At 39.5% G+C, this 288,358-nt stretch overlaps 2 protein-coding genes and 2 long non-coding RNA genes across 11 annotated transcripts in view; 1 reads left to right on the top strand and 3 right to left on the bottom strand.

The window, feature by feature from the left end:
- Positions 1-15,141: 15,141 nt before the first annotated feature.
- EPC2 (enhancer of polycomb homolog 2) lies at positions 15,142-145,319 on the bottom strand. 2 transcript variants are annotated; one of them, XM_012457093.3, is made up of 14 exons: positions 144,899-145,319; positions 105,407-105,566; positions 59,486-59,631; positions 48,582-48,788; positions 41,281-41,429; positions 40,398-40,530; positions 38,061-38,252; positions 34,313-34,402; positions 32,684-32,829; positions 32,234-32,577; positions 22,484-22,620; positions 20,234-20,393; positions 19,021-19,354; positions 15,142-18,019 (listed from the first exon to the last, which is right to left on the bottom strand). In XM_012457093.3, exons 1-14 carry the CDS (start codon positions 145,049-145,051, stop codon positions 17,947-17,949), a joined length of 2,424 nt encoding a protein of 807 aa, XP_012312516.1. In that variant the 5' UTR covers positions 145,052-145,319; the 3' UTR covers positions 15,142-17,946. The 2 variants fall into 2 exon arrangements, with proteins under 2 accessions (XP_012312516.1, XP_064238860.1); XM_064382790.1 differs by lacking the exon at positions 38,061-38,252 and having other exon boundaries at positions 144,899-145,077.
- A 114,045-nt stretch (positions 145,320-259,364) lies between these two features.
- LOC135276941 (uncharacterized) lies at positions 259,365-264,863 on the bottom strand. 2 transcript variants are annotated; one of them, XR_010344496.1, is made up of 4 exons: positions 263,005-264,863; positions 262,269-262,534; positions 260,272-261,911; positions 259,365-259,544 (listed from the first exon to the last, which is right to left on the bottom strand). It is a non-coding gene; the product is annotated as an uncharacterized LOC135276941 (long non-coding RNA). The 2 variants fall into 2 exon arrangements; XR_010344495.1 differs by having other exon boundaries at positions 259,369-259,544; positions 262,269-264,859.
- Positions 264,864-267,556: 2,693 nt separating this feature from the next.
- Positions 267,557-288,358, bottom strand: part of MBD5 (methyl-CpG binding domain protein 5) — a 471,066-nt gene continuing 450,264 nt past the window's right edge. For 3 of the 6 annotated variants that reach the window (XM_064382791.1, XM_012457096.2, XM_064382792.1), the window contains 3 exons: positions 282,720-282,832; positions 274,981-275,056; positions 267,557-272,219 (listed from right to left, as the gene is read on the bottom strand). In XM_064382791.1, the coding sequence (XP_064238861.1) occupies positions 272,148-272,219; positions 274,981-275,056; positions 282,720-282,832 (261 nt within the window). In that variant the 3' untranslated portion in view covers positions 267,557-272,147. The remainder of the gene's footprint in view (positions 272,220-274,980; positions 275,057-282,719; positions 282,833-288,358) is intronic. The other 3 variants (XM_021668892.2, XM_012457100.3, XM_021668893.2) reach the window with 3 other exon arrangements.
- Positions 273,934-288,358, top strand: part of LOC135276996 (uncharacterized) — a 20,287-nt gene continuing 5,862 nt past the window's right edge. The window contains exon 1 of the long non-coding RNA XR_010344603.1: positions 273,934-274,047. This is a non-coding gene — a long non-coding RNA (uncharacterized LOC135276996). The remainder of the gene's footprint in view (positions 274,048-288,358) is intronic.

The following is a 288,358-nucleotide window of genomic DNA, read 5'->3' on the forward strand; positions in this document are numbered from 1 at the left end:
CAAGAACAGTTTAACACAGAGCCTAAGGGACTGTGGGACATCAAGTGTAGCAACATATGTACAATGAGAATCCCAGAAAGAGAGGAGAGGTGAGGAAAGGAGAGGAGAGGAGAGGAGGAAGCAGAAGAAGCAGCAGAAGAAGTGAAAGTTGGCTGGGCATGGTGGCTCATGCCTGTAATAATTTGGGAGGCCGAGGCAGGTGGATCACAAAGTCAAGAGTTCGAGACCATCCTGGCCAACATGGTGAAACTCCATCTCTACCAAAAATACAAAAATTAGCTGGGCATGGTGGCACATGCCTGTAAGTCTCAGCTACTCAGGAGGCTGAGGCAGGAGAATCGCTTGAATCCCAGCTACTCCCAGGAAGCAGAGGTTGCAGTGAGCCAAGATCACACTATTGCACTCCAGCCTGGGGGACAGAGCAAGACTCTGTCTCACCAAAAAAAAAAAAAAAGAAGTGGAAGAAAGAAGAGGTAATAGTGTTGGAAGTGGAAGGAGGAAGGAGAAGAAGAAGGAGAAAAGAAGAGGAAGAAGAAGGAGGAGGAGGAGGGGAGGGGGAGGGGGAGGAGGATCAGAGGAAGAGGAGGAGGGGAGAAAGAAGAGGAGGAGGGGAGAAAGAAGAGAAGAAGTAAGAGGAGGAGGAAAAGGAGGAGGAGAAAGAAGAAGAAGAGTAAGAAAACATTTGAAGAAATAATGGTTTAAATCTTCCCATAGGCTGGGCATGGTGGCATTTTGGGAAGCTGAGGCAGGTGGATCACTTGAGGTCAAGAGTTTGAGACCAACCTGGCCAACACAGTGAAACCCCATCTCTACTAAAAATACAAAAAAACTAACTGAGCGTGGTAGTGCACACCTATAGTCCCAGCCACTCGGGAGGTTGAAGCAGGAAAATCTCTTGAACACAGGGGACAGAGGTTGCAGTAGGCTGAGATTGTGCCACTGCATTCCAGCCTGGGTGACAGAGCAAGACTCCATCTCGAAAAATAATGATAATAATAAAATAAAAAATAAAAATGAATCCTCCCATAGTATCATTGTGAACGATACCAAACACTTGAAAAATTAACACAAATCTTTCTCAAAATATTTCAAGAAGTAGAAGAGAAGAAAAAGCATCCCAATTCATTTCATGAGACCAGTATTACCCTGATACCAAAGGTAGACAAAGATACCATAAGAAAACTTGTGAATATAGATATAAAAATCATCAAACTAAGTCCATCAGCACATTATAAGGATTATACACTATAACCAAGTGGATTCATTCTAAGAATGCAAGCGTGGCCCAACATAAGAAAAACAATCAATGCTATACGCTACATTAATAGAAATACAGAAGCAAAACCACACATGATTATCTCAAGTGACGCCAAAAACACGTTTGACAAAATCCAACACCCTTTCATGATAAAGCGCTCAGAGAAGAGGAGTAGAAAGGACTTCCTCAACATAAGGACATCTATGAAAAACTCACAACTAACATCAGACTCAATGGTGGAAGACTGAAAGCTTTCCTCCTAAGATCAGTTAGAAACCCCTGGGATTGGCAATGAAATGCCAGCTTTCATCACTGCCATTCAACATTATACTGGAAGTTCTAGTCAGAGCAGTTAGAAAATAAAAGAAAAATTATCTCCTTTGGAAAGGAAAGAGGAAAACTATCTCTATAAACATAATCCTCTGCATAGAAAGTCCCAAAGAATCCACAAAAATAACTACTACAGCTAATAAATAAAAATTCGGTAAAGTTAAAAACTTTAAGAAAACAATTCCATTTACAACAGCAGCCAAAAGAATAAACACCTATGAATAAACTTAGCCAAGGAAGCAGAAGACTTGTATACTGAAAACTATAAAACATTGCTGAAAGAAATTAAAGAAGATCTAAATCAATGGAAAGACAACCTGTGTTCATGAGTTGGAAAACTTAATATTGCTGCGATTGCAATACAACCCAAATAAATCAATGCAATACTTATAACATTCTATTTGCCTTTTTGCAGATTTGGAAAAGCTGATCCCAAATTCATACGAAATTGCAAAGGCCCCAGATTGCCAAAACAATCTTGAAAAAGATCAAAGTTGGAGGACCCGTACTTCCTAATTTTGAAATTTATTACAAAGCAATGGTAATTAAGACTGTGTGTTACTGGCATAGGAATAGACATATAGATCAATAGAATAGAATTCAGAGCCCAGAAATAAACCCCTATATCTATAGCCAATTGATTTTGTGCAAAAATGCTAAAACCACTCAAAATGGGAAGAATAATCCTTCAACAAATAGGGCTGGGACAATTGGATAGCACATGCAAAAGAAAGGATTTGTGCCCCTAACTCACACCTTACACAAAAATGAATTCGAAATGGATAAATAAGAGCTAAAAATCATAAAACTCTTGGCCGGGCATGGTGGTTCATGCCTGTAATCCCAGCACTCTGGGAAGCTGAGGTGGGGGGATCACCAGAAGTCAGGAGTTCAAGACCAGCCTAGCCAACATGGTGAAACTCCGTCTTTACTAAAAAGTACAAAAATTAGCTGGGCATGGTGTTGGGCACCTACAATCCCAGCTACTCAGGAGGCTGAGGCAGGAGAATCGCTTGAATCTGGGAAGTGGAGGTTGTAGTGGCCCGAGATCGTGCCACTGCACTCCAGCCTTGACAACAGAGTGAAACTCTGTCTCAAAATAAATAAAGAAAGAAATAAAAGTCTTGTAAAAATATAGAATTAAATATTCATGGATTCTTAGATATGACACCAAAAGCATGAGCAAAAAAAATAATTGAAGTTTATCAAAATTAAAAATCAAAAAGCATTATCAGGAAAGTGGAAAGGCAAGCTACAGAATGGGAGAAAGACTTTGCAAATTACAAATTATAAGGATCTAGTATCCAGAATATATGAGGAACTTCAACAGAAAAGGGCTAATAACCCAACTGAAAAATGGGCAAAGGACTTGAATGGACATTTCTCCAGAGAAGATGTACATATAGCTAAATGAGCACATTAAAAGATAATGAATTTCTTTAGTCATTAGGAAAATGCAAATTCAAATTACATGGCTATAATTTTTTAAAAAAGGAAAATAAGTATTGATGAGAATGTGGAGAAATCGGAACTCAAATATATTGATGGTGAAATGTAAAATAGTCTGGCCACTGTGGTTAAACAGTTTAGTCCTTCCTCAAAATGTTAAACATTAGCCGGGTGCAGTGACTCACACCTGTAATCTCAGCACTTTGGGAGGCTGAGGAGGGCAGATCACAAGGTCAAGATATTGAGACCATCTTGGCCAACATGGTGAAACCCCATCTCTACTAAAAATACAAAAATTAGGCGGGCACGGTGGCATGCGCCTGTAGTCCCAGCTACTTGGGAGGCCGAGGCAGGAGAATCGCTTGAACCCAGGAGGTGGAGGTTGCAGTGAGCCAAGATCATGCTACTGCACTCCAGCCTGGCAACAGAGTGAGACTCCGTCTCAAAAAAAAAAAAAAAAAAAAAGAGTGAAACATTGACCTAGAAATTCCAGTCCTAGTTATATATCCCAAAGCACTGAAAAATAGGTACTTAAATATATGTACAAACATGTTCATAGCAGCATTGTTCACAATAAAGACAGAAACAACACAAAACATCCATCAACAAATGAATGGATAAACAAATTGTAATATATCCATAGGACATAATATTACACAGCCATAAAAAGGAATGAAGTACCCACACACTACAACGTGCATAAACCTTGAAGACATTATGCTAAGTGAAAGAAGGCAGACAGGAAAGATCACATATGAGTTCATGTACACAAAATATCCTCAGAGACAGAAACCAGATTGATTGTTGCCAGGGCTGATGGGAAAGGGAAATCGTGAGTAACTGCTGTATTTCCTTCTAGGGTGTTGAAAGTGTTTTAAAGCTAGATTAAGGTTGTGGTTGCACAACCCTGTGAATTGTGTACTAAATACCACTGAATTGTTCAGTTTAAGATGGTTAATTTTATGTGATGTTAATGTCACCTCCATAAAATAAAAGTATATCAAGAAAATTCAAACATAGAGAAGTCCCTGCCCTAATATCACATATGGTAGAATTTAGACAAAATTCATTAAACAAGACAAAGAAAGATGATTGAAACAAGATGACCTAAAGTTAATATTGAAAGATTGCTATAGACGGAATATTTGTGTTCTCTCAAAATCTGTATGTTGAAACCTAATCCCCAATGTGATGGTGTTAGGAGGTGGGGCCTTCAGGAGATGGTTGGGTCATGAGGGTGGACCCCTCATGAATGGTTTAGTGCCCTAATGAGAACCCCCAGGAGCTTCATGGTTCTTTCCACCATATGAGAACACAGAGAGAAGACAGTTGTCTATGAACTAGGAAGTGGGCCCTCACCAGACACCATATCTGTGAGCACTTTGATCTTGGAGTTTCCAGCCACTAGACCTATGAAAAGTAAATTCCAGCCTTTAGATGTGTGAAAAACACATTTCTGTTGTCTGTAAGCTACTTGGCCTATGATAGTTAGTTATAGCAGCCCAAACAAAGACAAAAACAAAATGGAAGAAAGTAGAATAATGTAACAATGATGTAATACTGTCTCCATTCGATATTAAAATACCATAAAGCCCAAGTATTAAAGCAATGTGATACTGGCACATTAATAGATAACACCAATGGAACAGGGAAAAAAAATCCCGAAATAGATTCAAATTAAAAGAATTTAGAATGTGATAAAGGCAGTGTCTCAAGTCAATGAAGAAAAATATGGACTGATTAACAAAGGTTTGCCACAACTTTGGATAAAGAAAACGTTGAATCTACACCTTTTATTCAATGCCAGGATAAACTGCAAATGGATTGATATTTAAATAAAAGTGAAATGATACAAGCCCTGGAAGTTAGCAAGGGACAAATTATTTATAACTTTTGAGTGGGAAAAGCCTTTCTAACCATTACTCAATAACCAAAGCCACTGAAAACTTGGTACATTTGACTATATAAATATTAAAAAAACAAAATTTGCATCATAAAAACACAATAAGCAAAGTCTGAAGACATATATTTGTAAGCCCTGTCCCACAAAAAGTGCTGATTTTTCTATTTTATAAAGCATTTCCAGAAATTGAGAAGAGAACCGATAATTTAATAGAAAAATTGATGGAAGGAAATAAAAGTGGCCATTATTAAATATGTGAAAGATGCTCAACTGCTTTCATTTTAGAGAAATTAAACCTACACTGATACAATTTTTACCTTTCAGACTGACAAAATCCCAGTGTTTAAAACCACACTCTGTTGGGAGGGTGGGCAGGAATGCACACTCAAATATTACTCAAATATTTGTGAAGTGTACACATACACCTCCATTCTGTTATGCAGAATTGCAAATGCATTTATCGTCTAACTCATTAATCCCATTTGGGGAATCTACTTCCCAGATAGAGCTGCTTCATTAAGCTGGCGTAGGCAAACAATGGCCTGCTGGCTACATCTAGCCTGCAGTTTGTTTTCATACAGGCTGTAAGCTAAGGATATTTACATTTTAAATAGTTGGATAAAATTCAAATAAGAATAGTATGTTCTCACATGAAAAATATATAAAATTTAAATCTCGGCATTCATATATAAATTTAAAATTTCACCAATAAAAATTTGGTGAAATTCTTTTCTTTTTTAGGTGTGAGATTTAAAACCAGATTTCTAGAACTTATTCTGTAGTGAATCAGAATCTCTGAGGGTATATCCCAGATGCCTGGGTTTTTGTTTTTGTTTTTTTTTTTTAAGCTTCTCAAGAAATCCAGATGTAATCAGCCTAGCACCATTTATTCACTTATTTATCCAGGAACTATCTATAGAGCACCTACTACATGCCAGGCTGCTACATGAGGTGATGAGGACAGAGCCAGGACTAAGCCAGGCAAGGTCCCAGCTCTAATGAGACTGGCAGTCTGAGGGAGAAGAAATGGGCAATAGGGAAGTAAAAGGACCAATACAGAAGATCATTTCACACACCCAATGATGATAAGGCAGGGTGACGTGATAGGGAGTTTAACTGGCTTGGGGAAGGCCTCCTTCTAGTAATTTACCACTTTCCAGTGAAATTACTCATCGGAAAGATAGATCTAATTTAAATACATGCAAATATGTATCTTTAATCCAATGAAATTAGGCTGAATTAGTGAATATATGAAAAATTTCTAAACAGATGGCTTTCAGTTTGTAAAAATTTGTGTAGTTTTATGTACTTCTTAGATGTAATCATCTTAAATATTACCCTAAATGCAAATGAACATTTAAAATACTAATTTCAAGGCATGTAGTACTTAAGAAGGGCCCCTAACCTATACAATGCATAAAATAAACCATCTAAATGTTTGTAACATGGCTGACATTTTCAAAATTAGAACCATGACTAAGAGCTGAAAACCACTTAAGTGACCATTTGTTGGACGAACGTTATGTGGAGGAAAGCACATGGGAATTGACATCCTTCTAGGATCAGTCCCACATCTGCCACCATCTAGCTCTGGGATTTGGACAAGCTCCTTCCTCTCTCTGGGTCCTAGGCGAGAGATGGACTAGATCATCAGTAGGGCTTTTTAGTTACAAAAATTCTATGCCATCTATTCCCCCAAGAGAGAATGGGGAAAGGCAAAAGCCTTTGAGAAAAGGGTTCTCATTCGCCGGGCACAGCGGCTCACGCCTATAATCCCAGCACTTTGGGAGGCTGAGGTGGGTGGATCACGAGGTCAAGAGATCGAGACCATCCTGGTCAACAAGGTGAAACCTCGTCTCTACTAAAAAATACAAAAATTAGCTGGGCATGGTGGCGCACGCCTGTAGTCCTAGCTACTTGGGAGGCTGAGGCAGGAGAATTACTTGAACCCAAGAGCCGGAGGTTGCGGTGAGCCGAGATCGAGCCATTGCACTCCAGCCTGGGTAACAAGAGCAAAACTCCGTCTCAAAAAAAAAAAAAAAGAAAAGGGTTCTCATTCAAAAACACTGAAACAAATTTCACCTCCAGTGATGGGGGTGGTGGTGAACAGCAGCCTTCAAATCAGTCAGGACAGAATAGTATGCAGATGAAAAATTAACCCCAAGTCAAGCCACATCTAGAAGAGAACTGGTGTCAAACATCAACAGCTGACTACACACAGCGTTTGCACTTTTTTGAACAAACCTCTGATGTGGCTTTTGTTGTGAGCAAGCATCCTCTCTCCAAAATAGTTGAAACTGAAAGCTTTGATAATTCCGTAAATTCCTGATAAGTGTGTTGAAATCTGATCCTTGACAAAAATACACCGGACAATGCTTTGGGAAGGAAAAGAAATGCTGGTTATCCACAGACCCTAGATGTGAATCTTACAGAAATCATTAATGAGAACATCTTTCTAGCTTACAAACACAGTGACAAAACCAGCAGCTACCCAACCTGCTCCCAGATTTTCCTACACTTGCGTACAACTGCTAATTCCGTATAAATATAAGCAGAAAAATAGCTCTTGGGACTCTTCAAACAAAGCCTATTTTCTGCCACTCTCCACCCACAACCATCTGTTAGACTCTCGATGGAAGCTGCAGAAGATGACAGCAACCTCACAAGGAAGCTTCACAGGAAAAGCAGCTTCTGAAGCAAGAGGTCAGCCTTTGAGACATAACATAACCTATTTTAGATTTCAAACCTGTTTGGCTAATAAGTTCAAGAGAATTTAAACTATGTTTAACAATCATTATGTTTTGGTTTAAAATAACAATAAAAAGGATAAAAAATAAAAAGAAATCTCTTGATTCTTTCATTGCACTGATTGTTATTTCTTCACTTACTTATTCCACAAACGTTTGAACACTTACCATGTGCTAGACTGTGCCAAGGGCAGGAGATACCACAGAGAACACGTCCTCACCGTTACGAGGCTCACGAGACAGATGAAAGGAGAAGTAAACAGAGAAATCACATCAGTATGATTATTTCCTTCATGGCACCCACAGGTAAGGGGCTGGCACAGAAAGTCACTGTTCCATTCATCCAGAGGAGGATCAGAGAGCAACTTCTTTAGATAGGAGGACCAGAGAGCAACTCTCCGAAGAGGGTTAAGCCCTAAAAGATAAGATGGCACAGAGAAGTGTTCTCAGCAAAAGGAATGTCCACATAGAAAGGCAGTGCGGTAGGAAATAGTTTGTTAAAGTTGAGGACCGGCTACATCAGTGGGACTTGAGTGTGGTGGGTGAGATGAAGTAATATGGATGAGTTTGGAGAGAAAGGCAGGACAAGACCATGGAATGACTTACCACCATGGTAGGAGTTTGGATTTTAAGTGCAGTGGGAAGCAATGGAAGGGGAAGTTTTTTAGGAGGAAATTGATTGAATCTGATACTTAAAGGATCCATATTGGCTACCACATGACTTGATTAGAAATAGATAAGAATAGGGGTAAGGAGAAGTGTCATGAGCCTGCTGCAGTGCAAGAGATGGGCAGTGGTCTGGAGAAGGTAGTGGTAGTCTGAACAAGGAGAAAAACGGATGGATTCAGTATATATTTTTCAGTGCGTATCAAAAGATGTGTTGATGGATTGTAGTCGGGTTGGGGTGGTGGTGCCATATCCTGAGATGGGAAGGACTAGAGCCAGAGGTGGTAGGATGCAGAGATGGTAGGAACAGGTTAGAGAGAATGCAGGAAAAAAACGGTTCCATTTTGCACATGGTAAGTTTGGGCATGTCTGTGAAACTCACAAGTGGAGGTGTCAACAAAGCACTGGATGTAGGAGAATGGAATTCAGAACAGAGTTCTGGGCTAAAGATAACATTTTGATGTCACCAGGATAAAGATGGTACAGAGAAGCACAGAAGTCCTAGGAAAAACTCCTGAGAAACTCCAACATGCCATGTAAATGTTAGGCAAGCAAAATTCTCCAAACACAGCTTAAGGACAGCTACTCTGCCCCTGCAGTCAAATACTACAGTCGTATGACTGGAAAGGGTAATGCTGACAACCGTGGTCTGGAGACCTCTAGCACTGGGAATGAATGAGCACTTGAAAAGTGATTAGACTGCCACGGAGGAACAATTCTCTGAGTATGATGTTCTGGGGGTGATTTGGGAACTTAGATGGCTTGAGATGGGAAAGTGTGGGGGATATTTAAGAATTGCTATAGGGAATTTAAGTAACTCCACCTTTAATCTGTAATGAACTGCCAAGAAAGAATTATTATTTTTGAGACAGGGTCTCACTCTGTCACCCAGGCTGGAGCACAGTGATGTGATCATAGCTCACTGCAGCCTTGACCTCCCAGGTTCAGGCAATTCTTCCACTTTGGCTTCTCAAGTAACTGAGACTACCTATGTGTACCACCATACGTCTAATTTTTAAATTTTTGTAGCGACGAGGTCACATCATGTTGCCCAGGCTAGAATTATTTGTTTAAAGCATATGCTCTCAAAATCTTAAAGGGGCAGGAAAGGAAGGCATTTGTTACAGGGAAATTGTTCATAGCACAATTTCTAGTGGCCATGGAGCTTGTTCAGTGAGAGGCATTCTCTGTCTTGGAGTGAATGAAACTGGGAAATAACTTCATCGCCCTTATTTGACAGTTGAAGAAGTAATTCTGAGGTTTACAGTAAAGTTACTTGTCCATTCACAACTACAAGTCATTCCCAAGCTTAGCTGCAGTCATCATCTGGTAAGTTTATGAACCAAAACCCAAAAACCAACCACAAAAACAAACTGAAACAAACACAAAATACCAGCATCTCGACTCACTTTTGGAGATCCTGATTCATCCAGCCTGGGATGAGTGAGATCCACACATCTGTATTTTTCAAAGTTCACCTATTTCTTTCAGAGGTTGTTAATAAAGAACAAATAAAATTAAAAAAAAATAAAAGCTCAACCAAGTGGTTCTGACAGCCAGAAGCACCAGACAGGACTTGTACTCAGGCTTTCTAACCTGAGTATCATCTGTCCCCGAAACTTCACTTTTTACTTTGTCACTGCTAAACTCTCATCATCTCTATTTCCTTAGCAACCACTGACGTCTACCACTTGCCCTTCACCTCTGCATGGCTCTTCTAAAGGAAATTAGAATGCCCCGGATGACCAGGTCCCCGTCTCCATTGCTACTCAGTCTCTTCCTCTGCCCCCACCCCTGCTCTGGCCACATAGATACTGAGGTTCTGCTGATCACACTTCCCTTTCCCCAGTCTGTTCTTTTCTAGCTGATCTCATCCATTCCAGTTTCCACAAAGCCTTTGGTGTTACTGATGCCAGTCTTATCTCTTGTCTTGACATGACTTCCTGCCCAGTATCCAGGACTGTGGCATTTGTGATTTAAAAAATAAAGAATTTAAAGAGGACTTTAAATTACTTCATAAACATGAGTTAATCTACTGAGGCAGGTCCTGAGATAAGAGAAGACTGGAGGGTGTGGTGGTGAGATGGGTAATCCAATTATGTAGATGTTGTGGCAGACACACCCTTGGGTGGCCTTATGATTCCTGTCTCTTAGTGTCTATGCCCTTCATGTAATTCCCTCCCCTTGAGTGTGAGGAAGGCCAGTGACCTGCTTCTAACCAATAAAATATAGCAAAAGTGAAGAGATTTTGCAGATATAACTGAAGTCCCTAATAAGTTGACTGAACTAATCAAAGACTGTGTTGTGTGGGCATGATCTAATCAGGTGAGCCCTTTCCAAGAGTCAATATCTTCACTGAAGTAAGAGACTCCAAGCAGTGAAAACGCTCCATTGCTGGTCTTAAATTGTTATGAATTCTACAACAACAGAGAAAGAATTTTGTCACAATCTGAGGAGACTGGATGTGGATCCTTCACTACTTGGGCCACAGGATGAGAATGTAGTCCTGGCATCACTCTGATTTCAGCCTTGTGCTAGATTCCTAACCCACATAATAATGTGCTATTGTTTTAAATTTGTAATAATTTTTACTCAGCAGTAGATACTATAGATGTCCTATGTCAAAAGCTGAACTCTTACATCTTGGCAATCCCTGATCCAGGTTCACTTGGTCACTGACCAAAATCTCCTTATGGTATTGAGAAGGGCACACAAGATAGATATTCGTAAGATAGGAGTTGTGTTTGTACATGACTCCTGCTCGTCCTGAAACTAAAAGAGAGGAAGAACACAGTGTTCTTCTAAATAATAATTGTTAAAGGTGTTCAACATTGGTAAAAGGAAAAGGCCATTGCTTTCGAATGTGCTGTTCACCAAATCAAATTTGTATACTGAAGGGGAAATAAGTTTCCTGTTGTGACTGTAGTCGACCTTTTTTGCTTTAGCACTGAAAAGTAACTGCAGAATCCTAGGCTCTCCTGAGGATAACAGGTGTTCACGGAGGGAGAATCTGTGTTCAGAAAACATTTTATCATCTTGTTCTGCGATGTTACTGAACCAGCTAGTATAATAAGGGTTTTGTTGAAATATGCAATGATACTATAAGGGAGATTTCATGAGAACAACACAATATCTTGAAGTACACACAGGACTCTAATTTTGATAGGACATAAACTTCAAGCCTAAAATTACTGCTAGAGAAGTATGTGGCTTAGTGTTACCTGTCTTCCCTATGCTAAAATTTCAACCACAGTTGGATATAATGCACTCTGTAAGTAACAGCAACAAAGCCCTTATGTTTGAAATTAGCAGTTTTTCCTTTGGACAACAGGAAGAGGAAAAGGAGTAGTAGGAGGGTGTGTAGGATGTGATTGGTTACTAATACTTTTGAAAGGTGCTATTAAGTCCATGAATACTGACAAAAGCAAAGATGATTTTTCTGGAAAGCAAGATAGCCACCTAGGGGGTTGGGGGTGAGGAGATGAGACTCCTTTAGCATCAGAGCTGGCAGAGATGTTCGAGGTTATCCAATTCCAATCATTCATCACATGATTCAAGCTCAGAGATATGAAGACGAGAAAATCACCAGCCAATTAAATGGCAGAGTAGGGATTAAAATCCAGCTTAACAAATTCCGATAGAATACTCACATTCTATCTTAATTGTTCTCTCCACTGTCCTCCCCCTAAAAAATATACAATTCTTATGCCCTTTTGAGACTTGTAGTCATTGAAACTGGTTAGTTCTGCACAAGCTCAGATACATTACATGATCTGATACAATTGTTCATAGTCAGCCTTGATGATATTAATGATTAAAAAGAGCTCTGTAGCTCTCCTTGAAGAGGTCCTTCACATCCCTTGTAAGTTGTATTCCTAGGTATTTCTCTCTGTAGCAGTTGTGAATAGGAGCTCATGATTTGACTCTATTATTGGTGTATAGGAATGCTTGTGATTTTGGCACATTGATTTTGTATCCTGAGATTTTGCTGGTTATCAGCTTAAGGAGATTTTGGGCTGAGACGATGGGGTTTTCTAAACATACAATCATGTCATCCACAAATAGAGACAATCTGACTTCATCTCTTCCTATTTGAAAACCCTTTCTTTCTTTCTCTTGCCTGATGACCTGGCCAGAACTTCCAATATTATTTTGAATAGGAGTGGTGAGAGAGGGCATCCTTGTCTTGTGCTGGTTTTCAAAGGGAATGCTTCCAGCTTTTACCCATTCAGTATAATACTGGCTGTGGGTTTGTCATAAATAGCTCTTATTATTTTGAGATATGTTCCATCAATACCTAGTTTATTGAAAGTTTTTAACATGAAAGGGTGTTTCTCAAGGAAATAAAAGAGGACACAAATTGAAAAACATTCCATGCTCATGGATAGGAAGAATCAGTATCGTGAAAATGGCCATACTTCCTAAAGTAATTTATAGATTCAATGCTATCCCCATCAAGCTACCACTTTCTTCACAGAATTTTAAAAAACTACTTGAAATTTCATACGGAACCAAAGAAGAGCCTGTACAGCCAAGACAATCCTAAACAAAAAGAACAGAGCTGGAGGCATCACACTATGTGATTTTGAACTACATTACAAGGCTACTGTAACCAAAACAGCATGGTACTAGTACTAAAACATATATATAAACCAATGGAAAAGAACAAAGGCCTCAGAAATAACGCCACACATCTACAACTATCTTATCTTTGACAAACCTGACAAAAGCAAGCAATGGGGAAAGTATTCGCTATTTAATAAATGGTGTTGGGAAAACTGGCTAGCCACATGCAGAAAACAGAAACTGGACCCCTTCCTCATATCTTATACAAAAATTAACTCACGATGGATTAAAGACTTAAACACAAAACCTAAAACTATAAAAACCCTAGAAGAAAACTTAGGCAATACCATTCAAGACACAGGCATGGGCAAAAACTTCATGACTAAAACACCAAAAGCCAAAATTGACAAATGAGAGCTAATTAAAGAGGTTCTGCACAGTAAAAGAAACTATCATCAGAGTGAAAAGGCAACCTACAGAATGGGAGAAAGTTTTTGCAATCTATCCAGCTAACAAAGGGTTAATAACCAGAATCTACAAGGAAATTAAACAGATTTACAAGAAAAAATCCAAACAACCTCATCAAAAAGTGGGAAAAGGATATGAACAGACACTTCTCAAAAGAAGACACTTACGCAGCCAACAAATATATGAAAAGAAGCTCATCATCACTGGTCATTAGATAAATGCAATTAAAAATCACAATGAGATATCATCTGACACTAGTTAGAATGGTGATCACTAAAAAGTTAGAAAACAACAGATGCCGGAGACAATGTGGACAAATATGAACTCTTTTACACTGTTTGTGGGAATAAATTAGTCCAACCATTGTGGAAGACGGTGTGGCGATTCCTCAAGGATCTAGAACCAGAAATACCATTTGACCCAGCAATCTCATTATTGGGTATACACCCAAAGGAATATAAATAATTTTGCTATAGAGACACGTGCACATACATGTTTATTGCAGCACTATTCACAATAGCAAAGACTTGGAACCAACCCAAATGCCCATCAATGATAGACTGGATAAAGAAAATGTGGCACATATACACTATAGAATACTATGCAGCCATAAAAAAGGAAAAGTTCATGTCCTTTGCAGGGACATGGTTGAAGCTGGAAACCATCATTTTCAGCAAATTAACACAGGAACGGAACACCAAACACCGCACGTTATCACTCTCACTTATAAGTGGGAGTTGAACAATGAGAACACATGGACACAAGGAGAACATTACACACCAGGGCCTGTCAGGGGATGGGGAGCTAGGGGAAGGATAGCATTAGGAGAAATACGTAATGTAGATGACGAGCTGATGGGTGCAGCAAACTACCACAGCACACGTATACCTATGTAACAAACCTGCACACTCTGCACATGTACCCCAGAACTTCAAAGTGTATATATATATAAAATAAAGAGCTCTAAACTGTACGCTCTGCCTTAGAGCTCACGTAATTAACTTCCTTGATAGGCAACCAATGACACATGGGCCACGTGCACACCTCCCCCAAGCTTCTCAGTGTGGCCTCCGTGATGGAATTTCAAAAACTTGCTCATCTTATAGATGAGTAGAGAGATCTGTAAAGTGCGAAATCAGCCAAGACCTGGACCAGATCTCGCTCTCATTGCTGTCTTGAAAGCTTTAGTACTTATTGGCTAGGTCCAGCAGACAGAAAATAAACTGATTGCTTTGGGTTTGCTCGGCAGATAGTTAGAAGTCACAGTTGGATATAATTCACTCAGCCTCGTGGTGTAAGAGTTGGGAGGCTGCCTTCTAAATCAAAGTCTAAACTGCTATGGATGCTGCTAACAAGTGGACTGAGAAATTGAATAAACACTTACTTGAGGAGGGCTTCTTTCACGTTAAATGTAGAAGGCAGTGGTTACTAGTGTGGTGACTACCAAGTTTAATTCCTCAGTAACTTAACAGCTATGTGACATGAAGTAAGTTACCTAAACTTCTCTAAACTTCATTTTCCTGATCTTTAAAACAGGATAAATGATATTACTAAACAGAATTGTTGTTAGGACTAGATAAAAAAGTCATTGAGAGAGAACTCTACATGCTCCATGATGTTAGCTATTACGATGCTGCGGTCAGTGAGGAAAAACATCTCTTATCTTCCAGGATATAATATACAGAATCCCTTGAGATATCCTTACCTTTTAAAATTTACAAGTTTGCCACGTCAGTTAAGAGACAACAAAACACTTCAGTCACAAGTATATTATTGATGAATGACATTTGTTGAAAATATAGCATCATACTCAAATACAGCAGTACATACTAGGGAAGTTTCTGAAATGTTAGTCCTCCTTATTGTTTTCCCACTACTTCACCCCTGAAACAACCTTAATAATAAAACACCAAGCACAGTTGAAAATACATTCCTATTTTTTAAAAAGTCAGAATATACATATGTGTTATGCATCTAGTTTAAAACTATGCCCTACAAATATTTTAGTTTTTTCCTTGGTCTTTTGCAAATGAAAACAAATCCTCAAGAGTCATATCATAAAAATGATCTTGAATTATTGGGAAAAAAAGGGGTGGTACTCTTTAAGAAGACAGAGAAATAAGAAAAATACAATTAAAAATGCTATCTATACTGAATTAAGAATATTCTATCACCTGAGAGTTACCCGCTGTGTTAATTTTTTTTTAAATTAATCACCTTCATCCACTCCAAGGAAAACATTATCCAAGGATTCTGAAAGCTCTGAGTACTAACGCTAATTTCCTGAGAAAACTAAGAGAGCAGTGCTGTCCAGTGCAGATTATTCTTCAATTTAATAAAGTGAAAACAAGTATTTGTCACGTAAGTTTTTGAAAAGCAAAGAAAAATGTGTATGTACATAACTGAAATGCCATCCATGAAACAGTTACAACCAACAAAATAAGGAAGGCTTATGTTTCTATTTTACTTCAAAAGGAACAAATCAATTGGTCATCAGTCTTTGATAAGTTCTGGATTTGCCACCACCTCCAGAAACTGTACACATGGATAGTTCTTTTGTTTTACTTATTTATAACATATGTATCACATAAGGCAAATTCACTTCATGCTTTACTTCGGTAAAATGGGGAAAAAAGCTTTCTCTGCAATTGGCACTAAAGTTGTTTTAAGTTCTTAATAGCAAGGACATACATCCAACTATAAGCAGAATGAACACAGTCATAATACATATCAAATCAAATTATTTCCTTTATATAATCAGCAATGAGTAACTCCAGAGGTAGTATGGCAGAAACGAGCATGGATCCTATCAGGTCACAACCAAGACAAAATTAATTTTTTTTCTATGGTTTTGACCATAAATTGCTTTACACATTTAGGACCTGAATAAAAACCACTTTCAGCAGAAATCTTGGCCCATTAATTCAACTGACACATCAATTTACAACTTTCAGGACTGCAGATATAAAAAATGTAAAGTATAAAATTATGTAAGTTTGAAATGGTTTTAATTGTATTCATTAAAAATATTTACATTTCCCAGTACTTACTTGACAAAACCCCCTTGCAATATAATTCTACTCTAAACTTTTATTTATAAAATGAGGCTCACTTATGACATTTCAATGACTGCGATACTGCAAATTACTTACATTCTGTAAAATATCTTAAGAACTTTCATATCAAAGGTAGTTTATATTGGATTATCTGAAACCCAATAGAGCCCATAGATGAGCTTCCTATAGTTCTTTTCATTAATGCTTGGAAAGCATGTGAACATGAAAAGTGCTGTTAAGTGCTATCATCTCCCTTAAATTTTCACTTATACTGTGTGCACATTGTGAAATAAACACATATGCAGCATGTCCATGTTTTGATATGTATTTTTTATTTCCCTGCAGTTTTCACTTATCAAGAACAAGTAACAGGGAAAGTTGTCTGAACTAGTGCATAAACAAACATTCTGAAACACCACTACACGTATCTAATTTACAAGAACCGTATAAAAAAAGTCACTAAAACACTACACTATGAAGGTGTCCAACACTTACAGTCAGACTTTTTCCAACCCGTTACTTGCCTTGTAGCCACAGGAAAACTCTCCAAAATTGAAAAGACAATCTTGCCACAACCCTCCCCCCCTCCCAACACCTGGGATGGCTCGATATCTAGACTTCCAATAATTATTGCAATGATATAATGCAATACATACCTGGTAAAGTATCTTTTATGTGGTGTGTTACAGTTTTAAAGCCAGTTAAATATGCAGCCTTCAGATAAAATGTAATCCTCGAAAAATTTTCATATCTGCACAGTTTAAATGTGCTAGATGCATAATTTTTCCCATTCCATTTTTTTCTGTGTAATTATTTTTTATAAACTGGTATTATAAATAGAAATATACATTCAAAATATATGGAAAAGTGAGTTACTACATTAAATTTGCATGTATCGATCCATCCCTTCCCCTGCACAGTAATAGAAAATACTATTTTGCCTTGAACTTCATATTTGACAGTGAAATGCCACTAAAGTATTTACCAAAAAGTCCATCTAGTCAAATTGTGAAACAAAATGAACCAAGTGAAAACTTTACAGTTCCTTTAGAAAAAAATCACAAGAATTTCATTTCCTAGCTATGAATCTTTAACTTTTTAGACACAAAGTTGGATTTATTTTTACAAGATACAAAATGTAAACATGGCAAAATAAATAGTTAAAACAAGTGATGCAGGATCCCATTTCATGCTCATGATCCCATTAAAGAATTATTTTTTAAAATCCATTCAGTTGCAAATTCAAGTGCAAAAGCATGATGATGAATATCTACTATTCAAGTAACAGAAATAATATTGATGATACAAATAAACTATTTTACAAGGTAGTGATTTTCCCAATTTTACAAAATATACATCATATATGGATTTAACATCCAATATACTATAGTCCATTTAGGTCCACTGTTATGCTCTGTGATCCACAGAGTGTTGCCTTTTGCATTCAGCTGGAATATGAATGACTGCACACCATCAGCACAGGTCAGAGCCACATGTTTTAGGTTATGTCACTTCCATAGCTACTGTTGTCTCTGCTATTCCATTTAGGCCCAATCTTTCTGGTTCGTGGTTCTCTCTACGATAAGGCAAAGAATAAAATAAACATTAATACTCTCTAGAATATGATGCTACCAGTTAGTATTTACAAAAACATTGTTGTGTAACTACAACTAAACATGACTTCACAAGAACAATTCCCATTTTTACCATTTCTAGATAGGAATGAAAAAAACATTTCTTCAGTTTAGAAATTCCATCAATTCCTAATTTTTTGATTATAGTTATTTACTTAGGAAAGATAATCATTTAACATCGCATTTCAATAGAAGCCAATGGGAAATTACTTAGGAAATATGTAACACAGGTCGAACCAAGTTTTTTCTTTTTTTTTTTTTAAGGGATGAAGCATATGACAGTCAGAAAGAATAATCATTAGGAGCACAATATTACTGAAATTACTGTCCACTAGAGTTTAATTATATAAGCTTAAGATCATGTACTTATTAACCTATGCAAATCAATATTTTTCTGATTCATTGTTCTCCTTGTATTAGTGTCATAGAATGAAATATAAAAACATTCTAAAATATATTGTAAATTTAAGTTAATCCTAGAATATTCTCATTTTTAATATACATAAAGTAATTTACTTTCCCTTTGTGTATGATGCAAAAGAACATACAAATTTGGATGTGAAACCTAAACTCTGGCCTGGAGTTAATCATAACAATTCTCATCTTCCAGACTGCCTAAACTATAAAACATTAGCACAAGAGTAACTGAAGCTTCTAACATAGACTCTGATGTATTTGACAACCTGATGTCCTTTTCTTTGACGTTCTCTCTCTCTCTCTCTCTTTCTACACTACTCTCTCTTTCTCTAACAATCCTACTAGGTTGGCATTTAAGCATCCTACTAGGCACCTCAAACAAATACCTAAGTCAGCTTTAAACAGATCTTCAGTAACTGCTGAAAATCAAGTCTGTCAATAAACACCCATTGCTTGAAGCAAATTCTTTTCCTTCCCACAGGACAGCCAGCACAAAGGGAGAATAATCACTGAAACACACACACACCTTGCTATGCTGCTGATGGCACTGCTGGGAGTAACCTTTGGCACTCTGTCCATACTGGCAGCAACTGTGGCAAGTTTTAAGGCTGTTGGCGATGGTGCTGAAGTCCGTGTATTGATATGCACATTGACTGGAGAAACAACACTGACATTATTGAGGTGCACTGCATTTGTCAGGCAGGAATTGTTCATGGGAAGTGTCTGAGGACTGCTTGTGCACAATGCTGGGATTAAGTGGTTTGTAGTGGTGTGGCCAACTGTCCTTACAAGTTGTACAGCTGAAATCCCTGGGCTGGATGATAAAGCCATATTGGTGGAATATAATGTTTTAGAGGTTCCTGGAAAAGAAGTCATTCAATTAGTATCATGAGACCAATAAAACTATCTTTAGGAGTATAATAAAAATAAATACAAACATTTGTATTTGAACTGAATCCCAAGTTAACTTTTCACATACTGGTCTCTCCAAGGGAGCTCCTGATCACTAAGTAGAATGTACTAATCTGCTACAACTCCCAAAACACCCTCTTTCTACTGGTCTACATAAAAGGCTTTTTGCAAAGTATCCTGCTGCCTACAACTGGCAACTGTTGAGTTACGTATAATAGGACAGATGGAAATGACAGTTAGGTTTCCCTAAGAATTTGCAATGCATGAATATTAGTAGGAATGGACAATCAGAGTCATGGGTATATATAAAAACAACTGCAAAATCCTAAGATCTGAGAGGTTGCTGAAGGATGACAGGAATAGCAAGTCTTTGAGGACTTAGGGTACTAAGAAGCAGACATGGTTTCACAGTAATACTCTATCTAAAGACGGGGAGTCAGAGGAAGTATGCCTATGAGTGGTATGTAAGAGTGGGAAGGGCAAACCTGACATCCAATTTATTACTGTCCTGGATTATATTTCAGCTTTTTATCAATGCATGATGATTCAATGGGGATGGTTAGCTCAACAGACTTCCTAAGATGTGAGACAACTGACAGTATGTGAATGAAACCAGAAAGGATAGAGTGTTACACAGGTATGTATGCAATGGATAAGGGAGAAAACAAGGAGCATCTTGTTCCCCCCTATCTTTCCAAAGAAATCCTAAAGAGTCTTGACTGACTTCTTATGCACATTTTCCCCTTGGATAGAAAAAAAAGACCGTACTCCCAATCACTGAATTACAACTTCAAAAAAGTAAGTACCATGGGAAACCCCAGCTGTACCTGAAGGCTGGACAACACCATTTATGTTGTTGTGGCCAGTGTTCTGTTCCTTGGCTACCTCACTGCGACTTGGAACAGGTGCACTGACCACTGCAGATGCAGCAAAGTGGGCGCTGGCTGAGTCAAGTGTTTTAGACATACAGTCAGAGGTGCTTGAGCCCTATAAAAAGAACCAAGTTAAACTCTCTAATTTTTAGATGTGATTTTATGAACACATTAAGGAATGAGGCAAACCCAAGAGGCTGTTGCCTTTCTAACCTTGAACAATTACAACTGTTTAGATTAAGAGATCTACGATTCCACAGACCATTTTTGGCATGTGAAGCAGGGAAGTGACCAAAAAACCGGGAAGAAGTTATTTCTGAGAAAGAACTAGGGACTAAATAACCCAAACCTTTAATGTTCTATTAATTTTTCAATAAATATTAATGAATGCTTTTAAAAATGCTTGACAAGCTAGTTATGTGGGTAAAATAAAATCATAGTGATGATGAACAGTCATTTTTGTCACAATGTATACACCTATCTTGGCCTAACCCTGAAGCAGGCCGAAAATACTTTGGGCTGGTTAACCAAGAGACTCGGAAAAGCAAAGGCAAATTAAATGGCCATTCCTCCCTCATTCTGTATAAAACTGGTTACTAAATCCTACAGCCCTAGTCCCCGAGCAAGTCCCAGATCCACCTGGATGTCACAAAGTGTTGGGTTCCACGGTCACCGAGATTTTCATGTTATTGGAGTCAGGATCTTTAAAGTCAGCGTACTGACCCATTCAGAAGGGGCTGAACCACAATGGGCAGATTGTAGACTGAGAGCTCACAAAATACAACCAAGATTGAGTAAACCTCAGTTATCAGAATTATAGATATGGTTATAGATTATTGTTTTAGAATTACAGAGCAATAAAACTTAAGATCTAAAATGCAAGCTTTATTTTTTTCAGGTGGTTCAAATTTGAAATATATTTCTTAATTTTGTTTTTAGTGGCTTAAAACAGAAACTGATTATCATATAGTTCTGTAGGCCAGAAGTTCACAATGAATCTTACAGGGTTAAAATCAAGGTGATGGCAGGGCTGGTTTCTTCTGGCAATTATAGTTTTATTAAGTATTTTTATTCTGATCTCTAGCATCTTTATTTAGTAGTGTCTACTAACAACTTCCCCAGTGGCAATTTTCCTCTTCATTTTTAAAACTTTTATTTTTATTTTATTTTATTTTGAGACAGAGTCTGACTCCATCATCCAGGCTGGAGTGCAGTGGTGCAATCTCAGCTCACTGAAACCTCTACCTCCCGGGTTTTAGTGATCCTCATGCCTCAGCCTCCCAAGTAGCTGGGATTACAGGCGTATACCACCATGCCCAGCTTATTTTTGCATTTTTAGTACAGACAGAGTTTTGCCATGTTGGTCAGGCTGGTCTTGAACTCCTGACCGCAAGTGATCCACCATGCCTGGCTGCAATTTTCTTCTATAGGGAAATGTGATTCACAACAGCAAGGGGTTATGCTGTTAAATGCATTTCACAATTCAAGTGAATTACCACCCAGCTCATGGAGCACAGCCATATGGCACTTAAACACATAGTTTAGAAAATGGTTAGGAAAGCTGTATCTTTTAAAAAAAAAAATCTTCTTTGGGGGAGTGGCAGTGGAGAATGATTCTTACAACTAAATAAATAACTAGTTCTACAAATTCTCAACAATGCTTCAAAAAATTAAAAATATCATATCTGGCTCTAGCAGTCTTCTCAAAATATTAAGAGACTAGTTTATAAGCTAGCCACTTGAAATTACGTATATTAACTGAAAAGAAATTCAGGTTAGGTCCGGTGCAGTGGCTCACACCTGTAATCCCAGCACTTTGGAAGGCTGAGGATCACGAGGTCAGGAGTTCAAGACCAGCCTGGCCAAGATGGTGAAACCACATCTCTACTAAAAATACAAAAATTAGCCGGGTGTGGTGGCAGGCGCCTATAATCCCAGACTCGGGAGGCTGAAGCAGGAGAATTGCTTGAACCCAGGCAGCAGAGGTGGCAGTGAGCTGAGATTGCACCACTGCACTCCAGCCTGGGTGACAGAGTGAGGTTCTGCCTCAAAAAAAAAGAAAAAAGAAAAAAAGAAATTCAGGTTAGATCCCTCAAATCAAGAGTGGCAAAACCAAGATTATCTTCTGTGAACTTGACTAAAACGGAACAAAGCTACGTAATGATGAAAGAAACAGACATAACTATGATGAAATGACAAGTTTACCTGTGCTTTTGGATGTGTCTGTTGCGAGGAATGCTGAGATTGCTGTTTCTGCTGAAGTTGGGCAAGCTGCTGCCTTTGCATCTGAACCAACTGCTGCTGATGTGTCTGAAACTGCTCTTCCGTGATACCCCCTGTTACTGGTAAAGAATATGAATTTCGGAAATGAGTACGTTTTAAAGAATTCTTAATAACACAAGCAGAATACAATATAAACATTCCACAATTAAGATGAGAGCAATTAAAAATCACAATATGGTTTATCAGAAAATAATCTAATGAAAATGGCAAGTATTCAGCAAGTGTGGTGTAACGCTTGTATCTATGATCTCCATCACATGCTAACAAAAGTGCCTAAACATAGTTTTTGTTGAATAATATAGTTCTAACATAAATATTTTACCATTTATTCAGACTTCATATCTTTGATACCACTCTTAATTTTTCATATTATGATGAGCACGTAATGAGAAAAACTTTGATTTATTCATGTTAATAATAGTAATAATAATGACTAAGTTATAGCCTTAATAAGAAAGCAGGAGCATCTCCAAGACTGTAAATGATTTTTACTGCTGGTTTCATATAACATTGAAGTGAAAATACTTTATTCTCTGATTACAAATCAGAGTAAGGAACAACATTCATCTAACATAACCATAAACCATAGTTTCAGTTAATAGATTCAATGCTTAAAATAAATCCATCTATAAAATTATGGGCTAGAAATCAGACAAGTATTCAGAAAACTGAAGATACTATATATCCTCAGATGTAATAAATTCTATTATGACCAACTGTGTTAAAAGTGTGTTTCAAATGAAAACAAGGAATCTACAACTTCTGTTGAAAAGATCAGCTAAGTTACAAAAACCATTTTTCTCAAAGAAATGTAAACAAAATTTCATTCATTGATATTTAAGTAGATCACTGATAAACTGATTTAGAAAACACAAAGCCATTTCCATGGAAGTCGGTACGTTAATATTAGAGTCAAGAAAAATTAAATGACATGAGAATACATGTACTTCAGAGTAATTTTGTTCTATTTTCTTTATTGCTTGCCTTCTTTTCTCCCAATTATTTCAATCAACAAATATTTACTATCTACTATAATGCACAATGCTGCACTAAGAGTTATAGTAAATATAGAGGAAAACAAATGAAGAAGAGGATGTCTGTTACAAAGTCTTGGAATGTAGTTGGGAAAAAACGACAGACACAAGAAATACCAATTAATGAATCAACCTTTACCTGCAATTGAGTGACCTAATCAGTATCATCCTAAAGGAGTTTAGATTGGCATCTACAGCCTCAATCTAGCTTACTTAACTCTCCCAAGTTTTCTGCTGAGTAGAATCACAAATGAATAATTTAAAAAAAATTTTTATGGTAAACTAGACACATAACAAGTTATGCCTAGTATAGCCTATTTTCTATGAAAAAGGAGTTACGCCCCAGAGATGAACAAAGCTTTAGATATACTCTCATTTCTGTTCCACAACATTATCATTAAAATTTGTATTGGATGATAAGAGGAAAACAGTTCTTAGATAGCAATTTTATTAAGATTCAACACCTTGGGGCTATTACAGTGCTCACTCTAAAATTTTAATATTACCTGTATTTTTGAAGTACATATTAGTTATCTTACTGAATTACCAACAAAATCAAATGTCTTTCTTTGCACATGTTAAATTCACTGCAAGTGTTCTATTTTTAAATGAAAAACTTTTTTTAAATTCTAAATTTACAATCTTCAAACTCAAATGAAAACGTGAAGTATTCATGAATTTCCAGCTGTTTGAAAACCTTGGGGAAAGAGATGAAAAATAGTTTATTAGATATAAAGACAGAAAGAAAAATCTTAAATTAAACCCAAATAAATTTGTTTAAGTCCTATGTGTACAGTATACCAATTCAAAAGAAATGGACTTGGAATCTGGTATTATTACAACAGTCCTTAAGTCCAGTGTCAAGTGTATCCAGAGTTAAGCTGTACATTCTGATGAAAAGGAAGAGGCACAGTGATTAACATTCAGTGAGAAATAAACCAAATAGCACATATATTTTCAGTGACTATTTCAAAATTGAGAGAGAAATGAGAATGAGAATTTTTTCCTTTCTAAAATCTTTTAAGTCAGTTGATAAAATCTTACTAATTCAGAATAAAGTATATATCTAAATTTGCAGAAAGAACAAATTCCTGTTTTTCAGAGACAGAGTTTTGCTCTATTGCCAAGGCTGGAGTGCAGTGGTGCAATCATAGCTCACTGCAGCCTTGAACTCCTGGGTTCAAGCAATCCTCCTGCCCTTGCCTCCTGAGTAGTGAGTTGTTGGAACTATAGGTGCATGCCATCACACCTGACTAATTTTTAAAATTTTTGTATACCCAGGGTCTCATTATGTAGCCTGGGCTGGCATCTAATTCATGGCCTCAGTCTCCCAAAAGTGCTGGAATTACAGGCATGAGCCACGGTGCCCAGCCCAAATTGCTACTTTTTAACAACAAAAAAAGTATTTTTGGATTGGTAGGCCATAGGTAACAAAATATTGCCAATTAGCTGTGTTCTACTTGCTTTTATGAACACATGATCATTTGTGTACGTACATATTAAAAAGGGATACAGATAAAACTAGCTGTTATTTTGGGTATCTGCTTTTACTGTTCTGTCTTCTTGAGACCGTTAATTTGCTCAGGAACCTTATTCTTTTCTCCTCAGAAAACTCAGAAAATCCCAACCTAGTCTCAATCCAAATTATTCAGATTAATGGTCAGTGTTTCTTAACCTTTGTAAACCTAGGTGGACTTTGGTATTAAAATCCTCATTTATGATCCCATTTCTGGTTGAGAATCACTGACACAAACTTAATTCTATAACATGTATATGCTTTAAAAAATTACATTCAATTTTTTTCTTTCCCCTCTCACCTCAGTCTCAGTATGTTATAGCCATTCTTGGCATCTAGCTCTTTCTTTAGTATTAAGTAAGGTATTTTGTGCTTGAAGCAAGCTGATTTTCCTCATTCAGAGTTTTCTAGAGCACTGTTCATTATTACTTCAAGCCTTTAGACAAAAATAGCCAATAGTAATCAATGGCACAAAATTGGAACACAAACAAAACATCCTTTCTAACTCCTTCATTATTTCAGCGTGAAGGAAAAATGGTATGAAATGCATGCTTTTAACAGGATGGACACAATACCGAATTGCAATTCTCAGGGTTCTTAGGGTTGACTTACTAGTAGGTGAAATGAAGGGAACAGTAGAGATTTGATTCAAAGCATTTTCTCTACTATTTTTTCTTTCACAAGTTACGGAAATACATCCATAAGAGATTTCTTACATTGCTTTGGATTACTAAAATGGACACATTGAAGTATATCAGGAAGAGGTAATAGTTATAGAGTGAACAAATCTGTTTCAGAATGAGATACAGGATAGGAACCCAGCTTTTGGTGAGGTGATGTTGGCACAAAGGGCAAGTGGGAATGTACAAAAGAGAAACCAAGATTCTCTGCTTCTCTTGCTTAGGGCCAAACCAAGTTCTTTTCACTAGTTGATCTTAAGTTGCTAGCTTAAAAGTGAAGTTCATGCTAGTCATAAATCTATCCCACCACATGCCCACAAGTTTTATCAATTTAAAAGTAACCATAAATCTGATTGTTTTATAAAGGTAGGAGTATTTCACTACTCCAGATAGATGGGAAGTATTCCTTTCCCTAAGTAAAATGTTTTGCAAAACTTCCTGAGTAACACATTCTATATAACACATTCGGTATACTCATTACATGAGTTTCCCTTTTATATACCCAAATATGTCATTCAGGACATTAGTAACATACTTGGATTTCTAGATATGTTGTATACAGAATGGTCTGTTTTTCACGAAAGCCCTTCATCTTTCTGGCTATCTTCTACAAATCTGACTCATTATCTATCTTGTAATTACCAGTCTACTTTTATCCCTCAGATAAACCCATATACCTTTTCTTAGGTATCTGTCACCATCCTTGGAAAGCAGACTTTGTTTTCAAAGGTCCCAGCCATCCCTCATTTTCATCCTTTGCCTTTTAGGTGTGTGGTTCCTGTATGGTGCTCTGCCTAGGGTGACTTCTTAATGATCAACTAAAAACATACTCTGGGTACCTCCACAGATTTTACCCTAATATAACGATTAGAAAGTTTTAGGTCAGTGCTTAAGCTTGTGCCCAGAGGTATTCTTGAGGATATGGGAAATCTTTGTTAACTTTGTATTGTTTCTGTTGACAAACTAAAAAGAACAATCTAAACAGAAATACACTCTGGATCTTCTGGATGATCATCCCACAACAGAGTAGGAATACAGGATTTTTGTGCTTGTGCCTTTGTTTTTTCATCATCTCTTAACTTCTAATGCAGTGTTTCCCAAATGAGCTAAGATTTATTCTTGGGAAGCCAAGAATTTTTCAAATACTAGCCTAGACCAAATTTTCATAGCTTAAAAAAGAGGAATACCTAATTTGGTAGTAAAGCTTATTTAAAAGTCAAAAAGGACACATTATCTAGCATTTCTTCATCTATCAGGTCAGTCTTTGTTACAAGAGTACTTTTTAAAAAATTTTTTAAAAGACAGGATCTTCAGCTGGGTGTGGTAGCTCAGGCCTGTAATCCCAGCAATTTGGGAGGCTGAGGCGGGTGGATCACCTGAGGTCAGGCATTCAAGACCAGCCTGAGCAACATGGTGAAACCCTGTCTGTACTACAAATACAAAAATTAGCTGGGCATGATGGCACATGCCTATCCTCCCAGCTACTCGGGAGGCTGAGGCACGAGAATTGCTTGAACCTGAGAGGCAGAGACTGCAGTGAACTGGAATTATACCATTGTACTTCAGTGTGGGCAACAGAACAAGACTCTGTCTCAAAAAAACAAAAAACAAAAAAGACGGGGTCTTGCTATGTTGCCCAGGCTGGTCTTGAACTGGCCTCAACCTATCCTCCCACTTTGTCCTCCCAAAGCGCTGGGATTATAGGTGTGAGCCACAATATCCAGTGTTACAAGAGTTTTAGTACATGCTTTATCAAAGAGATGCTAGCTATATGCAATTTTTGTTTGTTTTAAAGGACAGATCTGGGGCACAATTAGAGGGTAGAGAGAGGAAGGATCTTATTTCAAATCTGGGTTACAGTGGGAAGTCAGATGAAAGTTCATATAAACCAATGGAGCTCTGCTGGCAAACATATCCAGGAGAGTTGACATTCCCTTTCCAGGACTATATACATCTTATAAAGGTAACTTACACTGAAAGGCGAACTAACCAATAGTCTGAGTTTTTGAGGGTGGGGAATGGAAAGGTGAGGGGGGTTGGGGAATGAAGAACAAACACATGTGAGGATAATGAAAAAAGACTAACGATCCATTTAAACTTCTAAAACCCAAGCCAAATATTTACAATTGAAACTTCATTATTTCCTTTCATAGGCAAACTAAGATATTTTAACCCTTTAGGTCTGAAAGCAGACCTCTGGAAGCAACCCTAACTCTTAGCTAGATGTTAAATCACAGTATTACCAATCTAAAAACTATCGTGGTTGCAAACGCTTACGACAATTTAAGAATGAATGGGAAGAAAACAAATAAAAATGAAAAAAAAAAGAAAAAAAGAAAAAAAAAGAATGAATGGGAAGAGAAACTGAAGAAATTAAAAATCAGGAACTTTTCTTGGAAAATTGTACAAACAATGATTTTAGAAACTGTTAATATTAAGATATTTAAAGCTGATCAAAAAGGCTGCTGGCATCTATTCTGTATATTAAGACAGGTAAGAAAAAAAGGTATTATGTTAATTTGCAACCATGCATTAGTGAAAACTAAAACTAAATGTAAATTAATCTGTCCCTTCAAATCTGAAAAAGCAAAGCACTTTTAGATATGAAATATATTTTCTTGAGTTCTGGATTTAAGAACATCATCTCAAAGAATAGTTAAATAATACTGTAGTTTCAAAGTATTATCCCCCGTTTGTATGAAGAAGGTAATATCTGCATGTGCTGCTAAGTTCCTTGAAGGTAAGGATTATTGTCTTGTAAAAGTTTGCAACTTTTAAACATTTAACACAGTGTTTTGCATTAGATCCTAAATAATGATGTATAAATTAATTTCTCTTGGTTATTCAATTGTTATGTTCACCACAATCAATTCTTTATCCTGCTTTTATTCTTTGAGAAGCGTTTTTCAATTAAGATAATATACTTTTATTTTACTTAAAAGTTAACAAAACATATCTCTGCTTTCAAATGAAGTCTTTAGTTTTAGTTTTAACATCCAGTATACACTTTTCAATTTTCCTTTAAGTATATAAAAAATAAATTGTGTGTGTGTATATATATATACACACATAGTGTGTGTGTATATACACACACACAATTTTTTATATAAAGTATATAATATACTTAAAAACCATATAAGTACACACACACACTTTTTTTTTTGAGTCAGGGTCTCACTTTGTCACCCAGGCTGGAGTGCAGTGGCAGGATCTTGGCTCACTGCAGCTGCTACTTGCTGGGCTCAAGGGATCCTTCCCACTCAGCGGGGACTACACACGTGAGTAGGCATGTGCCACCACATCTGGCTAATTTTTGTATTTTTAGTAGAGACCAGGTTTCATCATGTTGCCGAGGCTGGTCTCGAACTCCTGGCCTCAAGTGTTCCACCTGCCTCAGTCTCCCAAAATGCTGGGATTACAGGTGTGAACCACTGCACCCCAGCCTAGAATATATTTTGGACACATGGGTTATGACTTGGGAAAACATTAATCAGGGCTATTAACAACATAAGAGAAAATTACTTGCCACTAGCTCTCAATTCCACATAAGATACAGCCCTCTTTTTAATTTTTGTTTAAGAACTAAGGAACTTGTGATATAAACAAAGTACATTATGTTTCTATTTCTGATTAAACTCTTCATTTGCTGGGATTTCCCAGCAGTGAAATGGACAATTCAGTAGTAACAATCTGTTTAGTTTCAGTGTTATTCTCTGCCAGGTCAAAATATAATCCTGTGTTAGTCTTGTTACTTTATTTTTTGTCTTGTTACTCTTAAAAATAAACGTGCTCTCATGACCAAGCCCACTAAGAACAAGCAGAAGGAAAAAGTGTTCAAGACACATAGATTTAAAAAAAACCAAACACATGAGGATCCCATTCTTTTATATACATCCATCAAAAGTAAAAATATAGCTTTCTAAAATTCCCACATCCTTCTATTTAGGTAGATGAGGAAATTCCTATCCATATTCACAGAACTGTAACTGAATTCACTTAAAATTATCTAACCAGAACTAAGAAATCTATATAATGAATATAACTGATGCAAATCATTAAATTATCACAGTTTTCAATTATTTTAAAAAATGCTATTAAAAAACTTTTTCATTATGTATTTATGTTGCCATGCCTATTATTTTAAAACAAAAGACACCTGTTGAAAACCAAAACCCTTGTGGTCCCAGTGACTAGAGGGGTCACAGTCAGTTGGGAAGAATGAGTTCAAACAAAATCTTTTACTTTAGGAATAAATAATTAAATAAGACAGATCTGACTTCAAAACACTGAATTCTAATGTACCTTGGTTGTTGCTTAAGTCTTATAATTTTTTACGGGAAGAAAGAAATGGACTATGTTGAGGGTATTAAAAATCTTCAGATAGGAAAAAAACACACACAAAAAAATATTTTTTTTTTCTAATGGTAAGGGAAAGATAAAAATACAAAAAATACCTTGTTGTCTATGATGTTAACATTGTTTATCTGTGATTTAAATTCTCTGAGAAATACATGTAGACCTAAAATAACAGTTTAAATGTTATTTTACGTTGTATAGTAGTGTCATAGGATCACAGAGGTAATTATAATGGAATTATTTAAGTCATATGAAGTTATATTTTGGACCAATACATATGTTGTTTTGATGCTATAACAATATACATACAACATATATACACTTTCTGGAAAAAAAGTCAAGTTAAATTTAGAGTTTATCTGGAACGTAGAGTAGAAAGCTGCAAATACCTGACAATGTTCAAGTTGAGAAGGAAGATATTAAAATCATTTTTTTATGTGGTATACATCAGCAGAGAAGACAATCAGCCTACGGCCAAATGTAATTATAAATCCCTCTATATGATATGTTTTAAACTCCCTTTTTGGCAAAAATTATTTTGAGAATGTTTGGTACAGGAATTCCCATTTAGTTAAATAAATCGAACTTTGTCTTAGAGCTGGCTGAAAAAATAGTTAATGTTTGTCAACTTTCTATCTTCAGATTTCTAATAATTCTGTGGCCTCAAATCGTATTAGGTATTTATTCATTTCAGTTTCAAGTACTCATTCAACTTCACAGACTCATGAACTTTATATAATGGGATGCCATTTTCCTTACTTAAGTTTGTTTAGGAGAAAACTAACCAACCAATTTGGATAAATGATATGCCAACTTCCAGTCATTCAAACAAATCCAATTTTCCATTATAACCTTTAAACAAATCAATGTACAAGTCAAGTTGGAAAATAGGCAGTTCAGTAGCTAAAAAAGACTGAACATTACTGAGATCAAATTTCAAGTTAAAGTGATTTACGATAACTTTAAAGAAGTTAATATAATTTCACATCCTAAAATGCATCATACAGGAAATAATTTAGAAATACATACAGAAAGAAATGGTATCAACAGTGTAAGTCAAGCCCTATCTATTTTAGTCTTGGGATACAATGCATATATGCAATGTATACACTATAAAGATATTTATAAATTATACATATTTCCATACATGTGATAAAGAGACCACAGAAGAAAACAAATCAAAATTGTACCTTAGATTCTCTAGGTATTTATACATTTACAATGTACATATCATAAAAATATTAAATTAATTTGAATATATCTCTTAAAAATGAAAAAACTTCCTGATCTAACTAGAGGTAAGCTATCAGACAAAAATTATTACTCACAGGGGCCGGGCACAGTGGCTCATGCCTGTAATCTTAGCACTTTGGGAGGCTGAGGCAGGTGGATCACCTGAGGTCAGGTTCGAGATCAGTTTGGCCAACATGGCAAAACCCTGTCTCTACTAAAAATATAAAAATTAGCTGGGCGTGGTGGTGCGCACTTATAGTCCCAGCTATTGGTGAGGCCGATGCAGGAGAATCGCTTGAACCCAGGAGGTGGAGGTTGCAGTGAGCTGAGATCATGCCACTGCACTCCAGACTGAGCAACAGAGTGAGAATCCGTCTTAAAAAAAATTACTCATAGAGAGTCTTCTAAAAATCATTTTTCAGAAAGTGTTTTCAAAGGTACTCTCAAGGAGCAATGGTTACATTTAATCCAAGTTCAACACACCAAAATGAAAATTACATTTAACATAAGCAACAGATAGTACTGTGCTGTGATGATCTAGTGGCAGCTTATAAGCAGTGTGCCCATAGGGAACTCTGTATGCATTCTGCCTGCATTGATCATACCAGGCACACACTCAAAATAGATGTCAGTGGTTTTACAGTACTGGTTAGGGCAATTTGGTTAAAATGTGAGGCACAACAGTACAATTTGGTTTCTTAGGTTGGGAAAAAAATGTAGTAGATTAAGATAAAATTCCTTTCCTAAGTGGGAAAATAAACCTTCAAATTTTACCCTGAGAATTTATTTAGTAGATAATAAAATTTAGTAGAAAAGAATAGCAGGATATACTTTTAACACAGCTACAGCTTACCTGATATGCCATTCTTGCTGGTGTTCAATAAAGCTAGAGATGCCGCAGAAACTCTTTTATTGTTCACAGTCTGCCCTGGTTTTCTTGAGGTACACTCTTCACTATCACTGTCCTGTAAATTTAGTAGCCTTGGCTGGAAACACTGTAGTCGACATGATCTGATATTGCTTAATATTTCAGAAAGGGACAGTCTATTTTCACAATGTTTACTAGAAGCATTGGTCCGAGAGAAATTAGAAGAAAAGTCTATAGTTTGGGAAGAGCTTGAAAAGCTATTCAGCATTTCAGGGTCTATCTGTTTCAGGACTGGGTCATGTTCTGTGGATATTCGGTCCATTATGACCCTGAAAAGCAAAATAAAACCAAGTATTAACTGACAGAGCTTGACATTTTCTCCTGGTCTTCTGTTCCATATAGTAAACAAAAACCAGGTGAAAACAAATACTTCACCTTCCACCTCTGCCAATTCGCCTCCTTGCAAATCCTATACATCTTCTTGGGACTGTAAGTGTTGTAAGGCAATGCCTATACCTCAACTTATCCAAATCTGCCAATTCTGAATTTTCACATGAATGGTTAGCTTGGTCCAAACGAGGCTGCAAAGAAAGAAAGAAAGAAAAACTCATGGAATAAATCTGAAATGAAGACAGGTTAGATCATGATAAAAATGAAGCAACTGCAACATTAGCAGAACAATTAAAATTTTGACATGAAACTAACGGACTATTAATCAGGTTAAATTTTATAAAATCGAATCAAAAGTTCACTAACCAAGATTACCCAAATTTAGTTTATAAATATAAATTCATTTAGGGTCTACTATACTTAAAAAGGAATATATCTTTAAAATAATACAGCTTTTAACATTTGTGTACAAAGTAGAAATGGTGAAATTACATAGTAATTTTTAGGCTTCCTACTGAGAAACCAGAAAGAATATTTTTTGGACTAAAAATCGCACTGAAGCTTCCCCTTTAAGAAACACACAACCAAGCGGGACACAGTGGTTCATGCCTGTAATACGAGCACTTTAGGAGGCCAAGATAAGAGGATCACTAGAGATCAGGAGTTCAAGACCAGCCTGGGAAATGTAGCAAGACCCTGTCTCTACAAAAAATACAAAAATTAACAGCATGTGGTGGTGTGTGCCTGTAATCCCAAGAGGCTGAGGTGGGAGGATTGCTCGAACCCAGGAGTTTAAAGTTACAGTGAACTGTATGATTGCATCACTACACTCCAACTTGGGTGACAGAGCAAGACTCCTGTCTCATAAATAAATAAATACATACATACAAACAGCCTGTTCCCTGCCTTCCCATTCCCTCCATCATTGTCATGCTACGTCTGTCCCTTTTCTTAAGAATTTTCCTTTCTCTCATCAGCATAACCAATATGCTCTCCTAAACTTACACACCCTAAAAAAGTTGTCAGTGTATATGTTTACCATTATGTTACAAGATAAAGGATCTCTACAAGCCATATAAGAAAGCCAAAGCCATCCTTACAAGGCTACATTACACTTCATCTGAGAACCTTGGAGAGTGGCATAATTTGACTTCATAGCATAAAGCAACTTCTAGGTGTGTTAAAACAGCTTGTAAATAGCCCAAAAAGGCCACCACCACAATTTTTAGACAAAACATCACCATTAGGGAAGTTTAAAAATTATTACTTTGATACTTACTGGTATGTATGCACAAGATGGGCTTATATAACAATAAATTTCAATAATCACCTAGCAGCCATCAAATGTTCTAGACCCAACTTACAAATTCTGGGTTTTCCTAATCCTAGTAATGACATACCAAGTAATTTTCACAACTGCTGAAGCTATAATTAGAGCCCAAAATGAAACTAAATTTCTAAAATGTGAGGAACTATCAATTTCTAAGAGTATTTCAATACCCTTTGAAAGGACTCAGTACCTTTTAAGCATCTTTTCCCAGTATCCACCTAAAGGATGTTAAATAAAAAGTACTGATGCATTTCCCATTTTTAGATCAAGACTAAGTCATCTTGACATGGGTTACCTGTTAATTCCAGTTCACAAAAACACCACACACACAAAAAAGTTCTTACAGCATAATACTGGCATCCTGCCCGCCTTCTGAAAGCACAGGGACCATCAGGATCATTTTCTTCTTCCGGTTCTGATACTGGGGACAATACCTAGACAAAAAAGGCATTCTATTTAGGAGTTATCAAAAGTCAATAGATCAATGTTTGTAATGCTCTAAAATTTAAATCTGATCACAAATAGTAAATCACTTCTATATTATATACAGTAGGTGCTGAATTCCCCAAAACATTCAATGACTAGTAAAAATGTTCTATGGTTAAAAATCCTTATTTTAATGGATTAGTTCTTACAGGTTAACTGTACCTGGCATTGCTTAATTGCTTCTAAATATGAAATGCTACTGACTTAGAATTAATAGTTTGTATACATCCCACCATATTTTATAAATAATGTATGTGGCTATAAATATTTAATGATGACAGTTATACTTCACCTATAGGTAAGTGTATTTTTATCCAATAACTTTATCTCTCTGTAATAAAGCCAAAAACTAGGATGTAAAAACAGTTTATAAATAGCCCAAAGAAACCACCACCACCACAACACAAAAACCAAAGGTCATAAAGGTCAGATTTTATTCAAAGGAAAGTCTTTTATCTCCCCACTCATTTTTTAAAAATTACTTTGTAAACTTAACAGATCAGGAGCAGAAAATCAGAAGAGAAAAGAAGACTTGCTAAAGTAAGTAGATTGGTTACAAAGAAGTGATAAGCTGACTACCCTAAAGCAAAAGAATAAAGACTTTCAGAAAGCTGTCACATTATTAGAAAGCACTGTGCCTAGACCATGTCATATCAGGCCAAATATCCCTATGTAATTGAGTGGACTTCTAGACCCATTAGAGCACACTTTATTATAAATGTCATAAAAACAAATTAAATAATATACAGACATACCAATGGCAGGGAAATAATATGTTTTAGGTAAGTTTCCACTCACAACGATTAAAATTTTTAAAGAAGTTTTGGTACTTAAATTTTAGTTGTCTTGCACTTTTGCTTTGTAGTACATCTCTTTCTGACAAACGCTGGCTCAACCATATTTACTCGCAAATTTCTGAACCTCACAAATCCCTCTCTTCCTATTTTGAGAGGAAAAATGTTTTCTCCATATTATTTCCAAACTGTGGTAATTACCACTGAGCAGGGTCATCCAGGGGAGAAAGGTATTTGTTTGAGGTTCCAATATACCTCCACCAACCCTAGGGGGAGACACAGAAACAGTGAGCTGGGGCTGATTCTTCTTCATGGGGAATGAAGCCCCAAACCTGAAATTTGAAAGGAAATCCCAAATGTGAATTTTACACTTTGGTTCCTTTGCAAATCATGTCCCTATTCTAAGATATACACAGGAAGTGTCACAAAGTCTCAGAAATTCTGTGTATAAAATCTATCGCCCTTTTCTCCTACCATTCCCCAGGGATAGATTCCAGGGGACAAATGAAGGCTGAGTCATAGGAAGACAAAGCTAATGTTAGGAAAATCAGAAGCACGATCAAGAGACAGGGTTTTAGTTCTATTCAGCTGCAATTCAGCAGCATAAGTCTGGTTAAAATGTGTGTTCTCTTAAGGCTTCCTCTTCCTTTGTTTGTGTTTATTAGACAAAGAAAAAGTATGATTATTTTCATGATCTTGTCAGCAATAAAATTCTGATTTTGTAAGAGTTACACTCTGAATAGGGGCCTCACTGAATGAAGCCCAAATATAGGTAAATATTTACTCTTTAGCAATATGCAAATACCATAAAATTAATGAGGGTTATCTAAGACCTAATATAAAGACTCAAAGAACCTAAATGTTTCAAAGTGCAATTTTCATGTGGGGATGGGAACTGGGAACTATATAAATCAACGCAAGAATTTGGAGCAGAAATGAAAATCCTTTAATGAACCAGAAACATATGACTAGTTATGCTGCTCTACTTTCAGGTTGGATGTACTAATTCCACCAATAAGAGAAAAGTTTCTATAGGTCACAGCACCCTACAGTATCTTTTTTTTTTTGAGGCAGCGTCTTGCTCTGCTGCCCAGGCTGGAGTATGGTGGTGCAACCTTCGTTCACTGCAACCTTCATCTCGCTGGCTCAAGCGATCTTCCTGCCTCAGCCTCCCGAGTAGCTGGAACTACAAACATGCATCACCACACCTGGCTAAATTTTTGTACTTTTGTTTTTTTTCGTAGAGATGGGGTTTCACCATGTTGCCTAGGCTTGGTCTCCAGCTCCTGGGCGCAAGCAATCCGCCTGCTTCAGCTTCCCAAAGCGCTGGGATTACAGGCGTGAGCCACAATGTCTGGCCAACAGCAACATTCTTAAAGGGATGGGAATATATAGCAAAACTTTCTAGCCTCTCATTAGTACCACCAATATAAGCCTATTCTACATATATTTATCTATGTCATTTTCTTAGTTAACATTATAATTTCCCAGTATGTATAATGTAGATAGAGGCTATCTGCCATCTGGCTATTACTGCAGGCATCAAGCCTTTCATCCCCTTTTCCTCTCCTATATTCTGTGCTCCAGCAATGCTAAACTGCTAGCAGTTCCCTCTAATATGCTGTGCCTAGAACCCTACCCTATACTTGCTATCTGGAAAATTACTATTTTCTAGAGCACTATATCCCTCATTCCTTCAAAATGGTCATATGGTCATCTGATGAATGTCCCATGGCTATTCAAAGCTTTGCCTGAGTCAAACTAGATGATCCTCTGACAAAAGTAATGTATGGGTTCATTAAGTGTTCCTCAAGAGCTTAATATAAAATTAAATGTATCTTTGCACATTTAATACTATGCATATGACTATCAGAATATTATCTGAATAGAAAAACTAAATCAGAAAAAAAAAAGAGTAAAAATAGTATAATCTAGCCCAAAGGGACATATTTTATGCAAACTCCAGATCTGAAATGGTATAGCAATGAAGAGTTTTATAAACAGTCTGGCTTTCCAAAGATATCTGTAATATTGGTTTTTTAAAAGAAAGTTTCCTTAAAGCAAACAAGTCAAAAAGTTAAAATATGATAAAGTTGGTGGTAGGTTCAAGGTCTTTGTTACAGTATCTTCTGTAAGTTTCCTACACTGTATTTTTAAAAAGAGGGTATATCTCTAGAACAGATGATAAATAATATTTTTTGAAAAAATGGATCTTTTAAAGTAAAAGTCTTATTTTAAAACAAGACTTATAAAAATATTTTTTTAATTGCACACATTTTTCTATAAAACTTTCAATATTTATCGAAGAGTTAAAACTTGAATCAGTTCCTTTAAATCCTTTTTAGAATCAAATAGCCATTACCTAACAAATTAGCAAAACTTACATTAAAAGTTATAAAACACAATGCTGGTGGAATATGGTAAAAAGGAAAGTATTACTGATGAATATTTTCAATATTTACAATTATATATTAACTGCTTTAAAATATTGATAATTTTCAGTTAGTAACTAGTAATTCCATTTCCAAAAATCTATTTTAAATACAGAGGGACAAGATCTACATTCATTTTAATAAAAGGAAAAACTGAAAACCATGTGCTCACAAGAGAGTAAATTCTATACAACCGATGAAAAATAATACAAAGAAATACCATTTCAGTTGCTACATAAATAATGTGGAAATGTTTGTGCTATATATATTAGGGGAACATTGAAGCAAGAATAAAAACTCTAAGATGGAATTTGTTTTAAAAATATAGCAATATAAAAGACTAGGAGGAAATGTCTTTAAAATAGTTTTAAAACAAGCACCTGTGGAAATTCATCTTCATCTGAGCTGTGAAAGTCATATTGCTTAATGTCACTCTTATTGATCACAGGCAATGTCTCAGGAGTGGGTTGCTGAGATGTTATCAAAGCCTCTGCTTTAGGCTTCTTTGGATACTTCTTCTTTTGACGAACCACATCAGAAGCCTCTTCTTTCATAGACAAATGATGAGGGTGCTGTTTACATGACGATTTTTCCCCCAAAAGGAAGAAATAAAAATAATTTTAGAAATTACGAAAAACTATACAGCTCTTTGAAAAACATACATTTTTACCCAGGAGGTGATTTTATTTGTTTTTAGTAAGCAAAAATTATTCTGTGTTCATAAACTGAAACATGTTTTACTTTCTGCAACTTATGATGAAAAGTAATTATGTATTTAAATTTGCTTTTAATATTGTTATTACTATTTAAAAGATGTGAGTGCTTTTTTGGATTGCTCTATTATGTAATCCAGTATTTAAAAGGTATTTAAATTCAATTCTTATTTAAATCTACTATATTGACAAAATTAACAACTATTTTTATTTTTAAAAATCTTCAATTGGACCATGACTTTATTAAGTTATTTTTACACTCAGTTCCAATTTTTTAAAGTGTCTGTTCTATGGATGGCAATCTTTTGAGAAAAACAAGCTTAACTAGGAAAAAAGCCCTCACTTTTTAAAATGTATAATTACTGCAGCAACTGAACAATAACTGTTCTGAAGTCTCCCAGGCTTCTGTGGAGGTTCCTGAGAGGCCATCTGGCAAAGACACTGACTGAAGGGGTAGGTTTCCAGCCCCCACCTCCCCTCAACAGAGCAACTCTGTTACTGTTTTAACATACTGGCATTCCTTTTAATAAAAACGGATCTGCCACTTTAAAAGTTGGAAAAGACTGTTCTAAGCACCAAGGTACAAACTACAAAATTTATACATTTCCACATGTAGTCCAGATGTTAACTACTTTAGGGTCAAAAACAGTACACACAATAAAAATATTGCTTGTAAGGCAAATTATAGTGAGATATAAAATTTTTCATACAATGAGTATAACTATTACATCAAAAAGACAGTCCCAACTTTCAGAAACTTCCCATATTTTAAAGTGGGATATGTGACAAAGTAAATATAGTTATTAAACACGTGTGATGGAGTAGGACAACAATGGATGCAACCAAATCCCTAAAGTTAGTATTTAGGTAGGCTGAGTGTTTATTCACAGAGGAGATCTAAAATAAGAATCAATATATAATAAAGGCTGATTCAGTCAGTAATTATGGGTTAAGATTTTCATATTGCAATGCTTAACAATCACATACCTAGGAAAAGCATTGATTGACATAATATGGATTTTAAAAAATAATTTACAAAATGACATTTGCATTAACTTTTTTGGCTATAGAGGCAAGTGAGATTTGGAGAGAATAAGGATGGTGGTCTAGATGCCTGTGATTAATAAGAAAGAACTCTGGTGTTTGAATTGACATGAACTGAATGAAGGAGTCTTCTTGCTCCACACTCTTTCTTGACCTTTAAGAATCAACCCATGAAAAATGAGAACTGTGAACATTTTCAAAAGATGAATTTTCCACAAACACCCTAGGTCATTTAAAAAATCTTGCTACAGAGTAAGGCTCTATTGTCTAGAGGCTTCAGTCAATACTTGTTTCTTATTTAAATCTACGCTCCTTAAAGTTGAAGGCTTTATTAGTTTTTCTATTTCCCAATTAAATACTTTAATTAATGTACCAAGTGAGGACTGAATAAATACAGTTATCTAGTCCAAGTGACTAAAATAACCACTGAGTCTGGCTCTTTTATTAGGAAGAAACTGTGACCCAGAAATTAGAGGACTTTCTCAAAGTCACTCAAGGTAGTAACAATTGATAAATGCTGGCTCTGGAAATGATGATGACAACAAGAACAGTTTTCAATAGTCTCAATGCATAAAGCTTTAATTTGAGGTGCTGATTCCTTCCATTACAATGCAAGGTTTGCTAAGGTTAGTGATAATAACTAGACTTTAATTACCCTTATTCTCTAGGGAGGCAGATAGCATACTGAAAGTGATGAACTGTTAGACCTGAACTGAAACCTTGAATCTGCCACTTACTAGCCATATCTAGAAGTCACAAAGACACAACTACCTCTAAGGGTTGTTATGAGGATTAATGGATCAATATGTGTACAAATACTCCTAGCGAAGTACTTGGCAAATGGTAAGAACTAAATTCATGTTAACTTTTTCCTTACTCAAACCGTATTAAGACAACTGCAGAAATCAATAATTATCTGATCAACATTACCATACATACTTCTTCCCAGACAATATTCACCTTAGTTTTACATTCTTGAGCTTTGTGATGATTTCCATTATGAAGAGTTGCTGGAGTGGCATATAACTCTTTCTCTGATCTATTGATTTTCACTTCATTAAGGATTTCACCCCCATAGTCTCCCAAATGATATCTTGAAAAAAATAACAAAATATAAGAAAACATTGCATAGTTTAATAATAAAGAAGGAAAATAAATGATACCTCCCTTAGTTGGAAGGCACCTAGTTAAAAAGAGCTAACAATCAAATTATTTCTAAAAGACAAAATTTACAGGAATAAACAACCAGAGATTCAATAAAAACAAAACCAAAAAACTAAAAAAAAAAACTAAGGTACACAGAAAACAAATTTCTTACATACATTATATAATCAAGCACTGAGAAATGTTTGGAATGCTTACTTCAGGAATCACAAAAAATTCTGTTTTAGTTTAGTCTTTTTAATTTTGTAGGAAAATATACTATATTAGAGAACACATTTCTAAAAGGAATAAAAAAGTCTACCTACTCAGAAAGTAAAATCAATACTCATTTCCCTCAGATTTTAATTAACAGAAACTTTAATACAGAGAGGTAAACAAAATGATCACCAGAGTTCTTTTCTAAATAAAATTCAGTGATTCTGCCAAAACAAAATTAAGTGTAGGATCTATAGTATATAAAAAACTCTCCCAAAGTCTGCAATTTAAATTGAATAACTTAATCTATAAAAAGAAAAAAAAAAAACTAGTGACCACAAATCTTTAAAAAATATAAATTCTTACAGAATCAATATCAACTGTCATAAAGCTTAACCTGCCCCCAACCCAAAAATCTTCTGGTTCATTTTGCCCATCACTTGGTAAAGTTGCCACTTTATTGCTGTAACAGGAGCAATGTTACCTTTTCTCCACAACTTCTAAGGTTAAGTGCAATAATTCTCGTTTTGTTTTCTCTCTTCTCTTAATCATTTCCAAAATTGTTATGGCTCTACTAAATTCTCGTCTCAGTTTCAACATCTTTTCATAAGAGGCTTCATCATTCTTACGATTCTATTAAAAATAATGATAATTTTAGAAGAATAAACAACCCAGTTATCTACATTTCTGGTTTTATTCAACAAACTCTTATCAGACCTGAATTTATCCTATAAAAGTAAAATGTTAAAAAAAATCTGAACAGCACCTACATAAGAGAATCTGTATCTATTTAACTCTGAAAATACAAGTATAAGCAAGTATCTCCCAATAAATACTCAGAAAAAAAATGTTGACAGCTGTTGAAAAGGTGGAATGGCATAAAGAGATAATTTCAATGTAAACAAATTTTTAAAATGCCCACCTGAAACAAAACCTGGTATTGGAAAATGTAGTACATTCACTTATAGGAAGGTATTTTTCCAATAACAAGAGAGGAACAGTTTTGTCCAGATCAAGGTAACAGTCAAAATGAGTCCCCAACCATTCATCCATCCATCCAGCTCTTTAACTGGGGGCTGGATGGTTTGGTACACTGTACTATAATGTGAACATGAACAATGACCAGTAAAGCTTCACTTCAGAAACTCAGAAAACTGAGAGTAGGATAACAAGTATTTCAAGAAATCAAATTATCATTTTTCAATGTAATGTAACACCCCATTGCTGAGTAGAAAAGAGATTTAGTAAAAATACTGAATTTCAGAACACTGTTTATTAGCTTTTCAACTAATTATACAAAGTGAAAGCCCTGCTACATAACTAGAAAAGGCTCAGTCATAATTAACAGCATCTATTTGCACAAAAATTATTACTAATACAAATTATTTGGTTAAATCAAACATCCACAGATTCCTTACTTTAGTATTAGGCATGGAACTATTTGTTTAAAAACAGACCGCTACCACCCCTCCAATCTATGCATCCAGAGTGAACTGTACACTTAAGCAATCATTCATTCCTTGAGTTAATAATTCAAAATGACATTAGAAAGAACCTAAAGAATACCAGAGGTTTCACATGGGAAGATTATAAAAAAGAAAATAACAATTGACAAAAATTCAAAGTTATACTCTTTTTGTGTATAGTTTCCTGCATTTGAAAAATAATAGTAATAGATTAAAAATAACAGTAATATATTAAAAATAACCTAATCAAAGTCCCATTATGGTACTCCATAGAATATTAAAAATAAGTCATCCTTTTGTCTAATTTTTAAAAATTCATCTTTTTCTTCTTTATTATTATGTGACAAAAGGTAAAATCTAAAGCGTATGTTTAAACAATTTTTCTTTTTGGTAAGCAGGCAGCAATAATACCTTTCAATTAAAAAAGTTGATATTATCAACAGCAACTATTAAAGTGCCTACTCTGTGCAGGGTATTGCACATGTCCCTTACCCTCAAAAGGTTTAGAAGCTAGTAAGGATGACAGACAGAAAACAGATAACACAGAATCATAAGGCAGATAATAATACAAGGTTACATGCCAGGTGGCAGCTGAGTAATATTCAAAAGTGCACCAGAACCTTCTAGATAGCTCTCTTCTTCAGTTAAGTGTTCCTCTTGGACTCCTCTTCTACCCTGTCTTATTCATATCCTGTTGTTGTTGTTGTTACTGTTTTGTTTGTTTTTGAGACAGAGTCTCACTCTGTTGCCCAGGCTGGAGTGCAGTGGCATGATCTCAGCTTACTGTGACCTCTGCCTCCCAGGTTCAAGTGATTCTCCTGCCTCGGCCTCCCGAGTAGCTGGGATTACAAGCACCTGCCACTACACCCAGCTAAGTTTTGTATTTTTAGTAGAGATGGGGTTTCCTCATGTTGGCCAGGCTGGTCTCAAACTCCTGATCTCAAGTGAGCTGCCCGCCTAGGCCTCCCGAAGTGCAGGGATTCAGGTGTGAGTCACTGCCCCCCGCCCCTGTTCTCTTCATGCCCAAATAATTACCCTTAACTTTCCTTTCCCCAGTCTTGGTCCTCTTTTTTTACAAAGAAACTTTTTGTTTTGAAATAGTTTCAGACTTACAAAATGTTACAAAAAGAGCATGAAGAATTCTCATATATCTTCATCCAGATTCCCTAAAGGTTAATATTTTACATTTGCTTTCTCTCTCTGTATGTGCATACAGAAAGATGTATGACTATAAACACATATATCTATAAATTATCAGCAGTACTATTTTTGAAAAATTTCGAGAAGTTGAAAATATAAAATGTTCCTTTATCTCTATATACTTTAATATATTTTTTCAAAAAACAATGCTATTCACATATAACCACAGTATAATTATTAAAATCTGGAAATTAACATTAACATAATCCTATTACTTAATTTCTTTATACATGTAAACTTTATTCATATTTCAACAATTGCACCACTAATGTCCAAAAAATACAGTTACTGCTATAAAGGACATCAGTAAGATAATAATTTTTATTATAATACATTTTCTCAGCTGGGTGTAGTGGCTCATGCTTGTAATCCCAGCACTTTGGGAGGCTGAGATGGGTGAATTACCTGAGTTCAGGAGTTCAAAACCAGCCTGACCAACATGGTGAAACCCCGTCTCTACTAAAAATACAAAAATTAGCCAGGCATGGTGGTACGCGCCTGTAGTCCCAGCTACTCGGGAGGCTGAGGCAGGAGAATCGCTTGAACCCGGGAGGCAGAGGTTGCAGTGAGCCGAGATCGTGCCCCTGCACTCCAGCCTGGGCAACAAGAGCGAGACTCCATCTAAATAAATAAATAAATAAATAAATAAATAAATAAATAAATAAATAAAATAAAAATACATTTTTTTTCCTGGTCTAGGATCTGACTCCATATTAAAAACCATGTTTGGTTGTCATGTTTCTTTAATCTTCTATAATTTGTTTAATCTCCTATAATTGTTTTCTCTATCTTTTAGTGATTATGATCTTAACATTTTCAGAGAATAGAGACTATGTTGTAGAATATTACTCAATTTGGGTTTCATTAATGTTTTTCCATGATTAAATTCAGGTTATGTATTTTTGGTACAACTACCACAAAAGAAATATTGTATCCCTCTCACATTAGTAGTTAAAAGATACTATTTGTCCCATTACCGTTATTAACTTTGATTGCTTAAGATGGCACCTCTCAGGTTGCCCTAGTTAAATATTATTTTTCCCTTTTAAAATAACAAGTAGATTAGTTCAGGCACAGTGGCTTATGCCTGTAATCCCAGCACTTTGGGAGGCCGAGGCAGGCGGATAACTTGAGGTCGGGAGTTTTATACCAGCCTGGCCAACGTAGAGAAACCCTGTCCCTACTAAAAATACAAAAATTACCCTGATGTGGTGACGAGAGCCTGTAGTGGGATGAGATCATGCTACTGCACTCCAGCCTGGTCGACAGAGCGAGACTTCATCTCAAAAAAATAAATTAATTAATTAACAAGTATGTTGTAGGACTACATAAGCAGTATCTTGTTTATCATCAAACTTCCCCCTTAAGTTTAAAATCTATTAGTTCCAACTTTTGCCTCAAACAATCATCTGTATTATTATAGTGGTTGCCAAATAATGATGTTCTAATTCCATCATTCTGCCAATATTTACAGGTTTGGAAATCTACTGTAAGGAAATACTGTCTACCCATCTACTTGCCCACCAGCCCACCCACATCAGTATGGACTCATGGGTTACTCTATGGGGTAGAATTCATTACTTTCATAATCTGTTTTGATGCTCAAACTTTCCCAGTTCTTATCAGTGGAGTCCCCCTTAAAGCTGGCTCCTGCATCCTTCTGACATGGCTCCAACCATTTTCTTATTTTCTGGCATAACAAAATGCTTGTTTCAGGCTTATCTTTGTTTTTTCCAGCCCTAGACGTGAAATAGTTTTCCTAAGGAGCTCTGGTTCCTTTTAATGAAAAACGGTATATATATTTTTTAAGATGGAGTTTCATTCTTGTCGCCAAGGCTGGAGTGCAATGGTGCGATTTCGGCGCAAGGCAACTTCCACCTCCCAGGTTCAAGAGATTCTCCTGCCTCAGCCTCCCAAGTAGCTGGGATTACAGGCATATGCCACCACACCTGGCTAATTTTGTATTTTTAGTAGAGATGGGGTTTCTCCATGTTGGTCAGGCTGGTCTCAAACTCCTGACTTCAGGTGATCCACCCACCTTGGCCTCCCAAAGTGCTGGGATTACAGGCGTGAGCCATCATGCCTGGCTGAAAAACAGTATTTAAAATCAAGATCTACATCCTAGACATGCCCATTTCTATTGGGTGTCACTGCTTCTAGAGACTCTCAGTGAACAGAGCTAGGAAATATGTATATAATATATGTATGTACATATACGCATAGATCTATATCTATTCCTAACTACACCAAGATTAAAAACCACTAGCTCATATTGACATTTTTTTCTATTCCTCTGAGATGGCCCTATTTCCTGTATTCAAATCCACTTGCCCCCTTTACTCCTTTTCTCATAATCGTCTCCACTCAGGGCCAATTCCTTTCTTCCTAATACAGTTACATATTACAGTTCTGTACTTACTGCCAAATCTCTAGGGAAGTGGTTCTCAAATTGCTACACTTTAGAATAAACTGTACATCTTTTCATGACCAAGGCTGTACAGTAGATAGAACTGACAACCACTACCCTGGGAATTTCCTCTCTTAACTATCTTACTTCTTCTGGGCCTCACAGAAGGAGAAAAGAGGGCACAGACACTAAGAGTTTTATCTATGTGGTTAAATATATGCTGATCCAGGACTTTCCAATCAGTGTATTCAGACATGCCGATGCCTTAAGACTATCTCATTTAAGAATGCTCCAAAGTATTCACATGATCCTAATTAAGTATTAGTTCAGCAACTTAAAATTAAATTCTAAACAGCCAAACAAATATTTCAGAAGACCTTTTAGCCTTTGCATCAACTACACAAGTGTTTTTAAGTTTGTGGAAATAGAAAACAGAGCCTTTTTTAGTTGTATTCACTTTTGCATACCCCAATGCTTGCCACCTCCTAAGGAGTATTCATTATTTGAGTGCTTTCCCATTTTTCTCATTTCAAAACACATCAACATTTCTAACTAGCAACAGCAAGAATGACAGTTGAACAGTCTTTGGTCCTATGACTGAAAACCGAAAGGAATAAAAAGTAAAAAGCATCAGAAAAGAAAATGTACCTCTTTACAGAGGAAAATGGAAAAATAACCAAGAGAAAGGGTAAGAATCAGAGTGTCAGGAAAACCTACATTAGTGATCACAAAATGAAGAAATGTCTAAACACAAGAACCAGTTACTAGCAATTTTCTAATAGAACAAAAGAAGAATAAAACATATTTTAACATTCAGAAAATAGTCAATATGCCAATAAATACTGCTAATCTTAAGTATTTCCTACCCATTCACTAAAGGAAGTCCAATAATAGCTTTCCTTCAAAAGGCATTGCTAACAGTCTATGTTTTGCAATATATCTGTAATTAATTACAGTCATGCATTGCTTAATGACACGGATCAGATCTGAGGGGCTAGGTGTGGTGGGGCTCATGCCTGTAATCCCAGCACTTTGGGAGGCCAAGGTGGGAGGACAGCTTGAGCACAGTAGTTCAAGACCAGTCTGGGCAATACAGTAAGACCCAATCTCTTAAACAAATAAGCGAACAAACAAAGATTGGGAGAAATGTGTTGTCAGGCAATTTCTTTGTTGTACAAATGGCAGAGTGTACTTACATGAACCTAGAAGGTATAGCCTATTGCTCCTAGGCTACAAACTTGTACAGCATGTTACTGTACTGAATACTGTAGGCAACTCTAACATAAATAGTAAGTACCTGCGTATCTAACATATCTAAACATAGAAAAGGTACAGTAAAAATACAGTATAATCTTAGGGGATCACCATGATATATGCAGTCCGTCAGTGTCCGAAATGTTATGCAACACATGACTGTATATTGCTTTTAAAAAGCAATTGATAGTTCAGGTTTTTTAATGATTTAGATAAATCTCTCCTTCCTCATGTCCAATAGTCCACATTTATAAAGTCTTACTATACTTATGAACTTATCTTGTTTCAGTCTTAGAAAAGTGCCAAATCTTCATAAAATACTGCAGATTCCCTTAGCTAAGAACCAGCATGCTAAATTAAAAATTCAAGTCTGGGTTAGGGAATGTCATCTACACTTGGGAAATCCATCCTCTAATGTTTAAAAAAGTTACATCCTCAAGAATTATAGAAATTCTGGTTATTAACCAGGAGGAGAGTTTCTCCTAAAATATACTATCCTTGGCAGCTGTTATGTCCCACAGCTGTTGTATTAACAGCTGACAAAGAGAAGCTTTCAATGTTAGGAGAAGCCACAAAAATGCTTTCCCTCCAATTAATTCCTTATTTTATATTTATACGTTCCTGATACTTTGCAATATTAGAGAACGAATTACTATGTGTGTTACTGTTAATTATGAGAAATGTAAGGCAGTGAATACTCCTCTAGAACAGTGCTCTCCTCTATACGATATCATTCCACAGTATGAGATCTTGTTTCTCTTAGTTAAAATTCTGCTTCATACTGCTTCTGAAAGCCAGATGGGAACAAGCTCATCAATTTGAAATCTGACACAACTGACAACTCAGAAAAGGAGAAAGATTCCACTGTTACTTTTGACTCTTTGCGGAACAGGCTTGAAAATGAACCTTTCCCTACTTTCCATAACCCTATAGTAGCTAGACACAGCAAAGTGCATTTTGACTTGCAAGAACTACAATAACTAAAATATGGCTTCCAAGGAATTATAAGGTCTCAAGTGAGCAACAAGGAATAGTAATATTATTTCAAATTCTCAGCTTCCAAAACACAGGAGATCTGTGATAGAATATTTAGCTTACTGAAGAGCTCAAAACTTCCAAGGTGCATAAGGACACAAAATTCCTCATATCACTTCAACTGCAAGCATAAAATGGTATGATCAGTAGATTCATTAAGGGCCCAGGTAGTAGATAAACAGTATAAACAATTGGCCAACAGAAGCTACTGAAAAGCAGGATTTCTTGTGGTGGGCCAGTGGCACAATGGATAACATGTCTGGCCACAGATCAGAAGAAAAGTAGGATTTCTTATAGAAAGTCATCAATGCCATTAGCTTCCATTATGTTCAAATTATTCAAAATTATTCAAGTTATTAGAAAAAAACTATTGATCTTAAATACTATTAAGCTACCTTCAATGAAACCTAATTTGCACATTACCTTTCGAGTTTGCATTTTCTCTGTTCTTCTCCGAAAGGCAACATAAGGATCATTGTTGGTAGAGCCGTCTCTTTTCTCTTGTTTTATCTGAGGAATGAGGGATGGCCCCCTGCAGTTTTTACGTTTTCTCACCCAATAGTCGTATACAGCTTTAATAAGGTAATCATCTTCATTTAGCAGCAGTTTTGCTTCTTGAAGTGTTACAAGCTAAATGAGAAATACAAAATGTCATCAGCTACAATGTTGGCAAAAATAAATAAAAGTTAGATTATGGCCATAAAAAATATGTGATCAGTTCTAGTAACCATGAACAGATATTATTATGGTAGGTTAAGATACAATACAATTCAACCTAACGAAGGAATCATTAATTAGGAGACATCTAAAAATCAGTATTTTTCCCTCAGACACAGTGAGTTGTATAACTGAAAATATTTAAGAAGGCTAGATGAATGACACTTGGGAAGACTGTAATAAATTCATGCTTCAGGCAAGTCTTAGACTAGAAGACATCCAAGGTCCTTCAAAATTCTGGTATTATACACATTTGAAGATCTATCAGTTTTCAAGTCTATTAGCTTCTGTTTGTTTTCCTATAGAAACTAGAAGGTATAGGGGTTTCTTTTTATGTGCATCCAAAATAAAAGATGAATATTCTCTAATATAGTGCAACTTACTATGCCTCTTTTGAAATTATGAAAACAAACTTAGCATGTTTCCAGAAGTTTCAACATTATGCAATTTTGAATTCTTTGAACCAGTGACATACAAAAGAATTCCTCTATCCAAATGTTAAATACTAGAGAATCCTTATTCTTAACACTCATTCTGCTAATAACAATGTCATATCCTGAGACAGTGGCCCTAGGATGGTTCCCTTAGGAGTTCTAATGCTGGTATTTCAGGGACCTACCTCTTTTTCAATGTAGCCAGCATAATGCTGACACATCTCAAATTAAGGCTGCAAACATCTGCTTGGTCACATTTGTTGCCTAGCACCTTGAGATCAAATAAGCCAATAGGCTTTAGTAGGATGGAATGGGGGTTACACATATCCATTGACAGCAAACATTAGAAAAAGATCATGCCATTTTAGGGCTGGGAAGCCTCGCTGAAGTGATGCTATCCCAATCTTTTTACTTGTATTATTTTAGAGATGAAGGCTCACTTTCAGAACTTGAGATATTTCCCAAGAAATGTTTCCCTAGTACTTGGAAATGAAGAGAAATTTTTTCTCATTGAATTTGTAAGATCTATATACAAATTGACCTGTATGTTGTATGAAGTCTATTGAAGAAGGCAAAATTCACCAAATAAGTTTCTCATTATTTCTTATGTTGGTATAATTTCATGGAATAAATGCACTGATCACTGGACTTCAAGTCCTAGATGAATGATTTCTAGAATTAATTAGTTGGTTTCTTACAGTTTCTCAGCCTAGTTGAACCACAGGAAGAGAATACACTGACAATGTCAACTCAGGTATTCTAGTCCATGTCACAATTACACTTAGTGCATTAAAACAGTAAGTGGCCATTCTTTGGTAACCCAATCTCTTAGTAGAGGCAGCTTAACTGCATTTTAGAGGCTGCATTTGGTCCTTAAAGTGGATGGCCAGAGTCTGGAAAATAAGACCACACCATAAGAACCAGTATTTCCAAATATCACTGTTAAGTGAATACCTTTCTACTGTTAGCCGGAGTTCTCTGGAATGGTGATGTCAACCCAGTCTACGACAATAGTGGTAGAATAAGAACTGAGCTTTCTAGATTTAATAAAATTCCACCTTGTGCTGACAGCATCACAGGCAGTTCTTATGTGTTCTGGAGGCCAAAGGAAACAATTCTGTGATGTGTTACATGTGCTTCAGCTGCTTGATCACTTCACTTCTGATAAAATTTTGTTATCTTCACTAATTAAATCAAGAGCTTAATCTAACCTCAGAATGGGGTGAAGGATAAGAGCTCTTTCCACCAATCAGCAGAACAGTAATGAGTTTCTTATATAACAATACTATCAAGTTAACACCGCTTCCTATGCTCCTGCATGGTATGTTGAGATTAAAATACCCGCTCAGATTTCTTTCTCTGGTGCTTCTTGCTCCAGCTTACAATGTGTTTTCCCATGTTTAAAGTGCTCTTTATAACACAAGAAATAAGAATTCAACACACATTTTATAGTTAAACATTCTGATATTTCTTTCTAGTGTTAACTATTTTTTTCAGTTCACTGCTGTATGTTGTTATACAGCGACTTTCTATAAGTAATCTTGATTTTAATCATTCTCTAAAAATGATCTTTAGCTACTCTGAGGCAATTAGTATCACTGCATCTCTATTGTGAGGATAGCATCAGTTTGAGTGGGGAAGAATGATTTGTAGACAAATCAGTCACAAATTATTATGTCACATGATTAAAAATACACAAAATCAGAACCTTACTATTTTTACACTACAAAAAAAAAAATTCTGTCATTTAGTGGGCAGGGGCAGTGGCATGCAACTGTAGTTCTTGCTACTTGGGAGGGTCACTTAAGCTCAGGAGTTCAAGTCCAGTCTGGGCAGCATACTGAGACTCCCCTAAAAATAAAAATGTTCTATCATTTAGCATGTACTTCACTCACTAAAAAGCAGTAGAAACCAGTTAGTTAACTGGCAAAAGAGTCTGTGGCAAATTTATTATTTCCAAGATAGCTCTGAGTTATCTGATTTACATTACTTACTTATTATAGGGATGGGAAAATTAAAAAAATTATCCTACCATATAGGCTTTTCTTCTAGACTGCTACTAGCTTCTATGAGGACAAGGACCACTTAGTTTGTTAATCAAGAAAGTCTGTTGATTAACAAACTAAGTGGTCCTTGTCCTCATAGAGCAATTTCAATAAATTATTTTGAATACATAAATGAATAAATTATATGTAAAAATTAATCTTTTAATTTATAAAACATTGAGTTAAAAACAGTAAGTTAATTTATTTAATTTATAAAACAGTCCACTAAGAAGTTATTAAAAACTAACTACCATCAGTCCAATAATGGGTTATGGAATGTGGGGAAGATAAGGGAAAAAACTTTAAGATAAATTTGCTACCTAAAGAAACTCATAACATGGCAATAAAGGTTAGACAAATACAAATTAATTAATAAGAGAACAATGTGAGAACTTCGGAACTAAGCATCACTGCAGTAAGATTCAGGGTAGAGAAGGACAAATTTCCATCTGGGACTGCCTATATTGTGTTCAGTGTTGATAAGTCAACACCTCTCTGCTACACAACTTCTTTTTTCATTTTACTTCTCTCAAATCTATGGTTTATTATTTGTGTAACAGCCTAAATACTACCAAAGGCAGAGGCTTGCAAATAACAAGCATTTACATTAAATTCAAAAAGAGTTAAATGATCATACCTTACCCTCTTCAAGAATGAATGACCACTGCTCAAAACCAACATAGTAAAATTGTAATATGATTCTAAACAGACAGCACCGGAAACATCTTGCTTATCAAATGACCCCTAGTTTACACAATGCCACAAAATTATGGCAAGCCAATCTAAAAAGAAAACATCAGCACTCAATGAAATCAAAATACACATTATTACACATTTTGAGTATTGTGCATAAATTAAATTAAGGAGAAACCATTATTTTCTCCAAAGACCCAGAAAATGGAAAAAGTCTTCAGACTACAACAACAATGACTGATAGAGTTATAAAGTTCTCCTGTCTTTGGGTAAGTGCCCAAACGTAAACCATGTGCTAGTTAAAATACTTTCTATCTCATAGAAAGGTAATACTAATCCATTAAAACTCTTATGATCTTCATGCTTGAGATGACTCCTTTAGAAGGATTTATCAATTCATTTCTTCCTCCGAATCTTCTACTATAGTTTTCTCATTCTCAACAGTGCCAACCCATGATGAACAACAAATAAAATAAGGAAATCAGAATAAAATGATTAGAAAAAAAGGTCTCTTTAATTCCATGAATAATCTTCTAAGGTCTTAAAAACTGTCAAGAATTCTATTAATCTGCCATTTAGGAGATAATTCTAACTACATATTGACAGATTGCTGATGCTGAAACTAATCTTCTCTGCAATAGGAATGACCGGCAGGGTGCAGTGGCTCACACCTGTAATCTCAGCACTTTGGGAGGCCAAGGCGGGTGGATCATGAGTTCAAGACCAGCCGGGCCAACATGGTGAAACCCCGTCCCTACTAAAAATATAAAAATTAGCTGGGCACGGTGGCCTGCGTCTGTAACCCTGGCTACTCAAGAGGCTGAGGCAGGAGAATCACTTGAACCCGGGAGGCGGAGGTTGCAGTTAGCCAAGATGGCACCTCTGCACTCCAGTCTGGGTGACAAAGCAAGACTCTGTCTCAAAATAATAATAATAATAATAATAGGAATGGCCCCAATCTGGATAAGACAACACTTTAAGATGAAATGGAAGATGTAAATTCAAATTACTTTTATAATCTGACTGCTTTCATTAACTTTTTATAACATAATTAAACAATGCATGTACACACACATTACAGCATGGTGTAGTGGTTTTAAAACTGTATTGTGTGATGGGTTTCACTAGGACTGCTTCAAAAGATCTAGACCAAATTTTATTTTTAATATACAAATACTTCAGCATCATAGTAAAGAACATATCCATTTCAACATGCTACATACTAAATTAAAAAAAACAGGAGGGCAGGTGCTACTGGGAGGCCGAGGTGGGCGGACCACTTGATGTCGAGAGTTTGAGACCAGCCTGACCAACATGGAGAAACCCCGTCTCTACTAAAAACACAAAATTAGCCAGGTGTGGTGGCACATGCCTGCAATCCCAGCTACTTAAGAGGCTGAGGCAGGAGAAGAGCTTGAACCCAGGAGGCGGAGGTTGCAGTGACCCACAATTTCGACACTGCACTCCAGCTTGGGCAATAAGAGCAAAACTCCATCTCAAAAAAATAAAAAATACAGGAGACACCCCGTCCCATCCTCTCCCATGTAAAAATGTACTTGTTCCTAGTGCACATGAAAACCACATTTTCCTAACTGCCTCACTGACTTGGTGCATTTGTTTGGGGTCTGCCCTAGCCAAAGCATAATCAATAACGCAGTATCAAGTAAACACTTAAAGTGCTGCATGATGAAAGAAACTGATGATGTGATTATTATATTGTGTTTTAGGCACTTCTAATTTGTATTTTATAAGTACAATGAAGGTTGAGTGCATGTATCAAAGTTTCTATTTGTAAGCAATAGACAGAACTTATAACAAGATACTGGACAGTTCCACATCTTCAGAAGTATTGGTGCATCGGGCTTGGAATCCACAATGCCTAAAATCAGGCCACAGAACTGATCCAGTAGGGAAACCAGTACTATAAACACCACTGGTACCATAAACAGTGGTACTATAACCACCACTGGCATGAGGCATGAGGACTATAGCTGGGACAGCAAATACTTAGTCTTAGACTATGGTCTTAGAAAACATGTATCTATATGCCAAGGTGATAGTATTACTAAAAACTATTAAAAATGTAGGACCTGGCATTACAGGCAGAAGGAACAATGTAGAGCCATAAAAGGCATGGTACATTAGAGGACCAGAAGGAAGTTCAGCATGTTTGGAGTAAGGTGGTATGGATTTCACTTTATAGACAGTGGAAGCCATTGAAGTTTTTTTTTTTTTAAGAAGATGAACTTTTAATAAAATAGCTGGTGGCAGAATAGCAGTGGTCCAGGTGAAAAATAATGAAAATAAGGGAAGAGGATACAGCCAACAAACACAGGTTGAGCAGCTCTAATCTATAAATCTCCAAAATCCATTTTTTTTTGAGTGCCGACATAATTCTACAAGTGTAAAATTACACACCTGATCTTATTTGACAGGTCGCAATCAAAATGCAGTGAAAAGTTTCATGCACATATTTAAAATATTCTAAAAAAAAATTACCTTCAGACTGTGTACATAAAATGCATATGAAAAATAAGTGAATTTCATGTTTAGAGTTGGGTTCCATCCCCAAATAATCTCATTATGTATCTGTAAATAAACCAAAATGTGAAATAATCTAAAACCCAAAACACTTCTGGTTCCAAACATTTTGGATAAGGTATACTCAACCTATGTGACACTGTGAAACACAAAACTGGTTTGATTTAGTGATGTTTGGGATGATTTTAAAGATGTCAGCACTCAAGTACAAACTGGCCAACTAGGTGGAAGATGAAAATGATATATATCATTAATTAAGAAAGAGCATATTAGTCTGCTCTTGTGTTGCTATGAAGAACTACCTGAGACTGGGTAATTTATAATGAAAAGAGGTTTAATTGGCTCACGGTGCTGCAGGCTGTACAGGTAGCATGGCTGGGGAAGTCTCAATAAACTCAGTCATGGTGGAAGGCAAAGGGGGAGCACGCACATCTTACGTGGTGGGAGAAGAAAGACAGAGAAAGGGGAGGTGCTACACACTTAAACAATCTTGTGAGAACAAGTCTGTAAAACAATCTTGTGAGCCAATCTTGTGAAACAATCTTGTGACATCTTGTGAGAACTCACTGTCATGACAAGAGCAAAGGGAAAATCCACTCCCATGATCCAATCACCTCCCACCAGGCCCTCCTCAAACACTGGAGATCACAATTTGACATGATATTTCAGCAGGGACACAAATCCAAACCATATCAGAGAGCAAAACTAAGGGAGTCAAAGGAGGTCTGGAAATGTTAAATTTAAAATACTTGCTCAGGTGGTAAGGTTCCACTAGAAATCCAGCTCTGGAGCTTAGTAGGTACAGGTATGGATTTGGGAACCAGCAACAAACCGTTAGCAGCTTAAGATAAATGAAAAACATGCAGAGGACAGATAACAAAGCAAATATCAACACTGAAGATAAAGAGATGAAGAAAGAAGAAAAGAATCAGGAAAATGTCCTGGTCAACATCATTCAATACTACAGGGATATTAAATAGGATACAAGTTGAAAAGAGGCTCTTGGTGACAATTAGGAGGCCACTGGTAATCTTAAACACTGCAATTTCAGTTAACTGAAATGGATTGTGATGTGAGTAAAAGGTAAACATAGGAAGCACCAAATATAGCTAATCTTCTGAAATTTTAACTATGATTAAAAAAACAGAAGATATTGGGTGGTAGTTAGCTGAGAAGGATGGGGTCAAATGAAAGGGTTCTCCTGGAAATGGGAACTTGGGCACCTTTTGGGCAGAGAAAGATTGAAGAAATGAGGGAAAAGATAATTGAAAATAAAATATTCAAGGTACAGGTATACAAGGAAGAGTTAGAAAGGGTTTAGGATGCTTCTACAAGATGGTAAAGGCAGCATGGAGGTAGAAGGGAAGCAAAATGATGGAAAATGATTATCCACAGTGTTAGGAGCATTCTGTTTTCAGCAGGCATGGTCTTTCTATGGGAATGTGTGATAAGTTGAGAGCAGCAGTGTAAGGTCAATAGGTTACAGAAGGTTAATCAGTAACTAAAAATAGGGTGCTCAATAGTTTAAGAAGAAGGTAAGGGTTTATAAATTAAAACATTGAGGGTTTTTGAAAAAAAAATTAAGAAAATGTTTCTTAGAAAGTGTTCTATTATTTATTTTAGAGAAAATTCTATGAAAGAGAATGCCATTTAAGATGGCTTGTGATTTTAAAAAATTAACTTTAATCTCAATATTTAGAAAACTAGCAAGAATAAAACATTTCAAAGAACACTGTATACCCCTTTAGACCAAGACTCGTGTATTGTTAGCTTTTATATTCATTTGCTTTAACATTTGTGTGCATTCGAGCTCTAAGTGTGTGTGTGCACACGTGTACAAATTTTTTTCTGCTCCATTTGAGGGTGGTAAGTTACACATGTCATGGCTCTTTACTCCTAAATACTTAAGTGTATACTTCTTAAGAATAGGGATATTTCCTTTCATAATCATAGTATTCAATTTTAGTAAATTTAACATTGAAAGTATTATGTAATCTACTATTTATATCCCAATATTGTCAACTAACTCAAAAATAATCTTCATAGCATCCCCCCACTCCCCTCCAGTACAAGATTCAGTCTCAGGTTAGGTATTGCAATTAGTTGTCATGTTGGAAAGAAGACATTAAATCAAATAATTTGATAACTAATTCAGTTCAGGGGTTTGTCAAATCTCTTTCCTTCACTGGGAACTAATTCAATTCAGGGTTTTGATAAAACCTGATAAACCCTGAACTGAGTTAATTATCAGTGAAGGAAAGGGATTTAAAAAAAAGTGGATGAAACTGAGTTCTGGGAGTTACTGAAGAGATAAGGATTACAAGATTATCTAGGGTAAGACAGTAAGTTCAGTTTTTAAAAGGATACACTTGAGAGGACTGTGGGCCATCTAGGTGAAGATATCAATAGGCAAAATCAAAAGGGGCAGAAAAAATCCTGGAGCTTGAGAAAGAGGTCAAGGCCAAAGGTAATACATTATTACATCCACAAAAATGCTTATTGAGCTATTACACAAAAATATGTAGGATAAGAACAGAATTTCAAGAAACTCTGATGTTTACAGGAGTTGAATGAAAAGGATCAAGCAAAAGAAAGAATGGTCATGAGAAACAATAAAATCAGAGGGAATAAACTGTATTTTTATTTTTATTTTTAAAGGTGAAGACAGTTCCAAGATATAAGGAGACAGACTGGGACTGAAAATAACAGCATTTGGCAACAGGAGTTTTCAATCATGACTTCACCGAAATAGTCTCCCAGAATAACAGAGGCAGGTTTGCCTAAGTCTTTGATCTTTTTCTGTCAACCTAATAAGAAGTTTAACTACAAACTTGAGTCCTTGTCGTGAGACCTAGTACTATGCCAGCCCCCATAAAGGAAAAGTAAAGAGATCCATGCATTAACAAATCAAGCAATGGAATGAAGACAGCCCTTTGTTATCTTCAATCCTTGATTCTAATACAGGACCATTATTTTGTTCCAATGACAAAACCTCCACTTTTACCTCCACTGCTGAAAGCAGATGCCCTGTGCCTAGCTAGTTGTTTCATGGCCTAGAAGCTTGTCCCTGAGCAAAGAGACCTAAAATAGGATGGGGCTGATTGTATGTGCACAGTTAACTGTACTGCTTACATGCTTTTTTATCCTGTCTCCACTTGGATAATATGCTGAATAAGGGCAGAATTTTTGTCATCTGTCTTATTCAGTGCTATCCCCTGCCTTGTTCACCTGCACACTAAATAAATCTTACTTACTAACTGAAAGAAAGCAAATTACAGAACAGAGCTGAAGGCTTCTGATGATATAATCTCAGCCACCATGAGCAGTTTCTGAGCAATCACAGAAAATCATAAAAATACCAAAAGGCAGATCCAGCCTAGGATTGCTAGGAAATTTTACATCTAAAGAAAAATTGAAACTCTATTTGATGTCTGTGACTAAAATCCCAGGAAAACTGTAAGCCACTAATTATAATGAACATCAATTTGATACTTTTTTAGAACTCTCAACAAAAAACCAAGTAAGACAAGCTCTCAAAAACCAGTAAAGTGAATTTCACAAAATTCAATTTTAAAAATGTACTTCTTTGAATAGTACAGTGGAGACTACTTTCCATCAAAATGGGGGGAGGGGGAAGATTGATAGAAAGGTTAAATATGCAGTAAAGTCACTTTTCAAAAGAAAATGCTGTGAAGAGCTCATAATGCTTTAGAGATTTGTAGGATAAAATAAAAGTTGTAGGATAAAATAAAATAATAAATTTGTATGGGTAAACTAGTGAAAAGTTTTAACAATCTTCTGTAAAAAGTTTATTTGCAACTCTATTGTATCTCTAACTTCTTAGTATATTAATAACAATTAGCACATTAATATACCACACAGGTACACCAAGAATTATTTTTTTAAATAGTTTATTTTAAAAATCTAATTACAGTATCAACACATGCTTATTATAGTAAGTTTGGAAAACATAGAAAAATAGAATAAAGAACATAAAAATCACCAATAATTCCAGGACCCAAATATAACCATTATTAGCATTTTGCTGTAAACTTCCTCATTCTTTTGTTTTCTATGCACATGTATAAACATAAACGCTTTAAACTAACCTCAGAGTTTTCCACATAAAGAGTTCTGTATCCTGTTTTGAAATCTGATATTATATAATGTACAATTTCCTATGGCACTAGATATCCTACAAAATCATGATTTTTTAATGGCTGTGTTACAGTCCACCAGAGACATCTTATTTATTCTGAACATTCTTACTCAAACATCACTGACATTTTTTCTAATTATTTTTCTTGTGAACAATCTCGAGAGATGAGATTATTAAATCAAAGTGTATAAACATTTTTAGGCTCCTGACTTACACTGCTTAACTGCTTCCAGAAAGACAGGACCATTTTAAATTAACTGTGCCATATATGAAATAGCTCACTAAAGAATATTCTTTTGTAAATAATTTTTCCCTCACTGAAAAATTAAAATAATACATAAGTAATTAAAATTAAAATCCATTTAAAATGATGAGTACCTTAATATCTGAGCAAGATCTGACATAAGCTGACCGCCTTAGAGACTCAAGCAAGCAAATTTAGTTATGGAAGCACCAATAATAGTCATATGGAAAGGATCAAGAAAATACTGTAACACTGTAACTAGTATCATTTTTATCCAAACAGGAAAATAGAATAGTACTCTTCATATTCATATTCAAAGAAATTGTGCTTAAGTATTCCATTCAAGGAATATTGTAAATAGAAATTCTGGGATGCCAGGGAAAGAAATCCAAGAGATAGTAAAATGCAACACATTCAGGTCTTAAGAAAATGCAAAATAAACGTGCAAATTGGGTTAACTAGAAGATAAGAGACATCTTTACATGGTACAGTACCTGATTAGAACTGGCTTTTTCAAGTCTGTCAATCATAATTTCAAATTGCAAAGGCTTAATTTCCATCTTTCTGTTAAGTCTATTTAATAAAGTCTCATCTTCTGAATCCATATCATAATCTGGTTGTTCGTTGTCTAGATTAAAAGCTAGAAAAGAAAGAAAAATTCTTCAAACTCAGGAGAAATTATGAAATTATACAGTGTTCATCATATTTGACTAGAGACTACTTCTAAATTAGAGTACACTGACCAAAGGGGAGCTCAGGAGCAGATATCTAAAAATTAATTTCAGAGACTAACTGCACAGCAGAAGAAAAAACAAAATTTTGCTTTATGTAGGATTTAAGGTTTGAACAGTAAAAACATTAAGAAATACCTTATTTTGAAAATAATGTATAACAAAATATAAAATAGCAACTATGTTGACATGGGAGTTGTGGTAGCATAATGAGAAACTATGCCAAATTAAGAATCGAGAAAAAAACTCAAGAACAAAGAGTATAATGAATATAGTGTTTCAAATTACTGAGGATAAAACATATATCTAATGGAAAAAAAGGTGTTGGCATAACAGACTAGTTATCTTAAAAAAAATTAAGCTGAATTCCTACCCTACTTCTCATACCAGTAAGTGACATATCCAACAAAATTTTATGGTAAAAAGTAAAACACATAAAAATACTAGAAGAAAATACAGGGAGGAAATGTAGCATGGGCAGCAACTCAGAATAAGTGTTATGTTTTAATCATAACACTGATTAAAAATAGATTGATCTTACTACAACATTTTTAAATTTCTACTTTAAAAACTTAATTAGAAAAAAAAACTAGTAACTCAACAAATATTGGCAAAGCATGTGAACTGGTATTTTAGTGGAGAATAAATATTAATGACTTTTTTCTTGTTGTTTGTTTGAGGCAAGGTCTCATTCTGTCTGTGGCCCAGGCTGTAGTGCAATGGCATGATCTTGCTCACTGCAACCTCTGTCTCCTGGGCTCAAGCAATAATCCCACCTCAGCCTCCTGAGTAGTTGGGACTACAGGTACATACCACCACACCCAGCTAATTTTGTACTTTTTGTAGGGATGGAGTTTCCCCACGTCGTCCAGGCTTGTCTGGAACTCCTGGGCTCAAGTGATCTGTCTGCCTCGGCCTTCCAAAGTACTGGGATTACAGGCATGAGCCACCACACCCAGCCAAGAATAAATGTCAGTAACTTTTAAACATAAAAAAAGTTTAACTTCAGTGATAGATAAATATACAATAACAAGATAATAGGTTTCACTCATCAAAGATCTAAAACTTGGTAATATGCTATTTTAGAATGAGTAGGGGAAGAAAGCCCTCTCAAACCATGTATGTAGGAAATTATAAACTATTATTTAGTTCCATTAAAAATATATCCTCTTGAACTTCGCAATTCTATTTATAGGATTCATCTTACAAATAAACGTACACAGAAAGATATATACACAAGTCCTTAGTTATGACATTGCAAGAAGTAAAAAATACAAAACAATGTATGTAGGATTAGATAAATGATAGTTACACATACATGGAATATATAGACTGAAGCTCCAAGAAAGACTGACCCATGTAAATTGACACAGAATGAAACTGATCTTCATGAATATTAAATGAAGAAAGGTAAGGAGTGGAGTAATATATGTGTTTTAAAAAGAGGATGGATATACATGCATGTGTTTGTAAATGCACAGGATATTTTTGAAAGAATACTTAAAACTAGTCATCTCTATTTCTGGATAAGGAGGGGTTCAAGGATGGTGAAGGAATTCTCTTTGTTCCCAGTTTTACTGTTTGACATTTTAAGCATGTACAAACCTAAGTTATTAAACTATAAAGGGGAAAAAAACTAAAGTGCCACAAATTATGTGTTGAAATTACAAGATAAGATTTACAGCAAGGCAATAAAAGAGATCTCAATAACCAATAGGTTGATTATATAGAGGCTGTCTGTGCAGTGATGTGTAAATGAATATCCTACATTCACACCACATGAAATGTCCTGGCATTCTAAGATTCAGCATGACATTCTTAAAGGTACTAACAAAGAGACAGAAACAGATGTATATAATTATATAATTTTAGTAAAATCAGCCTCCTATTACAGAGAGTACAAATGAAGTTAAAATATCTAAAGGCATTTGCTTTATAATCAGTAAATGACTACATCTCAAAAATCTAGACTTCAGTTCATTGCTTAAGAAATTTTTACCACTGTATAACAATAATAAAAACAAAATAAATGTTAGCGAACACTTATAAACTCATGTAGCACTTACTATGGGCCAGGTAGTACTCAAAGTGGCTTTAAACATACTAAATTAACTGTCACAACCACCCTATGTAATAGGCAGTATTTTATCTCTCAATGAGTCTCACATTCTAAAATTTATAAATGTTACTGTATGTATGTGATAATCTAAAGTTAATTCAGAGGAGTTATAGCTATTGGTGAACTAATGACACATATTATTTTCTAAGTATGATTCATTTAAAATATTCTTGAGAATAAAATGCATTGTCCCCTTATCTTTTATGTAAAACTTTGTCTTTGTTACATAATTCAAAAGCATGCCTTTAAAAAGTCAATCTAATCTGCATCAAAGTCAATGACAGATGAAACAGAGCTCATAAACTACACAGATTACTAAAAATTACTCTTCCTTTCACAAAGGGATGTTGTATTTGTAAATGCACATGACAGTCCAATGATGTGCCTTAATCCACATACTAACAACAAATAGTCAATAAAATAAGGTAGTTGATACAGCTAGAAGACATTTTAGAGAAAGATTTAGGAAAGTGTAGAGCAGAGTTAACACAATATACCAAATCTGTAAGTTAAACAGAAGTTTTCAAAAGTTCAAGGGCAAGGCTGTATGTACAAATTTTGCATGACCATCTTTTATACACCTACCTAATCTTACTCACCTCTTGTTCCTCCACCTCCTATCTGCTCTATCTTCTTATTCTATTCTTACAAAAGCCAGCACCCCAGCTTGTGAGGCAGGGGAAGGAACAAGAAAAGCTGGGAAATAGTTTAGAAAAATTAATAGTGAGAATTGATAGGAGATCTGACAATGTGTTAAATCAGAACCAGGGCAAAGACTTGTACTAGCACGCTAAGTATTCTATACTACCATTTCTCTTTCACTCAAAACTCATACAAGAATCATAGATTTTGGGAATTTTGTTGCTTTTAAACCAGGTACAGGTGTTTGCCTGTACCTCTCTTTACCTTGTTATAGTATCTCTTCTACCAGATAGAAAGATAAATTCTTTAAAAGCAGTGATTACTTTAGTCATACTTGTATACTCCTTATACGGCACTTAGAGGGGAAAAAAAAAGAGGAGGTACTAAAAGTTACTTAATAAAAATAGCATTTCTATAATATATAAATACAAGAAGAAATTATTTTAAACTACAAGCAGAATATTTTCTATAAGTTGATACCTCACTTTTTGAAAACCAGATAGCTTTCTCCTGCTAAAAAAAAAACTGAATAAAGCTGAAATTTTTTGTCCACTCTTACAAATAGTAGGTTAGTTTTCATAGGTCAGTCTACCAAACAAAACAGATAAAACTTTAATAACTCCTCCCTCAACATAAAGAAGGTGCGGGGGCAGACAGGACAGTTGAAAACTTCTTGATGTAGTAGAGCAATAGAATTAAGATACTGACAAAGCTAAGGGCATGTGCCTGTGTGTGCATGAAAGACTTCCTGTAGTGAAATTAACCAAACAGTTAAGTCAAATAAAGAAAGAAAATAAAAATAAGGGAATTTAAGAGGGTTCATGACCACTATTAGAATAAGAAAGGAACTAGGGAGGAAAGTAGATCAGAAGTTCCTTACAGTAGCCATCAGGTAGCTACCACTGCTCAGGAAAATTTGGTTGCTCTCTGGCAGAAAGAGCAACAGCTTCTGCGTAGGTAAGGAAGTGGGTATAACCTGCTGTTTGAATATATAAAGCATTCACACACTGACTGGTTATAGCTTACAAAATATAGATAGTCTAAAATTAGTTGGAAAAGCAAATATTATTTCTAATTAAAAGTATTAAAAGTACCTTTCAAAGTCCCTTAATACTTGGCCATATTCATATGTAAGTGTCTAATAAGCACAGCTATTTAATGGAATGAAAATACAGAGAACCCAAGAAAAGAAATGGTACAAGAAAATCATCCAGGGCCAAAAAACGGCAAGATGTTTTCAGATTAAAGAGGGCTTACCAAGCATGATATAAAATGAGTAGCATGCAATTCAGTGTGACACATAATGATGGGCCAGTTACTGCCTGTTACTTCATAATACTCTTTGAATATGAATATGATTGCTACATATTATACCTGTTACATATTACATATTTAGGGGAAACATTTCTTCTCTGTATTTCCATTCAAATCTCCAGGAGGGAAAAGTTTAGAAAGCATACTTTCAGCTTCTTTTCACTCATTCATTCTCCCCTCAGCCAAGGAAGGAGTGACAAACTGATTTGTGAACCTGGAGAAGGACCTATCACCCTAACAACTTCTAGGTGCATGTTCTCCAGTGGTTCTTCCTTCCTTCATAGAGGCAGCATTCTAGTCAGCCCTCCACTACCTGGTAAGCACAGGGGCTGACTCTGCTCCTATTAGGGGGAGACCTGCTCTATCAGTGACCAACCAGTGTTAGAGTATGTTTGTCTAATTCAGAGGCTAAATAATAGAATGTCTATTGAGGCCAAATATCTCACCTTCCACACCAGTTTTATTAGTAATAAAGCTGAAATTTTTTTGTCCATGTCTACTTATCAATTAGTTTCAAAGTAGAAAAGGGAAAGAAATGTTATTTCTGGCTTCCTAAAGCCCCCAAATTATAGACTAAACTAATTTATTTTTATAAATGGCTACAGGTAACTCTGATTCCAAAACATTCTATTTTCTATACTCAGTCTCCATCATTCTGCCTTTTGATAATAAATACTCAACATCCAGAGTTCATGTCACTTACCCTCTTTTCTCTGGTTATTTACACAACTAGGATGCAATTGCACATATAGCATAAGTACCCTCTAACACACTGAATGTAAGCCAATCAAAAGTACTTTAAATTCAAGGCTTTATAACAACAAAACCACACTAAAATTTTGGTTCTGCCTTAATTTTGTGAATTTAGAATTCTTTATGTAAACCCATCTCTGTATTTATAGATGTTAATCACTGTGTGTGCCTGTCTCTAGACTCTCCCTCAGCCATGTTTGAGACCATATGACACTCGAATACACAGGATATCTGTGGGAATCACAGATGAGCAATTGGCTCTCAAACAGCCAGGGTTTAAAGCATACCTGGGCCAAATTTCCTCTAACAGAAACGTGAGCACAGAGATGGCTCCTGGTTAAATAAAGCAAAATGAACACATACTTACCTCAAAATCCCATTTTAAAAAAAGCAAAGAACTTTTTTTTTTCAAATGGCATAAATCTTTAGAGGTAGTAGAAACAAAGTGAGAATCATCAATCAACTTTTCAGAGTTATAAATGGCATGTATTAGCAGACAAGAGAATGTGAAAATATAAAATGGCTGCGGGGACAGACAATAGGAACCAGGAACCACTCCCAACCACTGCCCCCACCCCATCTAAAGACTTAGATCAGGCTTCTCCAACCCATGGCCCACAGGCCGCAGGCAGCCCAGGATGGCTTTGAACATGGCCCAACACAGATTCATAAACTTTCTTAAAACATTATGAGATTTTTTTTTTTGCACTTTTTCTTTTTTTAAGCTCGTCAGCTATCATTACTGTTAGTGTATTTTATGTGTAACCTAAGACAATTCTTCTTCTTCCAATGTGGCCCAGGGAAGCCAAACGATTGGATATCCCTGAGAGAGTTGAAATCAACAGTTAGTCTTTCCCTCATTTAGTGCGGCTAGGCTTTTCCTTCCAAATTGTATCAGACTGAAGGTTTGATCTACAAAGGTTGCATCAGAAAGCCTGTGACTCTGAAGCACTAGGCACACTGAGGGCAGGTATAAGGCTCCATGCCAAAGGAGAAAGAGATTAAGTGGAACTCTATAAATGAAACCATGGATGGAATCTCCCACTACTGCCATCCCACTGCTCCATCTCCAGCACCCACTCAGCCATAAACACAAAAATATCGTCAGTCACCCAGGAATAAGACTGTGTGGGGAGGCAGGGATAGAGGTAACAACTAGAGCTCTTTGAATATACTTAATTTTACAGATAGGACTTTTAGTACCATGTAAATATTTTACATAACTACAAAACAAAATAAAGTGTTAAAAAAAATCCATAAAATTAAAAAGTAAATGGAACAAGTAAACCCAATTGTCACTTGGGTTCCACTGCAAGTGTCTTTAAGATACAGTAAAGTGACTGTACATTTCTGGTGGGAATACCCTAAGAAATAAAAGCAAAAATCAAGGGTTCCACTGCAAGTTTCTTTAAGATACAGTAAAGTGACTGTACATTTCTGGTGGGAATACCCTAAGAAATAAAAGCAAAAAATCAATCAATCAACAAGCAAAAAAACCTAAAATTCGTTTTCCTTCTTTCTTGAGACAGGGTCTTGCTCTGCTGCCAAGGCTGGATCTCGGCTGCAGCCTTGATCTGGGCGCAAGTCATTATCCCACTTCAGCTTCCTAAGTAGCAGGGACTACAGATGCATGCCACGAGGAGCAGCTAACTTTCTTTTTTTCTTTTCTTTTTTTTGGGGGGGTAGAGATGGGGTTTCACCATGTTGCCCACGCTGCTTTTGAACTCCTAGGCTGAAGTGATCTGCCTGCCTTGGCCTCCCAAAGTGCTGAAACTACAGGCATAAGTCATCGTGCACAACTCTGAAATTGTTTTAAGTAAAACTATATTATTAGTGAAAAAGTTGGCATTATTATTCTGAGACTACTGTGACAAAACATGGAGATTATGCAGATGTCCTTGAGAACTGATATGTAGAAAAAAGTAAGTGTGGAAGGCTAAAACCTTTAGCCTTGAATTAGAGGAAGAAGTATTAATATAAATTCATGATGTATTTTATCTTAACAATTTTTTAGATGCATATCTCATAGGTCAGATCCACTAATCATTCTTAGAGACATGGCCAACCCAGTAGTAATGAATATCCCTAGGACCCAACTTACAGTCTCCAAATACAATTTGCCACTAAAAGGAACAAGAACACCCTGTGGAAATGACTGATTTCAAATCTGGGCCAGGAAAACATGTAAAGTAACCCTACCACATTTTAGCTTTCTTGCTTTCTGGTATAATACTATCATGTCAAAAAAACCTCAAGAATGAAACTGAATAGGTTCCTACTGGCCAAAAACGGGTGAATATGAGTATCAATAAGGAAAATAAATTCAATGGATTGAAATATAATACAAATGTATAAATCAATAATCCATAACAATTTTAAAACAAAATAAACATCCTCACAATCATTTCTGGAGAGTAACAGGAAATCAACCTCCATCAGGAATTATATAATTTTTCATTGTTTCTCTTTTTTTGTGATGTCAGCAACCATTAATGACAATTATCTTGATGTACTAATTCATTAGGGGTTGTAAAACAGTGATTTTTATTTATTTTTTAATTTTTCTTTTTATTTGACATGCAGGTCAAGATCTTTTTTTTTAATCATTTCAACTTGACTTACATTAGCTGGAATACTCCTATAAAGAGAAACTTCCTCATTCTCAATTATTCAGAAATCCTGAAATACCGTTCACAGAAAAGAAAGGATAATTACTTGATTCCTGATTAAAAGAATCTTAAGAGACTGATTAACCATCTATAACTATGGAAATTTTCTGGATCCCAATTCAAAAGTATCAACTGTTTAAAAAAAAAATAAGATAAATAAGATCACACTTATAAAACAGTCAAGAAATATGTATACTGGTTAAATATTTGATGATATTAAGAAAATGACTTTTTTGTTTAAGGAGTGATATGATATTATTCTAATAGTATTATTACACATTAATAATATTACTATAATACTTTTAGATAATAATATTGTAAGTATGCTTCAAATATTCCCAGATCAAATAATGTTGGGATGGGTATAAAATCATGGAGGTGGAAAAAAAGATATAAGTATAGAGAAACAATATTGGCTAGTACTATATGACGGTTCATTATTATTTCTACTTTTGAATGTTAAAATTTTCCCATAATAAGTTTTTAAAAAGATAAATATGTAGAATATACAGAGTCTCTTTAAAAATTCAGTAAGAAAATGACCCAGAGAAAAATGGACCTGAAGATATGAAGAGGTAGGTAATGTATATAAAAATGTTTAACCTCATTTGTGATTGATAAGAGGCAAATTTAAATCAACAAATACCAATTCATACCCATCAAATTGACGAAAACTGTAAAGTTTGATAGTAACAAGTGTTGATAAAAATATGAAAAAACAAGAACTCTCAAAAACTACGGGTGAAAATATAGATTGATATAATCAGTTTGAAGAACAAACCTGCAGTATCTAAAGTTAAACATGTACTTTTTATAAGACCCAGCAATGTTACCTCTAGGCCCACATCCTACCCTAGAAAAACTATCATAGATATGGACAAGATGACATACAGAAGGCCATTCATTACATCATATTCATATAAGCAAAAAAAAAAAAAATGTCCACCAATAGGAACAGAAAAACTGAGATATATTTACACAAAATATTTATGAAATGAAAACTATGTTTACATAAAAATATGCACACAAATGTACATAGCAACCTTATTCATAATGGCCCCAAATTAGAAACAATTCAAATGTCTTTCAATGGCAAAAAATTAAACTGATGAAATTATACTCAGCAATAAATAACATCAAATTACTGACACATGCAACAACTTGGATAATCTTAATGGAATTAGGCTAAAAAAAAATCAATTCCAAAAGGTCACATACCTACTGTAGATTTCACTTATATAACATTCCTTGAAATGACAAAATAATAGAGATGGATAACAGATTAGACGCTGTAAAACAAGGCCAATAAATGCACCTAGCTCATAGAATTCTTGCAGAAACTAAATAAAATAATTTGTGCATATCATACTGCCCCCTACAGAGTATGTGTTTAATAAAGGCAAGCAATTATTATTACTAAACTACACTACTACACCCTATTAGTAGATCAAGACTATCCTCTAATTTAGCAGAAGTAAAGTCAAGTACTATACACGTTTATAGGTAATTTTTAATATCAATGCTCTTAATAACTGGTATACACAGAAATCACGGTTTTTAGTTTAAGTAATTTAAAGCCTCAACTATGAATAACTGGAAACCATAATAGTGTATTGCAAAAAAAGTACTTCTTTCTGCCTCTCTGAAGATTAACACTTTCTACGAAAGAGCTGCTACATCTAATTCTCTGGCTTTTTTTTTTTATTATTGCATTTTATGTTTTAGGGTACATATGGGCTTATTTTTTTTAAAGATTAATTTATATCCAATGTGCTTTTGATTTATAAAACTTAAAGTCACTAGGGCTTCGATGGGGAAACATTTCAAATTAAATCATAGTAAAAAAAAAAAAAAGAAGGGGGGATAACAATGTATCCAATCATGGTTACATGTAGGAACAATTTTTTCTATTATTCTGTGAGTCCATATGTATAAAATTCTAATTTAAAGCAAAATAGAAGTAATAAACAACCAGGGATAGGGACTTGTTAACACAAGTGATGTCACAAATGATTTATTTTCCTATATGTTTTCCATTTTTGTGGAAAAGTAAAGAGATTCCAAGCCACTTTCCAGTGGATTCTAATTATTTCTTTGGTTAAAATAGTCTAGACCAAGAAATGGCAAACTATGGCCTGTGAGACAAGTCTGGCCTGCAGCTTGTTTTTAGTAAGGCTGTGAAAATGTAAAACAAACAAATAAACCATTTTTTATATTTTTAATGGATAATTTTTAAAGTAATAATAAAAAGGGTCAGGCACAGTGGCTCAGGCCTATAATCCCAGGAATTTGGGAGGTTGTGGTGGAAGATCACTAGAGCCCAGGAATTCAAGACCAGCCTAGGCAACATGGTGAAACTCCATCTCTACAAAAAATACAAAAAAACAAAACAAAACAAAAAAAACAGCTGGGGGCAGTGGTGGGAGAATTGCTGGAGGCCAGGAACTCCAGGCTGAGCCATGATGGTGCCACTGTACTCCCACCTGGGTGACAGAGTAAGACCCTGTATCCAAAAAAAAAAAAAAAAAAGAGCGAGAAAGAGAAAGGCATTAATAAAAAGGAAGGCTGGGCGCGGTGGCTCACGCCTGTAATCCCAGCACTTTGGGAGGCCGAGGCGGGTGGATCACAAGGTCAAGAGATCGAGACCATCCTGGTCAACATGGTGAAACCCCGTCTCTACTAAAAATACAAAAAATTAGCTGGGCATGGTGGCGCGTGCCTGTAATCCCAGCTACTCGGGAGGCTGAGGCAGGAGAATTGCCTGAACCCAGGAGGCGGAGGTTGCGGTGAGCAGAGATTGCGCCATTGCACTCCAGCCTGGGTAACAAGAGCGAAACTCCGTCTCAAAAAAATAAATAAATAAATAAAAAGAAAGAAGAAAAAAGAGAATATGTGATAGAGATCGATTGTGGCCTCCCAGAACCCAAAATATTTACTTAATAGTACTTTATACAAAAAAGGTTTGCTAATCCCTAGTTTAGGTTAGTAAGGAAAAATAAAGCATTTCTGAAAAACTGGGAATGTGAAAGATAAGCAAAGGCTGCTAAGGAAGTACAATTTTAAAAATTTCACTCTTTGTGGTATGGTTTCTTCTCTAGGCCCTCTCTCCAGCTTCATCAGCCATTTACAGAGAAAACAATCTTATGTGATATTATCAAGAGCCACTGTTTGAAATACTCTTAGGGATGGGAGCTAACAGCAAGAAATCTATCATTCTTTAAAAAATAAAATCATCCTTAAGGATTGTCTAGCTCCTAAAAAGTTCAAGTCTGAATTTGGCCAGTAATTTATTTCTGGATCTCTGAAGTTAGCATCTTGTTTTTTATTAACCGAAAAAAAACCAAAAGTTTTTCCACTTATATTTAGAATTGACCACTATAATCTGATTTACATTAAGATGAAAAATACAGATATGTCTGCATAAAATGATAGGTATTCCTAAGAAAAATCCTTTATACACAAAACTGTATACAAAAATACAGGCTTAAAAAACTTATCATTTTGTTATCAGAGTCTAAACGATAGTTTAGACTAAATGTTAGTCTAAACAAACTATAAATGTTATTTTAGATGACCACATAAGCCACTCAGAGTGGTTGGCTACTACCTCAAGGGATATTAAAAATAGATAAAAATGGCCAGGCACGGTGGCTCATGCCTGTAATTCCATCACTTTGGGAAGCTGAGGCAGGTGGATCACCTGAAACCAGGCGTTCAAGACCAGCCTGGCTAACATGGTGAAATCCCATCTCTACTAAAAATACAAAAATTAGCCAGACGTGGTAGCATGCACCTATAGTCCCAGCTACTTAGGAGGCTGAGGCAGGAGAATCACTTGAACTCGGGAGGTAGAGGTTGCAGTGAGCAGAGATTGTGCCACTGCATTCCGGCCTGGGCAACAGAGCAAGAGTACGTCTCAAAAAAAGACAGACAAAAATAACAGAATGGAATCACTGACTTGTGGGTAATGAGACAAGCAGACTGCAATAAAGCATTGTTTGAGGGCTTCCAGAGAAAATGCAACCAGTCATTAGCTAAGAGCTGTGTAAGACTGAGGGTGCACCTTTCTGGGAAGGGAACCTTAGGTATAGGCAGTCATTTTTAATTTTCTTAATAGAATTGAAAGAGCTATTTGCCTCTTCCCACTGAAGATTTTAATTTATTTCTCATGATTCTAGCTCCTCTTGGTAAGGAAAAACCATAAAAGAGCCAGGACAACTTCCATGTAGTATTGACATTAATTTTTTTATCAATTGTTAAAAAAGACTGTGCAAATTCTCTATTGTAGCTTTTTGTAAATAAATGAGATACTGTTTATAAATCTTACAAAAATCAGTAAATGAACAATGAAGGAAATGAATATAAAAGTATTTATCAGGCAATCATATATATAATTGTGTGCATCTATATTACTATTCATAGCCAATTTGCCTCTAACATGGTTTTGTTTTTTGGAGGGGTGCGAAGTGTCAAGAAAGGTTATATTTTGTATTGTGGTAAAATAAACACAACATACAACGTCTTCACCATTTGTAACTGTTCAGTTTAGTAGTACTAAGTACATGCACACTGTTGTGCAAGCACTACCATCATCCAACTCCAGAAGCACCTAAGGGTTTAATTACATAATCTCCTACTACAATTTTTTGTTATGCTGCAAAAAAATGAAGATACTCAGTACTGTCTAGAAATAATATCTATCTCCTACATGCACCACAGGAACAGTTTACAGAGTGAATCAAAAAATGTTTATAAAACACACTAAATGACTGGTTTAGTGCTAATTTATTAAAAACAGTAGATGAAAAGACAAATCCATGTCCTGGTAGCCTCACGGTCTCTCATTTTGAGGATGACAATATTGACTTTTACTTTTAAACACACCTGGATAAGAAATGAACTTTGTGTTCATCAAAGTAACACATACACTTTGTTATTATTAGGCCTAGAATATCATTGGCTCATTTGCCAACAAAATGTTACATTGTATCCTTTGAATTATTTGACCATATCCAGTTTAGATTTCTCTGTCCTCTGATTTACAGGAAAAAGCCTGTTTGTATGTCACCCTCTTTTTAGTTATTTATAGTAAAGATGTTAACTTGGGTACATATTTTTGAATTTTAGTTCTTTGCAAGGGCCTTGCATCACTGCTGGATATTGTGTGCTATCGATGAGCACAATTCAATTTCCCTTCCAAAATATGTCTGGCAATGATCTGTCACGTTCTTCCTTTCCTACCAGGTCCCAGGCAGAATGAATTCAGCAAGGAAAGAAAAAAAGAAAGGCAGCCCATTTTGCCACCGCAAAGATAGTGACTAGAAAATACACTGTCAATATTCACAAACACATTCATGCAGCATGTACCTCACACATCAAGAGATTTGAAAAATTCACCATGAAAGAGATGGAAACACCAGATGTGTACACTGACAGGTTCAACAAACTGTCTGGGCTGTGTGTGGTGTCTCACGCCTGCAATCCTAGCACTTTGGGAGGCTGAGGCAGGGAAATCACTTGAGGTCAGAAGTTTGAGACCAGCCTGGCCAACATGATGAAACCCTGTCTCTATTAAAAATACAAAAATTAGCTGGGTGTAGTGGTGGGCACCTATGATTCCAGCTACTCATGAGGCTGAGGCAGGAGAATAGCTTGAACCTGCAACGTGCAAGTTGCAGTGAGCCAAGATTATACCACTGCACTTCAGTCAGGGTGACAGAGTGAGACCCTGTCACACACACACACACACACACACAAAAAAAGCCAACAACAAAGCTATCTGAACTAAAGGAACAGCTATCTGGGTATGTCTGTTCTGAAAACATAATATGAAGGTTTTCCAAAGAAGCTCTATATACTGTTCACGTATCCGCACCTCTGAAAACTTGCAAACGGACAGGATAGCAGTTTACAAATACCAATACCAAGGATAGGGCTTTGAGTTTCTTCATTTTACCCAGTATAGAGTGATGGGCATCTTTCCAAACAAAAACTAGGGTCATGATTGGGGTCTACAATACATCTAGTATAGCAATAAGCTGGTCTGCAGTAAGACTCTAAATTGCACTGTGTTCATCAACACCACACAATATCCAGCAATGGCACAAGTCCCACTATGCACTGTCCCTGAAGCACAAGGGCAAAAGCCAACTCCTGAGGAAGAAGAGATTTTAAACAAAAGTAGTCAAAAATTCAAACAAAATATAATTAAGGATAAATATTTTTGGAGAAGTTCCTCATCCTGACCAGGGAAAGCTTCTTGAAAACACTGCTTCAAGGTCTGGCCAGTGTGAACAAGGTGAACAAGTGGCCAAGCAGATAGCTATGTGCTAGAGAGCAAGAAGTTGGAGTTCAGCCTACAGAAGACTAAGGCCCAGAGAGGTAGACTTTACAAATTCATGTAATAAACTTGTAAAAACAAATGAAAACCCAACTGAGAGTCAACATGATTAAAAAACTGTTTAAAATCATAATTAAGTTATTAGACAAGGTAGGGAAATGCTGGCAAATCCAGCTTGAATACTTCTAGTGATGGAAGGCGACAGATGTACTGTTTGACAGCTGTTTCTTACACTGAGTCAAAATCTGCCAAATACACTTTCTTCTTTCATATTTCTTAATAACTGAATAAAGTGATATGAACAATAGAATAGCAATTCCTGATCTTAAATTAAAAAAAAAAAAACATCCAAATTACTCAATTTTTTTAGAGAACAGTTTTTACATACAGTTGCTTGTCTTCTAGACAGGAATCAAAGAAAATAAAGAGGCCATGGCAGGAAGAATGAAGACAATATTTACTACTATACTTTCAGTATACTTCCTTATGAGCTGATATTTCTCTAAAGAAAATTATTGAGGGCCAGTATAGCAATAAAAAGAAATAAGGCAATGCCCAGAATATGCTTTCTTTTAAATCTATGTATAACTCATCAAGTGGAAAACTAGAAGGAACAATGATATACTGGGAGATCTAGACTCCAATTAGCTTTACCCAAATTAGGTAATAGTTACTCTTCTCTAGTAAACAGGGTGTAAAAATCTTAAAAATTAGTAGTTTCTAAGAGTAGTCACAGACCAGAGCCTAGATATTCAATTAATCCTATAATTCCTTTTCCTCATCTTGGCAGAAAAACACCAGGTATGGAGGAAAATTATATAACTAAATATTACTTATGCAGTACTTACTAAAGCAAAAATCTTAATGTCATAAAATAAACTTTGCACAATTCTCATTTTTAGAGTGTTTTCTCTTATTCCTGGAATCTACTTTGAGTTTCCTTCTTTTCAATTCTCCCTCTCTCTTCCTCCCTCCTGCCTTTTTCTCTTTCTAGTAGACTGAAGCATAACAGAATATGTCACTTTGGCATAAAAATTATTCTGAGCTAAAGACATCTGAAAAACAGTAGGTGCAAGAAGGGCACTCTGATTTCCCCTTTTCTTGAAAGCAGTAGATAAAACTTCCATGTGCAAGATGCCCACTCCATACCAGAAGATACATTTTTATCATCAGAGATGGGGAAGTCAGGCCAAAAGAAAGCAGTACAAACAGAATTTGTTAAAATAACTCTTATCTTCCTTTAGTCTCCCCATACATTTTAGTTACTTTTTGACAACTGTTATTCTTTGTTCAACCTAGTCTATCAGCACTTGGGCCCATCCACTTTTTGGGTCTTCATTTTCCTATAAGGTTTCCATACATATGTAAAAATCTGTATGTTTTTCTTCTGTTAATGTGCCTTATGTCAATTTAATTCTTGGGTACAGGCAGAGATCCTAAGACAACAGAAGTAAAGTTTTGCTAGAATATTACAACTGGGGTCTTATTAAAAAACTAAACTCTTTAAACAAAAGCAAGTTAAAGTGAAGATCAGACATACTAGTTAATTTACATGTTAACATAAATAATCAAAAGTTACATAACTTAGAGGTGGAAACATCTTATCTTACAGATCAGAAAATGGAGAGGTTAAGAACCTTAGCAAGCTGAGCACAGGTTTCGGGTCTTGACTCATAAGCTCAGTACTTTTCCCACTACACCACACAGAAGCTAAATTAAACCTTTCTAATCATAACAGCCATAAGGAAAAATTCTTTGGGCTGTCAAAAGGAGCAAAGATATAGATAAATCAAAATATTCTTTTTGTTACACTTATATATTTAAGCTTTCCAACATTTATCTATGAATTATCAATGGTGGGCTTTTTAAATGTAAAGAGAAGCAATATCCATCTTTATACAAAAGTCCCTACTTTCATGCATCTTTAAATTTCTGGCCAGGCACAATGGCTCATGCCTGTAATCTCAGCACTTTGGGAGGCCGAGGTGGGTGGAACACCTGAGGTAAGGAGTTTGAGACCAGTCTCATCAATATGATGAAACCCTGTCTCTACTAAAAATACAAAAATTAGCCGGGCGTGGTGGTGCATAGCTGTTAATCCCAGCTACTTGGGAGCCTGAGGCAGGAAAATCGCTTGAACCTGGGAAGCAGAGGTTGCAGTGAGCCGAGATGGCTCCACTGCACTCCAGCCTGGGTGACAAGAGTGAAACTCTGTCTCCCCAAAAAAAAAAAAAAAAAAAAATATATATATATATATATATACATATATATATATCTCCTAAATATTTACTTCCAGAAATTATTTATCAATATCTAAACCTCTTGATAGCAGGCAACTAAATAAGACAGAAACACAAGCACATCTTGTTTCTAAAGGCTATTTTTTGAATATTAACAATTGCACTCTGCAAAAGTGTCATTCACTTAAAATCTCATTGGTCTACTTCCTCTTCCAACTCTGTATTTCCTTTCTTATATAACTTTTCCAAACTATTTTTACTACTCCAATGAATCCAATAACAACCAACACTGACTGTACCTCAAGTACAACATGTATAATAGTATCCCTTCTAAATTAGGTTAGGTACTAGAGAAAGAAGATGTAAGGGCATTCTAAACAGAGCAGCAGGAACAAACACAGGAAAGCAGAGAGGATATTCTTAACTGCAAGAGATATAAATTATCAAAATGAGACTGTATAAAAGGCTGTATGATACAAATCCATTTTCAAGCAGAACAAATATTCAGGACCATATGTTCAATGAAGTTGTATGCACATATATAAAATGAAGATTTAAAAAATGCAGAATTGAATAGTTTACAAGTCTAGCAATAGTGCTGCTGCATATCTAACTTTCAGTTAAATAGATCCTACTATATACTAAAATGGGCTCTCAGTAGGTAGACATATGAACTAGCAAGTATTTTAAATAAACCATAATTTCCTTAGAGCCTATATACTTCTCAACCGTAAGGAGATCATGGGATCTGACAAAGACCCAGACACCCCTCCTTGACACGAGTATCATCAAAGTCTAAAAATCAGTGTTTCTCAAACTCTAGCACTCACCAGAATAATCTGAAGGGTTTGTTAAAACATAGGGTACTGGGCCAGGTGCAGTCACTCACACCTGTAATCCTAGCACTTTGGGAGGCTGAGGCGGGTGGATTACAATGTCAGGAGTTTGAGACCAGCCTGCCCAATATGGTGAAAACCCATCTCTACTAAAAATACAAAAATTACCTGGGTACGGTGGCAGGCACCTGCAGTCGCAGCTACTCGTGAGGCTAAGGCAGGAGAATCGCTTGAACCCTGAGAGACGGAGGTTGCAGTGAGCCAAGATTGTACCACTGCACTCCAGCCTGGGTGACAGAGCAAGACTCTGTCTCAAAAAAAAAAAAAGGGTCAGGGGGTACTAGACCTGATCATCACTTTCTGATCCATTAGGTTTGAGGTGGGGCTTGTGAATGTGCATTTCTAACATGTTCCCACCGAAGTGATGCTGGACCATGTTTAGAGAAATACTGCTCTAAACCCACAGTCTTTGCTCTAAAACATTATAAACTTTATTTGTGCTATCTGTGAAATACCCTGAATTTTTAAAATCTGTAAACGTTTAAGGTTCCCAGGCTTCAGTAGCCTTAAAGATAGCTAATGAAAGGCAGCTATGCTCACCACTATACCACCAATGCGGCCAAAACAGATTTACAAGAAAAAAACAAACAAGCCCATTCAAAAGTGGGCAAAGGATATGAACAGACACTTTACAAAAGAAGACATACATGAGGCCAACAAACATATGAAAAAATGCTCACCATCGCTGGTCATTAGAGAAATGCAAATCAAAACTACATTGAAATACCATCTCACACCAGTTAGAATGGCGATCATTAAAAAATCTGGAGACAACAGATGCTGGAGAGGATGTGGAGAAATAGGAACACTTTTACACTGTTGGTAGGAGTGTAAATTAGTTCAACAATTGTGGAAGACAGTGTGGCGATTCCTCAAGGACCAAGAAACAGAAATTCCATTTGACCCAGTAATCCCAATACTGGGTATATATCCAAAGGATTATAAATCGTTCTACTATAAGGACACATGCACACAAATGTTCATTGCAGCACAGTTTACAATAGGAAAGACCTGGAACCAACCCAAATGTCCATCAATGACAGACTGGACAGGGAAAATGTGGCACATATACACCATGGAATGGAATATTATGCAGCCATCAAAAACGATGAGTTCGCATCCTCTGTAGGGACATGGATGAACCTGGAAATCATCATTCTCAGCAAACTGACACAAGAACACAAAACCAAACACTGCATGTTCTCACTCATAGGCAGGTGTTGAACAATGAGAACACAAGGACACAGGGAGGAGAGCACTACACACTGGGGTCTGTTTGGGGGGAAATAGGGGAGGGACAGCAATGGGTGGGGAGTTGGGGAGGGATAGCATGGGGAGAAATGCCAAATATAGGTGAAGAGGAGGAAGGCAGCAAATCACACTGCCACATGTGTACCTATGCAGCAATCTTGCATGTTCTTCACATGTATCCCAAAACCTAAAATGCAAAAAAAAAAAAAGATAGCTAATGAAAAGCAAATGTATCTCAAAATTTAGAAGCAACCCAAGCACTGTAATCGCCTCTGCTTGGAGCTCTCCAAAGTTCTGACTTAGCTTCCAACCTTAGCTTAAATATGTACTAAGAGGTCCTGAATGCTGATACCTAGGGCTCTTCACTTGGAATCTTCCAGATTTCCTAGACAAAAAAATCATAAAACTCCTAGAAGAAAATACAGGAAGACTTCATGACACTGAATTTGAAAGTGACTTATTAGACATTAAAGCACTAGTAACAAAGAAAAAACAGACAAATGGCATTACATCAAACTAAAAAACTTCTTCAGGGCAAAGGAAACAATCAACAAACTGAAAAGGCAACCTTATGGAATGGGAAAAATATTTGCAAACCATGTAGTGAATAAACAATTAATATCCAAATATATTAAAAACTCCTAAAACTCAAAAACAAAATGCCAAGAACAAAAACCCAAATAATCTGATTTTTTAAATGGGCAAAGGATCTAAAGAGACATGTCTTCAAAGAAGATATACATGCTCAACTCCTTTGAGGTATGAAAAAAAATTTTAAGTATTGAAAAAAAAAAAGACAAATGGCCAGCATACAAAAAGATGCTCAACATCAGTAATCATCAGGGAAATGCAAATCAAAACCACAAAGAGATATCAACTCCCACCTGTTAGGATGGTCAGTATCAAACTCACAGAAAATTACACATGTTGGCGAGGATATGGAGAAAGTGGAACTATTGTGCACTGTTTGTAGGAATGTAACCACTGTACTACTGTCCATGGTACAGCCCTTATGAAAAACAGGAGAGCAGTTTCTGAAAAAATTTAAAATAGAACTACCATGTGATCCAGTAATCTCACTTTTGGGTAAATATCCAAAAGAACTGAAAACAAGACCTTGAAGAGACATGTGCACATCCATGTTCATTACAGCATTACAGTGGCTAAGAAGTGGAAGCAACCCAAATGGACCAACTAATTGATAAAGAAAGGATGGTAGGCCGGGCGCGGTGGCTCACGCCTGTAATCCCAGCACTTTGGGAGGCCGAGGCGGGTGGATCACGAGGTCAAGAGATCAAGACCATCTGGTCAGCATGGTGAAACCCCGTCTCTACTAAAAAATACAAAAAATTAGCTGGGCACGGTGGCGCGTGCCTGTAATCCCAGCTACTCAGGAGGCTGAGGCAGGAAGAATTGCCTGAACCCAGGAGGCGGAGGTTGCAGTGAGCCGAGATCGCGCCATTGCACTCCAGCCTGGGTAACAAGAGCGAAACTCCGTCTTAAAAAAAAAAAAAAAAAGAAAGGATGGTACATACACACAATAGAATATTATCAGTCTTAAAGGAAATTTTGTTTACAACACACATGAATCTTGAGGATGTTATGCTAAATGAAATAAGCCAGCCACAAAAAGACAAATACGGCATGATTCCACATATATGATGCATCTAAAGCATTCAAAATCTTAAAAACAAAAAGGAGAATGGTGGTTGTCAGGCACTGTAGGGTAACAGGAGGTTGTTCAATGGGTATACACAGTTTAAGTTTTACAATATGTAAAAGCTTTAGAGACCTGTTGTACAACAATGTGACATAAACCATATATATGTAATGTACACTTAAAAATTGTTAAGAGGCTAAATTTATGTTATGTATGTTTTACCACAATAAAACATTTTTAAAAACCCACATATGAAACTGAATCATGTCATGAGGAAATAGGTATACTCAAATTGAGGAACTTTCGACAAAATAATTGGCCTGTATTCTAAAAATGTCAGTGGCATGAAGGACAAAAAGACTCAGCAGCAGACTGAAGAGACATGACAAGTAAAGGCAATGAATTATTTGGGATTTTCCTTCATTGGGACAAGTATTAAATTATGTATGAGGTCAACAGATTACTGTATTATATCAATGATAATTGACTGACTTTGATAACAGTGCTGTGGCTATATAAAAGAGTGTCTGTGTTTTTAAAAACCTTACATTCAAGTACTCAGAAGTACGGAATCGTAACATTTAAAACTTACTCTAAAAGGGTTCAGAATGAAAATAATGAGGGTGAGGAGAAAGAGACAGGGCAAGGAGAAAAAGAGAGGCTGACAGAGAGATGAAAGATAGTGAAAGAAAAAAAAAACCAGAAAGCAAATATTGTTAAGTGTTAATATTTAATGAATCATGGAGAACAGTAGACAGAATTCATTATATTATTCTTGAAATTTCTCTATAAACTGAAAATTAGGCCAAATTTTAAAAATTTAATTAAAGAGGTGAATTTGCAGCTAGGGTCTCACTCCTTAACCATAACCTTATTCCTCCGGTGCCATCCAGGTTCACTTCAAAACAACCTATCTGACATTATAATTCTAGATCCTTCATCAATGGTTCCAATAGTCAGTGGACTAAAATTCCTAAATTCCCAATACGACATCTTGACCAACATTTCCTGCTTCAGCATCATGAATGACTAAAAATTCACTAGAAACGTCTCCCAAAAGAGTGGCCAAATACTGTCAATTACTATATTAAAAAAAATAAAATTCTTGACTGAGGTTGGAAATAAAAAATGACTTTCTTTATATCATGAAAACTGAGCTTATACATAGTGGGTCAACTAACACTGGCGAATGAATAAGCTGCAATAAATATTCTCCAATTTTTTAAACTATTGCTTTACATTGTTTATATTTCAGAACGGAATATAAAACTTAGATCATTTTGCTCTCACTGAGGTGAAGATAAAACAAGACTTTTTTCAAAAAAGAAAAATTAATTTGTTAATGGATACAAAGTTACAGCTAGATAGGTGGCTTAAATCTTAGTGTTCTACAGCACTGACGGATAACTATAATTAACAATAATGTATTACATTGTTTCAAATAGCTAGAAGAAGGATATTGAATGTTCCCCACAAAGAAACGATGTTTGATATGATGGACATGCTATTATCCTGATCTGATCACTAACATTATATGTATTAGATCACAGTGTAGCCCATAAATATGTACATTATATCTATTAAAAGTTATAAAAATTAAAAATTATAAAACAAAAAAATTGAGAAAAAAAATTTTTAAATAAATAACTTATTATTTTAATCCTTAAGGAGCATACGTATTCCAATAAAAATAAAGAAAGTATTTGAGGAACTCTTCTCTGAAATTGTCTTCAGAATAAGATTATAAATTGTATAAAAGAGGCCAACATTTTACAGTCAAAAACTTCTTTAAAACCAAAATAATATCTAAGTCATTGACCACATTTGGCTCTGAATGGGTTTTCTGAAATTAAAGTCCATTCTGTCAAAAGATAAATATTTATTACTACTGAAGACATTTTTAAAACACTAAAATTCCACAAGAGATTATTCTAAAGTTTTCTTTTTATAAATCCCTAAGAATTAAAAAGACAAAGCTGCAAATGCAAGCAGTATTATCAATGACAAACCCTCTAAAAAGTTATAAATCCAATTGTTTCAATCAGAAGAAATTTAAGTTACTGTATAACAACCTCAAAAATTATGCAACCAATAAAAAATTACAAAGACAACCATATGGAAAAAAAGTCTAAACATTAAGTGAAAAAAAGATGAAAAAAATTGTAAGTAACACTTCTGGTTTCCAGGTAGGCATGTAAGAAACTTAGAAGTTGCCACCCCATCTTAATAGCATGTAAAAGGCTGAACAAACTGAAAATAAACAACACTTACGTCTGTAAGGTCACAGGGCAAAGCACTGCACCCAAAACTGGAAACAGGTGAATACAGAGAATCACAACTTACGGGAATACATAGAATCACAACTTATGGGAATAGAAACCCACTAGCAGAAACCTTCCTGAAAACCAGTGGGGGAGAGGAAGGAAGCCTGGAAAACCTAAATTGTAATTGACTCAGTATGGCTAAGTCTGAGAGATTAAAACTCCAGGCATCCCAGTCACTGGGAAGCCCTTACACTTTTCTGAGTATCACCTTTCATGGGCTTGACCATGTTCTCACAGTGAATACTTTGCAAAAAAAATATCTTTATGCTTCCAGAAAGGTAAGCATTTTGAAATGTGCCAGAGCATTGTTTTTAATAAAGCCTGCACTCAAGAGCAACAATTTTAACAGAGTATAATCTGCTTTTTTTTAAGCTTTTATTTTAGGTTCAGGGGTACAATGTGTAAGTTATTAGGTAAATTGCATCTTATGGGGGTTTGGTATACAGTCTATTTTATCCTCCAGGTAATAAGCATAGTACTCAATAGGTAGTTTTTTGATCCTCTCCCTCCTTCCATCTTCCACACTCAAGGAGGCCCCAGTGTCTGTTGTTCCCTTCTTTGTATCCATGTGTTCTCAATGCTTAGGTCCCACTTATAAGTGAGAACATGCAATATTCGGTTTTCTGCTCCTTCCTTAGTTTACTCAGGATGATAGCCTCTAGCTCCATTCATGTTGCTGCAAAGGACATGTTCTTTTTTATGTCTATGTAGTATTCCATGGTGTATATGTACCACATTTTCTTTATCCAGTCTACTGTTGATAGGCATTTAGGCTGATTCTGTGTTTTTGCTGTTGTGAATAGTGCTGTGACGAACATACATGTGGATGTGTCTTTATATGGTAGAATGACTTATATTTCTTTGGGTATATATCCAATAATGGGACTGCTGGGTTGAATGGTAATTCTGCTTTGAGTTCTTTGAGAAATCGCCACACTGCTTTCCACAATGGCTGAACTAATTTACATTCCCACCCACAGTGCATAAGCATTCCCTTTTCTCTGCAATCTAGCCAGCATGTTATTTTTTGACTTTTTAATAACAGCCATTCTGACTGGTGTGAGATAGTACCTCATTGTGGTTTTGATTTCCATTTCTCTAATGATTACTGATGTGAAGCATTTTTTCATATGCTTGTTAGCTGCATTTATGTTTTCTGCTTGGGTTTTATCAAAGCCTATCAGACCTGGGGGAAGAAAAAAGACGAGTTCAGCTGCCTCTAGGCTTCCACGCAAGAGAAGAGAAATACCCAACTCCAGCCCCTTCTAGTTAGCCTGTCCCACCCTGAGGGGGGAAAAAACTGAGAAGCACCGGTGAAGTTCACAGCCCAGAGACAGAGGCTTACCAAAAGACATAGCTCATCGTGGGACTATAAAATCTCACCCCACAAAACACACATAAAACTGCATCATTAAAGTCCTATTTGTGCAGTTCCCTTTACCCAGTTACATCATGTCCACCTTTCAAGAAAAATCATACGACATACTAAGCAGCTAAGCAAGCATCAGAACCAAAGTCAGATATGACAAGAATACTATACTTTTTCAACCAAGAATTTTAGAAAACTATGATATACTTAAGCCTTTAACAGAAAAAACAGACAACATGCAAAAACAGATGAATAATATAAGAAGATAGATGAGAAAGAATTCTTAAAAAAAAAAAATCAAAAAAAGAAACAACAGATAAAAATCACTATTCAATATAATAGAAAAGCATCTGAAGGGCTCATTAGTAGACTGGACACAGCTGACAGAAGAATCCTGGAGCCTGGGGACATCACAACAGGAACTTCCAAGACTGAAAAGCAAAGGAAAAAAAAAAAGCAGAATTAAACAGAACAGACTACTACTAAAGGCATAAATATGCATAATGGAAATGCGGAGAAAGGAACAGAAGCAATTCGTGGAGCAACAACGACTGAGAATTTTTCCAAATTAATGTCAGGCATCAAACCACAGATTCAGGAAGTTCAAACAACGCCAAACAGGATAAAAGCCAAAACAAAAACAAACAAAACAACCCTATACCTAGGCATATCATATTCAAACATCAGAAAATCAAAGATAAAGAAAAAACCTTGAAAGAAGCCAAAGGGAAAAAACACCTTAGCTACAAAGGAGCAAAGATAAAGTATCATATCAGATAGTCCTCAGAAATCATGGAAGTAAGAATAGCATGGAGTGAAATATTTCAAGTGTTGAGTTAAAAAAAAAAACAACTACAAACCTAAAATTCTGTACTCTGTGAAATTACCCTTCAAAAGTGAAGGAGAAATAAAAACTTTCTCAAACAAAAATTGAGGGACTTTGTTGCTAGTAGACCTGCCTTATAAGAAATTTTTATAAAGTAGTTCTTTAAAAGGAAGGAAAATAATATTGGTTAGAAACTCAGAAATACATAAATAAAGGAAGAGTACTGGGGAGTAAGAGGGTAAAATAAAAACTTTAATTTTTGTTTTAATTATCTAACAGACAACAGTTTGTTCAAAACAATAATAGAAACAATATATTCAGTTATGTGTGCTTATATATATAAGCATTTTACTTACACATAGCATACAGAGAGATATAATTATGCATTGCTTAACGAAGTTGAAACATTCTGGCAAGAGGGCCAAGACAGCCGATTAGAAGCAGCTGCAGTCTGTGGCACTCATGTGGAGGAACGAAGGAGATGAGTGAATACTGCATCTTCAACTGAAATATGCAGGTAGTCGCACTGGGACTAATCAGGGAAACAACTCAACCCACAGGGAATGAGGAAAAGCAGGGTGGGGCGATGGCCCACCTGGAAGTAACATGAGCCAAGGGAATCCCCCTCCCCAGCCAAGGGAAGTAATGAGTGATTATGCAACCCCAGAAAACCATGCTTCTCCCGGGGATCTTTCCAACCTGGAGATCAGGGGATCCCTTTATGAGTCCATGCCACCAGGGCTTTGGGTCCAACACATCAAGCTGTGTAGAGTATCAGCAGGGCAGCTGCTCAGGCACACACAAAGACCCAGGAGCTTTACATACTCCAGTCCTGGGACTGGAGTGTCCAACAAATGTGTCTGCAACTCAGAGAGGGCAGGAGGTCCATATATACACCTAGAAAGGAGGTGGAATCCAGAAAGTTGAGCAGCCTTGTTCTGTGGGCCCACTTCCATGATACCTCACACAAGAGAAGACCGACTGGTTTTGGAATTCCAAGCAGCCACCAGCAACAGGCTGTGGGAAGAGGCAGGCACCATCTCTGCTGTTTGGCCAACACAGCTGTTCCAGCCTGTAGGCATTGGAGAGTCCAAACAGTGCAGAAGAGAAAGGGTCCCCCCAGTAGCACGACACAGCAGCTTTGCCATTGTGGTCAGACTGCTTCTTTAAGTGGAGCTCCTCACAGCCACAGCCTGACACAGCTTTTTTTTTTTTAATAAAAACGGGATTTCACCATGTTGGTCAGGCTGGTCTTATCTCTCTCATCTCTCCTGGGACAAAATGTCCAGGTGAGGGGAGGGCTGCTACCTGGGCAGAGGCAGTTCCCTACCATGACACAGCTGTTTTGTCGAGACATGGCCAGACTGATTCTTTAAGCAGGACCCCCAATCCACTCCGCCTCGTGGGGCAGGTCCTCGCCACCAGAGCTTCTAGTCACCACCCATGTTCACAGGCCAAAAGAGCTCCACTCCAATTTCTCCCAGGGATGGAGTGCCTGAGAAGCAGGACAGGCTGCCACCTTGGCCGTTTGGGATCCTCAGCCACTTCAGCCTGTAGGGTTTGGAGAGTCCAGACCAAACGGTGGCTGAAGGGATCACCAACACAGCACAGCTGCTCTACCAAAAAGCAGCCAAACTGCTGCTTTAAGCAGGTCCCTGATCCCATTCCTCCTAACTGGGTGAGACTTCCCAACTGGGGTCTCCAACCACCTCCTACAGGTGTGTTCAGGTGGCAACAGGTCAGTAGGCCCTTGGGATGGTGCTTCCAGAAGAAGGGGCAGGCTGCCATCTTTGCTGTTTTGCAGACTTCACTGGTGATAGGGGATACTCCAGATACGGGAAGAACCAGAGCAACTGGGGTTTGGGGCGGACCTCCAGCAAACTGCAGATGCCCTACAGAAGAGTGATCAGACTATTAAAAGAAAAACAAACAGAAAACAACAACAAAGAAAAACCACAAATACCCACCCAAAGGTCAGCAACCTCAAAGATAGATAAGGCCACTATGATGAGAAAGAATCAATGCAAAAACAAAAAGCCAGAAAATTCAAAAAGCCAGAGTGTCTTTTTCCTCCAAAAGACCACAACACCTCTCAAGTAAGGGCTCAGAACTAGGTTGACACAGATGGCTGGAATGACAGAAGTAGGCTTCAGAAGGTGGGTAATAACGAACTTCACTAAGCTAAAGGAGCACATTTTAACCCAATGCAAAGTAGTTAAGAATCATGGTAAAACAATACAGAAGCTGATAACCAAAACAGCCAGTTTAGAGAGGAAGATAAATGACCTGATGGAGTTAAAAAACACAACATGGGAACTTCACAATGAAATCACAAGTATTAACAGCAGAATAGATCAAGCAGAGGAAAGAATCTCAGAGTTGGAAGACTGGCTTTCTGAATTAGGAAGACAAGAATAGAGAAAAAAAGAAGGAAATCGAATGAACAAAACCTCTGAGAAATATGGGATTATGTAAAGAGACTGAATCTAAGACTGACTGGGGTACCTGAAAGTGATGGGGAGAGTTGGAACCAAGTTGAAAAACACACTTCAGGATATCATTCAGGAGAACTTTCCCAACCTAGCAAAACAGGCTAACACTCAAATTCAGGAAATGCAGAGAACCCAAGTAAGGTACTCCATGAAAAGATCATCCCTAAGACACATAATTATCAGATTCTCCAAGGTCAAAATGAAAGAAAAAATGTTAAGAGCAGCCAGAGAGAAGGGTTAGGTCACCTACAAAGGGAAGCCCATCAGACTAACAACAGACCTCTCTCTCAGTGGAAATCTTACAAACCAGAAGATACTGGGGGTCAATAGTCAACATTCTTAAGGAAAAGAATTTCCATCCCAGAATGTTACATCAGGCCAAACTAAGCTTCGTAAGCAAAGGAGAAATAAGATCCTTTTCAGACAAGCAAAGGCTGAGGGAATTCATCACTACCAGACCTGCCTTGCAAGAGCTCCTGAAGTAAGCACTAAATATGCAAAGGAAAAACCATTACCAGTCACTGCAAAAACATACTGAAGTACAGAGACTAGTCCCTATGAAGCAAGCACATAAACAAGTCTGCAAAATAACCAGCTAGTATGATGACAGAATCAAATCCACACATAACAATTCTATCCTTAAATGTAAATGGGCTAACTGCCCCAATTAAAAGATACAGAATGGCAAGCTGGATAAACAATCAAGACCCGTTGGTGTGCTATCTTCAAGGCACCCATCTCACATGCAAAGACACACATGGGCTCAAAAGAAAGGGATCAAAGAAAACCTAATAAACAAATGGGAAACAGAAAGAGGCAGGGGTTGTAATCCTAGTTTCTCACAGACTTTAAACCAACAAAGATCAAACAAGACAAAGACGGGCATGACATAATGGTGGGTACAATACAACAAGAAGAGCTAACTAACCTAAATAAATAGATGCCCAATACTAGAGAACGCAGATTATTCATAAAGCAAGTTCTTAGAGACCTTCAACGAGACTTAGAATCCCACACAATAATACTGGGAGACTTTAACACCCCCCACTAACATTATTAGACAGATCATAGAAAAGACAAAAGATATTCAGGACCTGAACTCAGCTCTGGACCTGACAAATATCTACAGAACTCTCCACTCAAAAACAACAGAATATACATTCTTCTCATCACTGCATGGCACTTAGTCTAAAATTGATCATGTAATTGGAAGTAAAACACTCCTCAGCAAATGCAAAAGAACTGAAATAACAACAGTCTCTCAGATTATAGCGCAACCAAATTAGAACTCAAGATTAAGAAATTTACTCAAAACCATACAACTAACTACATGGAAACTGAACAACTTGCTCCCGAATGACTCTTGGGTAAATAATGAAATTAATGCAGAAATCCAGAAGTTCTTTGAAACTAATGAGAACAAAGATACAATGTACCAGAATCTCTGAGATGCAGCTAAAGCAGTGTTAAGCAGGAAATCTATAACACTGAATGCCCATAACTAAAAGCTAGAAAAAAACCTCAAGTTAGCAACGTAACACCACAACTAAAAGAACTAGAGGACCAAGGGCAAACAGACCCCAAAGCTAGCAGAAGACAAGAAATAATCAAGTTCAGAGCTGAACTGAAGGCGATAAAAGACAAGAAAAACTCTTCTAAAGAATCAATGAATACATTTTTTTTTTTTTGAAATTACTAAGGTAGACCACTAGCTAGACTAATAAAGAAGAAAAGAGAGAAGAGTCAAATAAATATAATCAGAAATGGTAAGGGGGCTATCACCATTGACCCCACAGAAATACAAACAACCATCAGAGAATACTATAAACACCTCTATGCACATAAACTAGAAAATCTTGAAGAAATGAATAAATTCCTGGACACATACATCCCTCCAGAGACTAAACCAGGAAGAAACTGCATCCCTGAATAGACCAATAATGAGTTCTAAAGTTGAGGCAGTAATACTCTATTAACCAAAAAAAGCCAGAACCAGATGGATTCACAGCTAAATTATACCAGAGGTACAAAGAAGAGCTGGTACCATGCCTACCAAAACTATTTCAAAAAATTGAAAAGGAAGGACTTCTTTCTAATTCTTCATTCTATATGAATTTAATAAGCAAATGGGAAACAGAAGCAGGGGTTGCAATCCCAGTTTCTCACAAAACAGACTTTAAACAAAGATCAAACAAGACAGAAGGGCAGGACAAAATGGTAAAGGGTTCAATTCAACAAAAAGAGCTAACTAAACTAAATGAATATGTTCATTCTATAAGGCTAGCATCATTATGATACCAAAACCTGGCAGAGGTACAACAGAAAAGAAAACTTTGGGCCAACATCCTTGGTGAACTTCGATGTAAAACTCCTCAACAAAATACTGGCAGACTGAAACTCGATGCAAAACTCCTCAACAAAATACTGGCAGACTGAATCCAGAAGCACATCAAAAAGCTTATCACCACAATCAAGCAGACTTCATCCCCAGGATGCAAGGCTAGTTCAACATAGGCAAATTAATAAATATGATTCATCATATAAACAGAACTAAAGACAAAAACCAAATGATTATCTCAATAGATGGAGAAAAGGCCTTGAATAAAATTCAACATCCCTTCATGTTAAAAACTCTCAATAAACTAGGTATTGAAGGAACATACCTCAAAATAGTAAGAGCCACATATGACAAACCCACAGCCAATAACATACTGAATGGGCAAAAGCTGAAAGCATTCCCCTTGAAAAAAACCAGCACGAGACAAATATGCATGCCCTTTCTTACCACTCCTATTCAGCATAGTATTGGAAGTTCTTGCCAGGGCAATCAGGCAAGGGAAAGAAATAAAGTGTATTCAAATAGAAAGAGAGGAAGTAAAATGTCTTTGTTTGCAGATAATATGATCCTATTTCTAGAAAACCCCACTGTCTCAGCCCAAAAGCTTCTAAGCTTATAAGCAACTGCACCAAGTCTCATGATACAAAATCAATGTGCAAAAATTGTTAGCCTTCCTATACACCAACAACAAGCAAGTAAAGCCAAATCATGAATGAACATACATTCACAATTGCCACAAAAATAATAAAATACCTAGAAATATACCTAATAAGGGAAGTGACAGACCTCTTCAATGAGAACTACAAACCACTGCTCAAAGAAGTCAGAGAAGACACAAACAAATGGAAAAACATTCCATCTTCATGGGTGAAAAGAATCAGTATCATGAAAATGGTCATACTGACCAAAGCAATTTACAGATTCAATGCTATTCCCATTAAACTACCATTGACATTCTTCACAGAACTAGAAGAAACTATTTTAAAATTCATATGGAACCAAAAAAGAGCTCGAGTAGCCAAGACAATCCCAAGCAAAAAAGGACAAAGCTGAAGACATCATACTACCTGACTTCAATCTATGCTACAAGGCTATAGTAACCAAAACAGCATGATACTGGTACAAGAGCAGACACACAGACCAACGGAACAGAACAGAGAACCCAGAAATAAGACCATATACCTACAATCATCTGACCTCCAACAAACCTGACAAAAACAACCAATGGAGAAAGAATTCTCTATTTATTAAATGGTGCTGGGAGAATTGGCTAGCCATAAGCAGAAAATAGAAACTGGACCCCTTCCTTACACCATAAACAAAAATCAACTCAAGATGGATTAAAGACTTAAATGGAAACTATAAAAGAAGACCTAGAAGAAAACCTAGGCGATACCATTCAGGACATAGGCATGGGCAAAGATTTCATGACAAAGATGCCAAAAGCAATTGCAACAAAAGCAAAACTTGACAAATGGAATCTAATTAAACTAAAGAGCTTCTGCACAGCAAAAGAAACCATCATCAAAGTAAACAGAGAACCTACAGAATGAGAGAAAACTTTTGCAATGTACCCATCTGGCGAAGATTTACTATACAGCATCTACAAACAACTTAAACAAATTTACAAGAAAAAAAAAATAACCCCATTAAAAGTGGTCAAAGGACATGTACAGACACTTCCCCAAAGAAGACATTCATGTGGCCAAAAAACATAAAAGCAGCTCAACATCACTGATAGTTAGATAAACGCAAATCAAAACCACAATGAAATACTATCTCATATCAGTCAGACTGGCGATTATTAAAAAATCAAAAACAACAGATGCTGGAGAGGTTGTGGAGAAAAACAAACGCTTTTACATTGTTGGTGGGAGTGTAAATTAGTTCAACCATTGTAGAAGACAGTGTGGCAATTCCTCAAAGACCTAGAGGCAGAAATTACCATGTGACTCAGCAATCCCATTACTTGGTATATACCCAAAGGAATATAAATCATTCTATTATAAAGATACATGCATGCATATGTTCATTGCCACACTATCCACAATAGCAAAGACATGGAATCAACCTAAATGCCCATCGATGATAGACTGGCTAAAGCAAATGTGGTACATATACACCACAGAATATTATGTGGCCAAAAAAAGGAACGAGATCATGTCCTCTGCAGGGACATGAATGGAGCTGGAAGCCATTATCCTTAGCAAACTAATAAAGGAACAGAAAATCAAATATGGCATGTTCTCACTTAGAAGTGAGCTGAATCATGAGAACACACAGACACATGGGGGTGGGGGGAACAAAATATATTGGAGCCTGTCAGAGGGTGGGGGATGGGAGAAGGGAGCATCAGGAATAACTCTAATGGATGCTGGGCTTAATACCTAGATGATGGGATGATATGTGAAACTAATCACCATGGCACATGTTTAACTATGTAAGAAACTTGCACATCCTGTACATGTACCCCTGAACTTAAAATCAAGAAATAAAAATGAAACATTCTGAAAATCCATCAAATGCATCTGTTAGGTGATTTCACTCATTGTGGGAACATCACAGAGTGTACTTACACAAATCTAATGGTACAACATACTGCATATCTAGGCTATATGCTGTAGCCTTATTGCTCCTAGGCTACAAACCTGTAGCTCTACAGGTTTCAGCTTACTAGCGTAGGTAACTGTGGAACAATGGGAAGTATCTGTGTATCTAAACACTAATCTAAACATAGATAAGGTATAGTAGAAATATGGTATAAAAGATAAAAATGGTATATATTGTATTGGGCACACCATAAACAGAAGCTTACAGGACAGCAAGGTGTCTGGGTGAGTGAGTTGAAGGGTGACTAAATGTGAAGGCTTAGGACATTACTGTACACTGTTGTAGACTACACATAGGCTACACTAAAACAAACATTTTTTCTTTAATAAGAAGCAGCTTACTGTAACTTTTTCACTTCATAAACTTTTACCTTTTTAAACTTTTTGTCTCTTTCGTAATAACACAGCTTAAAACAGTATACAGCTGTATAAACTATTTTCTTTCTCTAAATTCTTATTCTGTAAGCTTTTTCCTATTTGTAAATTTTGTGTGTGTGTCAAAAACTAAGGCATAAACATGCCCATTAGCCTAGGCCTACACTGAGTCAGGATCATCATTAACACTGTCTTCCATGTCTACATCTTGTCCCACTAGAAGCTCTTCAGGGGCAATAACTTGCATGGAGGTATTATCTCCTATAATAATGTCTTCTGAAATATCTCCTGAAGAACCTGCCTAAGGCTGTTTTACATCTTCTATTTTAATAAGTAGAGGAAACACATTCTAAACTAACGATTAAAAAGTATAGAATAGTAAATATATAAGCCAGTAACAGATTTATTATCATTATCAAGTATAAATACTGTGTATAATTGCTATTTATTTATTTATTGAGACAGGGTCTCCCTATGCTGCCCAGGCTGGTCTCAAGCTCCTGGGCTCAAGGGACCCTCCTGCCTCACACCTCCCAAATTACTAGGATTACAGGTGTGAGCCACCATGGCGCCTGGCCAGTGTGCTACACCTTTTTTCCCTTTTTGAGATGGGATCTTTTTTTTTTCTTTTATTATACTTTAAGTTCTGGGGTACATATGCAGAACGTGCAGGTTTGTTACATAGGTATACATATACCATGATGGTTTGCTGCATCCATCAACCCAGGATCTCACAAAGTTGCCCATGCTCAAGTGCAGTGGCGTGATCATGGCTCACTGTAACCACAAACTCCTCGTCTCAAGTAATCCTCCTGCCTCAGCCTACTGGTTAAGCTAGGACTATAGGAATATATTACCACACCTGCCTATTGTTTTCATTTTTTTGTAGAGATGGAGTCTCTGCCCAGGCTGGTCTCCAACTCCTGGTCTCAAGCAATCCTCCAGGCTCAGCCTCCCAAAGTGCTGCGATTACAGGTGTGAGCCACCACACCTGGCCTGTATGTGCTATACTTTTATATGACTGGCAATGCAAACTTGTTTACACCAGCATCACCACAAATGCATACAGTAATGCACTATTCTGCAACATTTCAATGGCTATGACATCACTAAGTGTTAAGAATTTTTCAGTTCCATTATAATTACATATGTGGTCCACTGCTGATCGAAACATTGTTATGGGCACATTTGTGTGTCTCTGTGTTTGTGTGTGTGTGTATGTGTATATGTGTGTGTGTGTGTGTGTGTGTGTGTGTCAAATGAATGACAGCAATGATACAAGGGACAGAAAGGAGGAATTAGGAATTTATTGCAAAGTACTTGTACAACCTGTGAAGCATTATAGTGCTACTTACAAGTGGCCTTGGATTAACTGTAAATGTACAGTGTAAATTTTAGGGCAAACACACACACATACATAGACACTCAGCAGTATAATAGATATACTGAGAAAGGAGAGAAAACAGAAGCATAAAATTCTTAATTAAAAGCACAAAAAGTATGGAAGACAAAACCAGAAACAAAGACCAAGGGCAACAAATAGAAAACATTAGCAGATATGGTAGATATTAATCCAAGGACATTAATAATCACCTTTAATATCAATGGTCTAAATATACCAATTGAAAGAGATCATCAGAGTGGAATTAAAAAAAGATACAAATTGTTATCTACAAGAAACTCACTTTAAATATGTACACATATAAAGGAACAGAGAAAGATATACTGTGCTTACACCAATCAGAACAAAGCCAGAGTAGCTATAACCACTTCGGATAGAGCAGACCTCACAGCAAGGAAAGTTAAGAAGGATGAAGAGGCACATTACATAATGCTAAAAGTAATACTCCAAGAAGACATAACAATCCTTAATGTGTATGTGCCTAACAACAGAGCAACAAACTATGTGAGGCAAAAACTGATAAAACTGCAAGGAAAAACAGATGAATCCGCTATTGTAGCTGAAGATTTTAATAGCTTCTATCAGAAATGAACAGATATAGCAAGCAAAACATTAGTAAGGACATACTTGAATTGAACAGCACCATCAGTCGACTGATTGAACTGATATTTATAAAATACTGCATACAAAACGAGCAGAATGCACATTTTATAAAACTAACATGTAAACATTCATCAGAAAGACCACATTCTGAGCCATAAAGCACCATAATAAATTTATAAGAGTAGAAATGATACAAAATGTGTCCTAAGATCACAATGGAACTAAAATAGAAATAAGTAACAAAAATATAGCTGGAAAATCTCAAAATACTTGGAATCCTAAGTATTTGAAATATGTGTTACTTAAAATAACATACGGGTCAAAGAAGAAATCTCAAAAGAAATTTTAAAATATTCTGAACTGAATGAAAATGAAAATATCACACCAAAATTTGTGAGACAGAGAAAGTAGTACTTAGAGAAAAATGTATAGGACTGACTGCATATATTGGGAAAGAAGATCTAAAATCGATCATCTAAGCTTCCATTTTAGGAAACTAGAAGAGCAAATGAAATCCAAAGCAAGCAGTTGAAAAGAAAAAAAGAGAAATCAATAAAACTGAAAGCAGGAAATTGACAGAAAAAAACAATAAAACCAAAAGCTGATTATTTAAAAAGACCAATAAAATCAATAAGCCTCTAGCCAGGCTAAGACAAAAAGAGAGACTGAATAAAACACATAGTGGGGAATGTCAGTGGCGGAGATTTTTTGTGTCTGTGTGTGTGTGTGCCCGTGCATGTGTGCGCATGCACGGATACAGGAGGTATATGGGAGCTCTCTTTTTATTTTTTGAGATAGGGTCTCACTCTGTTGTCCAGGCTGGAGTGCAATGGTACGATCATAGCTCATTGCAGCCTCAAACTCCTGTGCTTAACTGATCTTCCCACCTCAGAGGCCTCCCAAATAGCTGGGACCACAGGCACGCAACACCACATCCAGCTAACTTGTGCTGGGATTACATACATGAACCGTCTCATCTGGCAGAACTCTAATTTTTGTTTAATTTTGCTGTAAACCTAAAGTTGCTCCAAAAAATAAAGCTCCTTATTAGTTTTTTAAATTATATATAGAGATTATTACTATAAACAAATATATATTTGGGTAAAAAAGGTATGCTCATGGATATATAAACATAAACATTAAATTATTAAAAATTTTAAGTCACTTATTGAATACATATATTAATTTTTAAAACTTAGAAAATAAAAATCCTTTTTCAAGCCTAACTTTTAAATTTAAAAATTATATTTTCATAATGCATGAAAACTAGAAAGAAAAAAACTTCCATCACTTGGTTAGTTATATATCTATACAGGACCTGTATCTAAAATATATAAAGAACACTTAAAACTCAACAATAAAACAAGCAATCCAATAAAGAAACAGGCAAAAGATCTGAACAGACACGTCACTAAAGAAGACATATAAATGTCAATCAAATGAAAAGGTGATCAATATCTTATATCATCAAGGAACGGCAAGTTACAATAGTGACATACCACTTCGCACCTAGTAAAATGGTTAAAATCCAAAAACTGACAAAACCAAATGATAAGAATGCAGGGCAATAGAAACTCTCGTTCACCATCAGTGGGAATGTAAAATGGTACAGCCACTTTAAAGGCAGTTTGGCAGTTTCTTATAAAACTAAACATGTTTACAGCAATTGTTCTCCTAAGCATATACCCAATTCAGCTGAAAACTCACAGCCACACAAAAACCTAACACAAATGTTTAGAGCAGTTTTATTTATAACTGTTAAACTGGAAGCAATCAAGATGTCTTTTAATAGGTAAATGGAAAAACTATGATATATCCATATATTATTACTCAGCGATAAAAAGAAATGAGCTATTAAGCAACAAAAAGACATGAAAGAATCTGAAAAGGCTATGTGTTATATAATTCCAACCATATGAAATTCTGGGAAAGGCAAAACTAAAGAGAACAAAAAAAAAAATCAGTGGTTGCCTGGGATTTGGAAGAATGTACCAGTGAAGTTCAGAGAGTTTTTAGAGTGATGAAACTATTCTGTAGGATATTGTAATCACAGACCCATAATGTTATGCATTTTTCAAAATCCATAAAACTGTATAATACAAAGAGCAAACTGTAACTATGAACTTTAATTAATAACATCATTCACTATAACAAATGTGCTAATACATTAGTAACAGGAAAAAGTGTGCAGGGGTAGCATATGGAAACTTTGTTATTGACTTTTTTTTTGTAAATCTAAAATAAGTTTTTTTAAAAAGTCTAAAATCTTATTTTTCCTTAACATACAAATTCATATTTCACTAATTCAAATTACTAGTTTACTTCTCATAGGCCGGATGCAGTGGCTCACGCCTGTAATCCCAGCACTTTGGGAGGCCAAGATGGGTGAATCACCTGAGGTCAGGAGTTCAAGACCAGCCTGACCAACATGGAGAAACTCCATCTCTAATAAAAATACAAAATTAGCCAGGCATGGTGGTACATGCCTGTAATCTCAGCTACTTGGGAGGCTCAGGCAGGAGAATTGCTTGAATTCAGGAGGCAGAGGTTGCGATGAGCCGAGATCACGCCATTGCACTCCAGCCAAGGCAACAAGAGTGAAACTCTCAAAAAAAGAAAACCAAAAACAAACTAGTTAACTAATAATCTGGGGTCTAAAACTTCTTGATAATTAAGGTAGAAACAAAAACCTTCAGTACTGGCCCTCTTACAAATTCCTGCTGACTACTGAAGGATACAAAGCTAATTCCTTGTAATATTTACAGCTTCCAAAGATGATTAAAATTACTTGATTACAACGGAAAAATGCTTACTCTATAATAGTCAGTGAAAAAAGCAAAAGCCACAAACACACACACACACACACACACACACACACATACATGCATGCATAAACAGGGTATAATGCTTTATTTAAAGAAGAAGACAAGTTTTATTTGCATTATCTTTGGGAGACAGAATTATTAATTTTTCTGCAATTAACATTTAACTTTTCATTATAATCAGAGGATGAAAGTCAGCTTCTCAAAAAAAAAAAAAAAGGTTACTTTCTTAGTTTCTATCAGAGAAACAGGAGAGTCTTAAGACAGTAATGAGAAAACTTTTTTAATTGTGTGGGTGGGAGTGGGTTTACTCAACTCTGTAGAGGGAGGATTGAGTATTTACTGTGACTTCACTTTCTCAGTAAGAACAATGTTATTGAGAAAACAATTCTTTTAATACTAAATTATCCTAGATTATTTAAAAAGCAACATCATCATGCTTTTCATTCGCTCATCATCACTTGTTATCTATTTTAGCCTCCTCTAAAACCGTGAAAGGTACAGTAATCTTTTTTGGTTTGTTAACATATAGAGAAAATAAAGCCCACTCGACTAAGGTCCTATGTGGTCCAATTTCATTGAATGCAAATCTTATTTTTTTGTCAGGCACAGTGCTTAGTTGGAGGCCTAGAAATCAATAACTGTCACACACTCTTTCCCAATTTGGGCCTCTCTTTATTCAAATTGTGGGATTATTTTCAAAGATAGGTTGGACTTGGCAGCAAACCAGTATACCCAAAGGCACTAGAATGGATTTTCTATCTCTGCTCAGATAATTCCTAAAACCCAAAGGTCCTAGCTGATCCTCTTATTTTGTGTTCTTATAATGTATGTGTGCACACATGCATGCATGTGTTTGAATGGAAGCACTTAAGACTCAGCTCATATTGTTGCCCTAGTGGTTCTCCCTCTAATGTCTTTGATTTATAAAACTCACAAGGTTCATTTGAAAGTTGAATCTTAGGCTTTCCCAAAATCTAAAATTCACTCCCTTTCAATAGAGCTCCTCACTACTCTAGGCAATACAGTAACATATGAAGTGCATGCTTGTATTACTCTCATGGTTCCCTTTTCTTCAAGTTTCTCCTTTTGTCTGGCACCTATTCTCTGACCCATTCATAGTGCTCTTCCATTCATTAATCCCCTTCCAGGCCAAATGAGAAGAGCGCGTCATTACAGTTATATGCATCTACCTTTTCTATCAGCAGGCAACCTGCCTCTACTCTGCAATTCATCCACTGAAAACAACAACAACAAAAAAACTGAATCCATTATTCATTCTATTACCAACCCCTTTTGAATGGTAATGAATTTCTATGTTTAATGTGTAGAAGCATTTGCAACTTGTAATGATGAACTATGACTAAGAAGCAGTATAAAATAGTTAAACAGACACACTCTGGAGCCAATGACCTGGATTAGAATTCTGACTCTTCTACTTGCTAGCTGCATTACCCTGGGCTCTTTAATCTTAAGTTTTAAATGGAAAAAATATATTAGCTGTCTCATAAGGCTCCTCTGAGCAATAATTGGCTTAGCATACAAAAAATATATGCAAACTATAAGAGAACATAAATACAGAGGTCACTAAACGTTATTTTACTATCTTTTACCCATAACTGTGGAAAAAAAGTTTCCACCATGCTGAAAATATGTGCCACTATACACCAAATTTACCTTATTATAATGTCTTTATTCACTCCCTGATTTCTTTAACCATGGTCTTTAATGTATTGTATTGTATTTTGCTCTAAGTCACTACAAATCCCTTTTTCTTTTTTCTTGAAAAGTGGACATAAATAAATGCACATAGGCTGTAGGGGCATTCTTTAAAACTTTCAAGAAATAAACATATGAGAAAATAATTTTAAAGGTAGACAGCCCATGGGATTATGTTACTGGGATAAGAAGGGAAGTAGTCCCTCCCTTAAGGTAAGGAGAGAAACAAGATGCTGTAAGGTACTCTCAGGGGAGTGTGGCATCATTGGAAAATCATTTATGGAGATGTTAGTTGCTAGGTGAATATGCTGAAGGCCTAATCTGGTAACTCCTACTAACACAATCAGGTCTGCTGGGTTATCTCAGAATATATTTGGGAGGCTCGATAAAAGGGTTCAAAATGCTTGAATGCCAAGAACCATGCACCCTTTATGACCAATCCTGCTTTTATATTTTGCAATTACACCATGCTGAAAATATGTGCCACTATACACCAAATTTACCTTATTATAATGTCTTTATTCACTCCCTGATTTCTTTAACCATGGTCTTTAATGTATTGTATTGTATTTTGCTCTAAGTCACTACAAATCCCTTTTTCTTTTTTCTTGAAAAGTGGACATAAATAAATGCACATAGGCTGTAGGGGCATTCTCCTTTAAACTCAGGCTTCTTTTTCTTCTATCTCAGACTACCCAACGATTAGTTTGCCTTTTCACCAAAAGTCTGGCATTACCTTTTTTTTCCCTCTGTAGAGACAAGGTCTCACTATGTTGTCCAGGCCAGTCTCCAACTTCTGGGCTCAACTGATCCTCCCACGCCAGCCTCCCAAAGTACTGGGATTACAACAGGTGTGAGCCACTGTGCCTGACCTCCTTTCATATCGATTACCTTCTGGGTTTGGAGGCTTTTTCTCCTTCCTGGATTATTACCTATCCAGATACAGCTCTAACACTTCAGCCCCAATGTCCACACTCACAGCTTTGCCTAAGAATAGGACATGGTTACAGCTAGTGAACAATCTGATGAGGGAAGGATATCCTTAGAGCTACCTGATCTGAATGTGTGTTGCTTTCAGGGCCTGGCCTTGCTCCCTGTTCCTGTCTAATCACCTGAAATTGAGATCCAGCTACAAATCTGATACAATCTGCTTCTGTACCCATGGCATTGTTTTGCCAGTCCTTATTTATTTGAATGTGTGATGTCATTTCATGGAATTTATACTCAATTTCTTAATACATATCCAATAGCATTTAAGAAAATGATGTTCCTGGAATGTATCCTTTTTACCAAAAAGTTTTACTATATAAACAAAACAGTGCTCTTCATTTGTTCTGAATCTTTCCCAACTCTTTCCAATCAAAATATGTCTGCCCTGAAAGAACAGGTCAATTACCATTTTTTATATAATGCAGAGAATATCAAAAGACATTCCAAGGATAATGAGACTGAAGTTGGATGTCAGGCTAGCATCTAATTTAACCATGCTGAAAAACCTAGTGGTATACACAGGTCTACTTTATGTTGGTAATTGTAATTTTTTCTCTTTTCCAATGTAGATTTGACAACAGTCAGCTTTATCAGTCTGAGAAGGAGCCAGCTTCAAGTGTACAGAAATGTACAGAACTATACACACACAGGCATTTTGCCAGGGCTTAAAATCTTGGAAGCAGACACAAACAGTAGATTTCAATTCCCTTTGAGTGCACTCCTCTCCCTGTCTCACAGATGCCAAGAAGTTATTACTCCACCTATCCTTTTTTTGAACTCTTCTTTCAGTCAAGACAGTCTACTGTTTTGGGTTTGTTAAGACTAGGGGAATGAGATGGGAGAAGTAAACTTTCATTTCAAAATAAGAAATGAGAGTCCTGCTACCAAGAACTATTTAACTGAGTTCAAAACTGGATACAAATTAACTTCAGAATACTTAAGAAATGACCTCAGCTGGGTGCAGTGGCTCACGCCTGTAATCCCAGCACTTTGGGAGGCAGAGGTGGGCAGATCATGAGGTCAAGAGTTGGAGACCAGCCTGGTCAACATGGTGAAACCCTGTCTCTACTAAAAATACAAAAAGTAGCCAGGTATGGTGGCGCGTGCCTGGAATCCCAGCTACTCTGGAGGGTGAGGCAGGAGAAATGTCTAAACCCGAGGGGTGGAGGCTGCAGTGAGCCAAGATCACGCCGCTGCACTCCCAGCCTGGGCAAGAAAGCAAGACTCAGTCTTGAGGGGTAAAAAAAAGAAACACTGTCAAGTTCCTTCATGTTCTACAATTCTGAGATATTTAGTATCAACTGTAAAATGTTACCATATTAAGTAAATTACACAAATGTAAACAATGTTTAAAGAGAATAGTTTGGGTCCTGAATTTAATAAAATTACTGAACTCCAAGAGGAATGAAAATTATAACATTTCAGGTGAGGTACTCCAATTAAATGTCATTTAATAAAAGTAAAATGGAGGTAGCATTTTTTTCTGCATGTGGCACACAACTGAAGTTTTACTATCTTGGGTCATCAAAGACAATGTGCCTTCAAGATGCTTCTCAGCTGGTAAGAACAGCTCAATGTATTATGATTAAATAAATTCTGCATAATCCCAATAAAGGTGACTATGGAGAACTGCTACTGAAAGGGATAGGAAGGAACAAGAATTTTTATCTCACTTCCATACCAGATTGGAGTTAATCCACTCCCAACTCCTTCTTGCCATTTTTTGGCCTAAATTAACATTTGGTGAATAACAGAACTCACCCTTAAATTTCTGACACAGTGGGTTGCTCAATTTCACTGTATGCACTAATAATTTTAGCCTTATATGTGATTCTGTGTACAATTTTGAGTCCAACAAACACTGATGACTCAAAAATGCCATGGAGTATATCCTTTTAATTTCATTAATTCTTTCACTCATTTATTTATTCAGCATATATTTAACTACACACCTAACCACATACTATTAAGTACTGTACTAGGCAGGGAAATTCAAAGAAAATAAAAGTCCCTTCTCTCAATAAACTTTGCCCAACACAGGGAAAACAATCACAACCAAAGGTGGTCAGTACCACAACGAAAGTGTGCACTGGACACAGGAGGGGTGGGGCAAACAGCGCCAAGAACAATGCTGAGAGAAGTCAGGAAAAGGCTCCTAAAGGTAATCCTGGAGGCAAGTTGTATTTTAACCCGTGGAAAAGTAAAAGGTTATGTGAAGTCATAACAAAATATGATATAACTCAAAGAGCTACAAAGACCTCGTTATTATTGCAGCTTAAAGCATGCTGGGTTAAAGAAAGTAGGAAGGAAAAGTATATTGAGACTACACTCTGGGACTGTACTAGGTAATAAAAATACTAAAGTACATGAGATGAAGCCCCTGCTCCTGAGGAGCTTACAGTGTAGAGGAGGAAAAAGACCCTCGAACAGTTCATTTCAGTAAGGTTGGTGTCATAGTGGAAAAACACAGGGAAACATGGCTGGACAGGTACAAAGGAGTGCCTTATACATCATACAAAGATGTTAAGATTTTATCCTAACAGAGAGTCACTGAATTTTCTTTTTTTTCAGACGGAGTCTTCCTCTGTCACCTAGGCTGGAGTGCCGTGGCAGGATCTCAGCTCACCGCAACCTCTGCCTCCCAGGTTCAAGCGATTCTCCTGCCTCAGCCTTCCAAGTAGTTGAAACTACAGGTGCATGCCACCACACCTGGCTAATTTTTTGTATTTTTAGTAGAGACAGGGTTTCACTGTGTTAGCCAGGACGGTCTCTATCTCCTGACCTCGTGATCTGCCCACCTTGGCTTCCCAAAGTGCTGGAATCACAAGTGTGAGCCACCGTGCCCGGCCCAAAAATGTTGTGGGATCACAGTGGCAGTGGATGATGGATTGGAAGTTATTAAGACTAGGGCAATAAGGAGGCTTCTGCCAAAGCCCAGGCAAGTATGTGATGAACCTGAACAAGGTCACCCTATTGCGATAATTTTACAATTTTTTTTCTAGCCAAGAAAATGGGTAGTCTCTCCAATCTATCATGAAAATAAGAAAAGGAAAAATCCAGAGTGAGATTTTCTGAAACTCCTTAAAGGCTTAGCAAAAAGTTACATTAAAAAAATTTTTTTAAAACTTACTTGAAAAAAAACAGTAATAACATGAGTTTAAAATCTAGTACAGATAATCTTAATCTTTGCTTAAGTCCCATAAGCAAATTGTGAAATATCAAACTGATGGATAATTGTATATTCATTTTAAATGACAGAAACCATATATAAAAATCTGAGAAACTTAAAATATGACTAGAAAGGCAGAATAATTGTATGTACAGTATGATATTGTAGAGTATACAGTATATGCTGACAAACTAAAAGAAAAGTGAAAGGTAAAATAATTTTCTATTATTTTTATTGTTTTTTACAGTAACAGAATAAAATGAAATGAAAAAAATCAACACAAGAATTATGTTTATTGTATTCAGTGGGCCTGACCCAAATGAGTTACACCCAATTTTTAGTTCTTGGTTTCTTACATTCTAAAAGGAGCTCACATTCTAAAAGGAGAGCTCACATTCTAAAAGGAGCGAAAGAATGGTTACAAATAATTGCAATAAACTATGGTGAGTCCTCTAATAGAAGTATGTAAAAGATACTGTGATAAGCAAAGAAAACAGGTACACTAATAAAAGTCAAGGTGGTTTTCATAAGGGAATTACATCTTTAATGAGCTATAGGAAGGGAAAGAAGACTTCAATAGCACATGTAAGGAAATGTTAAATATGAAAGAAGATGAACGTAACTTTCAGTAGTCCCTGTGGTACACAGAATGAAGGGAAGAGCAAAAATAAATGATGTTAAAGGAGAAAGCAGGAAACAAATTACAAAGAACCTAACATTCATACTAGAGAATCTGACTATTATTGAATTCTATCAAATCTAAATTGCCATCAATTACAAGACACATTACTACATGCACCATAAGAAAGAAAAAAGCTTTATGCTTGGGTCTGATTATTAGAATAGAATACTACTGCATAAAGCTGCATAACCGAAAGGCTACACCCTCAGTGTAAGAGTAAAGAAATAAATTTGCCATGCAGAAAGGGAAAGCAAAGAATTTTGTATTTCTCAACTTGCCCTTAGGTAGAAAGGGGAAGCAAAAAATCTCCCCCTGAGAACTCAACCTTGAGCAGATTTGCAGCCTAAATTAAAGCTAACACCGTGGTCCAAAAACACAAGCAAAGACTTTAATGTGGTCTCCGGTTGGTAATGTCTCCAAATGCCTGGCAGAAACAAATGAAAATTCTCTTTAGAAGATCAAGACTTTTAATCCTGAACAACAGCAATTTAAGATGCAATATCATTGCAAAGATGAAAACAGTGCATCTTAGAATCAATGAAAAAGTAAATCTTATAGTCAGTCTTAAAGCTGGTGATGTTTCAGAATTACATGGGAAACTCTTAAAAATACAAATCACCAGACTGCATACCCAGAGATTCTCATACAGGTAGGTCTTCAGACAAGTGGGTACTTCAGGTAGGCCAGATGCTGAGCCTTGGAATCTCTATTTTAACGAGCTATCCAACATTTCCTTTTTATACACCTGACAAGATAACAAGACACTATTCTGCAGAATCAGCTGAAAAATCCTACTCTAGAAGTTAAAGAACAGCAGGATTTTAATCAACAGCATCATTTGATCAGACTACAATTTAGGAAGACTACTTAGATGCAGACAGACTTTGTGGAGAGAAGCTAGATTAGAAGAGTATAGGGGGGCCAGGCGCTGTGGTTCGCGCCTGTAATTCCAGCGCTTTGGGAGGCCGAGGCGGGCAGGTCATGAGGTCAGGAGATCGAGACCAACCTGGCCAACATGGTGAAACCCCGTCTCTACTAAAAATGCAAAAATTAGCAGGGCATGGTGGCAGGCGCCTGTAATCCTAGCTACTAGGGAGGCTGCGGCAAGAGAATCGCTTGAAACCAGAAGGTGGATGTTGCAGTAAGCCGAGATCACGTCACTGTACTCCAGCCTGGTGACAGAGCGAGAATCCCTCTCAAAAAAAAAAAAAAAAGAGCATAGAGACAGGAGATGGAGTACAGTAAATATAACAGGAAACTGTTAAAAGTTTTCACCCTAGAAGTGGTAATAATTTAAATACTAACAATGGGAGAAAAATAAGAGGCAGAACTACACAGCATTCTTTAATTAAAATGACATGAAAGTAAAGGGATTAGATCTAATTCTGAAAAATTCCAGAAGACTAACCCTACTCCTAGGCATTAGGGCCACTGGGCCTTTAAAAGTAAATCTCAGCTGGGAGCAGTAGCTCACGCCAGTAATCCCAGCACTTTGGGAGGCTGAAGAAGGCAGATCACTGAGGTCAGGAGTTTGAGACTAGTCTGGCCAACATGGCGAAACCCTGTCTCTACTAAAAATATAAAAGTTAGCTGGGTGTGGTGGCGGGTGCCTGTAATCCCAACTACTCAGGAGGCTGAAGCAGGAGAATCGCTTAAACCCAGGAGGTAGAGGTTGCAGTGGGCCAAGATCGTGCCACTGCACTCCAGTCTGGAGGACAGAGAGAGACTCTGTCACAAAACAAAACAAAACAAAACAAAACAAAACAAAACAAAACAAAACAAAACAAAACAGTAAATCTCATTTGGGTATAGTAATCTACCACCTTTTAGCTGTGTAATAAAGTATAAATGCTATACAAAATCCGATACATAAATATCAAATGTTACAAATGTTACTTAAAACTCAAAATGATTTCGAAATTCAGACGTAAGCAGAGTTTATTCTTTAATGTTTAACATTTCTATTAATTACTGTGTATAAATTAAAAAATTAGAATTCTTTAAGCAAAAGAAGAGAAAAGATTTCCATTGGTTGATAAATTTAAAGTACAAACAGAAAACAATGAATTAACAAACTTACGCTGAATATGAATGAACTGTTTTGGCTGTTTAAACTCTCCTTTGTACAAGCGATTGTAATAGTTGACGTTGCTCTCTGCCTCAGGAACAGGAATGACCATGCTCTCTTTTTTTTCTCTAAACACTTGCTGTGCTGAAATCGCTCGCTGTAAATGATGTTCCTGGAAAATGTAAAGTAGGCAACATAAGTTGTTTTGGTAATATTAACCAATGCATAATTCTATTTAAAAGTAATAATCACAAAGTGCTTTAAGAATCAATTATAAATAGCTCCTTTGCCAAAGACCTATAGATACACTGCCATCATTCTCTCTTAATATTTGTGGCTCATACTGATATCACCCCAGATTATTACAATTTTCATAAGTATAATTTTTTTAAAAAAATTATATACTCACAAACTAGAATATAAAATTTCAATCACAAAAAAATTATTAATCTGTTTGCTAAATTAATTGAGGTGTTTGTCACCACTACCAGAAGAAAGAAAAATTCCAAGTTACAGGAAATAAATTTATATCACAGATTTTAAGTATCTTCTGCATTTATGTATCTAAAACTTTAACAGTACAAAATTCTGAGTAATTCAAAGAAATATAAAAATTATGTTCAACAAATTTTATTACTACCAGGCAAAAAATATTTTTAAATAGAGGTTAAATGAAGAGTTCCTATAACATATATCCATATTCTAATGACTTCATTACTCCCACGACTTACTGAAATAGCCTTCTAAATAGAATTTTCACTACTTCCTCCTTTCCCCGCAGTGGCCCATTCCCAATGAAGCAGTTTTACCTTTTGGAAGGTAAATCAGGTCATGTCACCCACTCCCTAAAGGATTTCTGATCTCCATCCTGTTCAGAATAAAGGTTAAAAATCACTGAATGACCTCCAAGACTCTGCATCTCTTACCTCATTACCGACCTCTCTCCTCTATAATCTTTAATTCTAGCCACACTGATCTCGCTGTTTCTGTATATCCAAATGGTCTGCTTTCAAAATTGCTTCCAGTCTTATCTTAACAGAGAAGTCTTCCATGACTCTTTTTTTTAATCTAAAAGAGTATTCCTCCTCCAGCACTTCTTCCCTGCTTTACTTTTCTCCATACCACTTTGCAACATCCAACATAGTAAAGATCTCATGTGTTTATTGCCCATCTCCCCCTAGCATGAAGTAAGTTCCAAGAGGACAATAATTTTTGCTAGTTTTGTTAATTTCTTATCCCTAATGCCTAGTACAATGGCCAAACTTAGAAGCTGCTTAATATACATTAACTGAATGAATAAATGAAATCTTTACTGGATTCCTACTATATGTCAGGCTATGCAAAATACATATAAAGAAACTGAAGCATAAGGATGTTTCATAAGTTGTTAAAGGTCAAATAGCCCTACGTAACAAAACAGAAATACAATATAGGACATACATATATACGCAAAGCCAAAATTCTTAATCATATTACACCATTTTTTTTTTGAAGTTCTATAGAGTGCAAGAAATTAGAAGATCTTAATTTCATTCAAGCCTTTAGGGAATGTGAAATGTTATTATACAAAAAGAATTAGTGCAGTCATCCAAAAAGAAAAGTTTTGTTCAGCAAGACATAAACAAAATTAAACCGAAGGTCCATTATATGCAAAATACACAGATTTGCTTGATTATAACTAGTACTTCTTAAAAGGAAGGTGATGGGTATAGATATCAAATAACGAGAAAAGAATTACATTAATGATCTTCTGCCAGTAATTACTGTTAAAGAAACCAGACAGACAGAGATATGAAAACAAATGGGAAATAAAAGAAATACAGTAAGAGGAAGTGGAGAAACAAGCTTGTTATGCTATAGGCAAGTGAACTTGGTAAGCCAGGGCAGTTTACTGGGACTCTCACAAGAAGCACCAAGTTTGGTCAAATGCAATCAAGTCATACCTGCTTTTCCCCAAATAATCATCTATACTACAACATGGCATCTCTTCGGCATTTTGTCAGACTAAGTTAAATCAAGAAAGCACAAGTATATTCCAGAAAAATGCCCTGAAATTTAACTAAGGATCAGAAGTCTAAGAATAGCTAAGTAAACTTAAAAAGAAGCAGAAAATGTGGCATGAGAACGGAGACTTGCCTACTAGAAATCACAAAGTATTATAAAGCCACATTTTCTGCTTCTTTTAAATTTCCCTAAGTGCCACTCTAGTAAAAATACAAATAATAACAAAGTGAAACAGCCTTACTGCTGAGGCAGAGAAAGTTTCAGGAGTCTGAATAGAAAATCAAACTGGCCACAACATTCCCATAAGCCAAAGCTTAATCCAGGGCAAGGCACTAATAACTCTCTTCAATTCTATGAAGGTCAAGAGAAGTGAAAAAGCTGCAGAAAAAAAAAGTTAGACGATAGCAGAGATTGGCTCATGAGGTTAAGGCAAAAAGCTGTCTCCTAACATAAAAGTACAAGGTGAGGCAGCAAGTGCTAATGGAGAAGCATCAGCAAGTTATCCAGAAGATCTAGTTAAGATCATTGATCAAGGTGGCTACACTGAACAACAGATTTTCAATGTGTATGAAACAGCCTTCTACTGGAAGAAGATGCCATCCAGGACTTTATAGCTAGAGAGGAAAAGTCAATGCTGGCTTTCAAAGCTTCAGAGAACAGACTGACTCTTGTTAGGGGCTAATCCAGCTGGTGATGTTAACTATAGCCAATGTTCATTTACCATTCCAAAAAATCCTAGGGCGTTTAAGAATATGCTAAATCTACTCTGCCTGTGCTCTACAGGTTCACTGAATAAGCCAACTGTTGAAAGCTACTGCTCAGGGAAAAAAGAAATAAAAAATTAATAACAACTACTTGACAATGCATATGGTCACCCAAGAGGTCTGATGGAGATGAACAAGGAGATTAATGCTATTTGCATGCCTGCTAAGACAACATTCATTCTGCAGTCCATGTATCAAAAGTAATTTTGACTTTCAAGTTTTTATCTAAGAAATATATTTTGTAAGGCAACAGCTGCCATAAATAGTGATTCCTCTGATGGATCTGAGCAAAGTAAATTGAAAACCTTCTGAAAAGGATTCACCATTCTAGATGTCATTAAGAACATACATGACTCATAGAAAGGGGTCAAAATGTCCACTTTAACAGGGGTTTGAAAGAAGGAGATTCTAATCTGCATGGATGACTTTGAGGGATTCAAGGCTTCAGTAAAGGAAGTAACTGAAGAGGTGGTGGTAATGGAAAGAAAACTAGAATTAGAAGTGGAGCCTGTTCAGAATATGTGAATTAATTTTGGCAATTTCATAAAACTTAAACAGAAGAGGAGCTGTTTCCTATGGGCAACGAAGTGGTTTCTTGAGATGGAATTCATTGCAGGTGAAGATGCTGTGAACATTGCTGAACTAACAACAAAGGATTCAGAACATTATACAAAGTTGGTAAAGTAGCAGCAGAGTTTGAGAAGACTGCAATTTTGAAAGAAGTTCTACTGTGAGTAAAATGTTACCGAACAGCATCACATGCTAGAGGAAACTCTTTCATGAAAAGAGTCAACTGATGGAGCAAACTTCACTAATTTCTTATTATAAGGAACTTCCACAGTCACCTAACCTTTAGAAAACATTACCCTGATCAGTCTAGTCATTAACATCAAGGCAAGACCCTCCAACAGTAAAAATATTATGAGTAACTGTAAGCTCAGATGACTACTGCAAGCACTTTTTAGCAACAGGGCATTTTAAAATTAAGGAATGAAATATTTTTTAGACATAGTGCTAGTGCATACCTAATAGACCATAGTATAGTGTAAACACAACTTTTATACACACTGTGAAACCAAAATATTCATGGGACTTGCTTTATTGTGACATTAGCTTTATTGAGGTGGTCTGAAACTAAACCTACAATATCTGTATATATCTAAACATGCAAAGTAAATCATAAACAGAAGAAAACAAAAGCAAGTATCTTTCTGCTATTAAGAGCAAAAAATTTCTTAAAATTTCAGAAGTATGAATAAAGCAAAATAAAAAAACTCAATGAAATTTATTAAAATTAAAAATTTTCATTCAATAAAGGACACCATGGACAAAGTTAATAAATTTATGACAAACTGATATGTTAAATGTCTAAAACCTATAAATGATTACTATCTAGAATATATAAGAAACTCCTGCAAATTAACAGGAAAAGTAACCCTAAAGGAAAAATGAGTAAAAGATATAAACAGGAATTTACAGAAGAAAAAACACAAAAGGCTAACAAGTATATGAAGAGATGTGCAAATTCATTAGTATTCAGAAAAACACAAATTTTAAAAAATCTTATGAGATGATTTATACCAATTAGTCTGGCAATAATAAAAAATTAACATAATGCCAAGTGTTGGCAAGGATATGAGGATAAAAATTCCTGCATGCATGACTATGGAAGCACAGACTTTCTACCATTCCAGAGAGTAACATGATAATTACTCAAACTAAATCTGCATAATGTATGAACTAGCAACTCCTGTCTTGAATATATAACCCCAAGAAAACCTTACTCAGGTATGTAAGTAGACATAGTCAATGAAATGGCATCTGCTGTATTTGAAAGTTTGAGGCAATGTGGTTATCTATGAGTGGGAGAGTAGGGAAGTAAAATGTGGTAGATGCTCACTGTGAATATTACAAAACAGTTGGTATCAACAGTCCAGATGCATATACAATGTGATGCATCTTAAAAGCACTGTTACGTGTAGAAGAATGAAGCTGGATCCTCATCTTTCACCTTATACAAAAATCAACTTACGATGGATCAAAGACTTAAATCTAATACCTGAAACCACAAAAATTCTAGAAGATAACATCGGGAAAACTCTTCTAGACGTTGGCTTAGGCAAAGAATTCCTGACCAAGAACCCAAAAGCAAATGCAACAAACACAAAGATAAATAGATGGAACCTAAATGAACTAAAAAGCTTCTGCACAACAAAAGAAATAATTGGTGGGGTAAAGAGACTACCCACAGAGTGGGAAAAAATATTTGCAAACTATGCATCCAACAAAAACTAATATTCAGAATCTACAAGGAACTCAAACAAATCAGCAAGGAAAAAAACCAAATAATCCCATCAAAAAGTAGGCAAAGGACATGGATAGACAATTCTCAAAAGAAGATACACAAATGTACAATAAACAATGAAAAAATGCTCAACATCACTAATTGTCAGGGAAATGCAAATCAAAATTGCAATGAGATACTCTCTTACTCCTGCAAGAATGGCCATAATTTAAAAATTAAAAAGTAAGGATGTTGGTGTGGATGTGTTAAAGGGCAACACTTTTACACTGCTGGTGGGAATATAAATTAGTACAACCTCTATGGAAAAACTGTATGGAGATTCCTTAAAGAACTAAAAGTAGATCTATCATTCAATCCAGTAATCCCACTACTGGGTATCTACCCAGAGGATAAGAAGTTATTATATGAAAAGACACTTGCACACACGTTTATAGCAATGCAATCGCAACTGCAAAAATATGGGACCAGCCTAAATGCCCATAGACTAAGAAGTGGATAAAGAAAATGTGGTGTATACATATATATACCATGGAATGCTACTCAGGCATCAAAAGGAATTAAATAATAGCATTCGCAGCAACCTAGATGGAGGTGAAGACCATTATTCTAAAAGAAGTAACTCAGGAATGAAAAACCGAACACCACATGTTCTCTTTTGTAAGTGGGAGCTAAGTTATGAGGACGCAAAGACGCAGAATGATATAATGGACTCTGGAGACTTGGCAGGAAAGATGAGAGGGAACTGAGGAATAAAAGACTACATACTGGGTACAATGTACACTGCTTAGGTGGTGGATGCACCAAAATCTCAGAAATCACCACTAAAGGACTTTTCCAAGCAACCAAACACCACCTGTTCCCCTAAAACTATTGAAATTTTTTAAAAATAAAATTTTTAAAGAGCCTTGTGATATATTTTGTGAATAAGGAAAAAAAGCAGTGTTAATTCAGAAAACTGTAAGAAACAGAATCAGATATAACATGTGATTATTATTAAAAGGAAATGTACATAAAACAGTATAGATTTCGCCAGAAGAGACATATTAAACATATTAGTTGGTTGCCTGAGAGGGTAGAGAGGAGAATGGGAGTAGTAAAGAGAGAGAGAGAACAGAATAAATAAATGAAACCAGAGAGGGGTCTTGCAATTCCCTTTAAAATTTCAGGCTGTTTTGGACTGTGTAGACATGAACAAGATTGGCCATATGTGATTAACTGCAGAAGATGAACACATGGAGATTCATTACACTATTTTTCTCTACTTTTGTGTATGTTTGATAATTCCATAATAAAAATGAAAATACTGAGAGGAGGGGAGGAGAGGAAAAGAGAGCACCCTTGTAGAAACCAATGGTAACAACATACCATAAAACTAACGTACATGAATAACTCAACTCTCTGCAACTTTCCTCCGTTTAAAAAAAAAAAAAACACCTCTATATAACGATAAGATCATGTATTACAGAGTTTTCAAAACATGTTTAGTTTTAAAACTGAACAAAGGTTTAGGTACACACTCAATGCACCCCAGTAACCATAGATCAAAAACACAACTCATTAATTAGTGGAGATAAAGGCTTATAAATACTGGTGATAATTTTATAAACATAAAATGATAAGGTAGAAAGTAACCTAACAGTTCATTTAATCCCATGTTTTTCAAACTGCACCCACTAAGGTCACAGCCACCAACTTTCTTTAAAGAAAAGAAAAAAAAATCAGAGATTACTGAATGTAAACAGTTTATTATTTTGTGAACATTTATTTCAGTTATATTATGTGTATAACTTTTTTTTATTGTCTATCACAGTGAAAACTTAAAAAAAAAAAAACCTAATATAGTCAAACTACTCATTTGTGTTTTGATAAGGTCTCATTGCCTGTAACAAAATTAAACAAATGTAGCCTTCAAGAGATTTGTAAACTCTGAAACAGCAATATGAATTACTATTTCTCCTGGTTGCCTTTTATAAGTGATTGTTATTTTTTTCCTGTGTGCCCTCTGTATTTTCTAAATCTTCTGCAGTAAATCTGTATTACTTTTATAAGATTTTTAATGTTATAAAAATATTGCATTTTAATTGAAACATATCTCTACCAAGATATACAAAATCACTTCTTATGGCTACTTTGACATTCTGAAAAATCCTTCTGAAACCTACTACATAATTACACTTAAGCATTTTTCTGAGTTCTTATAAAGACATTATACACTTTCTACTTTTTATTTTCCTCTCAAAACATGAAATTCCACGGTAAATAAAGCAGACTTTTTTTAAAAAAAAAACTAAGTAATTCATGACTTTTAGTCATATACAATGAGTACCAAGATGCAGACAAGAAATATGTTGTTGTTTTTGTTGTTTCTGAGGATGAATGAACTGAAGTTCTATGGTTATAATTGTAGAAATCAACAAGGATAAAATTTGCATCCTTACTTGTCTGGCTCTTTTCCATCTTACCAAGTTCAGGCCCCAACTTCCTAACTTTCAGGATTTATCCATTGAGTTAGGCTACATACATAGCCAAAGATTCTTCATTGCTATTTTTAAACTCCCAACTAAAGATAGCTGACTGAATGCCTATACTTACATACTCTACCACCTTATAATGTAAACTTATTAGTAATGGACTAAAGAACATATAAAGCCACACTGACAAAGAGAATGAAATAAGCCATCAGCACAAGAGTGCAGCAACATTCTAGGAAACTAAAATTGAAAAGAGCAGTAGAGACGATAAATACTGGGCCCATCTGTCCCACAGAAAACCAGAGATGATAGATATGGATTTATGAACACTAGCTCGAAAGAGCTATGAAAAAAGCACTTCCTTGCCTATTCCTTGAAAGCCCATCATTCTACACAGACGGAAGAGGATGCCACTGAACTAAGAATGTTGTGAATATCTCAAACCTAAAAAAAAAAAAATGAATAGAAGAAAATTTAATAAATCTATTCAATTATCTTAAAACAAGAAGACAAGATTCAGCTGTATCTCTACTGATGAACTCCTCTCACTCTGGGGAGAGGAGAAAGAAGAAAAGTTCAAGAAAAATGTTCCAAACCTAATAAACTCAAAAGTAGCATTTGGGAATATGAAAATAAAAACTTGGCTGGGTGCAGTGGCTCACGCCTATAATCCCAGCACTTTGGGAGGCTGAGATGTGTGCAGATCACCTGAGGTCAGGAGGTTGAAACCAGCCTGGCCAACATGGCGAAACCCCATCTCTACTAAAAATACACAAATTAGCTGGGTGCCTTGGTGGGCACCTGTAATCCCAGCTACTCGAGAGGCTGACAGGAGAATCGCTTGAACCTAGGTGGTGGAGGCTGCAGTGAGCCAAGATCACACTACTGCACTCCAGCCTGGGCAACAGAGCAAGACTCTGTCAAAAAAAAAAATTAAAATTAAATCAAATATAAAAAAAAAAAAATCACCTGAAATCTGAGTCTCCAAAAATAAGAACATAAAAGGCAGGGGTGGGAAGACCTAGAAAGAAATATGAAGAGTTAATTAAACTCATGAATGAAGAAAAAAATTCTCTCAGAAATAAAGACTATAATTATTAGGAGCCCAATGAAAATTACACCCCAAAAAACCCTTAAGTGTGCTGCGTAAAGCTGGTCAAATACCCAACTGAATGAAAATTAGATAAAGAGAGAAATAAAATGAGTAAGACAGAAGGTGGCAGGCAGAATGTTCAACAGGCAAGGAAGGAAATGACAGTCATATAATTACAGTTCCTAAGAACAAACAATCAACAGAACTAATACTTAAAACTATAGTCCAAGAAAACCTTCTAGGAACAAAAGACTACAAAGTTACATACCAATGAAGGGAGTGAGGTGGAGGATGAGTAAGCCCGATACCTTGTTCCCACACAACCATACTTACTGCACAATACAGAGTCCAAAAAGCCTTGAGAAATCCAGAAACCAGTTCAGAAATTGTAGTACCCCAGGCAAGCTTGAAGCCAAGAACATCGGCATTGAACTGGGTTTAAAAGGCCATAAGCCCTTCCCCCAAGCCAGCACACATCAAGATTGGGAGAAAAAGCACAATGTATGGCTGCTGCTTCTAGAGAGAAAAAGAAGAGTGAAATGTATGTCCAATATTCTGGCTTTTCAGGAGTCTGACTGATGGACTGGTATACTTTGGATATCTGGGGTCCACTGAAAACAGAATAGAGCTCAGCAACTTTGTGTAGCACCAGAGAACCTGCACCACAGCAGGTAAAAGGTAGCACATCTTGGTGTAATGAGGAGAAAGTGCCCAGTTCATGGCTTTTCCATTTCGAAGAGTGGAAAATGCATCCAATATTATGGCCATCTGGTGGAATGCAGAAGGGACTAATTCTGCCTGACTTGAAGCACTAACTTAACCAACATATTTGGAAACCTGGAAGCTGTAGAGAACAAAAGAACTCAGCAGCTTGCGCAGCACCAGAGAATCTGCAGTATCACAGACAGACGAGAGGGAGCAAGAGAGTACAAGTACCTGAAGAAGAAACTAGTAAACCTCTCTAATTGGGAAATTACATGTAAAAGTACAACAAAGATGCATCTCCAGAATTTCTAGCTGGACTGATTCTTTAAGGTCTTCTCTTAGACGAAACCAGTTTGTAAAGACTGGGAGAGACGCCTGTTTTTTCAAATGCACAAGTCATAGCAAAAAATAAGGCACACAAAGATCCAGGCAAACAGCTCAATAAAGCAAGAAAATAAATCGAGAAAACAGCCCAAAACATCTATGAATTACGTAATAAAAAATTCAAAATAATTGTCTTAAAGATCATTGTACTATAAGAGAACAATGATAGACAAGTAAATAAAATCAGAAAGCCAAGACTCACACCAGTAATCCCAGCACTTTGGGAGGCTGAGGCTGGCAGATCACTTGAGGTCAGGAGTTTGAGACCAGTCTGACCAACATGACAAAACCCCATCTCTACTAATATTAGCTGGGCACGGTGGTGCACGCCTGTAATCCTAGCTACACGGGAGGTTGAAGCATGATAATCGCTTGAACCCAGGAGGCAGAAGTTGCAGTAAGCCAAGATCGCACTATTGCACTCTAGCCTGAATTACAGAGCAAGACTCTGTCTCAATACATACATACATACAATGATTAATATACAAAATGAGAACAAAGAAATAGATTAGTTTTTAAAAGATCCAACAGAACTTATGAAGTTGATGAATATGATAACTTAATTGGAAACATTACTAGAGAAGTTCAACAGCTGACTTGATCAAACAGAACAAATCATCAGAGAATTCAAAGACAAGTCATTTGAAATTAATGAGTCAGAGGAACACAAAGAATGAAGAAACGTGAAGAAAGCCTAAGTGACTTATGCGACACAATCAAGTGGACCAATATACACACTGTAGGAGCTTATGAAGAAGGTTAGAGAGAGAAGGGGAAGAGAGCTTACTTGAAGAAATAATGGCCAAAAACTTCCCAAATCCAATTAAGTAAACGGACATCTAAATTCAGGAAGCTCAAAGGACTCCAACTAGAATAACCCAACAACACACACACTGAGACACATTATAATAATTATAATCAAATGGTCAAAAGTCAAAGAGAATCTTGAAAGAGAAAAACAAAAATGACTTGTCATATACAAGGGAGAGCTCATAGATTTAACAGTGCATTTCTCAGCAGAAACACTACAGCTCAGGAAAGAGCAGGATAATAAATCCAAAGGGCTGAGAGAAAAAAACTGTCAGAAGAGAATGATATATCTGACAAAATGTCCTTCAAAATTGAAAGACGAATAAAAACCTTCCCAGATAAGTAAAAACTGTAAAAACTCATCACTACTGACCCTGCCTATAAAAATTGCTAAAGGGAGTCCTTCAAGTTTAAACAAAAGGATGCAAGCCAACAACAAGAAACCATCCAAAAATATAAAATTTAGGAAAAGGTAAATATATAGGCAAATAGAGAATTCTATACTACTGTAAGTATGGTATGCAAATCGTTTTAATTTCTGGTATACAACTTGAAAGACAAAAGCATTAACATAAAACTATGTTAATGCATACAAAACACAAAAATATGTAATTTTGACACTTTAATATTAAGTGTTGGTAAGCAAAAGTAGTTTCTGTATATGACTGAAAAGAAATTTTTAACTTTTTAGACTGTTACCACTGTAAGATGTTTTATGTACTCCCCATGACAATCATACCACAAATACCTTCAAGAAAATTAATCAAAGAAATAAAAACATGTCACTATAAAAAAAAATCAATGAAGCACAAAGGAAGTCAGCATGCAAGACACAGAGTAGATGAATGGAGAAAAAAAAAACAAGACTCAGACCACATGCTATTTACAAGAGATTCACTTTAGACATAAGGACGAACAGCCTGAAAGTGAAAAGATGGAAAAAGATATTCCACATAAATGGTAAGCAAAAGAAAGCAGAGATGTCCATACTTCTATCAGACAAGAGACTTTAGGTAAAACCATCAAAAGACATAAAGACATATAAAGACAAATGAGTTAATTCACCAGTAATATATAACAATTATATATGCACCAAACAGTACAGCACTCAATTTTAAGAAACAAACATGGATAGAATTGAAGGGGAGGCACAGATAGTAACAAAATAGTAGTAGTAGATTTTAATACTCCACAATCAATAATAATCAACTAGATAAAGATTAAAAGAAGCAGAAGATCTGAACAACACTATAGACCAACTGGACCTAACATACGTAAGACAAACACTCCAATCAACACAGTAGAATACACGTTCTTTTCAAGTGCACATAGAAAAAAAATCTTAAATTTAAGATGAAAATCATACAATGCATCTTTTCTAACTACAATGGAATGAAACTTGACGTCAATAATAAAAGAAAACTAGAAAATTCACAAATGAGAAAATTAAGCAACATATTCATGAACAACCGAGGAGTCAAAGAAAAAAATAACAGGAAAATTAGAAAACAACTTGAGACAAATGAAAATAAAAACATAACATACTAAAACTTATGGATACAGAAAAAGGAGTACTTAAGTCTTCTAATTAAGAAGACTGAGTAAGTAATCAAAAACCTCTCAACAAAGAAAACCCTAGGACCAGATGGCTTCACTGGAGAATTCTACCAAATATTTCAAAAAGGATGGACACAAATCCTTCTCGAACTCAAAAGATACTTTAAGAAACTACAGGCCAATATCCCTAAAGAGCAGTGATGCAAAAATTCTCAAGAAAATACCAGCAAACCAAATTCAAATATTAAAAGGATTATATACCATGACCAAGTAGGATTTACTCCTGGAAGGTTGGGTGACGTGAAAATTAATCACTGTAATATGCCCATTAACAGAATGAAGGAAATCACATGATGATCTTGGTGGAGGCAGAAAAAGCATTTGACAAAATTCAAAACCGTTTCATGATTAAAACACTGAAAAATCTAGGAATAGAAGGAAATTACCTCAACATAATAAAGGCCATATATTAAAAGCCCACAGCTAACCTCACATTAAAAAAACTGAAAGTTGGCCAGGTGCAGTGGCTCACGCCTGTAATCCCAAAACTTTGGGAGGCTGAGGTGGGCGGATCACCTGAGGTGGGGAGTTCAAGACCAGCATGATCAACATGGAGAAACCTCATCTCTACTAAAAATACAAAATCAGCCGGGCGTGGAGGCACATGCCTGTAATCCCAGCTACCTGAGAGGGGAAAAGGCTGAAAGACTAACATGAGTATCTGCACACTAATGTGAAACCATGCAACTAAAAATGAGAGGAGAAAGAGGGAAAAAAGAAAATGGAATAAAGCTTGTTTTTGTACAGCAGCTGTATAGACATAGCAGCTGTTGTATAGTAAGTTAAAGTATGCCATTAAAAATATGACAAACCAGGTAAGATTAAGTAACAAAACAGGTAACTAAATAAACGTTTTCTTTTTTTTTTTGAGACAGTTTCACTCTGTACCCCAGGTTGGAGTGCAGTGGCACGATCTCGGCTCACTCACTCTCCACCTGCCAGGTTCAAGCAATTCTCCTGCCTCAGCCTCCTGAGTACCTGGGACTACTGGTGCGCACCACTATGCCCAGCTAATTTTTTGAATTTTTAATAGAGATGAGGTTTCACCATGCTGGCCAGGCTGGTCTTAAACTCCTGATCTCGTGATCCACCCGCCTTGGCCTTTCAAAATGCTGGGATTACAAGCCTGAAACACCATGCCTAGCACCCGGCCTAAGGCTTTTTAAAAATAAATACAAAGGTAACCACTAAAACAAAAATTCAAGCCTTCCCAATTAACAAAAATAATAATTTTAAAGAGCAACATCTTTTTAAAGAGCATCTTTCTTTTAAAGAGAATGAAACATAGCAAACAATCCAGGCATATCAACAAACGTGAATGGATTTAACTCACCTACTCAAATAAAAAGGTTTTCAATTTGGCTTGTAATCCAAGGCTCAACTATATACTGTATATAAAAAACATCCTCCTCAAAATAAAAATAATGCAACTAAAAATGTGAGGAGGAATAGGAAAAAAATAGAATAAGCTCATTGTTGTGAGCTTACTCAAAAATGGTTAAGAAAGGGTGAAAATAAAGGAATGACACAAGTTTACCAGGTAAATGGAGACGGTAAGAAATGCAAGCAGATCCTAATATAACAAGTAGAATTCAAGTCAAAGAAAATTAAACATGATCATAGAAAAGATAACTTTTTCTTTTCTTTTTTTTTTTTTTTTTTTGAGACGGAGTCTTGCTCTGTTGCCCAGACTGGAGTGCAGTGGCACAATCTTAGCTCATTGCAACCTCTGCCTCCCAAGTTCAGGCAATTCTCCTGCCTCAGCCTCCTGAGCAGCTGGGATTACAGGTGCACACTACCATGCCTGGCTAATTTTTGTATTTTCAGTAGAGACGGGGTTTCACCATGTTGGTCAGGCTGGTCTTGAACTCTGACCTCAAGTGATCCACCTGCCTTGGCCTCCCAAAGTGCTGGGATTACAGACATGAGCCATCATGCCCAGACAAAAAGATGATTTTTTTTTAATGCTACAGAAGATCACAATTCACAAAAGAGATTTAGCATTTGTGATTATTTTTACAACAAGTAATGTAGCAAACATTTTATGAAGCAAAAGCTACCAGATATGCAAGTACCAGTAGATAAAAATACACTAATAGTAGCAAACTTTAATATACCACTATCAGCACATAACAAATCAAGTGAACACCTAAGCAACTTAATAAGGTTGATCTTACATTTACATATTAGACTTTATGCCCAAATGGCCCTTCCTTCCCAGGTACCCAAGAAACTATCATAAAAACTGCTCATGTATTAGTTAAATAAGAAAGAATAGGGGCTGGGTAATGTGGCTCACGTCATAATCCCAGCACTTTCAGAAGCTGAGGAAAGAAGACTGCTTAGCCTAGGAGTTCAAGACAAGCCTGGGCAACATACTGATGCCTCTTCTCTACAAAAAATAAACAAAATTAGGTGGCATGTGCCTGTAGTCCCAGCTACTTGGGAGGCTCAGGTGGAAGGATCACCTGAGCCCGAAAGTTGAGGCTGCTGAGATCTTGCCACTGTACTTTAGCCTGGGCAGGAGAGTGAGACCAAGGGGAGGGGAGTGTAGGGGACAGGGAAGAGGAGAGGGAAGAGACAAGGGAGGGGAGAGGAGGGGAAATTTTTCTAAGCACACCCTTTGTAGAGTTCCAAATTTTAGAACAACATTTGGCATGATCAAAAAATAAAAAAATCAACAAGGATGTGGAAGGAAGAACGCAACAGGGAATACAAAAAGAAACAACAAACCCTAACTTACCAGAAATGAACCCATATTAACGGGTATATGGTTTCTTTTTGGGCTGACAGAAATGTTTTGAAACAAAATAGTGGTAATGGTTGTATAACACTGTGAATATACTAAAAAACACTTGTACACTTTAAAATATAGAATTTTACATTATATAATTTGTCTCTCAATTTTAAAATTTCAAAAAAAAAAAGATATTAAAAGTAACAGGGACCAAATTCACCCTTCCACCTGATACAACCAACAAAATACCCTGACAAAGTAACAGAAAGATGGGTTTTAAGACAATAGACATCAAGCAATGAAAGCCAGTGATTTTTTTTTTTTTTTTTTTGAGATGGAGTTTCGCTCTTGTTACCCAGGCTGGAGTGCAATGGCGCGATCTCGGCTCACCACAACCTCCGCCTCCTGGGTTCAGGCAATTCTCCTGCCTCAGCCTCCTGAGTAGCTGGAATTACAGGCACGTGCCACCATGCCCAGCTAATTTTTTGTATTTTTAGTAGAGACAGGGTTTCATCATGTTGACCAGGATGATCTCGATCTCTTGACCTCATGATCCACCCGCCTCGGCCTCCCAAAGTGATGGGATTACAGGCGTGAGCCACCGTGCCCGGCCGAGCCAGTGATCTTTAAGAGAAGGAAAACAAATGAAGTGAGTCCTATGGTTGCCTCAGTAGTTAGTTCCCAGAGTATGGAGCAAGAGAATAAACTGAGGCAGAAAGCTTCATGAAGCTCAGTAGACTTCATGAGTTGAGATAGAGTCCAGAAGACCAAGGCAGCTAAGGTTCATTGGACAGAGTAGCAAAGAGCAAAAGAACTGCACGGAGAAAGAACCCAGGAGATCTGAAGAGGGTTCCCCGGAGTATTTGGCAGTGTACTGATCAGCACAGGTGTATGAAGAAAATACCCGAGGATGAAGAAACAACCATCCAAAAGAGTTTGAGGGAACAGTGCCTGTTTCTAATATGACTCAAAAACCTCAAAATTTAAAGGGCACTGGATAGTGTACTGAGCAAAAAACACTAAGTAGTGGAGAATGATTAACCCAAGAATGACCAGTGCTTCAGACTCTCTAACAAATTAAAAGAGCAAAACCCAAAGATATCAAACTATTTACAAGTAACTTTACACATTATAAGGTTTTTCAGTCTTGTTAGGAACAGGCACTCGTCCCACAAACTCTTTTGAATGATTGTTTAGGTGCAAACACAGCTCACTGCAGCCTTGATCTCCTGAGTTCAAGTGATCCTCCTGCCTCAGCCTTACAAGTAACTGGGATCATAGGTGTGCATCATCACACCTGGCTAATTTTTAAAATTTCTCTTGTAGAGACAGGTTCTTGCCATGTTGCCCAGGCTGGTCTCAAACTCCTGACCTCAAGCAATCCTCCCACCTTGGCCTTTCAAAGTGCTGGGATTACAAGTGCAAACTACCATGCCCAGCCTTTAGAAGGAAGTTAACTGCATCCCAGAACAATGCTCAAGGACATTTATAGGAATACAAAAATATTCAGCACCCAACAGTGTAATACTGAACGGAGATAAAAGAGACTCATTAAAAATAGTCAATCCAAAAGGTGGCAGAAAAAGAGGGAGAGGGGAATAAAACAAGAAGAAACTATGAGTAAGAAGACAGAGTCATACCTAACCTTACTAAACATCATATTAAATGTAAATGGTTGAAACATCACAATATAGGGACAGAGATAAAAACCAAATACACACTTCCTAATAACCTATGGCTCAAAGAAGAAATCAAAAGAGAAATAAATTAGAAACTATTCTGAATTAAATGAAAATACAACAGGATGTAAGATGTCAATAAAGCCACATTCAGGAAAAAAAAACTTGTAGCACTAAACACCTGTATTAAAACAGAAAAAAGGCTGTAGCATCTACCCTAAAAAAAAACTAGAATAAAATAAACTCTAAGAAAAAAAGGAAGTAAGATTGAAGAAGAAATCAATAAAATATAAAACAGAAAATCAACAGACAAAGGTCAGTAAAACCAAAAGCTAATTCTTTTAAGAAAATTCATAAAATTAATAAACCTCTAGCCGGGTTAGGGAAAAAAGTGAAAAGACACAAATTACCAATATCACAAGTGAGAGGTAACATCACTCCAGAGAATATTTGAACTTCATGATAATAAATTCAACAACTAGCTGAAAAGGACAAATTCCCTGAAAGAAACTATCAAAGCTCAGTTGGGAAGAGATTAATAGCCTTATACCTATTAAAGAAACAACTGTACTTTAAAACTTCACATAAGAAAACTCCAGAAACAGATGGCTTCACTGGTAAATTTTACCAAATATTTGAGGAGGAAAACAATACTAACTCTACGCAATTTTTTCCAAAATACTGAAGAGGAAGGAATACTTCCCAACTCATTCCAGGAGCCCAGTATGACTGTGATCCTAAAACCAGAAAAAGACACTGGAAAGAAAGAAAACTACAGACAAATACCTGTTTATGAACTGAAATGCAATCACTCTAAACAAAAATGTAGCTAACAGAATCCACTAATACCTTAAAAGGATAATACATGACCAAATAAGTCTTATTCCAGGAATGCAGGATTGACTTACATTCAAAATAAATCTAACTCACCGTATTAATAAGCTTAAAAAAAAAAAAAACTGAGGCTGGGCACAGTGGCTTTTGCCTATAATCTCTGCACTTTGGGAGGCCAAGGCACATGGATCACAAGGTCAGGAGTTTGAGAGCAGGCTGGCCAACATAGTAAAACATTGTCTCTACTGAAAATGCAAAAATTACCCAGGTATAGTGGCTTGCGCCTGTAGTCTCAGCTACTCCAGAGGCTGAGGCAGGAGAATCATCTGAACCCGGGAGACAGAGGTTGTGGTGAGCTGAGATTGCACCACTGCACTCTCGTCTGGGCAACAGAGTGAGACTCTGTCAAAAAAACCAAAAAACAAAAAACAAACACCTGTAGGATTATCTCTATAGATACAGAAAAAGCATTTGACAAAAGCCAACATCCATTCCAAAAATTCACGGAAAACCAGAAATACAAGATAATTTCTTCAATTTGATAATGGGTATTACAAAAAATACAACTAACATCACGCAGAAATGAAATACTATTTTTCTCGGAATAGCCATTCTCAACAGTTCTATTCAATACTGTACTGGAGTTTCTAGTCAGTGTAATCATCAGACAAAGGAAAGGCAGTAGGGAAGAGTCAAAAAAACAGAAAGAGTGAACAAACATCCAGACTGAGAGAGGAAGAAGTAAAACTGTCTTTATTCACAGACACAATCCTCTATGTAGAAAATCTGATGAAATCTAATAAAAAAAAAAAAAACTACTAGAATGAGTTTAGCAATATTGAAGGATACAAAATCAATATACACACACAAAAAAAATCTATTGTAGTTCTATATAGTAGTTACAAACAACAGACATTAAGTGAAAAAAACGGAATCCAGACAATCTCCGCAAAGATTCCATTTCAACCTCCAGTGGTTTGAACTGTAACAGTGTGCTAGTTCCTTTTATTTTGTACTGAACAACCTGCCACACATTCAACTTCGGGCTGTCTGACTCAGTTGCTATGTAGATTCTTAGGAAATAATATGTGTAACTGAAGATTTATATGGTTGAAAATATATGTGCTTAATGAAAAAAAAAATTCTGGTGTTTTAAGATACCAGTAGTGTGGGCCACACTATAGGCTGAAACAAGACTTATAGGTGATTCTGCAGCTGAAGCTCAGAATATTGTTTCAAGACCTATAGGTGATTCTGAAACTGAGGCCAAACTACCAGAATTTATGATTCTGTAGGCTTGGGATGGAACCAGGCAACTGGCATTTCTAAGTTCCCATGTAATGTTTGATGACGCTGTGCATTTGGGACTACGATCTGAGAACCACGGTTTAGGCAGTGCTACTCAGACTGAAATTCTCTAGAAGTACAAAAATCACTGTAAGCATTTAGGAGGGTTTAAAGCAATCAGAGTAATTTTATCTGCTGAAACTAATAATTTAAAAATTGTGGACTTGTTTCTACTGCTTTAATTTTTCTGTATTTTTATGGTACCTGACAAAAGTATTAGTATGCAATAAATCAAAAAATTTTTAAAAATTGGTTCTGTGGTCGGGTCCAGTGGCTCATGCCTGTAATCCCAGCACTTTGGGGGGCCAAGGTGGGAGGATGGCTTGAGCTCCAGAGTTCAAGACCAACCTGGGCCACACAGCAGGGCCACACAGCAAGACCCCGTCTCTACAAAAAAAAAATAAAAAAATCAGCTAGGCCTGGTGCTGCATGCCTGTAGTCCCAGCTACTCAGGAGGCTGAGGCAGGAGGACTGCTTGAGCTCAGGGGATGATGTCTGCAGTGAGCCATGATCATGCCATTGCACTCAAGCCTGGACTGACCCAGAGCAAGACCCCGTTTCTTAAAAAAAAAAAAAAATTTAACAAAAAACAAAAACTGGTCTTTCACTACAGACAATGTGAAAAACATGGCCTAAAGAACACACTATCTATCCAATTTACTAATATTCTAAATACTGGCTTGTAGGTAACATTACATAAGTTTCATTAACTTTGCCTCCCAAGAAAACACATCAGCTTTAGATAAAATTCAATAAAATAAGCAGTCACATTATTGGTTTATTTTTTTCTGTAAAACTATATTTAAAAACATTTATCACCTAAACAGCGTCCATTTACTATAAATTCCTTTTAGAATTTAATAACAGGGTAAAGATTTTTGTCTCCTGAAAAACAGCTGTGTTAAATGTGAAATGAGTAAGAACTGAATCATTCATAGTTGCTCTATCTTAACTGCCTATGAGGAGTATCAAGAAGAGGTGTGACCGGGGGGTTTTACCGGACTGAGTAACTGACATCTTAAACAAATATAAAAGTGAAAACAATCTTGTGCAGAAATATGTTATTCTAAACATCATAATTCTAGAATATTTGAATTATAAATCAACTTTTGGAAAACTTAATTGTAAGTTGTATAATGCTAACTTGTACCACTCAATAACACAATAAATGTTTACTCTTTTGTTTCCAGATCTAACTTTAGGTTTTCAAAAAACCTTGTTTTAAATCAACAATTTCCTAAAGTTAAGTAAGACCATGATCTTCAACACCAACTTAGAAAGGTGATACTAACAACATCAATGTAGCTTAAAGATTCACTCGAGAATGGAAATTATAGTAGTAAAAAACAAAATTCAAAACAGTGGGTGAATATATTACTGATATTTGACTTTTAAAAGCATTATTTGATATTCAGTTAATTTACTTATTGATTTACAAAGTCATTTCTAAAATTATTTTACATTCCTTGAATACTAAGGGTAGACAGATAACCCATACAGATAATTTCAAGATCCCTATATATGAAAATAACCAAGAATTAGATCCGAAGTTGTGAAAAAGACAAAATGATTTTACAGGTCTAGGATGCGACCCAAGGTTCAACATTTTAACAATTTCCGAGGTAATGCAATATCTGCAGACCAAACTCAAGTAGCAAGGTTCTAAACTATATAAATGTGTCAAAGTGTAATTCTGGTAGAACCACTCTGGAAAACAGTTTGATCCTTCCTTTTTAAAGGTAAATCTTTTAAATATAACTACTATAGAATGAAAGCATTTCACCTTTAGGTATTTATTTACCCCAAACAAAGGAAAGCAGATCAAAGCCAAAAATCACTCTAAAGATAAATGAATAAACTGTGATATAGCCATATATTGAAATACTATTCAGCAACAAAAAGGAGTAAACTATTTATACAAGCTGCAATATGTATGAATCTAAAAAAAAAAAAAAAAAATCACTTGGAGTGAAAGAAGCCAGAGCAAAGAGAAGAGTATATACTGTGATTCCATTTATATAAAATTATACGAAATGCAAAATACTAATCTACAGTAACAGAAAGCAGATGAGTGTTTGAAGACCAGGAGGTAGAGGGATTGGGAGATGAGATATGTTGATTATCTTGACTGTGAAAACAGGTGTACACAAATGTCAATACAACAAATTGCACACTTGAAATATGTGTCAATTATACCTCAACAAATGTACGTGTGTCAATTATGCAGTACGTGTGTCAATTATACCTCAACAAATGTATGTGTTGAGACATTGACTCACTCTGTCGCCCTGGCTAGAGTGCAGTAGTGCGATCACAACTCACTTCAGCCTTTACCTCCCAGGCTCAAGTGAACCTCGCAGCTCAGCCTCCCAAGTAGCTGGGATTATATGCACGAACCACCATGCCTGGCTAATTTTTATATTTTTTGTGAAGACAGGGTTTCGCCATGTTGCCCAGGCTGGTCTCAAACTCCTGGACTCCAGCAATCCACCTGTCTCGGCCTCCTAAACTGCTGGGATTCCAGGTGTGAGCCCCTGTGCCCAGACTAATAAATTATTTTTAACAATATCTTCCAAACACTAAATTCTGGCTAAAATAATGTCACTATATATAAAATAGTAAGTTTTAATTATTTGAAAATTCCATGTAATACACAATAGTATGCCTATACTAAGAGTAAAAGCCTCCTCTTTTGGGAAATTAGATGGTAGGTGACTCAGAGTCCTTTAGAATCTTTCTTAGTTCCAAGTAACCACTGAAAACAGGTACTATAGAGCAAGGGTCCCCAACTCCTGGACCATGGATAATGTAGCAGGAGGTGAGCAGAGGGCAAGCAAGCATCACCCCTTGAGCTCCGTCTCCTGTCAGATCAGTGGCAGCATTAGATTCTCATAGGAATGCAAACCCCATTGTGAACTGTGCATGCAAGGGTTCTAGGTTGTGCAGTCCTTATGAGACTCTAATGCCTGATGATCTGAGGTGGAACAGTTTCATACCGAAGCCATCATCTCCCACCCCCATCTGTGGAAAAATTATCATCCACAAAACTAGTCCCTGTTGACAAAAAGGTCGGGAACTACTGCTATCGAGTGAATAAAAAAGCCAGTGATAATCCAGGCCTTAGTGGTAAGAAAGATACTTATCAAAAACAAAAAAGCACAAACAAACCTTAATCTATACAGTAAAACTGGAATTTTGCCAGCTCCAGCTATAAATTTTGCATTAAATAATACAAAAACCACACTAGATACCTTTTGAGGTGTCTGTTCCATGTATCAACTCTCTATACTGCCATTCTCTCCCATTCTTTTCCACAAGGGTGTGCTGCCATCAGCCAAGATGGTAAATCACCTGACCCTACCTGCAGTCACAGTTAACCATATCAGTCTAGATATATGACCTGACCTAGGCCAATTATACTCCATCTCCTGGATATTTAAACATGAGACTGAATCACTACTCTCAACCAAAGCTGGCTGATTAAAAAATAAAATTAGAAGCTTTGAGGTAGCCACTTTTGGCCAAGAAGATGTGAAAGCTCTGTAAGTCCTTTTGCAGGAAAGCAAATAATAAAACTAAAGACATTTTTTAAAAGAGTAACACCTCATTACCAAATGGGATTCATTCTAGGAAAGCTAGTATCATTCAGTATTAAAATATTCATCTCTAATTATAAAGAGACCTACGGGGAAAATCATATGGTAATCTCCACAGATGCCAAAAAAGCATTTGAGAATATTCAACACTCATTCATGATAGATACCCTAAAGATTTTTTACATATGTTATGTACTTTTATGTATTACATACATATGTATTATATGCCATTATAAATATATATATTGTTTTCTACATCTATAAATCAATACAAAATTATCTACACCATATTTAATGAAGAAACACTAGAGACATTCACATTTAGTTCAGAAACAAAACAAAAATGCCCATTATCTCCACTACTATTTAACATAGAATTGGAAATATTTGCGAACAGAACAGGGAAATGTAATCAGAAGCACACTATTTGGAAAAGTAGAGGTGAACTATCGCTATTAGGGGGTGATATGGTATCTAACTCAATTACATATGAGAATCAGTGCAAAAACTAGTACAAACAACAATTTAATAAAATTGCAGGATATAAAATTAACATATAGAAATCAACAGCTTTAACAAGTTATAAGGTATAATGGGAGAGAAGATTCCATTTACAATACCAAATAAATGAAATTCCTAGGAATAAGTTCAACAAAAAAAATACACAAAACCAACCCTCCTACAGGATACACAAGTAGACTGACAAATGAAGAGACAAACCACGTTCCTAAACTGGAAGTCAACATCGTAAAGATATCAATTCTCTATAAGCTAATTTATAAATGTATGGTAAATCTGAATAAAAGTGCCAACATTATTTTCTGTATAAAGTTAGACAAAATAATAATAGAGTTCATATTAAAAAAAATAAGAAACAATTGCCAGTAAACTCTAAAGAAGCAGAATAATGAGTAAAGAGAAGTGACTAGCTCTACCAAATATAAAAATGATAAAAGATAATAAACAATAATCTTATATTTAAAAAGATAAAACAATGATTTAAACAGTTTATGGCACAAAAAAATTTTCTGAAAAAAAATTTAAAGGGAACAAAATTAAAAGTTAATATATACACCAAATGACCTTTAAAAAAATCCAAATGTGATGAAGGTGGCATCTCATACTAGGGAGAAAGATTTCTTTTTTAATGATGTTTAGACAACTGGATACACACTTGAATGAATACACTGATCTACAAAGCAGTGTATACTAGAACAAACTACACAAGTTCTAAGGAAGAAATGAGGTAATTAACTTGAAGGAGGAAATCTACTTAAATTCAACAACCAGAAGCATTTTTTATTAAGGACTGAAAAAAACCTCTGACTGATATATCAATTTCCCTCAATATGGAACTGAGTAGACTGCAGTCAACATATACACCAGACCACTACCTAGTTAGAGTAATAACAAATTAGAATTGATGGTCAGCACACAGGAAGTTATTTAATGACCATATCTATATTTAAAATTCCCTTGTTTTGGAAAACCACTTTCTTTCCTCTCAAGCTCCCTTTAGACCAGTGACCCAATACAAGCTGCCATTCTCTTACACCAGCCATGTCCCAGGCTATAGTGAATAAAGCTAATCCAATAATTGAAGAGATGTTTCAAAATGAGCTAAAGAAATTCTTTCCCCCAATTTTTCAATCTCAAGTAGATTTTTAAAAACAAATCTTTCTCTTTTTCTCTCTTACATACATATACCTATTCATATATAAATACATTACATATTTAAAAAGCATAGAAGGATATACATTCACCCAAAGGTCAACCAAGGATACCTCAGAGAGGTGAAACTTTAAGGCATTTGTGCTTTCTTCTTCATACTTTTCCTGCATATTCTGAATTTTCTTTACAAGTAAACATATATGATACTGTTATAATGGAAGGGTGGATATTTCCAAAAACAGAATAATACAATGTGAACAATTTGGGTTTTCATTTTTCTAGTTTACAGAGAAATTAACTACCTCACAATAGGTAATGCTCAGGTGGCTGAGTACATTTTCAATAGTCATGTGTCCTGTTTTATCTCCCTCAGAATGAGCACCTTCCTGTGCTGTGTTAATGTCCTAACAGTAAATAAACCTTTATTTACGCCACTGTTCCTAAACACAATTCCACTGCAATATAGGCAAATAGTATCTAGATTTTTTTATTATTATTTTTTTGTAGAGACAGGATCTTGTTAAGTTGCTCAGGCTAGTCTCAAACTCCTGGCTTCAAGTGACCTTCCTGTCTCAGCCTACCAAAGGGCTGGGATTACAAGCATGAGCCAGCACACCTAGCCACAATATCTAGATTTCCTTTAGTGCTTAAGAGTAATAATATCTTTATATTCAACATATTTACATTCATCAGTGATGTTTCCAAAACAATGAAGTATCAACAAGTAAAATTCTGCATTTCACATCAGTATAAATTCAGTCTAAAGCTTTATAATACCTCCTCAGATTTCTGAGAAAATTTAAAACTTCATGATTCGTAAGCAATGAAGGTTAACTATTTTCTAAAAAAGGAATCTGCATTATCAACTAGAATGCGTTTCTTAATCTCCTTAATGAGTCATCAGGGTCATTTACTCTAGGTCTGATGATTCTCTGGTAGGGAAGTGGTAAACATCCATATGAAACTGTGGTTAACAAAACCCAGAAAGTTCACAGACCCCATTAAGTCTATCTAGGTAGCAGAGACCTCAGTTAATAAAATGAAGATTTAAATTAAACTCCTTAATCCACAAAGTATCCAAATTGTTTTTATTCTGCCATAAGATTGCTGAAAATGCAGTGAGAAATCACAGTTCAGTACACTCATAACTAGTTTTGTCTCTAGTCTTCTGCCACTGCCACCACCCATGCACTGCCTCCACAATCCAACTAATAACGATCTACTACAAACACAAACTTGAAGATGTACCCTGCAAAACCCTAGTTCCCCATCAAGATTAAACTGTATATTTACTACACAAAGGGGGAAAAGATATACACATATCTTTTAATAAAACTGTAATACTCATACAAAAAAAACTATGTAACAAACATAAATATCATTTACCCGTTATCATTGCATAAGTAGTAAATCATATATAAGCCAGGTTGCTGAATTCAGTAACTAAAGCAGTGTTTTTAATACTGTGAGTTGAACCACTAGTGAATCATGAAATCAATCTAGTAGCTCATGACCAAAACTATTTTTAACAAAATAGAACTGAAAAGGGAAAAAGATATATATATATATATACACACACACAGCGAATCTTCATTACTTGCAAATTCACTATTTGCAAATTTGCCTACTTGCTAAATTTTATTTGTGACACTTTCTCAGTCACGTGCAGACATGTGAAGAGCAATGAAATATTTGAATGGCCCACCTGACATGTTCCCATCTGAGGTCAAACAAGGTGACACTCTGACATCTTGTTTCAACTCTCATACTGTAAATAAGCACCCTGTTCATGTTCTGTTTAATGCCATGTTTCTCACATTTTGTGCCTTTTTTGGGTAATTTCACTGTCTAAAGGGGCCCCCAAGTATGGTGGTAAAGTGCAGTCCCATGTTTCTCAGCACAAGAAGACTGTGATGTGCCTTGTGGAGAAAATACAAGTGTTACATAAACTTCCTTCAGACATGAATTACAGTGCTGCTGGCTGTGAGTTCAATGTCAATGAATCAACAATGTATTTTAAATACCGAATTTAAAAACAGAAACATACATAAAACAAAGTTACGAACTGATCAGCAGATGAAACTGTTGTGACCAGGGGCTAGCAAGAACTTAACCCTGTATTTCCCTTAGCAGCAATGGCTTAGGTATTAAATAATTCTGTGCTCACGGCAACATAACAGAACAGAACTACCTCGAATAATGAAAATCTACTGTATTAGTATGTGTAGAACATAGATTTTTCTGTCAAAGTGCACTTTATTTCAGTGACCCGTGAACACACACACACACAATGAAGTCAAAAAACATTTGAAAGGCAATGAATTAGATCACAAGGAAAGTGTAAGGCCAGTCGCCTCGCCGGGAACTCGGACATCACCCCTCCCCTCCGGGAGCTCGGACACGTCCACCCCCCTCACACAGCCTAGCCCTCCCTTAAAGAACCCTGCCAAAATGCAAAAAAAAGTCTTGTAGCTCTACCCAATAGCAGTCAAGTCTTGTATGCAAACGAAGTCTTGTAACTCTACCTAATAGCAGTCAAGTCTTGTATGCAAACGAAGTCCTGTAGCTCTACCCAATAGCAGTCGAGTCTTGTATGCAAACGAAGTCTTGTAAATCTACCCAAAAGCAGTCGAGTCTTGTAAAACTACCCAATGGCACTCAAACCCTGCCTACCTGCCAATAGCAAGCTTGCCTTGCCCACACCCTGCTCTCACACAACCAATCGAATGCCTCCACTCCCTATAAAACCCCACGTCTGAGAGGAGTCCGTGTGACTTCTCCGGCCCCTCCTGTCAGACTGCACAACCTCGCCCGGGAGCCAAATAAATTCGCATTGGATCTTCTGGTGCTGGCCTCAGTTTCTTCATTTTAAACTCAGCAAGAACCCAATAACCCTTACAGAAAGAAACCCTGGAAGGTGGATAAAATTGTGTAAGGCAGAAAGCATGGATCATGGGCACACACACCAATCCCTTTTTCTACTTAGACAAACCCATTCTACTGAATCCAGAATCACCCCTAACTTGTGATTTGGTTGGTAGATCCAGGATAAAGCATATAAGTGTGCTTTTTTTTTTCTATTAGGGGTTTTATTTTATTTTTAAATTATAATTAATGGAAACAATAGTCTTTAGAGCTTAGAGCTTGAGTTTAAAATTCCACTTCCACCTGTAAGATCTTGAGTAATGACTTTTTTGTCCGTCAGTTTTTTTAATCTATAAAATGGAATTGATATATTTACCTCATAGCTTTGTGAATAATATAGATTAAGTATACTTTATAAAAGCATCCCAGATATTCTGGCGTGTGGCCAAGATAAGAACCACAATACTATCTCTTAAACTGATGGTTTTCAAAGTTGGGTTCCTGGACAAGCAGCACCAGGATCACCTGGGAACTTAAAAATGCAAATTCCCAGGCCCTATACTAGACTTAATCAGACACTAAGAGGATAAGGCCCAGTGATCTGTGTTTTAACAGGTCCTCTAGGTGATTGTGAAGCATGCTAAAGCTTGAGAATCACTGACCTAAATCTTTTGAAATTTTTTGAGGAGGTATTTTGAAAGCCCTGATGAATTCTGCAAGGCGGCCAGTTTATTTCAAATAAACTCCTACTGTCCAAGCACCTATATAATGTATAAACAACCTTATTGCAAGTATTTGCTTTACAGAAACTGACCCCTGTGCTTTATTTAAGCCAAAATTAAGTAAAACCTATGTATTACTTGATTAATAACCAAGCAGCACTGTTTCTTTATGCCATCCTCCATAACAGTTTCTGTTCTTCTAAACTCTTTCAGTAGGCACTGTTTATAATACAATTTTGCCTGTCCTAAAAGATGAATGTACACTAGACCCCAGAAACGTTTCAACTCTCTTAACAACTCTACTTGGTATCACACACTTCCCTATATGAACGTTAACAATAGGCATCTAAAATCAACTCATGGCATTCTGGCATACAGGAATCATTTCACGACTAATTTGTAAAAACTAATTCAATAGTACATTATAGTCAATTAGCTATTACATGAATTGACATTTAAACTCTGGTTCGAATCATGTCCCTCATGACATAAATTTCCACACTATCATTTTCCACATTAACACATTAAAATGTGTTAATCTGTGTAAAACTCTTTTCTCTCCTCCAAAACTGTAAGCTGCTTGTGAATGAGTACCACATTTTATTCTCTTCTAATGCACATAGCAGGTGCTGTAAATTCAATCATCAAATATTTAGTGAGCAACTACCAATATGCCACCTATACCAAATAATGGAGTATACAAAGGTAACAAAGACAAGGTCCCTGTGCTTATGGGGCTAAGTTACTGAATGAATAAACATCACAAACAACTACAGTGAAACTATGAGACAGTGCAGTCCACACAAAATATCTTGGCTTGTCAATATGACACCTGAACAGGACAGCTTTCTTTAAAACGGTATCTTATTGTTGCTTTTCTGACCCAAGTTACTACTTAAAGCCATAAATACAAGTTACAGTAAAAACACTAACAAATCACTTAATCAATAATTAATTTGACTTTAATATTTTTTGTATAAAAATAGGAATACAAGCAAAAGTCCTATGCACAATGCAAGGCTTTGCTAACAACCAAATTGCCACTTAGGAAAATGACAGGTTAAGGTTTGCTATCTAAACTACCATCAACTAACAGAAAGCTACATTCTGCCAATTCTCAATTCCTTAGAGATGTTAAAGGGAAGAAATTTAAAATCAAAATTACCTGACCTTATAACCCTAGGTTAAAAAGCTAACTTTAAGATCACATGTTACTCACTTACAAAATGAGTACAAAAGAATTACTTGGTTACTTTACCAAGTAAAAAGCATTTGTCTAGAAATTTTCTAGAATACACAAACACACCCCTAACAGTAGCTGCCTCTGTAGCGTGTCTGTGGACCTGAGGAAGGAATGACACTTACTTTTTATGTATACGCTTTTGAGCTGTTAAATTTTTATATTAAATCATGTGGATCTATTATTTTTCAATTTTAAAAAGGTAGTAGTAAATGTGCTAAATGTGAAAATAAGACAATTCTGTCTACAGTAGCATCTCCTTTATAGTTATGGGAATAAAATCTGCAGGCTGTGTGCATTTGGGACAAGGACGACACAGGAATGAGACTCCCATTTGGGCCAGGGAAATTCTCCTCAAGATTTCTGAAACTTAGGTCATAAGTCCCCAAAACAACCATAGAAAGAACTAAGGGGCCCATGAACTTGGATGAGAAAACACAAACTTCTAACAAATTTAACATTTCCTTCAATTCCTAATGTAGACAACAGACCACAGTAGTACTAGCAATACCAACAAAAACCCTAGACCTTTTCATGTCATAGATCTTTTTATGTCAGATTATGTCAAAATACTGTTTATACTTATCACTATTTGAATTTACAATAACTAGATCCAACTGTAGATTCTGTACTTAACGTGTTAATAAAGCACACATATTAAAAATTCTTTATTTTGATAACTTTATTTCAGTATAATTGATTTATCTGATTTTATTTTACACATTTATGGTATCATTCTGAGGAGTTTCAGCAAACTGCCGAAAGAGTCCATGGCACCAAAAAAAACGGTTAAGAAGCCCTGGATCATAATTCTCAAATTAGATGTAATACCCTTCACTTAGAAATTGAAGGAGGAAGCATTCAGGGATTATTTCAACTAGAATGTTCCAGAAATTAATGGGCAGGAGATAGCTGTAATAAACTTGTTTTGCCTGTGACTATCCCATATAACTAACTACAAATCGAATGCTAATAGTGCTCCAGTTGAGAAACATCTCAAGAATCAAACAGCATGACTACCCTCATCAATACCATACTTTTGAGTGTTTCCAAACAAAAGCGTTCCTCCAAGAATTCAATGGTATACTGGAATGACTCTCTTCACTTCTCTAGTGTACACACCCACTGAAAAGATTTTCATCAATAAAACTTATCTTCCCCATAACTAATCATCTAACCTAAAAAAAAAAAAAAACGCATTCTGAAAAACAAAAACAATATTTAACTATTAATTATTCAGGGTCCAATTATTACTCTAAGGATTAAGTGAAGATTTAGTTCTCTTAGCAACACATTTTCAAGGTCTTTAGTTTTTAGAATGAATTTGATAGTTAACTGCTGTGCCAGAAAACAGAGAAGGAAGGAGGAAAATAGATATATTAACTTGCTAATGTTTGAAAGTTCTCTCGTTTTTTGTTTTTGAGACGGAGACTTGCTCTGTCACCAGGCTGGAGTGCAGTGGCGCAATCCCAGCTCACTGCAACCTCCGCCTCCTGGGTTCAAGCGATTCTTCCGCCTCAGCCTCCCAAGTAGCTGGGACCACAGGCACGTGTGCCACCACACCTGGCTAATTTTTGTATTTTTAGTAGAGATGGGGTTTCACCATGTTGGCCAGGATGGTCTTGATCTCTTGACCTCATGATCAGCCCACCTTGGCCTCCCAAAGTGCTGGGATTACAGGTGTGAGCCACTGCGCCCAGCCCTCTTTTTTTTTTTTTTTTTTTTTTTTAAGAGACAGAGTTTCAGTCTCACTCTGTCACCCAGGCTGGAGTGCAGTGGCACTATCACAGTTCACTGCAGCCTCAAATTCCCAGGCTCAAGCAATCCTCCAGTTTCAGCTTCCTAAGTAGCTGAGACTACAGGTACATGCCACTCCATCCAGCTAATTTTTTTATTTTTTGTAGAAATGGAGTCTTACTATGTTGCCCAGGTTGATCTCAAACAACTAGCCTAAAGCTGTAAAAATGTTTAACTGGCATGAGAAAAAACATGAAACGCTATCACAGAACAATGTATGGGACTACTCTAAATTATACTCTTCCATCAACCTTCACATTTGTTATCCTGTATAAGTAAAAATTGTTACCGAAAAATAGGTGTTGCCTATGAGACACAGACAAAAAATGTAATCTTGGCCAGGAGTGGTGGCTCATGCCGGTAATCACAGCACTTTGGGAGGCCGAGGCGGGTGGATCATGAGGTCAGGAGTTCGAGATCAGCCTGGCCAACATGGTGAAACCCCATCTCTATTAAAATACAAAAATTAGCTGAGCATGGTGGCGCACGCCTTTACTCCCAGCTACTCAGGAGGCTGAGGCAGGAGAATCACTTGAACCTGGGAGGCAGAGGTTGCAGTAAGCCAAGATCACACCATTGTACTCCAGCGTGGGCAACAGAGCAAGACTTTGTCTCGGAAAAAAAAAAAATGTAATCTTTTAAAACTAACTTTTCAGATACTTTATTAAACAGATAAGGAAATGGAGCTCAATGAGGTTAAGTAACTTACCTTGCTCATAAGGAAAGCGGCAGGGGCCAGGATTGGAACCTAACTCGCAATTTCAAAGTTCCAACAACTTCAACGAATTAGCAGCAAAACTGAGTGCTGCTTGTTGACTCCCCAACCAACAGTCTTATGACCTTGGCCCATTATTAAAAAAAAAAAAAAAGCAAGCTGGGAAGCAAAGATGAGTTAGAGAGGTAGCAGATAGGCTGACTCTCCACTCTGCATTCTTCTGACTTTACAGCAAGCAACAGCAGCTGTTGTGAGTCAACGACAACAACAAAAAAAACTAAAATCAGACAGATACAATGAAATGGTCTTGAGGAGAAACTGGAAGGGACTGGCATCTTCCTCCACAGTGTTAATCCTGTAAGGAGTAGTCCTGAGTGATAAAATATGTAAATTTGAAGTTCTGTCCCATTAAAATAGTATAGACAAGGCAAATAATCGAAGATCAACTTCAAGTTAAAATCAAATAATCATGATAGACCAATGCCATCTACATTGTTCTCCTTCATGGCTTATTCCTATCAGCCTTTCCTCCTAATGCTGCCCCTACGCATCCATTACTGTTTTTCTACTTCAACTCTACTTAAAACCAAATGAAAATGCAGAGCTGCCTTGTTTACCGATACAACCAAACTAATCCAAGTGATCTGCATCATGCTAAGTGCCTGTATTATAAACGTTTTATCACTTAAGATAGAAAGTGACAGAAGTGCCTAGATTGCTATCCTGCCTGTCTTAGGTACTGAATAAAATAGACATGATACCTTCCTTAAGACGTTTAGTCTAGTTGGGGAAATAAGTGTCTACTCTCTCTCATACACGTGCTCTCACTTCCTCATACATATATAAAATTCACACACACACACCCCCTTACACACACACTCAAGTGAGAAAAATGATACTAGAAAATTAAACTCTAGTGGTAAGGACTAAAGGTACTACTGAACTTCAGAATACACACACCAATGAGTAAGACATGTAAAGATAGTGAAGAAAATTTCACGAAAGTAAGGAAAAGATCATAACTAAAACATACACAGAATGGATTGCTCTACTGAGCTTTAGGAAAAACTAACAGTAGACAGGGGGTGAATATAATTGATCTTCACAAAAGAAAGAACTACAAGCTAAACTGACAGCATCTCAGTAGTGTTAAAGAGTTAAACATTATGCACTAGTATTTTCCTAATATTTAATGTCACATTTGTTAGTTCATCTAATTATAACTCTGGACAATACGCCAATAGATAGACATGTGGATTCAGAGGTGCAAGTAATTTTTAGAGCCAAAGGTACCTTAAAGGTCACTCACTCCAATTCTATTTCACAAACGAGAAAACTAAGGACCAGGAAGGTTAAATAATTTCTACGAGGTCACACAAAATTCATCCCTTACAACTTTGAAAATTAGTAAGTGTGAAGAGTTTTCTTTCTTTAAAAGGGCACTGGAGACTTCTTTTACAGTCTTTAATTCAAATTTCATTTAAAACATAATACATATAAAATATTCTAAGCTCATTAAAACATGTTACAAATTTATGGTTTGTAAAAACATACTAAGTATACAAATTTACCTTGGGACAAACCATGGATTAAAATGATTTAACAATTTAACTTCCTAATTTTTGATCATGCTATATTCCCATCAGTAGACCATCTCTCAGGGAAGTTCCCTGGCTGGGAGGGTAACACTTAACCAACACAGGTACACTAACTTCCCCTGCTCTTTGAATGGTTTGATTAATGCAAACCAGACCAACAATGCTCTCTATCTCAAGAATCTGGAATTTTGAACTTTTAACAGGACAGTAAATGATAGGACAGTAAAGCTATAAAGGACCTTAGATATCATCTAGTTCTCAACCCATTCATTTTACAGATGAAGCAGTATAAGTGAAGCCAAGAGCCCCAGAGTCAATCAGCCTGAGTTCAAATTCTGGCTCTAGCATGTTCTTTTTTAGATGGATGATCTTAGGTGAGTTACTTAATTTCTAGTTTCAGTTTCTTCTTCTGAAAAGGAAGTAATAATACCTATATGTCCTACTGTTATGGTCAGCTCCAAACCATCTACTGAGTTTAACAAAGTGCCTGGCACATGCTCAACACACTCAACAACACACACTCAAATGTTAGCTGTGATGGCAGTGATGATAACCTGAGGCTCAGAAAAGCTAAGCAACTTCCCAAATTATATGGCCATTTAACCCATTTAGGCATAAACGGGTTAATCCACGACAATCAGAACTAGAAACAAAAAATCATACCTCAGTGGTGTTTCTTCTATACCACCCTACAAACTCCTAGGCCTAACATTCAAAACTATCTGTAATTTAGTATAATTCTACCTTGTTTCCAACCTACCCTCCACCCCTATTTTTACTCCTTCATTCACCAAATATTTAGAGTGCTTCTATGTTTTAAACGGTTTCTAGTGCTGAAGATATAACAGGGATAAAAGGAAGGGGAAGACAGAAGTAAAAGATGTCTGCATGTCTGAACAAAAACAGGAGAATGATATGGTCAGCAACATCGGAGTGGTGTCGTCCTGAAGTTTCTATTAGCGGGAAGAAGAATAGGTAATGATTGACAGAAAACATCTAACGTAGAAGAACCTTCCTTTGGTCTACTCAGCATCCTTAGAACTTGCTTTAGATAGTCCTATGCTCAAATATTTGCTTCAACATACACCACGCAACCAAACCTGAAAGACCAAATCGTTACATCTCTCTCCAAGAAGACTTCTATATAGCATGCAGTCAATCACCTCACGCCACTCAACTACACTAACATTTAACTTTCTCTAATGCTCTTTTGATGTCTGTCAGGTTGACTTAATGCTGCAGTTTTGGCTAACTTTCCAGATACATGTTTTTGGCCTTAATGGTTCATTTAGGTTCCACGAAATCAAAGTCTGCATCTTCTTTGACTCCTAACAACATTTCAGCACACAGACTTACACATACTTTTGCTATACAAAACACCTGAGTTTCCCAATATCTTATTTAGATAGCAACTGGCATTTAGATAATGCCTGGCATGTCCTTTGCTTTTGTTAAAAGAAGAAACACTTCAGGTTTTTACAGTATAAATTTACAAAACTGCATTTTATACCCGCTCTTTTATAAAACATGAAATATATTAGTGCCAATAGTAATTTTGAAAAGATATCAAGACTGATTAAATTCCCACCCTATCACTCAAAATATCACTTAAAATATTAACATCATGGCAAAAAATAGACAACATATGAGAGGAGATATGGCAATTCAAATTAGTCATGATCTTCTTTAAAAATAAGGTGAATCGCATGATTCATGTAGACTGGTACATTCTGGTATGAAAATGTATCTCACACAAATCTACATACGCCTATGAGAGTTACTTAAAACAAGATAAAGATTTGCATTGCAACTATATCCACGTGTGAAAAGATTCTATATTTAAAGAGGCCTCTGACTCAAAAGGAAAAGAGGATATAATATTTAGGTATACACAGTACAAAAGTAAGCAACCAAAAAGAATTCCTGGAAGAAGAATTTACCAAATTCTGCTAATAAATTTTATATACAGATAGATATTGGGGTGGGGGGGGGAGAAAAGACAAAAACATAGCTTTTGGAATAGAAAAAGAAATAGAAGGCCATTCAACACTCAACAAATATTTTCAAGCATGTATTATATGCCAGCCACAGTTCCAGGCACTTGGAATATATTAATGAACAAAACAAGCAAAGATTTTTGCCCTTAGGGACATTACATTCTAGCAGAAGAAAAATCTAAACAATAAAATGTGACAGTTTCCCACAAATTTCTTATATGCTTAAGATAACATAAACACTGGGATAAATGTAATGGTGTCAATACAGGGGAAAGCAAAGTTAACAAACTGCTCAGAATAAAGAAAGAGAATCTGAAAAGCCAAGACAAAAAGTCAGACCAAATTAAGTGATAAAAAACTACACTTCTTAATAATTTACAACAATTTAATCAAATTGACATCAAGTTTTCCAAAACTATAAAAAGTAAAATATCATTTACAAAAACTATACTGAACTTAATCACAGTTCAGATGATAACTCTGGGTTCTATAAGAACCCTGAAGAGGAAGGAGGGTTACTATGAGTATATGCTTCTGTGACACCAATGTCAAGGGTCTGAATTCCAGCCAGCACAAGTAGGAAGAACTTTCAAGTTTTTCCTCTACAAAACAGAAATGGTAATACCACAAAGAGCTGTTACCAGAATTAAATGAGAACCAAAAACTGGAAACAACTCAAAAATCAGAGAAATGCATAAAGACAGCATAACAAATTCACTGGAATACTACTCAGCAATACAAAGGAACAGACTGATACAACAAGGATGAATCTTAAATGCATTGTGCTGAACAAAGCAAGCTAGATACAAAAAAGTAGGTATAATTCCATTTATATGAAATTCTAGAAAAGGCAAACAAATCCATAACAAAAAACAAAAAACAAATCAACAGTTGCTTGGAACTAGTTGTGGAGAGGGATTGGTTGCAAAGGAGCACAACGGAATTTTTCCAATGTTGGAAATGTTCTATATCTTGTTTTCATGCATGTATACATTTGTCAAAATCCATCAAACTCTACAGTGTAAGTAGATACATTTATTGTATGTAAATTATACCTCAAAAAATTTTTTTAAATGGATTAAATGAAATAATATATGTAAAGCCCTTAACACAGTATCTGGGATATATGAAGTATTCAATAAATAGTAGGTATTAGTAAAAACATCAACTACCACTATACAACACTCATGGGGAGGTGGCAGAACTGCTGACTGCCTGATTTTTCTGGTCTAAATTCTAAATAAACATGAACGTACAGTACCTGACCTAGACCAAAAGACAAAGTTAAAGGAGGACCCCAACTGGCAGCTCTTAGCAAAGGACAATGATAATAAGGATAGGGAAGAAAAGAAGTAAAAGATGCTTGCATGTCCAAAAGAAAAGAAAAAGCCAACAGTATGACATGGTTAGCAATGATAGAATGTTACCAATGCCCAAGAACACCTGAATCACCTCATCCAGGCATTGTGAGAATGTAACTCAATCAGAATGTAACTCAAAATTGAGTCAATAACTTTGTTTATATAAACAAAGTCTAATGATAGTCCAATAGCTACACAGAGGAGATAGGCCTTAATTTTAAGGGTGGGTGGGAGTAGAGGGGGAATGGGAAAAAGCCATCCGTGAAGACTTCAAAATGAAGTCAAAAGATTTGGCCAATCAAGCAGGACAGCACAGTTCAGAGACACCCAGCAACAATTATGAATCCATAAGCCAAGGTTTGTCGGTTACAAGCCCACTGACTTAAAAGAAAAAATCTTACAAAGATAAGGAGTTAAGGACATCTAGATATTTTAAGTTACTTAAAATACAATTCAAGTGAAACACAAAACATTTGTGAAATGTATGACATTTTACTGCTTAGAAATATTTATCAAGGCAAAACCATTTTTATAAATACATAATTCTGTTTAATAACAAAACTCCTGTAAATAAGACCAGCGAAATGAATCTGCTGTCACTCATGAAAGCACAAGTCTTCTGATATACATACGAAAGAATTTTAAAAAAGAAAAGAGAGAGAAAAACTAACACCCCAACTGGACACTCTGGGAAGCAAAAGACTTCAGAATATAAATCTTAACTGCTAAGGTTTGTTTAGTTTTGATTTTAAGAATCTCCACTTTTAGCATTTATTAAAGAGGCAGAAAGGACAAGACAAAGAATCACAAGTTCTGGGTTTCAACTCTACTTCTGGCAGAATTTGGATTTCTTTTTCCTTAAAATTGGACAATTGAGGTAGGCTACTGAAAAGTATCCAAGTTTAGCACTCATGCTCTAGATTGAAAATAATTTTTCCTAAAAGAGTCAATATAAAATTGCAAGGCGTGGCCAGGCACTGTGGCTCACACCTGTAATTCCAGCACTTTGGAGGCTGAGGCAGGTGGATCACCTGAGGTCAGGAGTTTGAGACCAGTCTGGCCAATATGATGAAACCCTAACTCTACTAAAAATACAAAAATCAGATGGGCGAGGTGGCGGGCGCCTGCAATCCCAGCTACTCGGGAGGCTGAGGCAGGACAGGAGAATTGTTAGAATCCAGGAGGCAGAGGTTGCAGTGAGCCAATATCACGCCATTACAGTCCAGCCTGGACCACAAGAGCGAAACTCCATCTCAAGAAACAAACAAAAAAAAATTGCAAAACCGAGTTAAGCACTTTAATTTTAATAAAGCATGAAAAAAATTACTCTGTAAGTTATCTTACTCAATTAACTTAAAATACTAAGGACCATGTATCTCAAAAAACAAAAAATTGCAACACAAGCACTTTTATTTTTAAAAAAGCATGAAAAAATTACTCTGTATGTTATCTCACTAAATTAAGATAAAATACTAAGGACCATGTATGTTGCTGATTGCAAAAAGTAACATATCTTCCAGGAGTTAACTGTTTATTCTGGAAGATTTCTGGACTCAAGTTCTAAAATAAAAGGATCCAAGTAATTACACACAATACTGGTACTTTTAAGGCCATCTTTCTTTTGGGTCAAGACCCACAAAATAGCAAAAATTTCCAAAGTTGTGCTTATTAGAGTTAGACGAATCAATTCTTGTACATAATATAATTTTACCTTAACTTTCCTTTCCATGGAAAACTGAGTCATAAAATAAATTTTACTTAAAAAAGGAGTTCTCACATAGAAAAAAGTTCTCACAGCTCCAAACCTTAGAACAAATGCTGGGTTTTGATTATATATTATATATAATATATATATATACCCACACACATATGTATGTATGCGTATATATACGTTATATATGTATGTGTATACACACAGTTAAGTTCATCCTGATGCTACGGCCATACTCATTTACTACAGAAAATGTTAAGACTTTCAAGTAATCACACACCAAAGAGAAATGTGTTAAATAAGATCAGAAAGTAGTAATAACAGGGTAACATAATGAGGTCAGAACACTACCAGCCAATCAAAGGCATAAAAGCATTTCCTGCAATATTAATAGTCAAAAGAGAAAACCAATCACGGAAACTTAGAGCTTCCTTTTGACAGTCACAGAAGCAAGAGAACCAATCCACACACACTCGAGGTTGACAATAAGGCGGGACTGTAGGTTCATTGAAGAAATTCTTGAGGGTGCAGTTACTATGAACTTCGCACACAAGTAACACCACTCGAGTCATAAACACTCTTGTCAATACAGATGAAATTCAACCGTATGTAAAATCTAACCCATCGGAGGAAAAGCAGTAGTTTTGTCAAAAGGTGCCGTATTATCAAAATTACAACTGCCAATTTAGACGCACTAGGTCCTCAACTTCTAAGGACCACCCCGTAATGACAATTCTCGAGGACAACGTTGAGCCGGCGGCCAGCTCCCGGAGCATCCTCCGCTCCTCTCTAACGCTGCGCACCGAGCGCAGCGGTCCCGGCGGAGCAGGCAGAGCCCGTCCGCCCCGCGCCCGGCTCGGCTGAACTGGCCGGCGTTCGGCTCTCGGACACTACGCCCCGCTCGGTAGTCGTGGCCCCCACCCTCCCCCACCGCAGTGCTACACCGGCTCATCCCGCTGCACCGTCGCGGGCGGGGGAGCCAGGATGATTACATTGCTGGGAGGAAAATGTTTGTTTTGAAAGCGCCTTACTTTCCACAGTCATTTCAAAGATAACCCAATACAAAACCAAATTTAAAAGTGGAAAAAATAATAATCTTGCCCAGCCAAATAATACCCCGCCATTAATTAACCCCGCGCCTGGGGGAGGAAGGTGGGAAGGTAAACAGAGACCGTACGCCAAGTGCGCCAGCGCATCCCCCTGCGCCATTCCCGGCCGCCGCTTACGGCAAGGCCCCCTTACGGCAGCGTAAGCAGCGCTGCGAGCTAATCACAACACTGGGACGCAACAACATGGCGGCCGCGGGCGGGCGCTACGCTGGCCGAGAGGGTTTACGCTACTCCGCCGGCGTAGAGTCCCATGCGTTGGAGCGGCAGCGGCGCCCTCCAGCGAGCGTAAAGCGCTCTGTGAATGGCGAGGCCCGACTGACAAAGGGGAGGGGGGAGGAGGGAAGGGGGGGTAATAAACACTCGAGTCCCTACCGATTCCTCCTCCTTCTCCATCCCGGTGGGCATCTGGGGCACGGCCCGGTTGATGGAGACGCAGTCGTTGAGATCAGGCATGTCCTTGCCGCGGTAGATAGGCAGCGGTTTGGCGGCGTCCAGCGCCCGCGCTCGGAAGGAGAGTTTACTCATTGTCTCCCCGCCTTACAGGAACAGCCCGGGCGGCGGCGGCGGGGCGGGCGGGGAGGGGGGGAGGACTCCCGCCGCCTCCTCCACCTCCTTCCTCAGTGCAGCGCGGCCGGCCCGCTCCTCCTCCTCCTCACTGCCCCCGGCCACAGCATGGGCGCCCACCCCGCCCGAAAACAGCCCCCCGCCGCCCGCGGCCGCTTCCACACACTAGATCCGCCGCTCGCCCGCCCGATCCGCTCCCTGCGCCATGGCCAACATGGCGGACATTACCACAGCGGCGGCGAGCGATCCCGGCAGCCCGCGCGAGAGCGCGCCCCCGCCGCGGGAACGCGCTTCGCCCTCTCCCTCCCTCCCTCCCTCCTTCCTCTCCCTTCCCCTCCCTCGCCTGCCCACCCACTCTCTCCGCGGCGCTGCCGGCCCGCGGGAGCGTGCTCGGTGTCGGTGTGCTCCGGGAGGAGAGAGGACGGCGGCGGCGGCCCTCCGCTCGCCGGCCGGTGCTCTCGCTATGTGGCAGGTGCCAGGTGCGCAAGTTCGCCCGCGCCCCGGAGCGTGCGCCTCTGCCTGCGCCGCCCGGTCACCCCTCTCGCTGGGTGTCCCGGAGGAAGGCGCCGGGCAAAGACATCCGCGTCGAGCAGCGCTTGTGTGCTGAAGTCCGGGAGCGGGAAGGGAAGGTGTCGACCCAGGCCCCACCAGCCACTACCCAAGCCTGTACTCGGACAGCGCTTATTCCCAAGGCGCCCCGAGCGCAGGCTAATTATTCGCATCCTCCGAGGCGCACATCCCCTAGAGATGCAAGAGGTCCCTCCGGTCAGTCCGCTCCGCGCGGCTGATGCCAGCCGTCTCCTCCACCCTCCCCTCAGTACCTGTCCGAAAGAGCTCTCCAAGGTGCGGCAGCGCGCTCGTCCTCGCCTTCGCAGGGTGGATGCTCAGGGCAGCAGTGAGGGTTCATGGTTTGAGGCTGCCAGATGCAACAAGTGAACTTGAACCTGTCACCCAAACTTCGGTACAGCTGTTTAGTGGATGGTAGGTATTTCTCTGAGTTCAAAAATAGTAGCGTTCCTAAAAGTTCAGCTTCTAAAAATTTAACCAAAGGCAGCATATATTTGCAAAGTAGCAGATGTGTGTCAAATGTGGGGTGCTGTAGAAGTCTGAGAAAAGGTTCCTGTCTCAGAGAGGTTTCACATTAATGGGATGCCAGGATGGTTGGAAAGATGAATTAACAGTAAGAGACGTAAATAGCTGAAGAAAATGGCAGCTGGAAAGATAAATGGCAACCGAAAAAAAAGTGTAAATATTTGAAGAAAATAATACAAGAAATGACACAGGCAGTAAGTAGGACATGATTAATTACCAAAGGAGATGTAGGCAATAATTGTGAGAGTTCAGAGAAAGGAGGCATGACTGCAGCCTAAACTGGTTAGAGAAAGTTCTCAGGAGGAGGAAAAATCAAGGTGACTCAAATAAGTACTAACTCTTGTTGACATCCACCTGGCTTAGCCAAGAGTCTCTTGGTTAGTCTTTAAGCATTACGTATTTATCACAAAATCCGTACAGAGAGAGTTTTTAACACATTTTACCATTTTCTAATAATCAATTATCTGCCTAACGCAGAGAAAGGCAGATGATTTCCTAAAGACCAACAGTGAAAAAAATTGATTCCTACTGTCATTTCTGTGACATCAAAACTGTATCTCTTCCTCTATTAAGTCCTTTTTCCCCTCCTCCACTTCCTCCTCTCCTCCTTTTTCCTCCTCTTCCTCTTCCCCTTTTCTCTCTACAGTCTCCTCCTTTGAAGGCAGAATGGTGGACACAGTCTTCATGGTAGTGTCCAAATAGTCTAACCAGTCTGTCTTAGCAAAACTCGGAGTATTGTTTAGTGGAGCTTGAGTGTTTTTCATATACTTTGCTGTTGGAAACAATGGCGATGTTGTGACTCATTTCTTGTAAGCAGTACCTCCTCAAGCTTATGGGCATGTCCTGCTCTAAGTGCTACCTCTGGAACTGTTCCAGTTCTCTGCAAGGAAAACAAGAAGTTCTTGGGAGGGGGTCAGCACAGGGTTCAAGCCTGAAAAGGAAGAAAAAAGAAATAGTTGAACAAATGAGTCATCCAGAGCTTTCATCTGGATGCCCAGCCCTCTTCAGGTTCAGGAAGGATAGCTTTCTTGTCTCTATGTTTAGTTTCACTGTTACTCTCTCTCAGAAAAGGAAATGTTGAGTATGTATAATATGCCAGCCATTGTAGTAGCATGTTATAGATATTATCTCAACTAACTGAATTCCACTTATTATAACTCTATGAAAAAATATAATTTTACCAATAAGAAAACTGAGTGTCACATAATTTGCCAAATTTCAATTGTAGCAACTCACAGAACTGAGCTCAAATTCAGGTCTGACCTGACTCCAAAACTCTTGTTCTCTCAGTGGTGCTACCCTGCTATCCAAGCTTTTCAGCTTATTGACCAGTCAGCATTTTAAAGCTGCTAATCCAAAGTTGATGACTAAGACCTTCCAACCAACGGCCAAGAGAGTGCATCACCCAGAGCCTAAAGTTGCAGTAGACCCAAGGAGGGCAGGCATAATATCCATCTGTCAATCCCTGTATCCCCAGTTCCTTACCTCACGTATGGCAGCATCTAAGGTATATTTGTTGACTGATATTCCATGGGGAAATTCGCTGATACTGACCCCATGCCACTCTAGCTTATAGTTTACATACCTTACTGGCCTGTCACCTGACCTAGCTATTGCTGCCAATATTTGCTATTACTGTGGTCTACCTGGTTTCCAGCTTCCTGCCTTTGGGCATAGAGATTTTAGAACCAATTAGAGCAATTCAAAAACACCTTTTTGAAACCTGGAATTTAACTATAGGAAGGGATTTTTACTGTAGTAGTTGTTTCTTTGTTGTTCTTTTACTTTGACCATGTAAAAGATTTCTTCCCCAAATCTCCATTTTCTTCTCACCCTGTAGGCAATGATTATAGAGCTGGGAATAAAACTGTTTGAGGCAAATAACACAATACACTTTTCCACTGAGATACAGCCTGTGTTTTCTTGGCTTCCAATTTAGTGCCCAAACCAGAATGCCTCTGTTCACATTTGGAAAGTAACTTTTATTTGTATATAAGTATTACCTTTCATAAAGTTTATTTCTGATTGATTTGTTGAATACTTATATAATTGTTAATGCTAAAAACAGAAAATATCTTCTTATAAAATAAAAAATTATGAAATACTTTTATCAAGACCTCCTTCAAATGGATGTGCAGCCTAATCACCAATTTTAATTTTCACGTACAATGCACTGAGTACAGTCATTCTAAAATCAGTCCACTTAAATATGCTCTGCACCAATTCCAAATGACATGCATTTAGCCCAGCAAGCATAATATATAAGCACCCAAGAATTAAAACCAGTTTTAAAGCCATATCAAAATAAAATCACTATCTAAATGTAGTCTAAATTGGAATAAATGTCAAGTAACTGTTAGGACTGGAATTACATTCCAGTTTCCATTTCCCAGTACTATAATCAAGGCAGGCAGCTTCCAAATAATGGACAAATTACTTTTTGAAAGGAATCTTAAAACTAGTAAACATAGTTGCTATTCAACTATTTCAGAGTTTGGTAAATGTCACGTTCTTTCTAATTGGCTCCTGGTTTCAGCAAACCCAATTGAAAGTTAATTGGGTTGGTATGTGAACTGCATCTCCACCCCTCCCCCTTATGTTCCCAGGAATGAGCCTAGTACTAATAGAGCTTCGTTGTTTTCCATATGTAATCTGAATGTGGGGTCTGCATTCATTACAATCAACTGGAATCAGTTCCGTGGTTCCAGTGCCCTTTTCTGAGGCAGCTCTGCATCTTTGAGATGTAAGGACAGAGACTACACTGAGAGGTGACCTGCCAAACATCTACTTCTACCTCTACATTTGCCACAGTGGGAATAGCAGATGGTAAATAAAAATTTGTGGCTGTGGCTCAGTCTCTTAGCAGCATCGCTCCTCTCAGACCTGGTTGGAATCACAGGGTGCCACCTTGTGTATAAGCTGACGATTTACTTCCCAGTTCCACAAAGGATCCAAATAGACTCCAAAATAATCAGCCTGAAAGCTCTGCATTTTGTTATCTAAGAAAAAAATGAAACATTTGAAAGCACACAGCTCCAGAGGGTCCACAACACTCAATTTTGAATCACACTGACAGCCTGTCTTATTTGTTGCCCCACCCCTGACAAAAACACACCCAGTGTGCTCCACACTTGGAATAGATTGATGCTGCTCACTCAGGCTTTTGGATGCGGATAAGAGAAATAAGTAAAGCTCTTGTGACGAAGCTAATGAATCTGACTTGGACAGTTATGTGTATCCAAACAGCAAGCAAGCTATGTAATTTCAGGACTTTTGATTTTTTTTTTTTTTTTTTAGACAGTCTCGCTCTGTCACCCAGGCTGGAGTGCAGTGTCGCAATCTTGGCTCACTGCAACCTCTGCGTCCTGGGTTCAAGCAATTCTTCTGCCTCAGCCTCCTGAGTAGCTGGGATTACAGGCATGCCCAGCTAATTTTTGTATTTTTAGTAGAGACAGGATTTCACCATGTTGGTCAGGCTAGTCTCAAACTCCTGACCTCATGATTCATCCACCTTGGCCTCCCAAAATGTGGGATTACAGGGGTGAGCCACTGTGCCTAGCCTGGGCTTTGGATTTTTGAGAAGCTCCAGGTTCCATTGAGCTGATGAATATGAGCCTACTTATTTTAGTAAAATAAGTAAAATAATTATTTTAATAATTATTTTTTTAAATAAAAGTGCATGATGGTGAGGTTTTAAAAATGGCTGAGTTTGAAACAGAAATACAATTGTTGGAGCAAGGCCATGGGAGGTAAAAAATAAAATCCTTTCCTGTCCAGCTACCTTGCCCTTGAGAAATTCCACACTTGGAGGAAACCTGCTCTAAAGTCAGCACAGCTGTCACTCAGCTGAAGCCACTATTACATTCATGGAACTAGCTGGACGATTCATATTATTTTCAAAAGGGTGTTGGAGTAGAGATCCTGGGGCTTTGGGGGCTACCGGTGCACACCCACTGTTGGTTTGGGGCTCCTGAAATGTATATTCGTCTCAGCTTCTGTCTCCATTGCTGCATCATTTTCTCCTCAAGCATCTCTGAAAGGTAACTTGGAAGATTGTTTCTATCTCTGTGAAGGCAGTTTAGTCTCACTGACTTGCTGGCCCATCTCAGACAACAAACAGGCTCAGAGCACTGAGCTCACTGGGGTCCAAGTGTTAGCTAAGAGGAGTCCATTGTTAGGAAACCTGGGTTGCTAGTCTAAATGTGATTCCTCTCACCTATTTTTTAAATCTCGACTGCCAGCAAAGGACTAAATGTTCATAACCACATATTTGTGAACGGAGTGTGCAGCTGGAATCCTGAATTGAAGAAAATTGGTGAATTGATTTAGTAACAGCCATGCCTTACTGATCTTATCTTTGTTGTCCCCTAGAACAAAATAACCTGTTTCCTAAGAAAAAGGTTCTGATAAGTAGCATATTGAGAGCCCCGTAGATTCCAGAATGACTTGTTAGGAGGTAGAAAGGAAAGCAACTTTGTTTTCTCCATATTAGAAGACAAATTTACTTGTCTCTCCTCAGCTATTAAAGGTGACTTTGGCAGGGGAAGAAACAGAGATCATTGAAATAAAACACACTAATTACCTAGAAATTTACTGACTCACCCCCACCTCTCACCTTGTTTCAGAAAAGATTTCAGGTGGCTTTTGAGAGTTGCTAAAATATGCTAGGATAGCATTTGGGCTCTAAATTTTCTAGTAACATGAAATTAGGAAACCTTGTCAGCTTCACAGTTCACAATGTCCATTAGATAAAATGACTGCTCAGGAGATTTACAGTTATTCCTGGTCTTCATTGCAATGTCCAAGAGTCTTTATAAACCGGGCAACTAGGTGATACAGCAGATATTTCGACAAATTCTTACAATAGACACAAAAGAGGCATCCAAGGGCTGTTTCTTACAGTGACCCTCCATATACACTGATGGCATAATGCAATCCAGCACAAGCAATTCTGCAGAGGTTAGAATGGAGCTGGATGTCTGAAGCCATGAGCCCCACCCCATACAGATCCAGGTGTATGAATGGACACTATGACCCCCAGGCAGTCCTGCCTGAAGATTGTTTTTCTCTCAACTGTCTTCTGATAAACTATGCTGCAGAGAGCTCAAAATTGTGCTCTATTACAATTGCCTGAAGTGTAGCTCTTCTAAATGCCCAATTAAAGGCAGGCCCGTATGCCTTAAATGACCGTGCTGTGGAGAATATTTTCTGGAAAGAAAGAAGCTTAACAAGAACCAGTGCCTGAATAGAACAGAATAGTCCCTCCTGCTCTTGCAGTGAGCTAAGGTATATCCACTGGCAAAGCCAGTAATTTGATCTTTGCATAAACAAGGTGTGCATTGCTACCTCAAGTTAGATGGCATCAGGGGGTGGGGAGGTGGGGAAAGGTTGTTCTTGCACACTGCATCTGTGTGAAGGTTGTCTGCTAGTTGGTATAGCTGTTGTTTGCAAGCTTTGTTTTCTAGCTGTGGACTCTGCTTCCAGTGCTTACATTGTGCCTTTACTAATTTAGAAAGAGAGCTGCCCCATCTCTTAACTGCTGCTTCTCACTGGCAGCTTTTGTAGCCTAGTAGACTGTGTAAGGCTGGTTTTGAAGGAAACTGAGTTTCAGAGTGTCCTCTTATCCTCTGTTAAAGGGGAACATTAGGTCCTCTTAGCCATACAGGGACACTTACGTACCAAGTCCCCATCTTTTGCACTTACCCAGTCCAGCAGTTCTTGTAGCACTGTGCATTCCCCTCTAGAGCTGGTACATAGATCCATACCTACCAATAACCCAGACCTACCATTTTAGGAATAGCTTGGGGGATTTGCATGGGCAAAGGGACTCCAGAAGTGGATGTCAGTTTGAGAACCAATTTTCACCACCATATTGATGCCTTCTACTAGGTTTGAAGGTGGTTATAGCTTGATCTGGAGGTTGGTGCTTGAAGGCCCTACTTTTATGGTCTTTTCTCCTAAACTTCTCTATTTCATGGGAATTAAATGGCTTAAATATCATATGTCAGCCCACGTGTGAAGTGATGCCAGTCATTTAAAATGTGCCTGAGTGACTAACAGAGAAAACAACATTTGAAACCTATTTTAGGTATGGAGATAAGTCTGGAATATTTTACCAAAATATTCCCCTTAGTAAGAGAAATGAGATTGCAGGGAAAGGATGATGGTAAAGAGAAATACTTACTTTTCACTTTATAAAACTCTCTATTATTATTCTAGATAGATGACTTTAAAAACTCATTTTAAAGAATTACAATCTGATAATAGAGCCTGCTTGGGCTTTGGAGAGAGACAGAGCTGGTCTTCCTGTATTCTATCACCCTTGCTAAATTGCTTCACTTCTGTGAACCTCTGTGACTTTGTGAAATGGGTATAATGTGCCTATCTCACAGGCTTCTTATGAGAAGTAGATGAAATAACATGATGTAAATTGGCTGACACAGTGCCAGGCACGCAGCCCCAAACAACATTAGAGCTACTGATTCTATTCCCTTCCGTCAGCTTTTTTATTTACGTGGCTTGAAGTGATTAAAATTAGATAACATTAGAACTGTAGTACATATAAACAATGAAATCTTGAGTTTCTACTCCAGTTTATGATTCATTTTAAATTCATTGAAACTAGAGTAAACTGAACAGACACCCTACCACCCCTCCACACTCCCAATTGACACTTCATTCCATAGCCTTGGTTGGGGCTTATCAACCACACAAGAACAGAGTGGAACTATTATTCAAATCATCATGGCCATAGGGCCCTGCCAAAAAGATGACATTAGAGCCTTCAAAATGGGAAGATCATATCTAAATACTTAATCAGACTGAAAAGTCAGATTTGTTTCTCATTGTCCAAAAGTTCCGTTCAATAACTATCATGAGATGAATCATATGACCTTAAAACTGGATTTGAGGGGAAGGATTCTGCTTTTTCTTCCTCCTTCCCTGTTATCCTCTCTCCTCCATTTCTTCCTTCCCTCTATCCTCCTAATTTATTTAATTCTAAAGATAATTTTAAAAGTCCAAGTTTCTCTCTGAACAGCAACATGGTTAGCTCCTATTCAAAATCAGAAAGAGCTAGGCTACTTACCCATGAAAACCCCCCCTATAATTCATGGGCTGGCTGTATCTGAGTTTATGTTCACCTGCAAAATAAGGCTACCATGTTCACAAGGGATGTCAGCAGGAGTCGTTATATAACATCTATAACACACTGGGACTATTTCCAAAAGAATTTACAAATAATGTTTGAAAATGCTTGTCTGATTGTTTTCAACGAATCTGTCTGATTATATTTATCCTAATGTGTCCCCATCTACACATCCACATTGGTTTTATAAAGTCAACATCTCTCATAGTCAAATCTGAGTGAGCCAGAGCCATTTGAGTAAATGCTCTTCTTTTTTTCTTTTTTTTTTTTCTTTTTTTTTTGGTAATGAAGGAGGTAATGACACTGGTTTGCTTACATAATTTGTAAACTAACTCTGAAAGTCTTTCCAAAAGAAAAGTTCCCCAAATGCAGTAAGTTTGCCCAACTCTCTACTTTGAAGAGTCATACTGATCTGGATGTGTATATATTGCTTGCTTACTAAACCAGGCCCATCACTTACTGACTGTCTCTCCTTTTTTTTATCCGCTGATATAATTTAAATAAGAAGAAAAATACTGGAATATAAGGCTGGTAGCCTTGGTTTTACTAACCTTTCCTGACTCCTGAAAGGTGAGAAAATTCTCTTAACAAGAGATTAGCCAAAAAAGAATAATAAATATCCTGCTTGGCTCTGTGTTCTCTGGCAGGATATTTTATTCTCTGTTAGTTTTATGAATTTATGAACAATTCTGAAGGCATTCTATGTGAATAAGCTTGATTTTTTCATATGTTCATTTAATTTTATTTATTTATTTTTAGAGACAGGGTCTTACTCTGTCACCCAGGCTGGATGCAGTGGCATGATCATGGCTCACTGTAACCTAGAACTCCTGGGTTCAAACAGTCCTCCCACCTTAGCTTCCTGAATAGCTAGGACTACAGGTGCTCACCACCAAGCACAGCTAATTTATTTATTTATTTATTTATTTATTTATTTATTTATTTTTGTAGAGACAGGGGTCTCACCATGTGGCCTAGGCTGGTCTTGAACTTCTGGCCTCAAGCAGTCCTCTCACCTCAGCCTCCCAAAGTGCTGTGATTATAGGCACAAGCCACCACACCTGACTTATATGTTAATTTTAATATAGCCTTTAAGTGTACTGATTTTATCACTTATAGAGTCATCTTACCCAAATTACAAATAATTTGCCATTACATGAAATAGAAAAGAGAGAATAACTCCAAAATGCTTAGAATTGAGAATGTCAACTTTGTTTTCATCCCCAAATCAAAGATTTATTTCCCACCCTAGAAGTTGATGCCTGCTCTCAATACTACAGCTAACAGCCCAGAGAAAGCACAATTATTGGCTTTTCTTCTGCCCTCTAGCCTGATCTATAGCAATAAATTCCCAGGATGGCCATACAATTACACACAACGTGATCACTATCACAGCAGGCCCAGCTAGATATGGATACACAACATGATCACTTACCCAGTAGGCACCGTTCAATGTGGTTAGACAACATGATCACTACACAGCAGGCCCTTTTCAATATGGATTCCTAACATGGCCCTGACTAATATACCAGCACCTTGCATGCATCTGAACTGCAACCACCATCCCTGCAAGAACAACTTGATGGGGACACATTATATTATACCTAACTCCACGTGTGCACTCAGGTGTGGACAACCTGCAGAAGGTCGTTTAGCACGGCAGCCTCTGCCATAGAGAAATTTGAACACAGACACAGCGGAAACAGATTTGGCCTTCCAGACAAGCTGTGATAGGACCTCCCAATGGGACTGTTAACATGGCAGGCAATATTCTAACTCTAGCCAGTGTCAATAAGAAAAAGCCTAAAGATGAACAAAATATCTGTAATTTACAAAACATCACAACCAATGGGCCTGAAGAAAAAGGTAGGGAGCACACTGCTTGTGTTGAGTGTAGATTTTCCTGCATTCACACCACCAGTGCCTGTGGGAGAAAAGGATGCATTTAACATCATCCTGCTACTCTCATTAGAGCAAAGCCTTTTGATGGAAGGTGCTATGTCTCTGAGCTGCTTCAATGTCTGTGAAAATACGTCAACTTTTTGTGTATAGTAATGTTATCAACCATTGTGTACAATACAAAAGAAAAGCCTTTTAGGAAAATAAATGAAGTATTTCTTTTTTGCCAGCTTTAAAGAAGCAAATGGATTTGCAAATTTGAAATCAAAATAACAAAATTTGAAATCAAATTAACAAAAAGGGAGTAATTATTTTATCAAAAGGCTTTTCATTTATTTTCAAATGATGCTACTCCCATAGACTGCAATTTGGCTGATCTGGAATGTGGCCCAGAAATATACATTTAACAAATATACCAGGTGATTCTGCATCAGAGTATTTTACACAGCTTCATCTCATTGGTTCCTTTTTTCTTCATTTTTTTTTCTTCTAATTTTCATCTTTCTCTTCTTCTCCCTATGTTTCTTATCTCCTTTCAGTCTTTGGCTTCATCTGCCCCGTTTTTTTTTGTTGTTGTTTTTTTTTTGTTTTTCTGTTTTTCTCCAGGTATGGGTAGGAGATGCTGGGGGAAGGGTGGTGACAGGGATGGGAAGGTTGGTTGGACAGTTGTGAGGAAAAGAGGATAAAGCAAATCCTGCCAATTTCATAAGCTTCAAGCCATGTTCCAGAACAATACAAGGTCTCTGTATATTCCCTCTGCCTCTTTAATTGCAGCACACAGATCATGCCATCTAATTTTCTAGTCATGGTTAATAAAGGGAGGTCACCAGAGCCAAGAGAAGATGAGCAGAGATCTTGGATGGAGCTTGCAATTGTCCAAGTTTGTCTCCACCAACTAAAAAATGCTGCGTTTACAATTCTTATGGCAAATCTGGGATTGAAACAGCTATTGTCTTAGACTCCCACCAACAGTCTTTGTAAATATTGAGGTTCCAGCTCTCATCTCTTCCCTTTGCCCTTGACCCCAATCTCCATCTATTTAAGGGCCTTTTGCGTTTGTTGTTTTCTGTCATGGACTGTTTATTGAACATGGGTGCGGCAATATGGGTTGAAAAACCCTACCTAATTCAGGAGGCAAGGAAACCTGGATCCATACCTGACGCTAGCATTAGTCAGTCTTGTGATCTTAGACAGGTTATGTGACTTCTCCAGTAGCATTGTTCTCAACTGTTAAAGTGAGGGGTTATCTACAATGTTCGTTTTAGTTCTAAAATTATACAGAATCAAAAGAAGTCATATTACTCTTCTGTACTGCGTCAAGATAACAGGGCCAGATGTGAATGATAACAAGTTTTCAGCATCCAGAATAGGTGATTTTTTTGTCCTTAAAAAAAATTAAAACAAGTAGTATCTTACCCAGAGTAAAAATTTAAAGGCTGCCAACTTTCCTACTGTTTTTGTTAGACCATAAACAAAAGTAGTCTGCATGGTAAAATATAAACTTAAAAAGAGGCTAATGTTTTAAATTAGCTTCTTAAATTTCCTTATTATTAAGAATATATTTGTATCTGGGCGTGGTGGCTCACGCCTGTAATCTCAGCACTTTGGGAGGCCGAGGAAGGTGGATCACTTGAGGTCAAAAGTTCAAGACCAACCTGGCCAACATGGCAAAAACCCATCTCTACTAAAAATGCAAAAATTAACCAGGCATGATAGTGCATGCCTGTAATAGCGCATGCCAGCTACTAGGGAGGCTGAGACAGGAGAACTGCTTGAACCTGGTGGGTGGAGGTTGCAGAGAGCCAAGATCACGCCACTGCACTCCAGCCTGGGCAACAGAGTGAGACTCTGTCTCAAAAAATAAAAAATAAAAAATATATATATATACACACACATATGTGTGTATATATACATACATGTGTATATATGTATATGTACATGTATATGTATGTGTGTATATATATATATATTAATCTTATCTTTTAAAAAACTACCAGAAATTTAACACTTTTAATGGATTAAATCATCAGTTTGTTATTACTACGACCTATATTTAGATGCCCTTTGAATAACGTGAGAAAAAAATATTTTTAATTATTTTCTGAATGCTTCTAAAAAAATGAGACTATGGTATGGAATTAAGACCTACAGGGCTCTTGGGACAGAAAAATCACGGGGAGCAGTGGGGAAGAGAACTGACACTTAGGGCACAATCTCATCACCAGGTGCTATACTAGACACTTTTAATTCATTTAACAAATAATTATTAAATGCTAGCTATGCCTAACCTAAGAGCTGAGCATGGAATGGGGACAAGAAAGACATGTACTTTGCCCTCATTTCATCTAGTAACAATCTTTAACAATCCATTATTATTGACCCATGTTCTTTGCACAGGTCACTTTGTATTTTATTGCAACTAATGAAGTTTACAATGTTTCCTCTGGCCCAGTGTGGTGACTCATGCCTGTAATCCCAGCACTTTGGGAGGTCGATGCTGGTGGATTACTTGAGGTCAGGGATTTGAGATCAGCGTGGCCAACATGGTGAAATCCCTTCTATACTAAAAATACAAAAATTAGCCAGGCATGGTGGTACATGCCTGTAGTCCCATGCCACTGCACTCCAGCCTGGGTGACAGAGACTTCCTCTTAAAAAAAAAAAAGTTTCCTCTTACCCCTTGCAAGACATAAACATACCTTTCCTTTTCTATCCTACACCTGGTATTGGTGATGAGTTAAGTGCTGTTGAGTAAAGAGCTGTTCAGGATCTATAAAACAGTTAATACTTCCTTGTAGTCAATTAACTAAATTAATAATATTAGGCTCTCACTTCTCGCATCTACCCAGACAGAGAACTTAATCAGAAAATTTAACAATAGCCTGAAATTTCCTCAGATTTCATAGAGTTCAATACTAGGTTTTTTCGTTTTTATTTTTTATTTTGGTCAAATACACACAACGTAAAATTTACCATCTTAACTATTTTTAAGTGTATAGTTCAGTATCATTAAGTATGTTCATATTGTTGTGCAACCAATCTCCAGATTTTTTTTAATCTTGCAAAACTGAAACTTTGTACCCATTAAATAACAACTCCTCATTTTCCCCTATTCACTTTCTATGAATTTAACTATTTTGGTACCTTATATAAATGGAATTATACAGTGTTTGTCTTTTTGTATCTGGCTTATTTTACTTAGCATATTTTCCAAGTTCATCCAAGCTGTAGAATGTGTCAAAGTTTTCCTTATTTTTTTGAGATGGAGTCTCATTCTTGTTGCCCAGGCTGGAATGCAATAGCGTGATCTTGGCTCACCGCAATCTCTGCCTCCTGGGTTCAAGTGATTCTCCTGCCTCAGCCTCCTGAATTTCCTTCTTTTTTAAGGCTGATTAATATTCTACATTTTGTTTATCCATTCACTTGTTGGTGAATACTTGGGTTGCTTCTGCCTCTTGACTATTGTGAATAATGCTGCTATGAACATGGGTGTGCAAATATCTCTTTGAGATCTTGATTTCAATTCCTTTAGATATACCCCGAAGTGAAATTGCTGGATCATGTGACAATACTATTTTTAATTTTTTTGAGGAACTGCTAGACTGCTTTCCATAGCAGCTATACCACTTTACATTCACACCAACAGGACACAGGGTTCCAATCTCTCTACCTCTTCTCCAATGTGAAATTTTGTATGGTTATTTTATAGTGGCCACACTAACAGTGTGAGATGATATCTCATTGTGGTTTTGTTTTGCATCTCCCTGATGATTAGTGATACTGAGCATCTTTTTGTATGCTTGGTGCCCATTTGTATATCGTCTTTGGAGAAATGTCTATTCAAGAAATTTGCCCATTTCTAAATTTTTCTGTGTTAATTAAGTTGAATTCTATATTGTTTTTGTTTGAATATTTAACGTAACCAATAAAAAAGCAGGAAATTAATTTAAAAAAATAAGGAACCCATTAAAAATCATAAAGAAGAAAATGAATGTGTAAATTGGAACTAAATTTTCTGGTGTTTTGTGGAGCTAATCCCAATTTCCATGCCCCGCTCCATGTACATATTTTCTTTTTCTATCAGAACCAGGAGACCATTGTCAATGGGGACTTTTCTTTTCCAACTATCAGATAGACCTTCTCATGCTGAGGAAGGTAAAACTAGGAAGTGGTGGGAAGGAACCTTGAAAATGTAATCAGAGACTTTCCCCATCATGGCCCTAGGGTTATTGTTTTTAATCAGAGATGAGATGACAAAAATTATGGCTAACCATAACCAAAAGGCTGGTTTACCAGCTTTTTTTTTTTTTAGACAAAATCTCTCTGTCACCCAGGTTGGAGTGCAGTGACATGATCACAACTCACTGCAGCCCCAACCTCCCAAACTCAAGTGATCCTCCCACTTTTGCCTACCAAGCAGTTGGGCCTACAGGCTCATGCCACTGTGCTTGGCTAATTTTTTTTTATTTTGTAGAGATGGAGCCTCTCTGTGTTGTCAGGGCTGGTCTTGAACTCCTGGGCTCAAGCAATCCTCTTGCCTTGGGCTCTCAAAGTGCTGGAATTACAGGCATGAGCCTTTGTGCCTGGCTGGTTTACCAGATATCTTGACCCAAATTTGAGACTCTATGCCTCGTTGAATTTATGTCAGAAATTAGGTGACTCTTCCATAAAAATTAAACAGAAAGTATACTGGCTATGCATCTTTGATCTTTTTAGTATTTTTCTGCTCTCATCCCTAGCATAAAGTGGAGATACTGGGGAAAGAGGAAAGTGTGACAAACATTTCTTTTCCATAGATTACATCTCTAAGACTTTCATCTTTCTCACTTCATCCATCCAAACATTCAGTAATGCCTACCACACTTTCAACTGAGTAAGTAGGCTTTCTACAAAGTGCTATGAGTGTTCAAAGATGAGAAAGTGCCTGCTCTAAGTGTATACTGCCTAGCACAGGGGACAGAACACATACACGACAGTTAACTATGGTGCAACATGGAAAGTGATAATTATCTTAAGAGAAACCCACACCAAAAAAATGCTCTGAGGAGAGAAACTTTGGAGAGATTACATCTGGCTGATGGGTTTGGGAATATGTCAGAGAAAGCTCTAGGGAGGAAATACTAGCTGGTCCTTGAAAAAGATGTGAACAGGTGGAAATGGGGCAAGAAGTTCATTTTTGGCAGAAAGAAAAACAGTCCCATCAAAAAATGGGCTAAGGACATGAATAGACAGTTCTCAAAAGAAGGTATACAAATGGCCAACAAACATGAAAAAAAGGCTCAGCATCACTAATTATCAGGGAAATGCAAATTAAAACCACAGTGCAATATCACCTTACCCTGCAAGAATGGCCATAATTTAAAAAATCAAAAAATGATAGATGTTGGCATGAATATGGTGAAAAGGGAACACTTCTACATTGCTGATGGGAATATAAACTAGTATACCCACTATGGATAAGTGTCGAGATTTCTTAAAAAAATAAAAGTAGATCTACCATTTGATCCAGCAATTCCACTACTGGGTATCTGCCCAGAAGAAAAGTCATTATAAGAAAAAGACACTTGCACACGCATGTTTATAGCAGCACAATTTGCAATTGCAAAAATACAGAACCAGCTCAGATGCCCATCAATCAGTAAATGGATCAATAAATTGTATATGTATGTATATATACACATATAATTTAAATATATAAATATAATTTAAAATATAAATATGTAAAATAAATATATTTTTATATATAATTATATATATATAATGGAATACTATTCAGCTGTGAAAAGGAATGAATAATGGCAACCTGGATAGAATTGAAGACCATTATTCTAAGTGAAAACTCAGGAATAGGAAACCAAACATATGTTCTCGTTTATAAGTGGGAGCTGGCCAGGTACAGTAGCTCATGCCTGTAATCCCAGCACTTTGGGAGGTTGAGGCAGGCAAATCGCCTGGGGTCAGGAGTTTGAGACCAGCCTGGCCAACATGGTGAATCCTGTCTCTATAAAAATACAAAAATTAGCCAGCTGTGGTGGCGGGCACTTATAATCCCAGCTACTAGGGAGGATGAGGTGGGAGAATCACTTGGACCTGGAAGGTAGATCTTGCGGTGAGCTGAGATCACGTCACTGCACTCCAGCTTGGGTGACAGAGCGAGACTCCACCGAAAAACAAACAGAAAAACCCAACAAGTGGTAGCTGAGCTATGAGGATGCAAAGGCATAAATACGACACAGTGGACTTTGGGGACTCTGGGGGAAGGGTGGGAGTGGGATGAGGGTTTATGACTACCCAGTGGGTACAGTGTACACTGCTCAGGTAATGGGTGCACCAGAATCTCAGAAATCACCACTGAGAAATGTATCCATGTAACAAACAGCACCTGTTCCCCCAAAACCTAATGCAATAAATAAATAAAAAAAAGAAAAGAAATGTATGAGCAAACACACAAAGGGAGGACGGCTAGGATGCATTCCAGAATCAGGAACCCAAAGGATGGAGCATGTTGAATGCAAAGATCTAGTCAACAAAGACTTCTAGTCTTCGTTCTGCCTGCTAATGGCTAAGTGGTCAAAATACTTAGTTTCTCTCATTCTGTTTTTATTGTTGCTGGTGACAGAATACCTGCCAATCCTACAGTGTTATTGTGAATATGCAATATAGTAAAGTGTGTGAAAATGCTATATAAACCACAAAAAGCTATATACATTGCTATGGTCTGAATGTCCTTCAAAATTCATGTGTTACATTTTCATTGCCAGTGTGATAGTATTAAAGGGTGGGGCATTTAGAGGATGATTAAGTCAGGAGGGTGGAGCCCTCATGGATGGAATTAGGAACCTTATAAAAAGGCCTAAGAGAGTGGATTCATTCCCTTCTGTCTCTTCTGCCATGTGAGGACACAGTATTTGTCCCCTCCAGAATGCAGCAACAGGGTACCATCTTAGAAGCAGACAGCAGTCCTCACCAGACATGAAACCTGCCAGCACTTTGATCTTGGACTTCCCAACCTCCAGAACTGTGAGAAATAAATTTCTACTTTTTATAAATTACTAAGTCTCAGGTATTAGCAGCACAAACCAATGAAACCAGTGTGTTATAGCAGCACAAACCAATGAAGACACAAGTGGATAGGGTTTTTATTGGTAGATTGGAGCCCAGTGATGGAAGACTTGAACATCAGGCTAAGGAGTTTGAATAAGTCACCTGAATCAGACCAAGCCAGGTCCTGCACTGAGACTTCTCATTGGTCCCCAGGGGAAGTCCAGTTACTTCTTTTACATAATGTAATATAATCTAGCATACCAGCTGTGTACACATTTGGTAATTTATACATTCATAACTCACGTTAAATCAGTTTGCTACAGATTCAGTTTTAAGAGCAGCCTTCAGGTTTCCCTGTTTTCCTCTCCTGTACTCTAACAGGTATATCCTCTGGTCTGTATATGGTAGCAACTATTTCAGATTTCTTGTTCTTACAACTATTACTCTTAGGCCAACACTAGGCCACTCCTCTCAGTGCCACTGATCCCTAAAGAATAAAGTTGGTGCTGCACTAGGACTCAGAAGCCACTAGGCACTTCAGATTGAAATTAATTCCCTCTTCACACAGGTGAAAACAATAAATTGATTCAAGATAAGCATATTTATACCAGACAATGTCTCAAAGAATCTTCAGTAGAAGTCTAAACTTTCATTAGTTCTAAATTTCTGTTGGTTTTTATTTTATGCCAAACTTTTGGGCTGCCACTAACAATGGATTATTTGCAAAATTAAAACCGTTCAAAATGAAGACAAAATGAACTCCAAAATTCCTTGTGATATGGTGGCCTTTTCATTCCTGTGACCCATCCACTCACTGCTGTCTGTTGTGGCACCATTTCTCCATGTCTACATGCTTTTGCCTGGACTACTGCTCATCTCTAGCTCCAGTGGTCTCCTAACTAGACGCTCTTTCCCAGTCTTGCCTTCCTCCCATCCAGTTCCCACAATGATACCAGAGTGTTCATTCTGAACGTGTAAATCTGTTTGTACCTTTCCTTTGCTTCTTAGCATGGCTGTATGTCCTCTACAACCTCACCCCCCGCCACTCAACCCAAGCCTCAACATCCACATCCTTTATGTCATAGCACACACCCACTGCACTCCAAGTAGACCATGCTGTTTCACAGTTTCCTTCTTGTTTCCTATGCTATTCCCTGAAATTTCTGGTCAGTATCCTTCTGTTCCACTGTCAGATCTCATCTGTATCAACCTCTTCTCTGCTAAGACTCCCTGACATTGATGCCGTCTCATCCTCCCTCTGCCTTGGTCATCATTGATTCAGGCCTACTCTCAGCACCTTATGCAAAATTAACTCTACGGGAGCATTATTCATATTGTGTTACCATTGTTTGTTTGCTCATCTGTCTCCTCACTAGATCCTGAGTCTTTTATTTTGCCAAGCCCTGACATCTAGGACAGTTGAGCCCAATAAATACTTATTAAATGAAGAAATAAAGTAGCTATAGGCCGTGACTTTAAAAAGTACTCTAAAAGTCTTAGTTCTCTTTCACCCTTTCTCCTATCCCCTATTCCATTTATTTCCTAAGAACCCTAATTTCCATTTCAGCTTAACTCATATGGGAATCCCATCTACAAACATCCTCTTTTAGGGATTCATATTACCAGTTGAGAGGAAGAGGTCATTTTCTGTTTTCAAGCAACATTCATCTAGAGTAAAAGAAAAACCCTCACATCTGGCAACTATATTTCACTATCTTGCATGAGTCAAGCTTTCAGTTACACATACATTTTGAAGAGAAATGGTTTTGCCATATTCATTTCTACCCTTGCCTTTTAAAACAGGATTTTATCCAACATAGTAATGACAGAAAAAAAAAATAGAGGTGATATCCCAACCAATTTAAATCAGAAATTTAGTTGAATATTTGATGCCCTTTCTGTGCCAGGCTAGGTGTGAGGCTAGATCTTTGTACATGTTCTTCTCTCTGGCTGGAATCATTTACCTAGTTGAGATTTCTCAACCTTGGTGCAATTGACATATGGGGCCACATAACACTTTGTCATTGGGGGGCTCTCCAGTGTTTCTTACAATGTTAGCAGCATCCCTTGCCTCTACCCACTAGATGCCAGTAGCATCCTCAAGTTGTGACAACCAAAAATATCTCCAGAAATTGTCAAATGTCCCCTTAGAGGCAATATCACGACTGACTGTGAGTCACTGGCCTAATTGATTCCTGCTCGTCTTTCATATTTTAGCTAATAAGTCATTACCTATTGGAAGCCTTCTTTGAACCCTCAAAATAAATCTAATGTCTCACTATATGTTTGTTTGTTTGTTGTTGTTGTTGTTGTTGTTGTTGTTGTAGACAGAATGACAGAATCTCTCTCACCCAGGCTGGAGTACAGTGGTGTGATCTTGACTCACTGTAACCTCCTCCTTCTGGGCTCAAGCAATCCTTCCTCCTCAGCATCCCAAGTAGCTGGGACTACAGGTACATGCCACCATCCCTGGCTATTTTTTGTTTGTTTCTGGTTTTGTAGAAATGGAGTCTCACCATATTGCACAGGCTGGTCTTGAACTCTTGAGTTCAAACAGTATGCCTGAAATATTGAACTCAAGCAATCTGCCTACCTCAACCTCCCAAAGTGCTGAAATCTCATTACATGTTCTTATAACATTGTATAACATTTCCTGATAGCATGTATCAAGGTTTGCAATTATATAGTTATTAACATGCTTATTGTTTTTCTCCTAAGCTATGAGCTCCATGAAAGTACAAATTGGCTCTGTTTTGGTCACTATTGTATGCTTTGCCCTTAGCATAGTATCTGGCTTATATTAAGTACCCCATAAACAAGTAGTATAATCTCTGCCTTCAGTAGAACACTTTAAAAAATTCAGAGAACCCAGCACTTTGGGAGGCCGAGGTGGGCAGATCACGAGGTCAAGAGATCAAGACCATCCTGGCCAACGTGGTGAAAACCCGTCTCTACTAAAAATACAAAAAAAATTAGCTGGGCATGGTGGCGCGCGCCTATAGTCCCAGCTACTCAGAGGCTGAGGCAGGAGAATTGCTTGAACCCGGGAGGCGGAGGTTGCAGTGAGCTGAGGTCGTGCCACTGCACTCCAGCCTGGTGCCTGGTGACAGAGTGAGACTCTGTCTCAAAAAAAAAAAAAAAAAAAAAATTCAGAGAAAACATAGGCGTGAGCCATGGGCCAGACATATCTAAGAAGCGATGTTGTTTGAAAGGGGTGGGTGCTTTTGATAATATTCTATGTAATGGGGAGAGAGTGGAGAGCATCTGTGAACCTAATGTGGGAGAAAGCCTCTGAGAGACCCTAGAGGGGAATGAAGAGACAGACACAGATAGATGTTTGCATCTGCAAGAATTGTGCAATGGAGGCTACCACCCAGAAGGAGCTGAGTCTCATGTAATGGCTAGACTACAGGAATGACTTTCCAATACCATGCTTATATGACAGGGCTCTGCCTGCATGAAAAAGTGACAGCAGCAGTAGCTGTGGCCCTTAAGGGAACCCAGGACAAGCTGGGGGAGCTTGTGTGGGATCTACTCCTGGCTTCTGATACATTCTGTATCTATGGCTAAATTTGAAACAAAGTCAACAATTTATCTTTCCTTTAGTGAATGAATAACAGATGATCTTCCTTTATGAAGATGTAAACAAGATAGGAACTAAACTATTTCTACTTATCTATCTGCTATCAAGACCATCTAAATAAAGGGTCTTAAATTGTTCACATTTTCTTGATCTTAATTGTTTTTGTTTTGATTTGTTTATTTCAGGGCTGGGTCTGGGCAGGAAAAAGATAGGCTTAATATGGGTTGGTTTAGGGAGTGGGTTGAGAAACTTCAAGGATTGTGCCATATCGAGGGCCTGGTAACAGTGAGGCCAACACTAGACCTGGCAGGGAGAGGGGGGATGGGGGAAGGAGAGAGAGAGAAAAAAACAACAAAAAACTATATAGTTAAAGGAGGCTGCCTGCAATGAGATGTGGCCTTCAGAAGACGGATGCAGTGACCAGGCAGTCAGACAGTACAGAAAATAAATCAACACCCAACTTCTTCACTCTCCCCAGCCCCCACATCTGCTGTTGCTCCTCACTGGTAGCAATCAAGTCCTGAAGCAGGTAAAATTGCCTGCTGATTAAGTCCACAAAGGTGAGTCCCTTGGGGGCCCAAGGAGAAGAGAAGAAGGATGCAGACAGGAGGGGAAAGGGTGGCAGAACATATCCAGCACAGTGTCTCATTGTGTACCGCTTCCAGAGGGTGGACCATAACCTTATTTCGGACTTGACACCAACAATTCATAAAACAACACTGAATTTGTGACTTTTTTTTTTTTTTTTTACTGGGAGATGGTATATACATTGAAGGTAGACACAACCTAAAGAAACCCTACATGTCTGTCTTACCAGAGATTTGATAATTTATTCTGAGCCATTGTATTGGCTCAGACTAAAAACTAGGCTAGCACCAACTTCCAGGGCCCCTGTGACACTCTTGAGCATGACTGCATGAAAGAGACTGAAGGAATAAAACTTAACTATACTGCTGCCTCTCTCCTTTAGGGGAGTGAGTGATAGGATCACACAATACCATCATGAATCATCTCTTTCATTTTGCTATGAAGGAGGTGCTTAAGTAGAGTATCCCTATTAGTCTTCATTATCTTAAAAGGGAGTCTATTTGTAAGTGTGTAAAAGAAGTGAAAAAAAAAAAAGAAATTTAAAAAAAAGCAATCATGGCCTGAGATATGAGTGAAAGTTTGAGCTTTTTTTTTTTTTTTCCCACAGGGAGGGAGTGAAGGAGTAAAGAGAAGCAGTTGCTCTTAGGATGAGAGGGACCTTGGGGCAATAGATGAGTAAAAAGGAATGAAGCAATGTAAGGTTGTTTGACGGTGTGTCATGCAATATTACATCTTACCCCTTTGGAATTTCCTAAAACATCTAAGAAAAGGTTTAAATTGCATCCCAGTTTTTGTATTTGAAGAGGAAACTGGATAGAGACCCCAAGTTATCCCAGCCTTTATGTAGGCTGCAGAAGCAAAGAACAGATGGCCACCTGGACAAAGAGGCTTTTCTAGGAGGAAAGTACAAAAAGCATGAGAACTCAGAGATGCCAGCCTCAACGTAGTGCTAGGGGAACTTTTTTGCCCTCATCCGCATTTCCCAGAAAGAGAGAACACTTTCATCAAGTGCAATATGAAGGGTTTATGGGTGAAGAAGTACAGCTTAGCTCAACATACTAATAGACTCAAATATTTAAGGAATGGGTTGGCAGCCACACTTACAAATAGACTCCCTTTGAAGATAACAAGGACTACTAGGAATGACTCTACTTGCTGTCTGAGATCAAGCCTTGGCTTCTGCCTGTCCCATCATCTCTAGAGTCCTGATCTGGGCCTGTTGCCCATGCTCCCATCTGTCCTGCTCACTGCTTGGCACTCTTTCCTGTTCATGACCTTGGCCTCCATGTGTCTGTGCCTTTGATGAGCCCCTTCTACAAACTCTAGTCCTAGCATGTGTGTGAATTGCAGGTTGTGATAACTGCTTTTCTCAACAATATATTTCCTCCAATCTTGAGATTGTTGACACTATCTTGGCTCTACATATATACTATTCCTGTGTCATAACCAAAGCAGCTGGGGTCTGATGCTAAACCAAGTTAAGAACACATCAGCCTGGCCAAGGCCAATTATCTTGAATTCCTGCAAACCAATATTGTATCACTGATATTTATTGTTTTTTTTCCTATAAGCCCAGCATTTTGCATGAACTATCTCATGCCATCTGTAGGCTATGCCTATATATAAGAGAATACTACCTTTCCTGTTTCATAGATGAAAATACCAAGACCGACAAGGGTTGAGTGACTTTTATAAGGTCAGGTAACCTGCTGGTAGAGCTGGGGTTGGAACCCAGGCATTCAGACTTCCAAGCCTGTGCTTCAACCACTATGCTACATGTGCCCAGAATGTGTCTCACCCTCCAGAAAGGAGATGACCTTCACATAGGTTGTGACTTCTGGTCTGGAGCACCTTCCCTCATTCTGTACGTGGTGGGCTCCTTCTTGCCCTTCAAGTCTCAGTTTCCATGTGTCTCATTCATAGAGGCCTCCCTGTTTACCAGTCTAAAGATTACCTCTCCTGTTCATATGCTTCCTGTTCTTCTCCTTTGCTGTATTTATCTCAATATATATTCCTTTGCATGTTTACTATCTAATGTCTTGTTTTGCTCTGCAAGTAATGAGACTGGGTCTATTTTGCTCAGCACCGCATTCCAACACTCATCTTAGCAGCTGACCCATGGTAGACATCACACCTTTCAAATTGAGGAATAAATGAATAGACTCCCTTCTGGTATTTTCATCTTAGAACCTTCCAAAGTTCCATATACTACCTAAGTTATTGAGTCTGTGGCAAATGCTTTTTACTGTTTGTTTACTGCTGAGAAGGCAAACCTTTTTTCCTTCAAGGGTAGGTTTTACTTATTTATAGATAAAAGTCTTTTGAGGTCCAATTTGCAATGAGCAAGTTTGTCACAATTAGATAACCTAACTTCAGTTCAAAACGCCTTGTGATAAAAAAGTGGTAAGATTGTGAATGTGGGTCCTACAGAAGAGGGGTGCTGATGGCTGCCTAATGTCAGCAGTCCTAGACTGTACACTGCTTAGGCCTGTAACCAGACTACAGACTGGTTACATAAGTCCTAGCATAAGTTCTTTCACATCTGTGCAGAAGTTGGTTGCATTGGTTCTAGCATAAGTTGCTAGAATTGGTTGCATAAGTTCTAGCACATCTGTTCAAGATAACTTTATTGCTTTCTAATTAGGGTTTCAATGTGGCTGTTTAGCCCAGAGTCCTCCAATCTTTTGGACTTAGGATCCCTTTATAGTTTTAACAATTATTGAGGGCTGGGCACATTGGCTCATGCCTATAATCCTGGCACTTTGGGAAGTCAAGGCAGGTGAATCACCTGCGGTCAGGAGTTTGAGACCAGCCTCGCCAACATGGTGAAACCCCATCTCTACTAAAAATACAAAAATTAGCTAGGCATGGTGGCAGACATCTGTACTCTGAGTTACTCAGGACGCTGAGGCAAGAAAATCACTTGAACCTGGGAGGTGAAGGTTGCAGTGAACCAAGACTGCACTACTGCACTCCAAGCCTGGGCAACAGAGTGAGACTCCATCTCAAAAAAAAAAATTATTGAGGACCCTCAAAGAGTTTGTAATAAGAATTATATCTATTGATATTTACTAAATTGAAAGTTAAAAATGAGAATTTTAAAACACTTATTGTTTTGGTTGAAGTATCTATATATTATACATGTATACAAATTACATACATATGTATATACATATGCTACATGTATATACACACATATATGTATATATTCTAACATATAGCACATATATATAGTATTTGTATATGTGGGTGAAAAAAAGGAAGTATTTTTTAATAGCTCTTTTAGATAATTGTGGATATTCTGATACTATACCAAAACTCAACAATTGGTAGTTTCTTAAAGGCTAGTTCAATATAAAATATGGAACCCTATCAAGAAAATTTTTATACTATTACATTCAAATTCATTCCCCTATCTTGCACTTTGAATGGACCTAGGTGTAATTTTGTAATGTCATGCGTTTGGCCACTTGGAAAATACCGTTCACTGAGTTAGGCACATCTTCTAGTATCATGTGACCAGACAATGCCCCTGTTGAAACAGTATAAGTCTGAGACTGGAAAATGGTTTCAGAACTAGGAGAGGAAAAATGATGCGGGAGAAGAGAGACTCAGCTATAGACAAGATAAGCAATTTTTGTTACAATGTATCTGATATGGTTTGGCTGTGTCTGTACCCAAATCTCATCTTGTAGTTCCCATAATCTCCATGTATCATGAGAGGGAGATGGTAGAAGGCAATTGAATCATAGGGCTGGTTTCACCCATGCTATGCTTATGATAGTAAGTTTTCACAAGATCTGATCTTTTTTTCTTTATTCATTTTTTCTTTTTTTCCATTTACATTTAATGTTAATATTATGTGTGCTCTGATGGTTTTATAAGGGACTTCCTTCTTCACTTGGCTGTCATTCTTCTCCTTCCTGCCACCATGTGAAGGACTTGTTTGCTTCCCTTTCTACCATGATTGTAAGATTCCTGAGGCCTCTTCAGCCATGCTGAACTGTGAGTCACTGAAACCTCTTTTCTTTATAAATCACCCAGTCTCAGACATGTCTTTATTAGCAGCATGGGAATGAACTAATACAGTATCTGGGAAGAAACACATTATATTGGTGTTGATTCTAAACTCTGCCTTGCTTTGCCTATGATATACTTCAGTAACAATCTTCATGGTCAGTGTGTCTTGCTGGCTTCTATACATTCCTGTTTCTCAGAATACACAGAAATATGAGTTTGCTTTTTAGGGGGAAGAGGAGGAGGAGGAAGGAGGGATTCAAGGAAGAGATGTCTTACAGGCCAAAATTTGCCTTTTGGCATAAATTTGGCTACTCTCCACCAGTCTGATTTGAGCTCTTACTTCTGGCTAATTACACTACATCTTTCTCTCTCTGGGGTGCTGATAGTAGCATTCCATGACTATTAATAAATGCCTCATGACATCTGGGAGAGGACAACTTTGTGAGTGAGGACAGCTTCATTTATTTGGGAGTAAGTCTTTATGTTTAAAATGAAAAGCACCTTTAAAGAATGTTGCAGCCATAGAGTTGTTCTCTGGGTGGAGCACAGTTCTCTCTAAGCATATTGTGTTCATAGTCAAGAGCAGTGAATAGACGAGTCGGCCCACCTTTTAATGTATAATGTTGAACAAACTGGACTGTTGCATTTGCATAGCTGGCGCTAGGCTTGGGGAGCCTTGCTGAGGTGGCCATGGAGGTAGAATCTGGATGAAGTGGGAGACAATGGAAAACAGGCTGTATTAATCATCACATCCATGTGGCTTGAGTTTTGTCAGGGAAAACAACATTTTCTGGGTTTCTTTGGCATCTTCTCTGGCTCTGAATGGTACAGGCAGAGTTCTGCTGGGCAGAACTTACGCCACCCTGAGAATTTTAGGTATCTACCAAAAACTCACAGTAGCACTGGGCCAGTGAGCCTGAAACACTGAAGAATGTCACTGACTAGCAGGCCTTGCTCTGAGACTGTGGAGGCGGTAGGGCATTGGGGTGGACACGGTGATGAAATTTCAGAAATGGGTCTGCAGCTACCTCATGTTCCTGCCCTATGGTGGATGATGTGGACGCTGCTGGAATACCTGGCTGCTAAGTTGGAATCAAGAGAATGTGCCTAATCTGCTGTGTCAATGGCCAGCAGGGAAAGGATTATGAAATCAGGAGAAAGGGAAAGGGAACCAGAATGTTTTTCTTCTCATGAGGAAAGGCTCATTGAAGAAAGCTCTACCTAAGCCAAGGCCATTCATTATAACAGAAACAATGGTGGCTTGCATTTGACAAAGCCCTTTACCATTATGGAGCATTTTCACATTTTGCATTACCGTAGTTGCTCCTCACTACAACCAAATGAGGAAGGCGAAGGGAAAAGTGAGCCTCACAGCTTGAAGAAATGCTGGGAAATATTTTTAAAATAAGGAAATACACAAGTTGTAAAAGCTACCCACATATTGAAGCCACAAGGCTGTTCCTTGGTGTAAAGCTAAAGATAGGAATGAATGCCAATATGAGTGCTTTTTAGAAGATTCTCTTTTTGATGTCACAAAAAAACAAGAAGAATCTAACCTTTCTTTCAAATGTAGAACATTCACAATGTGAACAGAAGGTATTCTGTCTGGGATGTTTCTGATGAGATCTTTACATTTTCTTTATTCTTTTCTTCAAAACAAGAATAAAGGCTTCTGATGACTTTCACTTTGCCTTCGTCTTTATTACTCCAAGGGCATTAAGAGTTGATGGTACACACAATTCTAGTAATAAGTATTTGTTTGGTACTTGGTAAAATTGCTAGCATCTGAGGCTCTCTCAGCCTTAAGCTGCCACTGGCCTCCTCTTTATACCTACAGTCAGAAGAACTGGGTTATAATCTGCAACAACTAGCAAAAGACTCAACTTCTTTGAGCCCCAGTCCCTATCTGTAAAATGTGATAGTACCTACTTCATAAGATTTATAAGAGCTAGAATAAAGGAGATATCACACAGACAAAAGTATACAGAACAAGTGCATGGCATGTTAGTATAGAGTAGACTCATTCAATGTTGTGCTGGAGTTGATTAGTATGAGCGCACAAAAGCTGATTATTAAATTTTCAGGAATTCTGCTAGCCAATTGCTAAACCATTGGCAGCCTGAAACCGACTGTGGTAGGAGGATTTACACCACAAAAATCAACAACAATAAATCAGGGTTCATGCCCAGCTAGTGGCTAAAGATTTACAAGCACACCACCACTGCTCATAAAAATATATGTTTTGCTCTTGGTTTTCAATTTTCTATTTGGTATTGTTCTAAAAATATGATGAACTAAATATTTTGGGGATATAAATGTCTTTAACAATGTAAGAAATGTTCTTTCACTGGGGCAGAGCCTCTGTTGGGTTAAAGCATCAGTGAAAAAAATTATGGGATTGGATTCCAGGTATCAGCAAGCTCGGTGGTTATGGTAGACATTTTTGGCTTTCTACTCAGCAACCATTCCCTAGTCCCCATACCTACCTTTTCCCCTTTTCCCTCATGAAAGAACTAGATTCCTTGATTTCAGGGAAGGTAGGGCCCAACCCTAATTTACAGCCCCAGGGATGGATAGTAATTGCTCTAGTCAGTCACAGGAATGTGAGTCTCCTCTACCACTGACTAATCGATGGGCATATGACTGAGTTCTGGCTTTCATTCTCAGATAAAAGAAACAGACTCCTATTAGAAGAAAGCTCTTGAGCCCTTTTCTGTCCATCTACTTTGGTGTGAGGATATGATGCCATGTGACCATTAGGCAACAGGCAGGAAGGAAAAAGCCCAACTCCCTGAGGATGTCTGAGCAGAATAGTAGACAGTGTCTATTTCTGTGACACCACTGAGCCACTGATTGAACTCTAGACCTGCCTCTCTTTAATAGAAATGGCTTAAACTGCAATTATATCTCTGTTATTTGCATTCAAAAGCATTCCTAATACAGGGAGAGTAATATATTGCAAATGCAGCTGTCTTTTCAAAGTTTTCCAGATTATAATTTGTAGTTGATGAAAAAAAAGCTCCCCCCCTTTTTTTTCAAATAGCCTACTAATAAAGCCCATCGTGGCTCCAATCTTGAAGAGCACAGAGACCCGAAATTGGGGGTCATATTATGGAGAAGAGAAGACAGGTAAAGAGTGGAGACTTCCCTCTGGATCCGCATGGATTTGTTCAGCTATCATAATTGATCCAAGCAGGGATGGACATTACGGAAGTTCTTAAAGAGACTTGTGCATTGATATCTTGAGATCCCACTTTTAGGATATTTCTCTAGGTATAATATCATTAGGATACTTTTAGGATTATTCTGAGGATCATTTTGTCCTGAGTTACTTTGAACACTTACCAAAAAGGTTATCTGGGAAATTCACTCAGAGCTGGCAGAACAATGAAAGAAGTTTTAAAGGAGTGGTGGAGATGGTGGTGGGGCACTCCAAAAGCTATACCTATTAGCCTTTCAAAGAGAGACGAAATTTGAAAAGAATATGCCATTATACCTGTGAGAAAATAGGAACCTGAAGAGGCTGAGGATTTTCTAGCAGAGGAAATAGTAAACTGGCATGTAGAGTACTGGCCAGGTGTCAGAATCTGCCTCTGAGCCCCTAAAAGACGGGATTCCTGAAGCCGAGCCAGTGCAATGCTAGCAGCAACAGAGCATGAGGAGGACATTTTTAAGAAGAAGCTGGCTATGTAGGTCTTGTTTCTGGAGGCAGAGGTAGAGAAATCTGTGGATGTCTAGATGGTTTCTCTGAATGCCCTCACCTCAGGGATTTTTGCAGACTTTCTATAGGAGCAGCAGGCACAGGAAACAGGAAACGGGATTCAGGAGGGTGTGAAAATAGTCCTATGTTCTTCATCTTCCCACTGCCCCAGCTCCTGGCTCATCTCTTCTCTGTGCAGCCTGTAATCATGTCTGTTGGTAACTTCTTCCCAAACCCCAAAGGCTATAAGCTTCAGAGAGCTCAGCTGCCAGGCTAGTGCCCAAGAGGGACAATGATGATAGTGAGAAGCTGCATTCAGGGCCCTTAGCAGTGGGAAATGACAGAGAATGCTAGGAAGTCTATGAATGGCCTCCAAAGCTGTTTAGAGCTTATGAAGTCCTCCTTTCTCCTTTTGCTGAAAACTCCCATGGAAGTGAAAGGAAGCTCTGTCTGGTCTATTTCAAAGAGGGGTTTGTAAAAAAAAAAAAAAAAAAAAAAAAAAAAAAAAAGTACTCAACGTTATCCAAGTAGCTTCTTACTGGCTAATTTTTAGAGCTAAATATCTTGTCTACTTTAAAACATTTCTTTTTCATATTACACAAGAGCTGAGGATGGGGTCTGACATTAGATGCATGTTCCCTTTATACATTCTGTTTCTCACTAGGGAGGTAGCCACTGTGTAAGCCCTTTCAGAAACTATTTTTAGGGAACAACCGCTCACTGATAAGAGTTCATCAGAATAAAATCAACTTCAGGAAGGAGGAGAGTTACTGTAAAGTATTCTTGTTATTTGGGATCAATGAACTCCAAATCCCTTGAAGCTGTTGCAGACCCACAAAATAAGTCTGTTCACCTGTTCGCTTGCTAGCTAGAAAAGTAAGCAAGAATGTGCCAGGGGCACTTTAGAGTCATGGCTTGTATTTTGGGGAGTATGAGTGGAATTCCAGAAGTTAGGTGTAAATGAATAAGCATAACACCACTTCACTTTCCTCACATGCGGGAAGCAGGCACAAAAAAAGGAGAGAGAGAGAGAGAGAGTGTGTGTGTGTGTGTGTGTGTGTGTGTGCGCACACGCATTTAAGCTATAATCCTGCTACAATTACATCATTCAAAACAACACTATAAATAGTTTCCACGACAGAGACACATTCAAGTTATCTCAAAAAATGTGTGCTGAGAGCAGTGCTTCTGCTACTCCTACTGTTGGTGATTTAAAAAATTTAGGAACCCAGGAAAAGCCACATATCCTAGCCACAGGAAGAACAGGAACTGGAGTAGAGTCAGGTAAAAGGGAGAAGAGGTCTTTGTCCAACTCCACACAGGTGGGCTGCCATCCATGTGAAAACCAGCTACTCTTGGTGGGCCTGGGCTTCCACCTCATTATTTTTGCTTTCCCATAGTTTTTGTTTCCTCATCTTACTCAGAGTTTCTGTTTCCCCTTAGCTTCTCTGGTCACGTGCTGATCCACTGTGTGTCACAGTTTCTCTCAATATACTTTTTCAGCCCCAGAGCTTGCTTCTCCCTGCCTCATTCACCAAATGTCTTAATCCATTTGCATTGCTATAAAGGAATACTTGAGGCTAGGTCATTTATAAGAAGCAGAGGTTTATTTGGCTTATGGTTCTGCAGACTGTATAAGAAGCACAATGCCAACATCTGCTTCTGGTGAGAGCTTCAGACTGTTTCATGGTAGAAGGCAAAGGGGAGCCAGCACGTCATGTGGCAAGAGAGAGGGGAGGAAGGTACCAGGTTCCTTTTAACAATAAGTGCTGGCGGGAATCAACAGAGCAAGAATTTACTCAGTACCAAGCCATTCATGAGGGTTTGGCCTCCATGACCCAAACACTTCCCATCAGGCCCCCCCTCTGACATTGGGGATCAAATTTCAACATGGAACTTGGCAGAACCAAACAAACAATCTCCAACCTTAGCACCAAGTATCTTCTCATCCTTTTTCTGGGAGAGAATTTGATAGCCCTGTTTATCTTTTTCTATACTGCTGGTCATCCTGAGGACTGATTGCCCTTGGGTACAGCCAATTGTAAACTAGGAATAAGGTCATGTGGTTCAAAGCATGACAGTCTTTCTTTTTTTTTCCCCAACCAGTCTCTTTCTATAGCTCAGGCTGGAGTGCAGTCGCAAGCTCATAGCTCACTGTAAACTCCAACTCCTGGGCTCAAGTGATACTCCCTCTTCAACCTCCCCAGTAACTGGGATGACAGGTGTACACCACTACACATGGTAATTAAAAAAAAAAAAATTTCAGTAGAGACAGGGTCTCACTATATTGCCTAGGCTGGTCTTGAACTCCTGGCCTCAAGAGATCCTCTTGCCTTGGCCTCTGACAGTGCTGGGACTAAAGGTGTGAGCCACCATGACCAGCACATGGCAGTCTTGGGCAGTCTCTTACTTAGAGGCAAAGAATGGAGCAGTTCCTATTAATAATGGTACGCACCATGGTTGACATGTCTAATGTAAATGTGTGAGTATGTAGTTAAAATATCCTCTTAACTAAACTAATATTAAAGATTTTTTTATTCAAGTTTGTCTAACAGACTATAATTCACATGTATGTATATGTGTGCTTTATCCTGAGCATGAATAAACAGGGGAAAGAATACCATACTGCATGTCTCTCAATTGAAATGTTAACTCTACCTTGAGTCTTTGTTGACCATCCAAGCTAAAGAAACCCCTGAGCCAGTTGCTCCCAACTCCCATCACTTTATTTCCTCCATAGTTCTTATGAGCTGAAATTATATTGTTTGTTTTATAAGGTTTGGCTCTCTTCTCCTCCCTCCCCCAAGTATAAGCCCCTTGAGAGCAGGGACTTGGCTAATCTTACATACGTTATTCCTCAGCACCTCAGACACTGACTGACACAAATAAATATTTGTAAAATAAATGAATAAATGTAGTTGTGATGAATGAACAAGAGAGAAATACTATGCATTCTTTAGAGCTTCCACTTCTATGTACATAAGAATCCCCTGGTACTTGTTAATGTAGATGCCTTGCAAATATTCTCATCAAGCATTTCTAGGGTGGAAACTAGGATTCATCACTGTAAACAACTGCTGAGTGATTCTAATGTGATTGGTCCAACTTTTTTTTTTTTTTTTTTGAGATGGAGTTTCACTTTTGTTGCCCAGGCTGGAGAGCAATGTTGTGATCTTGGCTCACTGCAACCTCCGCCTCCTGAGTTCAAACGATTCTCCTGCCTCAGCCTCCCGAGTAGCTGGGATTACAGACATGTGCCACTACACCTGGCTAATTTTGTATTTTTAGTACAGATGGGGTTTCTCCATGTTGGTCAGGCTGGTCTCGAACTCCCAACCTCAGGTGATCTGCCCTCCTTGCTTGACCTCCCAAAGTGCTGGGATTACAGGAATGAGCCACTGCGCCCAGCCTGGTCCAACATTTTGATAAACACTGCTGTGGCTGAACTTGTAAGATCTTCAATTTGCAATTCCCCACCCAATCAATACAAGTACAAACACAGAATCACAGGGGAAGCCAACACTTGGACGATCAGAGCTTATTCCATTTGTCACCAAGGACTGTTCATGAACTAGGTGCCATCAACCAGTCTGTTGCCCCTAATTAGATCAGACAGTAGTGATCAAATAAAAAGTAACAAATCCTCTTCCAGTCCCAGCAAGCTATATTGCTTAAAATCCTCTCTCAGAGAAATTGGTAGAGTTCTGAACCTGCCATATTCACTAGCAGATCTAATTCAAGTTAAGACTTCATGTTAAGATATATTTTTCCTCTACCATAATTGAAATGCTTCTTTACCTAGAATACCCTCATGTAATTCTCTTGAGCTATTGTATAAAATAACATAACTTATTGAAAAGTGGGGGGAAAGCCCTTAAGGCAGATAATCCTCACAACTCTCCATGAGGAGGGTGTTCTTACTATCACCACTTAATAGATAGAGAAACTGAGGCACAGAAAAGTTAACTGATTTACTCACAGTGGAAACAGATACTAAGTGATGGAGCTGGGCTATGTTCCCACATAGTCAGATCCTAGGGGCTGCACATTTATCCCCTCAAGTGAAAAAGAGACATATGGGAGTTGGTAATATCCTGTGAACAATACTTAAAGCCAGCCCTAACCAGAACTTTCCAGATACATGGGCCAGTGATACTCTTTTTGTTAAAACCAGAGGGTTTACTGCCTTTGGCAGTTAACAATACCAATACCAATACTTGCTTCAAATACTTTTTTTTTTCATTTTTAGATCTAGATTCAATTTTTTTTTTTTTGCTTTGAACTGTTATTTCTGTGCCATATTGACATCTAACATATAGTATATTGTTGGCACCATGTAAATACGCTAGGTAAGTAAATTTGTGCCTTTTACCTTTCAGCTTCTCCTCAGTTCCAACCCTTCACTATTCCTTTCACATAGTAATCAAACTAGTGGCTTATAATCTGATTTTCCTTTGGGGTATGGTTTCTTTCTTACTTGAGGAAGTTCTAGGGAAACAATATATTTTTATTGTCTGGAGTAAGTCTTAGATGGAATCTGATAGCACTTTTCAAATTGTACTTGAATTATTAGTCACAGAATAAGAGTTGTTGCTTTTATTGGTTAGCTATATTTTAAAATTCTCACTTGAATATTTGTGATCATTTTAGGGCATCAGCAAATATGCAGATTAATCTCTACCCTTCCTCCATCTTTTCTCCATCCTTCACTGCCCTTCTCTGCACCCTGGATGTGGGGGGGTACACCTATATAAACTGCTCCATGAAACCCATTTTATCCTATAGTTTCTTGATGGAAGCATCAGCAGGAGATCAGGATCAGAGAATAGACAAGCTTGAGTATTTCTTGCACCACATTCTCCCTGCCCTTGATACTGCGGTCAGCCAGTAGCTTTGCCTTCAGGATTATGGCTCCTATCACTTTGCTCTCTTTCGCTGGTTCAGCTGTCACTATTTCCTCTCCTTGGCCTTCAGGCCAAGCTGGGTGTGATAACAGCATTCCACTCTTGCTAAGCCCTGAGTGCCTCAATGTGGCAGATTGTTTTTTTCAAAAGGACAACAACAGAATTTCCTCTCCTACTTGCTCTCAAAGAAGCTTGACGTTCTTGCATCCAAAGGTGGAATCTTTGTCACCTCCACCCACCTTGAACCTGGGATGGGATGGCTTTTGTGTTGGCCTTGACAGAATCAACAGCAAGAACACAATGTAGCTTCCAAGGCTGGGTCATCTCCTTTAGGTAAACCTTCCTCCTAGCTCTCTTGGGACATGCACATTTGGAGCCTTCAGCCACCACCTAAGAAGTCTGGTTACCCTGACGAGAGACGATATGGAGAGATCACATAGAGACAGAGCTCTGAGGACCCTGGTTGTTCCAGCCCCACCTGGGTGAGCCTCCCCATCTAGGTGCAGACATGTGAATAGGTGACCTTCAGATGATTCTTGTTCTAGCCACTATCTGACAACAACTGCATGAGACACCCTGGTGAGAACCATCCCACTGAGCCCATTCAACCTCTTGAACCATGAGAAAGAATATACCACTAAGTTCTGGTGTTGTTGGTTAGGTAGCTGTAGATAACTGATACACTCAACATCCCTTGCTAGTTCCCTTAACTTCACCCACATCTCTTCAAATCCCCAGTTGAGCATGCCTTCTGTTTCCTGTGGGACTCAGGCTGCCATGCTGAGAAATGTCACAAGATAGCATCACATACATTAGAACCAAAAAGAACCTCAGACATCTTAGAGTGAGATCCACCCCTTTAGTTTACAGGTGAGAAAACTGAAGACCCAATTGAATAAAAATCAAATAGAATTTTATAGGTAGGGAACTAAGGTCCTGACCCATGCAGTGACCCACAGCTCATTAGGGCCCAGAGTAGAACACAGACCCTATCCGCAGCTTTTCTCTACCTAGAGCTTTGTGATTGCTGATTTATCTTACAAATATGTTATGCAACTTAAGTCACTTAGGGTCTGGGTGCAGTTTTTAGTCCCAAGACCTCTTATTATTGGGTGTCAACAGAACCCCATTATTATTTTCTGCAAGAATTATGTGCTGTGGTGTCCATGCCTGTGTGGCCCTGACTCCAAAGCTAAGCAGATTATTTCTAATGCGGACAGGCAACTTCTCTTTGGAGAATGGCAGAAATGGCTTCTCGGTCGTGCCAGCCATTTCCCTGAAGCCTTTCCTCATCCCTTAAAGTCACTGTCACAGAAAGTTGCCGTTTGTCACTCTTGAGGCCCAAGGGACTATTAAAAGCTTGTATGTGCTTCACTTAATGCTGAAGCTAGGTAATCATCTTAGGTGTGCATAGACACCAAAGATTCTTAATAAAAGAACTCAGTAATTTCCTTGTCATTCGCATTCATTCTGTTGTTCATGCTAGAGTCTGATAATTCAGATTTGGATGTATTTGTGTGCTTGTGTGTGTGTGTGAGTGTGTGTGTGTGCGTGCACTTATCACACATGCTTTCTGATTAGCCAATCTATGCTAAACTAATATTATTTTACTCTTTTAATGTAATTGTGTTTAAAAATTTTTTTTTTTATTTTGATTTCTTTTTTCTTTTCTTTTCTTGCTCTACCAGGCTGGAGTGCTGTAGCTTGATCTCAGCTCACTGCAGTCTTGACTTCCTGGGCTCAGGCAGTCCTCCCACCTCGGCCTCCTGTGTAGCTGGGACTAAGGTGTGCACTACTGTGCCCGTAACGTAATTGTATTTTTAAGAGGCATTTCCTAGAGAGATAATGTTTAATAAAAAAGTGCAGGAATTGGGAGGAGTAGGATTGGGACTTCAGATACTACCTTAGGACTCTTTCAGTTTCAGAGGGCTGCAATCCAACTCAAACCAGCAGAGGCAGAAAAGAAAATATATTAGTCTCGTTTAATGAAGTCCAGTTAGAGTACAGCTAAATCAAGGTGCTCATATAATATCATCAGAAATGTGTTTCTTTCAGTCTCTCAAGTGTTTTTTCTTTACTATTGGCTTTAGTCCCAAGTAGGCTCTCAGCTCAAGGTGGTAAGATAGTCACCAACAGTTCCAGACTTAACCATCCCAGTGGAAAAATCATGTCTCTTTCCTTCTAGCCCCAGCACAAATCCCAAGGCTGGCTCACATTGCACCTCTGCAACCATGGATAAGAGAGTCTCTAGATTACCCACAGTTGGACTATAAACCTATCCCTGAAACCATAAGAACTAAAAGTAGAAGGGGATAGTTCCCTAGAGGAAAACTGGACTGCTTTTCCCAGAAGAAAGAGGCATAGATGCTGGGCAAGAATAAACAACAAATGTCCACTACAAAAACTTGGCAAGAGAGCATCACTCCGAAATTCCTTTGTGTGGCTATGAGATGTTTCATGACCTGCTCCCTGCTGACACACCCAGCCACCCTGTCTCTGCTAAGCAGTCTCGGTATTTAACAGCAGACATGTTGATCTTCTGGCAGTTTGCCCCAGGCCACCATGCTCTTTGTCACCTCACCTTTGGGCAGTGGTATATTGGTAAGTGTTTACCAACTGGCTCTTCAGGGGTAAAAAAATGCCTGATAATGTTTGCCAATTTCTGTTGTGTAAATACTCTCATCACGACTGATTTCCAGTTAGTAATAGGACATACATGAATGTAGAGTTGGGAGAAAAGGCCACAATCCCTTTTTCCCATCAGTGCAAGCAGGCTCCAGCACACCTCTGCCTCTGGAGTCTTCACCTATTCTGTTCTTTCTGCCTAGAAGGACCTCCCTAAGCCCCTCCACTTCCCCACAGACACTTCCTGGTAATTCCTACAGGTCTTCAACCCCTGATCCAGCTGTTGGCATCTTGCCTGGAAGCAGTCCTGCATGCAGGACCCCAATGTTTCCTTTTAGTACAGACACTCTTAAGTGTCCCCTATTAAATAAGCTTGTGGCATCCACCACATTTTGCATAGCACCTACTACATAGTAAGTCCTCATAGTTATTGAATGAATGAATGCCCTCCTTGTGTCTCACAAAATCTCTTTCTGTGGGCAGTTGTCTACTCTACCTGGTATATGACAGAACACATTTACTACAGATGTAGATAATGTGGCTTGGAAATGACTTGGGCTCATTGCTCATTCTCACTTCATTAAGATGCTTGTCCCCAAGTGATCAATACATCACTTTTTGGCCCCCAGACCTATGTTTGCCTTCACTACCCATGAAGTCCCTGGGAGGCATTCATTAGTGAATGAGAACCTCACACAAGGATGGAAGCTGTTGTGCGAGCTGAGTGCTTTGCTTATTTTTGTTTGTAAGAAATGCTTCCCAGAGGGGCAATAAAGCCATCAGAACGGGGTGTGTAGGGATGGCAGGAGATGCCGGGATGGTGGTAGGAGGGAGGGAAGGAAAAGGAGTACACAGGAGGAAAATTTGAGGGATAGTAATTCATTCCCAACATCTTTCTTGAGCTTGAGCTTGAAGGGAGTGAACATTCAATACTCAAAAGTGCTTTGAAGCTTGGTATAATATTGCATCCCTTTTCCTAGAAAATTATATATAATGATAGATAATTCTGATTCCCAGCAATATAAAAAAATTTCAACATCAAAAATGGCCAGCACCTCAAAGAAGGGGTCAGTTTCCATTTATATAGAAGGTAGAAAATAGCTTTTAAGCCTTCTAGGTACCCCATGGAACAGACCCAAATGCACATGTTCCTGTCCTTGCTTGTGCCTCTAACTCCAGGAGAGGTTGGGGTTGGAGTGCATGCATGGGTACACATTCATGTGCTCACAGGCTGTGGTAGCAACACAGATAAGAAGTGGAGCACTGACAGCTACTGCCTCGTGAGTGTCCTTCATAATTACATGGCTCTGGTGAAAGGGAAGGGAACTATTAATATCATTTCTTGAGCCTTATGATGGTTCCATAGCATCCTTATTATTGGAAAGGTTTCCTCTTCCTTCCTCTCTCCTTCACTGGCTCCTTACACTCCCTCCAACAGTTTCTAAGGCACCTGCATATAAGGTCTAGACTTTGTCTTTCAGAACTTTACAGCCAAAAGAAAGGATTCTTTACCTGGGTTTATGATCCCCAAGGGAGTCTAGGGTTGCATTTAGGGGTCTTGTGCATGCTTTAATATGGAACGCAAAATTCCAGTTGTCTAGAGAGGGGTCCATAACTTTCATTCATGTCCCCAAAAGGTTCCTGAAGCCCACGATGTTAAAAGATGAGCCTGTTACTGAATAGAATCAGGCAGCAATGAAGGTGTCAGAAAGATACTGTGGTCTAACAATAACACTGTGTGGTGGTCTGAGTTCAGAGGTGTTGCCCTGAAGGAGAAAGCAGGTAAGCTTGGGTCTCAGATATGTGAAGTTTAAATCATGGTTCGGGCTACTGAGTCTTTGGGAGACCTTGGACAACTTGTGTAACCTCCTTGACCTCAGCAACCATACTTGCTTTGAGGGTTAAATGGACAATGTACAGGGTGTTTGAAAAGTTGGACAACATAGGACAAACTTATGTTTAAACGGTATGTCGGTTGTATTTTCCAATACTGTGCTCAATATTTTTCTTCATTCTCCAGACATCTTTTCAGGTGAAGAACTTCTGAACTTCAAATTGTCCATTTGAAAAAATGCAGTAGGTACTTGTTTTCTCTGTGTCAAGACTTTTGTGAGCCCTCTGTAGTATGTACTGAAATTTAGAAGAATTTTACTTGAAAAGCCATCTGGAGATTGAAAAGACTATTGAGCATACCATTTAAATATAGATTTGTCCTATGACCCCAAACATTTTGGGCACCCTCTATCTACAGGTTGTTGAGACACTGGTATTTTATTTTTTCCTGTGGAAGAGGCAAAGGTGTGCAACCCAAAAGAAATCAACTAGCAGCACAGCAAGGGCTCTAATTCTTGCTCTATATCCATCAACTGTTCACCACTGGTATTCGAATGTTTAGCTGGCTCTATGCCCCATCCTCCCACTTGTCCATTCCTCCATCTTTCTCACTGCGGTGGGAGCAGAGGATTGAGCCGTTCTCTGGAAGGTTTCATTATAGACAGGTAACTACCCTGGATCTGTCCTGAGGGGAAATGACTGTTAATCAGAGACGAATGCACAAACGTCTATTCATATGAACATGTTTTTAACAAAACTATGGTTAGAGAATAAGAATCCTGGAGGAAACTTGATCACTCCCCCATGAGATTAGATGTCCCTGCTGTGTGCCCCAACAGGGCTCTGCACCCAGCATCCTGGGTTGCAATTGCTTGATTTATTGTCTGTCTTCTTTCCAGGGTTCCATCTAGTGCTCACGTCATGTCACAGGGCCTGATAGGCACATAACATGTACTCAACAAGTATTTTTCTATGAATTACTTCTTAAAGAAATTTAATGTCTTCCTGAAAATTGAAAGGGAGTGTGTCTTACAATGATTTATGTTTGGAGATTAAAATAAGAAATATAAGTCTTATTAGCAAAGCGAAACACCTGAGCTGTAATTCCCTGAACTTCTTTTTTCCCATGAAATTGTGTCATTAACATAAGAAGAAACAAATAAGCAAATAAGCACTAATGTGCTAACGGAGGTTCTTAAGGAAGCCCTACCTCTTTGAATAAGCAACCTCACTTTCAAGAATTTATCCTATGCACATCAGCATAAAAGAAAATGTTCTAAGCTGTTGGCTGCAGCATTGTTATCAAGAGTAAAAAACAGGAAACAGTTTAATTGTATACGTAGTCTCTGTACAATGGTTGAACCTAAAATTTTTCAATGTTACAAGCAGGGATGGCTGTGGTGCTATCGCAGAGTCCTAGCCCCACTTTATGGACATTTTCTTTGTGTGAGGAGCATACTAGAGACACTTTTGGGTCTTGAAGTAGTGAAGGCAGTGTTTCTAAAGCCCAGCAGTTCAAAGAATTACCTGGTGGGTTTTGGAAAATAGATTCACAATTTATACTCCCGGAGATGCTCATTCAGGACGTCTAGAATAGGGCCCAGAATCTATGTTCTTAACATATGCTCTCTGTGAGTCAGGCTGATTAGTTAGGTTGGGGGACTGACTTCTGAGGGACCCATAGCAAGAGCTGCGTAGTCTCAGGCAGTTTCTCTATGACTCACTTCTACAAAGCAGTGGTGGAGGATGTGCAAGAAGAACCCACAAAGCATATTAAAAATGCAGATTTCACATCAGTAGAAAGTGGCTAAAATGACAAAGACAGACAACAGCAAATATTGGTGAAGATGTGGAGCAGCTGGGACGTTTATTACATTGCTGATGCAAGCATAAAACTGTACAACCTTTTTGAAAAACGGTTTGGCATTTTCTTACAAAGTCATGCATATGCCTACCCTGTGATCAAGCAATTCCACTCCTAGGTGTTTACCCTAAATAAGTGAAAGCATATGTTCACACAAAGACTTGTGTGCTAATATAATCGCTGAGAATGCGAAATGCCTTCCGGTGGACACTCCCTAAGGTGGCCTCCCAAAAATCCGCATAATTTCCTTGTATGATCTCCTCCAGTGTGGGTGGAACTTGTGACTTGCTCCTAACCAATATAGCAAAGATCATGAAATGTCATATGTTTATGATTATGTTACATATATAAGACTCCATTTTAGCAGATTGAAGAGAAAGACTTTCCTGCTGGCCTTGAAGAAGTAAACAGTCATGTTGTAAACTGCCCTTGGAAAAGGCCATGTGGCAGGGAACTGCAGAGGGCAGCCTCCAGCTGACAGCCAGTACAGAGCCAAGATCCACAGTCCTACAACTGAAAATACCTGAATTCTGCCAACAACCATGTGAACTGGGAAGAGAACTTCGAGCTCCAGACAGTAATGGAGCCTGCTGACACTGGTTGCAGCTTTGCGAGACCCTGGCAGAATACCAGACTAAGCCATGTCTCAGCTCCAACCCATGGAAATGGTGAGCTAATGTAGACTGGACATCCTAAGTCTAAAAATCCAAAATCTGAAATGCTCCAAAATCCAAAAATTTTTGAGCATTAACAAGATGCTCAAAGGAAATGCTCATTGGAACATTTTGTATTTTGGATTTGGGATGTTTAACTAGTAAGCATAATGCAAATATTCCAAAATATGAAAAAAATCCAAATTCAAAACACTTCTGGTCCCAGATATTTCAGATAAGGGAGACTCAACTTGCAAATGTATGTTGTTTTGTAGGTGGTTGTATGAACAAATCGTAGCATATTCTATTTGTATCACAATGGAATATTACCTAACAACGAAAAAGAACAATATGTATAAAACAACATGGATGACTCTCAAAAACATTATGTTAAATGAAAGAAGCCTGGCTCAAAAGAGTATACAAACGTGATAGAAATCAGAACAGTGGTCACTTCTGCGAGGGTGGGTGACTAGCTGGAAAGGGACCCATGGAAACTTTCTAGAGTGATAGAAGTATTCGTGGAGGTGGTGGAGTATACACATTTGTTGAATCCCATTGAAAGGTGCCCTTAAAATCTCTGTATTTAATTGTATGTAAGTTATGCTTCAATTTTAGAAAAATGCGAATACCCATCTCTTCCAGATTCAGTGGGTCTAGGGCAGTAGGGTATAGAATTCTTCATTTTTAAGCAAGCATCTCCAGACAATTCTAATGCAAAAGTCTTTTAGCTACACTTTGAAAAACACCTCAGGGCTATAGGTCATTTAAACCGGAAGGATGGAGGAATCGGGAACATATGGTTTCTTCCAACTCAATCTAGCTTTCTCCCAAAGGACTTGTATTCTAATTAGAACAACAATGATTTCATTTATTATTCAGCCAGTCAACAGGCAATTTCATTCAGTTCAATTAATTGAGAGTTTCTGAGAACATGCTATTTATCTTATTCAAAGAAATCTTAAGACATAACCATTCTTACAAAAGTGCTAAAATTTAATTGAGGAAAATACCCCTGCATGTATGAAACTGGAAATGGTTCAGTGGCAATACAAAGCAAACGAGATAATTACTCACTTCCTAATTATTGAATCTAGTTTTGTTTTTTTTTTTTTTTTTTGGTCACTTTCCAAAGTATTCCCAATAGCCATGATTTCCTTATGTTGTGTAATTTTAAAGTCATTTTTTTGACATACTCAGTAATTTTAATGAAGACTCAAATGTTCTTTCCCCTGTTAGTTTTCCTCCCATCATAAGGCTGTTGCTTCTCCTTTGTCCATTTTTGTTCTAGTCAGTCATGAATCATGCTGCTGGAAGCTTTCAGGAGCTCTCAGTTGAGGATCATGGCAATAATCGGCCCCACCTGCCTTCCCTGATATCTTGGCAAAGCCCTTGGTCCTGCCCCATGTTCCAAGAACCAACCAAGGAAACTGATTCTAATCAGAAGCCCAGCTGGACATATGGAATACAATATCCTAATTCCCAGATGATGCTGCTTTTCGCTGAGCTCATTTCACTCAGCAAAATTTCTTTAACTTCCTAAGCATTGAATTTTAATCCTCATTAAGTATCACAACCTATAATAATGTTCATAGAGTTTCACCACTTGTGAAAGCTTCCTGACAATTTTCTACTTCATTTTCCTCAATTCCAGGTCATTCTAAATGTTGCTTTTCTACTATGGACAATAGAATGGTCGATGATCCAGAAAACGATGTTTCTCTTTGATGATAAAGATAGAAATTTTCTTCTTTATAATGCAAGAGTAAAACACCTCAGATTAGTAAAGGCTTTTGGAAAACTTACTTTGTCATTAAATTCCCCATTATCTAGAATATAAATCTAGGGACCTAAACAAGACAAAATACATTTACAGAAAAGTAATCTTTGGTTAAAGGAAGAGAAGGTTCAGATACAGCCTTCCATTTATAGCAGTGTCAGTCTACATGGCTACAATAAGTAAAATTAGCCTATAATCCCAGCACTTTGGGAAGCTGAGGCAGGTGGATCACAAGGTCAGGAGATCAAGCCCATCGTGGCTAATATGGTGAAACTCCATCTCTACTAAAAATACAAAAAATTAGTTGGGCGTGGTGGCACATACCTATAGTCCCAGCTACTCAGGAGGCTGAGGTAGGAGAATCACTTGAACCTGGGAGGCAGAAGTTGCAGTGAGCTGAGATCATACCACTGCCCTCCAGCCCTGACAACAGAGCAAGACTGTCTCAAAAAGAAAAAAAGAAAGAAAACTAGGTCTGATGGTGGAAGGAACAGAGTGAAGATCTTAGCACAATAAGTAAGGAGACATCTCCTTACAAGGAAGCTATTTAAAGATAGAATGAGCTTCTTGGGAGGGTGTATTGGTTTTCCACAGCTTCCCTGACAAATTACAAGCTTAGCACTTTAAAATAACAGCCATTTATTAAATCACAGTTCAGTGGGTTGAAAGTCCAGGTACAACATGGTTCTGCTGGGTCCTCTGCTTAGACCCTCACGAGGCTGAAATCAAGGTGTTGGCAGATCGGGGTTCCATTCTGGAGGCTCTGGGAATAAATCTGCTTCCAAGCTGATTCACGACGTTGGCCAGATTCAGTTCCTTGTGGGTGTAGGACTGAAGTGCTTGCTTCCTTGCTGGCTGCCGGTAGGGACTGATCTAGTCTCCCAGAGGCTGCTCCATTTCTTCTCATGCTTTCCATATGCACCTCCTCCTTTTAGCAATGGCAGGTTGAGTCCTCATGTTTCAAGTGTCCCTGACTTCCACTTTCTGCCTCATCTCTCTGACTCTTCTGCCTTCTGCAGCTGGTTTTAAGGACTCACATGGTTATACTGGGCCCACTCAGATAATCCAGGATAATCTCCCTACTTTAAATTCAGCTGGCTGGTCACCTTAATTGCATCCACAAGTCCAAAGCAGAACCTAGATTAATGTTTAACAGCCAGGAGATGGGAATCTTTAGAATTCTGCCTCCTGCATGAGTTTCTCATTCTCAAAGATAAAAATAACGCTGAGGAGAGGGGCAAAATAGTTGCCAAAGAGAGGTCATCCTGGAGCTGCTCTACCTGGAGCAGGACTGTGTAGGGAAGCACAGGGCAGCTACCAGTTGTTACAATAATTGGTGGGTGCTACTAGTGTTTTGGTGGGAGTGTGGTAGGGATATTAGGTATCCTGTAATGTTTGGGACAGTTTGCACAATGAAGAACTGTCTTGCCTAAATTGCTAGTAGAGCCCCCACGGAGAAATATCAGGCTAGTCAGAGCAGCCCTGTGGATCGACACAAATCTCTTGAGTACATGCCTCAAACCATCAACATTGAATATTGATAGCTAAGTATTAAAATTATCCAAATTAAATCCTTGGATAATTTAATTTATCTGCACAGCCTCACAGAAGCCCAGATGCCCACGTGCCTTGTTCATATCATCCTGCTTTAGATAAGATACAGGAAAAGGAGGAACACAATGCAGATGTCAGGGTAACCAAGTCTACACACACCCCCTTGCTGGATCTGGCTCCTTCCAGAAAGACTGATGGTTGAAAGGCAAATCAGTGACATAGGCACATAGCAGGCAAGCCCTGGGGTTTTGGACCACAGACATGACTCTGGATCTGAAGGCTAGCAGCTGTACAGTCCAGCCCTGCTCTGCCTATCATCTGTCATGCTGGCCTCTGTGTTGTTGGAATTTTCCCAAAGTTAGAAGCCTCCTATGACTGGTTCCAAACGGACTTTGGTGGATATATTTTGTCAGGGAGTGCTATGCAGAGGAAAGTCCTTGAAGGTACAGCCTGCCATGATGGTGGCAGCTGCAGTGACATCAATGAAAACATGTAATTCTAGCAAGAATAGCCCAGCATGCTCCACTGAGAAAAGTGTGAAAAGCAAACAGGAATGACTGGTGCAAATAAAAAGGGTGGAGGTAAAATGAGCCAGAGACCCTGGGGAGAAAGGGATAGAAAAAGGAAGTAGAGGGGAGACTAAAAGACAGAGGACCTCTGTTGTTTGTGCAAGAACTTGACGCTGACCAAAATGTAACACAAGGAGAAGACTTCACAGTCTTCTGACTTCTGACTCCTAGTCAGCTAGGAGTAAGACTGGATCCTTTTAGAAGCTAAACTGAGGCTATGTAATTTCCAGCTAATACAGTCATAATGGTAGTGTGACATTAGAAACTACAGGAAGCATTGTGGAGTATAACATAAGGGGACTGATCTGCATGAGCGCATCATGGAACTATTCTTATTTCTTTTCAGTCATATCATGTATTTCTTTTCTTGTGCCTCCTCATCTTCTTGACATCCAAATGTTGGAGAGCTTCTTTTCATTTTTATGTATATTCAGTGCCCTGTGAATTTATTCCAACTTAAATTTTGTTACTCATATACTAAAAACCCCAATTTTTTTTTTTTTTTTTTTTAGGCAGAGTCTCTTTCTGTCCCCCAGGCTGTAGTGCAGTGGCGCAATCTCGGCTCACTGCGACCTCCGCCTCCCGGGTTCAAGCAATTCTCTGCCTCAGCCTCCCAAATAGCTGAGATTACAGGCACGCCATCACACCCAGCTAATTTTTGTATTTTTAGTAGAGACAAGGTTTCACCATGTTGGCCAGGCTGGTCTTGAACTCCTGACCTCGTGATCCACCTGCCTCGGCCTCCCAAAGTGCTGGGATTACAGGCGTAAGCCACCGTGCCCAGCCAAAAAACTCCAAAATTTATATATCCAGTCCAGTTGTTTTCTCTGAACCCATGTTTTGCACATTCAGCTGTATACTTGAAATTTCTACTTCCAGTTCAATAGAAATCTCATACTTAATGTACCTAAATCATTACTTAATATTCCCCACTAAACTTGTTTCTAGTTTTCTTCATCTCAGTAAATGACACTCCATTCATTCATGGTTAGATGATTTAGATGACAGGATTTTGAATCAATGATATAAAGGTATGATACTTCTGGAAGGGTTTAGGCAGGAGGAAATATATTTTGCACGTTGGGACATGAACAAATGGGGCTCTGGGGACACACTGTGATAGCCAGCCTTCAAGGTGGCTACTAGTAGTCCCTGTTTCACTCTTTTTTGTCCCATCTCATACTGAATATGCCTCCCTATGTAACTAGTAGGACTTGCAAAAATTATGGTATGTGACTTCTGAGGCTAGATCTTTTTTTTTTTTAAGTATATGGTTTGTTAGTTTACAATATATTTACAGAATGGTGCAACCATTACCAAAGTCTAATTTTAGAACATTTCTTCATCCCTCAAAGAAACCCCAGACCCATTAACAGTCATTCTCCAGCCCCTTCTCCTCTCCTAGCCCTAGGAAACCACTGATCTACTCTCTACCTCTATAGATTTGCCTATTCCGGACACTTCATATAAATGAAATTATATAATACATGGGGTTTATTGTCTGGGTTCTTTCACTTAGCATAATGTTTTCAAGGTTCACCCATGGTGTATATGAATCATTTTTGTTTCATCTTTTAATTGTGGAATAATATTCCACTATGTGGATATACTACATTTTGTTTATCTGTTCTCTGTGATTGTCTTGATCATCCCCTCACAGTAGCATTCTCTTAAACTGCATTCAGTGCAGCTAAGGAGAAGTAGGCCCCTTACCATCTCTCCTTTTTTTTTTTTAAATATACTTTAAGTCCTGGGATACATGTACAGAACGTGCAGGTTTGTTACATAGGTATACATGTGCCATGGTGGCTTGCTGCACCCATCAACCCATCATCTACACTAGATATTTCTCCTAATGCTATCCCTCCCCTAGCCACCCCTTCCCCTGAGAGGCCCCAGTGTATGATGTTCCCCTCCCTGTGTCCATGTGTTTTCATTGTTCAACTCCCACTTATGAGTGAGAACATGCGGTGTTTGGTTTTCTGTTCCTGTGTTAGTTTGCTGAGAATGATGGTTTCCAGCTTCATCCATATCCCTGCAAAGGACATGGACTCATCCTTTTTTTGTGGCTACATAGTATTCCATAGTGCATATGTGCCACATTTTCTTTATCCAGTCTATCATTGATGGGCATTTGGGTTGGTTCCACGTCTTTGCTATTGTGAATTGTGAATTGAGATGGACTCTCACCCTGTTGCCCAGGCTGGAGTGCAATGGTATGATCTTGGCTCACTGCAACATCCAGCTCCCAGATTCAAGTAACCTCCAGCTCCCGTATTCAAGCAATTCTCCTGACTCAGACTCCTGAGTAGCTGGGATTATAGGCATGCATCCACACCTAGCTAATTTTTTGTATCTTTAGTAGAGATGGAGTTTCACCATGTTGGCCAGGCTGGTCTCGAATTCCTGACCTCGTGATCCACCTGCTTGGCCTCCCAAAGTGCTGGAATTACAGGTGTGATCCATTGTGCCCGGCCAAGACTATATCTTAAAAGACACAGCTGCACTCACCTTGCTTTTTTTTTGTATTTTTGGAACATTTGCTCTGGGGGAAGCCAGCTGTCATGTCATGAGGACACACAAACAGCCCTATGGGGAAGTTCATATGGCAAGGAACTGAAGTACTTGCCCACAGTCAACACCATCTAACCACACATATGAATGTGCTATCTTGGAAGTAGGTCCTCCAGCTCCAGTCAAGCTTTCGGATCACTGTAGCCCTGCCCAACATTTGGACTGCAATATCTTGACTGAACCACCAGCTAAGCCACTTCCCAAGTCTTTAGCCACTGAAACCATGTGAGACTATAATATTAATTGTTTTAGGATACTAAGTTTTATGCTAATTTCTATGGAGCAATAGAGACTTAGCACACATAGCTTTATCCTTAATGGCTTTTTCTCACATTCCATGTCTAATTCATCAGAAAATCATGTTGGCTGTACATTTTAATATATCCAGAATCTGATCATCCCTTACTGTCTCCACTGCCACACTCTGGCCCATCATCTCTCATGAGAATTTTGACAACAGCTTTCTTACTGGTTTCTTTGTTTCCACTCCTGCCCCACCTCAGTCTATTCTTAAAGGAGTATTCATGATCCTTATAAGACATTAGTTAGATCATGCCACTGTCCTGCTCAAAACCCTGTAAAGTTTCCTGATTTCACTCATATAAAAGCCCAAATTCTTAGAGTGGTTCAATATGACAGTCTCCTCCTTATCTCGTCAACTACCATCCCCCTAGTCTAGCACAGGCAATGTGCACAAAGACATTTTTTAAGCCAAACTGAACTGAAGTTGGGGAGAGAAAGGAGCAGAAAGATCCCCATCATCATCATGCATAGGGGTTGGGGGGAATAGGAGATGGGAGGAGAATACTGAAAATAGGAATAAGCGTAAGGTCTTTTAATAGAATTTCATTATTTTTAAATTTTTGTAGAGATGGGGTCTTGCTATGTTGCCCAGGCTTTGTCTGAGACTCTTGGCCTCAAGCAGTCACCCCACCTTAGCCTCCCAAAGTATTGGAATTACAGGCATGTGCCACAGTGCATGGCCTTTTAATAGGATTTCAAAGTGTTCCCTCCCTGCCTTCCTCACCACACCTTTAAAATCTAGATATGAAGGCAAGACTGAGAGGTAGAGAAGAGTGACAAGAGGGAAGTGACAAAGGCTAGTTTCATCCAGTTCCTGTTTTCCAGAGCCAGTCCCGACCCCTGAACTGCAAGGGGAGGAGTGCAGAGCTGTCCTGGATTAGAAAAATATACTGAGCATTCAAGCTTTTGTCCTCTAATCACAGTGAACTTTTTTTTTTTTTTAAGCCAACCATGGTCTAGTCTACCTTAATACTTAGCTGAGTTATACCAGGAGGTTGCTATTTGAAATTGTCACACTTTTCAAATACCTCAGCTGGTAACAAACATGGCTATAATGCAAATGGCCCAGAGTCTCTTCAAAATTGCCAAACACGAGGTTTCAGGCTGGGACTTGCAGTTACTTTAAATTCTCTGTTTGCTTTGAATTCTGCTCAGTTCAAATGAAATGTATGCATCACACATCAAGAACGACAGGGGAGCCATCTGAAATTTCCTGAAACACCTGGTACCAGGCAGGTTGAGGCAGGCAATCCTGTCATGCTGCCCTTGACAGGTTTGTGATAGCATCTTTTTTTGGTCTTTATGTTACTTACTGACAAATTCCAAGTAACATCAGAGCTGATGAATACAAAATAGCCACTGTGACTGCAATCCCGCCACCACCCAGAGCATAGACTTCAATGGGGGGCTTTCCAACCGGAAGTGAGTGGCATGACCCATTGGGGGTTGGAGAAACAAGTCAATGGATCATGACAGCATTTCAAAACAAAATCAGGGCGAATGAAAATGAGAACATCAGAGCTTAGAGTTCAGGGAAAACATAAGAACTGTTTTAGGAAACTTCAGTTTTAATTACATACGTGTATGTGTGTTTATGTATGTTCTAGGTTTAATATAAAATTAAATTCTTTGCTTACAGTCATGGTCAAAAGAGTCCACAAGCCACTGATCTAGAGCCGAGGCTGGCAAAAACTGTCTTCGAGCCAAAACCAGCTCACTGCCTGTTGTCTGTATGGCCTGCAAGATAAGAATGGCTTTAATACTTTCGAATATTTGGAAAAATTCAAAAAGCAGAATATTTTATGATGTGTGAAAATGATGTGAAATTCAAATTTCAGTGTCCATAAAATACTATAGAAGCACAGCCACACCCATTTGCTTATGTATTGTCTGTGGCTGCATTTGGCAAAGTTGAATAGTTGCAACGGATACTTTATGACCCACAAAGCCTAAAATATTTACTATCTTTGTGGGCAGTTTACTGACCTCTGATCTAATGGACTCATTGTTATGATGCATTTTTCTCAAGTCTGTTTTATTTGGTTTATAGAAGAAACAGAGAAAGGATCCGACAGAAGATTGCACTGTGGGATTCTGGGCATGTCGTGGACGCTGCCACTCCTCCCCACATCCCCTGCCATATTTTGTGTACCCCTCCCCGGCCCCTGTGCTTTCTGTGGCCTGCACCTGTGGCTTTCTGCAGAGGCCTGCCCTTGGGCCCTGAAGCAGCTTTGCCTGCCTGCGCAGCGGCTGGAGGTACCCAGGAGTTTAAGCTACTGCAGGCAGGCCTTTGGTCAAAACAGATTGGTATGAAATGCCAATTTTATTGCTTAAGTCATGAGGACAGAACTCTGAAGGGTAACTTCCACTCCAGAGGCCCCCTGTGGGATCAGGTTGGTTCCCTTTCTCTAGACTTTGCCTGAATCACACCCTTGCTTGAGTTCTCTCCCTTCCCCATCCTGCTTCCCCATTCCCTTTGGGTTTTCTGAAGCATGTTCTTTGACATTGGGGTTGCACATACATCTGACTCTGTCAGAGTCCTCTTCTGGGGAGCCCAGCCTGAGAGAGGGGAAGCAGTAGGGAAGTTCATAAAAGGCAACTCTTTTTGACAAAATTCTGGCTTAGTGGGTGCTAACTACAATGTCTTGCTGAATATGGACACTTCATACCTTGTTTTTGTTTTTCTGAAAGGGATAAGGTGGTTATTTCATTTAAGGTGATTTTGCAATATATTATAATTTCAAAGAGCTCTGAGATGAGTCAAGAGAATTGGATTCTATTTCCAGTGGATCCACTGGGCAAGTAATAATCACCATGAACTCTGAACTCCTTTTCTCCCATTTGTAAGAGGTAGAGTTTAAGTAAAGCTAATGTTTAAGCTTTCCTTTAACTTTCTGAGTCTCCTTGTAAAGTGAGTGCTTTAAACCATCTTCTAGATGCTGACTAATCCTGATCAGGCTACATAACCTGCAAACCTGGCTGGGCTCCAAAATCCAGGTACATCACCCACATAGCAGAGGTGCTGAACCTGGCATTGTGGGTGGACACTGGAGGTACACTGGAGACTCTCTAAGGGACTCAGTGCTCCCCAGCCTCAAACCTTGACACAGCCTCAAACCTTGACACTAGCCCATCAGCAGCACTCAGAGACTTTGCTTTCCAATATGGAGCCAATATCTACAATTTTTAGGCTTTAAAACCCCGGGCTCCCTCTCACCTCTCAATCCTAGCTGGGACTCTGTGCATATTGGGCTTCCTGCATGGCACACAATCTTTGGTCTGTTCTTTTCTGGTTTGGTCATGCTACATAGCTGGCTGTTTCTATAGCAGTCCTGTCTATGTATCAAAGAACTTTCTGGTGAGACAAGAGCAACTGAAAGGAACCAGGAGAAGTTCTAAGTAGACACACACAAGGGTAGGGAGCCCTGTAATGGAAATGGGAGAGCAGGTGAGGTGGGGGACTGAAAGACAGCACACTTATTTTATCTTGTTGACTGTAAAAACTTTAACCAACACATAAGGATATAAAGTATTTTTCAGCCAGGTTCAAGGATCCCTAGGGATTCTGGACATATTGTCTGAGGCCCACAAGTTCTTTACACAAAAGTATTATTATTATTGTTTTGAGACAGAGTCTCACTCTGTCACCCAGCCTGGAGTGCAGTGGTGTGATCTCGACTCACTGAAACTTCTGCCTCCCAGGTTCAAGCAATTCTCCTGCCTCAGCCTCCTGAGTAGCTGGATTACAAATGGCCACTACCATGCCCAGCTACTTTTTGTATTTTTAGTAGATACAGCATTTCACCATGTTGCCCAGGCTGGTCTAGAACTCCTGACTTCAGTTGATCCACCTGCCTTGGTCTCTCAAAGTGCTGAGATTACAGGTGTGAGCCACCGTGCCCAGCCCACAAAATTATTTTTAATTTTATCTATTCATTTGTATAGCCATCTCAATGATTAAATATGAAAAATCCACCATCCAGATACCAGAAGATGACCACATTCAACTTAAGGCTAGACTTCAATTCTATAGCCCTCATTTTCATTTGTGTTTAAAATCTTTTGGAGTCAAGTGAAAACTTACAATGATAGCATTTTATCTTTTTATAATTTCCATAGTGAAATTAGATTTATCATTTACTTTTTTTATTTTTGAGACAGAGTCTCACTCTGTTGCTCAGGCTGGAGTGCAGTGGTGCGATCTCAGCTCACTCCAACCTCTGCCTCCCGGATTCAAGCAACTCTCTTGCCTCAGCCTCCTGAGTAGCTGGGACTACAGCCGCATGCCACCATGCCTGGCTAATTTTTTATTTTTATTTTTTAAGGGTTTCATCATGTTGGCCTAGCTGGTCTCGAACTCCTGACCTCAGGTAATCCACCTACCCGCCTCAGCCTCCCAAAGTGCTAGGATTACAGGCGTGAGCCACTGCATCTCACCTACTTTTAAGTTTATGTAAACAATCACTATCATATACAAAGTTTCAAATACTACATGAAAGGATAAAGGAAAGGGAAAAGTCACTCGAAATGCTACCACTCATGCCATAAACACTTTGACCATCCTTCTCTGGTTTTTAATCATTTATGAGTCTGAAAGCAAGCCTGAGTGCCTTAAGGTTGGCAGGTCTCAGAATCAAAATGATAACAGTCACCCTTTCGTTGACTTCTTTTCTTGTTATCAAGATGAAACTTCCCTTTGGCTGTGATAATTTACAGTTGAGTGACATTTTCAAATGCAATGACTTCGGTTTTCAGAATTATTTAATAAGTTGAGAATTCAAATTAACATCCTGAAAATTAACATAATTAAAATGAGTAATGCACTACTTTAATTAATGAAAAGTAATGAGAAAAGACCAGAAGCAGACTTAATACGAAGATGATGCATTTGGCCTATCTGAAAGCCACAAGACATCATACTGATACTAGCTTGAACATTTCAATTATAGAAAATATAGAAACAATATTTGAATTTGGTTATTTTCTAAATGATATAAATGACTCATTTCCAGCTTTTAGCATTTTCTTTCTAAACTTTGACTATGAGCTGTGTTGAAACTATGCATTTTTTCAACATCTACAAAAAACAGAGCAGATTCAGATATTATTTTCTGTTCCCCCAGACTATTTAATGCTTAAAAAAAAAACACAACTATAACCTTACTTTTTCTAAATTTTCAGACAAGAGTTTCACTCTTGTCGCCCAGGCTGGAGTGCAGTGGTGTGATCTCGGCTTACTGCAACCTCCGCCTCCCAAGTTCAAGCGATTCTCCTGCCTCAGCGTCACAAGTAGCTGGGATTACAGGTGCCCGCCACCATGCCCAGCTGTTTTGTATTTTTGGTAGAGATGGGGTTTCAACATGTTAGGCAGGCTGGTCTTGAACTTCTGACTTCAGGTGATCCTCCCACCTCAGCCTCCCAAAGTGCTGGGATTACAGGTGTGAGTCATTGTGTCTGGCCAACATTAACCTTACTTTTAAGGGTCCAAAACCAATGTGGAGTTACCAAGTATCATATCATTAAAACTGGTCTACAGTTTTGGTTCAATGTGGTCTGATTATCTTGAATTTTAAACATAGACTTGAAGTTTTTTCATATTTTTTTCTAGCGTAACAACAATACAAAGAATACCGACAAAGCCAAATGCAAAATGGTTTACAAGAGACTTGTATATCTTTCTACAATTGTAAGTGGATCAGAAATCTCATTCTTAGCACATCATCTGTGAATTGGGGTTTTTATGACACAGATTCCTAAGGCATTTAATCTGTAAATTGTCTTTGGATATATATTTCTATGAATGCTAAAACATAAAGAGTACGCTGGTTTCTAGTACTTATACCTACTTAAGTAAAATTCAGGATTGAAAATTTTAAGCCAATAGTAAGTATCCAAAGAACTATTTCTCTTTATGGAATCAATACATTATCCAAATTTGAGAAATCCTCGTGCAAATTAGCTAAACAATGTCTCTTGCTTCTGTGTAGGTTTTGAGACTACACATATGTATATATTTTATATTAATGGGATTATCCCATTTGTGTTGTTCTGTAACTTAAATTCTTAATAATATGTCACAGACCTTTTTTTTTTTAAGTAAAGGTGGAATAGCTGAGTCAAAGAAAATGCACATTTAAATTTTTGATAGATATTGTCTGATTGCTTTCCAAAAAGGCCATATCAATTTTCTGTTTCACCCAGGGCACAGAAGTTTGCCACACTCTCACTAACACAGAGTATCATAGAACTTTTAAATTTTTGGAAATCTGATGGTTAAGGGACACTGGGCTTAATACCTAGGTGATGAGATGATCTGTGCAGCAAACCACCATGGCACACGTTTGCCTGGGTAACAAATCTGCACATTGTGCGTGTGTACCTGTGAACTTAAAAGTTGAAAAAAAAAATGAAATATTGGTTGGCTGCTTGTTTGTTATTTTCCTCCCTTATTCCTTCCTGTCTCCATTGTTAAGCACAATTATTGGCATAAAAGAGGTTTTCAATTCCCATTTTTGACTGCATTCTAGCCTGGGCAATAAAGCAATACTCCCGTTCTCTCTCCCTCTTTCGCTTCCTTTTTCTTCCTCTCCTTCATTCTTTTTCTTTCTTTCTTTCTTTCTTCCTTTAAAAAAAAAAAAAATCAAATCCAACAATGACCAATAAGTCTTTCTGAAATGTTATTTGACCTCTCTTGTTATTCACATCTTTAAAAAAATTTTTTTAATTGATATATAATTCAATAAAATGTATCCATTTGAGTGTACAATTCAGTGGTTTTTAGTATATTCTAAAGGTTGTGCAACCATCACTACTATTTAATTCCAGAATGCTTTCATCACCCCTAAAGAAACTCCCTACCCAGCTCCTGGCAACTACTAGTCTACCTTCATTTCCTCTTACTTACCTCTAGTTAATAGTACCTCTAGCCTTGGGAGGTGGTGGCTGTTAGCATCGCAGGCCTTGAGAGGGTTCTGTTTCTAAGATAACTTTTCTTGCTCTGCCACTGCCAGTAAATGCTATTGAGCAAGCACAGAAATCCCAGGGAAGTCTCAGTAGGGCAATTACTCTTTGTCATGTAAAAAGAGGGGTGTTGTGAGATGGCTGCTAAGGGATGAACTGATGAGCACACAGATTATTACCTTTACTGAAGTAGAGTATTGATTGTCATGGATGGCCGAAGATCACCTTCTCTAGAAGAAATAAAATCGCAGGGCCATTACTTTCTGAGTTAAAGCGTTTGCCATCACAAAGTCCAAATCGGGGTCTTACATTTATTAGCATAATACAAAACTCTTAACTTGCTGGCAATTTGCATCTGACATTTTAATCTTTAAAAATGTTTAGATTTTTAATTTTTGTGGGTACATAGTAGCTGAATATATTTATAGGGTACATGAGACGTTCTGATTAGGCATGCAATGTGAAATAAGTGCGTCATGGAGAATGGGGTATCTGTCCCCTCAAGCATTTATTCTTTGTGTTACAAACAAATTACATTTGTTTAGTTATCTTAAAATGTAAAATTGACTTATCAAATATCAGGTCTTACTTATTCTATTTTTTTTTTAAATGGAGCCTCGCTCTGTTGCCCAGGCTGGAGTGCAGTGGCGTGATCTCGGGTCACTGCAATCTCCACCACCTGGGTTCAAGTGATTCTTCTGCCTCAGCCTCCCAAGTAGCTAGGACTACAGGCACCCACCACCACACCCGGCTAATTTTTCTGTTTTTAGTAGAGACAGGGTTTCACCATATTGACCAGGCTGGTCGTGAACTCCTGACCTTGTTATCCGCCCACCTCGGTCTCCCAAAGTGCTGGGATTTCAGGCGTAAGCCACCATGCCTCGCCCATTCTTTCTATTTTTTTTTATACCCATTAACCATCCCCACCTCTCTGCCCTGCCCAGGCCCCCACTACCTTTCCCAGTCTCTGGTAACCAACCTTCTGCTAAATGGAGCAAGACAGTTTAGGAGAGAGCTGCCTGGGTGTGAGAAGGAAGAGCAGCCCCACCATCCAGGAGTTGACCTGGCACCCATAGCCAGGTCTTATTCTACTGAACATAAACAATTTCATACAACACTAACATCAGATAAGGCCACTCTGTGATGGCTTAACACAAAGACCAGACCACTCACTCTCTTGTATCTAAATATGAACAAAAACATGAACATTGTTCAAACCACAAAAATAACCAAATGTTCCTTTGCCCTGGCTAATACAAGTAAATGCTGTTTCCTTACGAATCCCAGCTTTAGCTTACCTTCATTTCTCTCACCCTCTAGCAAAGATTTATTAGGATGCCAAATCATAGAATTGCCTTGGCTCCCCAAAAGCATCTATTCCAGACCAAGGCCCAGCTTCCTCAAACCCTTTTCAAAATCACATAATTCAAGCCCAAATCCTACCATATGTCCTTTCGAACACTTCTAGCTGAGATGCTTCACAGTTCTCTCTCACTGCATGAGTAATAAACCCAACTTGTTTATTTACAGCTGTGTTCCTGATATTTGGCTGGAGGAAATTGACAGGAGAACAAGCATCTTCTACAGGGATGACTTCAGAAGGGCTGTTGCCCAAAACTATTTCACCACAGGCAATGCCTGAAGTTCCATCCTGAGAATGTTATTTCTTTGGGTGAACACTTATCATCTATTAAAGTAGAAAGGTTCTAGGGGGCGTGGTGGCTCACACCTGTAATCCCAGCGCTTTGGGAGGCTGAGGTGGGTGGATCACGAAGTCAAGAGATCTAGATCATCCTGGTCAACATGGTGAAACCCCATCTCTACTAATACAAAAACTTAGCTGGGCATGGTGGCGCGTGCCTGTAATCCCAGCTACTCAGGAGGCTGAGGCAGGAGAATTGCCTGAACCCAGGAGGCGGAGGTTGCGGTGAGCCGAGATCGCGCCATTGCACTCCAGCCTGGGTAACAAGAGCGAAACTCTGTCTCAAAAAAACAAACAAACAAAACAAACAAAAAAAATTAGCTGGGCATGGTGGTGCGTGCCTGTAGTCCCAGCTACTCAGGAGGCTGAGGCAGAAGAATCGCTTGAACCTGGGAGGTGGAGGTTGCAGTGAGCTGAGATTGTGCCACTGCACTTCAGCTTGGGTGACAAGAGTGAGACTCCATCTAAAAAAATAAATAAATAAAAATAAAGTAGAAAAGTTCTTAGAGAAGAAATTACCCTTTAAATACTCTTAATCCAGCCAGGCATGGTGGTTCATTCCTGTAATTGCAGTACTTTGAGAGACTGAGGTGGGTGGATTGCTTGAGTCCAGGAGATTGAGACCAGCCTGGGCAAAAATTAGTCAGCCATGGTGGCATGCACCTGTAGTCCCAGATACTTGGGGGACTGAGGCAGGAGGTTCACTTGAACCTAGGAGGTGAAGGCTGCAGTGAACCAAGATCACGCTACTGCACTCCAGCCTGGGTGACAAAGTGAGACCCTGGCTCAAAAACTAATAATAAATACAAATAAATAAATAATCTTAATCCTAGATGTCTGATTTTGAGTAGCCCATTTTCATATTTCATTTATTCTTGACATTTCCTTATATTTTAGCATCTCTGATATTAAGACACATCCTGGCCAGGTGTGGTGGCACACACCTGTAATCCCAACACTTTGTGAGGCCGAGGCGGGTAGATCACCTGAGGTTGGGAGTTCGAGACCAGCCTGACCAACATGGAGAAACCCTGTCTTTACTAAAAATACAAAATTAGCCGGGTATGGTGGCGCATGCCTGTAATCCCAGCTACTTGGGAAGCTGAGGCAGAAGAATCACTTGAACCTGGGAGGCAGAGGTTGTGGTGAGCCGAGATCATGCCATTGCACTCCAGCCTAGGCAATAAGAGCAAAACTCCATCTCAAAAAGAACCAAAAAACAAAAACAACAACAAAAAGACACATCCTATGATCTATGGCATCTTAAATGCTCTGAAACATGGTGATTCTTCTGAGATTGTTTCCTCAATTGTGAGTTTTAGTGGTGGATTAAATACTATTTCCCAAACCTCAGTTATTTGCAAACAACTCTCACTGTCTTTGTTATCTGTATGTGCTACAATAACGGCATTCATATTATATTTGTTCTTTATGGCAACTCCCTTTTAAAAGATAAGTTAATGTGGCATTTTCCTCACAATCATGTCCATGAAATCCTGGGAAAGATGCACCAGCTTTCCCTAAAAATCTAGTTGTAACTTTCCCTAACATACCACGTATACGTATACAATGTTTTCTCATGTTACACCTAAAATCATCTCTGTTACCCACAGTGGAGACGTGCCATGTTGGGATGACACGGAACTAGCTGGCCTCTAGAAATATTCTTAGCCCCTGTGTTTAGTGTTTCTGTGGTTCTAAGTCAGATATACACCATCTGTACCCCAAAATTCAAAATCTAAGGGTCAAGACTGGCATGGACAAATATATATACATGCAATGATCCATAGTTTTTAAGCACAAAAATAAATCTTATTAACTATTTCACCACAGGCAATGCCTCTAATTCACACCACTGTGCTCCAGCCTGGGTGACAAAGTGAGACCCTGGCTCAAAAACTAATAATAAATAAATAAATAAATAAATAAATACTCTTAATCCTAGATGTCTGATTTTGACATCTAGGAAGTACTGGCACTTGAAGTTTAATTAGCTTTATGTTGGCAAAAAGCTTCAGATCTCTTGAAACTTAGAAACACATATGATCTTTGCTTCAAAAACTTTTTGGGGGGAATTTTGTTTAGGAAATAAGGAAAACAGATTTGTTCTGATTAATCTGGGAAAGTCTCTTAGAGAAGAAAAGATTTTAGAAACTACACAACTTCTTTCCTTTATTACAACCAGCCAGAGGTCCTCTAAGCCCTTTCTACTCAAAAGTATGGTTGGTGGACACGAGCATGGCCTGGAGCTTGTTAGAAACTCAGGCTCTCAGGTCCTAATGGCAGACCTGCTGAACTGGAATCTGACCCAATTGGCCATTTTTCCTGGCCCCAGCTGATTTGTATGAATAATAAAGTTTGAGAAGCACTGCTCTAAGCCATCTAATCCTACCTTAACCATGGCTTATCTAAAAATAGTCCTTCATAAGACATATTCCATGGCAGGGACGCAAGGAGACCAGTGGATCCTCATGGATTAAAAACTTGAGATTTTCAAGTTTTTAGTCCTCCACCGCCTTTGAGGAACACCTCATTACACAGAAGACTTAGGAAGTGAAAGTTTATTTCATTTAAGGGAAAAAATAAACACCAATGTAAACTAAAATCAAAACCCCAAACCATAACTTGTGGTCCTTCTGAGGCACTGAGTTTAAGATAAAAATAGCACTAATTTTCCCCTCTTCCCACCAGATCTCACCACCTCACGCCCCTGCACTCACTGGTCTGAAACACACCTGTCGCACGTTGTCATACTGCAAGCTTCCAAACAAACACCTGAAGTGCAAAGATCCAAATGAAGTAACAGATGTGTGGGTTCATTTCTTACAGAAAAAGAAAATGTCGACTTCTACATGGAAAAGACACGGTGTTTTTATGAGGAAATGTTTCCCTGGAAAGCAATGCCCAGAGGGCTCCATTATTGATGGCAGAACTCCTGTTCCTTCCTTAACTCATCCGTTTGGTCAACGTTCAACACGTATTTGTTAAATAAATGAAGGAGCGAAATCACTTCCCCTCATGGGCAATAGCCCAGAAAGCCTCCTTTCCCTCTCAGCCCCTGTGAAATCTCTGGAATTTTGTTAAAGACTATTTGATGTCATTTTCTGCCATCCTAACAACAGAATAAAATCAAAAGCATTTTCAAAAAATTTCCAATGACTAAGCAGAAACTGGTTATTAGGATGGCCAAATGAAATGAGCCATTCAGAAAACAAACAAACAAAAAGCCAGGGGCTGCTCCTAACCATGGAGATTCTATCCTTTTGCATGAGCCATACTCTAATATTTAGATATGAGAAAATTATTTTATTTTTAGCTTATTCATTCCTTGTTTCCAGTTTTCTTTTCTGAACTCGAAACATTCTAGGCTCCAATGTTGCCACCATTTCACTTCTGTGTCATATTTCTTCAGCATATTCAAAAATTTTCCCAACTAGCTTCTCAACATTTGCTGTTGGGGGTGATAAGAGGTTATTGTTAGAACACTATCTCATGTAATTATATATAATCAAGGACTTTGATACAAATAAGAGTGACATCATTTATTTGAGAGGAAGCGTTCCTCAATATGTACATTTTGACAAGTACATTTCAAATCCTAAATATTCACATGCTTCAGTTTTCTCCAGGTACTTTCTAGCAAGGAGGAAGACTGGAAAGGAGTGGCCAGTGTCTGTGCCCCTACTCAGTGCCAGGCATTCTGCTGGGTGCCTGCTAAGAGTTGAGTAAAGTAGAAGATTAAAATACATCATAGATGAGCCCACTATGTGCTTGGTACTATTTCTGGCTCTAAATTCCTAAAACAGAAATTCTAGCCAGGCATGGTAGCTCACATCTGTAATCCCAGCACTTTGGGAGGCTGAGGTGGGTGGATCACCAGAGGTCGGGAGTTTGAGACCAGCCTGACCAACATGGAGAAACCCCGTCTCTAATAAAAAATACGAAATTATCTGGGCATGGTGGTACATGCCTGTAATCCCAGCTACTTGGGAGGCTGAGGCAAGAGAATCACTTGAACCCGGGAGACAGAGATTGTGGTGAGCTGAGATCATGCTGTTGTACTCTGGCCTGGGCAAGAAGAGCAAAACTCTGTCTCCAAAAAAAAAAAAAAAAAAGAAAGAAAGAATGAAAAAAGAAATACTGATGTACTGATGTAGTCGTTCTTAACTCTGGCAGTAGTATAGAAGAATCACTTGGAATCTTTAAAAATTTATACTAATGACTGGACCCCATTCCCAAAGATTTTGATTCAATTGGTTGAAGTGGGGCAGTGGACATCAGGGTTTTTAAAAAGTTCTCTATGTGATCAGCCTGTGGGCCAAGGTTGGAACTACTACTTTGAAATATACATTTTTATCATATTGTATTAAAATCATCCGTATGTAAGCCAGAGTGGTAAGTTTATTGATATTTCAATATAATAGAAATATCAATTTTTTTTCCTTGTGTTTCTTGAGAACATGGGCCAGGTCTTATATTTCCAGTACCTATCTTCAGTGTGTGTTGAAGATCTTAATGATGACTACTGGGAAGCTTCTCCATGTCACACCCATACTGCCTAATCCATCACAAGTGCTTAATACATGTCTATTAAGTAGAAGAAAAAGAGGCCGGCTATGGTAGCTCATGTGTATAATTCCAGGACTTTGGGAGTCTGAGGCAGGAGAATTGCTCGAGGCCAGGAGTTTGAGAGCAGCCTGGGCGACATGGCAAGACCCCATCTCTACAAAAAATAAAAATAAATGGAAAAAGTCAGGCACTGTGGCTTATGCCTATAATCCCAGCACTTTGGGAGGCTGGGATGGGCAGATCACCTGAGGTCAGGAGTTCAAGACCAACCTGGCCAACATGGTGCAACCCTGTCTCTACTAAAAATACAAAAATTAGCTGGGCAGGGTGGATGCACCTGTAATCACAGCAACTTCGGAGGCTGAGGCAGGAGAACTGCTTGAACCCAGGAGGCAGAAGTTGCAGTGAGCCAAGATTGCGCCATTGCACTCCAGCCTGGGTGACAAGAGCAAAACTCTATCTCATAAATAAATAAATAGGCTTCAATTAATGAAAGAATGATGATGCAGTACCACAGTACGTTACTTCCTTGAGTTGAAGAAGGCATAGAAATTAGCCTACCTTGAGTCAACAAAGGCATAGTAAACTAGCTTTACTGTTCTTATCCTCATGGATTACAATGAGCCATTCACTACCCATCTCCTCAGCAGCAAATGACAAGCATGAGTCCTTTGCAACAGACTGACCAGAAATCCCTGAACCTATCTCTGCGGCAGCTGTGGAGGTCTTCGGACCCTCTCCTGCTTCGTCCAGGGCTCCTCACTGCCAGGGCCAAGGTGTGATTAGGCAAGGAGTGTCTTCAGTGCAAGAATCAGACATGACATTAGCACCATGGGCGAAGAAAGAGTTCCACAGGCTTGGGTAGCCAGGGACTGAATTCTGCAAGAGTAACTCTCCTTTATTTTCTTAGAGTCAAGCATTTGACCTTTTAAAAATTCTACCCTCTTTGATTTGACTGACTACGATGGAACTGGGCTCTCAGGCATTGAAGAAAATTCCTATGATCAAGGGATATTATGCATGTGTAGGTGTGTTTGTAAGTCTAAGTTGTATTTAAATGTCACCTTCTATGAAAGAATTCCTTTGAACAATTTGGGAGACCAGAATATGCAGCATATCCTGTTTCATTGCTACATCCTATATAAGATGCATAACATTGTATTCTTACCACAGTAGCTTCTCACTACAATAGACCTTTCATTACACATCTGTGAGTATATTAGAGATTAGCTTATTTCATGAAGCTTATACTAATAGTGTAAGCTATCCTTATACTATGCCATGTTCTGGCATGGTCCACCTGTTTGGTAGTTACTAGTCTCAGCGTCCAATACTGGCATGATAAAGAAGTCTTCACTATTTGACATTAATCTATGTAGCTGGTGTGTAGGGCTTTATGCAGGTTATTCTAGGAGGATGCCACCTGCTTCAGCACTAGCCATTGCAAATATAATTAGAGTGCCCAAGGGTATCACCTGAGTAGATACTAGCTCAAATGGAAGCACCCACTATCTCTTACAGGGACATGCAAAGAGCCTGTGTGCCCTGATGAGGCACACAAGGGCAGCAGGAAGTTCCTCGGAATTCTGGGGGCCTGAGCTGCATGCAGATCCATTCCATAATATCATTTGGAAATGGGGACATTGGCAGGAAGAGGGTTCACTTCTGTGCAATAGCATATTTTCAGGAAGAAGATTTTACAAACAGATTACCCTCTTCCTCACTTGGTCTCTCTCTCATGAATGCTCTAACTCACACCTTCACTTTGTGATCTTGATCAGATTTTATTTCATTTTATTTTTTTGAGATGGAGTCTTGATCTCTCACCCAGGCTGGAGTGCAGTGTCACGATCTCAGCTCACTGCAACCTCCGTCTTCCAGGTTCAAGTGATTCTCCTGCCTCAGCCTCCTAAGTAGCTGGAACTACCAGTGCCACCACCTCGCCCAGCTAATTTTGTATTTTTAGTAGAGATGGAGTTTCGCCATGTTGGCCAGGCTGGTCTCAAACTCCTGACCTCAGGTGATCGGCCTGCCTCGGCCTCCCAACGTGCTGGAATTATAGGTGTGAGCCACCGCACCTGGCCTATCACTTTGAAAAATACACCTGATTTCTAGAGTGAGAATTTAAGAGATAAACAGGTATCTATATGATACCACATATAAAATATATAGATTCAAACATCTCATTATTTTTGTTAATTTGTTATAACTCACCCCATTTTACCTGCTGCCAAATTGCCTCTTTATCAACTTATTTTCCACCCTATTTCTTTACTCTTTCCTCTTGCAATTTTGCAATAGCCTTTCTCTTATTGTTCCAGCATCTCTAAAACTTTTAACCACCGATTTGTCAAGCCATCCCTTTCCCTGTATTGATATTTAACTGACAGGGAATAATTATTAGGCAGAAAATTAGATGAGGTGCTAACCATATTGTCTTCATTTTCCTGACACAAAATTTCCCTGGGGTTTTTCTTATAAAAGTTTAACTGCATTGTTGATAATTCAATGTATTTTTTTTCCTTTCACATTCTTCAATTTCTCAGTTTCCTTACTGAAAGGAGATATTTGCAATCATGTAGGGAAGTATGTTTGAGAATTAGTGTTGGATACCAAAGGTGATATAATAATTAGCTAGAGCTCCCGTGACAATGTACTACAAACTGAATGGCTTAAACAACAGAAATGTATTATTTCACAGTTCTGGAGGCTACCAACCCAAGATCAAGGTGTCGGCAGGACTGGTTCCTTGTAAGGGCTGTGCAGAAGAATCTGTTCTATGCTTCTCCCCTAGTTTCTGGAGGATCAGTGGTCATCTTTTGTGTTCCTTGGCTTGTACAAGCATCACCCTGATCTCTGCCTTCATATTCATGTGGCATTCTCCCTGTGTGTCTGTGCCCAAATGTCCTCATTTCCTAAAGCTACTAGTCGTATTGTATGAGAGCCCACCCTAATGACCTCATTTTAACTTGATTACCTCTGTAAAGACTCTATCACCAAATAAGATTATATTCTGAGATACTGGAGGTTAAGACTTCAGATCTGGGGGAGACATAATTCAATCTATAACAGGGATGCCTTTTTTTGTGCTGTATGTATATGACTGGACTGAGAAATGTCTTGCTTCCTCAACAGCTGGCTTGTTTAGACAATGGGCCGTTCCTCCCAGTTTCATTCTGTCTTTTGACCACATGACATTTGTCTCACTTGGTATCATCATTCTTCAAAGAAAATAGCTATGACTAAGGAGAGAAAGCAGTGACTTGGTTTCAAAGAACCTGCCCATCATCTCTATGAGAGAACAAAACTCACTCATACTCTCCATATCTTTGTTCCTATTTCTCATCCCTCCCCACTGCCCATTCCCCACCTCTTCTCCCAAGCTGTCACCCCCTTTGACATTTTCTTCTGACCCTTCTCAGAAGTCACTCTGGCTTAAGTCACTACCTGCTGTTTTCCAGAAAGCCAAAGAAGCAACCTATCTAGGTCTCTTTCCCAAACAGCCAAGATGCCCAGCCTTCCTGCTGTGAACTCTTTGTCCCTCTCAGCAGCCCCCACTGAGGAGACAATCACCGACCCACAGGTGAGCAATGGGCTTATCTGTGATAAAGAGGTCAGTGGGATGAGCTGAAAGGGCCACACCTGGGGGGAAAATGAGTCGAAATGAAGCCGAAAATAAAGGTAAGAGTCAACACAGCCTTCCAGAAAACTCTGCTTGAAGCCTCAAGTTCACTTTTCCAACTCGCCCATGAGGTTTCTTGTTGGCTCCCGCGCTACAGAGAGCACACCCTTTGCCTGTCTCAGGAGAACAGAAATGCAAAGCTGAGTGGTGGTTTAGCTGGCTCCTTTGATTTTTTGGTTCGTTTGCTCACAACTAAAGCACATGAACTAGTGACAATCACTATGTCCTCGTAATGCTCTGATATCAACAAAAATAAAAGGGGATTTTGCCTCTGGGAAACTTTCGTAAGCTAACTGAGTTTTAGCTTACGAAAACTAAAGCTTACTTTTCATTTACCCTCACATCTGACACTCCCTTCTTACAGTCTTCTGGCTCTCATCAACGTTTGCATCTTTGTCACCTCACATCTGTTGCAGTAACACCATGCAATGGGCCTCCCCACCTCCATTTCTCCCCTGGCTGAATTTACTCTCATCACAGCTGACACATTAATCTTCACAACACACCTCTTTAAGCACATTGCTTCCCAGTGGCTCCTTGCAGCCCTTTGATTGCTCCCTGTGTGTGCTTTGGCTTCCCTAAGATACAGGAACACGCATCAGCAACCAGCACAAGGAAGAACTGATAGAGCCAACCTTAATCCTCCGAGCTTCAAGAGCCAGTTCTCTGATTTCAGGATGAAAAATTAGATACCTGCCTCCATGTTGCTACTTTCAAAGATGACCAGATAATAAAAGTTAAAAAGTTAAATCAGCATCAATTTTTTTTTTTTTTTTTTTTTTGAGATGGAGTCTCTCTCTCTCCTCAGGCTGGAGTGCAGTGGTACAATCTCAGCTCACTGGAGCCTCTGCCTCTCGGGTTCAAGTAATTCTCCTGCCTCAGCCCCCCGAGTAGCTGGGACTACCACCACACCCAGCTAATTTTTGTATTTTTAGTAGAGACGAGGTTTCACCATGTTGACCAGGATGATCTCCATCTCTGGACCACATGATCGACCCGCCTCAGCCTCCCAAAGTGTGGGGATTACAGGCATAAGCCACTGTAGCAGGCCAGCACTGATTTTCTTGTTGACATTTTTTTCAATAAAATAGGTAATCTTGGGTGTAAGAAAATGCTTCTTATGTATCAGAGTCAAAAAGAGCTATTTTCATTTTGAATGATTAAAAAGAGATGTGGCTATAACTACTTTTATTTTCCTGAATTGGTCCTTTCCAAGAAAAGATGAGGGAAGACAGGCCAATCACACAGGCTTTTATGTTCCCTGCGAACTCCCATGATGCATGGCTTATCACAGAGACCACACAGAATGCCACACTCATTCATATTGGCAGGCTTTTTCTTTTTAATAGACTTTCTCTTTTTTTTGGCCAGAGTAGTTTTAGGTTAAAAGCAAAATTAAGAGGAACATACAGAAAATTCCTATTTATCCCCTTTTCCCACAGGCACAACCTCCCCAACTATCAACACCCCACACTAGACTGGCACTGTTGTTACAATTAATAAACCTTCATGAACACATCATTATTACCCAAAGTCCATAGTCTACACCAAGGTTCACTCTTGGTATTGTACTTTCCATGGTTTTTGATAAATGTATAGTGACATGTATCTATAATTTAGTATCATACAGAGTATTTTCACCGCCCTAAAAAAATCCTCGTGTATATAGATCTTGCTCTGCCACCAACCCCTGGCAACCACTGCTCTTGTTACTGTCCCCATACTTTAAGCTTCTCCGGAACGTCAGACAGTTGTAACCATATAGTATGCAGACTTTTCGGATTGGCTTCTTTCATTTAGTAATATGCATTTAAGGCTCCTCCATGCCTTTTCATGGCTTGATAGCTCATTTCTTTTCAGCACTGAGTAACATGCATTCATCTGGATCAACCCCAGTTTATTTATCTGTTCACCTACTGAAGGACACCTAGGTTGCTTCCAAGGTTGAGCAATATTAAATAAAGTTGTATCGGCTGAAGTTTTGCTCATCAACAAACATCATAAACAAAAAATTTGGCCTGGGCTGGCTAGGCCAAATGAGACTGTGATGGGAATCCCAACCAACAGCATCATTATTAAGTGCTGCTGTATGGGGTCTGTACTTGAGTAAGAGACCTGATACCTACGCCCAGACATGGGCTGCATTAGAAGAATCTGTAGGAATGCAAAAGGCTTATTGGGGAAAAAAATCAGACCTGGGCACTTTTATAGGGATCCCACATTTTCCAGATGGAAACTCTTCTGTTAGCCTCCACAGCATTCATTGAGCATATTCAAAGTTCCGGGGATAATGAGGTTAGTAAGACAGCTGCCTGCCCTCAGGGAGGACTGACAGGAGTGCAGAGAGCATCACAGGTTGAATATCCCTAATCCCCAATCCAAAACATTCCAAAACCCAAAACATTTTGAGTGCTGACATGACACCACAAGTGGACAATTCCATATGTGATCTCATGTGACAGGTTGCAGTCAAAACACAGGCACACAACACTCACTTTATTCAGTATCTCCAAGGGAAAAATGAAATTACCTGCAGGCCATGTGTATAAAGGTGTATAAGAAACATAAATAAATTTCCTGTTTAGACTTGGATCTCATCTCCAAGGTATCTCATTATGTATATGAAATATTCTAAAATCCAAAAATATTCAAAATCTGAAACGCTTCTGGGCCCAAGCATTTCAAATAAGAAATACCCAATCTGTACAACCTGTAGCAATGAACATTTATTGAGCAAGGACTGAGTGCCAAGCTCTGTGGTAGACATTTCATTTAATCTACACAGTAACCAGCAAGGGTGTTTTATAGATCAGGGAACTGACGCTTAAGTAGGTTAAAGGAAAGCCCTTCCCAGCTGAGCTGCAGAAACTCAAAGTGTGTTTAGGGCCACCTGGAGTAGCCCTTGTCAATTTGGTGGTGTTCACAGGTAGGGCTGTGCCCTGGAGCCCAAGGTCCAACATTTTGGTTTCCATTACTTTCCTTCCAAGCCAAGGGCAGAGTCAAAGATGCAAAGGAAAAATTCCTCCTTAGATTCCAGGAAAAAAAATCACAAAATGTACAATAGGTCTCTTACCTTAGTAAGGAACCTGGATGCCTTCCTAACAAAGTGCCTGGTCTCTTTAAATTAGAGCAAGATGCAGACAGGCCGCCTGTGTGAGCACCCACCTCAGAGGGGTGGGGAGGAGGGAAGGACTTCACAGCCTTTGGGACAGTGGACTCTGCAGTATTCTGGCTGACTCCTGCCCCAAAATCTTTCTGTGACAGGACATTCAAGAGAGAAGCTAAGGAAAAAATAAGGATGGGCAGGGGAGGTCAGGAAAATAAAAACAAAACAACAACAACAAAAATTAGGCTGGGAGTGGTGGCTCATGCCTATAACTCCAGGACTTTGGGAGGCCGAGATGGGAGGATCAGCTGAGGTCAGGAGTCTGAGACCATCCTGGCCAACATGGGGAAACGCCATCTCTATTAAGAATACAAAAATTAGCTGGGCATGGTGGTGCACGCCTGTAATCCCAGCTATGGGCTGAGGCAGGAGAATTGCTTGAATCGGGAGGCGGAGTTTGCAGCAAACTGAAATTGCACCACCGCGCTACGGCCTGGGCAACAAAGACTCTGTCAAAAAATAAATAAATAAATAAATAAATAAATAATAAAACTAGAGGAAACAAGGAATGAATAAAAATAAAAATTAACAAACTAAAAACAGTACAATTAATGTAAATAAATATAAAAGCTGACTATTTAACAAGTAATACAATAGATAATCTGTGCTCCCACTCACTAGAGCTGCCACTATGGAATGACCAAAGTCCTGGCAACAGAAACCAACACTGGCTCCCTTATAAAGCACCCTCCCTCATGAAGACCGACCAGCCAACTGCTGGCAAGTTGAGTACGTTGGACTCCTCCCACCCCATGAGGGTCACTGATTCTTCTTGACTGGAAAGGATACATGTTTTGATTCACCTTTCCTGCCCACAGGGCCTCAGCCAGCACCACTAGCCAAGGTCTTCCAGAATGTTCCATCCACGAACATAGACTCCTGCAAAGTATCGCAAGGATCACGGGACTTACTCTCTAGCTAGGGAGGTATGCTGTGTAACACCAGGGGTGGATGGCAGCGGACACAAGAATCCCGGCTCCAGGACTGAGGCACTTGTTCCTCTAGTTAATACGTAGAGGAGTGGTGCTTGCTGATGGCTTTGTTCTTGGTCGAGCCTTCCCCACAAATTGTCCTCGCTGGAGGGAGCTAACTTAGCCAAACTATGCCCTTTGCTAGGTCAGCCAGGGTCTAGTCGAAGCGGAGGCCCAAAGACCTATAGCCCTTGCTTCAATTTGAGACACCTCTGAGGCCTTGTCATGACTGCATCGCAGTTCAAGTTCTCTGTTCATCCACCCTGCTTCCGTCACTCTCTTACAGTGTTGTTCCTGAGCGTACTCCCCAACAACGCCCTTGCACGCAAACCTCCTTCTCAGAGTCTGTTTCCCAGGAAACCCAAACTACAATAGCGCTGATTAGACATCTGAGAAGCAGACTCTACCTGCTTCTTTGTGGATACCAACCACTGCATCCCCGAGAGGCAAAAGTGACACCGTGAGTAAAGAGTGCAGTAAGGTGGCAGAGAAATTCTAGGAACCCCCCGCCCCTGGCATCATGTGTGGCTCTTTTGGACAACTGCAGCAGCAGAAGAGAAGCCAGGAGTTCTACAGGCTCAGGCATTTTCCTTTTCCCTCAAGGGTTCTCTCAGAGCTGGGTGCCAGAGAACCCTGCTTCTCATTGCTCTTTTGCAGCAGTTTCTATTCTGCCTGTAGAGGCATCTTTGAGACACCTCCTGACGGAGCTAAGAATGGCCAGCCATGAAAATAAAAGTGCTCCTTCCAGCTTGCTTGTCAATGTCTCCTCAAAGAGAAGCTAAGGGATATTTTCTAGGCAGGACAGGGCTTAACATTTTCTTTTTAAATATATTTTTAGCAGCTACAGGAAAAGGTAGTTTTATCTGAAAGGAAGCATTACCAACCTCAAAACTATTTCTTTGTGTTTCAATTGATATAATTAGGCTTTGTGTCCCACCCAAAATCTCACGTTGAATGGTGATCTCCCAAATCCCCATAATCCCGTGTCAAGGAAGAGATCAGGTGGAGGTGATTGAAACATGGGGGCCAGTTTCCCCCATGCTGTTCTTGTGATAGCGAGTGAGTTCTCACAAGATCTGATTGGTTTAAAAGGGGCTCTTCCCCACCTTCGCTCAGCACTTCCCCTTCCTGCTGCCTTGTGAAGAGGTGCCTTGCTTCCCCTTCACCTTCTGGCATGATTTTCAGTTTCCTGAGACCTCTCCAACCATGCTGAACTGTGAGTTGATTAAACCTTTTATTTATATAGTAAATTACCCAGTCTTGGGCAGTTCTTTATAGCAGTGTGAGAACGGACTCCTACATCAATGTTCACCTTTTTAAATGTGTCCTAACCAAAATCCATGAGTCAGTCACAAGAAAGACATTGAGAACAGACCAGAAACAAAGTCAAAGAGGCCATGAATGAATCAGATGGTGTTGCCTTGTGGTCCTTGGCCCCGGTACAAAGCCAGAATGTGGCTGTGTATATTCTAGCCGATTCTCCAGTCCCAAATGTTTAAGTCTCCATGTTTGAATGCCAGAATTGGAGGAGGACCCAAGCACAAGGAGAATGAGCCAGAAAAGGTAGATGAAGGATTGCAGCGACTTTTCCCTCACTGTTGTACCATCCTACAAATGGAGGTAGGGAGAAAGGCCACATCTCACAGTGGGTTCAGAGATGCAGGGCTGCATGCTGCATCCTCTGCCTCCTTCCCTGCACCCAGTGCCTTCTCTGGTGCCCACTCCCTGTGCCAAGGACTCGATGATTCGGCATTGATTTATGATCTCTCCTCTCCCCTCCCTCCACCCTCAGCCTTGCCTCTTCTGGGCAGAAGGTGGGGCATCATGAGAGTCAACTGGGTGTTGAAGGAGGGGCTACTTCAGCCTTTCTCTGGCCACCGGGCATGCAGGGCCAGGACTGACCTGGAGGATGGAAGCTGCTGTGTCACCTGAGGATCTTCGGGTCACTAAAGAGTTTGCCACAAGACGCATGAAGCCGCACGGTTGACGTCCTAATGACCAGGCTCTCCTTTTCTCTTTCCTGCCTGTTACCCAGGCTGAGCCATCTAGCCTACTCTTCCTCTGCAGATGCCTTCATGCCTCAAGACTGGAACTCAGTTACAGGAACAGGCACACGCAGAGCACAGCCCTGCCTTGCTCCGCTATCCCTTCCGCTCCCTCTCGGGGGTACCAGCCCCCACTCATTTTTCTCCCCTACATCATTCTCTGACTCCTTTTCCAAGAGCTGGTGTGGGGGTTTTCAGAAGGCCCAGGAGCCTCCTTTGATGAAGCTTTCCCCACGGAAGTGCCATGTTGCACCTACAGGCACAAGCTGAGCCAGGATGTGGTGACGCTGAGAAACCCCACGGCAAGCTGTGGCGGGGTGCAGGGTGGCACACGGCCAAGGTGATGCGTTCGCACACACCCGTGCTGCTGTCTCCCACTCACTCCCAGGTCTGGGCAGCACTGGCCCCATAGGGAACGTTTTCTACCACAGTGCAGAGAGCTCTTATTTCATTTCCATTTAGAAACTGTTTAATCAGTGAGGACAGCCTGTGGTCAGGCAAACATGCCCACTCTCAGGCTTGGAAGCCTTCTGGTTTAACAGAAGGGCAATGATGACTGTGGTCTGCTTCGGGCTCAGATATTTTTCTCGAACATTTTGCTGCACTTCTTTCTCAATTGCTAGGTTCTTCCATCAGAAGCCTCGCACCGTCTGCAGGCTCAGCCATCTGCTTTAGTCCCGTGGCTTCGGCCAGCTGACCCACAGAAGAGATGGCACAAGACCACTGTGGTGGTGGCGTGAGCTGGGGACTGTGGCTCTGCGACTAGGCTGCTTCTAGAAAAATATCTTCACCCAGACAAACTTCTGTGCACGAAGCTCTTAGGATAGCAAGATGGCAACAAAGGCATAGCTCTAAAGTCCTCCCATGGAGTTGCCGCACAGGCAATAATAAAAGCGTGGACAGAAACAGCATATAGGAAGAAACGCTATTGGTTCATTTTCTCTATTCTTAAAATGTTTTTCTTTGAAGAAGATGTGGTCAAGAAGCCCCGTGGAGGAGACCTGTGTCTCCACGGGGCTTCTTGACCACATTAAAAAAGTTTTAAATGTTAGGACACATTTAAAAAGCAATAGATCCCTTTTGTGGGATGTGGAGACACAGCTTGCAAAGCTGTTGCAGGACTCAGTGGGAATATGGCAGTGTGGGTGCCACCGTCAGACATTAAGGTCAAATTTGGCCTATGTTCCTTGGTAGCTGTGGGGCCCTGAACAAGTGACTTAACCTCTCTGGGTCGTGGTTTCTTTGTCTATAAAAAAGGAAGAAACACAAGTTCCTGTCTGGCAGGCTCATGGTAAGGATTGAATGAGTTAACACATGTGAAGCTGTTAGCATAGTTTCTGGTATATATTAAATGCTGGATTAGCTAGTAGGCAACTTCAGAACATCTGCTTTTACTCTTACTGTGATGGGAATCTGTTCATTTTCCCCAACTGGGATAAAAGTGGAAGAAAAAGCAAAACCCAGAAGATGGAGAATGGGGAGAAGAGAAAAGAGAAAAGCTGGGGCTGGAGGAGTGAAGGGGAGAAATAGGAGGCGGATCCCTGGGTGGATGGGGAGTCTCCCACGCACCAACATGCTTCCATGTGCCAAGTCGGAGTCTCCCTGCAGAAGAACTGAGTTACACAGTCCAAAAAGATGCATTGCCCAGGGGCTCACGAGAACCAAAATGACAGTATCTTGATTTCTGAGAAAGGCCATAACTTTGGAGGATAAACACTCCAAAGTTTCACATGTCAGCCCAGGAAGTGAATGCAGTGTCAACAGCGGGGGAGACGTGGATGGCACCCAAGGAAGTCAGTCCATATGCATAATATCGGGTGTTATAGGTACTCTCTGTGTTGTTACCTTATACAGAATTTTTGGTTGATTCTATTTTTTTTTTTTTTTTTTTTGACAGTGTCTTGCTCTGTTGCCCAGGCTGGAGTGCAGTGATGTGATCTCAGCTCATTGCAACCTCTGCCTCCCAGGTTCAAGTGATTTTTCTGCCTTAGCCTCCCAAATAGCTGGGATTACAGGTGCCCACCACCACACTCGGCTAATTTTTTGAATTTTTTAATAGAGACGGGGTTTCACCATGTTGGCCAGGCTGGTCTCAAACTCCCGACTTCAGGTGATCCACCCACCTCAACCTCTCAAAGTGTTGGGATTACAGGCATGAGCCACCGTGCCCAGCCTGATTATATTTCTTAATGTAAATATGAAGATAATTCACCCAGTACTTCATATATTCTCAGGAATGTTAGGGTAGAGGGTAGGAGCACATGTCATTTGACTATATTCCTGCCATTGATAATCTGGCATGCCTTGATGTCAGTGCTACTGAACAATGGAGAAGAGGTTCCAAGCAGACAAGCAGGGAGGGGACAGACATAATTCTCAGGGGGAAGAATGTGTCTAGCGGTCCAAATACGAGGCACTATATGGTGAGTCCAGAATGCACCGGCACTAGAGCATGACATGAGCCTAAAGTGCAAGGAGAGGGCGATAAGGCTGGAAGGCAAGTGTTCCATCAGCACACCATGTGTTGTCTGGGCACTTGAACTTGACTTTTCCAAGCTATAAGAAATCACCAGAGGGTGTTCAGCAGGGGAATGCCACTTAGAAACACAGTGTAGAATGGGTTTGAAGGGACTATGATTAGCGGGAAAAATGTTAGGGACCTACTACAGTGCTTCCAGCAGGACAGATGAAGGCCTGAGCTAAAGCAGAAGGAATCTAGGTATCCAGGTATGGAAGCAAAATCAGTGGAGCTTGAAGAACTTATTGATAGGAAGAGGGACGCCTCCGTGGTTTCCGGTTTGGGTAATTGGAATGGACCATTCAGGAGACGTGGGGTGTGTAAGTGGGAAAGATAACTTTCTCACTGGATGCAGGATGAAGTTGGGGGACTGAGTGTAGGGGAATGTGTGTACATATGAGTCGAAGGAGTGAAGTTAGTGAAAGGCTCCTTGCAAAGCTAAATGGAAAAGACTTTTAGCTCTTCTGCTATTTTGTATTATCTTTGCCATCTCTTCTCTTCTTTAGAAGAGAAGACGCTTCAAAGGCAGAACAAACGAACATTTAAGTGCTTCCTTTCTGACTTCTTTGGACAAGTAAAGACGTTACCTATACTTTACCTATATTACTGCATTTGACCCTCAAAATAGTCATGAAATGAATATTGTGTCTGGTTTATAGATGCACAAACTGAGATTCAGAAGGATTAAGTAATGTGCTAAAAGTCTCACAATTAGTAAATGGCACAGCTGATACCACTTTATGAGAAAAAGAGAATTTCAGGAAACAAAAAAGAATTTTACATCGTTCCTATTTCTGGTTGGGAGAAAACAGGTTGATACTTGTGGATGAACAAATGCACATTGGCAGTTTTACTAACACCTTACATTTATTATATTTTTATGCTTTCCTTATCTCAGATTTCTCTCAAAATATCTATATTAGGCAGCCGGGGCAGATGCTAGTATCTCTATCAGTCAATCAACAAACATTTGTTGGGCATCACACTGAGCAAGTCACTGTTGACATCAAGTTTTCCTTTATGGTCCTGCTTATAAGAATTTTACTATCTAATAGAGAGTCGTCATAGAAGCTACGTAGCAACATAGGGTGCATACGCCAAGTGCTAAACGAAGGCTGGAGACCATTAGTTTTCCAAACTGCGTTCCCTGGAAACCCAAAATTCTAGTTCCTACAGAGTAATGGTTCTCAGAGGGTGGAATGATTTTGCCACCTAGGGGACATCTGGCGATGTCTGGAGACATTTTTAATTCTCACAACCTTGGAGGGTGTGCACTGCTGGCATCTATCAGGCACAGGCCAGGGATGCTGCTGAGCATCCTGCAATGCACAGGACAGAATGCACAGCAAAGAATGATGCAGCCCGGAATGGCCATAGTCTTTTCGAGAGCTTGAGAAAGCTGCTCTAGGGTAATACGATCACTTGATTTTAATGTTATTTTTAAAACTACACTTTTAAATAGTAATAAAACAACAGATGTGCTGAAAATGATTACATACTAAATTTTAACACATTGTACTCACCAAAGGATTAAATGTTACTGCCAGATTAAACGGTTTTGTGGAGAACCTGGACTAAATCTTGATGGCAAAGCAATTGTAAAGGAGAACAGTTCCTAACAAGATTACCTGCTCTGAAGAACCTCCTCAAATTTCCTGATGAGTTATTTTTTTTTAAGTATTTTTTTAACAAATAACTATTTCCTACCATTTGTATGTGCATACCAGGTTTCAGAGATAAAATGCAGAAATAAATTTGGAAGCTGAAGCTGATAAAAGACTACTATCATCTATAGCACTCAATTTCATATTTTTGTATCTATTGAACGGTCTAATTGATTTTATAAGCAAATGTTAAATTTAAACTTATAAATTTGAATGAAATACTGATTTTCATTTGGGGGAAATGAAAAGGCCTGTGCTACCAACAAATAGGCCTGTGCACCGGAACGGGAAGTAAGATCCGTGACATGCCCCTCCAAGTGTTCATGGAAACCAGCAGCAAAGGCAGGGTGCAGGGCTTGGCAAAAATGTAGAATCCCAGGCCCCTGCTCAGACTTTCTGAGTCAGGATTTGCCTTTCAGCAAGATTCCCCCACACACGAGAGTCTGAGAAGTGCCAGTCAATAGGACTTCACAGAAGAGAAATCAAATAGGGCTGGTATAAACGCTGAGGACTTCTGGCACAGTGGGATTTCTGCAGGGCATGATTCGAATTAAACAGACAAGGAAATATGGAGTGGACGTTTCAGGTGCGGAAAGGGGCAATACCAGAGGGCTGGGAATAGACCACCCAGGCCAGACAGAGGTTCTAGTAGCAGGACTCTTAGGAACAGCTTGAGGATGTAGGGGGAAAGGAAACTTGGGACTGAGAGAGACTGGCAGCTAGCCAGGTCCCCACTTCGGGCTGCCCCTTACCTTGTGGAGGGAGCAGCGTCGGCTGGAATTCCAGGCCAGGATCGCCAACCACTTAGCCACCATGAACCAATTAAACCTCCAGCAGCCCCAGGAAGTCGGGGCTCATTATCTCCAATGTCTAGATGGGGAGCCGACCACTTCCGAAGCTGTAATTACCGGAGGTCAGAGGGCACCTGTGACAGGAAGTCTGGTCTGTCCCTGCACATTCTTGGCCCTTCCAGGTTTTCCCTCCCAGGAGCAAGGAGGAGGAGCTGCTCCTTGCCACTGGAAGTCCTCCCACAGCTTAAGGGGCTTCAAGGAGCCCTAGCTGAGGGAAAAACAGCCTTCAAGCATCTTCACTCAAGCCAGGCTCTGAAGAGAACCTCCCAGACTGTAGCCTCGTGCCTGGGAGGGAGCAAGCAGCTGGGCGGGTTTGCTGGAGAGAGGCAGCCTGGGGCAGCCTTAGGGAGGGAGGAATTGGAGGCAGCTGAGGAGGGGGCCTGCGGGAGGAGGGCTCCGGTGGGGCTATTCCAGAGACAAGTTGGAACTATTAATATAATAGCCATCCAATCAAGCTGCGAGGGAACTACAATTGAGTCAAGAAATTACCTCGTTTTCTTAAGAATACAAACAGGCCTACAAAGTCTTGCCTGTCTCCTGAATTCTTGAAGGGCCTCACAGGTGCCCTGGGAAAAAACTTTGCAGCTTGGTTAGTGGCCTGAAGCATGAGCTCTGACCGGGACCTCTTGACCAGCCCTGATTTTGCTAGCAGGCTGTCCTGGGGTTTGCTTTCTCTTGACCTCCTGAGAGGTCTGGTGAGGTTTCTAAGCCAAGGCAATAGATTAGATTCCAGTAGAAGGGCAAATGTCCAAGGCATGAAGGGAATGCCAAGGCCAGTTGTTTCATCCTCAGCCACCCTGATTCTAGAGGCTGGGCTGCCCCTCCCCTGCCCAGCACTGCTCAGAGCATATGTTAACATCCAGCTGGGGCCCTTATCTCAGCCTGGAGGCAGAGTCATCAACTCCTGGAGGCCAACGGTGAGGTTTCAGGGCCAGCTTGAGGTGCTGCCTCCCGGAGATGCTGCCCCTTCCACTCCTGCTTAATCACTCCCAGCTGTTCAGAGTCCTGAGTTAGTACAGATTTTCTAGGAAGAAAAGGCTCTGAAACTTGAGCCATATACTAGGCATCTGGGGACACCTTTGGGAATACAGCCAGTGCTGTTGGTGCCAGTCAGGGCTGTACCCCAGTCCTGGGCATCTCCATGAAGGGTGGGAGGGAAAGGCTGAGGTTGCCTGGGGAGAGACCTCAGAAGTCACTCCCATCTCTTGGCCAGGCTCAAGCAAGAGATCTGTCCCTGAGTTTAAGGAATGATCTTTGGGACAGGTCTCAGTGCACAGAGCCTAGGACATCACCAGAACAGAGGAACGGAGGTGTTTCATTTCTCCTTCAAATTCCTGAGATTTATTCTTCTGGTATATGAAGAAATTTATTCCTGACAGCTGCAAAAACCCAGGGAGGGGATAACTTTAAGCTAAGAACATCTTAATATAGGATGCACACCTTCTGCAAGGTCCAGCTAGGGACAGAGGAGGTACTGATGGTGGGTAGAGGTGTGATGATAAATGGGGAGACCCCAAGTTCATTGTTATACACTCCATTATGGGGTGCTACAGGTAGCGTGCTCCTCAGTCAGGATTCAGTGAGGTGCGCCAGAATCCCTGGAGGAGCACTTCAACGGGAGGAGGAGGCAGGCTCGAGAAAGGAAGAAAGGAAGCTCAAAGTGATGGGTTAGACCAGCCCAAGCCCAGGTGCCTGCTCCTGGCTCCTTTCGAGAGGAAGTCAACCCTGATGGCCTGGACTGGCTTCCAAGCTGCCAGGCCAGGCATCCAACAGGGCCTATGGAAAGACTGACAGCCTGACCTCTCCAGGGATCAGGGGTATGGTGGGTCCCAAGTGATTTCAAACCTGAAGCCCTAGACAAGCATAGTATAGCCATATAATAGAATACTATGTAGTCATTAAAAATCACACTATCCTTTAAGAATATTTAAGTATATGGGGAAAATTATCACTATATATTCGTTTTTCAGGTTTTTTTGAAATGAGGTCTCAATCTGTCACTCAGGTTGGAGTGCAGTGGTGCAATCTTGGCTAACTGCAACCTCTACCTTCCAGGCTCAAGTGATCCTCTCACTTCAGCCTCCCAAGTAGCTGGGACCACAGGTGTGCACCAGCATGCCCAGCTAATTTTTGGTATTTAGAAATGGGGTTTCACCATGTTGCCCAAGCTGGTCTTGGACTCCTGGGCTCAAACAATCTACCCACCTCGGCCTCTGAATGTGCTGGGATTACAGGTGTGAACCACCATAACCAGCCTTCATTATATATTTGTAACTGAAAAAAAAAAAAAAAAAAAACAAACTAGCATTACCAAACCTAGAAACAGCAGGTAAAGATATGGCGTCCAGTTATTTTGCTGAATACACCCACCTCCCCCGCTGGCCATGGAAGGTACTGGTTATCAGCACTGGTTATCTTTGTGTAGCAGCATTGTAGATAACATTTGTTTTTTTCACATTTTTCTCTGTGTTCCAAACTTTCTGTAATCAAAATGCTTTGCTTTTGTAAACAGAGGACAATAATTGTTTAAATGATAGCACTAGCTCTATTTAAACTGGTAGTGCGTTTAAAGGTCAAAGAGTCAGGGAGCCGTGGGCAAATGAGAAGGGTCTGGGTGGGCTGTTACTGGCCTGCCAGCATCCACTTCCTACCAGAGCTCCGATTCTCTCCGTTGCTGTCCTCTACATCTTTTATGCGCCCCTCCAGAACCACTCTCCAGTTCTCTGTTCCTCACTCTATGTCCTGGAGGGAGGCTGACCTTTACCGACAACATCAAAAGCCCTGGATGGATTTGGCCAGTAGGGGACACCATCGGGAGATCAAAGGGATTAGGGAGCATGAGGCTGGGTGTCCATTCCTCAGGCTTCCTCCCAGCAGGCTGGCTGTGACCCTCTTTGGAAGGCTGTGTCTCCCTCAGATGCTTCTCTTCACACAGCTCTCTTTGTCTCTGGTACCCTCGGCTTCCCTTGCTAGCCTCGGGGTGGCGTAATGGGCTGAGTGGTGGTCCCCCCGATCATGTCAATATACTAATCCCTAGAACCTGTGAATGTGACCTTTTTGGTAAAAGGTCTTTGTCAATGTAATTAAATTAAGGATTTTGAGATGAAGAGATTATTCTGGATTGTCTGGGTGAACTCTAAATCCAATAAGTGTCCTTATAAAAGAGAAACAGAGGGAGATTTGACATACAGCAGAGAAGAGAGCATAAGGAGGCAGAGATTGAAGCGATGCAGCCGCAAGCCAAGGAGTGCTGATAGCTACTGGAGGCTGGGGAGGCAACGAGTGATTCTGGCCTCAGGCCTCCAGGGGGAGTGTGCCCCGGGGCCTCTCTGGACTTCTGGCCTCCAGAACTGTGAAAGAATAAATTTCTTGTGTCAGTTTGCTGAGAATGATGGTTTCCAGCTTTATCCATTCCCTGCAAAGGACATGAACTCATGTTCTGCACATGTACCCCAGAACTTAGAGTATAATTAAAAAAAAGAATATAAATTTCTGTTAAGCCACATAATTTGTATTATTTTCTTATAGTGGCCACAGGAAACCAATACAGATGGTAACAGTACGCCCTGTTACTGGCCTTGGAGGTGCAGTGTTTTTTTTAAATTTCCTTACACCACTCATACCTCTGTAGTCTCGCTGTTAACCTCCCCTCACATTACTCGATTTTCGTGAACCACCTGTTTCCTGTAGAAGCCCGTCTGACATGGGTGTCTGCCTCACCCACAGGCAGCGTGTGCCCCAAGGCAAGCTGACCCCACCCCATATCCAGGGGTCGTTCCTGGATCGTCCAAGCAATTCTGGTAATCCCTTTCCCCTTCCAAGTGGTCCAAAAATGGACATGTCCAAAATGTGGCCAAATCAGAGGGAAATCTGGGGAGTTTCTTGGACAATTCCAACTTCTGTGAGGGAGCCACAGAAAGAGATGGTCCTTCTATCCCTCTTCTTCCCCTGGACATGGCAGGTCCGGGCATGATGCTTGCAGCTGCTACAATTTAAGGCCATTGGTGAGCCAGTGATTCCACCATCCGTGAAGGTGGTCCTACCCCAGCCTTCCAGTCATGTGAGAATACATTTCTATATCCCTTATTTCCATTTGAGTTGGGATGTTATCAGTGGCCAGAAGTCTACTAAATGGTAGAGATGTAGATGGGTTATACATTGCCTTAATGCAAAGATGGTCAAATAGTTTTAAATATCCTAGCACCTTACAAATACTTTCAAAACTTGAAAAATCTTGATTAAAAAACATTTCATGATATATATATATGTGTTCACGCTTGGTTGAAAATAGTGCAAAGCAAAATGTGTAGAGATTTATAGTCAACTACCATGATACATGGGGAGAGGGTCTGAAATAACAGCAGTTAAGGTAACAAATAATAGAAATAAGGTGAAACAAAAACAATTCTGTGTAACACAACTGGGATATTCAAATCAGCAAACAACTACGAAAGCTGTTATATGCCAGGCACTCAGCACCGGGGAATGAAATGGGAACAGGATCTTGGTCAGCTTCCTTGAAGAGCTTATATATTAGTTCTAAAACTGGCTGGGCACAGTGGTTTATGCTTGTAATCCCAGTACTTCAGGATGCTGAGGTGGGAGGACCCCTTGAGGTTAGGAGTTTGAGATCAGCCTGGCCAACATAGTGAGACCCTGCCTCTACGAAAAATAAAAAATAAAAAAATTAGCCAGGAGTGGTGGCATGTGCCTGTGGTCCCACTACTCAGGATGCTGAGATGGGAGGATCGCTTCAGTCCAGTAGTTTGAGGCTGCAGTGAGCTATGATTGTGCCACTGTGCTGCGGCAAACCAAAAATCCCAACCCAAAAAACGTTTCCAAGTTATATTTCATCCCAGTCATGGAGAATAAATGCAAAATGGTTCATCTAGTGTTCATCTGCACTTGTATGTTCACTTTCTGTGCTGCTGTTGATTATATGCTTGGTGAGAAATACAGCTACAAGGTCAGAGTGAGTGCAGTGTAGAGAAAGAAAAAAAGGAATTTGACTCAGAAATATCACATAAACAAAGTGTGGTGGAAAAAATTGATCATTACCCAAAATGCTGAAAACTATGTTCTACTTGTAAACTATTATTGGAATTGTAGCGGGTATTTCCCAGACACCCTATTGAAAGAGAACTGGTTGAAGAATTGCGGGGTGGCAGTAGCATCCCAGACCTTCCCATCAAACTCCACAGAATGAAACAGATCAAGATAAGAGCCATTTCTTTATCAGCCAAGACCTCTGCCCCTTAATTCCAGGAGCAGGTAGAAGATGTCCCTCGGTAAGTGTAGGCACATTCTTCAAACAAAACCCACTCCCACCAGCCTGAGAGTCCCATGCAGAACCATTCCTTTTGGGTCAGACAGGTCCACTCCATAAATCCTCTTTAAAATACTAACGCCTTTGGCAGGGTTATCAAATTAATTCAAAACAATGGTTGATTCCTTTAGTTTTTCATTGGGGCTTGGAGAGATAGGAACATGGGGGAATGAAGAAGAGAGGGATTAAGAGAACATTTTTTGGAAAGGCTGGGACAGGCGAGATATTCAAGTTGGAAAATCCCTGGCAGGGAGAGGCTGAGTGAGAGGCCTGGAGACAAGCCATATACTTTTACCTCTTTCCTTCCTCTTATTTCCCATCTCTCCTTGGCCTTCTTCTTTTAAGAAATGCCTCAGTGGAGGCCAAGCCATTCCACAAGCTCTAAAAGTTTGCTCCATGAAACACTGGTTCTACATGATACTCAGAAAATTCTGCAGTCTGGCCGGGCTCGGTGGCTGACACCTGTAATCTCAGCACTTTGGGAGGCTGAGGCTGGTGGGATCACGAGGTCAAGAGATCAAGACCATCCTGGCCAATGTGGTGAAACCCCGTCTCTACTAAAAATACAGAAATTAGCTGGGTGTGGTGGCATGTGCCTGTAGTCTCAGCTACTTGGGAGGCTGAGCAGGAAAATCGCTTGAACCCAGGACGCGGAGGTTGCAGTGAGTGGAGATTGTGCTATTGCACTCCAATCTGGGTGACAGAGGGATACTCCATCTCAAGAAAAAGAGAAAGAAAAAGAGAATTCTGCAGTCCAATAAGTTTGGGAAATGCTGTGTACTGAAAGCCCTCGGAGGGTCACAAGTAGGTTAGCAAATTCATGGCTCTGAGAAGTCTTGCAGTCAGGAGCTCTAATGGGTGTACGGGCCAGGATTTCCCAAAATATTTTTGGTCAAAGAACTCTTTAGTGCATGTTATCACCTGTTAACAATATATCCTGAGAAATGTTTATCTGATGCTCATAGTTTTCAATGAGAGTATTTGTTATCAAGTTTTAGGAGGATATTTTCTTCTTCTGATGGCTCTCTAGCTAATTGCCAATCCATGGTGTCTGAGCAGGGAAGAAGAGACAAAAACGTGTTTTGGACACTCAGCTGTTTCTTGTTGGCTTTCCTAGAAAACGATTTGGATGAAAACAGATTTTAGCTATTCCTTACGTTAGATTTAGCAGATTAGCCACAGGTTGTAATTACCTAGGCTCTCTTTTCTGTATTAATCTGGAAACTTGGAAGTTGGTTTCTGCTGAGTTGTTCTCAGCAAAACTTGGCCTCCTTTACAGCAGTAGCCTCCTTAGTGAGCTCCTTTTCCTCACCGTATACCTCTGGAAAGAATCCAAACATCATATCTTCCCAGGAGAGCTGGTTTAAGAAAACTGCTATTGTTCCTGGCTGGAATGTGTTTCAAAAAGAATCATCACAGATACAACTGAATGTTCAGGATATTGTCTGGAAGCCACCAAACTATCAAGTATTTGAGACCACAAGAGACAGATCCAAGGGCTCACTGTAAAACTTTGCCACTCAAAGTGAACTAACTCTGTGAGCCAGAAGCCCGGTGCCACTGGGCACAGTGGTTCATGCCTGTAATCCCAGCACTTTGGGAGGCTGAGGTGAGTGGATCACAAGGTCAGGAGTTCGAGACCAGTCTGGCCAACATAGTGAAACCCTGTCTCTACTAAAAATACAAAAAATCAGCCGGGTGTGGTCATGTGCACCCGTAATCCCAGCTACTTGGGAGGCTAAGGCAGGAGAATCACATGAGCCTGGGAGGTGGAGATTGCAGTGAGCCGAGATCTCACCACTGCACTCCAGCCTAGGTGACAGTGCAACACTCCAAATCAAAAAAAAAAAAGGAAAGAAAAGAAAAATGCAAGATCTGGGGGCCCACCCCACCCAGACCTACCGAAGCAGAATCTGCATTTGAACAGACCCGCAAGTGATTTATATACACAAAACCTAAAAAAAATCAACATTCATTCCATCATGTCTCATTTATTCATTTATTAACAAATAATTTTCAGGTACCCCACCAGACATCCTGCTCTTCTAGATATTGAGGTCACAGTGGTTAAAAAGGCAGGTAAGGTCTCGGTTCTCATGCAGTTTACATTCTACTGGGGAAGACAGACATAAACGCGTTTAAAAGTAAAGATTTCAAGAAGTGGCAAATGTCTAAAGAAGTAAGAGGATAACGGGTTAGAAAACGAGTGGGAGTCAAGGGTGAGATGCAATGGTCAGGCAGCATTGGTCTGAATAGAGACCCGCCCCTGGGAGAAAGAGCAGCCCCATGGTAGCCTGGGGCAGGAACATCCCAGGTAGATGACCACAGTAAGAGCAAAGGTCCCAGGGAAAGTATGAACTTGGGAACAGAGAGAAAGGAGACAAGTGTGTCTAAAGCTCAGCAAACTAAGTAACTCTGAGGTCAGAGAGCTAGAAAAGGCTCAGATTATGTACACCAAAGAGTCTCAAATTTAGCATGCAGCAGAATCACTTGGAGGAGGGCTTGTTAAAACTAGGTTGCTGGATCCTACTCCCAGAGTTTCTGAATCAGTAGTTTTGAGGTGGGGCCCAAGAATTTGCCTTTCTGGCAAGGTCCAGGTGATGGTCATGCTGCGAATCCAAGGACCACACTTGGAAAACCACTGATGGAGAGCCTTGTGCGTCCTTGCAAGGAGTGCAGTTATACTCGAAGCGTGATGGAAGCCATCAGAAAATTCTAAGCAGGGAAGTAACAAGATCTGATGTTCATTTTCCTCTGTTAACCCAGGAGGAGCAGACCTCTCCAAGCATCCACTGTCGCCTGGACTGGCATCCTCTTCCTGCTGTGCTTGTCACCTGATTTGGTCCAGCTTCCCATTCATTCTCTTTATTTCCTCCCAAACATTTCCATTGTGCCTTCTGGAAGCCCCCCTCCTTGACTCACTCAATTTTGCCTGTCCTCAGCCTGCATCAGAGCCTTCCCTCCTTCTTCCTTGCCTTAATTGGAGCCTGGCTGGTCCCAGGAATACGACATTCATGGAGCTCTTTCTAGCAGAGCCTGTCTGATATCTTAAAGTCCATGAACTCCATCCAAATGGAAGGAGTGTTGTTCTCTACTACTGCTCCTGGAACTTAACCTCTGTTACCTTTTACAAAATACCTTGCCCATTAAAGACTCTGGCTTCCTGACTGTACCACTCAATCACACGTCCTCATTCATGTGATCCATTCACTCATTCACTGAGCCACACCTCCTGGCTCCCCATCTTTTTCTCTGCATAGCCCTTCTTGACAATCTCATTGATGTAACCACCAATGTCCCATCCAGCACCCCGACTTCTCGATTTCCTGAACCTTCTCATCTCTAATGACCTTTTCTCCTTCCATTCCCCCTCAAGGTCATAACCTGAACCTTGTCACCACCAGAAACTGCTCTGCTGCTGCAAGCCCAAAGGCCCACACTCTAATAAGCTTTCTGTCCTTGACACATGCTCGAGCGTTCACTGTGACAGTTCTTCAACTCCGCCGAGATCTCTTTTCTGTTGGCTCCACCACCTTTTACAATTCGTTGGCCACCTCTCTGTTCCCTCCTCGTGTCCAGCTTAGGGCTTATGGTTCATCACCATGAACTCTTCCTTTCAAAACTCCCATCCTCAGAATCCCTTTGCTTTTCCATGGAGTCTCCCACAAAACACTAAACGAGCCCACCCATCTATCTCTCCACTCAAGCAGCTCGACATTACTATGGAAAAGTCAGGCAAGCGATTGCTTTCACTTTTGCTTCATCGTAGACCTCAAAGCGGTACTCAGAACTTCTAAGCAATATTGCTGTGTTTCTCTGTTAAAACCAGCATTCATATTCTTCTAGGTGAATTTTGTATTCCTTTTTTATCCTTAAAACTCCCACCACCCTTCCCTGTTTTTACTCTCAGCTGATGAACTCTCCTCATGTTTCACTGAGGAAAGAAACTGATGGAAATGCTCACATTTCCCCACCTGGAAACCTACATGCACAGCTACACTTGCTGGCCTCCTCTGCCCCTTCTCTCAGCTCAGCTGTGTCCGAGTGGCCTCCTATCATCCATTCAGTCGCTCCCATCAGCGTCTCCCTCACTACTGGATCGTTCCCATTGGCACACACACCTGCTTCAGTATCACCCATCTGTTTCTTCTGTAATTTATATCTGTACTTCCAAATAATACAGCTATTTTTAGGTTCTTCAATTTTAGACACTTACTGCCTTCCTGCACCCTCCTTGTGCATATTTCCTCTTCACCCACCCTCCTAACGTTGTCACAGCACCATTTTTAACTAAACCAATGTTCTGTGCTAGCATTAGTACAAGTACACACAGCTGAACCATATAGGCTGTTATTCTTTTATGGGTCAACTTTGGTTTTCTTGGAGTTATTACGTCATTTTTTCACTGCTTAGTCTTCCAAATATCAATTACTAAGATTTTGCTAAGCTTTCCAATCAAACTGCAAAAGCCCTCTCCTGAGTCACGAGTAACCACTCCAGACTGCTTCTTCACCCTCAAATCCAGCTGCTGCCAATGAACGGCTCTGCTGGGAGTGTCACCTATGCACGTGTGTGGTCTCTGCAGTGTGGCCAGGGTAGGGAAGTGGGACTTCTCATGCTGCAGTTCAGGATTCCCAGAGTGAGTATTCCTGAGACAGGGTGGAGGTCTCATGGCCTTTTGTGACCTTGCCTGGCAGTCACATAGGGTTGCTTCTCCCCTATTGTAATGATGGAAGCAATCAAAACCTCACCCACATCATGGGGAAAAAAAGCACAAAGTTCTGTTCTCTATTGAAGAAATGTCCAGGAAGATTGATGACCATGTTTTAAAGCTGCCACAGAGACAACTTATGTGGGATAATACTAAAATTGTGATGATAAACAGTCCAAATGTTACAATTTTCTTTTTCTTTCTTTCTTTCTTTTTTTTTTTTTTTTGAGACAATGTCTCACTCTGTCACCCAGCCTGGAGTGCAGTGGGATGATCTCAGTTCACTTCAACCTCTGCCTCCTGGGATCAGGCGATTCTTGTGCTTCAGCCTCTGTGGTTGCTAGAATTACAGGTATGTGCCACCATGTCCAGCAAATTTTTTTTTTTTCGTATTTTTAGTACAAAATAGTTTAGTACACGTTTCACCATGTTACCCAGGCTGGTCTTGAACTCCTGGCCTCAAGTCATCTGCCCACCTAGGCCTCCCAAAGTGTTGGGATTACAGGTGTAAGCCACTACACCCAACCAAGAATTTTTATTGTTGTATACAGGAAATACAGAATTTCTTGGTGATATCAGAAATGTAACTACTGTACAGTATTGTCATGAGCTTGAGTAGAATATCTTTGGAGGGAATCCTAAGAAGCTGGTACTGGGAGAAACAGGGTAATGAGGCTGGAGCAGGAAGAGACTTTGCCCTGTAGACCGTTTTGTATCTTTTGAATTTTTCGTCACGGCCTTGAACTGCCTTTCTAAAAATATTAAATGATCAAATGTCTTTGACCATGTCACAGCTTTTCCTGGCCATGTCATTTCCCAGGATAGTCTAGACGAGGGCTGTTCAAGAGAACTTTCTGTGACAATAGAACTATTCTGTATCTGACCTGTCCCATACAGTAGACACTAGCCTCATGTGCCTACTTAGCACTTGAAATGTGGCCAGTATGATTAAGGAATTAAATTTTTAATTTAAATTTTAATCGCCATCTGTGACTAGTGACTACATCCTGGTCCTATTGCCAGGCGAGAGGCTGGGAGGAGCTTGCACACATGGGATAGGGAGTGGGGAGTGCGAGATCCCTTGGGTCATGGTCTCCAAACACTTTTGCTCATGCGCTCCCTAAAATAGTTTTAAGCAACTGTATATCCCTTTGTACAAATTAAAGTTGACACCTAAATGCTTCTTCCTTAGTTTAAAAGTTTATTTTTGTTAAGAGTTATAAAAGATGAAATAAGATGAGGACTAACTAAAAGTGGAATAAGTATTTCATGAGCTGGTTTGATAAAGTAAGTTTTAATTACTGAATAATGTAGACTGAATCTGAAAGAAATCATTTTAAAATGCTTTAACCTATACTGCTTTAGTTGTTCTAAATTTAGAGTACCTCAATGTGGGCCACGCTTCACCCTTGACAGAAATATACATAAGACAGGGAAAGACAGCCTGTCCTGGGGATAGACGATGCCTTGATGAATCATTAAAGAAGCCCCCAGAAACCAACTGATCAATCTCCTCTCTTTTGGCTCAAGGAAGTTTTTACACCCCAGAGTGAGGCTGCGTGTTGTGATCATGATGTGTGAGGGAAGCATGGGAACTTCCATGAGATGATTTTAGAAATCAGTGCTTTGGACGGTAAGATTGTGGAAGTAGATTTCCCTTAAATCACTCATGGAACATTTATCCTCCTGAAAGGTCTGTACACCATCAGATGTACCTGACCCCAGTTTGAAGACTGCTGCTATGAGAAGATGGAAGCTGGGCTTAGCACCCAGTTGCCTGCTACTTCTGGCTTCAACTGAGACCTGCCACATAGGAAAGATAAGGGCCCGTCCCTGGGGGCCCCTCCAGCAAGGCAAGGTGGCCCTGTCAATATCTCTGCCTCAGGCCTCTGGCCTGCTCTCCAAGGCTCACTCAGCTGGAATTTTTAAGCCCATTCCAAATGGAAAGGGGCAAACCCAGGCCTGCCTTCTCCAGGGCTCAAGGATGAGTAAGGCAAGACTCAGTGCCTTTTCCCCAATACACTCTGCTCCATCACCCCCTCCTCACATCACGCCCTCCTCCCCGGCCCTGCAGTTACTTCAGATGGAATGCAGAATAGAGGTGGTTTGGAGAATTGCAGTTCACTAGCATGGGAGCACGGGGCTGCGAGAGACTGACTCAGTGACAGTAGTCTGAGTAACCTAGGACAGATCAGAGTGCCATCCTCGGCCGTCTCACATCAAACAAGGGGTTGCTCCTAAGAAGAAAATGGTATGAGGTCCAAGTTACTCTTTAAAAAAATCCCTGAATTTGGCTGGGCACAGCGGCTCACGCCTGTAATCCCAGAACTTTAGGAGGCCAAGGTGGGTGATCACCTGAGGTCAGGAGTTTGAGGCCAGCCTGATCAACACAGAGAAACCCTGTCTCTACTAAAAATCCAAAAAAATTAGCCAGGCGTGGTGGCACATGCCTGTAATCCCAGCTACTTGGGAGGCTGAGGCAGGAGAATCGCTTGAACCCAGGAGGTGGAGGTTGTGGTTAGCCAAGATTGTGCCATTGCACTCCAGCCTGGGCAACAAGAGTGAAACTCCATTTCAGAAAAAAAAAAATACCCTGGATTCAGCCCACAGGGTTGGTATTTGTGTGCCACATTGGAGACCAAGGTACCTTCTGTCAAGATGTCTAATACACCACTTTTTTCTTCTGGCTGAGTGAGGATAGATCACTGTTTTGGTCAAGCACTGGATGTGTAGTCGGCTTGCATCTAAGAGCCATATTGCATAATAAAAAATTTCTTTTTTTTTTTTTTTTCAACGGAGTCTCTGTCGCCAGGCTGTAGTGCAGTGGTGCGATCTCGGCTCACTGCAACCTCTGCCTCCCTAGTTCAAGCAGTTCTCCTGCGTCAGCCTCCCGAGCAGCTGGGATTACAGACGTGCGCCACCACGCCCAGCTAATTTTTTTATTTTTAGTAGAGACGGGGTTTCACCATGCTGGCAGGATGGTCTCCATCTCCTGACCTCATGATCCACCCACCTCGGCCTCTCAAAGTGCTGGGATTGCAGGTGTGCACCACCGCGCCTGGCCCAAAAAATGTAGGTCTTTAAGCCCAAGAATGATATTAGTATGTAGAGTGCTCACACTGAGAGGCAGGAGGGAATTGGGCCCTGAGGGTGGCAAAGAGCCCTACCTCCCATGACTTCCTCACCTGGGGCAAAAGATCATCGATGGACTGACAGGGACAGAAGCACTGAGAGCATTCCCATTGCTGCTCCGTGCCAGGTACCACACTAAGTAGTCTACGTACATTTTCAGACAGAAGTTAGCACAAAAGGCCCTCCATCTCACCCTAATCCCCATTTAGACACATTGGCCCACTTCCTAACACACGAGGGCCCCGAGACTGCCAAGAAGTGGCAAACGTGACAGCCATTAAACATCTAATGATCAAGTGAGCATCTAAATGGTGCTTGTCCTGGGAAAAGGCTGAAGGGACCCAGAGATACACAGCAGCAGAACCAGTGGAGTTGAAAATGAAGATGGATGAGTTAAGTGTGACATAATGAAGGCACTTTGTTGGACAAGATCTTGATGAACTTCAGGAGAAGAAGCTTAAGCCAGCAATGCATTTTCTCTATTTTTGTTGCCATAGGTAACTATTAAAACATGAATTAATAACTTCTACAGCATGTTATCAATTTGCCTACAGTTGTCATTATAAAGAAATGCAATTGCCCACCATGAACACGGTTAGTTTAAAAGTCTTGAAGGCTGTGTCCACGTATTCTATCATGTTAACCTTGGTGGTAAATGCTCATGTCTTCTTGCAAACTGATTCCATATTAACACTGTCAGAAGATAATTCACACACTGCCTTTTGTCTTCCTTCATCCCATTCCCTTCATTAAATGTTCACTGCCCATTTCCCAATAGGCAAGCTCTCAGTGGGGTCCCCCTAGGTCAGCCACTGAATAGCCCCCCACCCTGCAGATGCCAGTGAAGAAACAAGGACACACCAGCCAGAAAGCAAGTGAGAGGCCCCTCCCCTAGCCCACGGATGATGTCAGCTCCTCAGGGGGATTGTATTTCTGGTCCAATACTGCCAATGACTGCCTTCTGCTATTTTTTAATGATAGTTTGACTGATGCTATATTACCTCTCCCTTTATATTTTATTTGAAGTGCCCATTACCAGATTATCAGGATGTTATTTATCCAAGTAGAAAAAAGGCCAGTGCATCACTCTTTAGCTCAGAATGCAGCCCTTCTGCATCTCTAGGCATCAAGGACACATATGTTCCTGTGGGGGAAGGTCCAGGTACCATCCACCCTGGCATTGTCCATCCTGGAGCTATTGGTTTGCTTATACATGGTCAGGGCTGACTGTCTTCTAAACGTTTCCCCACAGTACTGATGTCTTCTTTCTCTGAATTCCAGTGGCCCACTGCCCAGTTCCATGGCACTGATTTCTACCTTAGAGTTGTTAATGTGTGTCTACAGATGAGTCTTGGCCATGCCTTGCAATAGCTGGCACCCCATAAATGGTAAAGCTTCACTGTGAGTGCAGGACTCAGGCCCAGAGCGAGAGGAAGAGCACTTTGGGCTACAAACATGCAACACATGATTCCACGGCCCCTCCAGGGTTCATGTTCAGCCTGTTGTTCCAGTCTGGAACCATCAGATGCCTTGGTTGTGCTGGCCAGGTTAGCCGTTGGAGACCCCAGGCCAGAGTGCGGGATGGCAACCACCTGGGTGGGCTCTGTCACCCAGTGTGGGCTCACCTGTTTGTGCTAAGTTGAGAGCCAAGGATTTGAGATCCTTTAGCAGCAGAAAACTGGTGAGCACAAGATGGAAAACAACCCAGATAGGCCTTGCCTTCGTGATAGCTCTCACTTGGATTCATTGGACAAATGAAAAATTAGCTTTTTTTCATTCTCTGTCACTTGGCCACTGTATTCACTTTCCATCAGTGCCACACCCTCTGTTGCCCCTGCCAGCATGGAGGAGTTTTAGCCTCTCCCTGTGGGCAGTCATTCATTTATTCAGCCATCTGTGTCCTCACATGGCTGTCTTCTTACAAGGGCACTAGTTGCATTGGATTAGGGGCCCACCCTACTCCAGTACAACTTCTTCTTAACTATTTCTGCAAGGACCCTGTTTACAAGTAGTGCCACACTTTGAAGTGCTAGGGATTAGGATGTCAACATATCTTTGTAAGGGGATATCATTCAACTATAACATCATTGGATCTGAAAGAAATGGGGTTAGGGCTAAAGATGGGTGTGCCCTCTGAGCTATTAGTCCAGCAGGAAGGAGAGCCAGGGATGGCCATGAAATCCCTTGAGAGTGGAAATATTTTTAGAAAACAGACAAACAATGAAGGCACAGGTTAGAAAGAAAATAAGAGCAAAGAGTGAGGCAGTAGGGCAAGAATGAGGACGGGGAAGATAAGGGAAGGAGAGGGCACCTGAGCCCAGGGAGACTCATGGGCAGTGAGAAACACAGGGGAAGAGGGCTGGGAGCACCTTCTGGAGGGCAGGAAACCATGGACTCTGTGTGGAAAATCTGCTTATTGCGGCTATTTAGGAGTTCATTAAGCAATTCCTACCTGAGGCGGGAAGGGCAGTGAGTGTTCTGCTCAGCCAGCTGATGGTCTTGCTTCACGTGGCTTACACGTGGATAAGCACATGGGAGAAGCCAGGGTTATGGCATTTTGAGTCACATCCCTGAGCTGTGGACCTACGTCCAGGCTGACAGACACCATAGCAAAGGGACTGGTAGAACTGCCTGGGGGCTGTGGAGCTGCTTCCTGAGGGAGCTGAGCCCAGGCCCTGGCTAGACACTGCCCACTCAGGCCCCCTGTGGAAAGCAGGTACAGCTCCAAGCTCCCTTGGATCCAGAAGGAAACACCATTTCCGGCAGCCAGCTATAATATAATCCCCAAGACCATCCTACTGATCTCTGCTCCCAAGGGATTTTGCTGTGGGTTCAGCAGAGAATGAATGGGTTGGAGTGGGTGGAGCAGCTTGCTCTGTCTGGGGCTCTAGGGAAACATGTGTCTCCTTCTTCCAGGCACAGTGCTGGGCACTAGCATAAATCCTTGTTCCACACTGGCCTGTTCTTCAGAGTCATCCCTCAGCCAATTTGGAAAGGAGGTGAAGATTCCCCTACAACCCCTGGTCCCCCCAGCATTCTGGGGTAACACACTAGACTTCCAGGTCCTGGCCATGGGTTTCTACAACTCTGAACCTCTCATGTCCCCAGCAGTGTCCATTCAAATGCCCTGCCCTGGGTTCTATTTTATTTCTTAATAGATGGCAACTATTGAACTTGATAAGCCAATCAGAGCAACATTGGAAAACACCTAACGTTACTAGATTATTGTTCTCAATGGACTCCTTTAGTCAGAGATGTCAGTTGCCAACTGCAGGAAGTGACTCTAAGGAATTTAAGCAGAAACGTCACTTACTGGAAGGACAGGTAGCTCACAGCGTGGAAGAGGGGAAGGAACCATGTTGCTGTGGAAGCAGACAAGGCCAGGCTGAGCAAAGGTGGCTCCTGGGGGACCATCATTTCGGTGCCACTCTGGTGGCTCTGGACGCTTGACACTGCTAACCTGGACTGGCCTTGGCAGAGGCACCCGTGGGTCTTCTCCAGTAGCCCCAGGTCTTTGCATCACTCCTTCAAGCTTGATGATTCGGGCTACGGCACTTGATTGCAAGCCCCAGACCCAGTGTCCCTCTCTAGCTTCCTGGAATGGGAAAAGACCATGCATCCATTTGTTTCTGCAGTGAGAGAGGAGCCCTTTCACCCCCACTGTCCCGCCCCCACCACTTATTCTAGGATTTCTCCAAGACAGGGTGAGTATTCCATGTGAGTAGCCCAAAGGAACAACTGTCCAGTAAAGTAATATGTGTGTACATTCATAAGGGGGCCTCCCAAGACAACTCCCTAACTCAAAAGAGTGATTCTCATGGGGATTTCAGGCACCAAGACAGATGGACAGGGAAGACTTGCCTAATGTCATAGGCAGAAGCCCTGTGAGCAGATGCTTAGGTCCTCTAATTACAGATCCCAGTGCTGTTGACCACACTGGCCGAAGTAAGCACAGAGCTGATGCTCGACCCACATTTGCTAAATGAAGGAATGAATTTTTGGGTCTTCCACTGCATGATGATCTGTCTCAAATATATCAAGAAAAGAGGCAGGATAAAATGATCAATAAAGAAAAAATCTAATGGCCTTTGGGTAAGCTAGTAAACCTTTTTGGATCCCCATTTCCTTATTCTGAAAGATAAGAAGGTTGGACAAAACTTATCTCTAAGAATTTACCCTTGAATAAATTGCAGAAAGAAATTTCATCACGTATAAGACAGTTGGAAATTTGAACACTGATTACATAATTTGAAGATGTTAAGAAATTACTTTTAATCACCTTTTAGGTGAGCTGATAGATTTAGTCTTAAAAAGAGTGTTTGTCTTTTAAAGCTTGCATGCTGAAATAATTTGGGATGAAATGATGTCTGAGATTTTTGTTTGTTTTGTTTTGTTTTGAGACAGGGTCTTACTCTGGCACCCAGGTTGGAGTGCAGTGGTAGGATATTGGCTCACTATAGCCTCGACATCCTAGGCTCAAGCAGTAATCCTTCCACCTCAGTCTCCCAAGTAACTGGGACTACAGGTGTGTGCCACCATGCCCAGCCAATTTTTTTTTTTTTTTTTTTGGTAGAGATGGGGTTTCACCATGTCACTCAGGCTAGTCTTGAACTCCTGGTCTCAAGAAATCCACCTGCCTTGGCCTCCCGAAGTGCTGGGATTATTTGCGTGAGCTACTGTGTGTGGCTGATATGAGATTTTAATAAATTAGAAAAGTGTGTAGGAAAATTGATTTTAAAAAATGGCTCTGAGTTGATAATTATTGGGACTGGATTATGTGTACAGGATGATGTGTTATGCTATTTTGTCCACTTTTTATTTGTTTGAAAATTTCCATGATAAAGTGTTTAAAATAAATAAAACAATCTTTTTCTGTAGCCCTGTAGTGACTATCACAGTCAGAGCTTGTGCTGGGCCTGAGATGGTCACCCAGCATCTCTTGCCCGTTTGCTGTTTCCTAAAATAACCCCTTGATTTCATGCAGGTGTCGTCTCTTCACACATAGCCTGGTGACTCAAGGGAAGGTGACCTATTCCCACCTCCAGCCCCAATTAGTCTCAGAGTGAGACCATCAGAGTGAGCCCAACCTTCTTGCTGATTATTAGTTCTAGAAGGACATGGGATACAAGGAGAGGTTTGATGGGTCTCTGAGGAATGTCCTACTCAGCTAAAAAGGAGGGAGGAAAGGGGTGGCCTCAGATACCACCAGCAACCATGCTGCAACCTGGAGGAAAACCAGCTTCAAGGATGAAGCCAACATGCTGAGCAGCAGAGCAGAGAGATGGGCGAAACCCAAGTCTTTGGTAGCATTGCTGAGCTGCCGGATCAAACATCCCTGAAGTCCACATTATCGCTCAATTCCCCTTTACATGATATCATAAATTTTCTTTTTCTTTTCTTTTCTTTTTTTTATTTTATTTTATTTTTTTGAGACAGAGTTTCACTCTGTCGCCCAGGTTAGAGTGCAGTGATGCAATTTCAGCCCACTGTAACTTCCACCTCCCGGATTCAAGTGATTCTCCTGTCTTAGCCTCCTGAGTAGCTGGAACTACAGGTTCCCACCACCATGCCTGGCTAATTTTTGTATTTTTCATAGAGACGGGTTTTATCATTGTGGCCAGGCTGGTCTCGAACTCCTGACCTCAGGTGATATGCCCGCCTCTACCTCCGATGTTATAAATTTTCTTATCCTTCAAGCCACTGTTTTTTACAACAAGTAGATAAATTTTTGTGAATAACTAAGACTATCCTGATAAACCCAGGGCTGAGTGACCACTCTCCCTAACTGGTGGAATGAGAACTACACTAAAAGAGGAGGGGTCCCTGATCCGGCAGTCACCCCTGGTATTTGGAATGCAGGAGGCAGGTGGCGGTAGGAGGGGTCTCTCAGAAAGTGGAGACATTGGCATACCCTGGGACCATTTCGACCCAGACAGGTAGCTTCCCCTAATGTCACACCATCCTGCTTTGAATGACATTAACCTGAAGCTCCAGCCACAAGATGAAGTGTCACCTTCCAAAGGGCAGATAGGAAAGTTGTGCCTAGCCTTTGCTGCTGTGGATTGCTGTGAGAATATGAGACGAAGCAGGGACCCCTCTTAGAGGTCTAGCAGGCACCTCACCACCACCAAAAAGCATGGAAACACTCCCAGGTTGGAGTGCAGTGGTAGGATATCGGCTCACTATAACCTCGACCTCCTAGGCTCAAGCAGCAATCCTCCCACCTCAGCCTCCCAAGTAGCTGAGGATACAAAGGAAACTTCCTGGGTTTCTTTAAAGGGAATTCCAGGCACAGAGCTGGTGATGAGAAGTAAGCAACTTGATAAGCAAGAAGGTAAATAGTAGCTTAAAACAATAGCCAAGGAAGCTAGAATCATGGGATGTTTGGTTCCCTATAGAAATTAAAGACTGCATCTTAACATGTGTTCCCAAGTGGTTTTTTAGACACCCAGACTCCTGCCGAATGCACCCGCTGGTACAAAGACCTCAGATAAGGGGGAACTGAGGACTGAACTCTGACTACTGTAAATTTTTTCCTGGAGGGCCTGAAGGAGGTCACAACCCCAGGCCAGAACTAACACTCTTTTTTGCTGATCACAAATTTATTTTATTTTATTATTTTAGATAGGGTCTCACTCTACCCGTCCAGGCTGGAGGGCCGTGGTGATCATAGCTCACTGCAGTCTCCAATTCCTGAGTTCAAGCAATCCTCCTGCCTCAACCTCCTAAGAGCTGGGATTGTAAGTGTGAGCAATTGCACCAATTTATGTGTGTGCGCGCACACACGTGCGCGCAGACAGGGTCTCACTTTGTTGCCCAAGCTGGTGAGCTCAAATTTTTAGACAAAGCTTTGCCTCCTGAACCACTTGTAGATCAGAAAATCTTTGAATTCACCTATGACCCTCTTTGAGATATCAAGCCTTTTTAGGTCCAACCAGTGTATAACCTCCATGCATTGATGTATGACTTTGCCTGTAACCTCTGCCTCTTCACTTTTAAAAACCCTTACCTGTAAGCCATCAGGGAGTTCAGGGAGTTAGCGGCCCAATTCTCCCTGCTTGGGGCCCTGTGATAAATGCCTCACTTTCTCTTGCTGCAATCCTGATGCCAGTGTTTGGCTTTGCTGCACTGGGTAAGTGAACCTCAGTTCAGTTCAATAACAAATACCTATGGCATTCTTTCCCTGGCAGAATATTCATAGCGGAAATGATACAAATTCATTTTTATTATGATGAGATGCTGAGAAGGGCATTAGTAGGAGTGGAGGCTGTACTAAGGCTTGGCTGCCGGACCAGGAGCTCCCGTGGAGGGGAGGGCGCGCAGCCCGCAGAGGGTTCTGGCTTGCACCCCATATCAGAGATGGAGTTGCTGCTCTTCTGCCTCCTCCAAGTCTCATGCTTGAGGAGACTTGAAATCCAGCAGACAGTATCATTGAACTGAGACTCAGCAAGGCTGAATTTAGGGGTCATTCATAAAGCAGAGAGCTCTCCTTAGGTTTCCAGTGAGAGCTGGTATTGAGCATTTCAGGAAGCAATTAATATATAACCTGGGGAAGCCTGAGAGCAGGGATTGTCTCTCCCACTGCAGGCAGCCAAGCCCCAACTTTTCACTCTATTAGCTCCTTAGTCTCTGATGAATTGTTCTGTCTTTCCCACCATCTCTGCCACCAGCCCAGTGCAAATCATCACGATTTCTCATCTGGACAATTGCAGTATTTCCTAATGGTCTCTCTGAATTGATTGCTGCTGCTTCCCTACTCAGTTCTTCCCACAAAAACCAGAACAATCCTTCAAAAATGCAAATCTCATTGTGTCTTTTCCATTCCTGGAACCTGTCAATTGCTTCCTACTGCCCACGGTGTTCTCCACGCTGATGCCCACCTTCCCCCCACCCCACTAGACACCCAGGACATCTTGACTCCCTCCACACACCCCATTCTCCAACCCCAGGCTTTCCTCATGTGCTGATGCTGCAGTTGGAGCTGCTAGCTCTCCACCCGCCTCTTCATTCCACAGTCCCAGCTCCTTTCTGTTCTATCTTACATGACACCTCTTGGAGGAGAAGCTTTCTTCCATTGTTTCCTGTTTCCAGCCAAGTCCCACCCACTTTACACGCGCCCCTCCCTCCACTGCCCCGTATCTTGCCTGTCTCCTTCGAATATTCAATATAACAGAAACTTTCTTCCTCATTAAATTAAAACGGTAGTGCTCTACACTCCATCCCAAACAGGTATCACAGTGCCTGGCACACAATCAATGATTAGTAAATAAATATCAGCTGGCTGCCTATCAGTTGTCCTTCCAAAGGTGTGGCTCCAGCTACCTCCTCGAGACCCTCTTTGGCCTCTTAAGCATCTCTGGAGCTTCACACCTACGAAGTTCCTGCTGGCGGGGACAGAACGTGGAAAGAAACGGACGTAGACAAATAGAGTCCCATTTGGAACCTGGAAGCAAGGCTGTTGCCTTCCAGAGAAAAAAATGGCTTGGTTAGAATTCTGGACATTCTCCGCACAAGCAGACTTGTTTTTTACTGTTTGTTCTAAAATGTTTGTGTCACTCAAAGATACAGACTACAGACTTGAAACAGAAAGCACAGGCTGAGAGGAAGAAAGGCCGGAGCCATTTCCTGTACCCCCTGCAGTCACGCCAGGGGAGAGGGCATCCTTGTTCCCTTCCTGCCTCCTCAGCATTAAATGGAAAGCTCAAGTCAGTGTTTCTGCTGGGCTGCAGGAACAGAGAGAGGCCTGGTGGGAGAAACCACAGCTGCGATGCCGGGGGTGGGATGAGGGACCCCCATGAGGCTCCATGCATGGGAGCCACCGATTTTTTCCCTTAGAAGGACACAGGCACTTGGAGTAGCTCACCTTCCTGAAGGGAGATGAGGCCACAACGGGACGCATCTTCTCCTCCATGTAAGGCTGTCGGCCTCCTTCTCAGGGTGAGAGGCGTCTCCTTTCCACTCCCTTTCTTCAGAGTTAACCACAGCCACCTGAAGCTCATTTCCATGTGCCTCTCTGAAAAAATCAGAGCTGCTTTATCTTGCAGTTCCATGAGGAAGAGCTGAGACTGTTCTGCCAGGTAATGGTCACTAGCTGGGTCAAGAGAGCACAGTGGCTGGCAGCTGAGCCCAGTCAGCGTGACTGAGAAATCAAGGCAGCCTACAGGTGGGCCTGGTCACAGGGGCTCTGGGGGCCCCGCCTATTGGAGATGGGCGGGGAAGCTGATAGGGTGTGTGGGACAGTGTCTGCTGGTGCAGGGTGGCAGAGTTCAGCAGGCCTAGGTTTGAACGTAGCCCCGGGACTTCGAGCTCTTCCTCCCCAAGTCTGACTATTCTCTGGTATAATAATATGGAGCTGGTTGTTTGGACCTGGAGAGAATGCGCATGGATTTCCGAGCTCAAAGCCTGCCTGGATGATTCAAGAGGTGACTTGCACAGCTATGTCTTGGGGGCTGAGCCCAGGGGCCTGACCAGTGCCTTCTGAGCCGCCATGCTGCCCTCGCAGTGGCTTCTGGGACACCGTCAGCCCTGTGCTCCCCAGGGCCCACATCAGAACTTCTCGAACTTTTCTGCTGAATTATCCCTAACAAGAGCAAATGCATGCCCCCAAGCAGCAGATAGGAAATTTCTTTTAAGTTTCTTGTTCTATCTTAAAAATTCATGTGAATTTTGCATCTTACTCCATAATCGATTCATGCTTGTTTTAATATAAATATATTCTTTTCCTCGAATATTCAAATAGAATATACAGTTCTAGGAAGTCGCTGGAAGAAGGGGGCTAGGTGTCGGGGAAAAGGACGGAGAACTCGGCCCCTCACATCTGAAACCTTGTTTAATTCTCCCCATAACCCTAGGAGGTAGAGGTTTTTTTTAAAAAGTGGAAATATTTTTCTGTGAAAGAACTAAAACATTACAGGTTTTAGAAACCAGAATGTGAACATCCTCTATAATCGAGCTCCCTAAAGAAGCCCCTGGTAAACAGTATCTGTGGCATCTTTATTTCCATCAGCCTTGCCGAGTGTTGAGCATACCTGCCCCCCAGAGCCTGTGACGTGTGTCTTGGTTGCACAGTGACTTGCCCTGTGCACAGAGAACAGTCTCCTGCCTATTTCCTATTTTGTTCATCAAATGTAAGCTTTGGTCTGATGTCAGCTCCATCAGAAACCAAAAGAAGTGACAAGACAGACACTAACTTTGTAAGGCCATTGCCTGATCTTACTTTCTGTGTAGCCGAGGTCCTGGCTGAATCTGACAGTTTCCTGGCATGGAGTTGCCATGAGCTAGTAGCCAGGCACTCAGGGATCTGTTTTCATGAAAAGAGGAGGCCATGCAGACTTCAATTTAGAGCCTAACGGGGAGGAGAGAAGGAGGTGGACATGATGGTGTTTGTCCCCCTGCTGTGGATAAGGGGTGGGATTAAAAAGAAGCTACAGAAAGAAATCCAATGAGCTCCCTGCAATAGGGACTTTGGAGATCCATTCAGAGGTTGGAATTCAACACAGAGTTGGGGTGAAGGTCTTTCTCCTACATCTGCAGGGTAAGTAGGAGTTCAAGAAGAAGGCCACACTCCCAGAGATTCTGGCCAAAATGCTGATGAGTGTCTTCATGGGCAGCCATCAGTGAGGGGTCCAGACAGAAGATCCTGAGAGGGGAGCTGTTCTTTTACATAGGGGAGACCCTAGCAATACTAGTGGGGGCTGGGGAGGGAAGGGGCATGGCTCAAGGTGATGCCAGGGCAGAGGCAATGACCCAGTGTAATTTAATATTAACATTTATGTGGCCTAGCAAACATCCACATCTGGGGAGGGCTTAGGGAAATTCAGCTTAGAGGAAAATTCCATCAACCAAGCATTTCATCATGTGATCCCTTTTGCCCATGGATAGTTCTAAAAACAAAAACAAAAACACAAAAAACAAACTGAAACTTACATATTAAATGAATTTGTCCCTTCAAAATAGTATCTCAGGAGGTTACCCATGCATTCCAACGATGCTCATGATACTTTCGGAAATTATCTTGGAAAGTTGACTTCAGAGTCATTCTGTGAGTCATACTTTGGAGTCAGCTGGTTTGATCACCCAGTTTATTCTTCAGCTTTGCCTTTCAATAATTTTTGTTTGATTCCAAAGACAAAAATCATTTGTCAAATAATTATGCTCATCCACCAAGCCTCCTCCTTTGTAGACTGTAAATTTCTTGAGCCAATGGAGCATGTCTGGTTTATCTTTGGCCATCCAAGCCCAAGCCAGGCACTTCAGAAACGCCTGATCCACATTTCTTCTGAGGCTGTTCGCTTCACTCCCAACACTGTTAGGTCCTATACAGATAGCAGACCCCCCCAAAATCAAAGCATCTGCCTTCTCTTCCAGGTGGCTTGTTGGTATTAAACACTTATCCCTGAAAAGGAAGCAGATTATTCTAAATCTGCACCCACCTGAACCCATGGTAGATACACCTTCTGGAATAAACATCAACAATTTAGCCTTTTTCTGTTGGTTAAGGTCACAGAGAACAGTCTGTGAACATTTTTCTCTATGTTGCTTTTCTTTTCAGGGGCATAGAATAGAGATGAAAAAGCACAGCTCTGGGAGCACACAGAACAGAAAGCTGACACTCGCGGGATTGATTATGCATTCACTTATTTATTACATTTTTTAAAAAATGGCCCAGCTGCTTCAGCTTACACAAGCTGGGCTGAAATATTTCACACGATAGTATTCTCATCTGGTGGTTATAATATTGAGTGAATTAATGCAAGTTTTTTTTTTTAACCCTAAAAGAAGAAAATCAAAATTAAGTAAAAAATGATGTTAGTGCCTGAAACTGGGATTCAAACATTCTGGTGTTTCCAAGGACTATCCATTGTTGACCTTCCCTTCCCTGTGAGCCGGTCCATAGCAGCCCTCATCCCTAGGGGTGCATATGGGACCCCCTTCACCTGTGAGGTTTTCCATTTGTTCACACATGTCCCTCATGGGATCCACAGGCCCAGGCCCACACCTGTTTATGTGTAGCCTATAAAACGCTCCCAGGAGATCCCCAGCCTCTGGCTGAGAATCTGTGATCTGTAACCATCTGATCACTGCTGCCATGTGGTTTCGCTCCTGTTAGCATCACATGCCTCATACATTATGTTTTGATCAAATGATGGAATAGTCTGATGCCAACTGTCTTAGACTGGGAGGAATGTGTTGGCTCATGTAACTGGAGAGTCCACGGGTAGGTTTGGCACAAGATGTTTTGTTCAGCTACTCAAAAGATGTCAAGAATGGGCTCCTCTCCTCTTGGCGTGGCCCTTCTCAGGTTGGTTATTTCCCTCAGACAAGCTCCCCTGTGAAGGCAGGAGGCCTGCCAACTGCTGGCCTCATAGCCTCCAAGTCTATCAGAAACATAGCCTCCATTTCTCAGCTGTTTGAATGATGTCCTGTGATCTGACTCTTGGGTCCAAGTCGGGTTCCAAGTGCCCATTTCACTGGTACCGGGAGAGTTTCATCTGTAGAACACAGAAAGTCACTCTAGCTATTGAAAGCAGAGCAGGATTTAACGCTGGTACTGGATGCTTGCAGAATTGTTGGGTGTTCTGAAGGAGTAGATTCCAGATGGCATCTTCAGAAATGACTCCCAGAACACAGCAGAACTGAACTGCTTCAGGGAGCTATGATCTTTGAAAACCTGGTAAGATGGGGGATCCGGAGGCCACCATGGGAACAAGTTCACATGCCGTGTTTGCAATTCAGACATCAGGAGACCAGGAAGCTCATGGCCCACTGCCGTCCATCGGCTTCTCAAACCTAAGACCCAAGCGTCACATGTCTGTCTTCCAAATCTTGAGCGGAATGTTTTGGATAATAATTTATATTCAGATCATTGCCCACAGAATGGTCAGGAAAAGGTAGTTTTTACTTGTACAGCCCTCGCAAGTGTTGCAACACAGGACAGCACACTGGAGAGTTGTTGGAAAGGACTCTGAGGCCAATCTACCATGTGAGGAGGTTGGGAGCGGCAAGGCTTCCCTTTGCCAGGCCTTGAGTGACACTCAGCTCCTGGGACTAGGGGAAGGTCAAGTCCACTGGAGATAGGAAGGTCAAGTCTACCAGTAGCCTGGGGACTAATAGTCCAGAGGAAGTTGAGGTTATAGAATAGTTATTATACTGTTACTAGAAGGTGAGGTAGAAGATGCTGGGTGACAAAACCAAAAAATGTCCCCTGCAAGGTGTATGAAGCTTCATCGTTTACAGTTGTTTACTTTCACCTACACTATTTCATTTGATTCTCACCAAATCTCATGAAGAAGTAAGGTCACATCCCATGAAGGAAGAAGGAAGAAGGTCAAATAGTATCATTCCCATCTTACAGATGAGGAAGTTCAGACTCGGAGGTAAGAGCTTGTCCAGGTGGATCCCTTACATCTGGTGAATGGCAGAGCTTAGATTCAGACCCAGTCTCCTGACTTAAATCCTGTTTCCTTGGGCAGGATCAGAATGAGAAGAAACTTTGAAACAAAGGTGCTGGAGCCCAGCCTTTCTGTGCAGAGTCTTGTGCCAGGGGAAAGCAGTTTCCTGTGTCCTGGAAGCTACGTCAGACTGGGGCATGGGGCGGTGGAGGACTCTTGCACGAGAGCAGGGATGGGGCACACGCCCAAGCACTTGGGTGCTTTGCCCTCTCATCATTTGATCTTTACGTGAAGAATAAAGGAGGAGTTTCACATTCGTTTGTTTAATGACGAGTGTTCCAAGATGCTACAGTATTTTTAATGTTACCATCTTAGTGTATGTTTTATATTATTAATATGTTATAGGTTATGTTTTATAATGTAGTACGTGTATTTACATGTCACTGAATGAAAAATGTGCACACAACGTGGGTGCCTGCTCAGGAAGTGTTCGCTGAGGGGTTGGCACTATCAAAAATGTCTGGAGACCCTTCGCTTAGACTGAGAACCAGCCGCCCTGCCCAGCCTGGCCTCTGGCCACCAGCCTGGGGTTTGGGCTGCCCGTGTTCATGTGGAAAGCTCCCTCCTTCCTTCCTCCCTCCCTCTCCCTCTTTCTCTTTCTGTCTTTCTTTCTCTTCCTTTTTTCTCTATCAGTTGTAGCATGAACTGGGTGAGAAAAGGCAAGGACACTATGGAATTCTCTGGCGACTCGCCCAACCTGCCCAGAAATCGGAGGGGCTGCTTCTTCTTTGCAGAGGAAGTCCTCAGACTCAGGCCCTGAAAGAGAAATGTCCTAACACTTTGTGTCCTTACAGACCCCAGAGCAAGCCTGGGCCGGAGGCCTCCTCATCACCATTTCAGACCATGCCTCTGGAATGGAGATTGACAGGAGGTGGCCAGAAGTCCTCATGCTGACCCCACTGGTGGGTGCACAAGGTGTCTCAGATCTGTCCCAGGGAGCTGGGTGAGCTGTGAGTCTCTGGGCTGCGCTCAGGCCTGCACCCTCTCTGAGCCTGGACAGTAGAGCTGTGAGTTCGTGGAGACTGGGCCCAGGCCCAGGCCTCCCCAACCCTCCCATCCCAGCCCCCTCTTTCCTGCAGCCTGGCACACTGCCCTCCGCCCCTCCGAGGTAGTATGGCCCACTGCTGCCTCTGACCACTGCTTTGGCAGGAAGCACCTTGAGGTACAATGTGAAGTGACTGAGCTTTGGCATCGGACTGTTCTAGGTTCGAATCGTGCCTCCCACACTTAAGCACTCATTAGTCTTTGGTGAGTTGGCACTGAGCCACTGTCAGCTTTGTTTCCTTCCCTGAGACATGGGGTGTGAGGCGGGGGCCCTGGCTCCATTACCGAGGCTCAATGCCAGCTCCATCACTCACTCACTGTCCTGGGTCTTGCGAGGCCACAGAATCCCTTCTATGCAATTGCAGTTCCTGCCACTTTGGGCAGTTGTAGACTCAAATGAGCTGATGCTCCTGGCCACCGTGGCCATTACCTGATCACTGTAATTATAGTGTCAGCAACACATTATAGCATACAAGACACTACACTGTCTTGCAGAGCACCTACAAGAGCACACAGCTGGCATTCAACAAATGCTGATGAAGTGAGTGTGTGAGCTGCCCTGGAGGCCGAGCCCCTGCCCCGATGCTCTGGGGCACGCGTCATGTCCCCTGTGCTTGGCGATGAGAACTGAGGCTGTAAGAGACCTGACGTGTGCTTGTCTGCAGCTCCTCTTGGGGTCTGAGAAGTCGATGGGGAATGAGGGTCTTTGACCTCAGAGAAGGCAAGGAGGGGCTTCTCTATTCTCTACCCCTGCTGGGTTTCTAACTTCGGTGTTCCTGTGGGATGTCAGGGGGGTCACTGCCCTGCCTTAAGCCTGTCTGGGAGAAGCCAGTGGACAGTGTGCTTCTGGGGCTGGGGCTGCTGGTGGAGCAGGGTCTGCTGCCCGGTGCTCAGAGGCCCCTTAGAGCGGCTGGTGCTTAACCCACCTCATTCCTGCTCTTGCCTGAACAACACCCCCCACCCCAGGCTGCGGGTAGCTGGGAAGAGCCTCTTTTTCTAAGGGCACCAGCAGCTAAAAATCCTGGCTTGTTTGTGACATCTAGAGGTCACTGAAGGAGGCAGCTGACTGGCAAGGGTGTGCATGAGGATGGGAAGAGTTTAATCTTAAATCAGGTACATCAACAGTTGCATTTTTAGCTCCATATCAACAAGAGCCTGGAGGCACAACATTCTCTGTGGGTGCATTCCCAGGGACAGACAAATCCAGCTGGGCTGTGGGAGAAAGGACACTGATGGGAAGGAGGGCTCACCCTGAGTGGCGCACGCAGGCAGTCATGCACACATGTACACAGACACACAAACACACACACATGCACACAATATGTGCAGGCACATAGATACACAAATGCAGACACACATGTGCACATGCACACACAGACACATAGACACACACATGCACACATAGACATGAACAAATGGATACACAGACACCTACACACAGGCACACAAATACATGCACATGCATACACAAACACATAGACACATGCACATATATGCACACATGCACAGACACATGCAGACATGTGTACACATACATACACACATGTGCACAGAGACACACACCTGCACACACACACACACTGGCACACAAACACCTGCGCACATACACATGCATGCACACACGTCTGCACAGAGATGCACATGAAGAGCAGAGTTAGGGAGTCCAGGGAGCTTCCCAGCCTTCCAGCATCAGTGGGTGTCAGTCACCTGGTCTGGGCAGCTTGCCTCAGACCCAAGTTTCCAAGCCCCACCTCAAGGACTGGGACCTGGTAGTTCTGGGGTGGTTACAGGAAATCTGCATTTTACATGAGCTCCTCAGTTGGGGCTGAGGGGCTGATCCATGGGCCATTCTTTGAAAAACACTTGTTTAATGCCCAGAATTATAGTGACGAGAGTTTGGCTTGAGAAGCAAGGAAACTCCGTAATCTTGGAACCTGGGTCCCTTCTGGAGGAGGAAGGTCTTTCCCCACCCAGTGGTTCCAGAGCACTTGTGGTGGGGGTGTGGAGGGAGTGGTTAGGGAGATGGGGAGCCAGGAAGAATAAACGAGAAGCTCCCAGTTTAGCAGAGGAGGCTAGGGTGCAAAGGCTGGCTCTCCTGACCCGCCATGTGCTCTGCAGCTGCCTCACTCTGCCCTTCCATCTCCTGGATTGTTGTGGGGGCAGCAAATCCAGGACAAATCACTCAGTGAACTGACTCCTTAGGGAGGCCAGGACCCCACTAAGCTGCCTCCTGTCTGACTCCCCAGGCTTGCTGGCCCTTCCAGCCCCCCGACCCGACAGTGGTTGTGTCTCGAATTTTCCCCTTAGTCTACTGAGCCTGCCCTACCCACCATCTTTCTCCCAGGAGAAGCCCCAGGTGGACACTTCCTGGCCTTGCTCTCCTCTTAGGGACAGAGGCAGGATGGGAGAGTGCAGGTGGCACCCCGGCTCCATGTTTCCTAGCTGGGGGCCCTGGGCTAATGGCCTGCCTAGGCCAGAGCGTTGCTGTGGGGAGTCAAATAGAGGAGGCTTGCTAAAAGGTGAAGGTGGCATTCAAACACCTTCTCATCACTTCTTCGGGTTTAGATGCGTGTGGTCTGATAATCTGAAGGAAAATGTTATGGTTTTCTTCCTGTTCTATGGAGTCTCCTAATTCTTTTCTTTATTCTTTTTTTCAAGCAGGTGGCCAAGCCTTGTGCTTTCGTTTTTGAAAAGTCTTTTGGGAAGATGAGGAAATAAAAGTGGGAAGGAGAGAGCAGTGCCTCGTAGGAAACAGAGAGGGTCACGTGGAAGAGCAGTTTGCTCCTTTTGACCTGGGGGAGAGAGAGGAGGTTTGTGGGTTCAGTGAGTCCCCATCTCTGTCTTCTCCTGGCAGCCCCCTGGGGTGGGCATGACCCCACACTGGGCCAAGTGTTCTGGCTTAGAAGAGACCCCTGAAGACATGGCACCACTTGAAGCCCTGCAGGGCTCCTGTGACAAGCAAGGCTCTGGGACCTTTGCAAATACCCCAAAAAAGACTGAGTTGAATATTCCACCAGTCTTGCAGAATTTGGAGTGCAAGGTGCATTCAAAATTAAGTAAATTTAACGAGAATAAAGGAATGCTTCATTTCTGCTATCCCTGGGTTTGTGGATTGAGAGTTACACTTACATTTGCATTTTAATAGGTAATTTCTCGAGACCCTATGTCTGAAGCCAAACACTCCTGTTGGCAGAGATGTCAGAGGGGCAGCAGGAGTGATGTCAGTGTGTGTCGGGTGGGGGATGCCACCTATCTAAAGTGCCGGTAGCTGCATTTCCTCCCTAGCAGGGGTCTGTGGCAGCGTGGCCAGACATGCAGAGGGGCCCTCCTTCTAAATGAAACCTCAACATCCCTCCTCCAGGTTGCCTTCCTGATCTCGTGGCTTCTCCTCAGAAGGGGTGAAAGGCCAACAGGAATGACCTGTCAGATAAATGAAGAGTGGCATGGAAGTCTCCCCATCGGTTCCGTAGGCTTCCCCCTGTTAACCAGGTTTAGGCTCAACATAAACCCAATTCCATCCACTCAGCCCTTTTAGGCTTCTTTCTTTGAATTAAGAGCTTTCCAAAGTCAGCCTTGGAGCTGTGGGGAAAGTCAGGCCTCCGTCTCTGAAAGCAGTAAGAGGAAGACAAAGCTAGACCCATGGAAAGTAGACCTGCAGGTGAACAGTGGAGCCCAGGGGCCTGGAATCCAAGCAGCACCAGTCTGGGCTGCGGAAGAGGCAGCCATGGAGCCTTTTCCAGGGGTGAGTGCATTTCAAGGATGTCCATTCAAGGATGCCCCGGATATTCAGACTAGCAATCAAAGGACCAGCTTGGTCTGCTCTCCCAAGAGACTTTCATTCACAGGAGGGGATACGCAGATCTGGATTCCACGTTACACAGGGGTAGTGGGAAGCTGAGCCTGGGCTAAGCCAGGCCTGACCTACACACTCCACATGTTTTTTCTCTACCAGTACCTTCTTTGTGGCTGAAACACACCTTAGCCTTCCCTCAAAACCTGCTCAGCACTTCGCTTATCTGGGGTGGGTTTCTGCAAGTCTGGTTGGTCCCAGCAGGTTTAATCGGTCATAGGTTTATGCCAGGGTTCCTTTGCTGAGTGTCTTTGTGAGCGCTTGTATTCTGATCTCCAGAAATCACATCTGTTGCTCCTGCTGCAGCCCCTCATAGTGCCTGGGACAAAGAACTTCTCTCAGGGGAACTCATGAGGTTGTAGAAGATAATCTCCAGCCCTGGAAGAGACTTAGAGATTGTGGAGTTCGACTATCTTGTATGAATAATGGAGAAACTGAGGCATGGAGACTCGTCCAAGACCACACAGCAGTTAATGGCAGAGCTTCTTATGTGTCTCTAGAAATAGTTTGGTTTAATTAAAAAGAGAAGAAAAAAGTGGTATAAAAAGTGGGGAGAGATTTTACCTTCTCAAAATCAACTCTAGCCCATTTAATATTTTACAAATGTTCTGTCATTTAAAAGTATTGCCTGATTTCACTTCTTTAATTAAAGTCTACTTAAGAAGCAGACTGGCTGCATTTCTTTAAAGCACAGTGATATTGTTCCTTGGTGCTTGGCCTGGCTCTCGGGACACAGGAATCTGCAACCTCTGGCGAGACCAGAAAGAATTTGCTTGTAAGTGTCACATCCACTTGTCGGCATGGGACAGCTGGAAAATTCTCTGGGAGAGTTCTGCAGCACTGGCAGGCCCTGCTGGTGGGGAGGATGTGGGGCGAGAGAGACTGGGAAGTGTCCAGGATACCTCTGGCTTTCTGATTTGTGGATGGAGAAAAAAGAATGGGGAGAGGTTGGCACTTTGGCAGGAGGCAGGTGGTGCACAAGCTCTGTTTGGGGCACATGGAGGTGATGGGGTCTGCATGACCTCCAAACACACACACCAAGCAGCAGGTGTGTGAGCATGAGTTAGGGATGCGAGGCTGCAGTGGTCTGGGGCAGAGACTGTTTGGTTCCACTTTGTATCAACAGGGCTTGGCACCGTACCTGGTGTGTTGCAGGTTCTCGGTAGATAAGTGTGGAAAGAAGGAGTAGATCAGCCAAGACAAGTGCGGGTGCAGAGGAGAAGCAGCAGCAGCAGGTCCAGGTCCACCTCTCCTCCCCCGAAACCTTGGGCGAGCAAGTCACCTCTTTGTGTCCCTTGTCCTCATCTGGAGCAGGAACACTAATCCCTGCCCCCGTCCTGTGTGGATGTGAGGAGCAGATAGGGAAGGACACTGGAAATCTGGGGTCTAAGATATGGCTATCCACGGCCGTGTCAATTGGTTTGGTTTATTTTCCTTGCAGATTTTCTTTTCTTACTATTGAGGAATTTTGTTTCTGAACCAAATGGTGAGTTTAGGCCAATTGGCCAGATGGATTGTGTACATCTGGGTGTTTTTGTCCTTAGCCCTGGGTACATTTTCAATGCTCTAAGGCTGTCCTCTTTGGGGAAGGGCTAAAAAGAAGGGAAGAGTATGCCACTGTCTGTAAGCAAGTCCAGAGGAGGAGGGTACCAGTGGTACCAGTCTTGAAAAACAAACTGCTAATACGCATCAAGAGCCTTACAAATGTGCCAAGCTTTGGCCATGACTGCAATTCGAGAGAGCCATGCTCTCATTCACAGCCCTGCTTCCCGAGGGCGGCCCACAACGGGGACATCACTTCTTCATCTCCAGCCCACGTTTCAACTTTTCTTTCATGCGAATGAAACATGTCCTGTTTCTTCCTTCATTTTTCAGTATGAGGCTTTCTCTGTCTTTCCTTCTCTCAGCCTCTCCAGAGCCTGCAGCCTGAACCACCCGGTCACTTTCGACTCCATATTTCAGAGACACAACCGATGCAGCCCTGAGGTCACAGCATTTTCATCCATACATTTGGAGTTTCCGTATCTCGGGGGGTGTTTTCCTCTCTCGGGTGTTGTCTACACTTCCAGTATCACTGCCCCTGCGCAGACTCCCCCAGCACTCTCCTCCAAATTGTCTCAACCACCATCTTCGGACTAACTTAGACGGCAGCAAATCTGTATCATTCAGACAGTAAATTTAATTTTAGGAAGTAATTTTCAGAAGCAAGTAGGGTGAATACAGTGGCTCATTTAGCTTAGTAATAGCATAGGGTCAAACGCAAGAGGTGACCATAAAGCAACAAGACCTTTTCCTCCTGTTTCTGTATCTTCCCCGGAGATGCATAAAGCAGAGACAGTCTCACTGGAATAGGTAGGGATGTCCCTGGTGCTAATTCAGAGGGCATTTGGAGCTGCGTTTCCGACATGATAGACGCCGCCCATCCCCTCGACTTCTCCCCAGGACCAGACTTACTCATATCATGGATGGCTGCCTGTGTGAGATATTTTAGGGAGACCCGAAATGACCCCCACCACACTGGCTTACTTACTCAAAACACATTATTTAACACATATTTATAAATGGATTATTCAGAGCCAGGAGCTGTCCTATGTGCTAGGGACATAATAAAGAACAAGACACACCTGACTCTTGTTCTGTTCTGCTAAAGATTATTCATTATTTGGCAGGAAGAGATAGTCGTTGAACAGATAATGCCAAAAATTGGAGAATTAAATTTTTGAAACATTATAGAAAGAAGTCAAAATATTAAAAAAATCTCTTTCTTAACAGTGAGTTTTAAATTATAAAATACTTTCTTTTAGTAAACATATGTTCTTCTAATAACTTTAAATGCAACTTGATAGAAGGGTATAGCAGGATATAATTAGTCACTAACCCTTTAATATGAATTAATCACCAATTTTTTTCCCTAGATTAAAGCAGAATCGGACCTTTACTCCTAGGGTTAACAAGGCAGGCAAAAAAAAAAAAAAAAAAAAAATTGGATCTGTCACCCTGGCTGGAGTGCAGTGGCAGGATCTCGGCTCACTGCAACCTTCACCTCCCAGGTTCAAGCAATTCTCCTGCCTCAGACTCCCTAGTAGCTGGGATTACAGGTGTGCACCACCACACCTGGCTAATTTTTTGTATTTTCAGTAGAGATGGTGTTCCACCATGTTGGTCAGGCTGGTCTTGAACTCCTGACCTCAGGTGATCCACCTGTCTTGGTCTCCCAAAGTGCTGAGATTACAGGCATGAGTCAGCATGCCCGGCCAACAAAAAAATTTATACAGCTTGATTGAAATATAATTCACATATCATACCATTCACCTATTTAAAGTGCAAAATTTGGCTGGGCTCGGTGTCTCATACTCTTAATACCAGCATTTTGGGAGGCTGAGGCAGGAGGGTCACTTGAGGCCAGGAGTTTGAGACTAGCTGGGTCAAAAAGGTGAAACCTCGTCTCTATTAAAAATACAAAAATTATCTGGGCGTGGTGGTGCATGCCTGTAATCCCAGATACTTGGGAGGCTGAGGCCTGAGAATTGCTTGAACCCAGGAGGCGGAGTTTGCAGTGAGCTGAGACTGTGCCATTGTACTCCAGCCTGGACAACAGACCGAGACCTGGTCTCAATAAGTAAATAAATAAAGTGTACAACTCAACGTCTTAGTAAAGTCACGGAGTTACGTACTCATCACCACCACCCACTTTAGAAGCTTTTCATTTCTTTCTGCCTCTACAGATTTGCCTCGTCTGGGCATCTCACATAAATGGAATCATGTAACATGTAGTCCTCTGTAGTTTCTTTCACTTACCATAATGTTTTCAGTGTTACATTCATGTTGTTTCATGTATCAGGACTTTCTTTTTATTGCCAAATAATATTCCATTGTCTGGATATACCCCACTTTGTTTATCCATTGACCAGTTGATGGAAATCTGGCTTGTTTCAACTTTTTGGCTATTCAGAATGAGGCTGTCATGAACATTCATGTGCAAGTCTTTGTGTGGACATGTTTCTGTTTCTCCTGGGAGTGTATCTACAAGTGGAATTGCTGAGTCATATGGGAACTCTGTGTTTAACCATTTGAGTAACCGCCGGACTGTTTTCCAAAGCAGCTGCTCCATTTTGCACACCCAACATTGTCCAGTTTCTCTACATCCTCACCAACACTTGATTTATCTGTGTTTTTGAAAATTAGAGCCATCCTAATGAGTGGGAAGCAACTTCTCCTTGTGGTTTCAATGGGCTTTTCCCTGATGGCTAATGACGCCGGCGATCTTTTCATGTGCTTACTGGACACATGTATATCTTCCGTGTCTTTGCAGATACTTTGCACGTCTTTATTAAGTTGCCTTTTTTTTATTACTGAGCTGTAATCATTTTTAATGTGTTCTAGATACAAATCCCTTATCAGATCTATGAGTTGCAGAAGTTTTCTCCCGTTCTATGGCTTGCCTTTTCCTTTCTTATTGCTGTCCTTTAAAGCAGCACAAAGGTTTAATTTGTTGACACCTAGTTTATATTTTCTTTCCTTGCTCATGCTTTTGGTGTTACATCTAAAAAACAAAAACAAAGGAAACAAAGAGAAAGCTCCCTCATCCAAGGTAATGAAGATTTATATCAATATTTTCTTCTAAGAGTAGTAGGGTTTTACTGCTTATGCTCAGTCCATGTTGAGTTGATTTTTGCATATCGTGTGGAGTAGGCAAGTTTTAACATGAGTTTGAAGGAGAAGGATACAAAGCACAGAGGACACAGGAGAATAAATGATACAACTGTAAAAAACCATTGGTGAAAATTAAGAAAAAATATAGACTCATTAATTCACGGAAAAGAAAAATGGTAAGTGGGATGAGGAAGCAGAGGTGACGATTCCACACAGCTGTCTGAAGCCCACATTCAATATGCCTATGGAAGCCATCCAGGTGGTAGAGATGGTGAGCGGGGAGGACACGTCCACGTGGAGGAAATGGGGAGAGCTTGATCTGAGGGAAGGTGTGGCACATTGAAGGACTTGCTGCAGCTCCATCTGGCTGGAGCATGGGCAAGAACGGGAGCAGGCCCAGGAGCTGGGTGGAGACAGAAGGTGGGGCAAAGCATCCGAAGGGCCTCTGTCCCGGGAAGCTCGGCCGCCTTCACAAAATACCAGATCACATGGCATAACAACAGAATTAAGCAACATTTATTTTCTCACAGCTCTGCAGGCTCAAAGTCCAAGATTCAGGGACTGGTGGGGTTGGCTTTTCCTGAAGCCACACTCCTTGGCTTGCAAAGGGCCACCTTCTTGCTGTGTCCTCTGTGCAGGACACCCTGCAGGCATCTCAATCTCTTCTTATAAGGACACCCATCTTATCAGATTGGGACCCCACCCATCTCATCATGTTTAACCTTAATGGCCTCCTGAAAGGCCCTAGCTCTAAAAACAGTCACATTGGTGGTTAGGGATTCAACATAAGAATTTGGAAGGACACAATTCAAGCTACATTCAGGAGTTGAGATTTTATCCCTGAAGTTTTACTCAGCAGAGTAACAGATCTGATAGATCTGTTACTTGCTCTGGCAGCAATGTGGATTCCTAGCTAGAGAGGAGTGAACCAGAGCCGAGAGCCCAGTTAGGAAGTCATGACTCCATCAGCAGTGATGCAGGTTGGAGGTGATGGTGGGCTCAACTGGGCAGCGGCAGTGGGAATGGAGAGAATTGAGGGATGTTAGGGAGGTGGTGATTGGTTTCAGGGAAAGGGAGTGGGAGACCTTCTGGTGGAGGGAGCTGCTCTTCACTGACAGGGCAGTGGACAGTGAGGGCTGCCTTTAAGAGGTAGCTGGTGTTGAGGTTCTGGTGCCGCAGAGGGATTGGGAGATAAGCAGTAATGGACCCACCAAGAAGGCTGATGGTGAGCTTAGTGTGCTTGATTTCAATGGAGAGGCGCCGCGTAAGCCTGGGGGATGTCGCAACTTCTTCCTGCAAAGACACAAGCCCAAGGTCACGATCTCTGCACTGGTGACCCAGTCACAAAAATAAGCAACTGACAGGGAATTGGCAATGCAAACCCAAAAAAGCGGGAGGAATCTAGACATGCACATGCAGAAAAGAACATTTAGAAAGTGAATACAGGATGAGGAGATGGAGACAATTGTAGGCACACGTTCAAAAGCTGTCAGCAAGGAGGGGAATAAAGGGCTGAAGGTCTTTTTGTCGAGTTTTGTTTGATCTTTCACAAGGAGAGACACATTTGCCTGATGGTTGGAAAAGGCTAGTAGAGAAGGAGAGGCTGAAGGTGCGTGGGAGACGTGGCCCCGGGGAGAGTCTCCAAGTGTTTGTTTTTTAAATTTTATTTTACTTTATGTTCCAGGATACATGTGCAGAACATGCAGGTTTGTTACATAGATAAACGTGTGCCATGGTGGTTTGCTGCATCTATCAACCTGTCACCTAGGTATTAAGCCCAGCATGCATTAGTTATTTGTCCTGAGGCTCTCCCTCCCCTTGCCTCCCCCCTTAACAGGCCCATGTGTGATGTTCCCCTCCCCGTGTCCATGTGTCCTCTTAGTTCAGCTCCCACTTATGAGTGAGAACACGTGGTCTTTGGTTTTCTGTTCCTGTGTTAGTTTGCTGAGGATGATGACTTCTAGCTCCAACCATGTCCCTGCAAAGCACATGATCTCATTCTTTTTTATGGCTGCATAGTATTCCATGGTGTGTAGGTACCACATTTTTTTATTCCAAGTGGTTTTGGTCTTGGGAGGTGAGCGAATTCTCATCTGCTGCTTCCACCTTCTTTGTGACAGGATGTGCTACTTTCTAGCCACTCCTCCTGTTTCTCTGTGAAGAAATTTCAGTGAGCCCACCTCCCCCAGCTCTCTCCCCACCCAGCCCTCCCTCTCCCTGTTGTCAGCATTGGTGCCTGGATGGAGAGTTTGGGAGAAGGAGCTGAGGAAACTCACCTGGGCCCAGGCTTGCTTGCCCCTGATGAGCCCTGCCCCTGCTCCCTGCTGGTTGTGGCCCATGTTCCCAGTGACCAGTTCCAAAGTGCCTGGTGGGGTTACAACCGGGTGTATGGGAATACTGACTCTTCATGGATCCTCAGACAGGAAGCTAGAGGAGCATGTAGGCAATGAGAGGAAAATGGCTTTTAGACTCTGCTTTGCAAAGCCCTGCATTGGAGGGCAGGATTCCGGAACTGAATTTTCTCTCCCATTTTGATCAAGCAGCTCAACCCTTAGGTCCCTCTTTTGTTTCTGCTTCCCAGTAACATTTCTTTTGAAGAAAGTTTTCTTGTGGTTAAAAAAAAAAAAAAAAAAAAAACTTAAAGAAAACCCACAAATCTAGTGCAACTACCTCATTTTTCAGATAAGGAGGCCCAGAGAGGCAACTCTTTCACCTTTCCAGATTTCCGTTTTGATTTGGGAATTGGGTATTTTTCTCAAATTGGAGCACACTTTTTATCCAAGTTCTGAACTGGAACCAAAAGAATCACCATGAAACACATTTCCTTTGAAAACCGAATTCAGGTCAGTGACACTGGTGACGGCCAGGCCAGCAGTGGGGGACGAGGAGGCCTGCAAGGGAAGCTGCTCCTTTCCCTCTGTCAAGTGTGTGCAGCCAGACCAGAAGCTGGTGCTTGCAGATGTGCAAAGCAACCCAGGAGCTGACTTCTGGCATTTTACATAGGTCCAGTGTTCACATGTAGTGGGAAAGACGTTCCTCTACCAGGCATCCCCTGGCCACTGAGCAGTCCCTCCAGAGTCAGAGACTGTGGGTCACGAAAGAGCAGGGAGAGGGAGGTGAGGACACATGGGTAGGTTTTGCTTCTGGCACCCACCTTCTCGCCTGGTGGGTGGCCTGTCTCCCTGTCTTAGCTCAGGCTGCCATAGCAAAATCCCACAGACTGGAGTGGCTTCAACAACAGTTCTGGAGGCTGGAAGTCCAAGATCAAGGCATCATCAGGGTTGGTTTCTCCTGAGGCTTCTCTCCTTGGCTTGCAGATGGCCAGGCTGGAATTAGGACTTCAGGGTGTGACTCTGGGGAGGACATGATTCAGTCCATAAAACTCTCTTAACTCTCTGAAGTGAAGCTGTTTTGGGTGGAGGCTTATCCTCTCCCACATCTCTTCCTGCTACCTGAATCAGGCCTGGTGCAGTTGTCAGGAACTCTTTGCACAGCCCCTGGCATGGGGTAGGAACAGATGTATCCTGCTCTTGCAGGGCTGAAATCCCCAAAACCCAGCCGAATGCTTGGAAAAGTACCCTTGTCTAATATGATACTAGGGGCTTAGGTTAACTTAGCCCAAAGTCTTAATTCTATAGCCTCCCTACAGTTTCCTACCTTATTGTCACCATCTTCTCTCTGACTCCTTGCTAAGTTCCTCAGGCCTGCTGGCCTTAGACCAGCTACAGAAGTCCCTCCCTTACAGTCTCCCCACTCACACCTCCCTTTACAGTCTCCACACTCACACCTCCCTTACAGTCTCCACACTCACACCTCCCTTACAGTCTCCACACTCACACCTCCCTTACAGTCTCCACACTCACACCTCCCTTTACAGTCTCCACACTCACACCTCCCTTACAGTCAGTCGCCACACTCACACCTCCCTTACAGTCTCCACACTCACACCTCCCTTACAGTCTCCACACTCACACCTCCCTTACAGTCTCCACACTCACACCTCCCTTACAGTCTCCACACTCACACCTCCCTTACAGTCTCCACACTCACACCTCCCTTTACAGTCTCCACACTCACACCTCCCTTACAGTCGCCACACTCACACCTCCCTTACAGTCACCACACTCACACCTCCCTTTACAGTCTCCACACTCACACCTCCCTTACAGTCTCCACACTCACACCTCCCTTACAGTCTCCACACTCACACCTCCCTTACAGTCTCCACAGTCACACCTCCCTTACAGTCTCCACACTCACACCTCCCTTACAGTCTCCACACTCACACCTCCCTTACAGTCTCCACACTCACACCTCCCTTTACAGTCTCCACACTCACACCTCCCTTACAGTCTCCACACTCACACCTCCGTTTACAGTCTCCACACTCACATCTCCCTTTACAGTCTCCACACTCACACCTCCCTTTACAGTCGCCACACTCACACCTCCCTTACAGTCTCCACACTCACACCTCCGTTTACAGTCTCCACACTCACATCTCCCTTTACAGTCTCCACACTCACACCTCCCTTACAGTCTCCACACTCACACCTCCGTTTACAGTCTCCACACTCACATCTCCCTTTACAGTCTCCACACTCACACCTCCCTTTACAGTCCACACTCACACCCAGACACACGCAGCATTTTCCTTGGTGACTTAACTTCCAGATGGTTTCAGGTGGAGACAGAACAGGATCGTATCTGCATGCAACAACCTTCTGCAATCTCCTCCTGGCCTTCAGCTTCTCATCTTCCCCAGAGCCAGGGCTCCCCTTCCTTATTTGGCCCCTGGGAAGTGCAACACAGCTCTTGTGTGCAGTTGATGCTGTGCTGCCCCGCCCAGCTCCCCTTCAGGACTGAGGAGCCCGTCCTCTATCTGCATGGGATGTTGCCCCCAGAAGCTCTCACAGCTGAGCCCTTCCCCAGGAACTGCCCCAGACCGAAGGGAGCTGCCTCACCCAACAGGGCATCCTACACCCAGTAACTTCTCCATGGGAGGTGGGATACAAAGCACATCCCTCATGCCTCCCTTTGGGGCAATGTGAAAAGCCACCCCAGTTCCAGTTCCCCACAGAACTGCCTCAGATCCAGGGAAATATATTTGGATAGAAACTTTGAGCTTGTAGACAGATCAAGGTTACTCACATAACCTAATGTAAAGCATAGCTTCCGTGTTAGCTACCAGAGTCTTTCCTTCTAGTCTTCTTTCCTTTACCATTTAATTAGAATTGATCATACACAGTTGAAGAGGAAAACCTGGATTCTTCTTTGAAGAACTCCTTTTGATGGTTTGCTTCCATCACTGCCTGTGCTCGTTGGAGAAGCATATTAGGACCTTCCAGTATTCTGTCACTCAGGCCAAGATTGCCAAAGTTGAATGCACATGCCCTGGCACGAAGGAAGGCTATCCACTGGGGCAAGGGAGGAAAATGTAAACCTATTAGTTCATTTTGGTGTTTCTTAGTTTCTGTTTTGTGTGTTTTATAGCACACATAATATATTAATTCAAGAGCACACATAAAGTACACATGCACATATGTATATAGTATGTCCTCAGTTTTATTTTTACCTTACTGATAGGAATTCCTGATGAAAAAGTTGGAAACCATTGCCTTAGAGAAAGGAAAGCTATGCTCTGAGAAGGAACCACACACCTCTTTCACTGTGTTCTCTGCTCAGAAAGCTACAGGCTCTTCATCATGGCCATTGTCATATCTTGATTCTTTTGGCTGACATGGTTGCCTTAGAAGGCACAAGGCGCACACTTCCCCTACCACCCCCGCCTGTCACCGCTTTCAGGATTGCCTAGACATTTGGGAAGAGCCAGGAAGCCAAGGGAAGGGGGAGGAAACGGTCTCTTCTTGCCTTTGCTGACTCTTACCTAGACAGACGACTTGTCTAGAAACAGCCCAGCGCATTTCTTCGTTCCAATTCTCGTATGCCTTTTCTCCCAGCTCTGGCGAATGTTTGTGTCCCATTTTGCCAAATAAACCAGAATGGTGAGAATCAGCCTGAAATCACAAGCTCCTGACCTCCATGCCTATTTAGAAATTCAAAGGAATTGTAAACAATCTGATTTGATTGGAAAAGGGAGACCGAGTCTGTAAAAGGTCACAGGCGATTTTTCCTAAGCTTATCTCCCTGACCACCAAAGCTATTTAAGATTAACTTGGTAGGGAAAGCTATGTTCTGAGGGAACCTGGTCACAGTTCAGGGACCAAAGCCTCAGGCCCCCAGTCCTCTTGGCTGTGTTCCTCATACACAGCGTTCTGCAGTGGGAGCTGGAAGGACATGAAACCCCATAGAGGCTCTGCCCTGGGAGCTAAGTGTGCAGCCAAACCTAGCCCTCTACTGGTGCTGAACACATCCTTCCTCCCTCATTTAGCAAGATATGCCTAAGTCTTCAGACTAGAAAAGTCTAAGTACAGAATTTAGACATGAACTTCCAATTAAGAAACGAATAATAATCCTAATAGCACCTAAAAATACTACCACTTAGAATATTAGTTCTTTCTTCTTCCTTTTTAAAAGCATTCTTCCATGTATTATCTCTTTTCATTTTCATGGTAGTCTTTTGAGTACAGAGAATCCTAGGATATTATGAACACCTCCTTACACCCACCCTCTTACTCTCAAATCTTCTGGGAAATTCCAGACCCTTGATTGGTTCAAAATCTTACTCCTCTCAAGAGTATCCCTGTTTAAATTAAAGAAGAGAACTACATGGTTAAATGTGAATAGCAGGACCCTCCTAAGTGACCACCGCACGGAAGGCTGGTTCTCTAAGATATGTGAGGGCTGTGTCACTCCCATAAACTGAGTGAGGCTCAGCCTCTAATATTAACAGTAATAATGGCAGCAATAATCTAACTTACACAGCACTTACTGTATGTCTGACACTCTTCCAAGTGTTCCATCTGTATTCATTTATGTAATCCTCACATAATTTTATGAGGTAGGTTCTATTATCATCCCCATTTTTCAGGTTAGTAAAACTAAAGCACTGAGAGGGGAATTTGCCTGGTCACACAGCTACTGGAATAACTGGATCCACTCCTTGGGAGTCTGGCTCCAGGATGTTTTTAGTGATTTGTCCCGAATCACAGATCACAGAGCCAGTCAGTGGCAAGATCTCAGCTCCCAGATTTCAGTCTCTCAGGTTAAAAATATACTTTTCCCTGTACTGAACTCTGTATTCCCTGATATGACTGATTTTAAGTTGTTTACACTTTTCAAGTCCTGAGCTATTTATTTATAGAGCTGGTTCCAGCTTCGCTCAGGCTGAAGGTTAGAAGTTCTTGAATTATACTGATTCTGACTCTGCCCTGATCCATTTCTGTGTGTGGCATCATGGACAGAGGAATTCATCTAGGAAATACCCTCAATAGTAGATCCCAAAACCCTGGGCTCTAAGGGAAGAACCAAAAAAGGCTGTTACAATGCTGTTCTTTTTCAGCAGAACTTTCTTAGACAAGTAAACCCCTCTCCTACCTGTAAAGGTATCCCAGGAAGGCCGGATGTGGTGGCTCATGTCTATAATCCCAACACTTTGGGAGGCTGAGTTGGGTGGATCGTTTGAGTTCCAGAGTTCGAGACCAGCCTAGCCAATATGGCAAAACCCTGTCTCTACTAAAAATACAAAAATTAGGCCAGACGCGGTGACTCACGCCTGTAATCCCAGCACTTTGGGAGGCTAAGGTGGGCAGATCACGAGGTCAAGAGTTGGAGACCAGCCTGGACAACATAGTGAAACCCCGTCTCTACTAAAAATACAAAAATTATCCAGCATGGTGGCACGTGCCTGTAATCCCAGCTACTGAGGAGGCTGAGGCAGGAGAATGGCTTGAACCCAGAAGACAGAGGTTGCAGTGAGCTGAGACGGTGCCACTGCACTCCAGCCTGGGCGACAGAGCAAGACTAAAAAAAAAATTAGCCTGGCATGGTAGCTCACCCCTATAATCCTAGCTACTTGGGAGGTTGAGGCAGGAGAATTGCTTGAGACTGGGAGGCAGAGGTTGCAGTGAGCTGATAACGTGCCACTGCACTCCAGTCTGGGTGACAGTGTGAGACCCTGTCTTTAAAAAAAAAAAAAAGGTGTCCCAGGAGGATACAGCCACTCTAGACAGATCTTCTCCTTATGTTTGACACCTTTCCCCTTTGCTAACCTGAAACTTTCATACTGCAGTTTAATAATAAATGGTCCCTGAGTGCCTGCCATGTGCCAGGCATGAAGAGCTTTATCTCCATTATCTCATTCAATCCTTAATCAATCCCATGAGGGAAGTGCTATTATCATCCCCCTTTTGTCGAAAGCTAAGTACAGATAGATTAAGTAACTTGCCCAAAGTCAAACAACTAGCTAGTGGCACAGTCTAGCTTTGAATGTATCTAGATTGGGCCTTCAGGGCCTAGTCTGTAACTGTTCCAATGGGCTGCCCCCCGTTGAGGGTTCATTTCCTGCGTACAGGGCCCTGTGCTAGAGGAAGGGTCTATTGGCTGGCCTCGGAATCATAGGATTGAGTGTCTGTTATTGCTTTGCCTCTGTTTGTTTTTTAAAAATATGTAATTAACCTTAAAAAGCCCTCAAATTCACTGTTTATTGAGTGTAGGAGGCGACTAAGGGCGGCTGGGGATACTCTGAAAAGCATGTGCGTAATCACAGGCTGGGATGGATGATGAAAGGCCGTGTGGTCTCCCCTGCTGTGGGGCAGAGATCCCGGTAGCCAGATGGCCCTGTTCTGGGCGCTGACCACCTGTGGTCCTGATTTCCTGTGCTTTCATAATCCCCAGGGCTCACCTGGTACCTCCGGCATCCTGAGTGCTTCATTGCAGCTTCCCATGTCCTGGGGGAGGCATGCAGGACACCAAAGGCCCATACTTGACCTGCACTCACCTGTGTGCTCTGCTTGGCAGGCCTTCCTTCCTATACCATGTTAGCAAAATGCCCCAGGATTTCAAATGATTTCCGACCTTTAATCACCAAAGAAGGAACACTGTTGCTTTCCCATTTGTGTAGAAGAAATAAGGAATAATGTTGGCAGTAAGTGTAAGCGTACTGGAGAGCATTTCTTCATGACTACCAATATGAATTTACATATATATATATACACATTTACATTGACCTCAAGACTGAGAAGGAAATTGCCCAACGAATGTAACATGAAGAAGGATGGTGGGTCTGAATTGTTATTTGAATTGTTGAAGAAGCACATGCTTTTTGCAATGCTGTACTGAAATAAGAGAGATGTATTGTATGCTTTTCAATCTTATGCCTTCTCCAATTGCCCGTTCTTAATGCTGCAGCCAGAATATTTCTGAAACACAAATCTGATCCTATCATCCCCTCCTTAAAAACCTACAATAATTCCCCATTATTGCCATGTTAAATGCAAAATCTTGAGAAGACTTGCCCAGCCCTCTGTGACTCTGCAGCCATTCTTCTCTCCTGCTTCTTCTGACCTTCAAGTCTTTGCACGTGCCATTCTCTTTGCCTCAAACATGCTCTCCTCCACCCTCCCCGAAGCCACACGTTCTTCCTTTGCCTATTTTCTATTCAACTGTCTCAGATCCTTGTTCAAGCCCCCACCCCCATTTATGAAGTCAGCAGCCCTGCCATGTGCTCCCCTATCCCTTATCATCCTTTCTTGTACTTACATGTTTGTTTGGCCGTCTCCTTTGTTAGCTCTGTGAGGGCAAAGAATGAGCTTGTCTTATTCGCCATTGTATCCCCACGGCTACGCACAGACTGTGTGCACACACAGTGGCACTCAGTAATAATGTATTGAATGAATAAATATATCCGTGATACCACCAAGCTCTATGGAACTGCTTCTGTCAGAACTTATAAAAAGATTGCACAAAAACCGACACCTGAACTAGGCTGCTGTAGAAAGCTGTTAAAATATATATATAATGTGCTCCCCTTAGCCCAGTTCCTCATTTCAGCCAAATGGAGGCAGGTACACTATCTTCTGGAAGCCTTCCATCACCTGAAGCTCCCTGTATTACCCAAAGAGAGCTATCAGTTTTCTTGCAAACTCTAAGCCATGAGTATTTAGGTATCTCTACTAAACTACTACTTGAGCGTTCTCAAAACAATGATCATCTGGGTCTTAGGATCCAAAGTACCAAATGTGTTCAAAATAAATCTGACATTAATATATTTACTCCTTTATCCAAGGACTGAGAAGCACTCATTTGGCATGGAGTTTGGCTGCTTCTAGGAATCAGGTTTCTGTTGATTACTGCATGCAAATATGCCCATATTTCACACAGACATAAGCCTAACTGATTCCATTAAGGCAAAGTGGTTTTCAAATCTCCTTTTGCCCTCCCTGCCCCACCCCACCTCTACCTCTCACCCTGGGAGTAATGTTTGGAGTTATTTTTGATTGTCACAACTTAGGAGGAGGTGCTACTGGCATCTAGTGAGTAGAGGCCATGGATGCTGTCAAATATCCAGTGATGCAAGGGTCAGCCTCCACAACAATAAAATGACCTGGCCCCAAACGTCAATAGTACCAAAGCTGAGAAACCTAGGTTGCCCAAGTCAATAGCCCAAGGTTGAGGTGACACTGTGTAGCCACCTTTGCTCACAAAAACTAGACCCTATTCAACCGTGTGGTGCTTTTTAAGACATGTGGAAACAAAGACAAGAATAAGTTAAAAAGCAATAAAAGGCTGGGCTCTTCCCCTGCCTGATATTAGAACAAAAGATGTGTAGCTTGTCTCTCAAAAAGAATAATTCAGTTGGAGAGTTTTCCTAGTAGATTCCTGTCATGGATCAAAGAATCTCCTCTGGAAATCTCATGATTCAAAGCATTCAGCATGGAACTGAATAGATTCCTGGGTGTGGAAAGGAATTTTGGTGAAATCAAAACAATATTTGTTTTTCATATTGAAAATGTTCAAGTCGTTTTCTTTTCCTATTAGTATAACCATTTGGACAAAAATATCCACTTGAAATGCGGGTGAAATGTAAACTGCTACACTTCTACATAGACAATCCAGTGTATTTACACTTAATCCATAAAGGCATGATGTTACAAAACACATTTGTATATTATGAAGCCATCTGGCATCAAATTTTCCAATTTATAGACAACTTTGTATTTACATAACAAATTATTAAATCAACCATTTTTTCTGGTTTATAAAAGGTCACTGAGGTACACACACAGTGTGTATAAATGCAGATAAGGCTGGTAATACATATTTACAGTAGATACAAATTAATCTTTCATTTTTGAAGATAATGCTTTTTATATATTTTTTCTATATCAGATTCCCCACTGTTAGCAGGATTTCCCATGCTTGAGTTGTTTATTGCTTTTTGGCTCACTGATTTAATATTCATTTCTGGGTTGTTTACACATATGAATTACTAATGTTCTTATCTCTTTGGCTAATGCAAATGTGATAGAGTGAATAAAAGAAAAAGATAAACTAATTCAGTATTACAGTTCTGGCTGGTTGATAATTTTTGTTCACGTACCCCAAATGAATCAATGCACAACTCATTTGATGTACTACATTGAAAAGTCTTGAGTCTTGCATTACACCATTTGGGCATAAATGGGCAAAGTAAACGAGATATCGGATTTTCAGCAAGGCCTAGTGTTTTGACTTTCTTTTCAGAAAGAGCAATGCCACCAACATCTTAAGCATCTTAGATTTTAAAATCTTAACGCATATATGCTTGTGACTTATGAGAGAATACTGCAATCTGCATGGAAGATTACCAAAGTTAACAACAATGTGCTATCATGGTCTAAAATGAGAAATGAGTCACCTCATAGGATATAAGAATCTTCATAAAACTTACAGAAAGTGAAACGACTGCCCTCTTCTCCTGCAATTCTGCAGTGTTATGTTCAAATAAGAAGGCTGTGTTTACTTAAACAACAGACATAGCAAAAACTCAAAGTCAGGGTCCAAATAAAAGACTAAAAGTGGCCCATGATATCACAAGGGATGAATATTCTTAAAGCATTTTCATTCATAATGGCACTAAAAAGTACAAATGTTCCTTTAAATAAATAAAAACCCTGGTTTGCTTTGAATGCTACAAACAAGACAAATCACACAAAAGCTGCTCCGTTAATTTTCACTCATTTGAAATAATTTTTAAAACCTTCTTAGAGGTTTAGTTTATTCTCCTTGTGCTTCCTAGGCCTGTTAAGGGACACAAAATAAAATTAGATTTCCTTTTCCAGCAGGGACTATTATGTTCTTCAAAGGAGAAAAAATTTTTCATCTATTTCCATTCTTGGATTTGTTTCTTTAAAAAGTTTATTTTAGGGAACAAAAATTTGGCTAACATAGAAGGGCTAGCCTTCATTTAAAAAAATGAATTGGCTTCAATACAAAGAGAAATAAATGGCTCTATGGGCAAAATTGAAGTGTGAGTGACCAATTTTTTAATTGTAAAGTAGGTGCAACATTTAAAAAAATGTTACAGCACTTCATGACCTGTAATGGTAACAATATTTACATTAACTGCTTACACAAAACCATGTAACTGTACGAGAGAGAGAGGAAAAAAAAAAAAACAATGTGGACTGAAACTATTACACCTAGCACCCATATCAAAGCCATAGCAACCAGTGAAATCATGGGCACGAACAGACTTTACATGTTCTACTGATGTAAAGTATACAGTGGGAGGGAAGCACAAACTGAATTAGCTCAAAATACCAAAAAGAAGGCTTGGTCAACACAAACTCAGCCTGAGGACAGAAAAGCAAAGGCTAAAAACTCTACATATCAACACATACACACATACAGACACGCCCAGCATACAAACGCACATGTATGTCTGTCTGTGAATAAACACAAATGTGTAGGAAAAAACCATAGAAAAACAGATTGGTGCAAAAAAAGAAAAAGACATTAATGGTTTAAACATACTAGCCACATCAACTTTTAACTTATAAAAATGTGTCAACTAAACTACACAAATGATTACTTCATGTGACTGTATGAAGGAACCGGGCAGACAATCCCACCATTACAAGAGAGACAAAATGAACCTACCCCCTGAAGGAAGGGTTCCTACTTTGAGGTCATGAAGCCCAGGATAGCCAGCTGCATTCCATTAGGCTTGGGTGTAGAGGTGAGAGTAGGAACAGAGGGACAGAGAGACACAGGAGACCTAGGGGAATAACTAAGAGCTGTTGCTATCAAAAGTGAGCCCAGGTGGCATGCTCTGTGCTGTGGCCCCAAGAAGCCAACTCAAGGAATGACCTTGGTCTCCATTTTCCTGAGTTACTGGAACTCTGCTACATGACGGGACTGAGGAGTTTGGGGGGTGGGTGGGAAAGGAGCAGTAGGAGAGGTGGTGGGCAGTTTGAGGTGCTTAGCCTGCTACTGGAGAACCTCCTAGCAGCCTGAGTGGGAGACTGTCGTGTGAGCCCTAGGCTAGAGGACAAGGCAGTGCTCTCTAGGGGCTTAAGGGTTTGGGGCAGAGACTGGTGGTTCCAAGAATAAAGGGATAATAGATCCCTTCTTTTGACAATCTATCATTTGAAGTCAGGCTGGAAGCCTAAACTTTGCTTAACTGCCTGGAAGATAGGGTTATACCACCACCACAAAAGTTGTGAGAATAAGACGGAAAATTACGTTGTGCTACATTTCTTATTAATTACCTTGTACTTTACAATGGCTCACAGTTTCAGGTTTGTATACTTGTAATGTAGTATTTTCTCTCTACATTTGTTTCACATTTTTTCTTACTTAATATAATATAAATAATTTGGTTAATAGATTTAACCTGCACATTTTAGCCACATTAATATATATAAGAATCTGTTAATGGTATAAATAATTCTTTAAATAAAATAAATCTGATATGTTACACAATACTGATAAAAAATTGCCATTGCTAATAATTTTGTAAGCCACCTTAATTAACTTCTGAATTAAGTAATACTGACGAATGGATATGAAACTTGCTTTGATGATTCATATTTATTTTCGCCACTACAAAAAAATGAATTATAATCAACCTTACCTCTGATAATGGTTGCAAAGTGGGGCTTTTGCCTCCATGTACAGAAGTAGAAAGTTTTATCTTGTCAGATATCATTTGCAAAAAAACCCCTCAACTCTGAGCACCAGCAGTGGTACCATCAGTATAAGCTATCTGCTTTAACAGGTGGCTATCAAATGTTAACTACAGAAATGGCTGAGTAAAATATTCCATCTAAGATTTTTTTATAAAACCTATTCTATTTTAAAACTTAGGTAAAAAAAATATGCAACAAATGGTTGCAGTTTCTGAATTCTTAATTTAGACCTGTGAGCTCATCCCTTTAGAAATCTGCAAGGCTGCAATTTCCTAGACACCCAAAATTGAGTCCAGTGCTTCCAGGCAAGGTTCATTCCAAACAGACAATATAAATGGACACTCAGTGGTGTGCAGTGTATGTCATAATTCAGATATTACATCATCATGCCTTTTCTCTGCTGTTAAATACAAAAACAGCATCTTTTACATTATCATAGAAAAGCATTTAGGTTGTATTTTTATTTATCACTTTACACTGGTAGTCTCTGGTAGGTGTACTCCATAGAAACCAAAGAATTTTGTACACTATTTCTTTGTACAATAAAAGATAAAGTGTGCATTAGGTACGCTTGTACATGACAATATTGTACAATATTTACATTTCTGATATCACCATGAAATTCTGTATTTTCTATATACAACATTGAAAATTCTTCAGAAACATTTGGACTATTTCTTGTAATCACAATTTAGTATTATAGAAAAAGAGTTTCTCAGTAATCTCTTGACCATTTATCACTCTCATCACACAGAGATTTTGATTGGTTTTTCCAGCATTCATTATCCTTCCTGATCAAAAAAACTTTCTATCACTGTTTCTTTAGCACCCTGTGGTGGTGGTAGCTATCTGCCATAATCTAAATATTGATATAACAGAGGCTATATCAATACCTATATACAGATACATCTGCGCATGTTCCTTCAATAAACACTGCTCATTAGTGGAGTAGTCTCTGTTATCTGGAGATCTTCCTCCTCTTGGGTTTGGGGGGTCTCATTTGTCTGTCACCCTGTGGGATTTGGTGTACCTGGAAATACAAAGGTAGAAAAAAACAACAACAACAGAGGATGAAATCACAAACACCATACAATTTCTGACAAAGAAACAGGGCAGAGAATAGACTCTGGCTTTCACTTTCAATTACTGATATCCTCAGGCACTCAAAATGTTTACCAAGACCCCAGATGTCAGTGTGCCCACAGTCACTATCGAGAATGCAGAATACTAGAAACTGGTAAGCAGCGCAACACTCTGGGGGCGCCAATAGACAGTGGAAAACAAAGGCTGAACCGGACAAAATCAAGTATGGGAAATGCAGTGTGCACTTGCTACCCACATTGTCCATTTAAAAATAAAGCCTTCCCTGTCAGAGACCCTAGATGACCAATTTCACTACAGCCTGGAAGAGTGGATAATTACACACCAAACACGCTTCTATTTTTTTCTCACTTTGTCACCTTACTTATTTTACAACAACTAGGAAGGGTCACAAATTATAAGAACATGCACACATAGCTCAGCCTAAGGATGTTCGTTTAGGAGAAGAACCAAAATGGAAAAGAGAATTCTACTATCATCTGTTGGCAGATCTGATAAATTCCATCTATCATCTGTTGGAAGTCTGGGAGGAGCAGTTAATACAACTCACCTTTCTTTACATACTAATGCAGGAACTAGCAACATTTAGTGCTGTTCATCAGATTGAGCAGTGGCTGAGCAGCATTAGACAGCAGGTATAATTTTGAGGAGGGAGTGATCAAATTGTCTTGTAGCTATTGGTGGAAGGGAGCAAGGTCCAAGACCCAGGAGAAGAGGGATGAACCCAAGGCAATGATGTAGAAAATGCTTAATCAGCATTTGGACACAAGCCCATTGCAGCATTTTGCCAGTTTCTGTGGTGTAAAACTCTTACCCTGGTCAATTTCAAGCTCCCAACCTTATGTCACAGAACTTAAGAGTTAGGCAGAGATGAGTACAATCAGCTCTCAAGATCCAAGACAAGTTGGTTCAATTACATGCTTAAAAATAACGTTTAGACAACAGCAAAGGGCAATGCTATCCAGACGCAAATGCAAAATGCTTTAAAAAAATATATTAAAAAATTTTAAATAATGTTTGTGGGTTTCTCAATCTGCCTATTCCTCCTAATCTTCTCCATACACATTTTAAAAAAACCACTAGTCTGTAGTAAAGAGGCAAAACTTTTCATAACTGAGTAAAGAAACTTTTTATAGCAGACAGCAAACTAGTAATCTGTGGACCAAATGTGTCCTGAAATGGTATTTTGTTTAGCCATATGGCACTTTAATATTTTTAAAAACAGTGTCAACACATATAAATAAGAATTTTTACCTCTAGATTTCTGGTTTCATATAAAAAATGGGAAGAACCTGCAACATGAACACAATTTCCCACATCTAAGATCTGCTGGAGCATGGAAGGAATGCCTTCTGGAGAGAGCGCACATGCCCCTCAGGTTGCCCCAATCCTTGTTACTCTCAACTACCTGATTTCCACAAGGACCAAATGTCCTGAGGCAGAGTCTAGAGAGACGATGGCCAAACTCATTTTCTCTTTTTCCTGGGCAGGTACAGTCTATGCTCTATTTCCTATTCCACTTGAGTTAAGAAGGCCTAGGTCAGGTCAGTGGAAAGTTAACAGAATGAGCTTCTAGGCCTGGCTCATAAAACCTATGCTGGCAGTATTCTTAGCACGCTTTCTTCTTTTACCTTCTAGGCAAAATGCAAAGGATATAATGGAGCACTCTGAGGACCTAAGAGAGGTGGACACTAGATACAGAAAGAATCTGTGCCCTGATGTGGAGCAACCCCTTCCTCAACCAGCACCAGACTCAAGTGGGTAATGGCCTTTGCTGTGCTGAGCCTCTAGACTGGTAGCTTGCCCCAACCCATGCATCTGCACTGGCATTTCTCATCCATTCCAACTGCTGTTTTCCCATACCTGGCCCACTTTAGTGATATTGTTTGCCTGGCCCTAGAAAACATTTGAGTTTATAATCCCCAATCTAGATCTTTCTTATAATTTTATCAGGAAATTTAATGTCTCAGGGCTTCAATTCACCCATCTGTGAAATGATGGGTTGGTTGGATTACAAAATCTCTAAAATCCATACTAATTCCATCATCCAATTGCCATTGGATTGTCGGGATTCAGAAAACCCTGTAACATAAGGTCAAGGAAAAGAAATTATTTCTCATGCTAAATAGCCTCAGATAATTTACATTTTTTGGAGATTACCAAAATTATATTTTAAGTATTTGTATCAGTCAATGTGTGAACTGGAGGATAACGATCAAACTTCTCACAATCAATGCTATTATATGCACAGTTCAATAAAAATGGGATATGAGAGGTCTATATACTCTTGATCTGGACCCCACTGTTTAATTTCGCTTTTTGGTTCAATGGACAGAGAGAAATTTGCATTACTAAATATACAGGCAATAGTAATGGCCACAGCCATTCACAGAGTCAAACGCAGAAAGCTGTGGTTTGAACTTTCATATTTTGCTGCTCATATTTTAAAAGAATGTTATGTGGCAAAACAAAAGTTACTTATCTCAGGAAGAAAGACATAGTTAATGCTGGCAGGTTATTTTTTTCTTAAGTGACTTTGAATCTTTTCTGATATTTGTCTTCTTTTTCCAGGCTATTAATTTAGTTATGCTACGTGAGTTGTTTGACAATATTCAAGAGACTTTACGAAAAAGTGCAACACAATTTATTTTCAAAGAAACACAGTATAATGAAAAAATAAATTAACTTACAGTCCCCGACATTTTGTCCAGTTCACTCATGGCCTCATGAATAGCAGCTTCTAAATGGTTATTTAGCTTTCCACTTCTGGAATTAATGAAAACAACGCACCAGATTAAAAAATTAAAGAAACAAAATCTCAATTTAATTTCCTAATCAGAAAACAAAAGAACCAGTTCCACCAGAGAAAGCCAATTTATAATCGCGTTTGGAAAATTCAGATGACAAAACATCACTCTGGGATTCTTACCACTGAATACTAATGATTAAAGTCACAGAACTACTAAAAAAAGTTGAACAGACTGGGGGGCTGGGAGATGGACTTTTTTCTCTTCCACGTGCTTCTTCCACAATCTGGTGATTTGAGAAGAAAGTTGGGCCACGGGTTCCCTCTCCCAGAGACGCCGCTCACGCTCCCTGGCTCCAGCCGGCCCTGCGGTGCCTCTTGTTTCTCAGGCAGCCTGGCTGTGAGTGACTAGAGGAAGGGCGGAGGGGCTGAACTGCAGGCTCTGGCCACTAGGGAGCTCCCTCTGCCCTCTCTGCAGCGTCCTGGCTCTAGAGCAAGTGAAGGCCGAAATCCCGGTGCACGTTCCAGGTGGGAAACAGCTTAACTCTGACGCACCTGAGGCTCCGAGCCTGGCCCCCAGCACATTTTCCCAAAAACCAAAATGATGTAACTATTTGAACAGAGAAAGAGTGACGGCCTCAAGGTGCCTATCACTTCTCTTGTCCTTTTCTCTCCACTTAGCATTCCATTACACGTATTTGGCCTGAATTACACACATGGTACATCTACCATTTTTGAAGCTTGTATCTATGAAGCTACTGAACTAAAATCAGGTAAATTCATGCCACCCACCTCTGTGGTTATGTACACTTTGCCCATCCTGACTGTTAACTTGTTTTTCCTTCTTTATGCAAATAAATAATTACCCCCCACCCCAGCCTTTTTTTCCCCCAAGTACTAAGGTGATTCTTTTCATTCACCCTGTCATGACAATTACTAGGAAAGCTGCTGGAGGTGACGTTTTCATTACAGGTGGTTAGCGTGGGTTTCCATGAGTTAAGTCCTATCTCAGAATCAACCATGGAGACTGGAAATTTGCAGTCGTGGAAGAATTTGACTTACTGTCATATTCAGTTTGGTTAGCATAGTGTTTTGAAACACTTTTGAACTTCAGTTCAGTATACCATAGCTTTCACTAGGTTTGATCCTCACACACCATGACTGGACAGTGCATACACTGAGTTTCTGTTTACACTTTGAGAACTCCGAGTTTTCCACCCCTGAGTACTATAGTGCTAGACATACCATAGATACTCTATGTATTTGCTAAATAAAAATATTTGTCCAAAGCTGGCCCAGATGGTCCTGTTTCAAAAAAACATACGTACTTAGGTCAGTTTAACTGAAGGTGATTCTTTTCATTCACCCTGTCATGACATTAACTGAAGGGAAAAATTAATGTATTAGTTTTAACCAAATTATAAAGGTAATATGGCATCAACCACTTTTCTCCTACCTTTTGCTGGCCGTGAAAGCTAGTCTTTAGCTTTTATATTTTTGTCATTTATTTTTAGAAATTTAAAAATGCAGAGAAGTACACAGGATAAAATAAACCTAACATATTCCCCTCCTGGAATGAAATGTTAATAAATTACATACTTCCTTTAAGTCTTCTATATTAAAAAAAAAGCAAGCTGGAATTCCCATTTGTTATCCATCCTGGTCCCATTTTCCTTCACCTTACAACCTCAACTTTTAGTCTGCTTTTATACTTTATATAAAATTTATCCACGAACAGCACCTAGTATTGTTTTATGTGGTTTTTTTTTGAAACACACACACAAAAGGTGTTATGATATACATACTTGTCTTTTTTCTCCTTATAACTGTTGTAAATACCAACTAGTTTGTATAATCTATTCATTCCCTCTAACTGGTAATATAAGAAGAGTTTTTACTATATATCTACTGTCTTCCATTTATCTACTCATTCCAGTTTCAAGGGGCCCTGATCATCTCATGGAGTCAGTCTCAGTTGTTTTCCTAATGAGGTGCCTGCTAAGCAAGGTCCTGGGAGCCCTCTGCAAGGCCACCTAGGGATTGCTGAGGCTGGGCTGGGGCCCCTTTTGCAGGCTGCTTGGCAAGGATTCTGACAGTATTATTACTGCCACATTGTCCCACAATATCACTCTTTGTGTAATGTGTTAAATAAATTTATCCTTACTAATTCTTTTCTTTCTTTTAAGACAGAGTCTCACTCTGTCGCCAGGCTGGAGTGTGGTGGCATGATCTCAGCTCACTGCAACCTCCACCTCCCAGGTTCAAGCGATTCTCCCACCTCAGCCTTTCGAATAGCTGGGACTACAGGTGCTATTGCGCCTAGCTAATTTTTATATTTTTAGTAGAGACAGGGTTTCACCATGTTGGCCAGGAAAGTCTCGATCTCTTGACCTTGTGATTCACCCGCCTTGGCCTCCCAAAGTGCTGGGATTATAGACGTGAGCCACTGCGCTTGGCCTACTATTTCTTTTGTATAAACGTAAGTTTGATGTATTAACATAAGTTTTAAAAGACATTTATTTATTATAAATTTCGATAAGATCTTATGAGTTTAAAATTGACTATATAAAGTTCTAAATATTTAAAATGAAGTTACAATGTTTTAATGAAAAACCTCCAGCGAACGTTGGTTCTCTCACCTTTAATCTTAGTAAAAAAAAACAAAAACAAACCTGTTATTTACTAAAAAATGTCTATGTGCTAAGAATTGTATTAAAACTCTATATACATTATCTCATTTAATCTTTACAACAATTTGATGGAATAGGTATTATGACAACTGTTCATATGTACTACTTCATAACTTTAGGGATAATTGGTGAAATCAATTCTAATTTTGTAATGAAGAAAATGGATATTTGACTAGAGTTTTCAAAAGTAACAGATAAAGAGTCATAGGAAAAAGCTTTTACCTAACCATGAAAAGCTGCAATAACAATTACCACTCAAGCACAACAACAATTCAACATTGCTTGTTGAAAAAACCAATTTCATGAATTTTGTCATCTCATTCTTCAAGATATTTCAAATATTTGTAAACACCTTGAATTAATTCAAGCTAAATTAGTATAATATTTCACCTTTAACATACCTTCATAGTTAATAGAGGGAGAAATGACTACTTTTGGAAGAGAAAATAAATACATAAATGTGGGGCATGAAGCTATTTGTACACAACATGAGATTTGAGAGGTAAAGAGAGACTCTCCCAGATGTCAAATCTGCAGGTCAGTTTTTATGCTAACTGGTCAGGTCAGAATGAACTTACAAGAGGAAGAAGAGAACTCCACAAATTCAAGAAATGAACAATTAGTCAAAACTCAGTCTTCCAGTCCAGAGAGCCTCCCTGTGGAGTTTCTTCTATTATTTTCTATTCCCCGCTGACATTTAATAATAAACATTTTTACTAATGGACACTCTAAAACCTACTTGATTAAGTAATAGATGTTCATATAATCACATTTCTAATTATCAATGGAAATAATTGCCACTTCTCAACTTCATTGCCTATACTGTCACACATTATCCTTATCTTCACTAATTTTTTAAAAAGCCAGGTACACATCTATGAATGGTACAAGAAACAGAAGGGAAATGAGAAGTTGCAAGTTGTTCTACATTGTCAGGTTAGAGTTTAAGTGACTTACTTCATATAGTATGTAACAAATTTGAGTGAGACCTAAAAGTCAAGAACCCTACACTCTAAAACAGAGTCTATGGAGAATGAATGCAGATGTAAGAAAATTTAACATGGTAAGTATCATTCCTTGGTTTTAAAGTGAAAGTGTGACTTATTTAATCACTTTATTGTTTGCCAGCTTCACAAAAATTCAGGTTTCCAAAGAAATGTATATGTAGACAGAAGATTTGTTCCTCACTTAAATGAAAATCAGAACATATGTAAAAGCTATGGAATTTTTCTTTAATAAAGCTGTTTCTGCTTTTAAGTACAAAATTGCCCTAAGTAACGTGTTAAATAAATATGTTACTACAAGGATATAATTAGAACATATGTTTAAAGATATTTATTTCTTGTACAGTTTGAGGACACTGAGGATTAAAATGACTACATAAAATTCTAAACATCTAATATGGTGGTAGAATGTTTCAACTGGGAAAAAAAACCAGACAATTTTGTTTCTTTCACCTGTATCTTTATAATAAAAATAGCTATTTACAAAATACCGTGTGCCAAGTACTGTGCTGAGGCTCTCTCTATATTATCTGTATTATAACAATCCTAAAGTAGGATTATGCCCATTTTAGAAATGAAGAATTTAGGCTCAGGGAGATTGTGAACACACAGCTATGAAGTGGAAGAAACAGGATTTGAGTCCAGGTAAAAGCCAACCTCTTAATTATGTTGTTCCAAATGCCACCTTCCTTTTTCAGCCTTTTCCTCTTTTCTTCTTCCCCTCAGTCTACAAAAGCAGTCAAATCTTTGTCAATTAAAAAAATCTTTCTTTGTTATTTTTTAGGAAATTTTCACTTTATGGGTAGAAAGAAGAGTAAATAATCTACATCTCCTCTCTCCATTTCCTTATTCTTTTTTAATCATCAACCCATGGCCACTTTATGTGTACATCACTCTACTGGAAACTCTTCTCACTGAGGTTACCAATGACCTTCAAATTGCCCATCTAATGGAGATTTTTTTCAGTCCTTTTATTACTGGACCTCTGTTGATCACTTTATCCGTCTTTGACTCCTGAGGCTCTATCCACTTCCCCTCATTCTCCTCCTCCTTACTGACCACTCTTCCCATCTTCTTCATTCTTTCACATGTTCAATTTTTAGCCTACTGTTCTTCAAATTGGTCAAAGTATCTCTGTGTGACTGCAGTCATTTGTACACTCTCAAATACTGCTTCTTCCCAGTTTCAGACATGCATGTCCAGCCTATCCTACAGGCACCCCAAACTGTACTCAATAGTTTCCCCCTGTAAACTCCATTTCAGTCAGTGTTTCTACCACTTACCAAGTCACCCAAGCTGAACACCTGAGAGCTGTCATTGATTTTGTTTCCATTCCTTCAAATTCTGATCAATCATCCCATGTTCTGTCTATTTTACCTCCTAAATATTTCTTGACCACATTCCTTCTTTTCCATCCTCATCCCCAACTCCACCATCTCCTGGTTTGGGTCCTTGTTCTCCCTTGTATTCTGCCATGGCTCCTGAACGATCTCTTTATCTTCAATATTGTTGCCTTAAAATTTGTTCTCCTACACAGCCGTACCTAAGGTGAAAATCCAACCACCTGCCCCCTTTAGGCACTTTGAAAACAATAAAACATCCTATTGGCCCTTACTAGACCCTTCATGATCTGGTTCCTGCTTGTACTTCTTACAACTTCCCATCTAATATTTTACAGTCCCCCAAATCCAACTGCTGCTCTCATCTAAACACTATACCACCCCATCTTGGTCTTTGTTTCCTTTGTGTGGCTGATGCCTAGGTAGTGTGTAGGCTTGGTGCAGACATTGACTCCTCTAGAATCCCTTCCTTTACCTGCCCTTTCCCTATGACCCCAAAATATAGTATATATATTGCTGTCGTTGCAATTTTAACATTTTAATTAATTTGTTTCTGCATTTGTCTCTTTCACTAAACAGTGAGCTTTAGGAACTGTAGCACTGTTCCTGGCACAGATTTTTTGCTAAATTTGTCTCCTTAAATTGAGAATAAATGCCTAAATTAAAAAATGATTTGATTCAACATATAATTTATCAGTTGTGGGATTTTCAACTAATTATTTAAACTATCTGAGTCTGAGTGTCCACATCTGCAAATGGGCTCAGTAATTTGGGCCCATCTTGTGACTGGGAGAGTGAAATGATGAATTTGCAATTACATGTGCAAAATGTAAAGCATTCTACTGGGCATCAAAAAGGAAAATCTGTCTGCTTAGACAATGGTATGGTAAATAAAGTTCTTTTTATAAACGTTAGCTTTGTACTTTCTACTTTTACCTCTTCAATCTGTAATCTAAGTTTATGGTTATCACGAGGAGAATTCCTTTAAATAGCACCCACTTTAATTTACTACAAATAGTAAATTGGCTTTGAAGAAAAATTTTAAACTGTAGTTTGTTACTCATTACCTTTCAGAAATTGCCTAATAGCAAACACACGGGGAAAATCCAGCTCATTTCAAGGCAGTGCGTTTGAATATCTGGAGTGTATTTGAATATTTGGAAGAGTTATTTTATTTCTGTTATTAACTTTATTTTGTACATAATCCAAGTACCTGGCATGTTTCACTGTAGGAAACAGTTTTAGGGATCTTTTACACCAAAGAAATGGATACTGTTGAATATTTTACGGCAACTGGCCCAATGCAAATTTGTGATGTACGTAATTTGCAATTTTCCTCCTTTTATCCAGACCTTGTATTAATTTTAGTGGCTTTATCTTGTTGCTAAGCTCTGCACAGCAAGTGTGCCTCAGTAAGAGTGGAGGGAGCTTGATCCCTGTTTTCCTCATCAGGTCTAGAGGGATGTTATCTGGCAATTCGCTTGGCCCTTGACACAATTAGTACCAATTTGCTGCTTTCCAAAGGAGTCCAGGACGTAGAGACATAGGGGTTTGCCCTTTGTAGCTGTCATCTTTTCAGAGACCTTTTATTGAGGTGCAGAGTCTTTCCAAGATTCGTTAACTTCTAAAATTATGCCTCTGGCCAGAATTATGGGAAACACCGAAAGGGAAAGACATTGCTTTTTAATAGATATTACTGATATCATTATATAAGCCTTTTATGCAAGATCCACTATGAATCAATCTGATCCCCACTTTATAAGTCTTGATGTACAAACAGAAGTTAAAATGGTATTTTTAGAAAGATGATAATATATAAACACATTAAGCCTATGTGTCAATATCTGGAAGGAAATGTGAGGATCATTCTGTAAATGAATAAAAATTAATTCATATATAATTCCTGGTTGCTTGATAACATGGAAATTATTATAGCAACTGAACAGGTGTATCAATTTACACATTTTTAAATAGCTTTCTAGGTACATACAGAGAAGCACACTTGTAGTTCTCTACCTTAATATGATACATGAACGTACATTGTATCACAGTAAAAACTGTGTTTCTAATATTATCTGTTTGTCCATACTGTATCATACTACATTTACTCAGAAAACAAAGATTTAGAAAAACTTGAATACTGGCCTGAAATTCAACTTCTTGTTATAATTCCAAAGAAAGCTTACTTTCAAGTCCACAACCCTGATGCAACAAAAAAATCTTTATTTAGCATCACTTTGACAAGTAATCTGCCAAAATTATTTGCACATATACAACTAGAGGTATTTACCCCCAAAGTATTTGAATTGCAAAGGGATTGACTCACTACGCTTTCAGAGCCTATTTAATTGCTATATGTTAAGAATATTATTTTTTATTTTCCACTAAATGAGAGGAATAGAGATGCAGGTAATGAGGAAAGAGAAGAGGCAAATATTATACATAGTGTAAACAGAAATTGTTTAGAGAATGTTTTTTGTAATCACTAATTTGGCTTGTCTATAATGGTCCTCTTTGGTGGTAAATATTAAACTTTACTTAGGCAGGCCACAACATGGACAGAATCAGTGAGATTTCATTGCCCCTTTGATGGAAAAACAGTAAATTATATCCTTGAAAAACAAAGTGAAAGTTTTAAAAAGTGCTTACTTTCTGTTCCTTTTCCGGACACGGCTGTAGGCTTCCAAACCTTCTGTTAGTGTCTTCAACTTCTCGGGCTCCACCTGAGTGAAGGTATGAAGACCAAACCACGTTACCCAGACCTGTAATTGTTAAACACGGTTTTTACTTTCCTGCCGTACTAGCAGGTGCTGCACTGGAGGGGAGGGGAGCCTTAACCTTCACTGCCCTGTCAAATCTTCTGTCCTCATTAGAGGTTGATTCTGTGGCTCCAGGCTGCAACATCAACGGACGTGAAAAGCTGTTTGGCTTTAAAATTGTCAACATTTTGGAAATAATATTTTGGGAATAACATCTGGAATTTAAACAACCTTCAACTCACAACATCATAAAAATCAGAGATCCTGGCTCACTTTCTTAGCAACTGCAAATCTGTAGTATCAGATTACTGTGATATCAGTATCAGGGGAAGACAAGAGTGGTAATTAGTGAAGTGGGGGGGCTTTGGAGCCAACAGATCAAAGTTTGAATGCTATCTTTTCACTTCCTAGTAGGAGTAAAACACATTTTCTGAGCCTCAGTCTCCTCCTCTGTAAAATGAGGACAATAATACCTACCTTCCTGCTAGAATTGCTGAGAATTAATGTGATAAGTCTTGTTGAATACTTATCCTAGCATACAGCAATGATCATGACCTAGTACACAGTTGGCTTTGCAGAGGCCATAAAACGTGAGAAGAGGGTGTTGCTATGCCTTGTGGGTGTGTCCTCTGTCCTGTCTTGCTTTATCACTGCCAGTCTGTGTGTGGTCTGCTACTTCAACAGAGGTCAGTCACCAAGTGTGGTGGGATATGTGTGCATGTGTGGAGGGTGCAGCCTTTGCCACAAACCCCGAGAATCTCTATGGTGGTTCTTGAAGCCACCTCCCCCAATAAAAACAATTAATAATTAGGAAAACTTGTATGCGACTTGAGAATAAAAACACTTTTAGAAAAATATGGCTATTTTTATTCTGTAAAAACACACACACACACACAATCTAAGTAAAAATAGCGTTGTTTGCTGTGTAAGCATAGTTTCAAGGCAAGTACCTAAGCCATCCAGTTGGGGTAAAATCAAGCCACTTTACCCCCATTTCTCCTCCAACCCCCAAGTCACTGTTATAAAGAAATACAGAGTTAAACAAAATGCCTCATGGGTAAAAACATAAACACTAATAAGCAAGGAAATTATTATTAACTTTTGTCTTTGTATCTTCAAGATTGACTCATGAATATTGTTTAGAAATAACTTCTCTATGACCTCTTCAAATCTAGAACACAATTATGATTAACAAAGGTTGTCATTATTAAGTCTGAAAACAAGCATTTCTAATATTCAATGAGAAAAACAGTCAAATAATAGAAATGTTTCCTTTTCATGTTTTTGTATTTTGCCCGAAGGAATCCAAATGTCTTATACACACAAGTTCATACATACCCAATTCACTGTGTGCCCGGACAAGACACAACTTTGTTCCACTAACACTTCACATAAAGAAAAGTGTCCTATTGGGTTACTGGTACCACTGGAAAAGCTAAAGTGAGCTGAATGCATCCATGTGTTGTTTAAAAAAAAAAGGTGCCGGATGCACTTTCACATTTCATGTTAGAAATAAGCCTCCCTCTTGTATTCACTCACATGAAGTGGATATGAAAGATGTTTTGCCTATTACATTTTTGTAATCAATAAATGACTCCACTTATATTTAAATAAGCTTCTTGGCAGCAGGAGAGAAGCTGTGCTATATAACAAACTTCTATTAGACTTTGTAGTGGGGGATCTCATAAGGGATTGATCAGGTCACAGAATGCAGATTCACAATGAAACAAAGCAAGACACAGCAATTAAAACTTACCCCGTTGGTCTTAATTCAAAAAACAAAGTTAGGTCAAACTATTTTTTTTGAGTCTTCAATTTTTATTTTTAATTAATTATGGAATAAGGGACAGTAAAAACATTTCTTGTGCATATACTATGTAAAAGGCACTGCTCTATCATTTAATATGATACTACTGCAAACTAGTATTACTTTTGTATTATTACAGGTGAGACTTGGTGCATTTAAATAACATGGCCAGAACTGAAACTGAGGTCTGACTCCAAAGTGCTCAACCTCTCTCCATGATACCAACTCCAACATATATTGAAATATACAGTCATTTTATATATATAGCATTTATATATATAAAATCACACACACACAGGCACACTCAAAAATTTAGGTCAAATTATTTAAAATTGTATTTCTACAAAATTTAGATGACAACTTGGCCAAATTTGTATTCAAATTTTTTTATGCTTAAATAATTTTCCAGAAACTTTTTTTCCTGAACTAATACTCTACCATGGTTTCTTCATTTAAATCTGCCTCTAAGGCTATAATAAACTTATAATAAACTATATTATTTATAAAGAATTAAATGACCTCGAAAAAGAAAGCAAAGATAGTCTTTCTGAAACTAAATATAAATAAGATATATACCACTGTGCATTTCTGGTATAACAAGATCATACATATTCAGAAGAAAGTTTAGTTTGTTTCAGGATTTTAGCATTTTACTGTATTGTGAAATATATATGAAGAGTGTGTTTCTGGGGAAATAATCATACATTTGAAAAATATTCAAGAAACTTTAAAGATACCCACCAAAAACGGTATCAGATAATAACAAAATAAATTCAATTTCTAGTTAAATAGAAATCATATTTAATGAACACTCCCTTGTAAACTACTTAGCTAACTTGTAAATTTAAAAAAGTACCAGGAAATCAAATACATAAATGTAACATTAAAAAGGTTAAACACACACAAATATTTTTATAAAAATTACACTAAAGGATGAAGTAATTTAAGATAATACTTTCATCTATAATTATAATCTTGTATTTTTGTACAATCACAAACCAGGAGTCTCATAAATTATTTAACTCTATCTTAGTGAGAACTTAGGGGAGGGCTTTATAATTTATCTTTACTCATCTGTCCACACAGTTTCATGCCGGTAACAATGATACTAATAGTGCTGGCCATCATGGTGTAACTCTTTACTCATGCCATTTAAGAATCATAAAGTTACCTGGAATTTATATGTATTCATAGTTCACTTATTCATTTATATATATACATGTTAAATGTTAAATACTTTTTCCTTCCTTCCATCTTCCTTCCTTCTTACCTTCCTTCCTTCTTTCCTTCCCTCCCTCCCTCCTTCCTTCCTAGCTTCCTTCCTTCCTTTTCTTTCCTTCCTTCTTTCCCTCTTTTCTTTCTTTCTCTTTCTTTCTTTCTTCTTTCTTTCCCTCCCTTCCTGTCTCCCTCCCTCCCTCCCTTCCTTCCATTCGTTACAGGATCTTGCTCTGTTTGCCAGGCTGGAATGCAGTGCCACAATCTTGGCTCACTGTAGCCTCAACCTTCTGGGCTCAAGTGATCTTCCCATCTCAGCCTCCTGAGTAGCTGGGACCACAAGTGTGTGCCACAATGCTCAGCTATTTTTTTTAATTTTTTTGTAGAAACAGGGGTCTCACTATGTTGCCCAAGCTGATCTCAAACTCCTGGGCTCAAGCAATCTGCTTGCCTTAGTCTCCAAAAGTGCTGGTATTAAAGGCATGAGCCATCGTGCCCTACCAACACTTTTTGACTATTAAAAACTCTTCTTTCATTTAAAATTTTTAGTTATAATAACTCTGCTACATAAATAGTTCTATGGTTTGTTCAGTGTGGATAGAAACATATTCAGAAAGCCAGATACTACTATGTGATGGATGATTAAGAGTTGCTTTTTTTTTGAACAAGGATGAATCTCTGGTTGCTTATTTGCTTATTTTGTTCAGAAGGCCCATATTACACATTTGGTAATTTATTTAAGTTTTTGATTTGGTGTCAGCACAGTGGGACCTCATGTATCTCAGAAGAAACGTTAAGTCTGACAAAAGAAGACATAAACCTTTCAGAGAGCCAAACCAACCTTTGAAAGAGAGGTACAGTACATATTCGAAGAACCTGGATCAATGATCCTGGATCACTTTTAAATAGAGCTGGTTAACTGGAGATGATGTTAAATTTTTCCGCAGGCTTTAATCTTGATAACACCTCTTTTTCTGAATTCTTTTCTGTTCCTTATTGCTGAAGCAGAGCTGTTGTGTAAACGTCAAAGAATAATGGAGCACTAGCCACATCACAGATCTCATAACAGAGATGACAGTTGACCTCAAGCTCCCCTTTTCATTCCTTACTTCCATTCCATTTCTACAAAGTCCTGTTGTTGGGGAATGGTATAATGTAAGGAGTACTAAACTTAGAATAGAAGACCAGGGCTGGGACTTGGCTTAACTACCTGTGATTTGTATTCTTAGGAATGCCACTTCTCCAAGCTTCAGTTCTCTCATCTGTAAAATGGGGATAATTCTGCACATCTTTATGGGTCATTAAAAGAATCTAAAAAGACCACGAACATGAAGGTGCTTTATCAACACCGAAGCAGTCCAAAGTGCCACTGGTAGTATGCAAAGTTATTTTAGGTAAAACATGGACAAACCTTTAAATATTCTTTTTTAGTTTTTTTTTAGAGACAAGGTCTCCACTCTGTCACCCAGGCTGGAGTGCAGTGGTGCACGTATATAGGTATACCTATATACATACACACACACACATATATATAGCACACTGTATATGTATATATATAGCTCATCGTGACCTTGAATTTTGTAACTCAAGTGATCCTCCTACCTCAGTCTCCCAAGTAGGTAGAATTACAGGCATGTACCACCATGCCTGGCATGGTTGGCATGCCCACAGCAGCTTTGACCTTACAAGCTCAAGTGATCGCGCTACCTTAGCCTTCCAAATAGCTGGGATCACAGGTGCCCACCACCATGCCCACTAATTTTTAACAATTTTTTGTAGAGATGGGGTTTCATTATATTGCCCAGGCTAGTCTTGAACTCCTGGCCTCAAGTGATCCCTCTGACCCCAGGCTCCCAAAGCACTGAAATTACAGGTGTGAGCCACTGTGCCCAGCCCCCTTTGCACATTTGAATAGTTATATTAGTCATATAAATTTACCTTAGAAAAATACAAATAACATTATTTTACATATACGATATCCTAGAATAACACTAAAGTTGTTTAAATTTAAAAATTGGCTTGAATAGTGCCTAGTACATGTGTGCCTAATAAATATTTACTGACTGAATAAATTAATTGATACATTTAAATAAAAAATTTAAGTAAATAATACATGTAATGTGCAGCTTTAGCTGAAGTCTGGGAAATTCACAGCTCTGAAGTAGTAAGCAAATATGAGGCATTTATTAGATTCATTATCAAACATTTATTAAATAATAAATATTAAGAATAATACTTTTTTAAAAGAATAACATCTTCAAACTGAAAAAATTCCTGCTAACTTAAGTGCAATATTTCAATATTTTAAAGACTGGGAATTAATATTAAATAATAAATAATTTAGGATAAAATGTTGATTCACCTGTGACAGAAAGGATGAACCTAATTGTTTGCCAACAATAGTACAATAGTTCTCACGGCAGAGTACTAGTCATTCCTTTAAACGAATCCCATTTTTTATAAATGAACTAACCAAATTCTCATGATCACAATTTAGTCAGTGGCAT

The sequence above is a fragment of the Aotus nancymaae genome, unplaced genomic scaffold, assembly GCF_030222135.1.
Source record: "Aotus nancymaae isolate 86718 unplaced genomic scaffold, 86718_ANA_hifiasm-v0.15.2.pri h1tg000029l, whole genome shotgun sequence".
In the NCBI taxonomy this organism is placed as follows: Eukaryota; Metazoa; Chordata; class Mammalia; order Primates; family Aotidae; genus Aotus; species Aotus nancymaae.

Bases quoted from the DNA above. Each gene is read 5' to 3' on its own strand.
- EPC2 (XM_012457093.3), bottom strand. From the start codon at position 145,051: ATGAGTAAACTCTCCTTCCGAGCGCGGGCGCTGGACGCCGCCAAACCG. The intron at 38,253-40,397 runs GTGAATATTGTC...TCATGTAAACAG, and splicing joins CTCAAGAATGTAAAACTAAG to CACCCTCATCATTTGTCTAT. The intron at 20,394-22,483 runs GTAAACTTGTCA...TTCTTTTTATAG, and splicing joins AGACACATCCAAAAGCACAG to GGCTCAAGCACCTCTGACTG.